This window comes from Jaculus jaculus, chromosome 10 (assembly GCF_020740685.1).
Source record: "Jaculus jaculus isolate mJacJac1 chromosome 10, mJacJac1.mat.Y.cur, whole genome shotgun sequence".
In the NCBI taxonomy this organism is placed as follows: Eukaryota; Metazoa; Chordata; class Mammalia; order Rodentia; family Dipodidae; genus Jaculus; species Jaculus jaculus.
In genome coordinates, this window is record NC_059111.1 from 109,621,581 (window position 1) to 109,847,129 (window position 225,549).

Consider the following 225,549-nt stretch of genomic DNA (forward strand, 5'->3'; position numbering starts at 1 on the left):
TCAGACTACATAGTGAATTCCAGGTCAGCCTGGGCTAGAGTGAGACCCTACCTTGAAAAAACAAACAAACAAACAACAACAAAAAAAAAACACCTGTAACACCATCACAAAAGATTACCAAGAATATGACCTTGCACAAAGGCCATGGTAACTTGCAGGACAAAAAGAAATAAATACTTCTATAAGGATAACACCCCAACAAGTGCCTGCTCAACGGTAGACTGACACCACCCTTGTTACTGATCATTGTAACCAAGGGCTAGTGCTACTAAACAACTCTCATTCTGTCCTTTAAGAGCCTTGTCCTTCTTTTGCCTTTCAGATTGCAATCTCCTGTCATACAAAGTAAATCTTTGTTTTGAAGAGATGGTCTCTGTCATTTTACAAGACAAGAGCTATCATGAAAACCTACTGTGGTGATTTGATTCAGGTGACCCCCATAAACTTAGCTATTCTGAATGCTGGTCTCCCCAGCTGATGGAAATTGGAAATTAAAGCCTCCTGGCTGCCGTGTATTGTTGGGGGCGGGCTTATGGGTGTTATAGCCAGTGTTCCCTTGCCAGTGTTTGGCACACTCTCCTGTTGCTATTGTCCACTCTCTTCATGCCATCGTTTTCCCTGTCATCATGGAGCTTCCCCTCAAGTCTGTAAGCCAAAATAAACCCTTTTTTCCCAAAAGATGCTCTTGGTCAGGTGATTTCTACCAGCAATGCGAACCTGACTGCAACAGTAATGTTGGTACTAAGGAGTGGCATTACTGCTAGACACCTGACTGTGTGGTGTTGGCCTTTTGGAGCAGACATTCAAGAAGAACGTGGAAGGATTTGAAACCTTGGCCTAAGAGACACCTGGTAGTGCTGTAAGTACAGCTTGATGGACTATGCTGGTCAGAGTCGAAAGACCTGAATGCAGTAAGAAGTATGGACTGTGAGGTTTGGCTTATGAGGGTGAGAAAGAGCTTTACCTGGACTGGGCTAGAAACAGTTTGTGTGAGAGGCTTGCTGTTATGCCCGTGTCCTGAGAAGTTGTGCAGGGTTGCTTTGCATAGGAATGGGCTTGTGTGAGTAGAAGGATATGGCACAGAAATGAAATCTTTGGGCTGAAACTTCTGCCTGTTCAGTTGCAATTATATGAGAGATTACAACCTTTGAGATTGGGCCAGCTGACCTGCACTGGAGCAACAGGAAGAATGTAGTCTCTTTTTAAAGGGTCTGAGTGCTCAAAGAGTGTCCTGTTTTTCAAAGTCTGCTTCCCCCCCCCCCCGGATTAACAAATTGACACCCTAACTGGTATTGTGGAATATAAGAAATGCAGGAAAGAGAAGGTCATTGAGTTTGCATTGCAGTCTTGTGTTTTGGAAATGGCCATGGGCAGTGTGAAGCAGGTTTGCTGGATGCCTGCATGGACACCTGATGGAGCCAAGAAGATGAATCATGGGTTGCAGTGGAAACCAGTGAAGATACTGGGACCATGAGATGGCTGCCAAGGAGAGCTGCTGGCCTCGGATGAAGTTTCCTAGGACTGTGAATATTCTAGCTGGAGGGTGGAATTGGAACTCCAGAGATTTGTTGCTAGTTAGAATTATCCGATTTGGAGATTAGTCATTGACTATAGCTGTTGGACTTAATGCTGCAGAGTTTGATGTCTGTCCTGTTTTAAATCTTGTATTGTTTGAATATTTCTTTGCTATGCCCAATGCCATCTTCTGCAGTGAGTGTTAATTCTGTGCCACTATGTTTTTTTTGGGGGGGGTATTTTTTGGTATTATGGTTCAGTTAAAAGACCTTGAATTACGGGGATGTTTGAACATCATTAGGATTGATAAAAAGTCATATTACATGTGTTGTCTTTTGCATCATGTATGGTTATCAGTTTATGGGGGCCAGGGACAGAACGTGATGGTTTGATTCAGGTATATCCCATAAACTTAGGTATTCTGAATACTAGTCTCTCCAGCTGATGGCAATTAGAAATTAAAGTCTCCCGGAGGCAGTGTATTATTGGGGGTGGGCTTATGGGTGCTATAGCCAGTGTTTGGCACATTCTCTGTTGCTGTTGTCCATCTTATGTTGGCCAGGGGATGATGTCCACTCTCTACTCATGCCATCATTTCCCCCTGCCATCATGGAGCGTCCCCTTGAGTCTGTAAGCCAAAATACACCTTCCCCCCGCCCCAAAATCTGCTCTTGGTCAGGTGATTTCTGCCAGCAATGTGAACCAAACCTGACGGTAATACCTACTTAGACCAGTTCTCCATGAAAACTTCATTTTGTAATGAAGATATAAGGGCTAGAGCAAGTACAAGTCAAAAGTGCAACTAAGGGCTGGAGAGATGGCTTAGCGGTTACGGCACTTGTCTGCAAAGCCAAAGGACCCAGGTTCGACTTCCCAGGACCCACATAAGCCATATGCACAAGGTGGTGCATGCATCTGAGTTCCTTTGCATGGGCTGGAGGCCCTAGTGTGCCCATTCTCTCTCTGTTTCTTTCTGCCTTTTTTTCTTCTCTCTCTCTCTCAAAATAATAAATAATAATAAAATATTCTTTTAAAAAGTGCAACTAAAGCTGGGCATGGTGATGCACACCTTTAATCCCAGCACTCAGGAGGAAGAGGTAGGAGGATCCCTGTGAGTTTGAGGCCACCCTGAGACTACAGAGTGAATTCCAGGTTAGCCTGAGCTAGAGTGAAACCCTACCTCAAAAAAAATCAAAAGTTTAACTAAAAGCTCTGGGTAAAGGGGTGGCAGTAGGCTTCTCCATAACTTGGACAACTGACCAACTCAGCAAGTTTGGTGTTGCTCAGGTGCTCTTAGTAACTGATGGCCCTGAGCCCACACATGCTGCCCAAACCCAGTCAGCAGGGAAACACCTGAGTCAAAAAAGTGCCAAGGCAGTGCCATGCTGAAATAAGGTTGCATCTTTCTGTTTTGAGTGTTTAAGTTGAAGGGATTTTAAGGTTTAAGGTCCTAGAGACCCATATGGGGTTCCTGGCTTCAGGCCTACAACCTACCCCGAGACACCACAGGAGATAAGATGTGGAACTTCAAGTTTGCCATTTTCCTGGGTTAGAGCTTTGGGATAGTTTCAAATCTGTTCAGTAGGCTACCCAATGCCAGTCTTGTGTCAAAGATGTCTTGGAGTACCAGGGAGGAGCTTCACCCAGGAGGGCAGGGCAGTGATGGAGAGTGGTCTCTGCTCACTTGTTTCCTCAGCGGCTGCATGGCTGAGTTTTGGTGATGACTGGAAATAAAGCCAGCAGAGTTCATGGTAGATCAGCACTGCTGGGGCGGCTGGGAGAGAAATGTTCTCCCCTCTCGTATTTAAATGAGGGGCCCCTAGGCTGCAAGCACCTTTGACCGGAGTACTAAATCCAGAGCAGCGTCTCCCCTTCGCGTGGCCCTGCTTCTGCTGCGCACCCAAGCTTCTGTTTCAGAGGGCGACTTCAGTTCCACAGCCTCCCTTCTCTGGAATGTTCTAACATGACATGGGAGTCTCCTTCAGGTGGAGGAAAGGAAGCTCATTCAGGATGCTCAGCCTGCAACTTCACCCCAGAGGTAACCATCCACGAATTCCGGGATGGTGCTCAGGGAGAGAGAGAGAGAGAGAGGCGGGGACGGGGTTCCTACATTACACATTGAAGGCCTGGTACTTTGTCAAGAACTACCGGGGTTGTCACTAGTAAACAGTCACACGAAACACAATGGCACGTAGATAAACGAGGGAGTGGGAGACAGATCTGCAGACAGTCCTATGGGCCCAGTTTGTCCTCTTGGCTTCCCCCAGGCAGGGTTTGGTTTGCACGACTAGGGAAGAGACGGATCCCTATTCATCCCCATCTGGCACCTGCGCAGCACGCACTCAGAGAGCACTGGGTGATAGAATGAACGAACAAGTGGGCGGATGGATGGATGCATGCTTGGCTGCATCGGGACATGCGCAGCTGCAAGCTTGACTGGGCGAACCGGCATCAAGCTTCCAAGCGAGGTGCAGGACTGAGGAGGGCTGGAGCAGCGAGGCAGGCCGGCGGCCACTCGCCCCGTCGCTCTGACTTCCCAGCTCCGCCCTCGCGCCGCAAAGCTCTCTGGGAAGTGTAGTCTGCGCTTGCGCCGTGTGGTCCGTGAGGCCGGGGCAGCGCGGGGAGGACGTGCGGGCGGAAGCGGGACCACCCCCTCCGCGGGATGCGAGGCGCGGGGGGCGGGCTCGGCCAGGCGTGGGGCGGGCCCGGACGCGCGCAGCCCCTCCGCTCCCCGCGGCCCGGACCCCCCCCCCCCCGCCCGGCTCCGCCTCCTCTCGCTGTGCCGCGGACGCCGACGGTGGAGGAGCCGCGCCGGAAGCTGGGTGGGCCGGGCAGCCGCCAGGCTGAGCCCCGCGATGGCGCGCCAGGTAAGGCGAGCCGGGGGCGGGCGGTCAGGCGGGCGGGCGCCGCGAGCCCCGGCTGCCCCGGCCGGTGTGCTCCGTGCCAGCGCGGTCCCCGGGACGACGGTGTCGGCCACGGCCAGGATCGCCAACTTTGCGATCGCCTGAGCCCAGCCAGGCCAGGCAGGTGCCCAGGAGCCCAAGCCCAGAGGTCGAGGTCCTGCCCTGCCCTGCCCAGCCCCCCAGGTGGACACGGACTTAGAGCTTTTTCTCCACCTGGTGGTGGGGGGGGACTCCTTCTTTGCCCGTCACCCTATCACTCTGCTTGGCTGTTCAGGACAAGTTACCCTAAGAGTGATGAGCATGAAGGCCTCAAAGGAATGGGGGGGGGTGGAGAATAACTAAGTCTTGTCACTTTTATTTTTGGTATTTTGAGTAGTGGGGGACATAGGTGCTGGGGTGGGGTGGGGGAGAAAATGGGTTTCCAAGTTCTCTGCTGGTACCACCGGTGTGTGGATCCTCGAGCTGGAGGGAGAGCCCCATCTGCTATAATGGTCTGAGCCCAGTTTGCACTGACTGGTAGGATGGGAAGATGAGGGGAGATGCTGCCCCGAGCTTTCTAGGTATATACCCCGAAGCCAGCTGTGTGGTTGTGGTGCTGTACGATCTGGCCAGCTCGGACAAGCTGTGTTGGGGTCGTGGCTGGCACACAGTGTGGCCAGGCAGAGCAGGCATTGTGCCAGGACTTTGGCATCACCAGTACCCCACAGGCATCCTGAGAAGGGAGAAGCTGGGGGAATTGGACGTGGCCCAGCCACCAGCGTCCTTTGCAACTCTCGCTGACAGGCAGCCCAAGGACACTGTTGATATGCTCACTGACCCCATACCAGGGCCTCAATATGGGTTTCCTGCTCTATAAAGTGACAGGGTTTGTCCACTGATCTGTCAGACCTGACACTGAGGGAAGAATGTATCCTCACACCAGCTTCATGGAGAAGTTGGCCAAGAATGGCCTCGGGAAGGAGTGCAAGGTCACAGTGAGATGGAGAGGGGCTGGGGAGGTCTGTGCTCTTTGTCTCCAGTCTGACTCAAAGCCCTGTAAGGAAAGCCTTCGGGTGGAGACAGACCATGAGGGGCAGAGTGGAATAGGGTCTGCTCTGGTAGCCCTAGGCAGGCTGGGGCAATGTGGCTAGGCTGGCAAAGATTCTGAGAAATGGACCAGTCTTGTAAGTGCTGAAACTGCAGTTAAACATAGGGCATATGACACAAAAGAAGGCCCAGCGTGGCAGCCATGAATGGGGAGGCTGCCCAGCTGGAGCAGCTCTGGTCAGTCTCAGAAGCTTGTTTTCTGCTGGAGGGAGGGAGGGAGGGGTCTGGGGTGGCTTCGCTTCTCCTGAAGATAAGCATTTGCAGGCTAGATCTCCCTCCTTCCCTCTCTCTCTTTCCCTCCCTCCCTCCCTCTCCCCCCTTCTCCTCTCTTCCTCTCCCCTTGTCCTTTCCTCTCTCTTCCTCTCTCTCGCCCCCCTTTTTCCCATTCTCCCACACTCAGGAGCACCTACCTAGCCACAGCAAGGTCCCATTCATGTCTTATAAAAACTTTGTCGCTGAAGAGTTCCTTCAGAACTTCAGAACTCAGAAGAGGCTGAGGTGGTGAGAGGCCTGGGAAACATCACTCACAAGGGTCTAAACGAGCTGGTTATATTTAGCCTGAAGATTAAAGAGGCCTCCCCCAGAAGTCAGGAACAGTATGTGGAAGAGCCTGAGGTGGCAGGCTGTGTCCTGCAGGTGGACCTTATGCAGACAAACTGGGCTGCAGTACTAAGTCCCAGCTTTTATTCTAGACGTCTTTTCTTATATCAGTTCACTTTGTCTTTGCAGCGTCCCTATGAAATAGCTTGTTATGACCCAGCATGACAGGTGAGTTTGCTGTGGCCTGAGTGGATCAGTAGTTTGGCTGTAACTAATGTGGTGGTTCTCAGGAGTATCAGCTTACACTAACCAAAGTCAAGAAGACAAACCAGAAGGCTATGATTTGACAGTGTATCCCCAATTTCATGTGTTGGATGTTCATTTCCCAGAGTCGTTTTTGCTGGCGCATGAGGACTTTGTCCTCAGAGTGGGTTTGTAGAGGAATAGCTGTTGAGGGAATGGCCTCATTTAAAAAACAAGCCCTGGGCTGGAGAGATGGCTTAGCGGTTAAGCGCTTGCCTGTGAAGCCTAAGGACCCCGGTTCAAGGCTCGGTTCCCCAGGTCCCACGTTAGCCAGATGCACAAGGGGGCGCACGTGTCTGGAGTTCGTTTGTAGAGGCTGGAAGCCCTGGCGCGCCCATTCTCTCTCTCTCTCTCCCTCTATCTTTCTCTCTGTGTCTGTCGCTCTCAAATAAATAAATTAATTAATTAATTTAAAAAAAAAAAAAAGCAAGCCCTTTCTGATCTGCTTGCTTTCTCTCACCATGCCATGTCCTCCGCCATACTGTGATGCACCAGCAACGCCCTCAGCAGATCTGGCCTCTCGACCTTGGACTTTCCAGCACCTGCTACTGTAAGAAATCAACTTATTTTCTTTAGAAGTCACCTTGTCCCGGGTATTTTGTTATAGCAACAGAAAATGGACTAAGGCACAGAGTAAGTCAGTGAACCAGAGTTGCCAACTGAAAATCCATGGTAGCTGACAAAAGTCTCTGGGCTACCTATCATGTTTGCTTTGTGCTGCTATACAAAAATATCTGAGGTGTGTTAATTTATAAAGAGTAATAACTTACTTTTCACAGTTCTGGAAGCTGAGAAATCCAAGATCAAGGGGCTAGCCTCTTGTAGGGGTGAACTTAACCTACCATGTACTTTAAACTTTATTTATTTATTTGAGAGACACAGAAAGAGACAAGAGAGAGGTGGGGAGAGAATGGGTGTGCTAGGGCTTCCAGCTACTGCAAATGAATTCCAGATGCATGTGCCCCCTTGTGCATCTGGCATACGTGGGTCCTGGGGAATCAAACCAAGTCCTTTGGCTTTGCAGGCAAATGCCTTAGCCACTAAGCCATCTCTTCAGCCCCCAACGTGTACTTTAGTTACTTCTCTGGTTGCATCTGGCTTTATGTGGGTACTGGGGAATTGAACTGGGCCATCTAGCTTTCAGGCTTTGCAAGCAAGTGCCCTTTACTGCTGGGCCATCTTTCCAGTCCCTGCTCTAGTCACTCTCTCTCTTTTTTTTTTTTTTTTTAAAGTTTTCTTTTAAAATTTTTATTTACTTGAGAGAAACTAGCAGAGAGAGAGAGAAGGGGGGGAGGGAGGGAGAGAATGGGCATGCCAGGGCCTCCAGCCACTCACTGCAAATGAACTGCACATGCATGCACCACTTTGTGCATCTGGCTTACGTGGGTCCTGGGGAATTGAGCCTCAATCTGGGGTACTTAGGCTTCGCAGGCAAGTGCTTAACCACTTAGCCATCTCTCCAGCCTCAAGTTGTTTTATTTTTGTTGTTGTTTATTTTTATCTATTTATTTGAAAGTGACAGACAGACAAAGAGGCAGAGATAGAGAATGAATGGGCACACCAGGGCCTCCAGCCACTGCAAATGAACTCCAGTCGCGTGTGCCCCCTTGTGCATCTGGCTAACATGGGTCCTGGGGAATCAAGTCTTGAACCGGGGTCCTTAGGCTTCACAGGCAACCACTTAACTGCTAAGCCATCTCTCTAGCCCCAACTTGTTTTATTTTTAATCTTAATTTATTTATTAGGGACAGAGAGGGAGGGAGAGGGAGAGATAGAGAGAGGGAGAATGGGCAAGCCAGGGCCTCTAGCCACTGCAGACAAACTCCAGACACATGTGCCACCTTGTGCATCTGTCCTACAAGGGACCTGGGGAATTGAACCTGGGTCATTAGGCTGAGGCAAGTGCCTAAACCGCTAAGCCATCTCTCCAGCCCTCTAGTCACTCATGATGGTGGCTCATAATTCCCACATTCCTCCAGCATTGCAGTAAGAAGGTTGATTCACAATCAAGACTTTTACATTTTGGGTTTGTGCCCTTCTTCTTCTTTTTTTTTTTTCAAGGTAGGGGTTCACTCTAGTTCAGGATGACCTGGAATTCACTCTCAGGGTGGCTTCAGTCTCATAGTGATCCTCCTCCCTCTGCTTCATGAATGCTGGTGATGAAAGGCATGTGCCATCACACACGGCTTTCCTCTCCTCCTTTGATTTGATTTGATTTTATTTTTTCAAGGTAAAGTCTCTCTGTAGCCCAGGCTGACCTGGAATTCACTATGTAGTCTCAGGGTGGCCTTGAACTCACGGCAATCCCTCTACTTCTGCTTCCTTAGTGAGGGATTAAAAGCATGTGCCACCATGCCCAGCTATTATGTATCTTAAAGCAATTTTTATTTAATTTATTTATTTTGTAAATTTTTTTATGAGAGAGAGAACTGGTGCACCAGGGCCTCCAGATGTTTGTGCCACCTTGTGCACGTGTGACCTTGCGCACTTGTGTCCTCTTGTGTGTCTGGCTTATGTGGGACCTGGACAGTTGAATATGTATCCTTAGTCCTTGCAGACAGGCACCTGAACCTCTTAAGCCATCACTCCAGCCCTTGAAGCATATTTAACTTAATTTAATAGATTTTAATTTATTTATTTGAGAGAGAGAGGGAGAATGGGTGTACCAGGGCCTCCAGCCACTACAGATGAGCTCCAGACACATGTGCCACCTTGTGCATCTGGCTTACGTGGCTCCTGGGGAATTGAACCAGGGTCCTTTGGCTTTGTAGGCAAACACCTTAACCGCTAAGCCATCTCTCCAGCCTCTTAAAGCATATTTTCAAGGAAATGCATCCTAACAGCGTAGTTACATGTTTGTTGCTGTTACCTTCTCATCTCTGGGACAACCCCTGACCAGAAGCAGCTTGTGAGAGGAAAGAGTTTATTTCAGGCTTATATATTCTTAGGGAAGCTTCATCATGGTGGAAGAAGATAGCTTCCTTCATCAAGCATCCATAGCAGAGAGACAAAAGAGAGTAGCCAGCGTTGAAGCTGGCTCAGTACACACTTTAAGGCTGGACTCAAGATCCACCCCTAGTGACACTTTTCTCCCAGCCTGCTGGAGACTTGAATAGAAAGCCTAATCAAAACTACCTGAGGCTATCGAGCCGTTTACATTCCAACCACCCCAGTGCACCAGCAGAGTAGTCAAAGCTCCTAAGGAAAACATGCATGTTTAGTCCACAGGTGGCATTTGTGCCCTACTGTGACAGGTCTGAAGCTCCTGGGGCACATATGGTAACTCACAATTAACCCAAGGCCAATTCCCACCCACTGTCAGCCCAGTGGCATCCTGCCACAAGTGAGAGAATGAAGGTTTGGTGGCAGGAGAAGAGAGGGCCAAGGGACCGAGCAGGGCAGAGGGTGCCTAAGAAGTGACGAGCCAGATGCATTGGGTGAAGAGGTAGCCAAGTGTTGTGGGGCTCTGTCTCAGGCCTCCAAGAGGATCTGAGGTTCAGGGGCTCCCACAAGGACTCAGCCTGACTCCTGGCGGTGATCTATGATAGTGAGACCAAGTCCAGCAAGCTCAGCACATGGCAGAGGTACCTGGGGCTGGGCTGGGACAGCAGGGAGAGGGGGACCTGAGGCCCGCTCAGCAGAGGCCTGCTCCAGTGCAGTCACCGGAATTCTCGTGGTTCCTTCAGGTGAGATGTTGCAGTGAGCTTTGAGTTGCTGGCACAAAGAGCCCAACCAAAACCAGCTTGTGGGAGGAAGTTTATTTGGCTTACAGACTAGAGAAGAAGCTCCAAGATGACAGGGGAAAACGTGGTATGAGCAGAGGCTGGTCATCACCTCAGGTGAACAGTAGCAGCTGCAGGGGAGTGTGCTAAACACTGACCAGAGGAAGCTACCTGTGACACCATAAACCCGCCCCCAACAATACACCGCCTACAGGAGGCTCCAAATCACCAACTGGGGACCTCGCATTCAGAACACACAAGTTTATGGGGGACACCTGAATCAAACCACCACATTCCACCCCTGGCCTGCATAAACTGATAACTGTCCATGATCATAAATGCAGTGTGTTCATCCAACTTTAAAGGCCCCCATAGTTTTTATAACTCCAGTGCTGTTCAAACATTCCCATAGCCCAAGTTGTCTAGCTGAGCTATAATACAAAAAAGAACCTGTAATGACACAATAAACATTCACACTGCAAAAGATGACACTGGGCATAGCAAAGAGAGATTGAACCAGCCAGATGTGGAGGCGCACGCCTTTAATCCCAGCACTTGGGAGGCAGAGGTAGGAGGATTGCCGTGAGTTTGAGGCCACCCTGAGACTACAGAGCGAATTCCAAGTCAGCCTGGGCTAGAGCAAAACCCTATCTCAAAAAATCAAAAAGAAAAGGAAGAAAGAAAGAAAAAAATATTGAACCAATACAAAATTTTAACAGAGTAAACATCAGATTCTGTAACTCCAACAACTCTAACCATTGACCAGTCGCTGGAGTTCTGTTTCTGCCCCTCCAGCTTGGCTGTTCATAGCTCCAGGTATGCTCCTTCCAATGCCAGCAGCTCTCCTTGGCAGCCATCCCTTTGTCCTGGCATCTCCACTGGCTCTCCACTGCAACTCACGGTTCATCACCATGGCTCCATCAGGCCTCTATGCAGGGACTCCCAACAACCCTGTTTCACATTGCGCATAGCCATTTACAAAAAAACAAAACCTCGTTGCAAATTCAGTGACCCTCTCTTTCCTGCATTTGTTACACTGTGTAGCACCAGGTGTGCTACCAACTTGTGAATCCAGGGGAGAATAAATCCTACTTTGAAGGGCAGGACACTCCAAAAGAGTCCACATCCTTCCTGCTGTCCCAATGCAGATCGGCTGGCTCAGTCTCAATGTTGTGGTCTCTCAAGCAAGTACAGCTTACCAGGCAGCGGTTCTGGCCCAAAGATTTATTTTCTTTCTGTGCCATACCCATCTGCTCACATCAGTCCATTTCTACACAATGCAACCTTGCACAAATTTCTAGGACACAGGCAGGCAGAACACAGCAAGCCTGCCACACAAACTGCTTTTAGCCCAGTCCTAACAAATTTCTTTCTTCTCCTGTTGCAGTCAGGTTCGCATTGCTGGCAGAAATCACCTGACCAAGAGTAGCTTGTGGGGAGAAAGGGTTTATTTTGCCTTACAGGCTCGAAGGGAAGCTCCACGATGGCAGGGAAAACAATGACAAGAGCAGAGAGTGGACAATACCCCCTGGCCAACATCAGGTGGACATCAGGAGCAGGAGAGTGTGCCAGACACTGGCAAGGGGAAACTGGTTATAACACCCATAAGCCCACCCCCAACAATACACTGCCTCCAGGAGTCTTTAATTCCCAAATCTCCACCAGCTAGGAACCTAGCATTCAGAACACCTAAGTTTATGGGGAACGCCTGAATCAGACCACCACGCCTTCATAAGCAAAATCTCATTGTTCATAGTTCTTACTGCATTCAGGCCTCTCATCTCTGACCAGGATGGGCCATCAGACTGTACTTCTAGCACTACAAGGCATCTTTTAGGCCAAGGTTTTAAATCCTTCCAACTTCTTCTGCAAAATCAATTTCAAAAGGCCAAAAGCTGTGCTGGAAAAATGGCTTAGCGGTTAAGCACTTGCCTGTAAAGCCTAAGAAACCCGGTTCGAGGCTCGATTCCCCAGGACCCACGTTAGCTAGATGCACAAGGGGGCGCACGCATCTGGAGTGCGTTTGCACTGGCTGGAGGCCCTGGCGTGCCCATTCTCTATCTGCCTCTTTGTCTGTTGCTCTTAAATAAAAATAAACGAAAAAATAATTTTTTAAAAAGGCCAAAAGCCACTGGTCATGGTGGCGCACGCCTTTAATCCCAGCACTTGGGAGGCAGAGATAGGATCCCTGAGGGTTTGAGGCCAACCTGAGACTACATAGTGAATTCCAGGTCAGCCCAAGCCAGAGTGAGACCCTACCTCAAAAAACAAAAACAAAAAAGGGCCGAAAGCCACAGCAGGTTTCCAGCAGCAGAGACCCCAGTACGTAATACCAATTTTACTGCCACACCTTTGCATTGCTGGCAGAAAGAACCTTGTGGAAGGAAAGGGTTTATTTTGGCTCACAGACTCCAGGGAAGCTCCGTGATGGCAGGGGAAAATGTGGCATGAGCAGAGGCTGGACAACATCGGGTGGACAGCAGCAGCAGGAGAGTATGGAAGGTGTCTGAAACGTTTCTGAGGGGGAGGGGCCGTAGGGGGCCAGAGCCACGAGTTAAGCTTTGGCAGAGAAGCTGCTGGGTGCTGGCAGGCTGTCAAGATGGCTGGGGATGAGCAGTGTGCCATGGCAACAAGGGACATGTCCTTCGGACAGCTGGGCAGCATCAGGCAGTCACTGGAGGTGCTGTCACTAGCCAGGTGTTTGGCTGAAGCCCAAGTGTTTCGGAACGTCAGAGCACTGGGTGTGTGACTGCATGGTGCCAGTGGTCAGCTGTTGCGGGTGGCAGGCGGAGAAGATAGCCTGAGTGGGTGACAAGGCTGCCGGTTCATAGCAGGGGTGATTTTTAAACTCACTGACTTAGGTGGGAAGGTGGCTCAGCAGTTAAGAGTGCTTGCCACTTAAACTGGAGACCATTGAGTTCAGTTATTAAAACAGAAAAGCTGCATATGGCCACAGGGAGTGGAGAATCCCTGGGGCTTACTGACTGCAGCCCCGGGCTAAGGGAGACACCCCGCCTCAAGCAGTCACTCAGTTGAAATGCTCAGGTGAGTGATAGGAAGTGGCTCCTCTGGCTTCTGCACACACATGTGCCTACACCACGTAGCACACTGCACACACACTCTACACACACGTAAAGTCATAGAACAGAGCAGCGTGTCGGCTTTGCTTTGTGAGGAGTGTGTCCATTTTCTTGAGCATATCTTTCTCATAGGCAACATTTGTTTCTAAACCAAAAGGATCCTTCTCATAATTTATATCCTGTTTACTATTTGCACCAAGTTCATTTCTACCATCATTTTAAATTCATCTCTCAGATGCTGGGGTTCATGGCTTTTTTAAAGTTTACTGAATACTGACTTCTAAAAAGTAGGAATTTTGCCAGGTGGTGGCGCATACCTTTAATCCCAGCAACTCGGGAGGCAGAGGTAGGAGGATCTCCGAGTTTGAGGCCAGCCTGGGACTACAGAGTGAGTTCTAGGTCTGTCTGAGCTAGAGTGAAACCCTACCTCAAAAACAAACAAACAAACAAAAAATGTAGAGGCCAGGGATGGTGGCCCATGTCTTTAATCCCAGCACTCGGGAGGCAGAGGTAGGAGGATCGCCATGAGTTCGAGGCCACCCTGACATTACATAGTGGATTCCAGGTCAGCCTGGAGTAGAGTGAAACCCTACCTCAAAAAGCCAAAAAAAAAAAAAAAAAGTGTAGAGTGGATTTCTGAGTTTCTCTAAGAAATGTAGCTTTCAGTGCTGAGGGGCAGTGAGTGAAGGTCTGGAGGGGTGGGGGACATGGTGAGATAGGTCCAGTGGGACTGCAGCCTGGAGGGCCCTTGCGGGTGTCACCTCCTGCCAAGCTCAAGGCCTGCATGCCCTCCACTCTCCACGTGTGAGCCTGGTGGCGGGTGTTGTGGACCACAGCAGTGGAGGTGAGCACAGCAGTAGAGGTGAGCACAGCAGTGGAGGTGAGCACAGCAGTGGAGGTGAGCACAGCTGGCTCAGTTGGGGTGGCTGGTGGAGAAGTGGGACTTTGAAGGGTGGGCGGGAGAACAGGGAAAGTGAAGGTGGCCTCAGGGAGCTCTGGGGCTTGGATTGGAGTCTATCGATGCAGGGCCGTAAGTGCAGGCCGCGGGCCAGACTACAGGTGTTCAGTTCACCAGTTGCCTGGCCGGCCGTGAAGAAACACCTGTCTGTAGAGCTGTAAGGCTCTGTGAGGTTTTTACTCTGCCCCTGTCTTATTGCTGTTCGGAGGGAAACATTATACATGCTCATTTCTTCTTTTTTTTGTTTTTTTCTGAGGTAGGGTTTCACTCTAGAGCAGACTGACGTGGAATTCACTATGTAGTCTCAGGGTGGCCTCAAAGTCAAGGCGATCCTCCTACCTCTGCCTCCCGAGTGCTGGGGTTAAAGGCGTGCGCCACCACGCCCGGCTCATGCTCATTCTTTTTTTTTTTGTTTTAATGCTTTGTTTTTCCAAGGTAGGGTCTCATTTTAGTCCAGGCTGACCTGACCTGGAATTCATATGTAGTCTCAGGGTGGCCTTGAACTGAAGGCGATCCACCTACCTCTGCCTCCCGAGTACTGGGATTAAAGGCGTGTGCCACCACGCCCGGGCTCATTCTTTTTTTTTTTTTTTTTTTTTTTGAGGTAGGGTTTCACTCTAGCCCAGGCTGACCTGGAATTCATCTGTAGTCTCAGGGTGGCCTTGAACTCACAGTGATCCTCCTACCTCTGCCTCCCGAGTGCTGGGATTAAAGGCGTGCGCCACCACGCCCGGCTTCGGGCTCATTCTTGATTGCTGTGTTAGCCTTGTTAAAAAGTATTCGGGGTGCTTGTCTTTGTCATAGAGTCTGAACATCCCTCATCTGAAAGTCTAAAGTCTGAAATGCTACAACATCCAAAACTTTTGAGCACTGTGATAACACATGTGGTGAAGTCCACATCTGAGCTCATGAGACTGTAAATTCTTTTTTTTTAAGGTAGGGTCTCACTCTAGTCCAGGCTGACCAAGAATTCACTATGCAGTCTCAGGGTGGCCTTGAACTCATGGCCATCCTCCTACTTCTGCCTCCCAAGTGCTGGGATTAAAGGCGTGCACCACCACGCCCGGTAACAGTGAATTCTATATAAGATTCTCTTCAGGCTATGTGGATAAATTAGTTTTGTGTTTAATTGACAAAATAACTCATTATGTATATGTAAGTATTCCAAAATCAGAAATCAAAATCATCTGGTCCCAATAATTTGAGATAAATACTGGATACCTTGATAACTAGCTGGCTTTATTTTATTACCCCCCTCTTGTCTTCCCCCTTTCATTCGTGTATGTATGTATGTATGTATGTATGTATGTGTGTATGTATGTATGTATGTATACATACATACACACATACATATATATATTTGTTTTTTAAAATATTTTATTTATTTACTTGAGAGAGAAAGAGAATGGGTGCACCAGGACCTCTAGCTCCTAAGGGCAAACTCCAGCCATATGTGCCACCTTGTTTATGTGGGTACTGGGGAATAGAACTGGGGCCCTATGGCTTTGCAGACAAGTGCCTTAATTTCTAAGCCATCTCTCCAGCCTTTGGTAGGGTTTCTTTCTAGCCCAGGCTGACGTGGAATTTACTATGTAGTCACAGGGTGGCCTCCAAGTCACAGAGATCCTTCTACCTCTGCTTCCCTCGAGTGCTGGGATTAAACCACCATGCCCCGTCTGGCTCTTTCTCTTTTAATGCCCCTGTGGTAGAGTCCCAGGTCCCCACACATTCATGGAATTTTGCTTCTTAGTTTAAATGAGCCCAACATGGTAGATGAGGATTGGCTGTGGCTGCCATCTCAGAGTTGATCTGCTCCAGCTCAGTGGCCCTGAGCATAAGATTGTCATTTTAGTTTCCTGAGACCAAGACCACAAATCGGGCCAGGTGGGGGTGGGGTTGCTTGCTCTGGAGGCTTGAAGGTGGCATCCTTCCTGCTTCCTCCAGCATGTGGGAGCCCCACACTCTCCTTCCGGTGGCTGCATCGCAACAGACTCCCCTCCATCCTCACATGACCTCCCTGCGTGTGTCTCTTACAAGGAGGCTCGTCATAAAGGGGTCGTCGTGGCCCTGGCTTGTGTCCTCGTCTTCCCTAGTTACGTTTGTAGCGACTCTTGTTTCTGAGAAGGTCACATTCGCAGGGGCCGGGCAGGAGGCCTTCAGCACCTCCTGGGCACCCCGCTGGCCCAGACCCTGTCTTTCTACTCAAGTCCTGTTGCTTTGGGAGTCGGGTCCCACCCATGCCTCACTGCTCTTACCTCCAGTGCCCACCAGGAGACACACGCAGCTCACTGAGCTAAGGGACAGCTGGGCTGGGTCTCGCTGGCATGAACACAGCCAACCTCCCTGGAGCCTGTGCCCACAGGTGCCCATCAGCTTCAAGGACCTAGCTGTGCGGTTCTCGGAGGAGGAGTGGCGGCTCCTGCAGGAGGGGCAGCGCGAGTTCTACCGGGACGTGATGCGGGAGAACTACGAGACGCTGGTGTCCGTGGGTGAGAGCGCGGAGCCTCCAGAGGATGAGAGGCCGGGGCAGGGCAGGGCTGGCATGGAGGGAAACTGAAGTTCGTGGCAGGGAATCCTGAGTTTTGATAGTGCCCCAGACCGTGCCAGGCCCCAGCCTTCTCATCTGTGAGTTGAACAGTTTCAGGGGCTTGTAAGAACTCAAGCCTGGCCCAGGGGCTGTGTTTTTGTGCCTTTATTACTTATTGTCTTGGGTACTAGTCTTTCCAGGGCACACAGTGGCCTCCAGGTGTTTGTTTGGGTGGCCATACAGATAATCGTGGAGACTCGTGCACAGGAGAGTGGGCACCAGGGCCATGACATGACTGTGGGCGGTCACTCCAGAGTAACTGTTCCCTCTTTCCCCAGGGACAGCTGAGCTGCTCCCACTCTCTGCTTTCCTGTCACCCATGGAGCCTAGAGGAGCCACCGGTGGAGAGAGCCACCCTGATGAGGGGCAGAAGCCCCCTTTAACAAATGGCTCCCAGGGTAGGTCCTCTCAGCAGATTTTGGGCACCCCTCTGACTCACAGTTCATAGCCCTTAGGCTCTACTCCTCGGGTGACACCTGAACTTCCACTGGCTCATCCAGTCCTCCTGAGTCCCACCTCCTCACCCCTGTGGGCCAGGGACCCATGGCATGTTACCTGTTTCACAGAGAAGTGCTCGGTTTTAAAAACTAGGGTCACCCTATGGAGCAACTGTCCTCAGGCCCCGTTCTGTCACCACTCACAGCTTTATTCTAGCTTCCTTCCCAAGAGCCAGCTGATATGGTGGAGGTGGCCCATGGGATCCGGAGTAGGTGAGGCCAGGGGCCTAGGCGGTTCTAGGAAAGGCAGAGGGCAAGATGGTAGACAGCCCCCCACATTCCCCCGAAGGAAAGAAGACAAGGGGAGGACCGAGTGACCGTATGAGGAAAGAACCCTGTTCTCCACCCCTTCCCGCACCGCCCTCAAGTCCAGCCCTTCGCGCCTCGGGCTGTCCCCTCCCTGGTTCCGAGAGGCTGAGGTGTGACCATCCCTCCCCTCGCAGGAGGACAGCCCCAGCACAGCCTGCACCTCACTGCCCTGGTGCAGCTGGTCAAGGAGATTCCAGAGTACTTGCTCAAGGAAGTCAAGGGCTCCGAGGACTTCCCCGAGAGCCACAGCCTAGACGAGCAGAAAGTGAGCCCCAGGGGTGAGTCAGCTGCCCAGGCATCCTCGGTGCAGCTCCCACGTGCCATGGGCTGGCCAGCGTCATTCCTGACCACAGGGACATAGGGATGCTGGCTGAGCTCCTGGGCATAGGAGGGTGTGGGGGCAGTCTGGGTCTTTTCAGGGTGGTTTCTGTGTGGGCCCAGCTTATCCCCTGGTGGTCCCCGTTAGATAGATGGGAAAGGGAAGGAAGGGGAGCTTGTATTTGTGGCCACTGGACCCAGATCTCACTGCCAACCTGGGTTGGTCCACTTCCCTACCTGTCCGTCCTCTTGTCCCTGCTTGTTCATCTCAGACCCCACCTGCCCCGGAACCTACTCCTCCCTCAGCTGAGAGTGGGTGATGCGGAAAGTGGGGACAGCATGGGTGGGATATAATTTTACAGCTGCTGCTTTGCCCCGTGCCAATGCAGTACCAGAGCTGTGAGTGTAAGTTTCAGAGCCCAGGGAGGACACTGACGCCCCATTCTTGATGGAATGTGGCAGGGAAGGTCGGGGCTGCAATGGAATTGGGGGACGCCTTAGCAGTTGACTTGTCCCCATCTCCCCACAGGGGCTGTGACGATGGAGACCTTCCCTCCCCGAGGCGTGCTCACTTGTCTTCCGGAGAGTCCCATGAGCCAGCCCAGCCTGGCCACCACACCCACAAGCAGCTCACTCTCCAGTGGCCCCCCCGCAGACTGGACACAGGAGAACGCCCTGCCTATCAGTGAGTCTTACCCAGCATGCACAGGGTACCCAGGATTGTAAAGGGCCAGCCCTCGAATCTGGCCTTGGACCTGTACCCTTTTCGTTTTCTTCAGGACTTACTTTCCTCTGCAGTTAAATGGGGAAAGGGTCCCCCGAGAGTGAACAACACCCTTGGCTTCTGGTGTGCAGACCAAAGAGGAGGTGTGCTGTCCACTTACGGGTGGCCTGTTGCCCTGATCGCTGAGAGCTGTAATGTACCTGTGTGCACCTGGTCTGCTTCTCTGACTTTAGCAAAGCAAACAGCAGAGGAGCATGGGTAGACCCACAATTCCTCTGGAGTCTCACTTTTGAAAATCCTTGCAACTTTTGCATTTGCCAGAACATCTGTTTTTACTAAAAATAAAGGACTGCACCTGGCCTGTGGCTTCAGGTGGCACCCATTCCCCCGGTTCTGATGAGAGAACGTAAGACTGTGACCTGTGTGTGCTGAGGCTACAGCATTCATTGTCTGAGCCAGTCCCAGCTACTTTCAGAGGGCACCAAAGTCTTGGTATTTAGAGCTAACCTAGAAGGAGAAGGGCACAGGCCCTCTGGAACAAGTTCTCCAAAGCCAGCCTCAGCTCAAGCCCAAGTTCCTAGAACTGGGCTGCCCCTCCAGGAGTTGGGGCCCAGGCTAGAATGGCGTACCTTGTCTTCTGCAGAAGGACCTGCTGACAGACTGCAGCCTGCGGGCAAGGAAAGCCCGGCCCCCAGCAAGGAGTCCGGCCCTCCTACCTGTAACCTGGACCAGACGAAGAGCTGCCAAAGACAGGAGCAGGGGACCCCAGGACCAGGTGAAAGGCCTGCTTTTCTACTGGTGGGGCAGCCTCAGAGCCGGGAAGGGTACATGGGATGGGGATCCTGTCGCTTTCCTGTTTGGGCTTTATGACAACCCCACACAGCAGGGCCTTGTTTGTGGGGGTGATTTTTTGGCTGCTCAGAGACCCTGGGGATGGCTGAGGGTCTTAAGCTGCCTGTCAGGGCGACACTGATGGGCAGCCTCGTTGTGCACAGGACCCTCTCCTGGGAGCAGCCCTCTGCAAGGCCTCATCAACTGTCTGAAGGAAATCCTTGTGCCTGGGCCCCAGCCCCCAGGGGCAGCCCCCACCCTGTTACCGTCTTTCCCTGGCTTGAGTGTGCTGAGGCCGAACAGAACTGACGTGGGGTCAGGGAGCCCACCCTGGCCAGGTGAGTCCCCAGGTGCCTTGCCTGCTCAGGCTGAGGTCTCTAAAGCCCCAGAAAACTCTGGTCACCATTCCGTCGCCGTCTCTTTGCTCCGCACTGTCTGCCTTGAGATACCGCTGCTCGAGTGCTCCCGCGTCCCGTTTCAGGTGTCATGACGGATGGCTCTTCCAAGGATGGCATTTAGATAGAGGAGCATCGAAGTACACTTTACCCTGGTGTCCTCAGTGTTCCTTACTCCTAACATGGGATTCCAAAGAGAAGAATCCCACGGCCAGATGTCACTTCCTGTTAGCGTGGATGAGGATTAGAGTGGACATTGGGTCCGGGCAGCACGGTGGGGCAGGAGTACCACCTGAGATTGCCCTTGAGAGGTTGCTGGAGCTTTGAGCCTTGGTTTCCACATCTATAAAGGGGAGGAGCACTGTGTCCCCCCACCCAGTCAGGGTGAACTCAACTGCCAGATGCCTCTCGCATATGTGCGGGTGGTCCTGTATGTTGAGGTCTGACCCACCTCCAAGCCAAGTTGCTTAGTCAGGGAGACACAGCGCTCCCTCCTGCACGGAGTGACGCCGCATTTGCCTCTCCGTGTGCTTTCACGCCTCCCCCCTTCCATCCCCCAGAAGTGGAGTTATTAACTCCCAGAAGAGTGTGGCTGCACACAGCCCCAGAAGGCCCAGATTTCCCGGTTTCTGGCCCTTTCTCCCAAGCACGTGCCGGGATGGTGCGGGGAGGCTGGAGCACTGAGCTACAGTGAGACGTGTGCCTTTTCCCTTAGTGAAGACCGAGGCGGCGGCAGGGGATTGTCCCCTTCAGGGCCTGCTGAACTGTCTGAAGGAGATCCCGGAAGCCCCAGGCACGCGTTCTGGCCCCGCAGGAGCAAGTCCATGGGCGCGGGAGGACGCAGAGGCCTGGAAGAGCTCTGGAGGTGAAGACCACAGGCTGGGCTGGGGGGGTCCAGATGCCATCTCTGTGGTGGCCCTTCACACCAAACTTGGGGGCCACGTGTCGGCCTGTTGGCGTAGGAGCTGTCGCTGTATGAGGAGCGAGGAGTGGGAGGGGCGCTGCCATGTACTTCATAATTCTCTGGACTAGGTCTGCTTGTAGGACGTGAAAGTTTTAGAAGAACCTTCTATAAGGACAGCGGGGAGTGAGAGAGAAATGAAATGGGAAACGGTTGTAGCCCAGTAGTCCCTTAGGCCATGATTATGACTGGGATTCCTCTCACGCAGGTTTAGGTTGGGCTCATTTCCACATGTCACCTCAGCCGAACCCTCAGCCCCTCCTTTATGCCTTCCCCACCATGTTAGATCAAAGCGCAGTCCTTTTGTCCTCCTCTGCTTTGGAGACTTCTTGTGCTGGACAAGTTGGGTTGGGAGGGGTCATGAGTGTCATGGAAAGCCCCAGGGGAGATACTCTGGGGTTGGGTGGGTCTCCGGGTACCATTTACTCTAGTGAGCTCCTTGGAACATAGCCTTCAGAGTGGGCTTGAGCCAGGTGAGGAGCAAGGTCTGATTTGTTGCTGACTGGAGAATGTCGTCTTAACACCTTAGAAAGTTCCAGAACAAGGCAAAAAATTTGGGTGGGAGGAGTGTGATTTGGATCTGTGCTGGTGACTGCTGTAAAGTTAGGGGAGACTTGGAAGTCCCTCCTAACCTTGTAAAGGCCTCATGGGACTTGAGTTAAGTCAGGGCACGAAACCTGGGCTTCCCAGTGGCCGTCTTCCCGCAGAGCCCAGACACCTCCAGACTCCTCCTCCACCCCGCCCTGGCCCTGGAGCTGGCAGTGTGCTTGCTGTGGTGAAGGAGGAGGATGGTGGGGCCCAGACCCCTCCAGTGCCAGCATCTTGCCAGCTCAGCAGGCAGCGCCACAGCCCCTCTTCCACTGGAGACCTCAGAGGAGTCCGGATGCCTTGCTGGGGCCCCATGATGACGCAAGGTAAGGTGGGTTCTGTGGGTTATCTGCCCCTCTCAGAGGGAATCAGTTCTACGGCTCCAGGGAAGAAACCCCTGCCCGTCCCCTGGGCTTGAGTCAGTCTTCCTAGCTTTGGTTCCTTGGTGCACATCGTCCATCCGGGCCCTTGCGCAGGCAGCCCTCTGCTTTCAGACCTTCCTTGTGCAGTGAGGCCCTGGCTGTGGAAGCTGGCCCTTGCATACAGGTGGCTCGGCCACCCTTCCCCGTGGAGCGGGGTCAGCTTTCTTTGTTCCATCTGCAGAAGCAGAGAACAGGGAGGCTCTCTTGCTTGGCAGGTCCCTGGAGCCTGCTGCAGGACTTGTCACCCTGTGGAAGGCAGGCTGTGGTCCCGTCAAACAGGGTCTAACGAGCAGCCCAGAACCCTGCAAAAGAGGCTAACCGGTGGCCTCTCCTGTCCCAGCCAGCAGGACCTCGAGCTCACCCCTGGAAGCCCTGGAGGCCTGTCTGAAGGGCCTTCCCTCAGCTGGCCCGTCACCCCTTCAGCCGTTGGCTACCTCCTGGTCCCGGAGCCCCCAGCCAGGAGATGTTGGGTCTCAGAGGCCTGAGCTGCAGCCCCAGGGCTCTCACAGTGAAGGTAGGTGTGTGGGCCTGGGCGGGCTTGTGAACCTGCGTGCAGTAGAGGTGGGAGGGGCTTCTGCAGCACGGCCCCTCCTCCTCAGCCCTGCTTCATGCTCTCACCAAAGGGCTCCCCAGCTTTCCAGGAGCAATGTCTTCCTTCTTCTTCTTAGTCTTTCTAAAAGGGATGGTGAGGGCTGAGAGAGAAATGAGATAGAAGTCACAGCTGTAGCCCAGTGGACCCTTAGGCCATCAATTGTGACTTGGGATTCCTGTCGCAAAGGTTCGGGCTGGGCTCGTTTCTACATCTCACTGGGATGCTCAGCCCTGGCCGCATGCCTTCCCCAAGCAGCCTCGGGGGAAATCCTATGGGGTGGGGTCTCCTGGTGCCATCCATCTAGGGCCGAGGGGTCTCTTCTCCAGCAGGCTTTGCTATGACCCAAGTGTGCTGCTCCCTACAGAAGCTACGAAGCAGCCACTTCCGCCTCTGGGCCTGCAGGGCTGCCTGAGAGAGGGCCCCATTCGACCCTCTGGCCCCCGAGGCACCCCCACCAGCTTCTCCTCCGCCAGCAGCACCACTGATGGGGATATGGATTTTGGGAGCCCTGGGGGGATCCAGAGACAGCGGCTTGGCAAAGGTAAGCTGGGCTGGGTTGGGGCTGTGGTTCTCTGGGAACCGGCCCACTGTCACTGGCCCAATACCAGATGTGGAGTCGGGGATACCAGGATGGGTGCAGATACATGACTTGTCTTAGAAGGGCAAGGGCTCCCTTTTCAGTGACTTGGCTCAGAAGGACACTGCCCGACAGGCCCTCGCATTGAATGCTTCCTAAGGCCAGTCACAAAGAAGTGTGTGACACCAGCTGACTCCCACTTAGGGAAGTGGCTGGATTCACATAGGACCAACTTCAGCAGGGTGCCTGGCAGCCTGTGGCCCCTTGGCCTGCTGAGGAGAGTTACTCCATTGACCTAGGGTTTTTGAAGTCTTACACTGCTATCTCAGAATCCCCTTTTGGCTTGTCCCTGCTGGAATAATCTGGCCTATCTTGTCCCCAGTGCATCTGCTCCTGTCTGTGTCCTGGCCACGTCCATTGTTTGTAGAAAGGCTTAGGGCTGCAGCCTGTATTCTAGCCAGAGGTTGCATGACTTTTTCATGTAAGATTAAACCTGTCTCCAAACTGGGATGGAGCCAAAAGCTCAAAAAATGGCTCACGCAAGTCAGTCTGTCTTGCTGAGTGCAATGAGTTTATTAGAGATTACTTCAGGAGCAGTGAGTGACTGGGCAGCTGCATTTTCCTGAAGTCACCAAAATGTCTCCCCTCCTGCCCCCACATACACCCTCACTCTTACTATTTTTTTTCAAGGTAGGGTCTCACTCTAGCCCAGGCTGACTTGGAATTCACTCTGGAGTCTTAGGGTGGCCTCGAACTCACAGCAATCCTCCTACCTCCGTCTCCCCGAATGCTGGGATTAAAGGCATGCACAATCATGCCTGGCACCTTTCAGTTGTTAATAGGTAATGAAGTCACATGGCTTTATGCAGAAGCTCCAAACAGTTACATGTGAAGAGTGTCACCCTGTCACCCTCTCTGCGTCAGTCACTTTTGTGACTGTGCTTCTTCTGGGGACATCTGCACTTTGTCATGCTTCTGTCTCCTCAGATGGTGGCGTTGTACATGAGTTTCAACCTTGCTCTGGCCTTCAGCCTCTGCATTTTGTCTTACTCGTCCCTGGCCGTGGTGCCGTTTTGTTCTTTGTGGTAGGGTACAGTGTTCTGAGGCGCACTTCCTGTTCAGTGTAGCTTCTGCTTATAGGCTTGGTGTTCCAAATACTCCAGACTGCAGGAGGTGCCACCCTGCCTTCAGGACATGTCCAGTGCTGTGCCTCCTCCCACTGCCTCCAGACAGGCTTGCCGCCCTGCCCTAGACGTTCTCTCCTGGGGGAGCCCAGCTGCAGCCATCCAAGACCTCCCGTGTCTGACCTTTACAGGATACCCACCAGGAGGCTCCCCACTCCAGGGCCTAGAGAATTGTCTCAGAGAGATCTCTGTGCCCAGGCTACAGGCTGCCTGGCCGTGCTCCTCAACTGTGGACAGGGGCCTGAGGAGAGCAGAGCCCAGGAACTGGACGGCAGACAGAGAAGGTAACCCGCGGGGGGTGTGGGTGTCTGGGAGGACAGACCCTCCACGCCCTTCGCCTCACCAGGGCTGCTCCCAGCTTGCCTCGGGTCAGACCCACCGCTGAGCTGAGAAGGTGCTCTGTCAGCAGGCTGGGGCACAAACTTGTTTTGAGGCCAGGAAGTTGGACAGTCTTTTCCTCACACGTAGCCTCCCTAGCAAGTGAGTGGTGGGCAGAGTTGAGGATGTGGATGCCTGTGACCATTGTGTGTGCAAGTGCAAGCCTGAGTCGGAGCCGTGCTGGCCACACGTCTGCACGCTGGCCGTGACAGCCCCTCGTGTCGTGTGTGGGCACTGATTCGCCCAGCTCACGGGCTTCCACACAGCTAGGTTTGGGAAGGAAGGGCTCCTAGAGGGGGTTTGCCTAGGGAAACCGCAAGAAAGGTCCTTCCCACACCTGGAAACCATGGGCTGAGAGCCTGACAGTGGCGGAAGTCCTGTCCATTCTACTGTTGGTGACGCAAGGCCCCTTGGGCTGATGAGCACTTCTCATTCAAACAGGACAGAGGGGTGAGGCCTGTGAGCCAGCCCGTCTTGGACAAAGTGGGGTTGAAGCACCCACCAGAAGTCTCAATATGGCTAGCCCGCAGACCTTCACGTCCAGCTACAACCCCACCTGCCGGGGGACCACCAGGCCAGCGCCGTGGAGGTGGATGCAAGACGGTGAGCTGCCCTCCGGAGTGGCGGGCAAGCTTACCCCAGCTAGTTTCTGCCAGAGAGATGGCTGTTCCTTCCCTCCCGGCCTCTGTTCCTTCCGCACCTTGCATCCCTTCCCCAGAGCACGGAAGCAGACAGAGCCGAGAAAGAACTGAGACAAGTGCGGGTGCGAAGCAGCAGGAGGGTGTTGTCTAGTCCGCCCTGGGTGTTCGGCAGTGGAGACACTGCTGCGGTGAGAGGCCGCTCTGCGCCCTGGCTGTGTGGATACTCCAGCAGGCCCTGCTCTGCGGGCCTTTTCTAACTCCTGCCACGCTCAAACTGTCCCTCATCAAAGTGCTTGTCCCTGGTGGTGCCGGTGGACAGTCTGCTAGGTGGGATGACCCTGCCCTGGAAGACAGATGCCTGGCTTGCAAGGCCCAGGGTCTGGCTGGAACCTGATTAAAAGTGGTTTCTGGGAACTTGAGACTTCCAGAAAATTCCCCAGCTCACTTCTCCAGGGATACAACTGGCCTCGACTTTGCTTCTCTCCACCTGCATCCCGAGGACAAGCTGCTTAGGGCTTAGCAGAGCCCATGTGGGTTGTGGCCGAGCAGAAGGTGACCCATCCTGACTGCCGGGCTATGAAGGCAAAGTTTTCCTGCTGCCTTTGATGATGACAGCTGGCTCTCTTCTCCTTTGTATAGAGACAGCCACCATGGTCTCCCCACTGCACCGCCTGGAGAGCTCTTTGAAGGGCATCTTGCCTGTGAGGCCCCTGCGCTTTGCCTGTGTGGCCGGCCCTGGCCCCAGCCCCAGCCCCTGCTCCAGCTCCAGCCTCAGCAGCTCTGACGAAGACCCCAGACCTGAGCCTGAGCTCTGGCAGCTGCCACACCAAGGTGAGCCTGCTGGAGTGGGTGTGGGAGGCGGTAGTGAGCTGCTCTTTGGGGCATCTGTCAGTGTTCTGACATCAGCTTGTTCATGGCAGAGAGAAACCACCTTGGCACCTGTAAGGGTCCTGTCCCTCTATCTCCCGCCCCTGGAGCATCCCCAAGAGGTAGCAGGGGAAGCTGTCCTGCTGGAAGCACTGAGAGAACAGAGCTGAGCAGCAGCCTTCATGCAGGTGAGCTTGGGTCTCCCCAGACAGGCAGCCACACGCCCCCAGAGGGCCAGGTGTCCAGACTCAGAAGCTCACCTGTCACTCATCAAAACCTCCGACATTAATTTCACTTTCAAGAGAGAGAGGTGAGCCCTTGAGCTGAGGAGTCTGAACAGTGTAGATAACGTCACAACAGCAGCCACTGAGTCTGCGTTGCATGTGCTCAGTATGGGTGCGTGTATTTGATGTGTGTGTGTGCTAACAAATTTTTAGCAATCAAGAAAAGGCATCAGGGCTGGAAAGATAGGTTAGCAGTTAAGGTGCTTGCCTGCAAAGCCTAACAGTCCAGCTCAATTTCCCAGGACCCACATGACGCCAGATGCACAAAGTAGTGCATGGATCTGAAGTTTGTTTGTAGTGGCTGGAAACCCTGGTGCACCCATTCTGTCTCCCTCTCTCCCACCCTCTCTCTCACCTTGGAAATAAATAAATAAAATCTTTTTAAAGAAGGAAAAGAGGCCGGGCGTGGTGGCGCACGCCTTTAATCCCAGCACTCGGGAGGCAGAGGTAGGAGGATCGCTATGAGTTCGAGGCCATCCTGAGACGACATAGTGAATTCCAGGTCAGCGTGAGCTAGAGTGAGACCCTACCTTGAAAAAACTTTGAAAGAAGGAAAAGAAACATATCAAAAGTGAGGTTTCTCAGTGCTAGAGCACTTGTCTATCATATACAGGGCCCTGGCTCTGATCCCCAATATCATACACACAAACAAAAAAGCAATAAACAGGAGTGAGATCGCAGCTCATTGGACCCTTTTATCAGGAAGTCTGAAACTGTCACCTGCTGCTGCACACCATCTTACTTCTCTGTCTGAGCAGTGACCTAGTTTGTTCCCAACAGGAAGAGCAGAAGAGAGGACGGGAGGCAAGTCCTGGTCACCTAGGAAAGAAGAGGGCACAGAGTGTGCCTCCCAAGCTGACCTGAGCGGCAGGGCCGGCGGCGGAGGAGGAGCAGGTAGGGGTAAGGAAGTGGTCGGGGGAGGTGGCTCCGTTTTCAGTCTTGCCCTCCACAGGTCAGGCCCCAGGCTGACGCACTTTCCTCACTGCCCCACGCGTGTAGTGGAAAGTGGCGGAGTGGGCTCACTCACACGCCACAAGAGGCCAGTCCACCGGAGCCGGGCTCCCTAACATCCTGCATATGACATAGTCATTGCTCAAAGGTGGAAGGTTTACAGGGGCTAAGGAGATGGCTCAGTGGGTAAGGTGGTTGCCATGCAAACATGAGGATCTGAATTTAGATCCCAGCTACTCACCTAAAATGCCAGCTTTTGGACTGGAAAGATGGCTGATCAGTTAAGCGCTTGCCTGTGAAGCCTAAGGACCCCGGTTCGAGGCTCCATTCTCCAGGACCCACGTTAGCCAGATGCACAAGGGGGCGCACGCGTCTGGAGTTTGTTTGCAGCAGCTGGAGGCCCTGGTGCACCCAATCTCTTTCCCTATCTGCCTCTTTCTCTCTCTGTCACTCTCAAATAAATAAATAAAATGAAAAAAACAAAATGCCCGCTGTGATGACAGGCACCTGTAATTCTAGTGCTGAGGAGGAGAGTCCCTGGGACTTGCTGGTGAGTTCCAGATAGAGACCATGTCTCATAGAAGTAAGGTGGATGTTGACCTCTGGCTTCCACACACACATGCACATACAAAAAAAAAAAAAAAAAGAGGTTGAAGATTTATCTGCTGGGCACGGTGGTGCACGCCTTTAATCCTAGTGCTTGGGAGGCAGAGATAGGAGGATCGCCATGATTTCAAGGACAGCCTGGGACTACAAAGTGAATTCCAGGTCAACCTGGGCTAGAGCAAGACCCTACCTCAAAAAAAAAAAAAAAAAAAGAAAGAAAAAGAAAAACAGAAAACAAAACCAAAAAAGAAATTTTAATTTATTTATTAGAGAAAGACAAAGTATGGATGTGCTGGGGCCTCTTGCCATTGCAAACAAATTTCAGACACAAGTGCCACTTTGAGCATCTGGCTTAACGTAGGTACTGGGGAATTGAATCCAGGCCAGCAGGCTTGGCACACAAGTGCCTTAACCACTGAGCCTTCTCCGTGTCCAGAAGGTTTGCTTTTCCATGGTCCGCATCAGAACACCCCCATATCAGTGGCTCGAAGGGAACAATATGCACGCTTGTCTCAAATGCTCTGCCCTTTCTGCAGAGGCAGCTGGGCACCCACGGCCTGCCCCTCAGCTGGAGGAAAGACCCGGATCTGAGGGCAGTGAAGAGCCCAGGCGCCTGGCGCCTGTGCAGGGACAGCCTGGTGCTGCAGGTGAGCTGTGGCTTCTCCAGCACTCGTGCTCCTCTGGGCGGAGCAGGACCCAGATTCTGACATGGAGAAGAAAACACTCCGAGGTCACCATTTGGGTCATGTGTAGGAAAAGTCTCATGGTTAAGCCACATGTTTCCAGTCATTTCACAAAGGCAGGCACCCATCTTTTACGGGTGGAAATTGTGGAACATGCCTAACTTAAGTTGGGGGACTGAGGGAACTTGATAGGAAAGCAAACCCCAGCACTGCTGAATGAGCTTTGGCTCCACATGACGCTGCTCTGCAGCGCGGCAACCCTGGGTCACTCGTGCTGGGAAGGCCTCCTGCGTGTGAAGGACTTGTGTCCCTGTGCAGGACACCCTCACTGGCTGGAGCTTTGGTTCTTCCCAAGCCTGGGGTTCTGTTAGGAGCTCTGGGCCTCTGGGTGGCCCCTCCCTCACATGACATTCCCAAAGAGATCCTTGCTTTATTTTGTGGGGATTTTGTTGTTTGAGACAAGTCTCACTAAGTATCCCAGGCTGGCTTGGAACTCGTGATCCTCCTGCCTTAGCCTCTGATCTTTGGTTTAATTAAAGAACTTGGTGACACAGGGCTTGGGTCCTTGAGCCATTGGCCTTCACCCGTCCTTCCTTATCTGCAGCCCTGAAGGTGCTGGACAGGCCAGGGTCGAGTCTGCTGGGAGCTGGCGGTGCTTCCTCCAGCTGGGCTCGGGGGTGAACAGTGGCCAGGCTTTGGCCAGTGCCTCCCTTTGTACTGTGCCTGGTGTTGACACCCGCTGCCGTGGAATTGGGGCTGAAGAATTTGATGATTTTTGAAAAAGTAACTTCAGATGAAAATCTTCTAGAAGCCAGATCTTCTGGGGATAGGGCTGTGAGCACACTAGCTGAAAAGGCCACGGGGTGAGTGAGAAGGTCCTTCTCGTCTGAGTGCTCTTCTCATGTGCTTGCTCTGCTTTTAGACAGGACCCAAGGGAAGCTGCTCCCTGGGGACCCACTGGAACCACCTGCCAAGTCTCTACCTCCCACAGCCATCCTGCCCGCATGGCCACGCTCCTCTCTCCAGCCGCCATGCCCCTGTGGCAGTCCCCTGCAGCAGGAGCTGTACAGCCTTGGTGCTGCCCTCACCCAGAAGTTGGACCAGCTCTCGGCAGCCTTAACAGGCCTGACTCAGGAAGTGGCTACCATGAGGACTCAGGTGAACCGACTGGAGAGGCGCCCACGGAACCTTAGGCCAAAGGGCCAGGCTTCCTGGCAGTGGACTCTTCCCCGGGGACCTCGGTGGGCCAGTGGGCCAGGTCACAGGCGCTTGCCCTACTGGAGACAGAAGAAGTGTCCCATGAGGCCCAGACCAAAGATCCTGCGGGCACAGGCTGAAGGCTGCAAGCCTGGTGACCGCCCAGGACTCTCCAGAGGGAAGGGCTACCTGGTGCCTCAGCTGCCTTCGGACGCTTCCCAGGTGGAAGCTTCTGGGCCCACCTGCGGCTCGTCGCAGCAGTCCTCATCCCCAAGCAGCCACACTATGACTGCACACGCCTTTCTGGGACACACGGGGCGTCGCCAGAGCCCTCTCTCCCCTTCTGTCCCTGCCTCCTTGCCCCCCCTGTTGACCTCGCCGGTGACCAGTGCGGACACAGAGCCTCTGGCTGCTGGAGTGACAGCAGTCAACCCCCCAAACCAGCCCAAGCAGCAAAACGGCCTGCGGGGGGAGCCCTCAGGGAGGACCTCTGGGACAGTGACCACAGGGACCCGAGATGGGGGGCCCATTAACTGCTCTTCATTGGCTCAGCCTTGGCAAGGATGCTGGGTAGCCAGGATACCCTAACATATGCCCAGGCCCCCTCTTCCCCGGGCTCTCTCACGCTTAGCTGGCCCTTCCTGTGGGAGCTGCACTGGGCCAGACCCACTCCCGTGGTGCCATTGTGTAGGGTGATGCCAGCCTCACCTCTGGCTTTCTGATTCAGGTTCAGTCAGCTGCTCTTCCTCCTGTCCTCACCACAAATGTATGGGCACCAGGTGGGCAGCATGTGCGCAGAGCCAGCTGCAGAGTGGCCACTTGAGTGCTGCTTCCTGGCCTCTCCCCCCTCTGGTCTCAGAACAATGAAGGGTTGGCCACTCCTTGCCAGTCAGGAGTAAATACTTAAATGATCTCATTTTGGAAGAACCTGGCCTGTGGGTTAAGCTAGATTTACATGTGGGTTCTGAAATTAAATACATGAGCTGCTAAGAAAAGGCCCTTGGAGCCTGTGGAAAGGTGTCCAGAGGGGGCCACACTGAGGTATGACTGACTGGATTGTTCCCGGTGTGGTGGAAGCAAGGCGGCTCATGCTCCCTACACATAGCTCAGGTGCCTGAGGAGCTGTCAGCACGGATTTAGGGAGAACGCCACTGAGCTTCTGGGGAGAGGTTGCACACATTGAGTCGTAGTCCAAAATGCAGGTATTGGCAGTGTCGGTTTTGTGGACTGGAGAGGTACTTGGTCTTGTTGAGGCCATCTTTGTGTTACTGCCCCTGTGTATTACAACTTGTAAGCGCGGGTTCCACCCTCGTGAGCTTGTTTACCCTGATCTCTGTAAAGACCCTCTGTCTAAGTAGCACTGCGCTCTGAAAGCCTAGGAGTTGGGACTCCTACATCTCAATAGTGGGGGCACTCCGTGATGCACTCAGGGCTGGGTTTGGCCCGTTCTGACCAGGTGTTGCTCAGTCGGGTGGCTGGGTGGGTTTGTGTGTCCTCAGCCTCCAAGCCGGCCTGCCTGCGCTTACCTCAGGTCCTGGGGGACTGCGCCTGCACCTGTGGTGCCTGGAGGGCCAAGCCAACTGCGGCTTGCCTCATTGAGTGCTGCTGTGTGGCCCTGGGGTACCTGTTGCATCCCGTCGGGAGACACAAGGTCTGTCCATGACAACCCGAACAGCTCCTCCTGGCTACGCTACCCTGTCCCACCTTAAAGCAGCGGTCACCGAAGACACCTGGGGACTGAGTGTCCCTTGGTGAGAGCAGGTGCCTGTCTGGGACTTGGTGAGTGTGGCCTGGGGTAGGTACCATCACAGAGGGGTGTTAGAGGGTTTTAGGGACCAGTGCAAGTCCTAAGAAGACTGCTTGGAAGTGGCGATTCACAAGGCTGTTCAAGTGGGTCGGTCAGTACAGCAAGCGGTCCAGCGCACAGGCCGATGGGCTCCGTTACGGCGGCGGCCACTCCAACCCCGGAGGGGCTCAGGCCCAGCTGCTGTTCCAGGTCAGCCGGGCATGCTAGGCATCTGCAGTGCCAACAGAGGGGAGTAAAGCTCAACCTGCTGGCATGTGTAGCTCTCACTGGGAGGCCAGGAACTCTGACCATCCTGCCTGGGTGGCCCCCCTGTTCCTTCTCAGCAAGACATTGATGTTAGTGGGCCGGGGTCTGCCATGTTGCTTATGTGGCATGCCAGGATGCTTTGGTTCTGCCCTGCAGGTAACCAGCACCTACCTGTGTGGCCAGGCACAAGCCAACGCGTGCAGAGTCCATACCTCTTAGTGAGCAAAGCTGGAAGGAGTTTGACTCATCGGTGCTTCCCATATGTGGCACTTCTCATCACCTACTGGGCACAACTACCTCTTTCCACTGGGCTTGATTGTGACAGACAAGGACAATTGGGATCGAAGCCAGCCTAGGAGACCCAGATCCATCTGGAGCACGTGACAGCTCAAGGAAAAAGCTTTAGGCTAGAATATGAGTGTCGCCGAGCAGCCACGTTCAGGCTACAGGAAGTAGATCTTGGGACCCGCCGCCGCACTGCTGACCAGAACACCTTCGGGGCTCATTGACTTGCGGCGTCAGTATGTGGTTCTGCTCTGCAACTATTCCAGCTCCTGCACAGGGTTGTTTCTGGAGAGAATGTGTGGCTGCTTTAATAGGAGGGACTAGAGGATCTTTTTGAACTCTGGAGGATCCATGGGCCTGGAGGCAGGGGCCAGAAAAGGTTCGGACTCTTCCCTGAAGTTCACTTTAGGGTCTTCCACATGCTCCACCTGCCACTTATCAGCTCAGATTCCTGTGGGGCAGGATAGTGTGAGGGTCCTGCTCTGGGCCTAAATATGCTGTGACTGAGCAAACTGATGAAGGAAGGCTGGGGCGGGGACTGTCACTGCCTCGACACCCTGTGAGTGAGTCATTGTTCCTCCTCCACGAGCACAGCACACTAGTAGGCCAGACTTGCTCTTGACTTCCTGGTGTTTATATATTTTACATGTTCCTATAAAACAGTTGGATTTTATCTCATGCTCTATCTTGACAAATTTTGTTCTTGGAGTCCTTACTCATTCAAATGACTTCATTTCTGATATATTTGGACACGCCACCTGTTGCAGCAACCTCTGAGTTGCTGGGACAAAACACTAGGCTTTCGAAAGCAGCTGATGGGAGGAGATGGCTTGTTTTGGCTTAGTCTCAAGGGGAAGCTTAATGTGGCACAGACAGAGGCTGGACCTCGCCTCTGCCATGGCAGGTGGAAACCTACAGCAGGAGCGAGCCGAGTCCTGGCAAAGAAGCTATAACACCCCAAATCCACCGGGCAGGGTGTCACACGCCTTTAATCCCAGCACTTGGGAGGCAGAGGTAGGAGGGTTGCCGTGAGTTCGAGGCCACACTGAGATCACATAGTGATTCCAGGTCAGCCTGGACTAGAGTGAAGCCCTACCTCAAAAAAACAAACAACAAAAACATCAAAGGCTGCCCTCAGTAACACATTTCCTCCAGCAAGGATCCATCCCCAAATTGCCACCAACTGACGGCCACGTGTTCAGAGCACACGAGGGTAGGGGGATGTGACCCCATCCCGCGCAACGCCTTCCTGCGCGCTCTGCTGTCTCACTCGGCCAGGGGCCCTCGGTCCCTTAGCTGCCCCTCCCCCGTCCCCTGCCGTACTCGCTTGACTGTGTGGTAGGTTTTTAGGGTTTTCGTTTTCTTCTGTTCCACTTTCTCCCATCTTTTTTATTTTTACCTTTTCAGAGGACTAAAAAGTGAAACATCCAAAGTGATATTTGCAAGATTTTAGCATATTTTTCTCAGAACTCAATAGAACAAACCAGAAAATAGACCTTCTGAACAAGCCAGTTAACGCAGCTGGCACATTTACGGTCCAGTTGATGAATGTTCAGAGCACCGCACCGTGGTCCCGCTGAATAGATTGCTTCCAGGTGGCCACAGAACATTTATTAAGAATTGACCTAGTTGACAAAGCCCTCGAGCAAATTTAAACAAGTTTAAAAGTATTAAATTCCATGGAGTGTGCTCCCTAGCCTTACTTTATCTTTTAAGCTAGAGCTGAGTAACAAACCCAAGAAATTTTATATATTCAGAATGTAATGGTTACACTGTCGAAATAACCCACGTGTTACGAAATTGTAATGGAAATTAAAAAGATTGCAGGGTAAGGTTAAATCGGTTCTCAGACACAGGTGAGTCATAAAAAGGGAAAAGGCAGAGAACTGTTAGCAGTAGAACGAGGGAAACCCACAGAATAGTAGAAAAGGGCACGTGAAGATAAATTAGTGATTGCATACATACAGCAAAGCCAAAAGTTGCTTACCAAAACTAGTAATTGACGAGTGAAATTTATCAGTGAAAAAGCCCAGATAACCAGCCACTCTCAGGAGTGATGGAGACATTACTACCAACACCATGTGATGGTACAAAGAAACTTTTGCACCAAATTTGAGAGTTAAAGTAAAAAATTCCAGGCTGGAGAGATGGTTAAGCGCTTGCCTGTGAAGCCTAAGGACCCTGGTTCGAGGCTCGGTTCCCCAGGACCCACGTTAGCCAGATGCACAAGGGGGCGCACGCGTCTGGAGTTTGTTCGCGGTGGCTAGAGGCCCCGGTGCGCCCATTCTCTCTCTCTCTGCCTTTCTCTCTGCGTTTGTCTCTCTCAAATAGATAAATAAATTTTTAAAAAAGTTCCACAATAATACAACTTTAAACAGACTTAAAAAGACTTTTTCTGCCTCTGAATAGCTCCATAGTGTAGAAAAAGTTCTGCCCATCGTCAAGCATCTTCCCACTTCAGCGGCCTCACAGGAAATGTCCACCTCCCGCTGGACTCATTTCAGCAGTGCACAACATCTTCCAGACAACAGCAACCTGGGGCTCTTTGGTGCAACTTATGAGACTAGCTTGATCTTGAAATCAAGACTCGACAAGGGCCATCCAAGAGAACAGAGTCTCAGGAAAGGTCCACGGAAGCAGAAATCCTCAATAAAATATTCCCAAACAACCCAGGACATCACAGCAACATCGCATTTGCCCCTGAGATTCCAGCATGATTTTAACATTTGAGGCTAGGGGAATTGCCCAGTCAGTAAAGTGCTTGCCTCCCAAGCACAAGAACCTGAGTTTGATCCCCTCCCTGCACCCACAGGAAAAGGAGGGGGTGGCGCACATGGAATCCCAGTGCTGAGTTCCGAGACAGGAAGATCCCTGTCTCGCCTAACTGGTGAGCTGTGGGCCAACAGCCCTGTCTCACAGGAGGCAGATGTCGCACCTGAGAACAACACCCAATGTGGTCCTCTGGCCTTCACACGTGTGCACGTACACATGCACATACAATATACTTATTTTTTAAATTTATTTTTGGTTTTTCGAGGTAGGGTTTCACTTTAGCTCAGGCTCTCCTAGAATTTACTATGTAGTCTCAGGGTGGCCTCGAACCCAAATACACCTACACATGCATATGTTAAAAAATAAATGAAAGGGAGTGGCAAGATGGCCTAGCAGTTAATGTGCTTGTCTACAAAGCCAAAGGACCCAAGTTCGACTCTCCAGGACCCATGTAGGCCAGATGCACAAGGGGGCACATGCATCTGGAGTTCTTTTGCAATGGCTGGAGGCCCTGGCGTGCCCATTCTCTCTCTCTCTCTTTATTTTCTTTCTCTCTCTCCCTGCCTATTTCTGTATCTATCTCTCTCTCAAGTAAATAAATAAAAATAAAAATATATATTTAAAACGAATGAAGGGGGCTGGAGAGATAGCTTAGCAGTTAAGGCACTTGCCTGCAAAGCCTAAGGACCCAGGTTCGATTCTCCAGGTCCCACATAAGTTATGCATCTGGAGTTTGTTTGCAGTGGCTAGAGGCCCTGTGGTACCCGTTCTCACTTGCCCTCTCTCTCTCCCCATCTCAAATAAATACAAATAAATCTTTTTTTAAAAAAGAATGAAGGGTAGCATGGTGATGCACACCTGTGATCCCAGCATTCGGATGGCTGAGGTAGGAGGATTGCTGTGAGTTCAAGGCCATCCAGAGACTACATAGTGAATTCCAGGTCAGCCTAGGCTAGAGCTAGACCTTATCTCAAATTTTCTAAAAATGAATGATTTTAGCTGGCCATGGTGGTGCATACCTTTAATCCCAGCATGCTCAGGAGGTAGAGGTAGGAGGATCACTGTGAGTTTGAGGCCACCCTGAGACTACATAGTGAATTCCAGATCAGCCTGGGCTATAGTGAGACTCTAACTTGAAAACCCAAAAAGAAAAAAAAAATGATTTTAATATTTGAAAATCCCTAGCGGTGACCCACCTTCATTAAAGATTGAAGGGAAGCTGGGTGTGGTGGTGCACGCCTTTAATCCCAGCACTCGGGAGACAGAGGTAGGAGGATTGCCATGAGCTTGAGGCCACCCTGAGACTACATAGGGAATTCCAGGTCAGCGTGGGCTAGAGCAAGACCCTACCTTAAAAAACAAAAACAGGGCTGGAGAGATGGCTTAGCGGTTAAGCGCTTGCCTGTGAAGCCTAAGGACCCTGGTTCGAGGCTTGGTTCCCCAGGTCCCACGTTAGCCAGATGCACAAGGGGGCGCACGTGTCTGGAGTTCGTCTGCAGTGGCTGGAAGCCCTGGCGCGCCCATTCTCTCTCTCTCCCTCTGTCTTTCTCTCTGTGTCTGCCGCTCTCAAATAAATAAATAAATAATGAACAAAAAATAATATAAAAAATATTTATTAAAAAAAAACAAAAACAAGGGCTGGAGAGATGGCTTAGCGGTTAAGCGCTTGCCTGTGAAGCCTAAGGACCCCGGTTCGAGGCTTGGTTCCCCAGGTCCCACGTTAGCCAGATGCACAAGGGGGTGCACGCGCGTTTGCAGAGGCTGGAAGCCCTGGCGCACCCATTCTCTCTCTCTCCCTCTGTCTGCCTTTCTCTCTGTGTCTGTTGCTCTCAAATAAATAAATAAATAATTTTTAAAAAAAGAAAAAAAAAAGATTAAAGTTGGGGGGGGGGAAATCACACTATCTGAAGCTGCTGAATGACCCTTTGAGTAGGACCTAAATCCATTCATGCTCAGACTCATATTCTACTGAGTAATGAGGGTGAGAATGGAAAGGTCTTGGTTAAGATTACAAAAAAAAAAAACTGTTGCAAATATAGTAATGGTGATATATCCTAGTGTCTCAGGCACAGGGAAGAGAGGCCACTCATTCATGCGGTCATTCATCACTGAAGTTCTCTTTAGCATGAGCCGGGTCACGCAGGAAAAGAACGAACTGGGCCAGGAAACAAGGAACAAGCTCTGCTGCCTGGCTGCAATGACCTGAGTGATTCTGCTCTGCATGAATGATTGACGCCTCTGAGACTGGCAACCAGAATAGATCACTTCCCCACACCCCCACCAAAAGAAATCATTACAGATGACATGACTATATGCATAGAAAATTGAAAGGATCTGGGCATGGTGGTGCATGCCTTTAATCCCAGTACTCGGGAAGCAGAGGTGGGAGGATTACCATGAGTTCAAGGCCAGCCTGAGACATAGTGAATTCCAGGTCAGCTGGACTAGAGTGAAATCCTACCTGGGGGGGGGGGAAGAGGGATGAAGAGATGGCTTAGTGGTTAAGTGCTTGCCTGTAAAGCCTAATGACCCTAGTTTGAGGCTCAATTCCCCAGGACCCACGTAAGCCAGATGCACAAAGGGGCACATGCATCTGGAGTTCATTTGCAGTAGCTGGAGGCTCTGTTAGGTAACAGGTCTACTTGAACTCGAACACACGTCCTGGGATGCCGACAGTCAGACAACCCGGACAACTAGTGACTAAGGCCTGTGTCATCCGCATCCACGAGCACACAGGACGACTTCACAGGCAAGACGGTTTTGAAGTGTTTAGGGATAGGAAGGGTGGACTTTCTCCATTTCCCTGTCAACTCCCTTTCCGCTGCTACTAAGTGACCAGTGGGTGGATAGCGTGCAGTGGACAAAGGCATGATGCACATCCTGGGAGGGGCCATGTGAGCCACACTTGAAAATTTACCAATTGTTAAGCCGGGCGTGGTGGCGCACGCCTTTAATCCCAGGATTCGGGAGGCAGAGGTAGGAGATCGCTGTGAGTTCGAGGCATCCTGAGACTCCATAGTGAATTCCAGGTCAGCCTCAGCTAGAGTGAGATCCTACCTCGAAAAAAAAACAAGCAAACTTATCAATTGTTATTTGGAGGGATTTTTTTTTTTTCAATGTGATGTTTTTGGACCCTGGATAACTGAAACTACTGGAAGAAATCCTCACATAAGTGGGGAGGGAGGACTCCTGTGTTGGATAGCTAAAGACTACACAATGTTGGAGTGAGTTCAGCAGGATTTTCCAAGTGCTCGTTGAAGCTTTGGAATCTGGCTGAAACTGCAAGCTGGTGCCATTGGCAGACAGCTGGGACTCAGGCTGTGCGGCGCTTCCCCACGCGAGCAGGCTGGCCACGCGCACGGTTCCGGGAGAGAAAGAAACGAAATGAGCATCCCTTCCCTGCCCTGGAGCATCTTTATCAAGCCCGCCCTGCCCTTGTGTGTGGAGTGTGTGCCGTCGTGCGCGTGTGCTGAGGCACTGCCCTGCGCACTGCCAGAAGGAAACGTCACCCACCTGCCTGGTTTTCCTTGTGACAGAGACCCTTGCTGACTCCAGAGCCACTCAGAGCTCCAGACCTGTGCTTCCCACAGGCCTCGGGTTACAGATGTGCGTGTCTGTGCTTGTGCCTTGCTGCTAATCTAAATTCTGTCCCTTGTGCTTGTGCAGGAAGCCCAACTTACCACCAGGTCTTCCCTCGAGCCCCACAGCTGTGGTTTCTATCTGCCACACACACTGGGAACACCTAGGAGCTGTGTTTTTGGTGTTTTGTTGTTGTTGTTTACAAAGAAAATAATTGTATATAAAATACCCTAAAATTAACAACTGCCGTTAAGACACAAAAAGGTTGGCAAAGCTATATATGATAACGTTGGAGGTTTTAAAAACAAATACAGGGCTGGAGAGATGGCTGAGTGGTTAAGGCGCTTGCGTAAGAAGCCTAGGGACCCAGGTTCAATTCTCCAGGTCCCATGTTAGCCAGATGTACATTGTGGGGCACACATCTGGAGTTCATTTGCAGTGGCTAGAGGCCCTGGCATGCCCATTCTCTCTCTCTCTCTGTGTATCTAATAAATAAATAAAACAATAAAAAATATATTTGGAGGCTAGAGATATGGCTTAGTGGTTAAGCGCTGGCCTGTGAAGCCTAAGGACCCCGGTTCAAGGCTTGATTCCCCAGGACCCACGTAAGCCAGATGCACAAGGGGGTGCATGCATCTGGAGTTTGTTTATAGTGGCTGGAGGCCCTGGTGCGCCCATTCTCTCTCTCTCTCTCTCTCTCTCTCTCTCTCTCTCTCTCTATATATATATATATATATATATATATATATATATACACACATACATACATATATATATGTATATATATGTATGTATATATATGTATGTGTGTATATATATATGAATGTATATATATGTATATATATACATATATATATGTATGTATCTGCCTCTTTCTGTCTGTTGCTCTCAAATAAATAAATAAATAAGTAAACAAAAAATTTATGAAATATATATACTTGGGGCTCAAGGAGATGGCTCAGTGGATAAAGTGCTTGTTGCACAAGGAGGCATGGCAACTTGCCTATAATCCCAGAGCTCGGAGGGTAGAGACACCTGGAATCCCTGTGGGTTCATGTGAGAGAGACTGCCTCAGAAAATAAAGATGACAGGGACCACAGAAGACACATGACAGTAGCCTCTGGCCTCCACATGAACACACATGAACACACATGCATGCACACCACATACACAACGGTTTCCGGCTTCACACAGACTGTAATTCAGTTGGCGTGGAATGGGGCTTGTGTGTTTGGAGCTTACTGAAAGCTACATAATAAATGCAGAAAAAAGTGTGCGTTCCCCTGCTGTAGTTCAAAAGTCAGCCAGTCTGACCACCACCCTTGCTGGCCACGCTTAGGACAATCAATCTTTGTGGTCAGCGGTTCCCACTACTTCCTCTCAGCCTATCTGTCCACTTGCCACAGGGACCTCCCTGAATCCACCCTAAGTAGGCAACATCTCATTTATCATTCCAGAAACTTTCTGAGAGCTATTTCTATGTCAGGAGCCTCAGAGCCATAGTCCCTGGTAGTTTTGTTTTGTTTTGTTTCATCTATTTATGTGACAGAGAAAGGAGGGGGGAGAGAGAGAGAGAGAATGGGTAGACGAGAGCCTCTAGCCACTGCAAACAAACTCCAGACACGAGAGTCCCCTTGTGCATCTGGCTAATGTGGGTCATGGGGTATCGAACCTGGGTCTTTTGGCTTTTCAGGCAAACGCCTTAACCGCTAAGCCATCCCTCCAGCCCCCTGGTAGGTTTTTGGCAGTTTATCAGATGCCAGAAGTTGACTAGTGTGATGGGAAGAAGGACCGCTAAGTCCGATGTGAGGAAGCCCCTCCCATCTGAAAATCATCACACGACTTTCTCCTCTCACGGCCCTGTCTCAAGTAATACCACTCACCAGATCTGAGTCCCAAACTCAACTAGCTGCATAATTAATCTGGTCCATTGCCTCTCCCAGGATATGGTTGCATTTTCCCAGAAACTTTCAGGTGACTTTCGGCTATTGTGGACGGATACAAGGCGATTCTTAGTCTGGGGTGTCAGTCATTGTCCCTCAGACCATAGGACATATGTTCCAAGTCAGACCTGGGACAGATGGAGCTGCAGGAGCCTGCGTTGCTGGAAGGAGAAAGGGGTCACGGGAGGCATCTGCAGAGAAGGGAAGCCATTACAAACTATTGAATCAAATCCAAAGACATCACAAAGTCCACCCTTCCCATCCCTAACCTAGCTTTAGGGATGGCTTCAAAACCCTGCCATGGCCGGGTATGGTGGCACACACACGCCTTTAATCCCAGCACTCAGGAGGCAGAGGTAGGAGAATCGCCTTGAGTTCAAGGCCACCCTGAGACTACATAGTGAATCCCAGGTCAGCCTGAGATAGAGTGGGATCCTACCTTGAAAAAAAAAAAAAAAGACAAGAAAAGAAAAGAAAAAGAGAGGAAGGAAGGGAGGGAGGAGGAAAACTGATGTGGTAGGAAAGAGAGATCTCAAGTGATGTGACTGTGGGAGAAAAACCAAGGATCTCCTGCTCACCACCTGGCTGTCATGCCACCCAGTGAGGAGAAGCCATGACCTGAATTGGGAATGGCAGTGGAGTTAGGAATGATCGGTCTCTGCTTGGGTTCCTTCCTGAAACCAAGCTTCTCTCTGCAGGGGGAGGGGAGGTCACAAAGGGCCACAGGCTGTGCTGTTGATGCCTCAACATGGGAGAGTGTAGGACTGTGAGACGCTGCGGAAGCCCTCGCTGTCCCATCAGACCTCTGGGCAAAGCCAGCAGTGGTGCTTGTCTGGGTTGGGGAGCAAACGTGGAGGGCTTCTGGTCGTGAATCCTGGTCAGGGGTCCCCTGGGCTCAGTCCACCTGAGCTATAGGTTTCGTGGCCCACCCTGCCCTGTTTGCTGAGCAGAAGGGAAATGAGAGCCAGGGGTGTTCCTTCTGTGTCCCCCCACAGTTGTTCCCAAATTGCCTTTAGGCTCCTCCTGTGGCAGGGGTAGTAGCCCAGACGAATGGTCACATGGGGAATCAGAAACCTGCAAGGGGGGCCTGCCCTGCCGCACGGTGGGACTCACCTCCTGTCTCCTTCTCTAGGTCCCAATTGCCTTGTATGTGCGGTGAGAATGGTGGCTCTTTCACCAGCCCTGGGAACCGTGAGGGCTGTGATGGTTTGAGTCAGGTGTCCCCCACACACTCATGTGTTTTGAATGCTTGGTCCCCAGCGGATGACAATTTGGGAGGTGGAGCCTTGCTGGAGGCTGTGTTGTTGAGGATGGGCTTTGGAATGTTACAGCCAGCTCCCTCTTACTAGAGCTCACTCACTCTCTTGCTGCTGTTTTCCACCTGCTGTGGCAGAGGTGATCTCCAGTCTCTGCTCATGCCGTGCTTTCCCCTGCCATCATGGAGCTTCCCCTCAAGAATGTAAGCCAAAATAAACTTTTTCCTCCCATCAGTTAAGCTGCTTTTGGTCAGGAGTTTATTATTATTATTATTATTTTGGTTTTTCGAGGTAGGGTCTCACTCTAGCTCAGGCTGACCTGGAATTCACTATGTAGTCTCAGGGTGGCCTCGAACTGATGGCGATCCTCCTTCCTCTGCCTCCCAAGTGCTGGGATTAAAGGTGTCTGCCACCACGCCCAGCTTGGTCAGGAGTTTTGTCCCAGCTACATGAAGGTAACTATAGCAAGGCCCATGGATAGGATTGAGAGTGGAGCACGGACCTAAAGTTTCATGACAATTTACTTCAATACACGTTATTCTGAGAGAAGCATGTTTTTTGCAGCACTATTCATAGTACCCTAGGTGCCCACTGACCAATGAATGGATAAAGAAAATGTGATATATTTACACAATGGAGTATTACTCAGCCACAAAGAGGAATGAAATGCTATCATCTGGAGCAATATGGACAGAACGGGAAGACATTAAGTAAAATGAACAGAATAGAAAATTGAGTATTGTGAGTAATCCTCCCTGTGTAAAAGCTAAGATAAGTGGACCTGAGTAGAGGTGGAAAGAACATGTGTGAAGGAGAGTAGTAATCGGGTGTGACCAGTCCACACTATATGTATACCTGTGTGAAAATATCACACCAAACCTTATTAATGTGCACAATTAATATGTGTTTAAATTTCTAAATACTTATTTAATTGCAAACAGTGAGAAAAAGAGACAGTGAGAGACACACAGAGAGAATGGGCATGCCAGGGCCTCTAGCTGCTGCAATTGAACTATTCAGATATATGTGCCCCTTTGTCCATCTGGCTTTACATGGGTACTCGGGAATCAAGCCCAGGTCATTAGGTTTTGTAGGCAAGCGCCTTAACTGCTGTGTTATCTCTCTAGCCCTGGGTTTAAGTTTTTTAAAGTATTTGGTGTACCCACAAAAGACTAAGAACCAATGTCCTTGAAAGTGTCTAGGCCTCTCCAATACAAAGTCTGACTTGGGTGACAGCCCTGAGTTCCAAATGCAAGTGGGGAGCAGGCATCTAAAAAGGACAAGGGGGCCGGGCGTGGTGCCGCACGCCTTTAATCCCAGCACTCGGGAGGCAGAGGTAGGAGGATCGCCATGAGTTCGAGGCCACCCTGAGACTACAGAGTTAATTCCAGGTCAGCCTGGACCAGAGTGAGACCCTACCTTGAAAAACCAAAAAAAAAATAAATAAATAAAAATAAAAATAAAAAGGACAAGGGGCTTGGGAATAGAGCTCCATTGTTCTGGAAAGATCCTCAGGGCACAGCCCTGTCTGGAGGGAGTTGCCCTTGCATGTCTAAGATCCAGTGCCCACTGGGAGGACACTGATGGTCACAGGCAGTGAGGCCCTGGAAAGAAAAGAACCCTCATAGAGAAAGGGGCTCTGAACCCCTAAGACCTGTCCTTCAGGCTGAAGGGGACCCCTTGGTCTGGCTTCTGCAAAGCTTGAAATAAATCCAATTTGTGATGCCCCTAATGGTGTTATATAACAACTTACATAAGCCCATTACATAAATCAGTCCTGCCATTGACCGAGAAAGTCCCCTGCCCCCAACATGACCCAGTCCCGTGCCTGAAGTCCTGTGCTTTGTTGGACAGTTAGTGAAATCTACTCCCTAAGCCTTGGTCCATCCTGTGTAGACCCAGCACCTCTGGTCTTTAGAATCTGGGGGACCTCCTCATCTTGCATCAGACTCTTGTCAACCCTAACCCAGCCTCTCCCTAGAGCCACTCCAAATTCCTACCTTCAAAAGCCAGGAGGCTGCTTGCTCTCAGTGGAGTGTGAATGGTGGTCAGCCACCCTCTTCCAGACACTTTCACTCCCTCCACGGATTGGTCTCCAGTTAAAGAAATGCCAAGGATCAAGAAGTAAATGAACAGTGATCTGGTTTATCCCTTGGAGAGAACAAGGAGGGGCTGCCTGAGGTCCTTGGAATTCAGCAAAAGTTCCTAATTCTTTTTAAACATATTTTATTTGTTTATTTGAAAAAGAGGCAGAGAGAGGGAGACAGAGAGAGAGAGAGAGAGAGAGAGAGAGAGAGAGAGAGAGAGAGAGGGAGAATAGGCATGCCAGGGCCATCAGCCACTGCACACGAACTCCAGATACCTGTGCCACCTCATGCATCTGCTTATGTGGGTCCTGGAGATTTGAACCTGGGTCCTTTGGGTTTGCAGACAAGTGCCTTAACCACTAATCCATGTCTCCAGCACAGAGCTCCTAATTCTTCAGGGCAACAAAAACATTTGGCATTGGAGACCATATTCCCTCTGCACGGGCCCACTTCTATAGACCACCGGGTCTCCCTGCAGGCACGACCAGAGCCCGTCCTGCCTCGCTCTCGTCTCAGCCCCCCTCAGCCCTCTTGTCTCCACTACACCTCGACTAAGAGGTCCTAGAATGCTCCCCCACCTCTCTCTCACACGCACACAGTTTACAGAAACACTGAAAAAACTGGTTATGCTTGACAGCAAAAAGCTCAGCGCCCTGTTCCTACATCCTCCTAACAAGTCAGCTGCTTACTGTCACATCAAAGCAATTTCACTGTCACAGAAGAAAATGTAAATTTCAAAATCACTCGTGAATCCTGGTGTGATAATGCATCCCTTTAATCCCAGCTCTTGGGAGGCAGAGGTAGTAAGATCGCTGTGAGTTCGAGGCCACCCTAAGACTCCATAGTGAATTCCAGGTCAGCCTGAGCTAAAGTGAGACCCTACCTCAAAAAAAAAAAAAAAAAAAGAAAAAGAAAAAGGGCTGGAGAGATGGCTTAGCGGTTAAGCGCTTGCCTGTGAAGCCTAAGGACCCCGGTTCAAGGCTCGGTTCCCCAGGTCCCACGTTAGCCAGATGCACAAGGGGACGCACGCGTCTGGAGTTCGTTTGCAGAGGCTGGAAGCCCTGGTGCGCCCATTCTCTCTCTCTCCCTCTACCTGTCTTTCTCTCTGTGTCTATCGCTCTCAAATAAATAAAAAAAAAAAAAAAGAAAAGAAAAAGAAAAAAGAAAAAAAGTCACTGCAAACGAAAACTGGTCCTTCCTCAGCCTGTTCACTCCTAAATGTCTCAAACGGTGGCTGGCATCCACACCTTCACGTCACTCCCGGCCCATGCTTTAGTAAGTCCATCATCAGCCACCACACTAGAAATGGGCAGTTAGCAACAGAAAACCAGAAACCCCCACCCTCCTTCAGCTGCGTCATGCTTTCCTCAGGGGGCAGGGCTGGGACTCTTTCCTTATTTCTTTCTTTCTTTTCTTGTTTTTCAAGGTAGGGTCTTACTCTAGTTCAGGCTGACCTGAAATTCACTATGTAGTCTCAGGCTGGCCTCGAACTCACAGCGCTCCTCCTGCCCCTGCCTCCTGAGTGCGTCAGCCCTGCCGCTTGAATGGCCAGAGACCTAGACCCTTGGCACTCGCAGCCCCGCTAAGCCGGGTCACCTTCTCAGAGACAGACACCCCGTCTTCCAGGCAGAATGCATCACCTCTCACCCTTTGGCCCAGACCCTTTATGCATATTTCTCTTATTCACTGACCTGTGGGGATCCATCTCGGCATCTGTGAGCTCCCTGAGGTCCAGGAATGTGAGGGCGCTGTCTCCAAGGGGACAGCGGAATAAGGAGTATCAATTTCAGGCCCTGGCCCCAGGGAAAAGTCAATCAAAGCAAATATGAAATATCACCTCGCATACATTAGTGTGACACTGTTATGAGCAGAAAATAACAAGTGTATGAAAAGATGTTGAATTCAGTAGTTCTCTTAGGCATAGGCATATGTTCCAAGCCCTGCAGTACCTGCCCCAAACCGTGGATAGTACTGAACCTATGGTTTTCTCTACACAAGCACACCCAGAGTTTAGTTTACAAATTAAGTATGGTGACAGACTAACAACAATAACAAGTAATAAAGTAGAACCATTATGTAATATATGGTAATATAAAGTATATGATATATAAATTGTGTTTAGGATACATAATATAATATATAAATATACAAGAATATGTATGCAGGGGTCCCCAACTTCTGGATTCCCTGCTCCAGAGGGTGTGTGCACGGAAATCTGGTTTTCTTTTTCAGAAGGTAGATAAACCACCTCTCACACCTCAGTCTAGGCCCAGGTGAAACCACAGAGGAAGTGGGGAGATGAACAAGACCAGCTGCTTCTATGGTGAAGCTGACGAGCAGCCCCAGGGTGAAACAGACAGACCCCAAGGCGTCTCATCACTTACCAAAGCAGAGACCCAGAGACTCCTGACAGCGCATCACTGAAGTAGACCTGAAACTCACCCACCTCGGCTCAGGGGATTTTGCGGAAGAGGGGGTGGAAAGATTGTGAGAGTCACAGGTTGAGAGGTCATGCCCAGAGGCACTGCCTCCCCCCAATAACTGACTGTTGCGCCCACAACACAGAACCCACAACCCCATGGGGAATACCAGAAACCCCACTGAGGAGGGTCCCCTGTGGAGTGGGAGCAGGGAGGACGGAAGAGATGGTACCAACATGCGATGTATCCCTACGAAACATGTTCTTAATTTAACAAAGACTATTAAAAGGTGTGTAATGTGGTCCCTCTAGCTCTCTTAAAGCTCTTACTGCTCTGAATTGTGGTGATGTGAAATGATAGACTTAAACACTGGGCACTTTTTTTTTTTTTTTTTTTTTTTGGTTCTTCAAGGTAGGGTCTCACTCTGGTCCAGGCTGACCTGGAATTGACTATGTAGTCTCTCAGGGTGGCCTCAAATTCACAGCGATCCTCCTACCTCTGCCTCCCGAGTGCTGGGATTAAAGGCATGCACCACCACACTTGGCTCAAAAAAACTTTTATAAAAAGAAAGAAAGGAAGGAAATTGATGGTGGTTAAATCTCAGTTGTCAGCTTGTCAGGATTTAGAATCACCAAGCAAATCACTGGGCATCGCAGTGAGAGATATTCTAGGTTAGTTGAAGTGGGGAGACTCATTCTAAATGTGGTGGTGGTGTCATTCCATGGGCTGGGGTTCCAAGCTGAATAAAAAGGAGAAGGCTAGCTGAGCACTAGCATTCATGTCTCTCTTCTTCTTTTTTTAAAATTTTATTTATTTATCTATTTATTTATTTATGAGAGAGAGGGATTGGGTGAACTAGGGCTTCCAGCCACTGCAAAAAAATTCCAGATGCATGTGCCCCCTTGTGCATCTGGCTTATGTGGGTCCTGAGGAATCCAACCGAGGTCCTTTGGCTTTGCAGGCAAATGCCTTAACCACTAAGCCATCTCTCCAGCCTCTTTCTCTGCTTCTTGACTATGGACTCAATGTGACCAGTAACTTTCCTGCTCCTGCTACCATGCTGTCCCCATCACAATGGACTATATTCCCCGGAACTGTAAGGCAAATAAACCCTTCTCTCAAATTGCTTCTTGTGAGGTATTTGGTCACAGCAACAAGAGAAACCAATAGAATCCCATACTAAAAATATAAAATAAAAGAGGGAAGGATGTGGCGGTGCACACCTTTAATGCCATCATTCAGGAGCCAGCCTCCTGAGTAGAAGAAGCGCCACGAGTTCAGAGCCAGCCTGGAGCTATAGAGTTCCAGATCAGCCTAGGCTGGAGTGAGGCCCTATCTTTAAAAAAAGAAGGAAGTACCACCAGTGAAGATACTTAACAATGGACATTGTAAGCCTTATAACTGGCCAGCCAGGCCAAATGAGCCAATGGGTGCAATAGTGGCACGTCTGTCATGGTGGAAACCAACTGCCCTCTAATTGGACTGAAGGCCCGCTCCATGTGAGGGGATACATCCCTGATACTGAAAACTTAAAACAGGGGGTGTAACATCTGCAGCTGTCTGGATAAATGTATATACTATGCTTATCAAACTGCCCAGTAAACACTTCTCTTAATATTCATACCTTTATATTAATGCTACTCTTACTTTTGGTAGAGAATCTTCTCTTTTCAGATGGCAGTGACCTTGGGACGACTCAGAAGGTATCATGGTGCTGGAAAGAAGTGACTGGAGTACCGAGTAACATCTCGATCACACCTTCCAGGGCTCAGGGTCTATTGCGGAAAAGGTGGCAGAAAGAATGTAAGAGCCAAAGGAAGGGTAGGACTTCTTACAACGTGCTCCCTCCAGACATAAAATGGCCTGGATATCCGTGACCTCACAGTGCCTGACACTACCTACATAAGACCATCATAAGAGGAGGAAAAGATGATGACATCAAAATAAAAGAGAGACTGAGTGAGATGGGGAGGGGACATGATGGAGAATGGAATTTCAAAGGGGAAAGTGGGGGAGGGAGGGTATTACCATGGGATATTTTTTATAATCATGGAAGATGTTGATAAAAATTGAGAGAAAAAGAAGGAAGGAAGGGATGGAGGGAAGGAAGAAAGGAAGGAAGGGAGGGAGGGAGGAAAGAATGGAAGGAAATTCTGGTGCATGCTACAATATGGATGGACCTTAAAGACTCTACCTATATGAGGTTCCTAGACTCATCAAATTTATAGAGAAGGAAAATAGAATGTTGCTAGAACTGCAGGAAGGAGACAATAGCACACTTCTAAAAAATATATTTTATTAATTTACTTATTTGAGAGAGAGAAAGTGAGGGAGAGAATGGGCACACCAGGGCCTCCAGCCACTGCAAACCAACTCCAGACACATGCACCCCCTTGTGCATCTGGCTTATGTGGGTCCTGAAGAATTGAACCAGGATTCTTTGGCTTTGCAGGCAAACTCCTTAACCCCTAAGCCATCTCTCTAGCCCCAATAGCAAATTTTTAATGGGTTGATTTTCAGTTTTCTTCATTGACACAATAATTGTACAGTTTATGGGGTACTGTGTGATGTCTCAAGACAGCTATATGATGTGTAATGAAGAAATAGGATAAATTATCGCTGCAAACATTCACTGTCCCAGCAGAAGTGGGATGCCTGTGAGCTGACAATGAGGGTGATAACCAGTTCTCATGACTAAAGTACAGTAGCAGGTAGCTGGCCTCCTGTGAGCCAAGCCCACACATGGTCACCTCGGGTTGATCCTGGGTTCTATCTCCTCTTTCTACCCTTCACAACTCCGCAGGGCCCTGCTCCCTCCATAAAATATCTCCGACTGCCTCAGCCTACACTCTGGCCTTTCTGTCCTAAGGACTATGGTGTGATACTTGGGCCTGCCCAGCCACACGTGATGGTCGAGGCGCGTGGTGGAGCGCCAGCTTTCTCTCTCAGCTCGGCTCCTGTGAGCCCAGGACCATGGCTCTTACTTCTTCAGCAGCGGCCCTTCAGTGAGACATAGCTTGTCCTCCATCACTAGGGTCAACTTCATGAGGACAGCAGCTCCTATTCCATTCCCTACAATGTTTGCACGGGACTGGGTGGGTTTGAAAGCTCAGCCAATCTTTACGAGTTGAGGATTAAAATGCCAGTCGGGGGCTGGAGAGATGGCTTAGCACTTAAGGTGTTTGTCTGTAAAGCCAAAGGATCCCAGTTCGATTCCCTATTCAAATAAATAAAAAATAAAAACTAGAGCTGAAGAGATGGCTTAGTGGCTAAGGTGCTTGCCTGCGAAACTTAAACACCCAGATTGGTTTACCCAGTACCCATGTGAGCCAGATGCACAAGGTGGCACATGCATCTGGAGATCATTTGCAGTGGTTTACCTCGAATTCACTATGTAGTCTCAGGTTGACCTCGAACTGATGGTGATCCACTTGCCTCTGCCTCTGTCTCTGTATGTATTTAAATAAGGAGATATGAGATTGGCTTTAAGATACAAGCTAGATAGGAAACCAAGAAAGGGGATAAGACATGTCGAGAAAATTGGGGGTGGGCAAAAAGACACGTGAAATGGAAATAGAGACCATGCGGGGGTTGCATAAGGGGAGGAGGGAGGGAAAATGAGAGAGAAGGGAAACAAAACAAAAAAATTATTATTGTTATTATTTTTTGGTTTTTCGAGGTAGGGTTTTGCTCTAGCTCAGGCCGATCTGGAATTCACTATGTAGTCCCAGGGTGGCCCCGAACTCACAGTGATCCTCCTACCTCTGCCTCCCGAGTGCTGGGATTAAAGGCATGCGCCACTACGCCCAGCTCCAAAAACTGTTTGAAAATTACCACAATGAAGCCTGATTCTTTGCTAATAAAGCAGAAAAAAAAATTTTTAAACAAAAGATGCTAGCTTTTGCTCAGCTCTAAATACTAGTTGCTAAACTTCCAAGTTTTCACGAGAGGACCTGGAAGTCCAGATTTTAATGTTTAATTTCCACACATTGAAAAGCACTATGTGGGAGTGGTGCTGTGCCCTCACCATGCCCATGACAATTAGCACTCATCTACCCTTTCTCAGCCAGGGAGTGTGAGACCCACGTTCGTGCCCTTCACCAAGAGAAAGAGAAAGAGAAAGAGAAAGAGAAAGAGAAAGAGAAAGAGAAAGAGAAAGAGAAAGAGAAAGAGAAAGAGAAAGAGAAAGAGAATGAATGAAAGAGTGTGTTCCTAGTCACCACCACTGGTGACCTGCATCCAGGTCTCACTCTCCACCTGCCTTGGGACTTCGCTTTCGTGACTCATCAACAATCCTGGTCCAGCCACCCTGACGCCACTCTCCTGACTGGCCTGATGGCTTCCGTGCAAGTCCAGAGGGAGCGAAGGCCTGGGGCTCGTGAGTTCTACCGCAGCCCTTATGTTTCCTTCCTCCTGAAACTGCTGCCTGGCTTCTGTGTCATCTCCTTTCAGGGGTCTTCCTTCCCACTTTCTGGTTCCCCCTATTACCCCAGTATTCCTTGAAGGGTTCTCTTATGCCCTCCCCTCACACTTGTGTCCCAAACAGTTCTGTTCCCACCCTCCTTCTGTTTTCACTCCACACCCCCCCCTTTTTATGTATTTTATTTAGTTGAGAGGGTGGGGACAGAGAATGGGCACACCAAGGTCTTCAGCCACTGCAAACGAGCTCCAGATGCATGTGCCACCTTGTGCATCTGGCTTACATGGGTCCTGGGGAATCAAACTGGGGTCCTTTGGCTTTGCAGGCAAATGCCTTAACCGCTAAGCCATCTTTTCCAGCCCCCCCCTTTTTAATACGCATGTTTATATTCTTCTGTATGGGGTTCTGCATGCATGTGGAGGCCAGAGAGCAATCTTGGGTGCCATTCCTTAGGGATACACTATCATCCACCCATTTATGAGCCAGGCTCTCGCACTGACTTGGGGTCTGCCCATTAGGTTAGACTGTCTGGCTAGTGAGCCTCTGCCTGGGATCAACTTCCCCAGAGCTGGGATTACTATCACACACTACTGTGCCTGGCATTTCCACTTGGGTTCTGGTGATCCACTCTGATCTTCGTGCTTGTGATGCAAGCACCTTGCCATCTCCTCAGCCCCACACCCAGAAACCCCATCGTTTCTGAGACAAGTTGATGATCCTAAGATCCACTTGCCCCGAGCTCAGCCCTCTCCTGAGCTCTGCACCGGTATGGCCTGCTTCCCTGGGCCATACCAACTCAGCAGATGCAAGACTGCCCCCCATCTTCTGCAGCCAACATCTTTCAGAAGCTGGGGGTGGAAACATGACCATGTTCCCTTCCTGCCTAACCTCCGCCACCCTCAGTCCTCAGGGTGCAGCGCGAATTCCTGCGCAAGAGCTGATGTCCTTTCCAGCTCTCTGGCCACCCAGGCTCCTCAGCCCTGCACTGAGCCCTGCAGCCCACGGGACCCTGGGGTTATCCTTCCTGACCTGCATGGTCCTCCCCTCCTACTCTGCTTCCTGTGGCCCGGGTTTAGAAGTGGCATCCTACCAGCCTCTCTTGACTGGACTTCAGTGTCCTTCCTCTGCACTCCAGAAACCAACTTCCATGTCCTGTGATGTCACTTCTCCCGTGTTGGCTGTAGTTTGAGAGAGAAGGGTCCTTGCTACCTCGCCGTCATTCCCAGTACACCGCACCCACTAAGTCGTTGCTAGGGTTATTTTTGGTGCCGGTGATGTAGGACTGGAGTGTCTTGGCCCTGTCAACACCGTCATTTTAACAAGAAAGCTGAGGTCCAAGAGAATTAAGTTTGCACTCCTGAAGTCCCACACGAGCTAGAGGAGGAGCCAAGCCTAAAACTGTTTCCTCTTAGCCCAGTATGCCCCCGTTTTCTGGCCCCTTGCCTCAGTACCAGCCACCCCTAGTTGTCACATGTCCCCCACATGGGTACCCAACCTTGTAGATTCTGGACCAAACCACCTTCACCAGGAGAGCGACGGGTGAAAGCGTAATGTGAAAACCACCTCATCTGCCGTTAAGGCGCTCCCTCCTGCCTCCGCCCCCAGGCAGGCTGCTGTTGGGAAGCCCCTGGGGAGAGCTGGAAACAGGCAGTCCAGACCCCAGAGTCTAGGGTGGCATGCTGTCTTCCAGAGAACAGCCTGCCTCCCACCCCCCAGCCTTCTCTGCCCTAATCTTGCACACCTAGTCCTCTGGAGAAGTATCTCCACTGAGCCATTCATTCCAAGTCAAATTTCTGAGCTAGAAGCGCCAACCAGGGTGCTGGTTTGGTAATTGTTAGATTTTGATCGAGAAGAGCCTCCGATGAAGAGTAGAGTCTCTTTCTGGGCCTGGAGCTGGGACAGAGGGTGGAAGTGTCAGGCTCCGCCCTCACCCTTCCCCTCCCCATTAACAGCTCCAGAACTTGACATTGAACTTTAATGAACTTCCAAGTACATAAATAATCATTCTTTCCCTCTGGGTGGAAGTTCCCTGCCCAGTCTGTCTTTGGCCTGGCTAGCCCGAGGAAATGCCCGCTTTCCAGTAGGATATCTGCAAGGGTTCTCTGTGCGCGCACTGAACATCACAGCCAGGTATGCTCGCGGACTTCTAAGATCTCTGCGACCTGTTAACCAAGGAAGGATGGCCGGGAGACACCCATCCCCCCACACCGCTCAGAAGAAGAGAGGCGGCGGTGCCACCTCGGTGGTGTTGGACCACGCTGAGGTCGGGAGGTCCGAGGCTGTGGCAGCCACTTCGCCATGGATACGTTGGTGGCGCACCAGGTGGGTCTTGCGGCTGAAGCTCTTGCCACACTGTGGGCAGGGGAAGGGGCGCGAGCCCGTGTGGATTGCCTGGTGGCGGACCAGGTTGGTTTTGGAGCTGAAGCTACGCCCGCACACGGTGCAGGCGTGGGGGCGACTGCCCGTGTGCACAGCCTGGTGGCGGGCCAGGTGCGACTTGCGACTGAAGCGGCGGCCGCACTGCGCGCAGGCGAAGGGCCTGGCACCGCTGTGGGCCCTGGAGTGGGCGACCAGATTGGGCCGCGAGCCGAAGCGACGGCCGCACTGCGCGCAGGCGAAGGGCCGCTCGCCCGTGTGCACGCGTCGGTGCCGCGCCAGGTGCTGCCCGTGGGCGAAGCCGCGCCCGCAGTCGGGGCAGAAGAAGGACCGCTCGGCGGCCGTGACGATGCGCTGGGGCGCCGCGGGACCGGACCCTGGGCTGCAGCCCGGCTCGTGGGACGCGCAGGCCGAGGGCTCCACGGCGGAGGGGTCCACGGTGGTGCCCAGCGCGCACTCATCGCACCCAAAGGGACGACCCTCGCCCAGGTGCAGACGCTGGTGCGTGGCGAGGTTCTTTTTCCAGCCAAAGCTCAGGCCGCAGTGGGAACAGGCGAAAGGCTTGGGCCCGGGAGGGGACGGGGGCGCGGAAGGGGAGTGGGGCGAGGCCGGCGCGTCCGGGGAGGGCTGGGTACGGCTAGCAGCCTCGTGCACCCTTTGGTGGCGCACCAAGTGCTGCTTGTGCGTGAAGCTGCGCGTGCACTGCGCGCACTGGTAGGGCCTCTCGCCCGTGTGGATGCGTTGGTGGCGGATCAAGTGCGTCTTCTTGCGGAAGCGCTTCTCGCACTCGGCGCACGGGAAGGGCCGCTCGCCGGTGTGCGTCTTCTGGTGCGAGCCCAGGTGGATCTTCTGGCTGAAGCGCTTGCCGCACTCGGCGCACGGGTAGGGCCGCTCGCCCGTGTGCGTGCGCAGGTGGCGGGTCAGGTGGGCCTTCTTGCTGAAGCGCTTGTCGCACTCGGAGCACGGGAAGGGCCGCTCGCCGCGGTGGCTGCGCTGGTGCAGCAGCATGTGCGCGCGCTGCGTGAAGCTGCGGCCGCAGTCCGGGCAGGCGCAGGGCCCTTCGCCGCGGTGCAGCCTCTGGTGCAGCCGCAGGGTCAGCTGGTCCCGGAAACGCCGCTCGCATTCCCCGCAGCCGTAGGGCTTCTCGGGGATCGGGGCCCAGCCGGACAACGCGAGCCCACCGAGTGCGCCCGGAGTCCCCGGCTCCAGTTTGTAAGCAGCAGCCAGGTGCCCCAGGTCAGGCGCCGGGAAAGAGCTGGGAAGTAAGGAGAGGTGCTGGGGCCATTCCACCTCCTCGGCCTCCGGATCCTCCACCTTCACCTTCCGAATCATCCACTCCTCCCCTGCATGGCCGCAAGAAAACAAGAACTGTCTTTAATCCCACCTACAGCAACGTGCGTTTGGCTCCCCACTTCCAGTAGCCCCGAGGGCTGGCTTCTGCTCTCTACCCAGCTTTCTGAGAAAGAGCAACCCCAAAGACCTTAGGCGCTCTCTACAGCACCGCCCTCCGTGGGCCTTTCAGCCACTCTCCCAGCGCTTCTCCAGGAGTCTTTTCCTGAATCCCTAGTAGGCACCTCTTCTACTCCCCCGGCTTGGACCCCTGAGGTGACTGCCCCATTGCATCCTGTCCCGCATGCAGGCTCCTTTCTGGAAGTAGTTTCTCATCTCCAGTGCAGCCGGTTTGACACCAAACACTTGACCTTTCTCATGCTGACTCCGACTCCTGGCTGATTTTAGTTTTAGGAGCCTCTTTCTCCCAGCAGTACTGCTTTTGGAACCTTGTTGCCTCCCCCTTGCTGCCTCTCCGGCCTTCCCCTCCCCCTCACTGCTCTCCCTGATGCCACACCCCTTTCCCTCCCCACTGACTTCTAACTTCCCCCTGGGAAGGCCCGGTTAGAGGAGAGGAGGCTGGAGCAGGAGCCTGGGCCCAAGGACAGGTTCACGTTCCTAAGGAACTTTTATAAAATATATGTATGAGTGCAGAGTCTCAGAATCTGTTCTCTTCCTTTAAAGCGTCCAACAAAGTGAGTCCTATTTAAGAATCATTGAAGCCGGGTGTGGTGGCGCACACCTTTAATCCCAGCACTCCGGAGGCAGAGTAGGAGGATCGCCATGGGTTCGAGGCCAGCCTGAGACGACATAGTGAACTGTAAGTCAGCCTATGCTAGAGTGAGACCCTACCTCTAAACAACAACAAAATCATTGAGGGCTGGATAGATGGCTTAGCAACTAAGGCGCTTGCCTGCAAAGCCAAAGGACCTCTTCGGTTGGATTAAGCCAGATGCACAAGGTGACACATGCACCTGGAGTTGTTCTCCAGTGGCCAGAGGCCCTGGCGTGCCAATTCTCTCTCTCTCTCTCTCAAATAAATTTTTGAAAATATTTTTTAAAAGAATCATTGAGTCTGTTATAGCCTGGTTATATTACAAACAGATTGCTACATTTATATCCACTCCCAGTTTCTTCTGCCAACTCACTGGTTCCAAACCACTCTGCTGTCACTCTGCCTCACTCTGTCTCCCGAGCCTCTCTGCTACTGAAGAAACAGCGGCTGCTTGTGGCTGCATCTGAGCTCACCCACACCAGCGCATGCTTTCCTCATCTACCCCAGAAGTGTTCTCTCCCTGTCAGGCTCTTTCAGCCCCATCACACATCACCTTTCCTACTCTGACAACATTTCCTAGCCAAGAATGTCCCCCTCTCCCATCGCAGTCCACAAGGCTTTAGCCTGCGCCTCTCTCAACACGCAGGACAGAGCGGCATTCAGACAGGTCCAGCATGCAGGACCTCTGCCCATGGACTCTTGCGGCACTTGCTGTGAACTTGTGGCTTTTACACTGTTATTTTAATTTTTTTTTTCTGTCTCATAGTAATGCCATCCTAACTAGATTTTTTAGCTGCTGGATGGGAGACATCTTGTGTTCTTTAGCAAGTTACTCTCACCCCTGATGACAGGTGAACAAACCCCACCCCTGGCGGGAAGGAAGCCTCTAAGAGCCCTGGCTGTGGCTTAGAACTGGGAAGCCAGCTCAGGCTTGTGCATTCAATGGCCTCTCTACCCACTACACCCAATACACTGGTGCAGACCAGGTATCAAGTAAATCCTTGTTGAATAGGTGATGGCACTCAGGTGAGGGGAAGGGGGCAGTGGAAGAAGCGATGGGTAGGGGTTGTGAAGTGATTGCTCGGAGTATGAGGGGGAGTATCGTGATGACCACAGATCAGAAGTCCTCGGTACCACCCGGATCTGGGGAGTTTGGAGGAAGCAAGCAGGGTAGAGACAGTGAACAGGCTGACCCACAACCTTAAGCTTCGTGGCAACTGGAATTGGAGAGCAATAGCAAGTATGTGAACAGGGGAAGGGGGGGGGGAGAAAGGACTTCTAGAAGGGCTGAAGGTGAGTGTACTGCTGTGTGGTCTCTGGCCTCTCCTGTTTTACTACCCACAGGTGTGAAAGCCCTCTGGGCTCTGAAGTTCTACATTGGAAAGACCACAGGCTGGACACAGCCTGGTTAGGAAGACCTGGTGGCTGACATGCCAGATAGCTGCTCTGAGGCATGCCGGGTCCTGTTGTTCCCGTTTGTCTTTTGCTATGGCGGATGGAGCAGCGGCAAGACTCACCAGGGATGGAGCCCACTGGCTCAGCCTTCTGTGGGGGGCAGGCTTGGCCTCCCCTACAAGGCGCCCCAGCTTGCTCCGCGTGAGTGCCTTTGTCCTGGCCAGGGCCCTTGTTCTCTGGAAGAGAAGAGGGTGCTTCAAGAACTCTGGAAGCAGATGGAAGAAAGTCCCCAGCGGCGCTAAGAAACGGGCACCTGAATCCCTTGCCTTGCCACAAGACCCTGTCACAAGTCACATCAGTGGAGGCCCAGCAGGCAGGACAGGTGTAAAGGCCTGTAGGGTGTAGAAGCCACACGTGTGAGAAACTTCTGGAATATGTGTGTGAGGAGGAGGCGGCAAGGAAGGAGCCTTGTTTGACATGAGCCACCCAGCAACTAGACCTTCCAAGGCAAAACCTGGCGAGGATGAGGAGGGCAAGAGGCCAGGCTAGGCAGGCACTCCTGCTTCATGTCCCCCACCTGTGGCCATCTATGTCCCTGTCTCTGTGCTCGATCCCCTCCTCCGCAGAACTTTCCATCTTTTAAGACAGTTTATAACTTTTACTACCGTTTACATTTCTTGGTGACGGCATTGTCTGAGCTTAAGCTCCACAAAGGGAAGTATCTTTGTTTAGTCCCTGAGGGATTCCAGAGGTCTAGAACAGCACCTAGTGCCTAGCAGGCCTCTGTAAACACTTGGTGGAAGAAGGGACTGACAAGGAGGACGCCTTCCTTGAGCCATGCTCCATGGTCCCCACTTACCTGAACATGCACCCAGTACACTCTCTTCCCTGGAGGACGTCTTCCCCTGGGCATTATGGGACCCATCCCGGGGCTCACTTTGAGGGGCCATCTCTGGCTGTCCCACAGAGAATCCTGTGTTAGGCAGAAGGATGAGTCTAAGTAAAACATCCAGTACTGAACTGTTTTCAGAAGTGGGACTCTTCCCAGACTGCTTGGGAAAGATGGGGTCTCCTTCCACACAGACCAGGGATGACAGCCTAGGCTTCCCAGCAACCCCACCGGAGACTAACCTCAGCCCCTCTGAGTCAATGGCAAGAGAAGGAAGAAACTGAATCCACCGAAATGGAATAAGTTTAAATTCAAGGGCTCTGTGAGACCCCATGCACACACACAGTTTAGTACAACCTAGGTGTTTAGTCACACCCTGGTCACCTACAAACATGTTGCCTTCCAGGCCACCAGGGTCCTTGGGTTGCAACTCTAAAGTCTTGGATCTAGGAGCCCCGAGCCCCACCCTCCAAGTTCCTCTTGTTCCTCTTACCCAGGGAGCTCAGGGCCTCCAGGGTCTCCCTCATGGCAACCCACAGTTGCTCCCGTAGGCGATCAGGCCACAGACCCTAAAGAGAAAGGACATCCCTGGTTCTGAGTCTACCTGTCAGCTTCCACCTGGGCCCAGGCTCTCCCCAAGAGCAGCAAAGGTGATGTCCCCAGGCACAAGTGAGGGAAATGAATTTGGAGCAGACACTTTAGACGACGGGTGCACAAGCAAAAGGCTTTGAAGCCATTGCTGGCGAGCTCTGGAAGGGCTGTGCCGGCATCTGCTGCCTCTCCTGGCAGTCTCTAGCACCAGCCCAAGGCCACCAGCAGCCCCAAACCAGCATCCCAGTGTCCTTGCCTGGGGACATACAGGAACCTCTTGATTTAACGGGGACCAAGGGTGCAGGGTGGGAGACCCAGGTGAGGAGTGAGAAACTTCATCTCCTGGGACCTCCAGCTGTCACTGCAGGAGCTAGCGAAATAGGAGTCACTGGGAGGGGGGGGGGATCAGACTATTATTTTAGGGATGAGGGCTAGAAAAGAAAGGTCCTTATAGGTGGCAAAGGGCCCTTGGCTTCCTCTCAACCCCTTCCCCAAAATCACCGACCCCCCCCCACCCCCCCGCACATACACAGAGGCCAGGACACCAACTATTGGCGCCCCCTTCCCCAGCTCCTTCTCCAGTGAGCTCCCAGCCCCAACCCCAGCAGACTCCCCCTCCCCCTCCCTGGCAGCCGTCCCTCAGCCCCTCCCCTCTCCATTTCCCTCCCTCCTCCCTCCCGAGGCCTTCCACCCTCTCTCCCCACCAAATCGCCAGGAAGGCTCCGCCCCCGCCCGCCCCTCCAGCTCCTCCCCTTGCCCGCACCGGCCTGGCCAACCTTCCCCCCCCTTGGCCGGCCCAGTGCAGCCACCGCCTCCCCTGACCCTCCGCTCCTGGCAGCCTCCGCGGCGCTCCCCTCCCCCTCCCTCCCTCCCGGCTGCTGCTCTCTCCCTTCCTTCCCCTCCTCTCTTCCTTCCTCCCCAACACCCGCCCTCCCCTTCTCAGCGGGTCTCCCCCACCCGCTCGCCCCTCCCCGCCCTCTCCTCCCCCACCCTCCGGGTTTCTCTTCCTTCTTTTCCTCACCTCGGCTCCCTCCCTCCCCCTCCCCCTCCGCAGCACTCTCCTCCCCTCCCCCACACTCGCCTCCCTCCCCCTCCCTCCCTCCCTCCCTCCGCGGGCCGCGCTCCTTCCCCTCCGTGGCCCCCGCCTCCCTTCCCCCTCTGGCTCCCCAGCAGGCTCCAGCTTCGCTTCCCTTCCCTCCCAGTCCCCGCTGCTCTTCCCCTCCCCCTTCTGGTTCATTCCCGGGCTCCCTGGTCGCACGCCCCCCCCCCAGCCTGGAGCTCAGAGGCTGACACCCCCCCCCTCCGGACTTTCTCCCAGGCTCTGCCCCTCCCCACCCTCCCCCTCCCTGAGCCCCTTTCTCCCCAGTACACCTCCGTCTCCGCGACGCCCCCTTCCCCACTAATGCTCCCCACCGACTGCTCTCCCTCCCCACCCCCACCGCGGAGTTTTCCTCCCAATCAGACCCTCTCCACCTCCGCTCGCGTCCTGGGGAGTCACTCCAGGTCCCGCTGCTACTTCGCTCCAAGGCTCACCTGTCAGCGTCCTTCCCCCCCCCCCAAAAAAACGGCCCATCCCCAGCGCCAGCTTTCCTTTCTCTCCTCTTCAGGACCCCTCCCCTCACTCCCTTTCCTCTCCCGAGACTCCCCACTCCCTCCCCTTGGGACCCTCCCCCTCTTCCCACCTGATTTCTACCCAGCCTCTCCCCTACCCCTTGCCCTTCCTTTGCCCTGTCCTACCCTCCAGTTCCCGGGTCCCTCGCCCCCCCCCCCAGCCCTCTTGGGCCTTCTTCCCCATCCCTCTCTCCCTCCCCGTCCTTCTCCCCCTCCCCTCCCCATCTTTCTCCCCTTCCCCATCCTTCTGCCCCTCCCTTCCCATCTTTCTCCCCCTCCCCATTTTCCTCCCCATCCCTCCCTCCTTTATCCCGCTCCCCCTCCCCACCCTCCCCCCAGCTGCGACCCCTCCCCTCCCCCACCCCAGGTCCCCGCGCCCCTTCCCTCGGGGCTGTCACCTGCACGGAACGGGCCGCGGCTGGGCGTGCGCTGTCGGGGTGGCGGGCGGAGCCAACCTCCTCCCGCCCGCGGAGCCTCCCTGGGCCCTTACCTGGCGGGCCGGGCTCCTCGCGCCGCTGCCCGCTGCGGGGGCCCCGGGCCGCCGCCCCCCCGCCGGCCGGCTGTGTGCACAATGGCGCCCGCTGCCTGCAGCCCGGGTGCGGACTGCCCGAGAGACTCCCAGACTGACAGTCCCGAAACTTCGCGGGGAGGGGAAGGAAAAGCCTGGGAGGGAGAGGGAGAGGGTGCGGGGCGGCGGCGCCCGCGGGGGCGTGGGGAGCGCGGGGGAGCTGAGCCACCCCCCCCCCCCGGGATCCCGCCCCCGGGGCGTCTTCGGGAATGGGGTCGCGAGAGGGTGGCTCAGCGGGTCCCGAGCGCAGGTGATGGTCCCGAGCACCGACGGCGGGAGGGGACGATTGGAAAGTGGGAGTTGAGGACCGGGAAAGGGAGGAGGAGGAGGAGGAGGAGGGAGAAGAGGCTACGGGAGGAAGGGCACTGGGGCGGCGAGGGAGGGTGCTTGCAGCCTGGGAGGGAGGAGCTGGGGAAAGGTGGAGCGCGGAACGGGGGTGGTGAGGAATTGGGGGGGGGGGGGGAGACAGGGGAGGGGGCGTGCTTGCGGAGAGCCCTGCGCGCGCTGCTGTCTTCAAACCGCAAGTGCCAGCCGAGCGTGTGGCAGCGCCGCGGTCCCGCGGGAGAGCCTGCCTGTTGGACGGGGGTGTTTGCAAGGAGGGAGAAGTCTGGGGAAACTCCAGCCTGGCCGGGATCGCCACTCGGACCAACCAGTCTCACCCTCACCCGTTGTGGGAACCTGGGCCTGGGGGCCAAGGAGACAGGGTTGAGCCCCTCAAAGTAGAAATTGGGGAGAAGACGGTGAACTAGGGACCCCTGGGAGAGGAACTGGGCCGGCGTGGAGGCTGCAGGGGGTGAGGCTGGGTGGAGGATGCAGGGGCGGGGTCCAAAGGGGAGACGGGAGGGGGGGACCTCCTGGATCTCCTCTTCAATGCTTGCCCGTCGGCCCTGCCCCACTACGCATGTTCTTGTGGACCTTGCCCACGCACCTCCGCTCCTGAGACCCTCCCTGCCCCCGCCCCTTTTCCCATACTGGAGCTAAAATCCCGACTAGTTAGTTATTCCTTGCCTCCTCCTGGCAACGTTCTTTCTGCAAACTCCCCTGGGTTCCGACTTCCTCCCTCCTGCCCCTGTCGGGGAAAGGGCGGCTGCAGCTCGTTTCTTCCCAATCCAACCCTGCCTCGCAGGCCAACTTTGCAAACCAGAGCTGGGAGTGAGTCTCTCGGAAGGAGGAGGCCAGTAAACGGCCCCTGTAGATAGGACGAGAGTCCCGGGCTGTGTCACCCATCACAAGGATGGCGATACCTGTGGAATTAGGACCGCGGTTCGAAGTTGGCCTGGCTGAAGACGTCTACTGGCTGCAGGGGTGTCCTGTGTTGGAAAGAGCTCTGGGGCGGTAGGGACCCGCATGATCATGTGCGGAGTTTCTCCTAACACCCAGGGTGCTTGCTAGACCGCTGGTGGCCCTGGGAGCAGTGTGTGGCCTGGACTGGTGTTCAGGATCTGCGGTGGGGGTGCAGGGGGCTCACATGTACAGAACATGAACGGGGGATGTCTGGCTGTGGATGGATGAGAGAGAGGCTGGAGGAACACTTTCTATGGCACATCCGGGCTCCTTCCCAGGACGCTTGGGCCGGGGCACCGATCTTAGCCATCTGTGAGTTCCAGGCCCAATGGAAGGCCCAGGAGAAACAATGCCTAGGCCAGCTGTGATTCACCAGGTGGGTGAACTTGCATCATGGCCACTGGGGCATCAGGCTTATGAGATGGAGGGATGCGGAGTCTGAGGTCCAGGGGTGCGTTCCAACCTTCACGTCCTTGGAGCTCCGTTGGTAACCAGGATGCAACCAGGATTCTCCAGTGGGGCCTGTAGCTGTCTCTTGTCAACCGGATACAGATGATTCTATCCGGCTAGGCTTAGCTCAGCTCAGCCTTGGGGGGCAGAGGGAGTAGGCTTAACCCCACACCCACTGCCCCCCCCAGACCCAGGCACTCCCTCCTGGCCCCTCTCAGTCCGGAGGAGGCACCCTGGAACCCTACCAGAACAGAACACATGGCTCCATCCAGCCACACAATCACCTTTGGTAAAAAGACCCCACTGAAGAAAAGATTCACTTTACAAACGCGTGTTTCCTCGTACTCAGGGGTACTCCGGCCACCCCACCGTCACTTCCTGAGCGTCTGAGTTGAGGGGAAAGGAACAGGCGGCACACCAGATTAAGGTCTTACGTTTTTTGTGGGGCTACAACCCCCTTGAGGAAACGGCTCTTAGAAAAATATATGCACATACAATTTCAAAAACTCATGGAATCCCTGCGTCCTATCCATGCACCCTTGGGAAGTCCCTGAAGGTTGTTTTTTTTTTTTTTTTTTTTTTTTTTTTTTTTTTTTAACTGGTAAGGAAACTGATGCCCAGAAGGAAAGGGTTCTCCAAAAGCCCGAGGTACCTTCAAGTAATGTAGAAATTGCAGGGTCTGGGCTGGAGAGATGGCTTAGCAGTTAAGCACTGGCCTGTGACGCCTCAGGACCTAAGGGGTTTGAGGCTCGATTCCCCAGGACCCAGATGCACAAGGCGGAGCATGCATCTTGAATTTGTTTGCCGTGGCTGGAGGCCCTGGAGCGCCCATTTTCTCCCTCTCTCTCTCCCTTCTTCCCTCCCCCCCCCCCCCCGCTTCTTTCTCTCTCTGTCACTCTCAAATAAATAAATAAAAATAAACAACAAAAAAAGAAATACCAGGTCTGTGTCTGGCTGTAGTTTCCATGACACACACCGGCTTGGGGGCACAAAGGAGCTCGTTTCCAGGGAGAACTGGCCTCCGAAGGGATGCTGTGGGCAAGTCCAATCTGATTGTGGACAGCTGATGCCCCGGGGACATGAGGTGGGGATAAAGTCTCCCCAGTAGAAAGGGCCTTGGGAAAGACCGGCTTCCTTCAGTGTGGGACAGGGCCTCGCTGCCGCAGCATTGCCCAAGCCTCAGGTCCCCCCACAGGAGATCTGGGTGCAGGACACCATGCTGCTCCTTGCTGTCCTCTTTGGGATGCTGTGGACACTGGCTAGTGGGTAAGCAGCCTGCGGGACCTGTTGACTAAGATCCTTGCCCAGACACTCTATGAGGCACCAGACACTTCTCCTTACACTTTGCTTTTTAAAAAGAGAGAGACAGAGATGAGGGTTGTTTTTTTCCCCCCAGCATTTTTTTCCTTACTTATTTGAGAAAGAGGCAAACAGAAAGAGAATGGGCACATTGGGGCCTCCAGCTGCTGCAAATGAGCCCCAGACACATGCACCATCTTGTGTACCTGGCTTTACATGGGTCCTGGGGAATTGAACCTGGGCCCTTTGGCTTTGCAGGCAAGAGCCTTAACAACTAAGCCATCTCTCCCTACACTTTTCTGTCCAACCTTAGTCAGTCTCCTCATTGATTCTGGGATCCTCCTATGGAGTCCTTCAGGGCTTGAAGTCACATCACTGGGCTGCTTGCTCACAGAGGGGACAGTGGCAGCAGCTGTGGTCCCCCGTCCCTGGGCAGGCGGTGGTGTGAGCGGACGGAGACTGTCCACGTGGAGGAAGAAGTAGTCCCCCGTCAGGAGGACATGGTGCCATGCTCCAGTCTCTATCATTACAGCCGCCTAGGATGGCGGCTGGACACCCCGTGGCGTGGCCGTGGAGGACTCAGCAGGTCCCCAGCACCTGGGCTCTGTGCCATCTACAAGTGAGTGAGGGTCAGTCTGTCTGTTGGGCCGGAAAGGAAAGAGTGACTACCGGACATCCTGAGAGCTGGGGAGGAGTTGGTGCAGCAGGCGTTTGGGAAACAGGTCCTTGGCTGGGCTCGGGGAAGGGAGGAGAGAGAAGGGGCGGGCTGAGATGGTTCTAGCGCAGACGGAGTAGGGGACAAGGCTTGGTGCTCGCTCCCTCTGCCTGTCTCCTGCTCTGCTTCCCAACAGTCACCCTCACTTGGCCCCTGGGAAGATTACAGCCAGGATGGGGGGTGACTTGGCTCCTCGTATTAGTTGACCACACTGTCCTGAACACTAATGTCTCTCCCTGCTTGCCTCATTGATGGGTGAAGACCTCCGGAGACCCGACCTGCCACATGGAACCGAACAGTGAGGTCTTGCTGCCCGGGCTGGGGGGGCACTCACTGCACGGATGGTAAGTGGCTGAACAGGGCAGATGAATGAGCTCTCAGGGTGCCAGTAGGGGAGGTGGCAAGCTGCCTGGGGACAGAGCTGGTCTGGCCATCTCTAGACTCACCAGGCTGGGTGCGCCCCATTCTTTCCTCCGCCCACCACAGCCCTTGCAGAAGCCAGCCCTGAAGGCCATTGCTTTGTCACGTGGCACTGCCAGCCTCTGGCAGGCTCAGCTAATGTTTCAGTGGGAAGCCTGCGGGAGTGCTGTGCCCAACCCTGGGGACATAGCTGGTGGGACAGTAGCTCCCGGGTGTGCGTCAGCTGTTCGGGCCAACACTTCCCAGGTGGGTCTGCAGGCTCCGGCCTGGAGATGGGTATGCCCTCACCCTCACTGCCACCTCGTGCCTCGGGCATTTCTGCTGGGTTCTGCCCACTGCTCCCCTGTCTGCCAGAGGCCCATGCTCTGTCCTCATACCTCCTGCTCTGCCAGGAGGAGCTGTGCCCTCGCCTGTGGCCTCTGACCCTACACTCAGAGGTTAACATGTGGTTTGCCTCGCCCAGGCAGCACTGCCACTGCGGCCTTCCTGCCGCCCCCGGTGGGGGCCGCGGGCCAGCTGTGGAGCCAGCGGCGGCAGCCTTTAGCCACCTGCGCCACGTGGTCCGGCTTCCACTACCGCACCTTTGACGGGCGTCACTACCACTTCCTGGGCCGCTGCACCTACCTGCTGGCAGGCGCTGTGGATTCAGACTGGGCCGTGCACCTCGCACCTGGCCGTCACTGTCCCCAGACCGGGCGCTGTCAGCTGGTGAGGGAGGGAGATGATGGATGTTCCCAGGAAGGGGCTGGACATTCTGGGGGAGAGTCACAGACTGGTTTTTCTGTTCTGTCCCAGGTCCGGGTGATAATGGGCCCCGAGGAGGTGCTGATCCAGGGTGGGGAGGTCTTTGTGAAGGGGCAGCTGGTACCTGATGGAGAGGCTCGGCTACTCCACGGTGAGGGCGCCTTCCCTCCTTTGGCATATAGTCTCCCCAGGCCTGAGACAGGGACGCAGCGTTGGGAGAGAGTCGCTAGCTCCCCCTCAGTGCCTTTGACATGGGACAGGAGGGCATGGGCCTGCCCCCCCTCCTTCCCCCCTCCTGAGTTGGGGCAAGTCTCTCTGCTTAGTCCTCTCTAGCCCCACTTTACCCACCCACCTTGGATAGGAAGACGGGGTGAAGTGTGTCTGTGTGGTTTGCGTGCTTGTGCGGTGGGATGTGTCTGTGCTGCGTGTATCAGGTACGTATGTGGCGTGGGGTGTGTGCGTACGGTTTGTGTGTTGTGGTGCTGTGTGGTGTGCACGGCATGTGTGTGTGAGTGGTGCGGGAAATGTGTGCAGGATGCGTGTTGTGTGGTCTGCATACGTGGTGTGGCATGGTGGGTATAGTGTGTGGCAGATGCATGCATGGTTTATGTGGCACGTGTGTGATGTGTGTGGTGTCTGAGATGCAACTGGTGTGTGCATATGGTGTGTGCATGGTGTGTGTAATATATATGACGTGTGGTACGTGTGTGTTATAGTTTACTCTCTCAAGAGTGACCATAGCATGGGCTGGGAAAATGGCTTAGAGGTTAAGGAGTTTGCCTGTGAAGCCTAAGGACCCTGGTTCAATTCCCCAGGACCTGTGTAAACTAGATGCACAGGGAAGCTCATGCGTCTGGAGTTTGCTTGCAGTGGCTAGAGAATGTGCCCATTCTCTCTTTCTCTCTATCTGCCTCTTTCTCTCTCTCTCTCAAATAAATAAAGTATTAAAAGAAAAATGGTATTAAAATATTAAATATTAAAGTATTTTTAAAAGAATATTAAAAGGAAAAGTAGAGAGTGACCATAGCAGGAAATCAATGGTGCAGAGCGCTGTATGGTGTGGAATTTCTTCCCTGGGCAGTTTGGGTTCTGCTGTGATGCGTGGAAGTGTGCACCACGGAGCTACATGCCCCTGTCCCCTTTCCAGGGCTGAGCCGGCAGTGGCAGGGGGATTGGCTGGTGCTCTCCGGGGGCCCGGGGGTTACTGTGAGACTGGACAGGTCCAGTTCTATCTCCATCTCCGTGGACCATGAGCTCTGGGGACAGACACAGGGCCTCTGTGGGACCTACAATGGCCAGCCAGAGGGTAGGTGGGGTGTGGCTTGTTGGTTGATGTAGGGAGGGAGGGGGACACAGGACCCCAGGTCCAATAGTTGCCTCATCCTTCCTCAGATGACTTTGTGGAGCCAGGTGGAGGGCTGGCCATGCTAGCTGCCACCTTTGGGAATTCCTGGAGGCTCCCTGGCTCCGAGGTGAGTGTGCATCCTGGGCTCCCTCCTGTAGCCTCACTGGGGCCAGTGCACAGGTCCCAGGTCCCCCAGGAAGCCTGCTGCGCATTGATTATCTATCTAGGGGACCCCTCAGTGACCTGGCCGCTGACCAGCTCTGCCTGGGCTGACTGTGGTCTTGGCTCCCCTTCCCCCGCCCACTGGGCTCACTGCCGTTCCCAGCCCAGAGTGTGGTCTGGTGGGGCCTTGAGGCAACTATGAGGACAGTGGTCATTTTCTTGGTGTTCTGGCTAACGTCTGGTCGTGTGTCCCCAGCCTGGGTGTCTGGATGCTGTGGAGGTGACCCAGGGCTGTGAGGGCTCCCTCGTAGAAGGTGTGGAGGCTGGACGTATACAGAGTGAAGCCCAGGAGGTGTGCCAGCAGCTGCTGGAGGGTCCATTCAGGCACTGTCATGCCCAGGTATGGGTGAGGATAGAAGTGACAACTAGCTTTGGAAGGGAGGGGGTGGCAGGCAGAATGCCGTGGAGTGGAAGCGAGAGAGGTGCCCGTGAGTGATCTCGTCCTGCCGACAGATTGCTTTGGGCCATCATTCAAGCCACACACTTCCCTGGTCTTTACCTCTGGCAACTGGGCGGTTCCTCTGTGAAGCCTCTGTGATGGGCTTCCCGGTGCGCATTCTGTTTGATTACAAGTCAGGGGGTGAAGGAGGCAGGAGGTGCTGGCGAGGAAAGGCGTTGGCTGGCTGAGGTGTCCCTTGCCCTCAGGTTTCTCCCAGCGAGTACCATGAGACCTGCCTCTTTGCCTACTGTGCTGCTGGGGCCACAGCAGCCAGTGGCCCAAAGGTGCGGCGGGAGGCTGTGTGTGCCACCTTCGCCAACTACGCCCAGGCCTGTGCCAGGTGGCACATCCAAGTGCGCTGGAGGAAGCCTGGATTCTGTGGTAGGTTGGGTCTGCCCACCCCAAACTAACCGAGGGCTTTGAGCAGTTTGGGTTTCTTCAGGGTGGCACCCCCCCCCCAAGTGCACTCTTGGCTGGGCCCCGTGGCCTACCAGCTCTTTAGGGCAAGCAGGGTCTGGCAGAGACCAGGACCTTCCATGGACCACTCCTGTTCCCACAGAGCGCCTGTGCCCAGGGGGCCAGCTTTACCATGACTGCGTCTCATCCTGCCCACCCAGCTGCTCGGCAGTGGGCAGGGGAGAGGAAGGCTCTTGTGGGGAAGAGTGTGTGAGTGGCTGCGAGTGCCCACCCAACCTCTTTTGGGACGGTGCCCTCTGTGTGCCCGCTGCCCGCTGCCCCTGCTACTACCGACGCCACCGCTATGCTCCCGGCGACACTGTGTACCAGCGGTGCAACCCATGGTGGGTCCCTGGGCCTTGCTGTGGGTGACAGCCCTGTGTTTCTGTCCCCCTCCTTTATGCTGAAACCTGACTCCCACAATGAACTAGCATGTTCTGGGCCTTCCCAGCCAGTGACCTGTGACTTCTGGCCCGATGACGGCTACGGCCCAGCTGACCTGTCCTTTCCAGCGGGGTGGGGGGTACCAGGGAGGGAAGGAACCAGCATGTTGGGAGGGAGGTTATCTACAACTCAACCTCCACACCCTGGGGTGGGGCTGATGCCACAATCACACTGTCCCACCCCCTATGCCCACAGCGTGTGCCAGGACGGCCGCTGGAACTGTGCCCAGGCCTTGTGTCCTGCCGAGTGTGCGGTGGGTGGTGACGGGCATTACTTCACTTTTGATGGACGGAGCTTCTCCTTCCGAGGTGGCCCAGGCTGCCTCTACAGCCTAGTGCAGGTGGGCAGGGGTCCAACACCGAGAAGGGGACCCCATCAGAGTGGGCGCCTTCACAGAGATGCCCTGGGGCGGGGAGGTGCGTTAAACAAGCAGGCAAAATGCACTGCCTTGCAAAGGAAGCCACGAAGATGGCCGAGGCCCCGGGCAGCCCTCAGTCCCCAGCTTTCCTCAGGCTCTTCCAAGTCCTGCTGTCATGGTCACCTCAGCCCCTGGGCTCCAGCAAAAAAAACAAAACACTCATTTTCACGATCCCTTTCACAGGTGGGCCACACTGAGTTTGTCACAAGATACTTGGTACAAGACAACCCCAGGAGAAAGAAGGGACTCTTCCCATCCCAGTCGCCCTCCTCCAGTAAAGCCGAGGCTTCCCAAGTTCAGCACAGGCCATGTTTTTTTAAAATCTTTAAAAAAAAAATTTATTTTTATTAATTTATTTGAGAGAGAGAGAGAGAGAGAGAGAGAGAGAGAGAGAGAGAGAGAGAAAGATGCAGGAAGAGAGAGAATGGGCGCACCAGGGGCTCCAGCCACTGCAAACAAACTCCAGATGCATGTGCCACCTTGTGCATCTGCTTATGTGGGACCTGGAGAATCAAACCGAGGTCCTTTGACTTTGCAGTCAAATGCCTTAACTACTAAGCCACCTCTCCAGCCCTTTTCAATCTTTTTTTTTTTTTATTTTTTCATTTATTTACTTACTTATTGGGAGACAGAGAAAGAGAAAGGGTGCTCCAGGGCCTCTAGCCACTGCAAACAAACTCCAGATCCATGTGCCACTTTGTGCATTTGGCTTATGTGGGTCCTGGGGAGTTGAACCTGGGTCCTTTAGTCTTCACAGGCAAGTGTCTTAACCACTAAGCCATCTCTCCAGCCCCCCTGTTTTCTTTCCTGCCTGTCTGGAGGCCCGTTAGTGATCTCCCTATTTTCATATTGGGCCATTGCCAGCCCTTTAGCTGCTCTTCCTTGCGTGGATAGTGACTGGGGTTGAGGAAATCAGAGGGCTGCAGAGCCTTCAACTGCCTGGTGCCCTCTCCAGGAAGCCGTCTTCCCAGTGCACATAACTGAAGGCTCCTGGGGTGCACACGCAGCAGCTGCATGCCAGCACACCCAGTGTGCACACACGTGCATGCATTTACCGGTATACGTTGTCATGCACACACTATACAGTCATGTACGTGCAAGTGTGTATGCGCACATGCTTATGCACACGTGTACAGAGCCCACACACCCATGGGGAGGAAAGAGGGGCATTCTCCCACTCCAACATGTACACACAGGCACACGTGCGATCACTCCTAGCTTCCTCCCACGTGTACTCAGAGGCCCATGCGTGGCAACCTTTGGCAAGAGTAAGGCCCTTGCTTCATGGAGCCTGGTGGCCGGAAAGTGGCTGGGGCCTGGGTCTGAGCTGAAGGTGTCATGCCCAGGCCTCCTCAGGGAGCCTGAGTCTCTACTCCTCCCCCACTTCCCGTCTGCCCCAGGACTCTGGTAAAGGTCAGCTGCTGGTAGCATTGGAGCACGGGGCCTGCGACTCTGGAAGCTGTCTTCAGGCCCTCTCTGTCTCCTTGGGGGATGCTCATGTCCAGCTCAGGCACTCAGGTAACCTTAGCTCTGCCTGGCCTGGGGCCTAGCTTCTGTGGGGAGCGGCTGGCTCAGCAGTCCACATCCTTGTGGCGCCTGCCAGGCCTGTTTGCTCCCCTCGCCCGGGAGACCCGGGCATTGCCCAGAACCCGCCCTCCACGCTGTCCCACACTGTGGAGCCCACTAAGCATCGCCACGAGCTCACTGCCTCCACACCGCACCCTCCCACCCTGGGCAGATGTCACCTGAAGACACTGGCCAGGTCCTCTTCTGTGCTGCCTCTAGAGTAAATACAGACGTGCGGTTATGAAAGGAAGAAAGGCCTCTGGACATGAACAGACCTGGCAGCAGGCCCCTCTCAACTACTGTTCCCCCAGCTTGCCTGTGCCTGGGCCCTGCTGTTGGCTCTCTGTCTGACCCCTCCCTCACATTGACCACAAAGGAAAAGGGATATACAAAACTGGCTAATGATGGGACTACCTGAGCGAGAGGGGGAGGTCTGTAATGAGACAGCGGTGTCCTCCAGAGGTCATGACAGGCGGCCTCCAAGGTCACTCCCGCTGCCCGCCCACAGCCCACCTGATACAGGTCCTCTCACCTCTTCCCCAAGTCCTTCCCTCTTGCAGCCCCGTCTTCCCACATGCCCCACTCCACCACCAGGCCCCTCTTCCAGGAGCGGTGCTGGTGGACGGGCAGGACGTGGGCTTGCCCTGGATTGGCGCCGAGGGCCTCAACGTGTCCAAGGCCTCCTCTGCTTTCCTACTACTGCGCTGGCCTGGAGCCCGGGTTCTCTGGGGAGTGACTGACCCTGCAGCCTACATTACCCTAGACCCCCGTTATGCCCATCAGGTGTGTTAGGAGGCTTTTGAGGGGCCGGGTGAGACTGTGGTGAGACCGCACTTGACTCTGCCACCTGCCCTCCACGGCTCAGGTGCAGGGTCTGTGTGGCACCTTTACCTGGAACCAGCAGGATGACTTCCTGACGCCAGCTGGGGACATGGAGACAAGCGTCACGGCATTTGCTAGCAAGTTCCAGATGACAGGAGACGGAAGGTGTCCGTTAGTGGACAGCGTCCCCCTGTCCCCCTGCAGCACTCACTCCCAGCACCTCGCTTTTGCAGAGGCCACCTGTGCCATCCTGCATGGACCTGCCTTCCAGGTACCGGTCCAAGTAGCTTCTCCCCGGCTCCTCCGTAAGATCAAGTGCAAAGCGGAGCCACAGAGAATATGGAGACAACATAGGGTGTGCAAGAGGATGGGATCTGTGGGGGAGAAACTGCCTCTTTTCTTCTCTCCCCAAGGACTGTCACGGGCTGGTGGATCGGGAACCATTCCGGCTGCGCTGCTTGGCAGCCGTGTGTGGCTGTGCCCCTGGCACGGACTGCCTGTGTGCAGTGCTCTCTTCCTATGCACGCCGCTGTGCCCAGGAGGGTTCCCTAGTGTCCTGGAGGAACCAGACACTGTGTCGTGAGTCCCTTGGCCCATCCCTGGCCCTTCCTGCTCCCTTCTCCCGGCCCAATCCTAGGAGGTGCAGGAGGGCCAGAAGCCCGTGCCTTGATGGGTCGCTGGGCTCTTCCTGTAGAAGCTCACGAGGCTGGGGGTTCCGGGCAGGGCGTCTGCATTCCTGACGGACATGTGTCCCTGCATCCAGCTGTCCTGTGTCCTGGTGGTCAGGAGTACCAAGAGTGCTCCCCAGAGTGTGGTAGACACTGTGGGGAGCCGGAGGATTGTAAGGAACTTGGCGGCTGCGTGGCTGGTTGTCGCTGTCCCCTGGGGCTGCTGTGGGACTCTGAGGGACAGTGTGTGCCACCCAGCATGTGTCCCTGCCAGCTTGGAGCCCAGCGCTACGTCTCTGGCAGTGCTATCGAGAAAGACTGCAGCCACTGGTGAGGACTGCCACCTTTGGGTCCAGAGGGGCAGGGGGAGCGGAGAGGGAGGGTCTGCTGCCCTGTGTTCTCTGCGAGGCCCATCAGGGATGGTGGGCACTGGCATTTCTCAGTGTCTGCTCTAGGAAGGACTTTAAAGCACACTGCCTTTCATGTTTACTTCCTGGTCATCACCTAATAAAGTGGGGAGAAGGAGAACCAGTCCCACTTGGCAGATAGAAAACCAAGAGAACTGAGGCTCAGGCAAGCTAAAAACAGCTCATTGCTGAGAAAGAAAGGAAGCCGGTTCAGTGGCTCACACCTATAATCCCAGCACTCGAGAGACTGGGGTAGGAGGAGGGCTATGAGTTTGAGGCCAGCCTGCGGAGTTCCAGATCAGCCTGGGCTAAAGTGAGACCCTGCCTTGAAAAACCAAAAGAGATAGGGGCCGGGCTCCAGGGTGAATTCCTCCTGTCTGGACTGTGTGCCACTCAGGAGGGCCGCTCTCCATCCCGGAGCTCTAACAGTGGTCCCAGTGGAGGCAGAGAGGAAGCGTGGCTCTATTCCGGGCATATGGGCTCCCTGAACAGTCTAGGCCCATGCACTGGAGGCCAGGCCATTGGAAGCTGGCTGCTTGGGTCTCCAGCATCAGGGCTGGGTTTCTACCAGCTATTAGCAAGTCTGGGTATCTTCAAGGATCCCACACCTCACTTGGGCAGGGAAAGATGCCTGTCCTGTGCCTGGCTCTTATTTCCTCTCCCTCTCTGGCAGTGTCTGCCAGGAGAGGGGCATCTGGAATTGCACAGATCATCACTGCCCCCCGAAATGGGCACTGTGCCCTCAGGAGCTGATCTATGCCCCCGGCGCCTGCCTCTTCACCTGTGACAGTCCCGGGACCAACCGCTCCTGTCCTGCAGGCGGCACCGATGGCTGTGTCTGTCCCCCGGGCACTGTGTTCCTGGTGAGGCTGGGAAGAGTCCCCTGGGACAGCCAGGCGGCTCCCCTGACACAAGGGTCCCGCTCTGCTCCCCAGCTGTCCACAAACAGCGTCCCCGCCCTCCACCTAGGATGGGCGCTGTGTGCCTCCCGAGCTCTGTCCCTGCCGTCACAGTGGGCAGTGGTACCCGCCCAATGCCACCATCCAGGAGGACTGCAACATTTGGTATGTTTATGACTTGTTCCGCTCTGGCCTTATGACCTCCCCTGGCTCCCCAAATATCGTACTCCCCTCCATTAGAAGGGGTTAGGGTCGTAGGTGAGGTGGGACGTCCAGCGTGGCGATGACACCAGGAGCCCTTTAAGACCCTTCACTCCCGTCCGAAGTTTCCCTGGTCCTCAGTGACTCCGTCCTCACCCCTTTGCCCACAGTGTGTGCCAGGGCCGCCAGTGGCACTGCACAGGTCAGCGGTGCAGTGGGCGGTGCCAGGCGTCCGGCGCCCCCCACTATGTGACGTTCGATGGGCTGGCTCTCACCTTCCCCGGAGCCTGCGAGTACCTGTTGGCGCGGGAGAGCCGTGGCCGCTTCAGTGTCTCTGCTCAGAACGTGCCCTGTGGGGCCAGCGGCCTCACCTGCGCCAAGGCGCTGGCCGTGCGTCTGGACGGCACTGTTGTACACATGCTCAGAGGTGGCTGTGGCCTAAGAAGGGAGACTGTGGCATTGCATGGGGCGGGGGGTGGCGCAGCAGCGTGGCCTACCTGCTCCTCAGTGTAGCCAAGGCCCAGGTTCCCTGTGTCGGCTCCTCCCTGGACTTGCTTGTGTTAGTGGGGCTGATACAAACCAGAGTTCTGGACAACTGAAAAATCAAAGCCAGAGAGTACTTTTTGGGGGGGGTGAGGGAGGGAGGGAGGGGGGAGGGAGAGAGGAAATAAGAAAGAATAAATTGGCATGCCAGGGCCTCAGCCATTGCAATCCAACTCCAGACATTTGCGCCACCTAGTGGGCATGTGTGACCTTGCGCTTGCCTCACCTCTGCATCTGGCTTATGTGGAATCTGGAGACATGAGTCCTTAGGCTTTGCAGGCAAGCGCCCTAACCGCTAAGCCATCTCTCCATCCCCCCCAAGGCCAGAGAGTCCTGACAACTTGCCCGAAGTCATGTAGGGCCTCATAGGGTTCTGGGAAGTCCTTCATGCCAGGCTGGATCTGACGACCTCTCTTCCTCCCCAGGACGGGCAGTAATGGTGAATGGGGTGAGCATAAGGCCCCCCAAGGTCTACACGGGTCCAGGGCTGAGCCTGCGCCAGGCTGGCCTCTTCCTGCTGTTGACAACGCGCCTGGGTCTCACCCTGCTCTGGGATGGAGGTCAGGCCCGGCCCTCATGCACCTAACCCATGCTGGGCCTCAGCACTGGGGGCTCGACATCTCCACACTTTTCCTCCTAAGGCATGCCCAAGGTTGGGGCTGAACCCTGACAGCTGTGTCAGGACAGATTTCCAGTGTGACAGCCAGCCTAGGGTCTCTGCCTTCCCAAACCCTCGCAGTGGCCTCCCCCAGTGCCCCCAGCCCGGCCCCGGCCCTCACCTCACAGCGCCCGTGAGTGCTCGGAGCTCCCAAAGGATGTTTGCATTATTCAGTTTCTTTTTTCCCCCTTCTGTATGAAAGCACAGCGCCTTGCCCAAGAAACATTTAGCAAATATCAAGTTTTAGGAAGAAGGAATGAAAATAGATCTGCTAACATCCCACCACCCAAACACAAGCAGTTGGCGTTTTAGACATATAACTGTCAGTGAGAAGTTTAAGGAAAACCAAAATATCCCCGTGCGGACTTGGTTCTGTCCAGCTGGGCTGCCTGGGAGCTTCTGGCCACTTGAGGTGCTGGGCGTCTCCGCCGATCTGGGAGCCAGAACCCAGCCTGGGAGGGGGATTTCCTGGTCCCGTAAACCTCGTCTTAGTTAGAAAACCAGACTCCTAGGTGGTTCCACAAATGCTGAACTCTTAGCTCTCACTGCGAACTAACCCCTCCCCTAGAAGAGGGAACACCGCCCGCGCTGGGAGGGGCCCCTGTGCCGGATGCTGCATCTTCGCGGCTCCCACCTTGTTACAATGATGCCACCAGGCACCCGGGTCCTGCTCCAGCTGCCCCCCAACTTCCGGGGCCGAGTGGCTGGGCTGTGCGGAGACTTTGACGGCGATGCCAGCAACGATCTGCGGAGCCGCCAGGGGGCCCTGGAGCCTACAGCGGAGCTGGCTGCCCACTCCTGGCGCCTCAACCCTCTGTGTCCCGAGCCAGGAGACCCGCCCCACCCCTGCGCGGTGAGAACTCGTAGGACAGCCAGAAGGGAGGGCCACGACCGAGGGTGCGTGCGTGCGTGCGTGTGTGTGTGTGCGTGCGTGTGCGTGTGTGTGTGTGCGTGTGCGTGCGTGTGTGTGTGCGTGCGTGTGTGTGCGTGCGTGCGCGTATGTGTGTTTTCAGCCGGCACACTGTGCTAGAGATGTGCCCTGTCCTGCAGGTGAATGCCCATCGGGCAAGCTGGGCCCGGGCCCGCTGTGGGGTGATGCTGCAGCCTCTTTTTGCCCCGTGCCACGCGGAGGTGCCCCCCCAGCAGCACTACGAGTGGTGTGTGTACGACACCTGCGGGTGAGGAGGGCTGGCGGGCGCGGGTAAGGGGGGGGGTGATGCCAGAGAGGGGAGAGGAACGCCCGGCTGACGGCTGCGTCCCACAGCTGTGACTCGGGGGGCGATTGTGAGTGCCTCTGCTCAGCCATCGCCACCTACGCCGATGAGTGCGCCCGGCACGGGCACCATGTGCGCTGGCGCAGCCAGGAGCTCTGCCGTGCGTATGCCCCTCTCTAAATCCTGCCACCCGTTCAGCCCCTGGAAGGTTGCTTCCTTTGACCTGCCAGCTGGCCATTCAGTCACCCAAGTTCAAATGCATGCTGGGTGCTGGGTGCTGGACGCTGGATGCTTACTCCGTCCCACTGTAGCTCAGGCTGACCTGGAATTCACTCTGTAGTCTCAGGGTGGCCTCGAACTCACAGCGATCCTCCTACCTCTGCCTCCCCGAGTGCTGGGATTAAAGGCGTGCGCCACCACTCCCGGCCCATACACCTTTCTTGATAAACCAAATGTGAGCATGACTGCCCCTTAGGGCTGGCACATTTCTCCTTGCCGCGAGAGGGTTTTGGCAGAGGCCTACAGCGTGCGACCTGTGCTCTCTGGGGGTGGGGGTGTTCCCTGTGCCTTTGCTTCCTGGGGTCATTGGGCTTCTGGAAACGGAGCCTCTCTTCTCTCCACTCAGCGCTGCAGTGTGAAGGGGGACAGCTGTATGAAGCCTGTGGCCCCATATGCCCCCCAACATGCCATGACCACCATGATCCCGGGTGGCTCTGCCAGGCGGTGCCCTGCGTGGAGGGCTGCTTCTGCCCCGAGGGGGCGCTGCTGCACGGTCTGTGCTGGGAACAGGAGGGGCGGGCCAAGGCTGGGAAAAGGCGCCAAGGAAGGGCTGGGCCAGGGGCGCCGGGCTCAGCCCTGTGTTCTGCGGTCTCAGGAGGAGCCTGTGTGGAGCTGGCTGCCTGTCCCTGTGAGTGGAATGGCAGTTTCTTTCCGCCGGGGACGGTGCTGCAGAAGGACTGTGGGAACTGGTGAGTGGGGGGGGGGGGGGAGGCCCTGGGAGGAACCTGTGCCCTGTGGACTGGCCAAGTTCAGCTGTGTCTGACCCCAGGACTTCAATGGGCTCAGTGCCTGCCAGGAAGGTCAGTGGCATTGTGGGAGTGACGGTGCCCCCTGTGGGGAGATGGAGCCCGGATGTGCAGAGGGAGAAGTTCCATGCCGGGAGAGCGGGCACTGTGTGCCCCATGAGTGGCTTTGTGACAATCAAGATGACTGTGGAGATGGCTCGGATGAGGAGGGTGAGGCTTTGGCTGTGTGTGTTAGCTACAGCGCCAGGCAGCCCGGTCTAGTGGACTTGTAGCAGAGCTTCGCAAGCTGCTAGTCCCAGGCCCGGGAGCCATGGCTTGTGTGGAGTAGACTGGGGCGGGGGGCAAGGCAGGAGCAGCGAGGAGGGTACTCTGGTCCTCCTAGGATCAGAAGCCTTCTTGGGCAAAAACATTCTGAGCCGGCTTGCTTGCTCTGTGCCAGGCTGTGCCACCCCAGGGTGCAAGGAGGGACAGGTGCCTTGCCACTCTGGCCACTGCCTGCCCCTGGCCCTGCTCTGCAATGGGCAGGATGACTGTGGAGATGGCACAGATGAGCGGGACTGCCCGTGCCCCACGGGCTCTCTGCCTTGTGCCGACGGCCGCTGCCTGCCACTTGCCCTGCTGTGTGATGGGCACCCCGACTGTCCTGACGCCGCAGATGAGGAGTCTTGTCTGGGTGAGTCGCTTCTGCCCCGGGCTGTGGCCCACCGGGCACCTCCCGCGCGGGGCTCGGCACCCGGTGAGCCTCCGTCACACCCGCCCCACCGCTCCACTTGTTGGAGCCTGCAAGCGACTGAGTGGGGACACCTCCAAGGAGAGACAGTAAGAGGCAGTCTTGGCAATCTCCTCCCTTCTGGCTACAGGGCAGATGAATTGTGTCCCTGGAGAGGTGCCCTGTGTCGATGGCACTTGCGTGAGAGCTGTCCAGCTATGTGATGGGGTTTGGGACTGCCCAGATGGAGCTGATGAAGGGTCTGGGCACTGTCCTCTGCCCTCTCTGCCCACACCCCCTGCTGGCACCACGCCTGGTCCCTCCACTAGCTCCCTGCACGGGGAACTAAGCCCCCTAGACAGTACCAGCTCTGGTGAGTCTCAGCGTGGGAAATGGGGTGAGCAAGCAGCAGACCTGAGGTGCCCGGGAGAGGGGTGGGAGGGCCTCCAAGAGAGAGGCATTTGGGCGGGGTTGGAGGCCCTAGAATGAAACAGCTGGAATTTGAGGGGATGGAGGGCTTAAGGTTTAAAAAAAATTTTCTGTATGTATTCTCACATTTTTTACTATCGATTGAACATCTTATTTTTTGAATATTAGCTTTTTGTTTGTTTATTTTTATTTATTTATTTGAGAGCGACAGGCAGAGAGAGGGAGGGAGAATGGGCACATGAGGGCCTCCAGCCACTGCAAACGAACTCCAGATGCGTGCGCCCCCTTGTGCATCTGGCTTACGTGGGTCCTGGGGAATCGAGCCTTCAACCGGGGTGCTTAGGCTTCACAGGCAATCGTTTAACTGCTAAGCCATCTCTCCAGCCCAAACATCTTATTTTTTAAAATATATGTTATTTATTTATTTGAGAGAGAGAGGCAGAGAGAAAGAGACAGAGAGAATGAGAAAGAGAATGGGTGTGCCAGAGCCTCCAGCCACTGCAAACGAACTCCAGACGTGCACCCCCCTTGTGCATCTGGCTTGCGTGGGTCCTGGAGAGTCGAACTGGGATACTTTGGTTTTGCAGGCAAGGGCCTTAACCGCTAATGCAACTCTCCAGCCTTAAAGTTTTATTTATTTATTTATTCATTTGCTGAGTTCAAAGCCTCTCTCTGAGCAAGCAGAAGGGGACCCTATGGGCGTTCTGGAAACGTGGGGGAGCTTGTGGGAAACCCAGAGGGCAGCAGAATGCATGAGGGGTCAGCTTGGGTGGGGAAGGGCAGGCCTCCGGCAACGGTCAGGGCAGCCCAAGCAGGAGGGCAGCCTGGAGCCGGCCGGGTTTAGCGCTCACTCGTGCCCCGTGGCAGCGCCTCCCTGCGGCCCCTGGGAGTTCCAGTGTGACAGCGGCGAGTGCCCCCCTCAGGGCTGGCGCTGCGACCTCGAGGAAGACTGCTCGGACGGCAGCGACGAGCGGCGCTGTGGGCCCTGCGCCCCGCACCACGTGCCCTGCGCCCGCGGCCCCCACTGCGTGCCCCCAGGGCAGCTGTGCGACGGCGTGCCCCAGTGCCCCGATGGCTCAGACGAGGACCCGGACTCCTGCGGTAAGAGCCAGATGCCGGGCGCTGCCCTCGGCTACACTGACTTAGGGCATCGGGATGCGGAGCCGCTGTTGGACCCCTTTGATCTCTTCCATCCAGCTTTCTTTAGAATTGTTTGCTCTTCGTGGGCCCGAGGGAGGGAGGAAATTAGTTTCTGTCTACCCACACTGGGGACAAGAGAACGGTTGGTTGAGGGCATATGGAGAGCAAGGTCTCTTTGGAGGTCCCCCCCCCACCAGTCCTAACTCCTCCCTACTCCACCTCAATGGAACTCGGTGCGCTTTGAAAGTCCTCCTTCAGGGTCCTGGCCACCTCGGAGAGGGAGGCTGTCCCCAGTCCCCAAGTCTTCCCAAAGATCTGCCCCCCTGGACCCCGCCTTTGCTCCCCTGCCCCCAAGGCTCTGACCCCTGCCAGCCCCTCTGCGGAGATGGGAGGGCCTGGAGCGTGCTGGGACACTTCCTACCCTGCCCACAGGCTCTACCCAGGTCCCTTCATGCCAGGGCCTTTTGCCCTGCGGTTCGGCTCCCTGGCTATGCCTGAACCCCGGGAAGCTCTGTGACGGGATCAGCGACTGTCCCCAGGGCGAAGATGAACGGGGCTGTGGTACGGACGCCGCTCCCAGGGTGGCTCGGCTAGCGTGGGCTGCGGGCTGGCCTTCACCTCCGGCTGACCGGTCCCCTCTCTTCCCCAGAGGGGTTGCCGGCCCCAGGAGGCCCTGGCGGGGCAACAGGCCCCTGCCCAGAATACTCGTGCCCCAACGGCACCTGCATCGGTTTCCAGCTGGTGAGAGTGGGGGGCGGGCATGGGCGGGCCCAGCCTTGGTGCCCCCAGTCAGAGGCCTGAGCCCGCTGTGTCCCCAGGTGTGTGACGGGAAGCCCGACTGTGAGCTGGCAGGCGAAGCAGGGCCCTCCCCAGAGGAGCATGGCTGTGGGGTCTGGGGTCTCTGGGGCCCGTGGGGGCTGTGCAGCCGGACCTGCGGGACGGGGGTGCAGAGCAGGAGCCGAAGCTGCTCTCTGCCCCGCGCCCTGGTGCTGCAGCGCTGCCTGGGCCTGGAGCAGGAGTCGCGGGCCTGCTTCCCACAGGCCTGCCCGGGTGAGCACCGGGGGACCCCTGGGAGGGCCTGGCCTCACGGCGTCCCCACTGCACCCCCCCGTGCTGACCCTCCCCCTCTCACAGCCGACGGCGAGTGGGGCGCCTGGTCCCCCTGGTCTGTGTGCTCGGAGCCCTGCGGCGGCGTCGTGACCCGACAGCGGCCCTGCCGCGGGCCCCAGAACGGGGGTCTGCCCTGTGCCCGGCTTCCCGGGGGCCTCCTCGGCTCCCGCCAGACCAGTGAGTGAAGGGAGGGGAGGGGGCGCTGGTGGGTGAGCGGGGGTCACTGGTGGGACACTGGGCCCTGCTGAGGGTCCTCCTCCCTGAACTCTGACCTTGGTTCCGGTCTGCTCTTAGAGCCCTGCCCTGGCGATGGTTGCCCCAATGCCACCTGCTTTGGGGAGCTGGTGTTTTGGCCTTGCGCTCCTTGTCCTCTGACCTGCGATGACGTGTCTGGCCAGGTCTCATGCTCACGGGACAGGCCCTGCAGCAGCCCAGGTAAGGGGAGGCTCTGGGCAGGGCCTGCGGCGGTCTCTCTTCCGCATGACCCCTCACCCTGGGCCTTTCTTAGGTTGCTGGTGCCAGGAAGGGAAGGTGCTGGACAGCGAGGGGCAGTGTGTACCACCTAGGCAGTGCCCTTGCCTGGTGGATAACATCCGCTACCAGCCAGGGCAGCGCATCAAGGTGGACTGTCGTCTCTGTGTGTGTCACGATGGACAACTACGGCGCTGCCGGCCAAACCCGGACTGTGCCAGTGAGTCCCTTGCCTGAGGCCCTCTCATGGGTGGGGGGTGAGGGGGAGGCCTGGTCTCTCCCCAGACCACCCATCCCTGACTCTGCCCTGTCTCAGTTGACTGTGGCTGGTCCTCCTGGTCCTCTTGGGCCGAATGCCTGGGCTCTTGTGGCAGTCAGAGCCTCCAGTGGTCCTTCCGGAGCCCCAACAACCCTCGCCTCTCTGGCCGGGGTCACCAGTGCCGTGGCATCCACCGCAAGGCCCGCAGGTACAGGAATGGGGGGGGGTTCTCCCACTTAGAAGGCTGGCTCTGCACCCTGTCCTGAGATGGGCACTCACATCCACTGTGGGCCTCAGGCTGGGAACTTGCTCTGTGACCCTCAGCCCACCCCCACCCTGTCTCCTATTTCAGTTCTGAGCCTGCTAAGTCCAAGAGCAGACAGAGCTTACAAACACAGTTTCACAAATCCAGGGGTGGGAATGGGTCCCCTGGGCCTCTGGAGATGCTTGGGGCGAAGCTTGCCTGGGGACAGCTGTTTCATTCCCTCCGGGCTAGTTCTGTTAGCCCATGGCGCCAACACAAATTGCTGCCCACACTTCCTTGGGGCCTGTTGCTGACCCTAGGGCGCAAGAGCGGAATGGGATGATAAGATCACCAGGCATTTTGTTAGGGCTTTCCCCGTCTTAGGGTGGACAGTCCAGGAATGCCCTCAGTCCAGGCATATGGGGAGGAGGGTGACTCTCTGAGCCCTTCCCCAGGAGCTGCACCACATCCCCCTTCCCAGGTGCCAGACGGAGCCCTGTGAGGGCTGTGAGCAGCAGGGCCATGTGTACCGCGTGGGGGAGCGCTGGCGCGGGGGCCCCTGCAGGGTGTGCCAGTGTCTGCCCAGCGGCACTGCCCGCTGCTCCCCCTACTGCCCACTGGGCAGCTGCCCCCAGGTGAGGTGCTCAGCAGTGTGGGCTGGGCAGGGTCTGGGGAGGAGCTGATGGAGCGAATCAAACAGCCCGGCTTCTGTGCCCCACAGGGATGGGTCCTGGTGGAGGGAACGGAAGAATCGTGTTGCCACTGTGTCCTTCCCGGTGAGTGGATCTGCGTGTGGCTGGGGACCCCCAAGGTGAGAAGGACCCAGTGGTGACTGAGAGAGAGAGCAGTGACTTTGTGAAGCTAGGACTCAGGTGGCACTCAAGTCACCTGGTCGTTGACTGCACGGTGAGGCAGCCCCCCTCTGATGTCCGGAGGCGCCCCGCTAGTGACGGCAGTCCTGGGCTCGTGTTTGCAGCGCTCGGCCCTAACGTTGCTTTGCGCTGACAGTTTTACTCTTCACGTCTTTATGTATTCACTGGAAGCGGAACCCCCCATTCACACAGAGGCGAATTGTTCCTGGGAGGCCCTGGGAACGAAAGTGCTCCAGGAAGTGGGGAGGGCCTGGCCGCGGGGACACTGCTCACCTCTTCCCGGCCCTTGGGTCTCTGTGCAGGAGGGAGCCACACAGCGCCCCCTGTGGCCACTCTGGCTGTCACCCCCAGTCCCCAGGTTGGAGCTCCTCTGGTCACTCACGACTTACCTCCCAGAGGAGGTAAGACGTGTGCTGTTGTGGCAGATGCTGAGGGGGGCGTCGCGCCCCCAGACGCCTGGCCGGGGAGGGAAGGAAGAAGGACGTCTGGGGTAGTCCCCGCCCTCCCCCGCACTGGAAGTCATCCTAAGGACCTCCAGGCCGCCCTCTGCCAAACTGCCTCCCTGCGCCCTGTCCTTCGGTCCTTCCGGTCCTTCCCGTCCCTCTGCCTGCCTCTGCCCCGCACCTCTGTTCTGTCTGTTCCAGTCTTCCTCTCTCTCCTGCACGCAGACCCCTGCTATTCTCCCTTGGGCTTGGCCCAGCTGCCCCGGGGAAGTCTGCAGGCACCCTCCCAGCACCTGGAGCCCCCCACCTGGGCTGCCCTCCTGGGGGCTCCCACCGAGGGGGGACCCGCCCCTGGAGAGAGCGCTTACGCGGAGTGGAGCCCACAGCGCCTCTACCTGCACCTGGACCTGCTGCGGCCTCGGAACCTGACTGGTCAGTGAGGAAGGCGGGCGGGTGGGGGGGGGGGTGGCTGTCTCAGCACTGATCCCTGGTCATCCTGGCCCCTCCCCAGGCATCATAATACAGGGGACCGGTTCCCCCTCCGACGGTCACATCGCCAGCTTTTCGCTCCAATTCAGCAGTGACGGACTACACTGGCAGGAGTACCAGGACGTGCTGCCCAGCACCCTGCCCTCACCCAGGGTATAAGTGCTCTAGGCTTCCCGGAGCCAGTGGCTCAGCATGCCCCTTGGTGGATCCCATAGTCTTTGTCCCTAAGGGACTTTCAGTGTCCTCAAGGGACAGTCCCTGTGGGGCATCTGGTAACCAGCAGGGTCAAGAGTCCAGGGGACACTGGAAAACACCGAAGTGCCTGACTCGGAGCACGCGGAGCTCTATAGCAGCTACCGGGGGGCCCTGGGGACACACTAGGCTCACAGAGGACCACACAGGTCCCTGAGGAGCAGCCTGGGGACAGCCCTGCTCCCCCCAGATCATCCTCTCTGGGGAGATGAGTCCCATGCCGTGGTGAGACTTGGTCTGCACAGGCATTCACGTCTGCTCAGGGAGACCCCTCCATGTGGGCTCCTGGGCTCTGGTGGGTCACAGTCTATGCCGATGTGGATTGAGGGACCTGGGTGGATAGCAAGGAAGGGGAGGGTCCAGAAATGGGGTCACAGTGGCAGCTTGACCAAGAGGCGGGGCTCAGCAAGACTGGGGCAGCAAGTGAACTCTTTTACAGCGTTTCCCTGGGAACTGGGACCGTGTGGCCCCGGAGGTGTGGACGTTTGGCCAGATGGTGCAGGTGAGGTATGTCAGGGTATGGCCACCGCTCAACGCCGAGGCCCAGCACAGCACCTTCCAGGGGGTGGAGTTCCTTGGCTGTGAGCCAGGTAAGGGCTGGGCTGGGGAGGGAGGGGCAGAGTGGGCAAAGGGTCTTAGGGTGCCCTCAGCAGCATATTCCCCCCCACACAGTATCTCCACTGGCAACTCCATGCCCAGGGGCTGGACACCGCTGTGCCAGTGGTGAGTGTGTCCCGAGAGGGGCACCATGCGATGGCGCTGTGGACTGTGCGGACAGCTCGGATGAGGAGGGCTGTGGGCCCCTGTCTGCCGACACCGGCAGGTAGGGCCTGGCCTCAGTGGGACCTACAAGAGATAGCTGCGGGGGAGGGGTCCCGCCCTGCCTTTACCCCCCAGGGGCTCACAGACTGTGCATGCCAGAGAGCTGCAGCTGGGTGCTCCAGGTCCCTTGGCACCCTGGGATTCTCATGTTGTGTGCCTTCCTACGGCACCTGTGGTTCTGGAAGCATGACCCTTGTGCCAGTGACAGCCCCACCACCCAGAACTGGATCCATGTGCCTGACAATCTTAACAGAATGAGGCCAAGAGGGCTGGGGAGATGGCAGTTAAGGCGCTTGCCTGCAAAGCCAAAAGACCCAGGTTCAATTCCCCAGGACCCATGTAAGCCCGATGCACAAGGGGTGTATGCGTCTGGAGTTTGTTTGCAGTGGCTGGAGGCCCTGGCGAGCCCATTCTCTCTCCCTCTCTCTCTCTCTCTCTCTCTCTCTCTCTCTCTACCTGCCTATTTATCTCCCTCTCTCAAATAAGTAAATAAAATAAATTAAAAATAAAAATGAGGCCAAGAGCCATTGTGAGAGCTCACCTTTGTACAGCATTAGTGGGCAGTGATCCACACCCCCCCTTAATATGCTGCCTGGGCCAGAGACTCCCGATCCCTCAAGGATGAGAGGACTCTGGGGCTGGGAGGGTCCCTGGAACCCTCTTGGTCTTGTTTTCTTCCCAGAGTTCATGCCACAGCCCAAACCACCCCAGGAATGGCAGCCGTGACTGGCCTCCCTCCACACAGAGTCACCGCCATGACTCCTAGTGGTAAGATTGAGCCCTTCTGCCTGCAGATAAAACCTGTGTGAGCTCTGCTTCCCTACTGGGCGAGGTTGGTGGCTTGGCTGAAGGTCACATAGTTCAAAGTAATTTTTTTGTAGACTGGGCCTAGGACCCAAGTTTACTCCTTTATTTTTTTTTTTTAATATTTATTTGATAGAGACAGAGAGAGAGACAGAGAGAGAGAAAGAGAGAGAATGTGCTGCCAGGGTATTCAGCCACTGCAAATGAACTCCAGACACATGTGTCACCTTGTGCATCTGGCTTACGTGGGTCCTGGGGAATCGAACCTGAGTCCTAGGCTTCACAGGCAAACAAACGCCTTAACCACTAAGCCATCTCTTCAGCTCTCACTCCTTTTTCATTACCCAAAAGAGGCAGAAGTGGGGCCTCTCACATGCCAAAATAAGGGAACTTAGGCACCACCAGGAGCTGATCAAGAAGGACAGGGATGGGCCCTAATCACCTGGCTGTGGCTGCCCACAGGCCACAGTGTCCCCCGAGGCCCTTCCCACCTGCGCACTGTGGCCAGGGACGGTTTCCCTGTGGCGTGCTGGGCTGTGTGGAGCCACAGCGGCTGCGAGGGAAGGAAGGCTGTCTTGACGGCCGGATGAGCAGCGCTGTGGTCAGCTGGAGGACGGTGTCACACTGTGGGGTGGTGACGGAGGGCTTCTGGTCTGAGTGCTCCTTGTCCCCACTCCAGCTCACATTGGAAGGGTCTTGGAGAGAACGAGGGAGGAGCAAAGAAGCTGAATGTGTGTCAGCAGCCAAGAATTTCAGTTGTTGGGGAGGGTCAGGAGAGGAATAGGGTAGGCATTGGGTCCCTGCATGCCTTATTGAACTGTCTGACCTTACAGGAGACTTATTTACCCTCCATCCATCCACCCACCTGTTTACACACTCATCTACCCACCCACCCATCCACCTATTAACACACTCATCTATCCACCCACCCACCTATTTACACTCATTGTTCCAACCACCCACCCACCTGTTTACACACTCATCCACCCACCCACCTATTCACACATTCATCTATCCACCCATCCACCTATCCACACACTCATCTATCCATCCACCACCTGTTTACACTCATCTATCCACCCACCCATCTATTTACACACTCATCCACCCACCCACCCACCTATTTACACACTCACCTACCCACCCACCCACCCACCTATTATCTATGGATTTGTCCATCTGTCCGTCTATCATCCACTACCCGTCTATCTACCTACCTACTCATCCATCTATTTATTTTCTGTCTTGAGGTAGAGTCTAACTCTAGTCCAGGCTGACCTGGAACTCACTCTTATTCAGGCTGACCTTGAACACATGGATCCTCCTGCCTCTTTCTCCTGAGTGCTGGGATTAAAGGTGTGCACCGACATGCCTGGCCCATCGATCCAACCATCCATCCATCCATCAATCTATCCATCCATCCATCTGTCCGTCTGTCGGTCATCTTCCTTCCATCTATCCATCCACTGATCTATTGACCTTTCCATCTGCCCACCCATATTTCTCCTTACCTACCCGTGTATCCATCCATCTATTGACCCACCAAACTACCCGTCCACCCATTTACTAGCCAGCCATCCATTTATCCATCCACACACCATCTGTCCATCTACACATGTATCTATATCTGCATGTCCACCCACCAACCTATCTGTTCATCTGCCCCGTCATCCATCCATCCGTCGATCCACCCATCCGCCTGCCTACCCATCTGTCTATCCATTGATCGATTAACCATCTATCTATCCTTCTGCCCACATATTCATTGTTCACTCACCATCTACATCCATCCATCCATCCATCCATCCATCCAAATCAGACCATTCTGATCAAAGTCCTGTCTTCCAGTCAGGAGAAGAAAAATTATTAACAACTATTAACCAGTTACAGGAAGGGGCACCCCAGGGAGCCCACATTCCGAAAGGGCGAAACCAAGGAAAGGAACTGCTTTTCTAGATGTTTCGGTACCTCTGGACACAGTAGTGAAATTGTGTGAGACCTGTGTAGACCAAAATCCTGTGTGGGCCTCACCCACAAGGGTGGAAGGAAACTTGTCCTGGGTGCAGGTTACAGGAGGCACCGGGAGGAAGTAGAGGCCAGGACCTCTGGTCAGCAAGCTCTGTCCTTCTCTTGGCCTCAGGTCGAAGGGACACAGTTTGTCATCCAGCTGGAAATCACTCATGTGGCTCCCTCCTCTCTCCTTTCCTTATGGGCAGTAAGTTCCGGGCCCTTCACGCTACCCACCACCGCCCTGCCTGGGCTTCCAGCCTCGGGGGGCCTCTGCTCCCCAAGCCAGCTGAGCTGTGGCAGTGGGGAGTGCCTGCCTGCCCAGCGGCGTTGCGACCTCCGGCCCGACTGCCAGGATGGCTCTGATGAGACTGGCTGTGGTATGTGCTGGCCAGGCATGGGAGAGCCCTGAGGGTCCAGTTCCTGCATGATCCTCCCCCCTTCTCACCCCTGGCTCACTGTCCTCTGCAGTGGACTGCGTGCTGGGACCCTGGTCCGCCTGGAGCAGCTGCAGCCACACCTGCGGCCTGGGCCTCACCTTTCAGCGCCGGGAGTTGCTGCGGCCACCGCTGCCCGGGGGCAGCTGCCCTCTGGGCCAGCTCCGCAGTCAGTCCTGCTTCATGCAGGCCTGTCCAGGTAGGTTAGCACCTCCAGGGAAAAAAAAAAAAAAAAAAGGTGAAATTGGCCCCTTTGTGGAGGAGACCTGGGCTGGTTTCCCTTGGAGGCTATCATCAGGGAAGTGTCTGTGTTCTCTTTGGTGACCCCAATGTCCAGCCTTTCAGCCTGGGACACTAAGACAGTTATATCCTTCTACTGGCACAGCTTGCTGTCCCACAGGGCTTGTCAGGGTGCCCTGCCTCTCTTTGCCACCCTAAGCTGCAAGGGAGTCCCTTCACCCGGTGTCCTCGTGTACGCTGGGAGTGACCGTCGTTCCACCTCCACCCACCAACCCTTGTCCGTATCTGAGGACGAGGGGGAGACTGTGTGTGAGGAGCTGGACTGCAGGTGTTAGCTGACCGCCACTGCTTGTCCCTGGGCTCCACACTGAAGGCCTTCTAGCCCCTGTGTTCCACGAATTCAAGGGAGCAGCCCCCTAGCCTGCTGTGTGTGTTTCTGAGATGGGCTGCTCACACTGGGGTCTCCTTGGCCCCCAGCTCTGGCTCTGATGGCCTGCTTTTATCATTGCCACCAGGTGTGCCCACCCCAGAGGCCCATCACAGGTGGCCGTCACACCCTTTTCCAGGGTCTGCAGTTCTGTCCTGGGAGTCACTAGGTGGCCTTTCGGCTCTGGGCCATTTCCCTAGACAGAACAGTTCCAGAATTCCCAGGGTGTTGCCTCAGGTTGCTGGGACTCTATGGAGCTGCGGGGAAGTATCCCGGCTTTGCCGTCCCCTCTCTAACACGGCTTGTCTCTGGGGTCCTTCTGGGGACCCTGTTCTTCCTCCACAGTGGCTGGGGCATGGGCAGAGTGGGGGACCTGGGGGCCATGCAGCGTCTCCTGTGGGGGTGGCCACCAGAGTCGTCAGAGGAGCTGTGTGGATCCCCCACCCAAGAATGGAGGTGCCTTCTGCCCTGGAGCCTCCCAAGAGAGTGCACCCTGTAGTTTGCAGCCTTGCCCAGGTGAAACAGGTAAGGGGAGATAGCTTGGGGGGACTTTCTGCAATGGGTTCCCGTTGGATACGCCTCTGGGCCTCCTGACATCACCTCACCTTCCTCCCCGCAGACTGCGGGCTGGGCCGTGTGCATGTGAATGCCGAAATGTGCCAGAAGGGGCTGGTTCCCCCATGTCCCCCCTCCTGCATGGACCCTGAGGCTAACAGAAGCTGCAGTGGACACTGTGTAGAAGGTGAGGCTGATCCGGCCAGCAGAAGTGAGGGGCGTTTGCCCAAGACCCCCCCCCCCAGCCCAGCACTGTCCCTGGTCCCCTCCTTTCTGTCTCAGAGTTGAGTGTCCTGCTGCCCTCTCCCCAGGATGCCGCTGTCCCCCTGGGCTCCTCCTCCAAGACTCTCGCTGCCTGCCCCTCGCCGAGTGCCCATGCCTGGTGGGCGAGGAGCTGCGGCAGCCGGGGATGACCTTCCTGCTGGGCAACTGCAGCGTCTGGTGAGGGCACCGGGCAGAGAGAGGGCACTGCTCTGGGGTCTCTGGGGTCCTGACAGCTCCTCTGCCGCCCGCCCTCCCCTGCAGCACGTGCGAGAAGGGGGCACTGATGTGCCAACCGGGTCGCTGTCCCCAGCACTGCAAGTGGTCAGCCTGGTCCTTTTGGGCGCCCTGTGACCGCTCCTGTGGCTCTGGAGTGCGAGCCAGGTTCAGGTGTGAAGGAAGGAAGGGAATGGGGACGCGGGGGAGGAGGGCTCAGAGCCAGGACAGAAGGCAGAAGGACGGGGAAGGCGGGAGTTCCAGATAGGAGCAGGACACAAGCCCAGGGCTGCCTCTCTTCCTAGGTCTCCCTCCAACCCTCCCGAGGCTTTTGGAGGTGCCCCATGTGAGGGTGACAGACAGGAGCTTCAGGCCTGCTACACACGGTGTGGGACAGGTACCGTATGGCCGGGCCGCCCCTTCATTCTCCCACCTCCCTGTCCTGTGAGCACCATGGGATGGAGCCAGTCACACAACAGATGGGTGGTGGGTGAACCCTCTCCAGTCTGAGAGACGGCCCTGAAACTGGCCTGGGTGGGTGGGTTTTGGAATGGGAGAGACAGACCCTCCCCACCCCGGCAGATGACCCGGGTGCCTGAGCAGACTGACCTGGGTGGAGCAGGTCGCAAAGCCACAGGAGGAGTGAGGCCGCCCTACTGTGTGTGCGGCACGTGGGTGACGCGGCAGGACCCCTTAGAGGCCAGCCGAAGGCGCCGGGTGGTGTCTCACTCTGCGTGGGTGGGTGGGTGGCCCGCAGGCCGTGTGGGTGCCAGGGGAGCTCTCTGCAGAGCAGACCGCACCTCACAGGCGCGCGAGGCGGGACTGCAGAGTAGGATGAGGAGGTGGCGGCTGTGACGCGGAGCCCAGAGTCCGCCTGGGCCAGCGCCCCTGCTGCAGGGGTCAGAGGTGACTGGCTGGGGGTGCGCTGGCAGGTGGCCACAGGAGCTCTGAGGCTTCCCTACACAGAGAACTCCAAAAGAGTGGGCTTGGGGCAGGATGAGGACGAAGGGTGGTCATGTGGGCTGGTAGAGCTGTAGGGGCCTGGGCATGGAGCTAGACTAGGCTCTGTGGGAGAGCAAGAAGTGGGGCTGCAGAGCGGGGAGGGGGTCCCAGCAGCAGAGAGGGCCAGAGGACTACTTTCATGGCTTCGAAGATCTGACCTGGGTCTCCAAGCCTCCCCAGCCCATCGCACCCTGCTAAGCAAGAGACCCGCCCTGTGCTTCCCCGCAGAGGCACCCGGCTGGACACCTTGGACGTCCTGGTCCCCCTGCTCCCAGAGCTGCCTTGTGCCTGGAGAGGTCCCCGGCTGGCGACGGCGTTCCAGGCTCTGTCCCACTGCCAGGGACACATCCTGCCCCGGGGAGGCTACCCAGGAGGAGGCCTGCAGCCCCCCTGTGTGCCCAGGTAGAGTCACCACCACTTTGGTGGGACAAGAAGAAAAACCAAATGACCTTTTGAGTTGGTCCAACCCTCAAAAAGAGACGGAAGGGCTGGAGGGATGGCTTAGCTGTTCAGGCGTTTGCCTGCAAAGTCAAAGGACCCAGTTTTGATTCCCCAGGAACCATGTGAACCAGCTGCACAGGAGGGCGGACATGTCTGGAGTTCGTTTGCAGTGGCTGGAGGCTCTGGCACACCCATTCTGTCTCTCTCTCTCTCTCAAACACACACACACACACTTTCTCTGTAAAATGAATAAATAAATATAAATAAAATATTTTAAAAAGGGAGGGAAGAGGGGGATGACCAAGCCTGGCTACATAAGCGCCACCCCCCCACACCCCTGTGAAGCCAGCCTGTGAGTGACAGTTTGACCCCATCTTAGAGGCATGCAGGGGACTGCCTGCTTCACTGCTTGGATCCCTCCCGTCCTGTCCCCTGCCCTCTGCTCTCCCTGACAGCACCAAGCGGCTGGAGTCTGTGGGCTTCCTGGTCCACGTGCTCAGCCTCCTGTGATGGGGGCATCCAGACCCGTGGGCGCAGCTGCTCTGGCATGGCTCCTGGGGTCCCCCTGTGCCCAGGACCCCACAGTCAGATCCGGAACTGCAACCTGCAGCCTTGCACAGGTACCCGACTCTCCCCGTTCTCCAGCTGGCCTCACCCCGTCCAGCTCCGGGGACGTTGGGCCTTTTCCCGCCTCTGTTTTGCTTTCCTGACCTCTAGCTTTAGGGTGGGCTGTGCTTTGAGTTAGCGAGACTTCCAAACTTTCCTCTGTCTCTCTAAGTCCCCTCCCTCTCCCACCTGCTGAGTACCAGGCACCTAGCTATGGTTTTTGTACTGGTGGCAGGTATTTTTCTCAGCCAGACAGCCCCACAGGACAGACTTCGTGGTGGAAGTCAGAATGGCCTACCATTGGCAGAACCCACTCATGGGCAACACTGGGGAGGGGGGCAGCAGTGCCAGCCAGGGAAGCCCAGTATCCCCTCCTCCCCATCCTTTGAGCACTGCTCCTGGCCCAGACACGAGGGCCTTCCTGGTCTGCTCTAGAGAACTTTGGTATCCGGTGGAGCCATGACTACCTGTGGCATTCCACACCCTGGAGCAAGGGGAGCAGAGGGGTTTACTCAGCTTGATCATCACACGCTGCCCACCCCTGGGTGCAGGACCCCTTCCTGTTGGCCTCTTTTCTCCTTCCCTCCTGCCCCTGCCAAGACCCTCTCTGTCTTGTCCAGCCCAGTGCCCAGGAGACCTGGTCTTCCGCTCAGCAGAGCAGTGTTTGCAGGAGGGGGATCCGTGCCTTCAGCTGTGCCTGGCACAGGATCCTGGGGTGCAGTGCACGGGCTCCTGCGCCCCCAGCTGCGGTTGTCCACCTGGCCTCTTCCTGCACAATGCTAGCTGCCTTCCCCACAGCCAGTGCCCCTGTCAGCTACGTGGCCAGCAGTTTGCACCTGGAGAGGCGGCTCGCCTGGACTCCTGCCACAACTGGTAAGGCCGCCAGTGGGGGATTGGATTTGACAGGAGTGGTAGTGAGGGAGGGGCTGCGCTCACAGAGGTCAGGCATGGACACACACACACAATCAGGAGGTTCATCATAGTAAACATGCTAGGAGATGCAGGTGCAGGCATGCACCCTGGCAAGACACCACCTGGCCATACATAGGTGTTGCCCCGTTTGACCGAGGGAAGCCTGGGTCTCAGATGTGGCTGTGTAGGATAGAATTACACACTGGGGAGCGCCATCCAGCCTCTCCTTTTAACTACCTGTTTCTCTTTGCTGAATTCCCTTCCCAAGATGCACTGGATTCCGTTCACAACTTTGTGGTACCCAATACTGAAAGCTGCCCACAGAGGGCGCTCTAACCAAATATTGAAAGCTGCCCACAGAGGGCGCTCTAACCAATACTAAAAGCTGCCTACAGAGGGCGCTCTAACCAAATATTGAAAGCTGCCCACAGAGGGCGCTGTAACCAATACTGAAAGCTGCCCACAGAGGGCGCTCTAACCAAATATTGAAAGCTGCCCACAGAGGGCGCTCTAACCAACCTTCCCTTTCCTCCATTCGTCATTGTTCTTCCTCACTTCCCTCCCTGTATTGTTCCTCCCTTCCTTTATTTTTCTGACTCTAGTATTTGACAGGTAGGCTTTAAAAGATGCACTGGGGAAAAAAGGATGGGCTGGGAAGATGGCTAGTGAATAAAATGCTTGTCATGCAATTCTAAATACCTTAATTGGAATCCCCAGACCGCTTGTCAAAATTATGCCTGAAGTGCTGGGCGTGGTACACACCTTTAATCCCAGCACTCAGGAGGCAGAGGTAGGAGGATCGCTGTGTGTTCGAAGCCATCCTGAGAATACACAGTGAATTCCAGGTCACCTTGAACTAAAGTGAGATCCTACTTTGAAAAACCAAACCAAAACAAACAAAAAATGCCTGAAGTGTCAGGCGTGGTGGCTCACGCCTTTGATCCCAGCACTTGGGAGGCAGAGGTAGGAGGAGCACCATGAGTTCGAGGCCACCCTGAGATGACATAGTGAATTCCAGGTCAGCCTGAGCTAGAGTGAGACCCTACCTCGAAAAACAAAAACAAAAAACAGCAGCAGCAGCAGCAACAAAAACAACGCCTGAAGCAGGCTGGAGGGATGGTTCAGTGGATAAAGCACTTGCCATGAAAGTAACTGAGTTCTGACCCCCAGACTCCATGTTAAAAAGGGGGGCTGGAGAAGATGGCTTAGTAGTTACAGTGTTTGTCTGCAAAGCCAAAGGACCCCGGTTTGATTCCCCAGGACCCACGTAAGCACAAGGAGGCGCATGCATCTGGAGTTGGTTTGTAGTGGCTGGAGGCCCTGTAGTGCCTATTCTCTCTCTCTCTCAAATAAATAATTAATTACAAAAAAAAAAAAGCCAAATGCTGTTGTGGGTGTCGGTAACCACAGCACACCTACAAGACAGAGAGAGAGAGACAGAACTCCCCAGCAGTCATGGGCCAGCTAGCCTGGCAAAGGGAGTGGGAGAGCCTGCCTCCAACAAGACTGAAGGCTAGAACCGACGCCGAGTCGACCTCTGACCTCCAAACACGCACTCACCCGCACACGCATCAACACCCGCACACGCATCAACACCCGCACACACATCAACACCCGCACACACATCAACACCTGCACACCCATCAACACCCGCACACCCATCAACACCCGCACACTCATCAACACCCACACACAACACCCGCACACACATCAACACCCACACACACACCAACACCCGCACACACATCAACACCCGCACACACAACACCCGCACATACACCAACACCCGCACACTCAACACCCGCACACTCAACACACACACACAACACCCGCACACACATCAACACCTGCACACTCATCAACACCTGCACACACATCAACACCCCCACACACATCAACACCCGCACACACATCAACACCCGCACACTCATCATACCACTCCATGCTCACACATACCCATACACCAAAACAAAACAAGCCAGAGGCGCTGGTGGGTTTCTGAGGCTTTTGTACCCCTGGTGCACCCACAGCAAGAGGCCGGAGAACTCTCTGGAAGCTCAGAGCAGAGGTGAACAACAAAGAGCAACCACAGGGTGGAGAGTGAGGACTGGCCCAAAAGTGTCCTCTGACCTCCACACACACACAAACCCACCCAAGTTTTTGTTTGCTTTTGAGGCAGGGTCTCGCTCTAACCCCAGGCTGACCTGGAGTTCACTATGGAGTCTCAGGTGGCCTCGAACTCACGGTGATCCTCCTACCTCTGCCTCCTGAGTGCTGGGATTAATGATGTGTGCCACCACACCCAGCAACTTTTTTATTTTATTTTATTTTTTTATTTTCATTTTTCTTTTTTTTTTTGTTGTTGTTTTTTTGAGGTAGGATCTCACTCTGGTCCAGGCTGACCCAGAATTAACTCTGTAGTCTCAGGGTGGCCTTGAACTCACGGCAATCCTCCTACCTCTGCCTCCTGAGTGCTGGGATTAAAGGCATGTGCCACGACGCCCGGCTTTTTAAAAATTTTTTAAAATATTTTATTTTTATTAGCATTTTCCATGATTATAAAAAAATATCTCATGGACATTCCCCCACACACACACTTTCCCCTTTGAAATTCCATTCTCCATCATATTTCCTTTTTTATTTTTTAAAAATATTTATTTATTTGAAAGAGAAAGAGGAGACAGAGAGAGAAAGAGAGGCTGAGCATGGTGGTTCATGCCTTTAATCCCAGCACTCGGGAGGCAGAGGTAGGAGGATCACCATGAGTTCAAAACCACCCTGAGACTACATAGTGAATTCCAGGTCAGCCTGCGCTGAAGCCAGATCCTACCTTGAAACTACTGTGAAAGAATGGGCACACCAGGACCTCCTGTCACTTCAGATGAACTCTAGACGCATAGCCTGGCCCGGGGAAGGCAGATTTTAATCAGCAAGCACTTAGCTACTTAGCCATCCTCTAGCCCCAAATTCTAGCTCTTTCTAAATTGCTCCTGTTTCTGCCACCTAAAGTCATTTTTAAACAGTATTTAGTAAGTAGGCGTGGAATTTTTAAAAAAGTGTCTCCTGATGAAACTATATGGCAAGGGAAGAGCACATGACTGGGGCATCATGATCGTGGAGCCCAGTGAGGGTGGATTTGGGGACCCCAGAGTGAGAACGCGGGACACATCGTGAACTTTGTGTTGTATACTCGGCGGCCAGCTGACTCCCCCCGCAGAGGCTGGGCGTGCTTGGGGTGTCGGGGCCCCATGTCACTAGGCTTTCTCTCCACAGCACCTGCGTCTCTGGCAAGATGGTGTGCACCTCGGAGCTCTGCCCAGGTAACCCCTCCACAGGGCAGTCAGTGGGAATGCTGGTGGTACCCTACTGAAGCCAGGGCCCAGGATGGTTCGACCTGGCTTCATTCATGCTCACCCTGGCAGTGGCCTGTGGCTGGAGCCCCTGGACCCTGTGGAGTCTCTGTAGCCGCAGCTGCAACGTGGGCATTCGGCGGCGCTTCCGAGCGGGCACTGCGCCTCCAGCTGCATTTGGGGGTGCTGAGTGCCAGGGTGCCAACATGGAGGCGGAATTCTGTGGTCTGCAACCATGTCGAGGTGAGTGACAACCTATGTCCTGAGACCACTTTAAAGAGCCTCCCCCAGAGGAGCCATGAGCTCCCTTCAAGACCCTATGAGAGGCATAAAGAGTGTCCCTAAGAAAAGCCACTGAGGACTGCAGAGATGGCTTAGTAGTTAAGGTGCTTGCCTGCAAAGCCAAAGGACCCAGGTTCAGTTCCCCAGGATCCACGTAAGCCAGATGCACAAGGTGGCACATGCATCTGGAGTTCGTTTGCAGTGGCTGGAGGCCTGGCAGGCCCATTTTCTCTGTCTCTCTCAAATAAATAAAATAAAACAAAAGGAAATACCAGTAAGAGATGGTCCATTTTCTGAGAGACAGATCTGAGGTTGGAGGTGAAGCTGCAGGTGGGGCGGGGGTGGGGAGGGATGTGAGAAGGGATGGGTGTCCTTGGGCGTCTGAGTGGGGGAAGGAGGCGTGGAAACCCTGTAGTGACCTAGATGTCACCTTCCCCCAGGTCCTGGTGGGGAGTGGGGTCCCTGGGCCCCATGCTCTGTGCCCTGTGGAGGGGGCTACAGGAACCGCACCCGAGGCGGTGGCCCGCATAGCCCCATGGAGTTCTCTACCTGCGGTCTGCAGCCCTGTGCAGGTGAGAGCCGTCCTGGGAACCCCTCGATTCAACCTCCCCCTGCCGCCCAGTCCCCTAGCACCATGCAGCCTCATATAACTAACCTGGCCGTACCCAGAGCCAATGCCTTTCCTCGGCTGGGAGCCTAACACACTCATCCTCTGGCGATGCCTCCAGGGCCTATACCAGGCGTGTGTCCCATGGGCCAGCAGTGGCTGGACTGTGCCCAGGGCCCAGCCTCCTGCGCAGAGCTCAGCACTTCGAGAGGGACTAACCAGACCTGCCACCCCGGCTGCTACTGCCCACCTGGAATGCTCCTGCTCGTGAGTGCCCTCCCCTGAGTCAGCCATGGCTGGGACCTCCTCATGGCATGGGACCCTGGAGTGGCAAGGAAGGGACAGACAGGGACCTGAACAGGGGCAGAACGGAAGGTTTGGGGCTGGGGACAGAGACCTCGAACCCTTGGAGATGCCCTGGATGGCTGTTGGTTAAATTGTGATAGGGGCCAGAGGGTTGGCTCAGCAGTGAACGGTGTTTGCTGGCAAAGCCTAATGGCTCAGGTTTGATCCCCCAGTACCCACATAAAGCCAGATGCGCAAGGTGGCACATCTGGAGTTGGTTTGTAGCAGCAGGCGGCCCTGGCACAACCATGCTTCCTCTGTCTTTTCTTACAAATAAGTAAAAAATTTTTGCAAAAAGTAAATAAATAAATAAAATAGGCCGCAAAAAAAAAAAAAAAAGGTTTTATGACTTGGCCCTACTGTGTTCTGTTAATCTGCCTCCAACTGTGTACTGAGCACCTACTGTGTGTGCGGTCTTAGACCAGGCTAACCTGCGGGGAGGAAGCGATGAGTGAGATGCTCCCAGGGTCACGTGCTGCTTCTGACCAGTGCCAAAGCCATGGTGCCATGGTCCTTGCTGCAAATCAGGGTGTCATCGCCGTCGCTGTACAAATCAAATAGTGCATATGGAAAAGCCTTATACCTAGCTGGTTTCATCTGACAATTCAGTCTCGTGCCCCTCAGTGGAAGATGATCATTTTCTTCTAGAAAGTGGTGGCGGGGCTCTCTGTCCCTATGTGCCCCACAGCCGCTTCTGCCCAGCGGGAGGGGACTGGGCAGAGCTGTTTGTGGAGGGGCCTGGGTGATGCTGGAGGAGGCCTGAGTGCTGGTTGTGATTGGCAAAAAGCTGGAGCCAGAGGTGACAGAGTGCTTTCAATTCTAGAATAACGTGTGCGTGCCCGCCCAGGACTGCCCCTGCGCCCACAGGGGCCGCCTCCACCCCCCAGGCAGTGCCGTGTTGCATCCCTGTGAGAACTGGTGAGACGCCCGGCGCCGCAGCGGCCCCGTGACCCCTACGCCAGCTCGCTGCCCTCCTGTGGGCTCCAGTCAGCCACAAGAGCTGCAAAGATGCCCTCCCCACAGGCACAGCTGTCCAGCCTGTCCTGTCTGTGCCCCTCCAAGCCACCCGTCCCCATCCGCGTTCTCTCCCGGGCTCACGACGCAGCTCGGTGGTGGCACACGGGTCTAGACCGCGCAAGGCTCTGCTTGGGGCTCCTGCCGCACGCACGCACAGTCGCCCGGTCCCCGCCCGTGTTAGCGTCTGTGTGCGCTTCCACAAAGTGAACGCACGCGCGGGCACGCACACAGGAGTGCGTGTGCACACACGGTGGGGGGGGGTGTTTGAGCACCACGGCCAGAGATGCTTCTATAGTGCTGGGGGGCACCCGTGTCCCTGGTTCAAGGCGTCTGCCAATCTGGCTCTGTCTGAGGCTGCGTGGGAGAAAATGTCCCGGCTTCCCTCCTTCCCTGTCACTTTGCACCCTGGGATTTATTTATTTTTCCTAGCTTACAGATGGCCATCTTCTCCCTGTGTCTCCCATCATCCCTCTGTCCACACCCGTGTCTAAATCCCTTCCTCTTAAAAGAACATGAGCCAGGCGTGGTGGCGCACGCCTTTAGTCCCAGCACTCGGGAGGCAGAGGGAGGAGGATCGCCGTGAGTTCGAGGCCTGAGCTAAAGATACCCTACCTCAAAAAAAAAAAAAAAAAGAAAAAAAGAAAGAACACGAGTCACACTGGACTAGGGCCCCTAAACAAGGTCACTAACTTTGTCACCTCCAGAAAGACCCTATGTGTCCAAATCAGGCCACATTTGCAGGTCCTGGGGGCCAGAGCTTGAGTGCTTCTGTTCTTTCCCGTACAGTTCCTGTGTCTCTGGAATCATCACTAACTGCAGCTCCTGGCCTTGTGAGCAACAAGAAAGGGTCCCCTGGCTCTTGGTGTGCTCCCTTCTCCTCCCTGGGCAGCAGTGGGCCTGGGTTGGGGGAGGAGGCTGGCCTCAGGAAAGGTGGGGCAGGAGCCTGTCGTGGTATCTCCCCGTGGGTGCATCAAGCTCCTTGCAGCTGCTTCTCTGCCTCCCATTCACTCCAAGGCCAGCCTGCTTGGTCACCCTGGACCCCGTGGAGTGAATGCTCGGCATCCTGCGGTCCCGCCCGGCATCATCGGCACCGCTTCTGTACCAGGCCCTCCAGGGTGACACCCTCCAGCCAGGCTCCGCTGCGCCCAACAGCCACCCCCGCCTCACTCTCACTCTGCCCGGGCCCTGACGCCGAGGAGGAGCCGTGCCTCCTGCCAGGGTGTGACGGTGAGGAATCACTCCTCTCCCTGGGGGTTCTGAGGCCTTGCACCAGCTCCCTTCCCCCCCCAAAAAAATTCATCTACTGTCCTTCCTCTGCTCTTTCCCCAGGAGCAGGGGGCTGGGGCCCTTGGGGACCCTGGTCCAACTGTAGTCGCAGCTGCGGAGGAGGCCTGCGGAGCCGGACCCGAGCCTGTGACCAGCCACCACCCCAGGGCCTGGGGAATTTCTGTGAGGGGCCCCGGGCCCAGGGGGAGGTCTGCCAGGCTTGGCCGTGTGCAGGTGACTGCCGGGGGTGGGGGAGCCTGGGCGCAGACGGGGAGGGGCTGGGGGCCCGTCTGGGAGGCAGGCGAGGGCCTCTGCTGCCCTCGGCTCATCCCGTGTTCCTTGCAGTGACCAACTGTAGTGCCATCGAAGGGGCCGAGTACAGCCCCTGTGGCCCTCCGTGTCCTCGCTCCTGCGATGACCTTGTGGTGAGTCTGAGCTCCCTCGGCACCCACACCTGACCTCTGGCTCAAATGACCAAAGAGCCACCCTGTGGGAGGCACGGTATCGGTTTGGCCTCATGACATCTTGCCTGGCACCGGGACACGTGAGGACATGGCTTCAGTCTGTGACAGAGCAGAAGCAGGCTGGCTGCCCTTTGCTGCTCAGACAGTGCCTTACCCATGTGCCCTTGGCTTCCGTACAGCCAGTGTTTAAATGAATAAAATGTTAGTACATGTTGCAGTCAGGTTCGCATTCCTGGCAGAGGTCACCCAACCAAGAGCATCTTGTGGGAAAAAAAAGAGGTTTATTTTGGCTTACTGGCTCAAGGGGAAGCTCCACCATGGCAGGGGAAAATGATGGCATGAGCAGAGGGTGGGCATCACCCCCTGGCCAATATCAGATGGACAACAGGAGAGTGTGCCAAACACTGGCAAGGGGAAAGTGGCGCTAACACCCATAAGCGCGCCCCCAACAACACACCGCCTCCAGGAGGCTTTAATTTCCAATTGCCATCAGCTGGGGATCCTAGCCCCAGGAACACCTAAGTTTATGGGGGACACCTGAATCAAACCACCACAGTGCACCTGTGTAATAGGAGAGGGAAATGATCACATCACAATAGAAGAGAGGCCAGTTGGAAAGAAGGAAGATTCAGTGAAGGGAGGATTTGGAAGGGGAAAAGTGGGAGGAGATTATGATCATGTTACATTGTTTATATTTATAGAAGTTGTCAATAAAGTTTTTTTTTTTTAAAAAAAGCAGCACTCAGGAGGCAGAGGTAGGAGGATCACTGAGTTCAAGGTCAGCCTGAGACTACATAGTGAATTCCAGGTCAACCTGAGCTAGAGTGAAACCCTAGCTCAAAAAAAAAAAAAAAAAAAAAAAAAAGTTGGGCTGGAGAGGTGGCTTAGCGGTTAAGCGCTTGCCTGTGAAGCCTAAGGACCCCGGTTCAAGGCTGGATTCCCCAGGACCCACATTAGCCAGATGCATAAGGGGGCATATGCATCTGGAGTTCGTTTGCAGTGGCTGGAAGCCCTGGCGCGCCCATTCTCTCTCTTTCTCTGCCTCTTACTCTCTCTCTCTCTCTCTCTGTCACTCAAATAAATAAATAAAAATGAACAAAAAAAATGTTTTAAGTCAAAATATAAAAATGGACAAAATACATTATTACAAACATGGGGAGGCTGGAGTCATTTAGTGTCGTAAACATTTTGGTGTACAAATCTTGGCACTCAAGCTGGGTGTGGTGGTGCACGCCTTTAATCCCAGCACTCAGGAGGCAGAGGTAGGATTGCTGTGAGTTCAAGGCCACCCTGAGAATACAGAGTGAATTCCTCAGAAACCCCCCCCAAAAAAAATCTTGGCACTCCATCTCTCCTCCACCGCCCCCCGTGTCTGTGTGTGTGTGTGTGTGTGTGTGTACATGTGCATATGTGCACGCATTTATGTGCATATTTACTGAGAGCTCACTAGGAGCCATGGGCACAGATGGGGTCTTTGTCTCCGTGACCCCACTTTTGGCAGTGGGGAGGAGACAGACATGAAGGGACCACATGGTAAGAGCTCCGGAAATGAAGATGGTGCTTTGAGGCCCGAGTGTGGGGGTCACGGACTAGAGGTCGGGGTGACTTCCGAGAGGTGAGGGAGGAGGAAGAGGAGGAGCAAGAGGATGTACCTAGGACATCGCCATCTCCACAGGAGCCTGCCTCAGCCTCCCTAGCTGCCTCCAGCTCTTCATGGCTCCGTCCCCCGCTCACAAGTGCAGGTTCCCCACCGAACTTGCCCGTCTGAGGACTCAGGGGTCCCCACGTGTGGGGCCCCTGGTTGTGGACACTTTCCAGACCTGATCTCTGCAGGCCTGTCCCCTCCCGTCCCTTCCTGAGTGTGGGGTAGTGGTAGGCTAGTTTTCTTCCAGAACCTCTCAGCAAAGCCGGATGGCCTGGGTTCGATCTCCCAGCACCTACATAGAGCCAGATGCACCAAGTGACACATCTGGAGTGCAAGGGGTCCTGGTGCATCACTCCCCTCCTCCTTTGCAAATAAATACAAATTTTAAACTGTTAGGGTCACACTTTCTCTCCCTTCTGGCCTCTCTCCTGCTACTGTCCCCCACCACCCCTCAGGTCCTGCTTCTTTTAGTTTTAAGATTTATTTTATTTATTTATTACCGAGAGAGAGGGAGAGAAAGAGAGAATGGGTGCACCAGGGCCTCCGGCCACTGCAAACGAACTCTAGACGCATGTGCCACCATGTGCATCCGGCTTACGTGGGACCTGGGGAATCGAACCTGGGTCCTTAGGCTTCACAGGCATGCGCCTTAACCGCTAAGCCATCTCTCCAGCCCCAGGTCCTGCTTCTTGCTGAGCAGAGCCAACCTCCCCCTTGCTGTCTCCCCAGCACTGTGTATGGCGCTGCCAGCCCGGCTGCTACTGTCCCCCAGGCAAGGTGCTTGGCGCCGACGGGGCCATCTGCGTGCAGCCAGACCACTGTGGCTGCCTGGATCTGTTGACTGGGCAGCGACACCCTCCGGGCGCTCAGCTGGCGAGGCCTGACGGCTGCAACCGCTGGTGAGAGGCCATGCTGGGCAGCTGTGACAGGATGTGGCAGGAGTGCCCTTAGGAGTGCTTGTCTGGTATCTGTGCACCTGAGCTCTGGGCCCGAACAGTTAGAAAACCCAGGGACTCAGAGATGCAGGACAAGGTGCCAGGCAGGCCCCGTCATCGCCGTCGTCGGGAGAAAGTGAGGCAGCCGGCTGCCCGTGTTGGAGGCCCGTGCTCCTAGAGAGGAGGGCAGCTGGCTCGGGCGAGCCGCACACAGGGCGTTGCTTCGCCATCACGCCGCTGCAGGTTTTCCACAGTCATTCCCCAGTATAACACAGCTCAGCAGCTGTGACACCCCAAAAGGCCAACTGCTGGGATAGGGAGAAGGCTTTTGGGGTTACTGGACAGTAGGGAAGGGAGCACAGGTCAAGACCTTGGGAAAAGGGGAGGGGAAGTGGCTCCGCAGGGCGCCAAGCCACAATCAGCTGCCATCTCTTTCCCCTCCCGGCCTGCACCTGCCCAGCACCTGCGTGGAGGGGAGGCTCAACTGCACAGAACTGCCCTGCCCAGGTAGGTGCCACTCGGGCTGGTAATGAGAGTGGCCCTGGGATCAAAGGGACTTGGGCCTGGGGAAGGGATTGACGAGAATGTATTTGGTGCCCACCCTGCTTCTAAAAGTGCCCGGAAGCTGGTGCCCGTGGTCGGAGTGGACGGCATGCTCCCGGCCCTGCAGGGGCCAGATGAGGACCCGCTCCAGGGCCTGCGCCTGCCCTGCTCCTCAGCACGGGGGCGCTCCATGCCCTGGGGACCTAGAGGAAGCAGGGGTCCAGCCTCAGAGGGAGGCCTGCCCCAGCCCCACTACCTGCCCAGGTGTGCTGCTCCTATGAGGCCCATCCCCCCCCCCCCCCGAGACCCCAACCCTCTGCTCCAACCCCAATAGCTCAAGGCCTTCTGGGCCACCTAAAACCAATGGTTCTGTCTCCCTGGTGCAGTGGATGCAGCCTGGGGCTCATGGGGACCATGGGCTCCTTGTGATGCCTGCCTGGGGCAGTCCCTTCGGAGCCGTGCGTGTAACCAGCCTCCTACCTCCGATGGAGGCAGGCCCTGCCCTGGGGGTCATGAGCAGAGCCGCTCTTGTCAGGACAATTCCACTCATTGCACAGGTGAGGACTTGGCGGGGTGAAGGGGGCGATTGGAGGACCCTTTTAGGCCCAGGGAGACACCGGCTCTGACCTTTGACCTCTACACACTCACATGCACCTCTCTGTGCAAGAGACAGCCCTCGGCCACTCAGCCACTGCCTCTGGCCAAGTGGCAGATGACAGGAAGTATGGACAAATCGAACCCCGACTCTTTCTGCTTCCTCCTTGCCCTAGACTGCGGAGGTGGCCAGGATCTGATGCCCTGTGGGCAGCTTTGTCCCCGCTCTTGCCAGGACCTGTCCCCTGGCAGTGTGTGCCAGACAGGCCTGGCAGGCTGTCAGCCCAGCTGTGGGTGCCCGCCAGGCCTGCTTTTCCAGGACGGCGTCTGTGTGCCGCGGTCCCTCTGCCGCTGCCAGTTCCAGCCTGGAGCCCTGGGTCAGTCCCGCCCTCCCCTCCCCTCCCCCACGGCCCTCGTCCAGCAGCCCACTGAGCATGACTGCCTCGCTCTGCCCGTGCGGCCCAGGCCCTGGCTGCATGATAGGAACCTGGAGCCCTGCACGTGCTAAATGCCCGGCTGGTCCAGACGGAAGCCCCCATCCCCACCCTGGCCGCGGGTGCTGTGCCGCGGAGTGCTGGAAGGCAGGGAGGGGCAGGGCATGAGGGCTTGTTAGGGGTTGCCATGCTGTCTGTGCCCTTCAGGGATTCCCGAGAACCAGAGCCGGGCAGCGGGCTCCCGGCTCAGCTCCTGGGAAAGCCTGGAACCTGGACAGGTGGTGACTGGGCCATGCGACCACTGGTAAGCAAAGGGTCAGTAGTGCCCTCAGGAAGATGGGCCAGGCCCTGTCATCGAAGCCTCTTCTCTGGTCCCCAGCACCTGTACGGCAGGCATCCTGCAGTGTCACGAGGTGCCCGGCTGCCCTGGTCCTGGCATGTGGAGCTCCTGGGGCCCCTGGGAGGAGTGCAGTGCTTCCTGCGGGGGAGGGGAGCAGCTGCGCTCCCGGCTCTGTGCCCGACCCCCGTGCCCAGGGCTGGCCCGACAGAGCCGTACCTGCCACACTCAGGTCTGCAGAGGTGAGTCCAGACAACCTCCACCTGGATACCCCTCCTTTCTCTCAGCAAGCCTCTCCTCTCAGATTCTGAGTGCCTTTCCATCTCTCCTTCCCTCACTCCTTCCCTCCCTTCTTCCCTCCCTGTCTCCCCAGTAACCCTTCTCTGGCCAGTGACAGGCAGACGAATAGGGAAGCAGTGAGGTGGGGGATGGGGGTGAGCAGTGTGACTTTCAGATCATAGAAAAGATGGGTGCGGGGGAAGGTGGAGGATGGGGGTCCGATCTGGACACTGACTCGCGTGTTGTTGCCTCAGAAGCGGGCTGTCCTGCTGGGCGCCTGTACCGCGAATGCCAGCCCGGCGAGGGATGCCCTTTCTCTTGCGCTCACATCACGGGGCAGGTGGCCTGCTTTTCCGAAGGCTGTGAAGAGGGCTGCCACTGTCCTGAGGGCACCTTCCAGCACCACCTGGCCTGTGTCCAGGTGAGAACTCGGCTGGCCAGAAGCTTGGGGACCTGGCAAGTCATTGCCTCGGAGGACTCTGTGACCTCTTGCACGCACCCCTTCATCACGTGACCTTAGACAGTGCACGGGCCCCTGAGGCCATCTGGAGTTTTTGCTATTGGCATTGATATTGGGACAGGCAGATGAGGAGGGCCAGGGTGGAAGATAGAGGCAAGGCAGCCTCCCAGGGTGTCCCTAGTTCGTGGGGACTGAGGGCCACCTGTCTCCCAGGACCAGCGCTTGGGCCCGTGTTCCTCCCGGTTCAACTCCTGGCAGCCACTTCCAGCTCATAGTTCCCGACAAGAGTGTATTAGTTACTTGACTCATTGCTTTGACAAAAATACTTGGCAAAAGCCACTTAACAGAAGGCAAAGTTTGCCTTGGCTCTCACAGTTTGAGGCTGGGAAGGCGTGGCAACCAGAGTGTGAGCCCATTGGTCACATTGCATTGAGGTCAGGAGGTAGAGAGATGAAGGCTGATTGCTCAGCTAGCTTTCCCCCTTATAAAAAGTTCATTTATGGGCTGGAGAGACGGCTTAGCGGTTAAGGCGCTGGCCTGAGAAGCCAAAGGACCCAGGTTTGATTTCCCAGGACCCACGCAAGCCAGATGCACAAGGCGACGCAGGCATCTGGAGTTTGTTTGCAGTGGCTGGAGACCCTGGCATGCCCATTGTCTCTCTCTCTCTCTCCCTTTCTCTCTTTCCCACTCTCAAACAAATAAATAATTTTTTTTTAAATTTCATTTATGTATTTGATAGAGGGACAGAGAGAAAGAGGCAGGTGAGAGAAAAGGGACAAACCAGGGCCTCTAGATTCTGCAGTCGAACTCCAGACGCATGTGTCACCTTGTGCATCTGGCTTATGTAGGTCCTGGGGAATCGATTCTGGTTCCTTTGGCTTTGCAGGCAAGTGCCTTAACCACTAAGCCATTTCTTCTAAGCCCTAGCTTTCTCCTGCTTATTCAGTCTGGGAACCCAGCCCATGGGGGGCGGTACCACCCACAGTTAGAGTGGGTCTTCCCACCTCAGTAAACGGATTCTAGAAACTCCCTCACACATGGCCAGAGGGTTGTATTCCAGATGATTCTCGACCTAATCGCATTAACAATTGAGCTGAACCGTCATCAGCCATTTTGACACCGCCCCAGTCCGAAGCTGGTCTGCACCCTCCTGATTTTTACACCCAGTATTCCCTCATGGCTACCCCTCAGCACCAGCCAAGCCTTGCCCATCCTCCACTTACAAAAGCCACGGATCTTCAGTGCCCCTCTCTTCCATGCCTTGTCCCCTGGGGGAAAGCACCCGGTGCCTCCACTCTGCCTCTCTCCAGCTGTGGGGACAGGTGGCGGAGGATAACCTCTATGCTACATGGGGATCCCTTTCCTCATCCTCTACGGCCAGAAGAGACCTGGGCAGCTGCCTGGTCCCATCTCCCTGGTGTGGAGATGATGACATTGGGTCAGAGAGGAAGGGACACACCGAGGTCACCCAGACACACAGTCGGGGGCACCTGAGTTGGGCTCCCACTCAGACATGCCGATCCCTCCGGCTCCCAGCAGAGACTCTTCCTCCCTCCACCGGTCTCTACTCCCAGAGTCCCCGTTGATCCTTGCGTATGTCCCTCTAAGTGGGCCAGGTCCACACCCGCGTGCCTCTTGGGGGCCATTTGTGTCCCTCATGGAGGAATGAAGCCGGCTGTTCTTGGGGTCCTCTCGCAGTCTCTTCAAAGGCTGCCCCCAGCTGCTGGGTGGACGGCTTTGTGCATGGTTTCACTGTCCCCTCCCCTCCACACCCAGGAGTGCCCCTGTGCCCTGACAGCCTCGGTGATGCAGGGCCTGGGGCTCACCAACACTGCCCCCGGGACCCACGCAGCCTTTCTGGGAGAGGAAGGTTGGGCCCTTAGACCTGGAGATGAGCTGGGCCCCGGCCAGACACTTCAAGCAGGCTGCCGCAACTGGTGAGAAGCCCAGCGAGGGTGGAGAATACACTGGAACCTGTGGGGAAGTGCTGAGGGAGGAGACTGGAGAGTGAGGACGGACAGACAGACAGACGGAGCCCGTCTGTCTACTGCCCCCACCTCGCTGTGTCTTTTCATCGTCTTCCCAGCTCCTGTGCTCATGGAAAGCTGTCTTGCTCCACGGAAGACTGCTCTGGGTCCCGTGGCAGTTTCGGTCCCTGGGGCATGTGGGGCCCATGCTCCCGCTCCTGCGGTGGGCTGGGTACCCGCACCCGCACCCGCCAGTGTCTGCACCCCACACCTGCTCCCGGTGGCCCGGGCTGCCATGGGCCCTCCCAGGACCTTGAGTACTGTCCCAGCCCAGACTGCCCGGGTAAGGAAAGCAGGAGGACAGACCGGGTGCAGATTGCCCTCGTTCCCTCTCTCTGTCATCTCTGTGACCATCTCTGTGTCATCCTTCCTCCTTGCCTCATAGCTCTGGACTCCTCTTGGGGTGCTCTGGCCAGCACGTCTGGAGGTCTTGCCAGATTACCACCCAGCTTAGGCGTGTTGCGTTGAGGGGCTTGGGGGTGGGGTTGATGATGTCGATGTTGGACTCCAGGGGCTCAGTAACCCATTGCAGCCTGTGCTGAACCCTGAAAGCAGTTGAGTGTGTTGTGGAAAACAGATGGAAGGGAATTCTCTTAGGGGGCTAGTCTAGGACAGCTGCCCAGAAGAGGCAGTTTCTGAAGGGCATTTTTTAAATTATATTTTATTTTTACTTTTATTATTTTGGATTTTCGAGGTAGCATTTCACTCTAGCTCTCAAGCTGACTTTGAACTCACTATGTAGTCTCAGGGTGGCCTTGAACTCTGCCTCCCAAGTGCTGGAATTAAAGGCGTGTGCCACCACGCCCGGCTCTATTTTTGTTTTATTTTTTAGAGAGAGAGACACAGAGAGAGAGAGAGAACTGGTGCACCAGGGCCTCAGCCACTGAAGTAGAACTCCAGACTCTTGTGCCACCTAGTGGGCATGTGCGACATTGCACTTGCCTCAGCTTTGTGCGTCTGGATAATGTGGGATCTGGAGAATCCAACATGGGTCCTTAGGCTTCTCAGGCAAGCGCCTTAACCACTAACCCATCTCTCCAGCACTCTGAAGGGTTTTGAGGGATTGAGAGAGCTCTGACGGAGGAAGGAATGCCAGGTAGAAAGAACAGCTTAGCAAAGGTCTTGAACATGAGCCTGGAGTGTCCGTGGGAGACATTCAAGATGAAGGAAGGGGCTGGCTGGTTAGCAGCAGCTCAAGACACTGACCAGCGGCCTCGGGCATGGTCCTGGTGCAGTGTAGAGTGGAAAGTTTTCTAAAGAGGGTCTCCTTTGGCACAGGGGCTGCAGGATCCACGGTGGAGCCAGTGTCAAGTCTTCCAGGTAGTTCAGGTGTCCCCCCCCCCACCTGTCTCACGCGTCCTCCCGTTTGGAGGTGCGAGCCCTGGGCCTCCCTCCTGGAAAGCACTGCTTCCTGGAGTGGCTGGAGCCCTGGATGATTCGTCAGGAGGTGCCCCCCCCCTTCCTCTCCCCTGCCCACAGGCGGCTGGGGCCCGTGGTCGTCATGGGCCCCCTGCTCCCACAGCTGCACAGACCCTGCTCACCCTGCCTGGCGCAGCCGTACGCGCCTCTGCCTGGCCAACTGCACCGGGGGGGACCCCTCACAGGAGCGCCCCTGCAACCTGCCCTCATGCACAGGTGTGTTTTCCCGGGCCCAACCTCAGAGCCTGACCACCGCCCTCAGCCCACTCACTCGAAGCGCAGACCGCTTCCACCGCGACATCCGTGTCCTCCGAGCAGTGACTGATTCCTAAATGCTGGGGTCTCATCTCAGGTCAGTGCCTGACTCCAGGCCTCGTGAGCCTTTGGCCAACAGCAGCAGCTGCGAGGAGTCCTGCCAACTGCCACCAGGGGCCTGGGTCCTCACGCCTGTGTGGGCTGCAAGGCACTCCCATCCCTCAGGAGCCCCGGGACAGGAATTTCTGTCTCCTATGCGGAAAAGGGACAGAAAGGCTTTTTTATTTTTATTTTTTTTTGGGGGGGGGTCTTTCAAGGTAAGGTCTTTCTCTAGCCAAGGCTGACCTGGAATTCACTATGGAGTCTCAGGGTAGCTTTGAACTCCTGGCAATCCTCCTACCTCTGCCTCCTGATTACTGGAATTAAAGGCATGCGCCACCTCGCCTGGCTTATTTTATTTCATTTATTTTTTTAATTTATTTGTTTGTTTATTTGAGAGAGAGAATAGGTCCATCAGAGCCTCCAGCCACTGTAAATGAATTCCAGACACATGCACCACCTTGTGCATCTGGCTTACATGGGTACTGGGGAATAGAACCAAGGTCCTTTGGCTTTGCAGGCAAATACCTTAACCACTAAGCCATCTCTCCAGCCCTATTTTATTTTTTTAGAGAGTTAGAGAGACAGAGGGAGAGAGAATTGTAGTCGAACTCCAGATGCTTGTGCTACCTAGTGGGCATGTGCAACCTTGCTCTTGCCTCACCTTTGGGCGGCTGGCTTATGTGGTGGGGACTGGAGAGTGGAACATCGGTCCTTAGGCTCTGCAGGCAAGCGCCTTAACTGCTAAGCTGTTTCTCCAGCCCTCATTTATTTATTTGAGAGAGAAAGAGAGAGGGGGAATGGGCCTACCAGGGCCTCCAGCCACTGCAAACGAACTCCAGACACATGTGCCACGTTGAAGGGACATGAAGTCTTAACTGCCAGAGCCAAACCTGTCGGTATCAGGTCCAGAATGAGAGCCTGAGAGCGTGGATGAGGTGGGGGTTGACCAGGGAGAGGAGGTCTGCACTTAGAAAAGCCGGGGCCAGGGTCTACAGGCTCCTGCTCTGCTCATCCTGCAGGGCTGCCCCCGTGCCCCGGGGCCGGCTGCAGGCTGAGGAACTGCTCCTGGACCCCCTGGGCCCCATGGGAGCCCTGCTCGCGAAGCTGCGGAGTGGGGCAGCAGCGCCGTCTACGCGCCTACCACCCCCCGGGGCCCGGTGGGCACTGGTGCGCTGATGTCCTCACCGCATACCGGGAGCGCCGCTTCTGCAACCTGCGTGCCTGCCCAGGTAAGGGGACCCTGGGCATTGGGTTGCCCATCCATATCTATCATGCCGTGTCCACCTCTCATGCCCGACCAGAGCCAAGGCTCATGGGGTATTGGTGGGCCCTCCTCCTGAGCGGACCGCTGACAAAGCCATCGTCTTTCTGACACAGTGCCTGGGGGCTGGTCACGCTGGAGCCCCTGGTCCTGGTGTGATCACAGCTGTGGAGGTGGCCGATCCCTGAGGAGCCGAAGCTGCTCGAGCCCACCACCCAAGAATGGGGGCACCCCCTGTGTGGGGGAGAGGCACCATGCCCGGCTCTGCAACCCCATGCCATGTGGTATGGGACACAGACCTTTTTCTCTAGAAACCTCTCTCCCCCACCTCTGACTTCATCCCCACAACACCCATAGCATATAGAGGGAGACAGGCTATTCCTTCTCTGGCCACTTAGGAAAACCAGGACCTTCAAAGAAGATGGCTAGGTCTGGGTTCTGGGCAAGGACTTCCGTGTTTCTGCGTGGGTCCTGTGTAGCTCAGGGATGAGCTACCAGGATTTGTCACCTGACCCGTCTACTGTGGGCGGAAGTCCTCCTCGGCTTTCCCCACCCTCTAGCTGCTGGGGAATCACCAGCTGGGTCAAGGTTGCCCAGCGTTTGAGGGTGATGTTGAGTGGGTCTGGCCCTTCCAGGGGTGCGCTGAGCCAAAGGCTGACAGCTGAGCCCTGCCTCCTTCTCCTCCCCTGCCCAGCTTCAGCCCTTCCCTTGGTTGCTCCTTCCAAACTTCTCAGCCCCATGGATCTTAGCTCCTCTGGGGCCCACCTGCTCCCGTGTGAGGAGTTCTCCGTTCACACTCCCTGTTGCCATGACCCTCTGACCGGTGCCCACTAGCCACAAGGTGGGAATGTTGGTTTCTGAGTCGCACACATTAAGTCCAACTAATAAACACTTATTAGGTACCCAGCTAGCTGCTGAGAAGTCACCAGAGGCGAGAGGGGCTCACTGTGCATCTCAGATGCCCTTCAAGGTTTCCCCAAGGAACCCCTTGTTTCAGTGCACACCAATACAAGGGAAAGGGTTGAGCCTCAGAGCCTCTGGGAGTCCCCAGAAGCATCCTCCCCTTCCTTTAGGGTTCAGCACATGCTGAAATGAGTGGGGTTCTGAGCCCTGAGAGATCCTGGGGCTCCAGGTTCTCTGATACTGGTCCTTTCCTCCTCCCAGAGGAAGGCTGCCCAGCAGGCATGGAGCTAGTGAGCTGTGCCAACCGCTGCCCCCGCCGCTGCTCAGACCTGCAGGAGGGAGTCGTGTGTCAAGAAGACCAGGCCTGCCAGCCAGGCTGTCGCTGCTTTGAAGGTATGCGACCAGGGAAGACCCTTCAGGCTCATTAGGATGAATCTGTGCAAAGGCAGGCAGTGTCTGGGCACCAGTACCAGCCGTTGAAGACCACCTCCTCACAGGGTTTCTGGAGCAGGATGGTGGCTGTGTGCCAGTCGGGCACTGTGAATGCACAGATGCCGGGGGGCACAGCTGGGCCCCGGGGAGCCGGCACCAGGATGGCTGCAACAACTGCTCCTGCCTGGCCGGGCGGCTCTCCTGCACCGCTCAGCCCTGCCCGCCTCCCGCCCACTGTGCCTGGAGCCGCTGGTCTGCCTGGAGTCCCTGCAGCCACTCGTGTGGGCCTGGAGGGCAGCAGAGCCGCTTCCGGTAAGGGGCTGGGTGATGAGCTGGCACTTTCCACGTGGGTGTCCTTGGATGCGGCACTCCTGAGTCCTGCCCACACCTGCGACCGCTCCACCCAATGTCCTGGTCTTTAGCCTCTCTCATGTCCACCCTGGAGCTCCCTCTTGAGGTTGGATGGGTGATGAAAGGCCACGGCTAGCTGGCCTCTCCTCTGGTGCCCTTGCCAGGTCTTCCACGTCGGGCTCGTGGGCCCCAGAATGTCAGGAGGAGCAGTCACAGAGCCAGCCCTGCCCTCAGCCCCCTTGCCCACCCCTGTGCCTACATGATGCCCGCTCCCGTGCACTGGGGGACAGCTGGCTGCAAGGAGAGTGCCAGCAGTGGTAAGTGGAGAGCAGGGTAGGGTCACCTCTGGTCCTGCCAGAGAGCGGCTCTCTGAATCTGGCTTTTCCCCAGCTCCTGCACCCCGGAAGGTGTGATCTGCGAAGACTCCACGTGTGCAGGTCTGGGATTCATCCTGCCCCCCCCCTCAGCCTCATGCCTTAAACTGTGTCCCCCGGCACACACCCAGTACCATGAGGACCCCACCCCAGCCTCTTGGCTCTGCCGCCCACCCCCACCTGACCTCACCTGTGCCCTCCCACAGAGCCTGAGGGCTGGACGCTGTGGTCCCCCTGGTCCGAGTGCCCCGTCTCCTGTGGAGGTGCAGTCCAAGTCCGCACCCGAGCGTGCACGGTGCCGGCCCCTCAGCGTGGTGCCCCCCACTGCCAGGGCCCCGGCACCCAAACCCAGAGCTGTGGGCAGCGGCCGTGCTTGGGGCTGTTGGAAACCTGCTCCTGGGGCCCCTGGGGACCCTGTTCCCACAGCTGTGGCCCAGGCCTCGCCTCCCGCTCGGGCTCCTGCCCCTGCCTGATGGCCAAGGCAGACCCTGCATGCAATGGCACCTTGCCACGCCTGGACACTCGAGCCTGCTACCACGGGCCCTGCCTGGGTGAGTGTGCCCAGTGCCACCCCTTGCTTTCCTACCCTGGGAATAAATGATGTTACTCCCCCCCAAATCCCAGATGATTTCTTCAAATGTCCCAGTTATCTGCCCACCTCCATCTTGCTTTACGTCTTTCCTCTTCCTGCCCTTCAGAGCTTGTGACCTTGACCAGTGAAAGGGAGTCCAGCCGTCAGGGCCATTCAGAACCCATGGCTCTTCCTTCTTACCCTTTCCTGGCCACTGCAGGGATAGGGGTGCGGGGGAGAAGCTGGGGGTGCCTGGGGCGCGCCTAGCTGACGCTCCTGCCCGCTCCTAGAGGACTGCGTGTGGAGCAGCTGGAGCGGCTGGACGCGCTGCTCGTGCCAGGTGCTGGTGCAACAGCGCTACCGACACCAGAGGCCGGCCCCGGGCCGGGCAGGGGCCGCCGCCCCCTGCACCCGCCTGGATGGCCACTTCCGGCCGTGCCCCATCAGCAACTGCTCAGGTGAGATCTGGGAGCGGGAGGCGGGCCCACTGTCCTCAGGGCCTTGGCGTCACTTCACAGGGTTTATCCTGACCCCTGCTCTGGACACCCGGGGACACCCATACCCCAGCGTGATACCCCCCGCAGCCGCTCACTGAGCCGCCCCACTTCACAGCTGCCCGCCCTGCCGCAGCTCTTTCCCTTGTAGCTGTCCCCGGGGAGACTGTGTCCTGCAGAGTTTCTGTCCTGTCTTGTCCCTCTGTCCCCATTTGCCAATCCCTGGAGCTCCAGACCCTAACGCCCACAACGCCTGCTCTGTGCAGCATCCTGGGTCCCTGCTATTCTAAACCTCTCCCGAGGCTGAACCGGTGCCAGCTTGGGGGAGGAGAGGAATCTAGACTTCACGGACAGACAGCAGGGGCAGTCCTGTGCTGCCAGGCGGCTTCAGGAAGCCTCCGCGTGACCGTGCAGCCTACGCTGGAGGTGGGAAGGGGGTCCCTGGGCTCTTCCTCTACCACTCTGAGCCCCTTTCTGTGCAGAGGACAGCTGCCCACCTCCCTTTGAGTTCCAGTCCTGTGGCTCTCCCTGTGCTGGACTCTGCGCCACATACCTGAGCCTTCGACTCTGCCAGGACCTGCCACCCTGCCAGCCTGGCTGCTACTGCCCCAAGGTGAGGCCTAGGAACTGGGGAGATGCCAAAGAAGGGGATCCTGTGTCCAGCCAACCCTGCTTTCCTGCCCAAGACACCTGTAGAACCGCTACCTTCTCCAACCTTCCATGCTGGGAGACTCTCCTCAGGTCCAGGTCACTGCTCCACCTGTTGGCAATGAGCCCTGCTAGAGGCCCACATGGCGCTGGGCACTTGGGCGACAGTGGTCATCGCCTGGCTCTGAACCACCTCTGCCTCTGAACAGGGGCTGTTGGAGCAGGCTGGAGGCTGTGTTCTCCCAGAGCAGTGTAACTGCTGGCACGCTTCAGGAGGAGGAGCTGGGGTGACCCTGGCCCCTGGGGACCGCCTGCAGCTGGGCTGTAAAGAATGGTGAGTGACAGAAGAAAGGCAAGGAGAAGTCTGGCGCACGCCTTTAATCCCAGCGCTTGGGAGGCAGAGGTAGGAGGATCGCCGTGAGTTCAAGGCCACCCTGAGACTGCATAGTGAATTCCAGGTCAGCCTGGGCCAGACTGAGACCCTACCTCAAAATAAATAGATAAATAAAAGGTCTGAGGCAGAAGTGTGAAGTGTGGGGAAGAGGAGGGACCCAGCAGAGCTCAGCCTAGCCTGTGAGCACGTGACCCCAAGGTTCCAGATTATTCAAGAAAATATTTTTATTTAGTTATTGATTTGCAAGGAGAGAAAGAGAGAGAGAAGAATGGGCACACCAGGGACACTGCAAATGAACTCCAGATGCTTACACCACTTTGTGCATCTGGCGGTACATGAATACTGTGGAATCAAGCCTGGGTCATCAGGCTTTAGCAGACAAGTGCCTTCACCACGAAGCTATCTCTCCAGCCCAAGGTACTAGATTTCTGCAGCTCCCTAGTCTTGCTCTGGGGCACTCAGAGCTCAGGCTAGATTGGAGGACACCCACTCCCCAACTCTGGGCTGGGGCCTGCTTCCCAAAGTCCACCCTGATGTCTTCCTCCCCCAGTGAATGCCGGCACGGAGAGCTGCAATGTACCAGCCATGGGTGTGAAGGTATTTCTGGCCTTTGAGAGATCTGTCTGTTTGCTCCAGGATGGGGACTTCCGGGACATGAAATGTGCAGTGCCAAAGTCAAGGCAATCCCAAATGGCATCCTCCCCGCCTCCCCCCAACAACCACACTTCCCTCTCCTTTTCCTAGTTGTTACTTTCCTGGTGTGACTGTGAGTCCTTCCTACCTGCATACTGGGCTGTTGGGATCGAAGGGTCCCTGAGATGGGCGCAAACCTCTGGCTTTCCTAGGTCTTCTGCCTCTGAGTGGCTGGTCGGAGTGGTCTCCCTGTGGACCCTGCTGGCCCCCAAGTGCTTTGGCTCCTTCCTCCAGAATCACTCTGGAGAGACACTGGCCTCCAGAATCATCAGACGTCCCTCCAACCCCTGTCCCTCTGCTGGCTTCGGAGCAGCAGCGACACCGCCTCTGCTTAGACCCCGAGACTGGGGGCCCCTGGGCCGGGGACCCTGGGCTCTGCACCATGCCCCTCAGCCAGCAACGCCTCTGCCCTGACCCTGGGGCCTGCCACGGTAAAGAGGAGGGGCCTGGAATGCCAGAGGCAGGTGGTGGCCAGGTGGGACTGGCTGCAAGTTCATTCCAGGGGTCAGTAGTTAGCCAGTCTGTTAACCCTTCTGGGGCCTACTAGTTTGAGGTCCCAGTTGCGGGTAGAAAGAAGGGAACCCGGGCACCTCAGACATGTTTGCAGGGCTAAAGGCAAGGAGTTGAGGTGGATAGAGGAGGCAAAGAGAGAGAGGTGGGGTCTAAGGCTCTATCTTCTGTCTTCCCTAGACTTGTGCCAGTGGAGTCCTTGGGAGCCCTGGAGCCCATGCCAGCTGCCCTGTGGTGGGGGGTTCCGGCTGCGTTGGAGAGAGGCAGGAACTGCCCTTGGAAGACGCTGCCAGGGACCATGGGCTCAGACTGAAAGCTGCAATATGGGGTCCTGCCCAGGTAAACACCACCCAAACATCTGGAGGGGCCTGACTGGAACGTTAGAAATAGCACCCAGCCAGGTGTGGTGGCACACGCCTTTAATCCCAGCACTCGGGAGGCAGAGGTAGGAGGATCGCCATGATGTTCAAGGCCACCCTGAGACTACATAGCGAATTCCAGGTCAGCCTGAGCTAGAGTGAAACCCTACCTCGAAAAACCAAAAAAAGAAAGGAAAAGAAAAAGAAATAGCACCTGAAGGGGGTTAATGCCTCTGCCCTCCTGGAGCTCTGTGGTGGGAGACAGGGAGCAGGGTGATGACTTGGGTGCCAGGGATTGGGCTAACAGAAAATTCTGTTTCCGGACTTCAGGAGAGAGCTGTGAAGCCCGGGGCACCGTGTTCACCTTTGACTGCGCCAACCAGTGCCCTCGCAGCTGTGCTGAGCTCTGGGATGGGGTGCAGTGTCTGCAGGGACCCTGCAGCCCAGGTAGCTGGCCGCACCCCGGCTTGGCCTGGGAATTCTGGAAGCGCAGGGCGAGGGCGGAGTGGGGAGGAGTCCAGACCGCTGATCGTGATGGGACAGAAAAGTGAGTCCTTGGCCCACTTTCAGCAACTGCTTTGCGTCCCCTTGAGTTTCCATCAAGATCTGCTCACCCTCACAGTCCCAAAATTTGGGAGGCCAAGGCACGAGAACTTCCATGAGTTCAAGGTCGGCCTGGGCTAAAGAGCAACACCTTTTCCTTAATAAATAAATAAATAATCAGCCGGGCGTGGTGACGCACACCTTTAATCCCAGCACTTGGGAGGCAGAGGTAGGAGGATCGCCATGAGTTTGAGGCCACCCTGAGACTACATAGTGAATTCCAGGCCAGCCTAGGCTAGAGTGAGACCCTACCTCAAAAAACAAAAACAAACACAACAACAACAAAAAAATCAGGGCTGGAGAGATGGCTTAGTGGTTAAGGCGTTTGCTTGCAAAGCCACAGGACTTCGGTTCGATTACCCAGGACCCACATAAGCCAGATGTTGCAGTGGCTTGAGGCCCTGGCACACTCATTCTCTCCTCCCTCCCTCTCTCTGCCTCTTTTTCACTCTCAAATAAATAAAAATATTTTAAAAAATTCACATGCCCACATGACACACAGTGGATAAAGTTTGTTTCACCAGTTTGAGGGCTGGAATTCCACTGTGACCTCCCCAGTGCCGAGGCCTCATGGAGCTGACTCCAGACAAGCTGGTCCAGCCGGACTGGCATAACTGGAAAGCTGTTGAGTCAATGCTGGGTGGGCATGGGGGCCCTCCTATAGTTCTAGTGCCCAGGAGGTGGAGATGACATCCCTGGGGCAAACCGGCCCTGGGTTGAAATGCTCAGACGCAGCCTTAGTAAAATAAGGTGTGCTGACCTCTGGCACGGGAGCAGTGTGTGCAGGAAGACGGCCACTGCCAAGCCCTGGCTCCACACACATGTATGTGCACACACACTTGCACACAGGTATGTGCATATGCAACATGCAAACACACATACACATGCACACACACCACAAATACTTTTATTTTTGGTTTTTCAAGGCAGGGTCTCACTCTAGTCCAGGCTGGCCTGGAATTCACTGTGTAGTCTCAGGCTGGCCTTAAACTCAGGTGCTCCTCCTTCCTCTGCCTCCTGAGTGCTGGGATTAAAGCCATGTGCCACCACACACGGCTTATATATTTAATTAAATATGTAATTAATTTATTTGAGAGAGAGAAAGAGGGACTAAGAAAGAAAAAGAGAGAGAGAGAGAATGGGTATGCTAGGGCCTCCAGCCACTGCAAACGAACTCCAGATGCGTGCGCCCCTTGTGCATCTGGCTAACATGGGTCCTGGGGAATCCAGCCTCGAACCAGGGTCCTTAGGCTTCACAGGCAAGCACTTAACCACTAAGCCATCTCTCCAGTCCTCTTTAAAAAAATATTGTTGGGCTGGAGAGATGGCTTAGCGGTTAAGGCGCATGCCTTCAAAGCCAAAGGACCCAGGTTCGATTCCCCAGAACCCATGCAAGCCAGATGTACAAGGGGGCACATGAGTCTGGAGTTCGTTTGCAGGGCTGAAGGCCCTGGAGTGCCCATTCTCTCTCTCTCGCTGCCTATTTCTGCATCTCTCCCTCAAATGAATAAGTAAAAATAAAATATTTTAAAAGTTAGCATATATTAATTGTGCAGCATAATGGGTTTAATTGCAACCAACATTCTTATATGTGCATCTGGCATAATTTGATAATATTCTCTATCCTTCCTTCCCATCCTCCTTCACTGAGATTTTCCTTCCTTGTCCCTTATTGTCCCTGTCCCACTTTCATGTCTTTCACAAGCACCAAATCTTATCTTCCCTGCCTCCTGCAGGCTGCCGATGCCCCCCTGGCCAGCTGGTTCAAGATGGGCATTGTGTGCCCATCTCCTCTTGCCGCTGTGGCCTCCCTAGTGCCAATGCCTCTTGGGAGCTGGTCCCAGATGAGGTGGTCCAACTGGACTGTCATAACTGGTATGCTGTCATGGTAGGGACTGGGCTCAGAGCTTTGGGGGGGGGCGCGTGGGGCTGTGGGCCCTGGTGGGGAGTAAAACCTCTGCTTGTCCCAACCTGAGCCTGAACCCATGGTGCGCACCCTTGTCCACAGCACGTGCACTAATGGGTCAATGATGTGTCCACACCTCGAGTGTCCACTCCTGGGGTCGTGGTCAGCCTGGAGCAGATGCTCAGCTGCCTGTGGTGGGGGCACTATGGAACGCCGTCGGAGCTGCGAGGAGCGCTTTGGGGGGGCACTATGCCAAGAGCAGGACAGGGAACAGCGGCGGAAGTGTAACCCGCAGCCCTGCCCTGGTGAGCATCTGGCCCGTCTCCCACCCCGCGGGTCTAGTCTTCCATGCTGCTGGTCAAGACGGGTGGGAGAAAGGGAAAAACTCTTCCCTGGACACTCCCCCCTCACTATCCATGTGCTGCCCACAGAGTGCCCCCCTGGCCAGGTGCTCAGCTCCTGTGCCACTCTGTGCCCGAGCCTCTGCTCACATTTGCAGCCTGGCACCATCTGTGTGCGGAAACCCTGCCAGCTTGGCTGCAGCTGCCCTGGGGGTCAGGTGAGCATGGCTGCTGGGTTCTGCCTTCTGCGGGGGAGGAGGGGAGACAGGTGGCAGGGATGGATGTGTAACTGAATCTGCTCACCTCAGCTGCTGCACAATGGCACGTGTGTGCCCCCTGCCACCTGCCCCTGTACCAAGCTTTCTCTGCCCTGGGGCCTCACCTTGTCCCTAGAAGAGCAAGTGCAGGAGATGCCCTCGGGGACTGTCCTCACCTGGAACTGCACACACTGGTGAGGGCCCAGGGCCACGAGGGAAGTCTGGGTGAGGGACGGGACTGCTGAGAATGGGGTGGGCAGGAGGCCCCGGGCGCGACTGAGCGGGTGCTTGTCTTCCCAGCATTTGCCAAGGTGGAGTCTTCAGCTGCTCTCTCGCCGGCTGTCCAGGTGAGATATGTCTGTCCTTGCCTCTTCAAAGCCAAGGCCAGGCCCCTGCCTAGGCTGCGCTCTTCAGGAAGTGCGTATCTCTTGTCTACAAGAGCACACTCCCTGGAAGGGCACCTGATGCATGTCTGCTGCAGTCAGGTCCGCACTGCTGGCAGAAATCACCTGACCAAGAGCAGTTTGTGGGGGAAAAGAGGGTTGTTTTGGCTTACAGGCTCGAGGGGGAAGCTCCATGATGGCAGGGGAAAATGATGGCATGAGCAGAGGGTGGACATCACCCCCTGGCCAACATCAGGTGGACAATAGCAACAGGAGAGTGTGATAAACACTAGCAAGGGGGATCTGGCTATAACACCCATAAGCCCGCCCCCAACAATAACACTGCCTCCAGGAGGCGTTGATTCCCTAATCTCCATCAGCTGGGAACCCAGCATTCAGAACACCTAATCTGTGGGATACACCTGCATCAAACCACCACACTTCCCCAGCCACAGGGTGGTCACCAAGTACACCGCGTGCATACTGAGCCAGGGTTGTGAGTGGACCCAGGAGGTGGAAGGGTCTTCCCTGCTGATGAGGGAGTTGAGGTTCAGAGGGGTGAGTCGAAATGAGAATAAGACCTTGGGCACTGGGCGTTCGCCCTGTGTGGTGTTCTGTGGATTCGACAGGTCTGGCTGGTGCCCGCAGCCCGCCTGACTGCTGAGAGTGAGGCACCATCAGAACAGGTAGAAACAGGAGACTGTCTGAGTTTCACAAGTTATTGAGAGTGCAGAGGCCACATGGACAGGATTGGCCAGGGTTAAGACCTGTCTGGGCCCAGTATTGAGGGGGGTGGTGTGTGGATCAGAGTGAGAGGCACAGCTGGTAGCTGTTGAAGCTGGGAAGGGGCACCTGAAGGATGCCCGGTGTGGCGGGGGATCTGGGCTGGACGTAGAACTGATCTCCTGATAGAATGTGGGTGGTCTTCCTGCAGAGTGTCCCCCTGGGGAAATGTGGCACCAGGTGGCCCCTGGAGAGCTGAGGCCCTGTGAGCAGACATGCCGGGAGATGGACGCCACGGGGCCCGAGGGCAACTGCACTACGGGGCAGGCCCCGCGCTGCGTGTGCCAGCCTGGGCACTTCCGCAGCCAGGCAGGTCCCTGTGTCCCTGCAGCCCACTGTGAATGCTGGCACCATGGGAGTCCCCACCCGGTGAGACACGCTCCCCTCTGCCGGCAGCGGCCTCTTCCTTCCAGCGGGCTGCCCACCCTCTGCTCCGCGTGCCCCTCTCCTGGCTCCCCACGTAAGGCCTGCAGGAGACGGAAGGCTGCGTCCCTGGCCTTGGCTTGAAACTCACCCTCTTGGGCCCAGGACATCGCGCTTCTAAGACTTTCCCAGCCAGACTTCAGGCCGGATCGATTGTTCTGGCTGGAACCCCCAGACTGGGTTCAGGACTGGGGTGTTACTATGGAAAATCCCAGAGAAAGCAACCGGAGGCCCTTCCCTTTGCAGCCTGGATCCGAGTGGCAAGAGGCCTGTGAGCACTGCCGCTGCCTCGACGGGAGGAGCGTCTGCGCCCAGCACTGCCCAGGGGCCACCTGTGCTCAGGTGCCTGTGATGCTCCCCAGGCTCTTTCCCTCCGTGGCGGGTCTCAGAGTCTGTGGGTGGGCAGTGCAGGGTGATGGGCATCATCCTGGGTGGATCATGGATGGCTCCCTGCAGGGCGAAGTGATGGTGCAGGAGCCAGGAAGCTGTTGTCCCACTTGTCGCCAGGAGACTCTGGGTATGGAGAGTATGGGTGCCCTCTGCTGTGCCTGCCCTGATGGTCTGAACCCTTTCCCTGCACCCCCAGCCTGGTACATGCCCACCTCCCCCAGGTCTGCCTGCTTGGGGATAAGGAGAGTGAAGACCCCAGAGCCCCAGAGCTGTAACTGAGTGGCTGTCAGTCCAAACTTGTCCCCCATGGTCTTGCCTGAGGTCCCCTCAGTCCGTCTCTTCCTGTCTTGCCCTCCCCACACCTCCACAGCGGAGGAGTCAGCGTCCTGCCGGCACATCACAGAACTCAGGAACCTCACCAAGGGCCCCTGCCATCTGGACCAGGTAGAAGTGAGCTACTGCAGTGGACACTGTCTGTCCAGCACCAACGTCATGCCTGAGGTGAGTCAGGAGCTGTCTGCCCTACAGGTCTAGGGGCAGATCAGCCAGCACCTCCGAGGTTGCCAACAACGATGCCCAGAGGGCAGGAGGTGCAGCATACATTTTCACAGAGCTGACAGCTGAGCTGGAGCTATTGAGTGCCAAAGCCCTTCACCAAGGTGGTGGTCATCGCTGTGGCTCCAACACACCTCCAGAGCATGTGTCTTAGTGCACTGTGTCCCTCAAGACAAACAAGCCAGAAGACCAAAAAGAAAAGCCCATGTGGGGGGGGGTCAACTTAAGCCAGACTCACTACAATGACAGCAGGAGAGACGGTGCCTAGGTTGGCCTTTTAATTTAAAGATATTTATTTATTCATTTATTTGAGAGAGAGAGAGAGGGAGAGAGAAAGAAAGGAAGGAAGGAAGGAAAGAGAGAGAGAGAGAAAGAAGGAAGGAAGGAAGGGGAAAATAGAGAATGGGAACTCCAGGGCCTCCAGCCACTGCAAACTCTAGACACATGTGCCACTTTGTGCACCTGGCTTATATGGGTCCTGGGGGATCGAACTTGGGTCCTTTGGCTTTGCAGACAACAGCCTTAACCACTAAGCTATCTCTCCAGTCCCCCCCACCCAGGTTGGCTTTTTACAGATAAACACACCGAGGTATTCTATTGGTAGGGCCACACCTGGTCAGGCCCAGAGCTCACTCTCTGCCCTTGCTCTCCCTGGACCCAGAAGATACATCATCAGGCTTCCCGTGCTGCCACTTTCCTAAGTGGCCCTGTGCCTCCTGGGAGTGTTTTCCTAAACCACTTTTGGATTTTTTGTTGTTGTTTTCGAGGTAAGGTCTCCCTAGCCCAGGCTGACCTGAAATTCACTATGTAGTCTCAGGCCGGCCTCAAACTCACTGTGATCCTCCTACCTCTGCCTCCTGAGTGCTGGGATTAAAGGTGTGTATTAGCATGCCTGACCCCTTTTGGAATTTTTAAAACACACAGTGAGGAAGGAAAAGAAAGTAGTTAGGAGACGAAACTTTTGTAGTGCTTCTCCTTGGTGTAGGACTGGGAAGATGGCTCAGCGGGCTTGCTTGAACTTGGTATTGTGTGAATGTTTCAGAGCGACATTATAAATATGGTTACAGGTAACAATAAGTGTTCGGTGGGATGTGTAAGAGGTGTTCTATAATAGGGTGGGGGTTCCGCTCTGGAAGGGCAGCTCACTGCACTTAGGAAAACAATTGTGCACTCGGGGCTTAACTGTGTGCAGTTTCAGGTGTTGCCCCTCCACCTCTCCATCAGAATCCACCTAAAATCCTGTGGGGTGGAAGCCATGTCTCTACCCTGCTGCATTTATTTAATTTTCAAGCTGTGGGGTGTTCAGATGGGAGAGGGCTGGAGTGAAGGAGGTGGGTCTCCTGAGGGAGGACTCTTAGTGGTGACGCCCCACCACCACCACAAGCTACCCAGTATATTGAGGACTGCGATCTGGTCCTCCCTCGGGAATGGACTGGCCAAGGGACAGAAGGAAAATTTCATTTGCCTCCCCACTCCCTAAATCCATCTATCCCCTCTCACCCAGGAACCATACCTACAGAGCCAGTGCGACTGCTGCAGTTACCGCCTGGACCCCGAAAGCCCCGTGCGGATCCTGAACCTCCACTGCCCTGGTGGTCACACAGAGCCCGTGGTGCTGCCAGTCATCCACAGCTGCCAATGCAGCGCCTGCCAGGGTGGGTCTGGGCGGAACTCGGTGCAAGGCCCGGCCTGGAGAGGGCAGGGTTCCTGGTGGGCGGAGCCCGGGGAGGGCAGGGGTCCTGGAGGGCGGAGCCCGGGGAGGGCAGGGGTCCTGGAGGGCGGAGCCCGGGGAGGGCAGGGTTCCTGGAGGGCGGAGCCCGGGGAGGGCAGGGATCCTGGAGGGCGGAGCCCGGGGAGGGCAGGGGTCCTGGAGGGCGGAGCCCGGGGAGGGCAGGGGTCCTGGTGGGTGGGGCTCAAAGCAGGGCCTGAGCAGCGTGGGGACTCCAGGGAACAGGGATGTTCCTTGATGAGCACCTCAGAAAGGCACACAGTCCTTTCTTTGTCCCTTCTTCTTCCTTGAATTCCACCAGTCTAATCTGATCTCAGTTTATTTCTTCCATAATCCATAACCTTGAGCGTTTGGAATAAGCCATAACTGGTTCAAATCCTGGTTCATTTGTTTCCTTGCTGAGTACTCGTGACCCCATCGTTTAGATAAATGGGCTTGACCACTCTGTCCGGGTTTGTTAGGAGGATCTGGGGAAAGCATGTGAAATACCTGACAGATGTCTAATCCTTCGTCACATACCTGGTGCATACTAACTGACGTCACACCATGTGGCAGGTGGGGGAGAAATGGATGGAAAGGGCACCGATGCCACGTGGGTGGAGGGCAGCGACTAGAGATGTCTTTGCCCTGAGCTTCCTCATGGCCGCTCCTTCCTCTGCTGCACTGCCCCTGGTCCTTCCCTGCCTGGCCATGCCGGCTTTCCCTAACCCACCTCTCTCTCACTTGTCCCCAGGAGGTGACTTCTCAAAGCGTTGAAGGGCTCCGCTGGATGCTTGCACTGCGGGTTGATCTGATGACCACAGAGCTCCGTGGTACCCGCTACTTCCTGCTGTGCCCCTCACCCACCCCTGACCTGGGATCCATCCCTGTCATTATATCCCAAATAAAGTGCCACTGACAGCAAACTCGTGTGTCATCTCCATCTATGATAGGGTCCAGCCGTGGAATGGAGGGAGGGCCTGTCTGAGCCTGGACTTTGTGAACCCACCATGGATTCACCACAGCACTCCCGTGGCTGGGGGATCTGCGTAAGCCACTTCGCGTGGTGAAGAATTCCAAGCCCGCTGAGGCTGAAGTGCGTTTCCCCTCTTTTTACAAAGGTCTTGCTGAAGTTTAATTTACGTGTAAGAAACTTACTCATTTTAAGTTTATACTTCAAAGGCTGCTGCCGAAGCATGATTAACGTAAATAAAGTTGCAAACATAGTCCAGCTTTAGAACATTTCCATCATTTCATGCCCAAATATGGATGAATTTCCACCACTTCCAGTCCCAGGAAACTACTCAGTTCTTTTCCAACTGAGTTGCCTATTTTGATATTTCATATCTGGTGTCTTTTTAAAAAAATGTATTTATTTATTTGAGAGAAAGAGGGAACCGGTACACCAGAGATGCTGCCACTGTAAACGACCTCCAAACACATGTGCCACTTTGTGCATCTGGCTTTAGATGGGTAGTGGGGAATTTAACCCCGGGCCATTAGGCTTTGCAAGCAAGTGCCTTTAACGGCTGAGCCATCTTTCCAGCTTCGTCTTTCAATTAGCCTGATGATTGAGGCGGGGGGGGGGGGTCAGTTCTCATATTACATTATGTAACAGTAGCTTGTTTTCTTTTATTACTAAATAGTAACCCATTGTACAGCTAGGACATGCTCTGTCTGTCCAGTTAGTAGTTTATAGCTACTCAAGCTATTATATTTGTACAAGTGTTTGTATGAACCCATGTTTTCATTTCTCTTTATATACATATGAGAAAAAGTATTGAGCTTTTTGAGTAAAACTAAAACCTGGAATCTTGTTGACCTAGTTGAAGTTGGTAAAACCCAATCAGTGTGAACGCCCAAGGATGAAGCCTAGTAACTATCAGAGAAGAGCTGGTCCTCTCAGAATCCCGCATTCCAGGAGCCAGTAGCAATTTCAGGTGCCTCTTAGCCACGGGCTGGACTACACTTCCCGTGATGCCTCGCCCGTCGGGGGGGAGTGGTTGCCGTAAAGCGTTTGCCTTGCACGACGCTGGTCGCAGCTCAGCACCGCAAGGCTAACCGGCCCGGGACGTGGGTGAGCGGCGTGCGCGCGCGCTCTCCGTCTTCGCCCGGCATCCCCGTCCCCGCTGCGGGTCAGCCCCGTCGGGTGGGTAGCTCGAGGCCGTGGCGGGGTCCGCACGGGCGGCGAAAGCGGGGCCATGGAGTCCCGGGAGTCGGGGAAGGTAGGCATGGAGCGGTCCGGGCTGTGCTCGCTCTCCTCCGGGCATCCCGACCTGGGCGCCGGCGAGGCGGGTTGTTGGAGCTCACGGCTGCGCCGGCCTTGCGGGGAAGAGCCCGCCCTCCGCTTCCGCTTCCGCTTCCGCTTCCGCTTCCGCATGCCCCGGGCCTGGAGCGTCCCGCTCCCCTCCACTTCTACCCTCCAGCCTGCGACGGCTCGAGCGGGTGCGGGGCTGGGGGACCGCCAAGCAGTGACACGAGGTGCTTCCTGTTTCTCCTCCTCGCTTTTGGTTTATTCAAGACAGTGAAAGTTGACAGGACTCCAGAGGCTGCCAAAAAAATAAAAATAAAAAAGTGGAGGCTGAGAGTCAGAGTGAAGGCCTGGCCCTGGCTAGATTCTCCTTTCCAAGGAAGGACTGAAGAGAGAAAGGAACCTGCTATATTCCTTGTCTTCTCCTTCTGGGTTATCTTCTTCATGGACGTGGCTTAGAAACATGTTCCACAAGCTTGCTTCAGGCTTTGGGCAAGAAGAGGGTTTAAGCGCTGGAGAGATGGCTTAGCGGTTAAGGCGCTTGCCTGCAAGCCAAGGGACCCTGGTTCCAGTCCCCAGAACCCACGTAAGCCAGATGCACAAAGGCTCGCACGCATCTGGAGTTCGTTTGCAGTGGCTGGAGGCCCTGGCTCGTCCATTTTTTTTCTCTCTCTATTTCTGTATCTCTCTCTCAAATAAATAAAAATAACAGTTTTTGTTTTTGTTTTTAAAGAACAACAACAGCCAGAGGCTTTAAATTGGAAAACAAGGTTGAGGGAAAGTTCTTGGAAGCGGTCATGGTGCTTTGACCAGATTACTAGAACTCCAAGGAAGGGTTTGGAAAAATCACTATGATTGTAGGCACACTGGCTGAGAGACAACCTCTTGGGATTGAGATCTCCTGGGGAGTTCTTTGAGGGGGAAGTGCTGGAGATTATAATCAGCCTTGGGCATGCTAGACAAGTGCTTTACCCACTGACCAGTACCCGCAGCCCTTGCAGCCTTTCCTGAGGATAACTTCCTTTTTGGCACAGAAAGAATTCTCTCAACAGATGTCTTCATTTGCTTCCTGTCTCTTTTTCAAATGTCCTATTACTCAACATTTGTGCTCTGTGATTTACACTGCGCAAGATGCTAGAAGTGTAAGAAAAAACAGCAAGGGTGCACGTCCCTCAAGGTGCTCCCGTGCACACCCCCCTGGAGTGACTTGCTTACGCCTAGAAAGGCCCCACCCACCAAGGAGAAGAAAAGGAGTGTGTTCTTGGCCTCACTTTACCTGGGAAGACTAGGAAGGCCTTGTTTAAGCAGCTCTTCCTTCCCCTTTTCTTCCCTCCTTAAACTACAGATGCATTTTCCAGACCAAACAACCAACAGAATACTTGGGCCAAGACAAGCTCACTGGAACTACAGGAAGAATGAATGCTATTTGCCAGCCTACATTCAAGTGTAGTTTGAACCCCAGTTTGGATGAAGAGATGAAAATGTATGGGAAGAATTTTTTTTTTAAATGACATGGAAAATGCTAATAAAAATAAAAATAAATAAATAAATTAAAAAAAAAAGTGAAGCCAGGGCTGGAGGTATGACTTAGTGGTTAAGACACTTGCCTACAAAGCCTAAGGTAGGAGGATCACCATGAGTTAGTTCAAGGCCGGCCTGGGAGTACATAGTGAATTTCAGATCAGCCTGGACTGGAGTGAGACCCTACCTTGAAATAATAAAAATGAGGGCTTGAGAGATGGCTCAGCAGTAAAGTTTTTGCCTGCAACATTTAACGACCCAAGTTTAACTTCCCGGTACCCACATAAAGCCAGATGCACAAAGTGTTGCATGTCTCTAGAGTTTGTTTGCAGTGGCTACAGGCCCTGGCGTGCCCACCCTGTCTGTCGCTCTGTTTCTCTTCTCTCTGTCTCTCTGCTTGCAAATACATTCTTTTAATAGAAAATAAATGAAATCAAAATCCCAGCCCTTGGGAGACTGAGGTAGGAGAATCAACATGAGTTTAAGACCAGCCTGGGATAGAGTGAGACCCTGCCTCAAAAATAAAAGCCAAGGGTTAAGCAGTTAAGGCACCTGCCTGAAAAGCCAAAGGACCCAGGTTCGACTACCCAGGACCCATGTAAGCCCAAGGGGACACATGCATCTGGAGTTCATTTGCAGTGGCTGGAGGTCCTGGAGCCACCATTCTCTCTCTCTACCTGCCTATTTCTGTATCTCTCAAATAAAAATAAAATATTTAAAAAGATAGAAGCCAAAAAAAAAAAAAAAGATTGGAATTTGTGATTTAAGGTCAGTTTCTAAATTATTCTGCTCAGTGGGAGGCTTTCGTGGCCTTGACCAGAAGAGGACAAACATTTGAGGAGGTGGAGAAGGAATGTGCTGTCCTTTCAGATCCCACCACTAGTGGAAAGCCCAGCGTTTTGGAAGGTTCCAATCTTAATAGCAGGGTGTCTCAAAATGGCACTCATTCTTCCTCAGTGTAGCTTTTCTACCTTGGGAAATGAGGACACTATCCAAAAATGGAATAAACTGATGGCAAAACTGAATGCAGATGTGAGACGTACTGTGCACAAATGATAAAGCAAAGGCCTGGGTAGAATATGGGGTCATATTTTGACCTCAAAGCTGGGAAATTTTGTGATAGGTTGATCTTGTCAGAATACTCCCTGTGTGCTATGTTGTAATGTTTGTTAAGTATAAGCAATCTCTGAGCATTGGATTGTGTGGGGGATACCTTGCCTATTGCTGATGGAGTAGTGGATAAAGGTCAATTTTTTTTTATCATCTTTTATCCCCTTACCCTGTTCCCCACCCCCAGCCCTGCTCACTAAACAAGATTCTCTTGTTATTTACTTGCGTGTTGGTTGCTCTTACTCTTTGTAGCCCCAGCTTGAACTGTAGAAAAGAACCTGGCGTTTAATAGGCTCTCAGGAAGTCTTCTTTGCAAGGACGGCTCATACAGCCAGATTGTTACAGGAACCCCTTTGCTGCAAGATGTGGAACACTACAGTCTAGCAGCTCAAATGTGCCTGCCCGGGAGGCCCTTGCTGCTGTTGGACATGTATAGAAATCTGCCTGTACACGTCTCCGGGGTGCTTATTGCCTCATCATCTCTTTCCTTGCCCCCCTCTCTGACTTTTCCATAAAAGTGGTCGATCCCTTTCATTTTTTTATTAACTTCCATGATTGTAAACATCCCATGGTAATTCCCTCCTTCTCCCGACTTTCCCCTTTGAAACTCCACTCTCCATCATATCCCTTCCCCATCTCAATCAGTCTCTCTCTTATTTTGATGTCATCATCTTCCTGTTATGATGGTCTTGAGTAAGTAATGTCAGGCACTGGCGAGGTCATGGATATCCAGGCCATTTTGTGTCTGGAGGAGCGTGTTGTAAGGAGTCCTACCCTTCCTTTGGCCCTTACATTCTTTCTGCCACTTCTTCCACATGAGACATGATGTGATAGAGATATTTCAGTGGTGAGCACTCCTCTGTCACTTAGCACCATGGTGCCTTCTGAGTCATCCTAAGGTCAAAGAGAAGGTCCTCTAACCAAAAGTGATAGTAGCATTAATATATGGGTATGAACATTAAGAGAAGTGCATATTGGGCAATTTGGTGAGCATAGTATATACATTTAGCCAGATACCAGCAGATGTTACACCCCTAGGGCTCATGACTACCCCTGTTGTAGGCTTTCAGTATCAGGGATGTATTCCCTCTCATGGAGTGGGCCTCCAGTCAAATTAGAGGGCCTTTTGTTTCTTTTGAAACTCAGTCCTGTGATTGCACTTCCTGTTTGATTTTAATTTCCTTGATTTTAATCTCTCTGTATTAGTAAATAACCATGCAACAATCACATAAGAAACTTAATAAATGCTATGGAATGAAAATAAAATGGCTATGAAATTCTTTCTGTTTACATAATGTGGAGAGAGGGATGGACTGATGAAAGGTTTTATAAAATCTCCAACCTTGGGCTGGAGGGATAGCTTAGCACTAACTTGCAAAACCAAAAGACCCAGGTTCAAATCCCCAGGACCCATGTAAGCCAGATACACAAGGTGGTGCATGCTTCTGGAGTTTGCAGTGGCTAAAGGCCCTGGTGTGTGCGCGCGCGCTCTCTCTCTCTCCCTCCCTTCCTCCCTCCCTCCCTCTCTCTCTCTCTCTCCCTCTCTCTCCCCCTCTCCCCCTCCTCCTCCCCCTCTCCTTCTCCCTCTCCCTCTCTCTCTCATAAAAAAATAAATTTTTTTTTTTAAAATTTCCAGTCTCAGTCTCAGCTGGGTTTCCTGAGTGCCAGGCCCTAGGAGGGAAATGAGGTCTACCTAGCTCACCCTGTGGCTGAGAAGTTAGGAACTCCCTGCTGAAAGAGATAGAATGTGACCAGGACCTTGGTAGTGGGTAGTCTGTCAGCAGAGAGGAAATGACCAGTCAGAGGACTAAATGTGGGGTGTGGGGAGAGGAAACGTGTACTAGTGGCAGTGATCCTGTTCTGGCTGGAGGACAGACTCCAGGCGGGGCAAGAGAGCTCAAGTGAGGAGGGATGGGGTTTACATTGAGGGTTTTGGTACTAAGCAGTGGCAACTACTAAAATAGTACTGGGGAGATGGCTTAGTGGTTAAGGCACTTGCCTGTGAAGCCTAAGGTCCTAGGTTCAATTCCCCAGTACCCATGTAAGCCAGATGCACAGGTGACACGTGTCTGGAGTTTGTTTGCAGTGGCTGGAGGCCCTGTTGTGTCCATTCTCTTCCCCCCACCCTCCTTCTTTCTAATAAATAAATAAAGGGAGAATATACTTTACCAGGCCTAGCACTTGGGAGGCAGAAGTAGGTAGGAGGACCGTCGTGAGTTGAACTACATAGTGAATTCCAGGTCAGCCTGGCCTGGGCTAGAGTATAAATAGAAGGGGGAATATACTTTACCAGGCCCAGCACTTGGGAGGCAGAGGTAGGTAGGAGGATCGTCGTGAGTTGAACTACATAGTGAATTCCAGGTCAGCCTGGCCTGGGCTAGAGTGGAACCCTACCTCGGGGAAAAAAAAAAAAACATCAAAAAACAAATAGACTATCCAGAGGCACTTACACTCTCCATAGGTAAGGGACTCCTCCTACTTGCGATTTTATGTCACAGTCACCCAGAAACGATGATTGTGGAGCCGGTGTTGGCAGCATCACCCTTGGCACCGTTCATCCTGGGGTCCGCCTTCCACATAGGCTCTGCTTCCCACGCTAAGCTGCTCGTGCTGACCTCCAGGACGTCCCTTTCCTTCTACTGGACTCCGTGCGCCACGGGCATTTGGAATCCTAATCATGTTTTACTTTGGAAGACTCCGTACTAATGGTTACTTCAAGTAATGCAATGCAATGCAGTTCCGTTACTATTATTTTTTAAACTTTATTTATTTATTTGAGACAGAGAGAAAAGGAGGCAGAGAGAGGGAGAAAATGGGCGCACCAGAGCCTCCAGCCACTGCAAACGAACTCCAGGCTCATGCGCCCCCCTCCTTTGTGCTAGGCTAGAGTGAGTCCCTACCTTGAAAAGCCAAAGCAAGAAAGAAAGAAGACACCTGTTGTCAACATCTGGCCTCCATAGTCAAGCACCTGCCCACACACATATGAACACGTAGTAGCATGCCATACATGCACATGACCAAAAAAAAAAAAAAAAAAAAAGAAAGCTGGGTCAGCATTATGAAGACTGACTTATTTCAGATTTGTTTCAGTGGACGCCACTTTCAGCCAGTCTTGTCGTCTGTGACTTGTACTCAGGTGGTGTGAGAGATGGGGTGCAGGTTATATGTGTAAGTGGATAATGCCTTGCCCCATGCCCACTCTGCTAAGTCTCCAGAGTAGGGACCCCTCAGATGGTCGTGGGCTGATGCGGAGGACGTATCTTGGGGAAGGTTGGTACTTGGTGTCCTTTTCCATACAGAAGGCTCCAGTGACCTTTAATGGCATCACATTGCTTCACGAAGAGTGGATGCTGCTGGGTCAGCAGCAGAGGGACTTGCATGTGCATCTGACAAGTTGTTGGCACTGTGGGGTATGGGCGCCTGCACGTCACCACCGCCAGCATAGAGCAGTGTCCCAGCCTTGCCCTGGCAACTTGGAGAACTTTCTGGAATTCTCTCATTCTTCTAGGCAACTTTACCCATCTGCTCAGTCCCACATTTAATGTAATTACGTGTAAATGGCACACCACTTTCTCTCCTCTCTTTTTAATTTTTTTTGTTTATTTTTATTTTTTAAATTTAATTTTTATTAACATTTTCCATGATTATTAAAAAAAAATCCCATGGTAATACCCTCCTCCGCCCCCACCCCACTTTCTCTCCTCTATTTAAACTGGCCAGGACAAGTTGGGGAATGTCAGTCTCCCCATGCCTTGGGACATCCCACGTGAGCCGGCTTAGAAGCAGCCTGCGGATCGGTGGGGCCTTGGAGGGAGTGTGCGGTGCGCAGGGCTGATCTCCCTCTCCCAGCCCAGCCACTGGGAGAAGAGTGCTCTTGACCTTTTAAAGCCTTGGTTTCCTTCTTAGGGTTACGGAAATTTGAAGAGATGAAATGCTTTGGAACCTTGTGCACATGTAGCTGTCTTCCCATCCCTCCTTTTTTGGAGGTGTGCCTTTCTCTGCTTCTGCAGGCAGACTTTGTGCCATGCCCAGAAGGGATGGCCGCTCCGTGTGAGCTCACACGTGCCCTGGCTGTAGGTTGAGCATGCAGAGCTCCAAAATCCAAACTGCTCCGAGAAAAGAAGCTTTTTGAGAACTGCCTGTACTCCAAGGTTTTAGATTTCAGAGAGTGGGTTTTCAGATTAAGGGGCATTAACCTGTTTGTTTGATGGTTGCAGTTTGATGACTGCCTCCCCAGCTTTTCTTAGGCCATGAAGGAAGGATAAAGGTATGGCAGGAGCCACGAGCTCAGCCTTCTGTGTGTGGAGGGGTTGCGGCTGCGCTAAACAAGGTTTGAAAGCCACAGATACTCTGAAAATACGAGCTGCGGGGCAGCATCGCATGGGCCGCATTTGGCTCGCAGATGGAAGCTCCATTCTGTTCCGTGTGCTTTGCTTGGCTGTTTCGGCTTCCACTGCTTTTGTTGGGTTTCTTGAAAAACATTTAAGTTGGGCTGGAGAGATGGCTTAGTGGTTAAGCGCTTGCCTATGAAACTTGAGGACCCCGACTCTAGGCTCAATCCCCCAGGACCCACGTTAGCCAGATGCACAAGGGGGCGCCAGCATCTGGAGTTCACTAGCAGTGGCTAGAGGTGCTGGTGCCCATTCTCTCTCTCTGTATCTGCCTCTTTCTCTCTCTGTGGCTCTCAAATAAATTTAATTTTTTTTAAAAAGAAAGGAAAAACATTTAAGTTGAGCCACTGGGAGTTTTCACGTCCAAGTGTGGCTCTCTGGCATCTCTTGACAAGCAGGACTGTGTGGCAGTAATGGGGCCCGTGTCCTGCATGGTGGCCTTCTGGAGCTGAGCAGCTGTGGTACAGGAGCATGTCCTCTTGGTGGCTCAGCCGCCAGGCTGGGCCTGTTTTCCTTGGCTATGTCACCAGGCTGTCTTTGTGTGAACTAATAGTTTCATACCAACCAAGCCTTGCTGTGTCCCTGGTTGGTTTCCCTGGCCCCTCACCCACCCACATTCTCTTAGGGGTGGGGGTCTCACAGACAGCCTAGTTTCTAAACCACGCAACTCCCGGGAACCCGGGATGTCCCTAGCAGAGCTTTGTACTAGATATCTTCTCAGTGAAGGGACAAAATACCTGACAGAAACCAGCTTAAGGGAGGGAGGGTTTATTGTGGCTTATACTACAGGTCACAGCCCATCGTGCAGGGAAGGCATAGTGACAGGAGCTTGGGCAGCTGGTCACACTGAGCCCACGGTGACAAAGCTGAAAGTGATGAGTGCTGCCATGCCAAGAGCTCTCTCCTTTTTATTGATTGATTGATTGATTGATTTCAGAGAAAGAGAGAGAGAGAAGAGGAGGAAGAGGGCCTCTAGCCTCTGCAAACAAACTCCAGACCCATGCACCACCATGTGCATATGGCTTATATGGGCACTGGGGAATCAAACCTGGATCCTTAGGCTTAGCAGACAAGTACCTTAACCATAAAGCCATCTCTCCAGTCCTCATTTATTTATTTTAAAATATTTATTTATTTGAGAGAGAGAATTGACACACCACAGTCTCTAACCACTTCAAATGAACTCTAGATGCATGCACCATTTTGTACATCTGGCTTTACATAAGTACTGGGAAATCAAACCCAGGTTGTTAGGTTTTGTAGGCAAGTAACTGCTGAGCCATCTCCCCAGCCCTTTAAATTTTATTTAATTTAAAATGTCTCCTTTTTGTGTACTTCAGGAGCCCATCACAGCTAAGGTGGGCTCTCCCGCCTTAATTAACCTTATCTATGTGCTTCCTCACAGGTGATTCTAGGTCCTGTCAAGTTGACAATCAGTATAAACCATCTTAGCATCCCCCACCTTAGCATTATGATGTGGAGCCAGGCTCTCACACTGTTTTTCTCTTTTCCCAATTCAGGACCAACTGTGGCCAGTCCCCAGCTGTTCTGTGTGTTTGGGAGAGGGCCCGAGTCATGGCTAGGTGATGTTCAGGACCAGAGAAGTCTCCTGGACCATCACCCCGGTGAGTGCTGTTGGTTTGGTGGTGGAACTCAGCTATGACCAGTATGGGGACATACGGAATCAGTCCTGTCCCCTGCTGCCTCTTCTCCATCACACTCGAGAGGAAGCTGTCCTTCCCATGCTTGTCATCTTCTGTGCTTTCCACCCTGCAGCGTATGTTTATTTATACTAAAAGTGCCAAAAAGCATAACGGTCTCACCTGCTGCTTTATTCCCAGTGCTCGGCGCACAGTAATTGTACAGCAAACACTGAATGAAGGCAGAAGGAATGATTCCACCGCCATCTGCTAAGACCTAGGGATTTCTTTTACTGTCTACCTTTAATAAGCCTCTCAGGTTGGCTTAAGTAGAGCCAGGCCAGATGGTGTCTTTCCCTTACACAAGGTAACAGGACTAACACAGCCCCTTCTGTGGGGAACAAGAGTTGAATCCCCAGCCTTACTTCCCTCTGTGGTTTCCTCCCCTGAGGCGCAAGCGGCCTCGGAGTCCCCCATGCCCCCCGTTTGTTTCTCCTTGCCTGGCTCTTCATTTCAAGGCTGCTGGCGCTACTAACAGCTTTGTGCTCCTGGGCTGGGCTGTGGTTTTTGGGCTAGTCCACTGGCCTACAGGAAAACTGCTGCATCCTTGGCCACTGAGCACCTGAACACGTGTTGATGTATAAGAAGCGGTTCCAGAGAGCTGTTTGTTTCATTTCTTGTAAGGAGTGAAGGAAAACATCCTAGTTCAGCCTAAAGAAGAAAAATTTTCATAAGGCCATGAGAGTTTTTATCTCTGAAGGGTTGTGGTATGATAAGACAAGAAATTGGATTTCTCTTGAGCATTCTGTCCATGCCGCCAGGTAGACACACGGCAGCCACCTTTGTCGGTGGCGTCTCTCCATGGCTGCAGTTACAGGCCATCAACCACCGTGGCTACAGTGCGGTGAGACACTTTGAAGGACAGAGGTCACATTCACATAACCTGCGACAATCTGTTATTATGTTGTTCTGTTTGGTCATTGCTGTCAATTGCCCTAATTTTAAGTTAAACTTTATTACGTGTATGTATTTATAGAAAAAAACCCACAAAAACATAGTGTATAAGAGTTTGTTTCCCTACATGGCCCAGCCGTCTATGAGGGGCTTTACAACATCCTCACTGCACAGGAAGGGCAACTGTTGTGCTCAGAGGTGAATTGTAGTTTACCTAAAGCCATGTGGAGACTGTAGCTATGTCCAGGGACTGGGTGGCTCTCTTGCTGTAGGTAGAGCCCGCTCTGTCAGTCCTACCCCAGCAGGACGGGCCTACAGAGGGCCGCTCTCCTAACCCTGTGGTTTCCCGTTGCTGGTGCCTTATACTCAGCCTGTCTGACCATGAGACCCTGCTACTACCTGAAGCGGCCTTGATCAAAGTGCAGAGGTGTCCTTTGGACCTAGCGTATCTGTCCTTTGAGTGTTTTTGAAAGGCAGGTTCATGTCAAGCCTATCTCTTTGACTTCCTCCTGATTAGGCAAGATGGGCCTGAGGAGTCTGAGTGAGAGAAGGTTCAAGTATGGTGTCTTTCAGAGAAACCAGAACAGGAGAGGGGCGTCCTCCCGACTTGTGTGTATGACGGATCTCGGACCACAGGATCTCAACGAAGATTCCATTCGTCCTTTCCTCTAAAGGAAAAAACCAAATGGGTTACCTGGAAGAAATGGATGTGCAGGTTCCTGCCAGGGAGAGTGGAGAGTGCCCACCACCTCACAAGAAAGCCTGCCTTACCCACCTTGGGCCGGAGACTGGCAACATCGAGGGAGACTGGACGGGAAGAAGCAAGAGACCTCCGAAGCCCCGCTCCATCCAGAAGTCATGGTTTGCACAATTTCCTTGGTTGACCATGAACAAGGAACAGACGGCTCTGTTTTGTTCTGTCTGCCGTGAGTGCCCGTCTGTCAAGGACAGACGGTCCAGGTTAATAAATGGCTACATGGGACCATTCAAGGTGGAGACTCTCAAGTACCATGCCAAGAGCAAAGCCCATGTGCTCTGTGCCAGTGCCTTGGTCGCCAGGGATCCCATCTGGGCAGCCCGTCTCCAGAGTATCAAGGAGAGGTCTGCAGATGTCCAGGCCATCCCCAAGCACCTCTTCACTGCAGGCTGTCCTGTGTCCAACCCCCCGGGGCCGCTGGGAAACCTCAGTAGCACTGCCCAGCTCCTGTCAAGCCCAGGAGCCGAACTGAAGGGCCTTGGGGGCAGTGGAAACAGGCCTGCACTGGATGCAGACTGCATGTCAGACCTGAGGCAAAAAGGTGTCGCTGGTGACATCCACAGTCCCTCAAACAGCAGCGCGCTAGGCAAGGACACCGGTGAGCTTTGCAGTCAGGTAAAGCACTCATAATCACTACTGTATCATTTTTTGTTGTTTGTTTCTTTGTTTGTTTTTTCAAGGTAGAGTTTCACTGTAGCCCAGGTTAACCTGGAATTCACTACGTAGTCTCAGGGTGGCCTTGAATTCATGATCCTCCTACCTCTGCCTCCCAAGTTCTGGGATCAAAGGCGTGTGCCACCACACCCAGTGACTACTGTATCTTAAAGAGAAAATTTCTGTCTTGAGAACGACATATTGCCAAATGATGGTAAAAGTAATAGTGGTCGTGCTCAGTGCTAACAGGATTGTTTTAATCTCACATGCATATGATGTACTAGGTATTGCTTTAAGTGCCTTATAAATGTTATTTAATTCCAAAAGTTGCCCCATTATCATCTCCTTTGTTCACACAGGTAACAGACCAGAATGCATGGGACAAGTATTCTAACTTCTGCTACAGGAACAATAATAATCTTTTTCCAGAATCCAAAGTAGCCACAGAGCCCAAGAAATAAACCACCTTCATGTCACAAAATGACTGTAGATCATGCTGATCAGTGCTTTTAAAAGATTATTTATTTACTTGCAAACAGAGATACAAGAGAGACTAACACAGACAGACAGGCAGAATTGGTGTGCCAGGGCCTCCAGCTGCTGCAAATGAACTCCAGATGCATGTGCGACTTTGTGCATCTGCCTGTACATATGTACTTGAGAGTCAAACCTGGGTCCTTTGGCTTTGCCAGCAAACGCCTTAACTGCTAAGCCATCTCTCTAACCCACAATCAGTATTTTTAACAATGTAACTTTGGGAGTCATCTAGCACATTTTAGCACTGCAAAGCTTCTCACACGCTGTGATTTGCTGAGGCTAATGTTGCTGTGAGGTGGTAAAGCATGGGTTACTAAACACTCTGGGAGAAAACCAGGACTCAGGAAGAAGTGACATGCCGGAGTCTACCAGCTATTGTGGTTCATGCTGGCCTCCACACAGAGCCTTGGCTGCTGGCCTTGTGTGTTCCTTCTATTCTGTACAGTTCACCTTAAGTTCACTTTGTAATTATCTGACAATTTTCTGGAAAGCTGGTCTCTAAGGAAACTGTTAGCTGGAATTTTTGAGTGAGTAAAACTTTCCACATTTCTCAACTGCTGCAAGCAAGTATGATTTTATGGCGAAGTGCAGTTAGCGTCCCTGTAGGAATCCAGTGGGTAGCTCAGATGTTCCTCACAGCCAACATTCTGAGGGATCCATCACAAGGGAGTAAACACAAATTTTTCCAGAATTCAGAGAAACAAGGCATTTCTCCTTATATCCTTGCTCTTGTTATTTTTTAGTGTTAGGGGCTAATAAACAGGTTTAACCTTCAGAATCTCTGTTTTTAATTTTTTTTTTTTTTTTTTTTTTTTTTTTTTTTTTTGGTTTTTCGAGGTAGGGTCTCACTCTGGTCCAGGCTGACCTGGAATTAACTCTGTCATCTCAGGGTGGCCTTGAACTCATGGCAATCCTCCTACCTCTGCCTCCCAAGTGCTGGGATTAAAGGCATGCGCCACCACGCCCGGCTGTTTTTAATTTTTTTTAATATTTATTTATTTGAGAGAGAGAGAAATAGGCAGAGAGAGAGAATGGGCGCACCAGGGCCTCCAGCCACTGCAAACGAACTCCAGATGCATTCGCCACCTTGTGCATCTGGCTAACATGGGTCCTGGAAAGTCAAACCGGGATCCTTTGGCTTTGCAGGCAAACACCTTTACTGCTAAGCCATCTCTCCAGACCCAGAATCTCAGGGTTTTTTTAAAATATATATATATATATATATATATATATATATATATATATATATATATTTATTTATTTATTTTATTTGAGAGACAGAGAGAATGGGCACCACCTTGTGCATCTGGCTTACGTGGGTACTGGGGAATTGAACCTGGGTCCTTTGGCTTTGGAGGCAAGTGCCTAAACTGCTAAGCCATCTCTCCAGCCCCAGAATCTCAGTTTTGATAGGAGTGAGGCATATGTAAACCTAGTTTTTAGTTATCAGCATATGTCTTTTCTTTCTTTCTTTCTTTTCTTCTCTTGTTTTTAGAGAGAGAGAATGGCACACCAGGGCCTCAGCCACTGACATCGAACCCCAGACACTTGTGCCACCTAGTGTATGTGTATGACTTGGTGCTTGCTTCACTTTTTGTGCATCTGGCTCACATGCAATCTGGAGAGAGATTGAACCTGGGTCCTTAGACTTCGCAGGCAAGCACCTTAACCTCTAAGCCATCTCTCTAGACCTTTGGTTCTCTCTCTCTCTCTCTCTTTTTCTTTTTGTCTTTTCGAGGTAGGTTCTCACTCTAGCCCAGGCTGACCTGGGACTCACTCTGTAGTCTGAGGCTGGCCTCAAACCCACAACGATCCTCCTACCTGTGTCTCCCAGAGCTAGGATCAAAGGTCTGAGCCACCACACCCGGCAGCATCTTTACTTCTTTTGAACTGCTTCTCCCTTGTCAGTGGACAAGCAACAGACAGGACTGGGAGATTGTAGTGGGTGCTGCTAGAGGCAGGCCTCCTACCCCCAGTGAGTACCTAGCCCACAGTGGGAGTCTAGATGACCAGGTGTGGTCAGAGGTGCTCCTGAGCTCTGCTCTACCGTGAGCCTTTATTTATTTATTTATTTCCTCCCCTGGAACTCCTTGGCTCTGACTGCATCTATCTGGTTTTGCCTACTAATTCTGGGCCCCATGACCTAGATTATCTGAAGTGAAGGAACTGACTTCTCAGCGTGCACCTGAGTTCGTGGCTCCAGGAGAGGGTCTTCAGAAGGGTGTCCGACTCCAAGGAGAGCTGAGCGGTGCTGCTCTGTGTTGCAGGAGCCTCCTGACGAGGGGCTGCTGGAGGACGCCGGGATGTTGGGGGCACTCCCCGCATTTGAGGATGTGGCAGTGTTCTTTGCCCCGGAGGAGTGGGGCCTGCTGGACAAGCGACAGAAGGAGCTGTACAGGGATGTGATGCGGATGAACTACGACCTATTGGCTTCCCTCGGTAAAGCTTCTCATAGGTTCCTTTTTTAAAAATACATTTATTTATTTGAGAGAGAAAGAGAGAATGGGCATGCTGGGGCCTCCAGCCACTGCAAACGAACTACAGATCCATGCGCCACCCTGTGCATCTGGCCCATGTGGGTCCTGGGGAATTGAACCGAGGTCCCTTGGCTTTGCAGGTAAACACCCCAACTTCCAAGCATCTCTCCAGCCCCCATAGGTTCTTTTAAAAAAATAATAAATAAATAACTATAGGGCTGGAGAGATAGCTTAGCGGTTAAGTCATTTGCCTGAAAAGCCAAAGGACCCCAGTTTGATTACCCAGGACCTACGTAAGCCAGATGCACAAGGAGGCCCATGTATCTGGAGTTTGTTTGCAGTGGCTGGAGGCCCTGACATGCCCATTCTCTTTCATTCTCTCTCTCTCTGCCTCATTCTCTCTCTTTCAAATAAATAAATAATAATAAAAGAGCTTTATTGAAGAATAATTTTTTAAATTGTATGTATATTTGGTTTTTTGAGGTAGGGGCTTGCTCTTGCCCAGGCTGACCTGGAACTCACTATGTAGTCTCAGGGTGGCCTCAAACTCATGGCAATCCTCCTACCTCTGCCTCTCGAGTGCTGGGATTAAAGGCGTGCACCACCACGCCTGGCTTCAAAAAATATGTTCTATTTATTTACTTATTTGAGAGAAAGAAGCCTCCAATCACTGCAAACGAACTCCAGATGCATGTGACTCCTTGTGCATCTGGCTTATGTGGGTCCTAGGGAATCAAACCAGGGTCCTTTGGCATTGCAGGCAAACGCCTTAACTGCTAGGCCACCTCTCCAGCCCATAGGTTCTTTTATGCCACCATCATTTGACTTGGGAACCTCTGCAAGAAGCTATGGCTTATGGCCTTCTTCCTGTTTCTGCCTCCTCCTCCTCACTGTGGGCAGAGGGAATCTGTCTCACTTTGGGATGTTTCACTGCATTCCTCTTCATGTACCTCCCTGTCCACCCACCCACCACCATCCTACACAGAAACCACCTGAACCCCCATGTCCAGTGAGCATGCCCTGGCCAAGGTCTCTGCTTTCACAGATTGGTGGACTTGTGGCAGGAAAGTCCAGGTGAATGGGAAACTGTCAAACACCTGAGTTGTGCAAGAATACCCTGGGGCTACTGAAGTCTGCTGGGTGTGTGAAGGAGGGATCGGAAAGTGTTCAGAGAACTATATTAAGGGATATAAGTCCAGGAGGAAGGGCACCCCGACAAGACAGAGGCTGGGAGCAGGGTGAGCAAAGCATGGAGACAAATGGGCCTCTTGAGGGTCCCGCTCCACCTGTACAGCAGGCACTCACTTCAGGTGGGCAGTGCCTGCCTGCTGGAGAGTTCCTTAACTACAGCCTGCCTCACAGAGCTGGTGGAGAAGTGACACTAAATGGAAACCAAATCTGAGAGGGAAGGCTGCCAACGAGAGGACGACGAGCATTAGAATCACCCGTAGCACATCCAGAAGGCAGCTTCTCCATGGCTGGTAATGTGACCGCACCTTGGGTGAGCACAACCTGGGGCTGGCGTGAGAAGAGCAAGCCAAGGGCCTCAGCAACCCTTTTAGAACTGACGCTTTGGAGTGGGGCCGCTAGCTTGTGGATGAGTTATTCAGGAAGGCTCGGAACTCTGTACTTGGGCCAGGCATGTTAGTGCACACCTGCAGGCCTGTGGCTTGCTATAGTCCCCTCATTTACTTTCCCAGAAAACTCTTTGAATATTTCCTTCTGTCATTGGCTCTTTAAGAAACAAAATATTTTTTGTTTATTTTTATTTATTTACTTATTTGAGAAAGACAGAGAAAGAGGCAGATAGAGAGAAAGAATGGGTGTGCCAGGGCCTCCAACCACTGCAAACGAACTCCAGACGCGTGCACCCCCTTGTGCATCTGGCTAATGTGGGTCCTGGGGAATCGAGCCTCGAACCAGGGTCCTTAGGCTTCACAGGTAAGCGCTTAACCACTAAGCCATCTCTCTCCAGCCCCAAAAGATGTTTAGATAACCATGTTAGTTACTTTCTCATTGCTGTGAACAAATCCATGATCAAAAGCAACTTAAAGGGCTGGAGAGATGGCTTAGCAGTTAAGGCATTTGCCTGTAAAGCCAGAGGATCCTGGTTCCACCCTCCAGGACCCATGTTAGCCAGATGCACAAGGGGGCACATGCATCTGGAGTTCCTTTGCAGTGGCTGGAGGCTCTGGCATGCCCATTCTCTCTCTCTCTCTCTCTCACTTTCTCTCTCTCAAATAAATAAATATTTAAAGCAACTTAAAAAAGGAAAAGATTTATTCTGGGTTATAGTCTTAAGGGAATACATTCATTATAGTGTGGAAGGCATGATGGTGGTTCACATCCAAACCACTACAGTAACCCTTAGGCTAAAACCACAGAGAGGTAAAATAGAGTACCTGACTCCTGAGGCTTAAGGTTGTGGTGGCGCAGATAGCCAGTCCTGAAGAGGAATGTAATCTCAAACAAACAGGTTCTAGAATGTTCAGTCCTCTAATGCTTTAAATATTTCTCAATAAATACAGTTTTTATCAAAGTAGTTCCACTTAGGCTTACATTGCAAAAGAAAACTAAGAATAAGACATATAGGAAAAAAAAGGGACTGGAAAGATGGCATTGGTCTTACACTTAGTTGCAAAGGTCATACTTCTTTTCTGTCGCTGCATAATAAATTCTCCCCCAGTTCCTTTACTGTGTCATGGTTTCGCATGTCAGGAGGCCAGATGTGCTTGGCTGTTTGCCTTAGCTCTCACAGGCCCAGAGGCAAGGGTCCAGCCCAGAGGCTCTGCCTGGAGGCCCTGGGGAGACATGGCAGGGAGCTCACTCTCTTCCCTGCACCCTTTCAGAACAGGTACAACACATTTGTATGGTTATATCAGGGTAGGTTATTTGCCTAGTTGTGATTATGTACGATTTACTGGTTAGTTGTATGTTGACCTTCATTGTAGGTCTTTTTCCTCCTAGAAATGTAAGTTTTCATTTTTGTGGTTTTTTTTAAATTTTTTATTTATTTATTTGAGAGCGACAGACACAGAGAGAAAGACAGATAGAGGGAGAGAGAGAGAATGGGTGTGCCAGGGCTTCCAGCCTCTGCAAACGAACTCCAGATGCGTGCGCCCCCTTGTGCATCTGGCTAACGTGGGACCTGGGGAGCCTAGCCTCAAACCGGGGTCCTTAGGCTTCACAGGCAAGCGCTTAACCGCTAAGCCATCTCTCCAGCCCTTTTGTGGTTTTTTTTTTTGAGGTAGGGTCTCACTCTAATTCAGGCTGACCTGGAATTCACTATGTAGTCTCAGGGTGGCCTCGAACTCATGGCGATCCTCCTACCTTAGCCTCCTGAGTGCAGGGATTAAAGGTGTGCGCCACCACACCCAGATACTTTGCTAATTTTTATACTCTTCCCCCCATCCACTGGGGCCTCCCATTTTGAAATCCATTTGGGAACCTGTGCTGTTGAGAGATGTGCTTCTCGTGACCCCCTCCTGCAGTTCCCCTGGTTCTTCTCTCCTTCCTTCCAAAAACATGCCAGCATCACTAGCACAATATTTTTCTCTATTCCTTCACTCTTTGGAGATGTCTTAAAGGGACATATGTTCAATCTGCTCGTGTTATTCGTTTATTTACTTTGTTTTTACTAATAGTGGGTATATAGATTTATACAAATACATATACCCAGGTGATCCAGAAGATAAACAGTGAAAAAGAATCCCTCTGTTCTTATCCTTCACTTCCTCCCTCTTAAGAAAGTCTGAGCTGGGTGTGGTGGCACACACCTTTAATCATAGCACGGGAAGAGATTGGAGGATCACTATGAATTTGAGGCCAGCCTAAGACTATAGGGTGAGTTCCAGGTCAGCCTGTGTTAGAGTGAGACCCTACCTTGGAAACAAAACAAACAAAAGTCTATGCACATCTCTTTCACATAGACACAAAAGCATGAAAGAAAATAGTAATGGATTTTACTTTAAACAAAGAAAGCAGGGCTGGAGAGATGGCATAATGATTAAGGCACTTGCCTGCAAAGCCAAAAGACCCGGTGTGATTCACCAGGATCCACATAAGCCAGATGCTCAAGGGGGCGCATGTGTCTGGAGTTCATTTGTAGTGGCTGGAGGCCTGGAGTGTCCATTCTCTCTTTGTTTCATTCACTCTTTGCCTCTTTCTATCTGTCTCTCAAATAAATAAATAAAATGTATTTTTTAAAAATAAAAGCAATTTCCTTGCATTTCCCTGAACAATATTTGTAATTTTTTGTTTGTTCATTTATTTATTTGAGAGCGACAGACAGGGAGAGAAAGAGGCAGATACAGAGAGAGAGAATGGGCATGCCAGGGCCTCCAGCCACTACAAACGAACTCCAGATGCGTGCGCCCCCTTGTGCATCTGGCTAACGTGGGTCCTGGGGAATCAAGCCTCGAACCGGGGTCCTTAGGCTTCACAGGCAAGTGCTTAACCACTAAGCCATCTCTCCAGCCCCATATTTGTGTTTTAATTAAAGAGCAGCATATAATATAAAGCCACAGGTGAGAGTCTCTTTCAGTCAGATTACAAGGCCCAAGGCAGGTGGCACACATCCTTAAGGGCTCCTCATTTAATGGCCTGTGCAGCTGCCGCCTGCACAGAAGCTAGCGGGAACAGTTGTGGTGCTGATGCCAGCTTCTCGTGTTCCTCTCCACTTCTCTCTCCTTTCTTTTATCCTTTCTTTCTTTCTGTCTCCTCCCCCACACTGATCTGGGAACATCTCGCTGGCTCTTAAAGTGGTTCCTCTTCACTAATGGCTATACCCTCCCCAGTCTCTTCTTTGGCGTTCTGAGTGACTAGGAATGACTGGTCTCTACCAAGGATGGGCCTTTGTCCCTGCACACTGCTTGTGGCGGGCTACCTGCCCTGCCACCTGTAGCAATGACAGTCTGACCCTTCATTTTTGCAACAGGACCTGATGCTGCCAAGCCAGACTTGATCTCAAAGCTGGAGCAGAGGGCATCTCCCTGGACTAAGGTTCCCAGTGGGCTCAAGAGAAGGAGACGTCACCTCCCAGGTGAGTCTAGACCCACCACGTTCTGCAGCGCGCAGGCCAGGACCCATGTAGGTATGGAAAGTCACTCATTAGTTCAGCCATGCTTAGACTGCTCACTAGGCCCTGGGTAGAGCCTGCCTGAGAGTGTAGAATTGTCTAGGAAGCAGACAGTACAGAAAAAACAAGGTCCTTGGATAAGCAGGTGTGAAGGGAGGAGGTGGAGGGGAGAAGCTGGCATTGGGAGCCAGGTGGCCTGCGGGATTGAGAGGCCCTCCTCCCCTCTTCCCTCCACCCTGGTGTACAGCGGGTCCCTGAGAACTAGGTGCTTTGCACACCTCAGTGTTAAACTTAATGGCCAGTAGGCTCTGTGGGTGCCTCTTGCCTCCCTTCTTTGTGAGGCTCATGAAGAGACTCCCAGAGATGTGATCTCAGTCATGTGTGCAGCTTCAGGGGAAGATTCAGGTACTTGTTTAATAACTGTGGCTGATGAAGATAATCATCTTTTTAAATTTTCTTTTTGTTGTTGTGGTTTATTTATTGGAGACAGAGGGAGGGAAAGAGAAAGAGAGAGAGAGAGAATGGGTGTGCCAGGGCCTCTGGCCACTGCAAATGAACTCCAGACACGTGCACCACTTTGTGCATCTGGCTTACATGGGAACTGGAGAATTGAACCTGGGTCTTTAGGCTTCTCAGGCAATCACCTTACCTGCTAAGCCATGTCTCCAGTCCCGAAGATGATAATCATAATTGCAGAGAAGCAGGTGCCTAGAGCAGGAGCGCATCAAAGAAGCCACGGGGATCAGCCGCTCCTCCTGGTAGCTGGATGGGCTCTTGCAGGCAGTGCTGGGGAAGGACAGTGGCCATGAGTGATCTCTGGGAAGGGGGGTTGTGTCCAGCTCCCCAGCTCTGCCTAAGAAGTACTTACTAAGTAGGGCTGCTCAGCTAGTAAAAAGCTGCACATCTCTGGTGAGGGAAACCAAACAGCTTAATTTTCTCTAAAGGGAAACAGAAGATGGTGGCGGTAAGAGAGGCCGACACCCAGGCCCAGGCCCCGGCTGCAGCATCCGCACCAGTTCCAGCGCCTGTGAAGACCCTCACCTCCTTCTTCCTCCCCAGCACGTGCGAGGCAGAAGCAGGCGGACCTACGAAGGTCAAGAGGACTTACAGACCCCGTTCCATTCAGAGGTCATGGTTTGGCCAGTTCCCCTGGCTGGTGATTGACTCTAAAGAGACGAAGCTCTTCTGCTCAGTTTGCAAAGAAAGGCCGACTCTCCACGACAGATCCTCCCGGTTAGTCCGGGGTTACGCTGGGCCTTTTAAAGTGGAGACGTTAAAATACCACGAAGTCAGCAAGGCGCACAAGCTGTGCGTCAACACGGTGCAGGTGAAAGACGACAGCCCTCAGGCCGCCCTCCTCCCCGAGCTCTCCAGTGACCTCATGGCCAACATGGAGCACTTCTTCAAGGCTGCCTACTCCATCGCCTTCCACTCCAGGCCCCTGAATGACTTCGCGAAGGTCCTGCAGCGCCTCCAGAACGCTGGGACCGCCATATCCGGCAAGTACCGAAATCGCACCGCGTGCACTCAGTTCATCAAGCACATCTCCGAGACTCTGAGGGAGGAGATTCTCGGCGACATCCGGGACTCCCCCTGTGTGAGCGTGATGTTGGACAGCTGCACCGACTCCTCCGAGCAGGCCTGCGTGGGGATATACATGCGCTACTTCAAGCAGACGGAGACGAAGGAGTCCTTTGTCACTCTGGCCCCGCTCCCCAGCCAGACAGTGGACGGGTACTTTGAGACCATCGTTGCTGCTCTGGATGAGCTGGACATCCCTTTCCGGAAGCCTGGCTGGGTGGTGGGCCTGGCGACCGATGGCTCTGCCATGTTGAGCAGGAAAGGAGGCCTCGTGGAAAAGCTCCGGGAGGTCATCCCCCAGCTGCTGCCTGTCCACTGTGTGGCCCACCGGCTGCACCTGGCTGTGGTGGGTGCCTGTGGGAGCATCGACCTGGTGAGGAAGTGTGATCGGCATATCCGAACCACCTTCAAGTTCTACCAGTCCTCCAACAAGAGGCTGAGTGCGCTGCAGGATGGCGCGGCCCCCCTGGAGCAGGAAATGATCCGCCTCAAGGACTTAAACGCCATCAGGTGGGTGGCCAGCAAGAGGCGCACGCTGAACGCTCTCATTGGGGGCTGGCCTGCCCTGGTGAGGCACCTCCAGAGCGTGGTGGAAGCTGGGGGCCAGGCGGGGCACAGGGCCAAGGGCTTGCTGAAGCTCATGAAGGGCTTCCATTTCATCAAGTTCTGCCACTTCCTTTTGGACTTCCTGAGCATCTGCAGGCCTTTGTCTGAGGTGTGCCAGAAGGAGTTCGTGCTGGTCACAGAGGTGACCTCCACCCTGGGATGTGCCTATGTGGCGCTGGAGAGCCTCCGCCAGCAGGCGGGGCCTAAAGAAGAGGAGTTCAACGCCAGCTTCCGTGACGGGCGGCTCCATGGCATCCTCTTGGACAGGGTGGAGACGGCAGAGCAGGGGTTCCAGGCAGACAGGGAGAAAACGATCCTGACTGGAGTCGAGTATCTCCGGCAGAGGTTTGACACAGACCGAGCCCCACAGCTCAAGCACATGGAAGCGTTTGACACCACAGCCTGGCCACGCGGGGCTGCACTGGCCCACTTTGGAAATGACGACATTCTCAGCCTTGCCAAGTATTTTGAACTCTCCCTCCCTGCCGGGTACAGTGAGGAGGTGCTGCTGGAGGAGTGGCTGAGCCTGAAAGCCGTGGCCCAGAACCTTCCATTCCCCATGCTTTGTAAGGCCGCCCTGGCCCAGCGTCGCCACTTCCCCTTGCTGAGCAAGCTCCTGGCTGTGGTGGTCTGTGTGCCCATTTCCACTTTGTGCTGTCAGCGGGGGTTCAAGGTCATGAACCGGATTAAGACGGATGAGAGGACCAAGCTTTCAAGTGAGGTGCTCAACATGCTCATGATGACGGCAGTGAACGGTGTGGCGGTCACAGAGTACGACCCCCAGCCCGCCATCCAGCACTGGTACTTGACCTCCTCAGGCCGACGCTTCAGCCACATCTATGCCCGCACCCAGGTGCCAGCCCGCTCCCATGCCCGTAAGTACACAGGCAAAGTCCAGGCTATGGGAGGTGAAGCAGGGGCCCTGATGGGCCTGGTCCCATGCTGAGCCATTCTGAGCAAGTCTGCCCACCAAGGAGAGACCTATTGAGTTGCGCCGTGTGCCCAGCCACTTACCAGGGGTTACTGGAGACGTGAGTGTTAGCCGTAAGGAGTATGTTGTGGCCCAACCGAAATGCCAGCTGCACAGGCTTGGGGGAGCATGGCACTCTGGAGCTCTGCTGCCCAGCTAGCTGTGTGCGTGGTGCAAATCAGCGTCCTGGGGCTGTGATTCTCATCTGGGAAGGAGACAATATCCTAGAACAGTCTGGCCAGTAAAGCATATGATGCCAGGATGAAGTTACGCTCAAGGAATGGGGCGTCAGACGGCATCATGTCCTAAACTGGGCTGGGTCAATCCTGTGCCAGACAGGTTTTTCATAAGAAAAGGGGAGCCAGGTGTGATGGAAAACACCTTTAATCCCAGCTCTCGGGAGGCAGAGGTAGGAGGATCACTGTGAGTTCGAGGCCACCCTGAGACTATATAGTGAATTCCAGGTCAGCCTGGGTAGAGCAAAATCCTACCTCGAAAACCAAAAAAGGAAAGAAAGGAAGGAAGGGAGGGAGGGAGGGAAGGAGGGAGGGAGGGAGGAGAGAGGGCAGTGTGGGTCAGGGTGGCTGAGACAGAGGTGAAGTGAGGGAAAAGGCAGGGAGGGCATTTCATTTCGGGCAGTGGGCATCACATGGAGCAAGAGAGCCTGAAAGCAGCCTTCCTCCCTAGGCAGGAGGACTTGTTATCCACCAGAGGGCAAGGTGTCCATGGCCTCCGCAGGAATTCCTCTCTCCAGCAGTCTTCACTGAGAGTAGGGACGGCCTCTTGCTGTGAGGGTCTCCACCCTGCTCCTGCTTGCCCAAGGGACTGGGCGGGCTTTCCTCTTGCCAGGTCTTAGCTGGTTATCTTCCCATGGCTCCACTGTCATTTCTCATCTCTGAGCCTGTGGTCATCAGCAATGGGCCTGGACCTCAGGGTCAACAGAGGCTCTGCAGGAAACCTAGTGGCCCTGGAACCACAAATGGGCAGGGAACAGGGGAGGCAACCCCTCACCTGAGAACCAAAGGGCGCTCTGGTGAGCCCGCCCTCTGCGAATAGGCTGAGGGTTGTTGTTGGCATCCAGCCCTGTGGGACAAAGGAGGAAAAGCTTACAGCAGGGGCGCCTCGGGCAAACCTCCTTTCCCTAGGGCCAGTGGGACAAGTACCCACTGGAAGTAAACAGAGACCTCAGCCGGCCGAGCGTGCTGGTGCCTCCTCTCGGGAAGGCCTTGTGGACATCTGGGGGCAGTCAACCCCTTGGGGTGGCCCCCGGGCGTTGTGAGAGTGCAGTCAGACTCCCAGTCTCTACCTAGTGGTTGCCTACAGGAATACCAGTACTGCCACCCCAGTTGTGACTGTCAAAGGCACATCCAGAGATTGTCAGACGTCCCCTAAGGACAGAGTGCTTGCACACAGTGGAGCTGGCTGGGCAAAGGCGCTCATCTTCTTCTCAGTCTAATTGTCATTACTCCCTCCTACATAGGTTCAGGACTCAGGAAGGAGGGAATGGGAGTGCCCCACCTGAAGGAATCTGTGGCCAGAAGCCGGCCATCTTGTCCTCCAAAGAGCTGTGGAGGTTCTGAAAAGATCATATCGTGAAGACTCTTGGACCTGAGTGGTGGCTTGGATAAGGTCTTGGGGACTCCATGCAGCCCTGTCACTACGATCACGAGGACTGGCTCTCTGCAGATTCTAGGCTGTGTTGGTGGAACACTTCCACAGGACCAAGACCCGCTAAGCACAGTGGTGCCTCACAGGGCAAAAATGAGCTGGAAAGTTTCTCACCTTAAGGCCACTTTTGCCAGGCGTGGTGGCACATGCCTTTAGTCCCAGCACTCAGGAGGCAGAGGTAGGAGGATCTCCATGTGTTCAAGGCCAGCCTGAGACAACATAGTGAATTCCAGGTCAGCCTGGGCTTACAGCAAGATCCTACCTTGAAAAAAAAAAAAAAAGGATTTTGAGATATTCCAAGAAATACTATCATGAGAGCGTTCACTCCCCCACATGTATTCTGGTGACAGGAGAACTTTCCTGAAGTGGGAAAGACCACTAGAAGTGGGGTCTGAACAGAACCCCCTCATTCTCTGCTTCCTTGGCAACGGTCTGGGAAGGTGGCCTACAAGAAAGGTCACCCCATTAATGGTGGCTTGCCATGCCCTAGGGACCCTGGCCTGCCTACAGGCGCGCCAGGACTGGCTGTTCTGTAGTGCTGCCCTGGCTCCTGCCGTCGAAGCACGGAGACCTCCGGGCCTGCCTTTAGCATGAAACGGACCGCAGCACTTTCTTTGCAAAGAGCAGCTGAGACGGTGAGGCGTGCTTGCCCGAAGGGAGCCTGGTACACGTCTCTGGAACCCTTGGATTGGCTCCCATTGTGCCTGGCACAGTTTCCTGAGGACATGGGAACAAGTTGAGAGTTGGAAGGCTTGGAATCCAGCCAGCTAGGCTGCAGACAGTGACGGCCTGTGATCAACCCCTTCCTCCTGTCAGTGCTTCATTTCCTCTTCACGCAAGGGCAGCAGAGGACCGCTCACTCCACCTGCCACGGCCGGAGTGAATGTGACTCTCAATCCTGTAGTTTCTCAAGGGCTCTTAGCTGCACCTGCCCCTCCCTCATCCTAAGTAATACAGCCATGGGTTGCCACTAGGGTCCGCCTGCTCTCCACACACACCAGCCTGAGAACAGGCATCCACTCTTCTGCAGGTTGCCCTAGGAACTGCTTAGAGCCAACCAGGCATATGCCCCACCCTGGACACATTTCCCAGACTAGACCCCGTGGCTGGGGTTTCTCATAAGAACCCCCCCCACACACACACATACCCCAGGAGCTTAGTGGGCATTCAATAGCTTAAAAGCCCCTCCCACCCCTAAAAAGGCCTCTAACACTCCCCAGCACCTCCCCCATTTTCCCTTCAACGGGAAGTGGGGCACAGAAGAGGCAGCCAGGTCTTGGCTGGCTTGGAGGCTGCTTGTCTCACGGGTGCTTTGTGCCTTCCCTAGCCCCGGCCGGCCGGGAAATGACTGCCGAGGAGGGGCTTCCCGCGGCACCTCCTGCTCACGCTAAATGCGCAGGCGCGCTGCTTGCTGCCCATCTGCAGGGCCCGGCTAGTCTGGCTGGCCAGTGACTCCCAGGAGCTACCTGCCTCTACCTCCTCAGCACTGTGATTACAAGTGGGTGCCACCCTGCCCGGCTTTTAAAATGTGGATTCTGGGGCTCAAACTCGGGTCCTCCTGCTTGGAAGGCAAGCACTTTACTGCTTTCTCCCCAGCCCTCTTTACCTGTAACCAAGACGGCTTCTTGTACGGGCCGCGGCACTGTTTCTCCCCTTTCCAGGTGACTTGTGCCTTCTGGGGCCGCCGCTCCAAGCCACCAGCGTTGTACCCAGCACTTTGATTTCAGCAGCCACAGACTGGAGGCGGGGGTGTGGGGGAGGAGGGTGGTCAGCCTCCATCCATCCAGACACCACAGGTTGTAGCACACTCTAGACATTGGCTTTTCTGACCCACACAGGGCATGTCCCTAGGGTGCTAAGTGCGGTCAGAACAGGATGGAGATCACTGGTTCTCTCACACCGGTGTCTACCTGGTCAAGAGCATCAGGGTGACAGGCCAGGGATTTCTCCTGGTTTCACGGATATGCAAATGGGATTTTAAAAACCATGTTCAATTCTTAACTTTTTGCTATCTGAATAAAGCAGAATTTATTTTGATACATGTGTCTGTCCTGTAAATCCCTAATCAAGAGCCAGGAGATGGGAAAAGCTAGTAGCTAGGAACATGGTCAGGTAGATGTCCTCTCAGAAGAGGGACAGACCAGGTGTGGTGGCACACACCTTTAGTCCCAGCACTTGGGAGGCTGAAGAAAGAGGGTCGTTGTGAGTTGGAGGCCACCCTGAGACTACATAGTGAATTCAAGGTCAGCATGGGCTAGAGCGAGACCCTACCTTGAAAAAAAAAAGGGGGAGGGATGACAGGACCCAGGGTAGGGCCAAGGACACATGTGTATATTTTTAATATTAAAAATAATTTTATTTACTTCTATGAAAGATGGAGGGGGAAGAGAGAGGTAGGAAGGAAGGAAGGGAAGGAGGAAAGGGAAGGAAGGGAGGGAGCAAGGAAGGGAAAAGAAGGGGAAGGAAGGAAAGGAAGGAAGGAAGGGAAAGAAAAGGAAAGGAAGGAAGGGAAAGAAGAAAGGAAGGGAGGGAGGGAGGTATGCCAGGGCCTCCAGCCACTGCAAGAGAAGGGGATGTGCCGGTGGCTGGCGTCCGTCATCTCACTACACCAGAAGTGAGCCAGGCATGACAGTAGTGTATACCAGTAATCTCAGCACTTGGAAGGCTGGGGACAGCATCCTGAGGATGTCACAGCCGGGGGCCAAGTGACTCACCATCCCAACTCAGAGAAGTGACCCCATGGGCCTAAGAACATTGATGTATGTCCTGGGGCTCTGGTAAGGACAGCTGGCCAACTTCCTGATGTCACTGTACTACCTTGCAAGGTATGAAGGTTAGTGTTAACTGTCAGTGCATCAGGCTCTAGAGTCATCTGGAAGACCAGTCTCTGGGCAGGCCTAAGAGGGAGTTTGTAGACTAGGGGAACGGAATTGAGCAAGACCCGCCCAGCTGTGGGTGACACCATTCCATGGGCTGGAAAAAGTGAGCTGACCAACAGCGTTTTATCACTCTCTGCTTCCTGACTAGTGTAGTGTAAGCAGCCTCATACCCCTGTTGCCTTGCCTTCCCCACCATGATAGATTATACCTTCCCTCCAACTGTGAGTCCAAGCAGACCCCTCGTAAATTGTAGCAACAAGAAAAGTAACTAGCCGGGCGTGGTGGCGCACGCCTTTAATCCCAGCACTCGGGAGGCAGAGGTAGGAGGATCGCCGAGAGTTCAAGGCCATCCTGAGACTACATAGTGAATTCCAGGTCAGCCTGAGCCAGAGTTGAGACCGTACCTCGAAAAACCAAAAAAAAAAAAAAAAAAAAAAAAAAAGTAACTAAACCGAATGTGGTGTACACCTTTAATCCCAGCACTCGGGAGGCAGAGGTAGGAGGATCACCATGAGATCAAGGCCACCCTGAGACTGCACAGTGAATTCCAGGTCAGCCTGGACTAGAGTGAAACCCTACCTCGAAAAACCAAAAACAGAAGAAACAGGAAGGGTCCTTAACCGGAAAGTCCAGGCTCTGACACCACTTTAATGTCTGAGTGGACGAAAGCTTGAGCACCTGCTATGAAAGCCAGGAAGCGTTTTGTGAGACATGTCGGAGTCCATTGTGAGTAGTACCCAAGCCTTTGCCCGACTGCCAGGTTCCTTGTGCCCTGAGATTTCCCCGAGGGCTTTCTGCCTCCTCCCTCCCAGCTGGGTTTATCACATCAGTCCTGTATCCTCCTCCTTCCACACAGGTATCTGGAAAGCAACTGGTGCAGGCTTGCAGAAGGGAGGCTGGGTGTTGAGGGTCTGGTGAGCTAAGCATGATGGGATGTTAGATCTGTGGAGGCTGCTGGACACCCCACCTCTACAAGAGTCACTGTGAGCTGACTTGACCCCCCACGCTCTAGCTCCCACCCGAACTGTGGCCCTTGGGACCTCAAGAGTTCCTAAATCCCGACTTACTGCCCACAGGCTACCCAAACTCCCCACCACCGTGGGCAAGCGGTGCGGAGGGCCTGGGGGGTGCGACCTGGTGGCTGATCAGAGCCCGTGGATCCCCCAAGGCTCCATGCACGTGATGAGCTTTGCGCGGGGTCTTTAGGAGATGCCGCAGAGACTTGCCTGGCTTGAGACCTGGCTTTCGGCTGTCTGGGGTTGGCAGTCCTTCACCCACAGCTTTTCTCCCCTTTTAAACCTGCAGGCCGCCCCTGCTTCGGCAGCAGCACACACGCCCCTGGGGAAGACACAGGGCTCTTAAGCTACCGTGACCAGCACTATGGTGTTACAAGATCATGCCCCGGAGTAGAAACCTAAGATCTCTGTTCCTCCACCATGCGTGGCAGAAAGACACCTCAACTGGACGACGGGGAACGTGGATGTGGCCCAACGACGCCAGGCTCCAAGGTCCCTTCCGGCCCAGAACCTTACGATGCTTAGGCGCTTTGCACACATGCATTTCAGCGGCTCTGTACGAACCGTCAAGCCCGCTGTCGGCTACCGAAGCGACCGGCAAGATGCTTGTCGTCGCTGGCTGTGACGGACTCCGGAGCCCCGGACCCAGCTCTCTGAGCTCCCCACGAACCCCTCCGAAGCCCCTCGCCGAGTGCCCCGCTGCGGCCCGGTGCTCCCCGTACCCCGGAGGCCGGGACGACGTGGGCAGCCACGCCAGGGTAGGCGATGATCTCCCGGCGGGCCCCGAACCCGCGACTCTCAGGGAACGGGTGAACCTCGCTCTGGAAGCGCGAGGTGGGCGCTCGCCTTCCGGCGCGCCGTCGCCGCACTCAGCCAATCCACTCGGGGGCTCCCCGGAATGCCCGCCCCCGGCCCCTGAGTGACAGCTCCCCGGGACGGCCGCGTCTACGCATGCGCAGCAAAGCCTGCTGGAAGGGCTCCGCGGCGCGGGTCCCGCTGCGCATGCTCGCCGTCCACGGCCTCTCTCCGTGCGCCTGCCTGGAACGCCTGCAGCTCGACCGAGCACCCAGCACCGAGCACCCAGCATCCAGCACCCAGCCATGACGGCACACTCCTTTGCCCTCCCGGTGATCATCTTCACCACGTTCTGGGGCATCATCGGCATCGCAGGTCCCTGGTTCGTGCCAAAGGGGCCCAACCGCGGGTAAGGAAGGTGGGCAGGCCTCGGCTGCCTATTAGACCCCCTCTCTGTCCCTGGCCAGGCTCGCGCCTTTGACTCCGGGTGTCTGTTTGCTCCCCTGAGACCAGCGCGCACCTAGGGGACGCCTCTCCTTGACGCCTCCTCCGAGGTCTCCTCACCTGGGCCATGGGAGCCCGGGAACAGGCTGGAGAGGCCTGGACCAAAGGGCAGATTCAGAGGCGAGGAGCGGATGGCATTGTACATGCAGACAGTAAAGGCTGTGGATGGGCGCTGTTGCATTTTTTGATGTGTGACCTTGATCGGATGCCAGGCCTCAGTTTCCACACTGAGGAAAATGGGGACAATGGTGACCCGCCCCTCTTCCTTATAAGGCTACTATGAAGATTACCCAAAATAATGCCCTTGTCAGAGCCTGGCACATTGCTTCTATAGGATGATTTTTTTAGCTACTTCCATTTTTGGAGGGATGCTTTGCAGATTTCTGTGCCGTTTCTCCAGTTTCTGCATCCTCAGATGTGAAGCGCCTGCCCTTTGCTCACAAGTCCAGTCTCAGCACTGTCTGTGCAGTGGACAGCCAACAGTGGCCCAGTGTTGCCTGCCAATGTTGGGGTGAGATGTCGATTTTCCAGCACCAACTTGGACTGCTGGGTGTTGACTTTATTCTTGAAAAATGTGGGAGGGGGCCAGAGAGATGGCTTAGGGGTTAAGCACTTGCCTTCAAAGCCTAAGGACTCATATTGGACTCTGCAGATTCCATCTCAGTGCAAGGGCACAAGGTCACACGTGCGCACAAGATGGCTCAAGTTTGGAGGCCCTGGCACACCAATTCCTCTCTTTCTCTCTCTCTCTCTGTCACTCTTGCTCTTGCTCTCTCTCATAAAAAAGAAAAAGACAGGGCTGGAGGGATTGCTTAGCAGTTAAGGCATTTGCCTGCAAAGCCAAAGGACACAGGTTTGATTCCCCAGGACCCATGTTAGCCAGATGCACAAGGGGGCATGTCTGGAGTTCGTTTGCAGTGGCTGGAGGCCCTGGCGCGCCCATTCTCTCTCTCTCCCTCTTTCTCTGTCAAATAAATAAATAAAATATTTTTTTTAGAAAAAAAGAAAGAGAAAAAATTGTGTGGGGAGGGGGCTGGGGAGATGGCTCTGGATAATGTGCTCACTGCTCCGTGTGGAGTATCTGAGTGTGACCCCAGACACCACGTGAAAAGCCTCTGCAGTCCCAGCATGCTGGGAATGACGACATGGGAGGCAGAGACAGGAACGTTCCCCAGAAGCTCATGGCGAGAGCGGCAGAGCTAGAATCCAGAGCGAGAAACCCTGCCTCGAGTGAAGTAGACAGGCAGTAACAGGCCTGAAGTTGTCCTCTGACCCTACACACGTGCTGTGGCACACGTACGTGCACCCGCATGGACACACGCATGCATACACAGATAATATTGTTATACATTTTAAAAATATTTTACTCATTTCTTTGCAAGGAGGGACAGAGAATGGACTCTAGCTGCTGCAAACGAACTCCAGGTGCATGTGCCACTTTGTGCATCTGGCTTTACGTGGGTACTGGGGAATTGAACCCAGGTCATTAGGCTTCACAGGCAAGTGCCTTAACTGTTAAGCCATCTCTCCAGCCCAAGCTGGATATAGACAGCTAGAGTGAGACCTGCCGCAAAAACAAAAAAAACGGGCTGGGGAGATGTCTCTGCTTAAAAGCACAAACCTGACCACCGGAGTGCTGACCCCATCTTAATTCAGCAGAGGTGCATAACATCTGTGACTCCACAGTGCTCACAGTAGTGGGAGGCAGAGGCAGGAGAATCCCGGAGTTCACGGGCCAGCTAGTCTGGTGTGTGAAGTGGCAAGCAAGAGAAATCTTGTCTCAAACAAAGTGAAAGTGAGAATTGACAACCCTCGGTTGTCCTCTGACGTCCACGTGTGTGCCATAACATGCGCATACCAACACGCACACACGCACACACGCACGCACGCACACACACACGTCTCTGGAACTCCAGGTTCCCAGTGATTGACTTTGTAAAACATTTCCTTTCTCAAGTCTGACACCTCTCCTGCTACATCTTAAACTTCTGGAATGGGTACAAAAATCCCTGTTTTCTTTTTACCAAGTCAGTTTTAGAAATGGCTCTGTCTCTTGCTTCTTGCTGGGTCTTCTGGCCTGTTGTTTCCTCTGCCCTTGCCTGAAGACCTTGAAATCCAGAGGCCATTCCTCAGTGGACTTGGCAATGCTTGGGCAAAGCCTTTTCCAGCAGGTTTGTTCAGATGGAGGAGTGTTGGGCGATGGAGAAGGGAGAGGATTTGTGATGTAGCTTAGGTGTGGGCGAGGTTGGCATCCCCCAAGGTACTCTTGATGGCTTCATTTTTAAGTTATTTAACTTTTCCAAAAATATTACTTAATTATTTTTACATTTTATTTACTTATTTATTTGAGAAGAGGCAGATAGAGGAGAAGGAGAAAGTGAGTAAGCAAATGGAATGGGTACACCAAGGCCTCCAGCCGCTGCTAACGAACTCCGAGATGCATGCGCCGCCTTATGCATCTGGCTTACATGAGTACTGGGGATTCAAACTTGGGTCCTTAGGCTTTGCAGGCAAGCATCTTAACCACAATGCCATCTCTCCAGCCCTATTTATTTATTTATTTTTGAGTTTATTTAACTTAAAAAAAAATACTTTACTGGGCTGGAGAGATGGCTTAGCAGTTAAGCGCTTGCTTGTGAAGCCTAAGGACCCAGTTTGAGGCTCGATTCCCCAGGACCCACATTAGCCAGATGCACAAGGGGACACACATGTCTGGAGTTCGTTTGCAGTGGCTGGAAACCCTGGTGTGCCCATTCTTTCTCTCTTTCTCCCTGCCTCTTTCTCTGTCTGTCACTCTCAAATAAATAAATAAAAATAAACAAAAAAAATTTAATTAATTAATTAAAAAATATTTATTTAAGAGGAGGGGAGAGAATGGGCACACCAGGGCCTCTAGCCACTGCAAATGAACTCCAGATGCATGTGCTACCTTGTGCATATGGTTTATGTGGGTTTTGGGGAATCGAACCTGGGTCCTTAGGCTTCTCAAGCAAGTACCTTGACTGCTAAGCCATCTCTCCAGCCCTGGATTTCATTTGCATAAAGGGGAGCATATGTTGCTATGCTCCCTTTTGCAGTTCCTACCCTGAGTGGACCTCAGAAAGGCTGACGCCGGCAACGCCTCCTCTGGCCCTGGCAAAGCTGCTGCCTCGACCCATGCTGACTTCTTTTCTCTTTCCTGTTGCAGAGTGATCATCACCATGCTGGTAGCCACTGCTGTCTGCTGTTACCTCTTGTGAGTACTTGCCTTCCTCCATCCCAGTAGTGGACATTGCTCGGAAATAGTCCATCAGTGGGTGGGAAACAGAAAAGGGGCCTCCAGTTAGATGCATACAGCCAGGAATAAATTCAGTGCAAAGAAATTCTATTTAGAAGCCAGGTGTGGTGGTGCACACTTTTAATCCCAGCACTCGGGAGGCAGAGGTAGGAGGATTGCCATGAGTTCGAGGCCACCCTGAGACCACATAGTGAATTCCAGGGTCAGCCTGGACTAGAGTGAGACTCTACCTTGAAAAACCAAAACAAGAAAAGAAAAAAAAAAAAGTTCTATTTAGAGGAGCTGGAGAGATGGTTTAGCGGTTAAGGCACCTGCTTACAAAGCCTGACTGCCCTGCCTCGGTTTGAGTCTCCGGTACCCACATAAAGCCCGATGCACAAAGGCACCCATCTATGTGGAGTTCTTTTGCAGTGGTGCTGGGCTCTGGCATGCCCATTCTCTTTTTCTCTGCAAAATAACAGAGGGTTTCTTTTTTTTCTTTTTCTTTTTTTTTTTTAAGTTAGGGTCTCACTGTAGCTCAGGCTGACCTGGATTTCACTGTGTAGTCTCATGGTGGCCTTGAACTCATAGTGATCCACCTACCTCCTCTGCCTCCCGAGTGCTGGGATTAAAGGCGTGCCACCACCACGCCTGGCTCTTCTCTGCAAAATAAGAAACGAAATTCTATTTAGAAATTATCCCAGTGTCGTAGTCTGATAATGCTCGTACGAGGCCAGGGTGGCTTTGGAGCACGGGGCACGCCGTGGGCTGTGGTACAGGAGTCAGAGGTGAAAGGACAGAGCCTGCTGCAGAGCCTTACTGGATGCACAGGTGCGTGTTTTCTGAGGTGAGGAGAGTTGTCATGCAGATGGGTCCAGAAAGCCACTCAGATGTATGGCTCACTGCCAGTGAGATGCAGTCGGGTGCCTGGGGAACTTGCCCTCAGTAGCATCCTGGCATGAGCTCCCTTTTTGCTCCCCCACTTGATCCTGGCAAAGTTCCTCCATCTTGCCCCTAAAAGGAGGTGATTGTGGGGCACAGCTCAGTGATGTATTAGGTCCTTGGTTACATCCAAGCCCTAGGAAACAATAAATAAATAAAATAAAGTGGTTCTGAGATGCCTCCCCGAGGCCCGCACTGCTGTCCCCGGGTGCATGCCCACTGAGGAGCTCGGAGCAGAGGTGTGAACAGACAGTCCTGGGAGTGGGTCACAGAGGCCCCCTGAGCCAGGCGTGGTGGTGCATGCTTTTAATCCCAGCACTCGGGAGGCAGAGGTAGGAGGATTGCTGAGAGTTTGAGGCCACCCTGAGACTACAGAGTGAATTCCAGGTCAGCCTGACCTAGAGTGAGACCTTACCTCGAAAAAGGAGAGAGAGAGAGAGAGAGAGAGGGAGAGAGAGAGAAACAAAGGCTCCATGACACTCCCTTACCTTTTCCCTAACCCCTAATTCAGCCCCAACTCAGGGGCTTCATAGGCCTGTAGAAAAATCAAGTCTGGGCTAGAGAGATGGCTCAGCCATAAAGGACACTTTCTTGCAAAGCCTGATCACCTGAGTTCGATTCCGCAGTACCCACATAAAGTTAGATGCACAAAGTGGCAGAAGTGTCTGAAGTTTGTTTGTAGTGTAAAAAGCCTGAGCATGCCCATTCTCTCTGTGTCTACTTCTTTCCCTCCCTCCCCACTCTCTCTTTCTGTCTCTCAAATACATAAAATATTTTTGATATATTTTATTGATTTATTAAAGAGGGAGAGAGAGAGAGAATGGACATGCCAGGGCCTCCAGCCACTGCAAATGAACTCCAGATGCATGTGCCCCCTTTTGTATCTGGCTTATGTGGGTCCTGGAGAGCCAACCTGGGATCCTTTGGCTTTGCAGGCAAACGCCTTAGCCACTAAGCTGTTTCTCCAGCTCCTAAAATATTTAAAAAAAAAAAAAAATCAACCCATATAAAAATCTGTAAACCCAGAATCAGTTCTTCATTCCTGCTAGAGTGTAGATGGTTCCCTGGGGCCCTTCCCTCTGAGGATTCAGGTCCTGTCACCCAGCCCTCCTCCTCACACTGGTGTCCCTGGCAGCTGGCTCATTGCCATCCTGGCCCAGCTGAACCCCCTGTTCGGACCACAGCTGAAGAACGAGACCATCTGGTATGTGCGCTTCCTGTGGGAGTAACCAGCTGGCTTCCTGTCCCAGGTAATGAGGGGAGAGGCTGACGTGATGGGAGACCTGGCACTCGGGTGGAAGCCTGCCGTGGGGAGGATGTAGACGCAGGCCCATGGTGGTATCTGCTTTGGACTCAGGAATTCATTGGTTTGGCAAAGGAAACAAAAGGCTGTGCCTGGCCCCCAGAAGAGCAAAAGCCAGAACACCTAGTCGTGTCCTCAGAGGACATTCTGGGGGCCGATGTGCACAGGCTCAGCTGTAGGATTGCTGGGCAGTGGGTGGGGAGGGAGTGTCAGGTGAGATGGGTCTGAGTGAGGTGAGGGGAGAGGGGAGCAGGGGTAAACAGTGGCCAGGGCATGGGCAGGAACAGGCAAAAGGGGCTATGACCAGCTGGAGAGATGACTTAGCGGTTAAGGCGCTTGCCTGCAAAGCCTAAGGACCCATGTTCTACTCTCCAGATCCCAGGAAAGCCAGACTCACTTAAGGTGAGGCAAGTGCAAGGTCACACACTAGGTGGCGCAAGTGTCGAGTTCAGTTTCAGTGGCCGAGGCCCTGACATGCCAATTCTCTCTCAAAACAAAACAAAAAAAAACAAAACAAAACAGGGGCTGTGGAGGGATTGGAGAAGATCATCTCTACAGCCGGGCCATAACTTTTCCTGTGGTATACTTTTCAGGTGCCCTGTTCTGGATGGCCTCGTCTCAGTGTCCCTGGTGACCCTTCAACCCCTCCAGCTCCACCCAGAAGCCCGGCTCCTCTGAGCCCTCTCCTGCCAGAGCCATGGGGTCCACATCTGTAGGGATGGTGTGTTTGAACTCACCTTGTCTTCCCAGCCAGTTAGGGACCTCCCACGGAGAAAGCCCTGCTCACCCCAAATCCCTGTACCTGGCAGTTTTCTCTCCCTCCCAAGCAGATCCTGGCTGTGGAAGTTGGTCCTGCTGGAATCTGTCTTTATTTGGGGGCAGAAGCCAGGTGTCAGCCCAGTCCCAGAAAGGACATGTGTCTGTGGAGAAAGGACATGTGTTCCAGGATGCTCTGAGACAAGGGTGGCTTTTTATCTCTGTCTCCACCTTGCTATGAAAGGTCAGGTCAAATATTGATGTCGTAGAGGGACAGTCACACCAAAAACCTGACATTGGACTGTCAAGATCAAAACCTGCATGTTTAGTGTCCTTGGTACCAGTGAAGTCACTTGATAGCATGCTCTGCTGGGGGACAGGTCATTTCCTCAGAATTTTCTTTTTTTTCTTTTTTGAGGCAAGCCCAGCAGACTGCTTTTTTTTTTTTTAATGTGAGAGTAGAGAGAGTGAGAGAATTGTCGGCCTCTGGCCACTGCAATCGAACTCTAGATGTGTGCGCCCCCTTGTGTGCATGTGCAACCTTGCACGCTCGTGTCACTGTGCATCTGGCTTACGTGGGACCTGGAGAGTCAGACATGAGTCCTTAGGCTTTGCAGGCAAGCCCCTTAACCGCTAAGCCATCTCTCCCAGCCCTCCTCAGAGTTTTTGAACCGGTAATCTTCTGGCCAACAGGATAGGTAGCTAACCAGTTGAGCCACAAACAGCCTCAGAATTTTCCTTTTGTTTTCTTCCCCTCTGTAAATAAGCCCTTGCCCCTCCCCAGAGCCTGTCAGTCTGGGCACACACCCCTTGCAGGAGGCTAGTGTTCTTCAATGGGTTGTGGTAGCACAGATCCCAGCGCCTGTAACAGCAGTATCTAAGTGACCCAGAGTTTGTATTCTGGGGACAAAGGTGTCATCTGAGGGGCACCACACTTAACTGTGCCTCCTTTGGCTTCTGATGTTGGCACTAGCCAATCTTCTGTGCCCTCGCCCGCCCAGCCAGGAGCAGAGAGAGACAGAAAAGTGCAGATTCTACAAGGTCAGCCCAGGGGAGGCTGGGAACCCCCCAGCTTGTACCTCACTCCTGTGGGATGGTGAGTCAGGACATCATGCTTTTGTCCAAGCTCCCAGAGCCAGCTGGGACAGAGTTCACACATTTTGCCTGGTCCCTGGCCAGTGACCGTCCATATTGTATCTCCAGGGGAAGAAATTCCAGCCTCTCTTATTTATTGACTATTTATTTGGCATTTCTTCCCTTGTAGCAGTCATCACTTTACCAGCAGCAGTAGGATATACTGCATCTGTCCCAGATTCCTGGGCTCTGCCCCTGTCCGTTTCCCAGAGCTCAGGTTGGGGCCTCGCATGGGCACCTCCAGGCCTTCCCTCCCCGACCCCTGCAGCTCTCCTGTGGAGTTGAGCATGGTGGCAGTGACTTGCACTGAGAGCTGGTTCCTGTCTTAATAAATCATGTTGACACCCGAGTGTGCTTTGATCGCCGTACTCCAGCCTCTGCTTGCTGGCTGCCATCTCCACACACACTTGCTTACCATTTCTTCCTGGGGGGTCTGGTGGACAGGAAGGGGGCTGACACTGACACCTTCCAAGCTACACTCTGGGGCTTGGACACTGTGGACCACCCTACTTTCCTGAGACCTGCAGGAGAATTCAAGCCACTACCCACTGCCCTGAGTTAGGTCCAGAACCAGGCCCAGCAGCAGGAGAAAGCCCAGGACTTGTTCAAGCAGAACTTCCACCTTTGTCCTGGGACGTGTGATGATGCAGGACCCGTGTCGCGCACGTGGAACATGGCCTTGGTCATTCCTGAATACCAGAGGCTGGGATCTGCCTGCCTGGCTTCCTGCCCATGGTGAGGAGGGAAGCAGAGGAGCCAGGCGCTCCACAGCCTGGCCTGTAGCGCATGGGGCGAGCTGAAGTCTGTCCCGTGTGGCTAGCGGGACAGATGAGCACCCGGGAGGAACTGGGGAGAAGTGAGGTAGATCCAACTTCGGGGTGCTTGGAGCTGGCTGAGGGGCTTGGATTGTTGCTAAGGGAAGTGGGAGGTGTGCAACCAAAGGGTGTGTGTGTGTGTGTGAATTTTGAGTGTTCCTCAGGTGCCATCCGCCTTTTAAAATTTTTTTTTAAAATATTTTATTATTTATTTAAGAGATGGAGAAATACGCAGGAGGAGAAAGAGAGAATGGGCTTATGCAGGGGGAGAAAGGGAGAACGGGTGCACCAGGGCCTCCAGCCACTGGAAAGGATCTCCAGATGTGTGTGCCCCCTTGTGCATCTGGCTTATGTGGGTTCGGGGGAATCAAACCAGGGTTGTTAGGCTTTGCAGACAAGTGCCTTAACCACTAAGCTGTCTCTCCAGCCCCACTTTTTAAATTTTTAAGAGAGAGAGACAGAATGGTTATATGCATGTGTCACCTTGTGCATCTGGCCTATGTGGGTCCTTGGGGGAGTTGAACCTTGGTCCTTTGGCTTTGCAGGCAAGTTGCCTTAACTACTAAGCCATCCCTGCAGCCCCTGAAATGATTTATTTTTGTTACATATTCCAGAACCATGACGCATCCAGGCCACACGCACACACAGGCAGGGAGCCGAGGAGAGAAGATTCTCAGACCAGGACACTTGCTTTTATTGTGGTCTAGGGTGGGGAACGCAAATGTCAAGTGCAGGGCAGCTACTGGGCAGTGCAGAGCCAGTGCGTGTGAAAAGATACTCATGTCCAGCCCTTTCCCTAGAGGAGGTGCTACCATGGAATCTCACTGACCGCTGGCTGCGTGTAAGCTTGGAGGAGAGCTACGTGCCCTGAAGCAGAGAACTTGCCTGGCATCGGTAGTCACACGCCAAAGGGAACCCACGTGCCACGTTTGCCATAGACTTCAACACGGCCAGGCAAGGAAAAGCGAGTCCCCAAGGCTCACATCCCCTCATCCTATGGTAGGATGAATCAGATCTCCCACATTTCAGATGGGGTTTGTGATCAATCTGGGGCATTCCCTCCATGCCCAGGATGGGAACCTGTATAGTCAAAGTGGCCTTTGTCAAAAACACACAGCTAGGAGCTGGAGCGATACCTTAGTGGCTAAGGTGCTTGCCTGCAAAGCCTAAGGACCCAGGTTCCATTCCACAGTACCCACATAGCCAGATGCACAAAGTGGTGAATATCTGGAATTCATTTGCAGCACTCAAGGCCCTAACCTGCCTATTCTCTATCTGTATCTTTCTGCTTGCAAATAAAATATTTTTTAAAAACCCTCAAGGCTAGACATTAGTCAAAGCGATGGAATTGATTTTATTGAGCAATTCCTGGCAGTAAAGGAAAGAGCCAAGTTCCAGACAGATTTGTTCAGAGGAGGTGAGGCATTTCAGGAGAATGAGGGCATCAAAAGGGGTGGGACCAAGGACTCAAGTTGAATTAGGAAAGTGCAGAATTATAAAGGGTTGGTCAAGCCAGGTGTGGCGGAGTCAAGAGAGGCAGAGTCAAGGGGACGGTGACTTCTGAGCCTGGAGTGCACATCGAGAGTCAGTCTCGGAAAACAAGGACGGATGTACCGAGGGGTGGAGCCCTTGCTTCTTGGCCAGTGTTACTGAGGTTAGGTCAGTTGTACCTGCCAGATGGCCTTGATGGTGAACATAAGGGTTCTGTCCTTCCACAGACTGGGAGATGAGAGCCCATCCTCTATGATTAGGACATTTCAAAGGAATGGTGTCCTGGAAAGACACCCTTGAGTGCTGATGATATCTGAGAGACAGGAGGGATTTGCTGCTGTAAGCCATCTGCAGTCAGTGCTGGAGGGTGGGGGCGATGACAGACTGTCATTAGGTGTCATCTGGACTTGGCTGTCAGAGTGTCTAGTGCCTGGGTTGTGTGAGTGAGCAGATCCGGTGTCCCGGCTCATGGCCTTCCTCACTCCTGAGGATATGAGGCTGGGATCTGCCCATCTCAAGCTGCCTGGGGTGAGGAGAGAAGCAGCAACTTGGAGGCTAGGCGGGGTGTCCAGGAGGTTTCACCTTGGACCTCTAGGAGGCCGCTGTGCTTGCTGACTGTGGGCGCAGTGCAGGCATTTGGACATGGTCATTTGTACCAAGGCATCTTGGCCCCCAGGCAGGAGGCACATCGCTAAACAGCCTCTGACGCAGATGCTCATGGAAGACACCTGGAGCAGATGTCTCTACAAATGGGCAGTGACAGAGGATACCATACCCAGGGGCCATGGCAGAGGTGGAAGCTTGGCATGGCGACCCACAGAGACTCATGTCAAGATGATGGAGAATGGAATTTCACAGGGTAAAGTTAGGGGGGAGGGAGGGTATTCCCATGGGGTATTTTTTATAATCATGGAAAATGTTAATAAAAATTGAGAGAGAGAAAAACAGATAACCCAGAGAAATTTAAACTGCACACAGGCATGTGGCCAACAGAGGGCAGTGTGTATACAGGGCTCAAACTTCAGGGGACTTCTTATTTATATAACAAGTGTTGGGGGGAGAGGGGGGTGTCGTAATAGATCATGGGGTTAGGCCTATGGCGTTCAGCTGGAACAGCACGATTATCCAGTCAGTACCACAGCCTGCAGGAAACATCTTTCAACGGTATGTGTTAAGGGTGGTGAGTAAAAAACACTGAGCTCACAGGGCAAAGGGCCGCCTTGACTGTTCTGCTCCCTGGCTTTCCCAACAGTCTCCTGTGACTGTTTCTGCCTCAGCTGAAAGATCTGGCACATTCCAACTGCGATTGGGACACCCGTGGGCCAAGATGCCCACTGAAGAGAGGCGGGAATTGTGGGAGCACCAAAGCACAGCTCAGAGGGGGTTTTGTCTCTTTTGCATGGGAACCAGTCATTGAGGGTTCTGGAAATATGAGGGCTGGTTTACACCCTGGAGGATGATTTCCCTGAAACACTCCCTGCCTATGTGTTGGAAGTGACTGTTTATAAGCCTCGGGGGTTTCCAGGAACAAAATCAATTGGCAGCCAGCACTGTTTTGCGTGACTTGTGACACCAGAAAAGTGAAGGCAGATGACCAAAATCTGGTGCAGATCCTGGCCACATGCCAGTGACCGAGTCACTCCCTGCAGGGAAGTTAGAGAAAGAATGTCGAGTGTCAGTAAGACAAGTGGAACAAAATAACAAGACCTTTGTATGAGGTGGTGATTGAAGTGAACACTAGAAAATGGTTCCTCCACAAGAAAATAAGCTTGTGAGATTATACATATATTAGCTCACTTTAGCCATTCCACAATGTTTATACATATTCCAAAATGATATTTTCCCAGAAAAGATAAATAGATATATAACTTTCATGTGTCAACTTTTACATTTTTTTCTTTCTTTTTTTTTCGAGGTAGGGTCTCACTCTATCCCAGGCTTACCTGGAATTCACTATGGTGGCTTTGAACTCACAGTGATCCTTCTATCTCTGCCTCCTGAGTGCTGGAATTAAAGCTGTGCACCACCTCAATTGGCTACATGTTTAAGTATTTTTATGTATTTATTTACTTGACAGAGAAAGAGGGAGAAAGAGAAAGAGAGAGAGAGAGAATGGGCATGCTAGGGCCTCTAGCCACTGCAAACGAATTCCAGACACATGGGCCCCCTTGTGCATCTGGCTAACATGGGTCCTTGGGACTCAAACCTGGGTTCTTTGGCTTTGCAGGCAAATGCCTTAACTGCTAAGCCATCCCTCCAGCCCTGGCTAAATTTTTTAAAACTTTTTTGTTTACTTACTTATTTATCTATTTATTTATTTATATTTATTTGAGAGTGACATACAGAGAGAGAAAGAGGGAGAGAGAGAGAGAGAGAGAGAGAGAGAGAGAGAATGGGAGCATTGGGGCCTCCAGCCACTGCAAACGAATTCCAGATGCGTGCACCCCCTTGCACGTCTGGCTTATGTGGGTCCTGGGGAATCAAGCCTTGAACCAGGGTCCTTGGTCTTCACAGGCAAGCACTTAACCGCTAAGCCCTGGCTACATTTTAAATTTTGAATTTATTTTGGTGTGTGTGTATGTGTGTACCTGTGTCATGTCACAGGTGTGGAGGTCAGAGAACAACCTCAGGTATCTGTCCTCCCTTTCCACTTTGCTTGAGGCAGGATCTCTCATTGTTTGACTGTGTTGACCAGGCCAAGCTGGCCCCTGAGCTTCTGGGAGACACTCCCGTCCACCTACCTTCTTCCTTTACACGAGCTGGGACTCCAGATGCTTGCACTACGGCATAGGGCTTTATGTGAATTCTGGGGATCTGAACTTCTGTACTCACGCTTTCTTCACTGAGCCATCTTCCTAGCCCTGTGTCAGCTTTTTATTTTTTTTTCTTCCGAGGTAGGGTCTCATTCTAGCTCAGGCTGACCTGGAACTTACTCTGCCTTGAACTCACAGTGATCCTCCTACCTCTACCTCCTGAGTGCTGGGATTAAAGATGTGCACCACCATGTTCCTGTGCCAAGTTTTTTTTTTTTTTTCATTTTTATTTATTTATTGGAGGGTGACAGGGAGAGAGAGAAAGAGGCAGATAGAGAGAGAGCTTCCGGCCACTGCAAATGAACTCCAGACACATGCGCCCCCTTGTGCATCTGGGTAACGTGGGTCCTGGGGAATCAAGCCTCGAACCAGGGTCCTTAGGCTTCACAGGCAAGTGCTTAACCGCTAAGCCATCTCTCCAGCCCTCCTGTGCCAACTTTTAAATATGTTTATGTGTTTATTTGCAAGTCTTCTAGCCATTGCAAACAAACTCTAGATATTATGCACCACTTTGTGCATCTGTCTTTATGTGGGCACTGGGGAATGGAACCCAGGCCATCAGGTTTTGCCAGCAAGTGCCTTAGTTGCTGAGCCATGTCTTCAGCTCCCCTGTGTCATCTTTTATAACTTTTAAAAAATTAATTTAATTAATTTATTTCCAAGCAGGGAGAGATAGAGAAAAGAGAGAGAGCCAGAATGGGCATGCCAAGACCTCTAGCCGCTGGAACTGAACTCCAGATGCATGCGCCACTTTGTGCATCTGGCTTTATGTGGGAACTGGGTAATCAAACCTGAATCATTAGACTTTGCAGGCAAGCATCTTAACCACTGAGCCATCTCTCCAGCCCTGTGTCCACTTTTAATATATATATTTATTTATTTGAGAGAGAGAAAAAGGCAGAGAGAGAAAGGAGAGAATGGGCGTGCCAGGCAAATGAACTCCAGATGCATGCACCCCCTTGTGCATCCGGCTTACGTGGGTCCTGGAGAATTGAACTGGGATCCTTTGGCTTTGTAGGTAAATGCCTTAACCGCTAAGCCATCACTCCAGCAAACCCCCCCCCCCCCGCTCTGTCCACTTTCAAATGAATGTTTTGGAGAAGGAAAGGAAAGGAAGAAAAGAAATACTTAATGCAAAACAATCCATGGGATGCCAGGACAGAAGCCAAGCCCACGACACAAATGTTCTTGGAGGAGGAGAGACTTGGCTGCAGCTGTCTGGGTGGCCTCGCACAGACAGGCCTGCGCAGGTCTCCAAGCAGTCCACAGTGGTTTTGCTCAGCGTGGTGCATGCTCCGCCTAGAATAGGCTGGCCTGGAATGCATGAAGATTCAGGTCTCTGGGTCTTAGTAGCCTGGATTTTCGCAGTTGAGACCCACTCTGTCCTTTAAGCCAGCTCCCGAGAGCTCTGGCATCATGCTGTCCAGGACAGGGGTTCCCAGCCGTCACAGTCAGCCTCACGTTGCTGGGATGAACTTCCAAACCAGGCAGAGTTAGTGGGAGAAACAGGATTTCTTTGAAGCTTACAGATCCAGGGGAGGTTCCATGATGGCAGAGGAAGTTGGCCCCTTTCACAGGTCCAGGCAGAGAGAAAAGCCACCAGGAGCAACACAAGCCAGCACCCTGTGGGATCCCCAGGCAGGGCTCAGGCACTCTGCAAATCTTCAGGCTGGAATTCAGATCCACCCCCAGTAACACCTTAGGGCTGGACCCCAGGATCTGCCCACAGCAACACTTCCTCCAGCTAGAGGCTGTATATCTAAGTTACAAGCTTTAACAATTTATTAATAATTTAATAATTTAACAATTTATTAATAATTTAACAATTTATTGATAATTTAATAATTTATTGGGGGAAATCCATTCAGACTACCACACCAGCCTTGTCAGGAGTGACCACTGGGCTAGTTGGTTCCTTGAGTTTTAGAAGGGTTCGGGGGGCTGTCTTGTACATTATAGGGTGTTTGGCAGCACCTCTGGCCTCTACCCACTATATGCCAGCAGACCCTTTTCCTCTGTTTCCAGTTACGACAGTCATACATGTCTCCAGCCATTCTGAAATGTTTTCCTGGGGAAGTCTTCCCATTCCCCTCCCTTCCCCACGCACCCGGGTGGTATTCTCCTCTCTCTCTCTCTCTCTCTCTCTCTCTCTCTCTCTCTCTCTCTCTGTCTCTCTCTGTCTCTTTCTCCCTTTCTCTCTCTCATCTCCTCTCCTTCTAGAAAGCTGAAGCACTCCTCTCGAACATAGACCCATCCAAACTGTGTCGTCACCCCAGGACTCCTTGAGAAGGAGGGAGAGAAATCTGAACACCCCGGGGTGCCATCACCTTTCATCTGGCCAACCTGGGGAAAAGAAAAGACCCAAGTTTTCGCAAGCTCAGGCCATCAGCGGGCACCTCAATGCCAGAACCAGGTGGCGGTCCCTGAAGGCTGGGTAAGGCCTTGGCTCTGCCTCTGAGTTCAGGAAAGCCTTGAGCTCTCTGTTAGCACTTTCTCTCTGCAGCACTCCTTCAAAGGGGATAGAGATTCTCAGAAGTCCCCAGAACCTCCACTCTGACCCCCAACCTCAGGAGAAAGAGCTACAGCAACAGGGAGCATCTTCCTCCTTACTGAAAGCCCAACCTTCCCCTCCTGTCAAAAGTCTGATGCACTGTGAGGTGTTCAGTTCTCACCTCCCATTCTACATTTCCTTCACCAGGAGCCCTGGGGCACTGGAGTCCCTGCATCTTTTCTAGCATTGCCAGTTGTGAAGCCAAGAGCAGCAGGCTTGCCCTTGTTCTGCACAGCTGATTTGGCAAACGGATTTTTCTTTCTCCCCTCTGCCCAGCCTCCCAGGGGCAGTTCACCCTCACACAGCAGCCCGGCTCTGCTGTGAGGCAGCTCTACAGTTGGCACCAGCTCCAGTTCCATGGAGGCTGGTTGAGCGGAAGTGACTTAATCTTTGTGAGCTTTAGTCTAATTGATGAATCATTTAGTAATAGTAGCTCCTGCCTCACAGGGACTGAGAATAGAACCTGGGAAAATGGATTCTAGTACCCGCTAGGCATCAAATTATTCTTACATATTAATAGTAAGTGAGGGCTGGAGAGATGGCTTAGTGGCTAAGGTGTTTGCCTGCAAAGCCAAAGGTCCCAGGTTTGATTCCCCAGGATCCACATAAGCAGATGCACAACGGTGTTCATGCATCTGGAGTTCATTTGCAGTGGCTAGAGGTCCTGGCATGCCCATTCTCTCCCTCTCTCTTTCTTAAATAAATAGATAGAATATACTTTTAAAAAATAGAGCTGGACATGGTGGCTCACACCTTTAATCACAGCACTTGGGATACAGAGGTAGGAGGATCACTGTGAGTCTGAGGGCACACTCTGAGACTACATAGTGAAGTCCAGGTCAGCCTGGGCTAAAGTGTGACAAGAAAAAAAACAAAAAACAAAACACGGATGTGTCACTGAACTATAAAATCTCAAACTCACATTATCTTGATACGCTTCAGAGAGCCTCTCCTGACCTTCCTCGGTCTCTCAATTCCACATCATCTACTCCTGGGAGGATTGCTCCCTGGTAGCCTTCTTTCCACATAGAGACCTTTGCATCTTGTCGTTATAATCCTTCAATGTGTTGGCCACCTATGGCAATGTGTCACAGGTAACCTCTTCCTAGTGGCCAAAGTACTGGGGTTGGTTGATGTGTTTCTTGAAAACATTCTTGCATCTTAGATTAGTGTTGGCTCAATAGCATCAGCCTCGATCTCATCCTGATGGACTCCAGTGGGAAAGCATGGGGTCACATTACTATTGTTCCAGTGTCTGTGGTCCGGATCTATGCATCTAAACCACCAAGGAAAATCGGTACCAGATGAGGGCATGATGCTGCCAGAACCCCAGCCCCATAGGGAAGCAGAGACCAGAGAATCTGTGGAGCTCCCCAGGCTTGGGAAGCAGTTTGAAAAAACAAACAAACAAAAAAAAAAAAGAATTCAGCTCAAAACAAGACCAGAGAGCGAAGCAATGGTGAAGACACTCTACCTTCCACTCTGGCCACTTCAGGAAAGTGAGCCCACCACAGACCAGCACTCAGGGTGATACAAGGGCACATCATGTACATACACAACACACACACACAGAAGAAAAAATTACAAAGTTGAAAACATGAGGTCGCCAGGGGCAGATTCTTAGTTCTACATAGCAAGCGGGGATCAGCCATGAACACTAGTAATTAGCCATCATCATGCGATCAAAGAATCCAGCTTAGAGTTGAGCAACAAAAAATATGTTTAAGTGGGCTGGAGAGATGGCTTAGAGGTTAAGCGCTTGCCTGTGAAGCCTAAGGACCCCAGTTCGAGGCTCGGTTCCCCAGGTCCCACGTTAGCCAGATGCACAAGGGGGCGCACGCGTCTGGAGTTCGTTTGCAGTGGCTGGAAGCCCTGGCGTGCCCATTCTCTCTCTCCCTCTATCTGTCTTTCTCCCTGTGTCTGTCACTCTCAAATAAATAAATAAAATATGAACAAAAAATATTTAAAAAAATATGTTTAAGGAACTGAGATTAGGAAGGAGTATATGAATTTTACCCTTGCCTACAAAGCTACATTACTGATTACATTAGGCAGAGCATATTACACTTCTATTATTGAAATGAGCAGGGGCTAACAGCCTAGAAGAGATAACTAAAACCAGAAAGAGGCTGCTTCTAGGTGACAGGAAAGATATATGAAGAATTGAAGCTTGGTGTTTTCTTTCGTAGAAAATGGAGAATAAAAAGAAAAGAAAAAAAGAATTTTAAAAAGGGAGAATAAAATAACATTTGATGTAGAACAATATTTAAAAATTTTTGATAAATAAAAATGTAGGTAACATGAGAAACATTTTTGTGGAGGGGTTGAAGGCAGATGTCACAGCAGAGCTTTCTCCACAGAGGTCTTCCTGTTGCTTCTCAGAACTCCTCCATGATCCAGTCAGGGCCTGGGAAGCCCACAGCCTTCCCCAGTGAGCACACCTCAGGCTCCAGCACACAGACCCACCTGGAGAGACGTGTTGGGATGTAGGTACTCAATGTGTCATAAAATAAGTTAGGCGGGTTTGCTTCAAGCTGGAGCTTTGTTGGTATGACATGAGCAAATCAGATGTGGAAACCCTCAGGGCCCTGGCGGCCATAGTCGGCTACGCGTCCGGCTCCCGCAGGCGGAAGGAGGCGGTGCAGGGCGTGAGATGCCAGCCGCCCGCGGGGCTGGGGACAGTGGGATCTTGAGAAGGACCGTTCTGGATTGAGAGTTTGGAGGACTCTCTGCTGGTCTTGTCAACTCTCTAGAGATAAGTCGTGTGATAGCTGTGTGTACACTGAATATAAAAGGTAGTTTTTAGAATCCGGGCACAGGCCAGGGGGTTAGACACCTGGCTCATGGCCATTAAAGTCCCCGGTTCAAGTCCGCGTGCCTCACTGCCAATAGGTTTTGCTGTTTTTTATTATTTTATTTACAACTCAACGGAAATTATACTTCACATTTAGTTCTACTTTTCTTTTTCTTTTATTTATTTATTTATTTATTTATTTATTTATTTATTTATTTATTTATTTATTTATTTGAGAGCGACAGGCACAGAGAGAAAGACAGATAGAGGGAGAGAGAGAGAATGGGCGCGCCAGGGCTTCCAGCCTCTGCAAACGAACTCCAGACGCGTGCGCCCCCTTGTGCATCTGGCTAACGTGGGACCTGGGGAACCGAGCCTCGAACCGGGGTCCTTAGGCTTCACAGGCAAGCGCTTAACCGCTAAGCCATCTCTCCAGACCTCTACTTTTCTTTTATTCCTTCCAATTTTTGATCTTCAGCAGAACTGGAAGCAACAGCCAACCCTAGATCCTGATAGGCAGATGGATAAGTGTCTCCCATCTCTTTCTGCTGTCTGAATGTCCCTCCTGTCCTTAGTCCCTGACTGCCCTCCCTCTGCAGATATATCAGTTGTTTTCTCCTTGCTGTGAACAAATACTTCACCAAAGACAAATTAGGGAAGGGAAGGGTTTTGTTTTTGGCTTACAGATCCTGGGGGAAGTTTCACCCAGGGGAGGTGCGCCCACAGGCGTGGAAAGCAGAGCTCACGTCAGCGGTCAGAAAGCAGAAGGCAAATGGAAAGAGAGGATGATCTCCGCAACCTCGAAGCCTCCCCAAGTGACCTGCTTCCTTCAGCAAAGGCCACCTTCCAAATGTGCTACTTCCTTCTCAGACAGCCGCCAGCTGGGGACCGAGTGTTCAAACACAAGAGCCTATGGCATTCATTGAACCTTCAAACCACAACAATCTTAATTCCTATTGGGGTGCTAGGATGAAGCCCAGGGTTTTACTCATGGTGGGTCAGTGTTCCACCACCAGGCTACATCCACAGTGATAGTTATCCCTCCCTGTTAAGTAATCTTCCTAACAAGTGTCTGAATCATTTTTCTTTAACATCTAACATTTCTTATGGGTCTGTTTCCTCCTCTGTGTAATGGAGAAACAACCACCTCCATTTATTCATTTATTTATTTATTCATTTTTATTGACAACTTCCATAGTTGTAAACAATATCCCATGGTAATTCCCTCCCTCCCTCCACTTTCCCCTTTGAAACTCCACTCTCCATCACATCCCCTCCCCCTCTATATCAGTTTCTATTTTGGTATCATGATCTTTTCCTCCTATTATGATGGTCTTGTGTAGGTAGTGTCAGGCACTGTGAGGTCATGGATATCCAGGCCATTTTGTGTCTGGAGAAGCATGTTGTAAGGAGTCCTACCCTTCCTTTGGCTCTTACATTCTTTCTTCCACCTCTTTCGCAATGGACCCTGAGCCATGGAAAGTGTGATAGAGATATTTCAGTGCTGAGCACTCCTCTGTTACTTCTCATCACCATGGTGCCTTCTGAGTTATCCCAAGGTCACTGCCATCTGAAAAGAGAAGGTTCTCTAGCCAAAAGTGAGAGTAGCATTAATATATGGGTATGAACATTAAGAGAAGTGCATACTGGGCAGTTTGGTGAGCATAGTATATACACTTAGCCAGACACCAGCAGACGTTACACCCCTAGGGCTTATGATTACCCCTGTTGTAGGTTTTAAGTATCAGGGATGTATTCCCTCCCATGGAGTGGGCCTCCAGTCAAATTAGAGGGCAGTTGGTTTCCCCCATAATAGACATGCCACTATTGCACCTGTTGGCTCATTTGGCCAAATATAAGGCTTGCAGTGTCCACTGTGGGGTATCTTCACTGGTGATTTCTCTCTCTCCCATGAACTGCATGCAGTGTGGCTTTTTCCAGCTTTCTGTCAGCTGGTCTACATGGAGGAGGTTTTCAGCTCAGCTCAAGCAGGGTTTCTCAGTGACCTTGCATCCCAAGTAAGTGGAGCCTTCAGCAATAGGGTCTTACCATCTATTTCTGGTGGGAAACCAAGGGCCTCGGCAATGGCCTTTGTGGGGCATCAGGAACCTCCCTGGCCAACAACTCACTGGAAGGTATCCCATCCATGGCACTGAAAATTTGCCAGTAACAATCTATGGCTCCTGCATGTTCCATTGTCCAAAAAAGTAGGTTTCCATATGACTTATTTATATCCTCTTAGATTTTTTTCCTATGACAATGCCACATGGATGTTTACTTCTTGTATATTTTTGGCAGAAATGAATGTTACATGAACTTTTGAATATAGTTTAACTATCCATTTATGAACTAGGAAACAGACAGATCTTATATGCATGGCTTTGATTACATGGGAAAACTGATACTTACAAAAGCAATCACATAAAGATATTCTATGGTTACAAAATACCATCTATGTACTGATGACATTAAGAATTAATACTTTCCAATTTCAACACTTATCAGTAAGAACTCTGAAATGATTAGGTAAAAAGTTACCTGGCAATCATGTTGTAATTTCGAATAAATAAGTTATTTTGCTTGCTGTAGGTATGGTGTGTGTGTGTGTGTGTGCGTGTGTGTGCGCGCACGCGTGCGTGTATGTGTGTGTCTTTAGATGATATTGACCCCAAGTTGTCTTAAAAGGAGTGAATTAGGCATACAACATGCACTCAAGATATCGGGGTACCTTAATGTAGAGTTATGATGTTAAACAAAGCCTGGAGGTCTAGGCAGTTGATCTGTAGAGGGAGTGGATCCCACTGAATCTGTTTAGCCATGAAAGATGGGTGGCCTCTAAAAACCCATTTGCTCACTTGTATGCTATATATCATATCCCCCTCTGCTCATTTCCAGTAACTTTAAGATCCAAGTTTCTAAATTGATTATGTTAAGGAGCTCAAAAGAGCTCTCAACACTGGCTCTTTACAGACATTCCAGGGCCCTACCTCATACAGGGTTTCCTTTTTTCAGCAGCCACACCAGCACGGAGGCTTCTTCCCAAGTATCCTCCTTCTATGTCCTTCTTAACCACCAGCCTGTCCTGCATGAGCTACAGGGAGCCACATCCTCCCCTTTCCCATACCCCCATGTTTTCTCCTTTTTCAGGGTAGAAAGAAAAAGGGCAAGGGGAGAGACACTGCGGAGTAACATCAGGTACAAGTAGGTAATAAAATGATAAAACTATGAAGAGTAACTCCAGAATTTTCGGAAATACTCTAAAAAATTCAAGTGTAAAGCAGGAAGTGATTCCAACAGGACCCAAAGCAACAAAAGAAATGACAGTGGGCAGTCTCAGCTTAAAGTCTACATTTCTGTTCCTTCAGAAAGAGTAAAAGTAGTGGTGCAGGCTTCCAGGATCATGATCAGTAGAAAGGGTCCAGGGGACATGGCCACATGTCTCATGCTTGTGACATGAACGTAGCTGTTATTGAATGCGATCTGGTGCAGTCTCACCAGCTTAACAGACTGTCTTCCAGGGATTTGCTTTGATCCAAGTTTTCTTCTCCACCTGTATCTCCTTGGGGTCTCAACAGGGACCCCAGGAACAGGGCTGCCATCTCAGGAAGAGTCAGTAGCTGGAGATTTGGACTTCGTCTTTCTGTGGGCAGCCAGTTGGAGAGGTCCTTCCTGCGGCTCTGGTCCGAGATGAAGCGTCGCCCCTGCGCTCCCTTCAGGCAGCGCACAGCTAGAGCACAGCTTGCAGTGTCCAGTCCCTTCTCTCACAGAGTCTCTGCAATCCAGGGAGAGAAAAACAGTGGGAGAAAAAAAAATAGTGCAGCCTAGAACTCTATGCAGGAGGAGAAAGAAAGAAAAGAATGAAAGGAGTAAAGGAAGGATGGTAGGAAGGAAAGAAGAGGGAGAGGCGGAAGGAAGGAAGGAAGGAAGGAAGGAAGGAAGGAAGTCCTCTTAGATTTTGATTAGCTCTCCCTCCACCTTTCCTTTACTCAATCTCTTCCCCTGACTTCACTTGGTCTTTTCATCTGCCATTAATCTGTTCTTCTACTTACATATATACAATATCATCCTATTAGGCCCCCCTCCCTCCCTTTCTATTCCCGTTATATCTCCTTTCTAGCTTACTGGCTTATGTTACTGAGTTTTCTTCCTACTCACACAGAAGTCCAGTCATGTGTAGCTAGGATCCACATATGAGAGAGATCATGCGACGTTTGGCTTTCTGGACTTGGATTACCTCACTTAGTATAATCCTTTCCAGATCCATCCTTTCTTGTAAATTTCATAACTTCACTTTTCTTTTCTTTTTTTTTTTAATTTTTCTTTGTTTTGGATTTTTCAAGGCAGGGTCTCACTCTGGTCCAGGATGACCTGGAATTAACTATGTAGTCTCAGGGTGGCCTTGAACTCACGGTGATCCTCCTACCTCTGCCTCCCTGCCTCCCAAGTGCAGGGATTAAAGGCATGCGCCACCATGCCTGGCAACTTCACTTTTCTTTATCATTGAGAATTTTTTTTTTATGAGAGAGAGAAAGAATTGGCATGCCAGAGCCTCCAGCCACTGTAATAGAACTCCAGACATGTGTGCCACCTTGTGTACATGTGCAACCTTGCGCATGAGTCACCTTGTGTGTCTAGCTTATGTAGGAGCTGGAGAGTTAAACATGAGTCCTTAGGCTTCACAGGCAAGCACCTAAACCATCTCTCTTACTCAATCACCTCCATTTTTGAATCATGGAGATTAAAATATCTTTCATAAAGTGCACAGGTAAATGCATTCATGCCTTTAAAAATATTGTTTAGGGCTGGAGAGATGGCTTAGCGGTTAAGCGCTTGCCTGTGAAGCCTAAGGACCCTGGTTCGAGGCTCGGTTCTCCAGGTCCCACATTAGCCAGATGCACAAGGGGGCGCACGCATCTGGAGTTCGTTTGCAGAGGCTGGAAGCCCTGACGCGCCCATTCTCTCTCTCTCCCTCTATCTGTCTTTCTCTCTGTGTCTGTCTCTCTCAAATAAATATATAAATAATTAAAAATATATTTAAAATAAAAAATAAAAATATTGTTTATCTGTTTATGAGAGAGGGAGGGAGAGAAAAAGATTATGGGCACTTCAGGGTCTCTTGTTGCTGCAAATGAACTGCAGGTGCATGCATCACTTTGTGTATGTAGTTTTATGGGATTAAAGGCATGTGCCACCTGGCTTTTGTTTATTTATTTGAGAGAGAGAGAAGGAGAATGGGTGTGCCAGGGCCTGTCACCACTGCAAACGAACTCCAGATGCATGCACAATCATGTGCATCTGACTTACATGGGAGCTGCTGAATTGAACCTGGATCCTTAGGCTTTGCAAGCAATCACCTTAATGGCTAAGCCATCCCTCCCATTCTAGGAATCTTAATTCTAGGAAAAGGAGGACTCCTGCCTAGGGAGGGTGTAGTGGTTTGAATAGATGGCTCCAGTATATTCAGTTTTTTATTTGTTTGTAGTTTGCATCTGCAGCCACCTGGCTGGAGGTAGTGTCACTGGGTGGATCTTAAGATGTGGTGGTGGATTTCAATCTAAAGATATGCAAAGTGTGCCTAGCCAGAATTCCTGAAGTGTGTTGTGGTTTTTTGGCTTGTGCCTCTCTCTTTCTGTCTGCTTGGGCCTGTGAAGGCAAGCCAGCTTCTTCTGCCATAATGGAACTTCCCCCAGATCTGTAAGCTTCAATAAATCCCTTCGTAACTGTGCCTGGTCTGGAAGTTCATCTCAGAGAACCTGAAGCTGCCTGCTACAGAGGGATTCTGATTGTTTATGGAAAAACAGAGAATTCTAGGAAAGGACGGGACTTTGGACTGCTTATACAAAAACAGATCTAGGGAACTCCTTTGTGCAAGAGATTAGGAAGTTAGATCCTTCTCTAGCAAAGTGCAGACTATAAGGGCAGATTCAAGGATATCCCCTGCTTTTATTTTCGCTGCCCAGTCACCCTAAACTACCTCACTGTCGTTACTGCAGCCTCTTTAGTCTGCATAGGACTGGGCGGCGCAGTGCCCAGGATGCACAGTATCAGGGACCATTCATTAGTCAACGGAGAAGGAAATCCAGGGCACTGTCGGCCTGGAGCACAGAGTGCAGGCTACTGAACACGGCAAGGCCATAGAAACAAGTTCTTCCGGCTGGAGAAAGGGCTCGCCTGCACAACCAAAGGACCCAGGTCCGATCCCCCAGGGCCCCCGCAAGCCAGCCGCACAAGAGCGCGCACGCATCTGGAGCTCGTCCGCAGCGGCCGCAGAGCCACCACACCCGCGCCAAGCCGCCCGGGCGCAGCGCCCGCCGCGCTTTTCCCGCCTAGCCGACCGCCCTGGCTCGACTTCCGGCCGCGGCGGGTTCGCGCCGGCGCACTGGGCGGCCGCCGCCGCTCGTGGAATGTACCATCGGCGGGGCTGGGGGGGGGGGTGAGCGCGGAGACCCCGCGGCCCTGGCTCGGGAGCCGCCCTGCGCATCCCGGATCCCCCCGCCGCCGTCAGCCCGTGGGCGCGCTCTGAGGCGCGCGAGCCGGGCTCCGGAAGCCGGGCGGGCGGCGGGAGCCGGGTCCGGCCTGGTCGCGCTGCTGTCCCTCGGTGGCCCCGGCGAGTGCCCGCTCTGCCCCCGCCCCGCGCTCGGTCCAAGGTAAGCGGGGCCGGGAGAGTTCCTGGCCGACCTGGGAGCCCGAGGTCCGCCGGCCTGACCTGCACTGCTGTCCGACGGCCTCTCCGTCCCTCCCGGGCGTCCCGCCCTCCAAACACACCGGCGTCGTCTGGAGCTGCCCCTGCGCACCCGTTAAGGACGTAAAAATCCCTTAACCGATTACAGTCCCGTGAGGTGGCTGCTCCCATTGTCACCACTCTGCAGACGGACAGTTCTTTTTTTTTCTTTTTCTTTTTTTCTCTACAATTCCCAAAGCAACACCTGTTGATGTAGCATTACACTCGGCGTCCTAGGTGGTGTACAGCTGGTTTAAAGCGTAGGGGAGGATTGTGTGGGGGTTACATGCGATTGCCATGCCCTTTTGTAAAAGGGACTTCTGAGCATCCACAGGTTTGACGTCCGCGGGGTCCTTGCGACCCACTTCCCCCAGCGATGCTGAGACTTCACTGCATTGCATTGCCCAGCTTTCACGGTCTTCGTCGCTATTCTTCTGTCTCTCTGGAAGGATTTCCCTTGGCTTCTCTATCATCTCAGCCTTTCAGTGCTTCTCTTTGTCTCTCAGTCACGACTGACCCTTGTTCACTCCCTTACCTGAGCAGTCACCCTGTTGTTTCTTTCTTTCTAAAATATTTTTATCTATTTATTTGAGAGTTAGGCACATAGAATGGGAGCTCCCAGGCCCTCCAGCCGCTGCAAACTCTAGACACTTAAACCACCATGTGCATCTGGCTTACGTGAGTCCCAGAGAATTGAACCTGGGTCCCTTGGCTTTACAGGCAAGCGCCTTAACCGCTAAGCCATCTTTCCAACCCACCCTCTTTGTTCTTTTTGTTTTGTTTTTTGAGGTAGGGTCTCACTCTAGCCCAGGCTGACCTGGAACTCACTATGGAGTCTCAGGGTGGCCTTGAACTCACAGCAATCCTCCTACCTCTGCCTCCCAAGTGCTGGGATTAAAGATGTGCACCACCACGCCTGGCCCGGCCCCTCTTTGTTCTTGATGCTTCCCATTTTCTGTAGAAACATGTCTGAAGATTTGTTTACATGACCCTCAGACTCATCTGGACAGAACTTTGTGGGAAGATAGGATCATCACGGGGCCTTGCTCTGCCCCCTCCTTCTCCCAGCTCTGTGTCTTCTGTCCACCCGTGGCTCCAGAGGGTTGCCCTGTTGGCAGCCAGCTGCAGGCTCCCTTCCTGCTTCCCAGTGTTGCACCTGGCCACCTTGCGCTTCCATTTCCCAGTCTGTTGCCTGCTCAGGCTGTAGTCCCAAGACTCCTCCCCCTGTTGTTCAGTGTGCCCATTCCGTGTTGGGCTCTCGACAGCACCAGCCAGCCTCCTGGATGTCACCCTGAAGGGCTCCAGTGGGGGAAGCATGGGGTCACGTTACTGTTGTGCCATGCCTGTGTCCCAGGTCCATAGACAGGACTGACTGTCAAGGCTTAAAGATCTCGGGGCTGTAGCCCAAGGTAAAGCAGCAGCCTCTCCAGTGTGACAGACACCATTTATCTTTAGGTCAGCCTGAGGTACCCCTGGGAGTTTTTCTTGCCTCATAGTATCTTGGTCCACTTTCCCAGGCTGTACTGCGATCAAAGTTACTTCTCTTCCTCCTATTTTTTTTGGCCTTTTTGTTGTTTTGGATGGTTTTAAGGATTGAATCCAGGGCTTATGAATGCTAGGTAAGAGATCTGCCAGGGACATCTCAGACCACCATTTCAACATTTTCTTGCCCTGAGGTTTGAGTACCAACCAACCAGTCACTCGTGTTTGTGTGTGCGTGTACATATGTGGTTCTTACATGATAGGCAAGCACTATACAACTGGGCTACTCCCCTGCTACACATACGCATGTGCATACTTCTATTGATTATATTTTAGCCCAGGTTGGCCTGGATTATGAGAGTCTCCTGCTTCACCCAGGTGCTACAATTTCAGGTGTACTGTGGTTACAGGTCATCATGTTTGACACCTGTATTTGCATCTTGAGGAAGATGTTATGTCAAAATGGTCTTTTGTTTGTTTGTTTTTTTCTGAGGTAGGGTCTCACTCTGGAATTCACTCTGTATTCTCAGGGTGGCCTTGAACTCTCAGTGCTCCTCCTATCTCTGTCTCCCAAGTGCTGGGATTAAAGGCATGTGCCACCACGCCCAGCTATAATGGGTATTTTGTAAATGTAGGTGAAACAAGTGAATGGGTCAAGAGTGTCTGCATAGTACAGAGTCCTAATGGGACAAAGTAATTCGAAGCACAACAGTATTTATGCCTTGGGCAAGTTCCTAGGTCTATGGGTGAAGGTTTTGGAGTGTAGCCCAGGCTGCAGCTCTGACAGACATTTTCCCCTTTGTTTATACTATTATTGGTACATGTGCTATACCATGGCTTGGTTTTAATGCCTAGTCCTATATCCTCATTGACAGCAACACCACCTGCAGACAGCTTCTGGAGACTTGGACTAATGGTCTGGGTTGCAATCTCTTCAGTCATGAAGTAAGAGCTGAGGTAAGTCCCTCAGTGCTCTTCTGGGCCTACACAGCCTTTTTCACTCGTTCTCCAGCTCCTCTACAAGCATCACCTCACGTGGCCTTTTAGTCGTGTCATCTCTTGGTGGCAGCCTGAGTTCTGTGAGACTAGCTTAAAGCTACTGCCTGTTAATCCCCAGAGTCTTCTGGCTAGAAGGCTGTGTAGCCTGGCAGCATCTCAGAACTCCCTCAGCTGCCTTGTCTGTCGTCTCTTAGAGGCTGCCATCTCCTGTGATCTGGGTCAGGGTGTGCTGGCTTTTTTCTTTTCTCTTTTTTGGTCTTTTGAGGTAGGGTCTCACTTTAGCTCAGGCTGACCTGGAATTCTCTATGTAGTCTCAGGTGGCCTCGAACTCATGGTGATCCTCCTACCTCTGCCTCCCGAGTGCTGGGATTAAAGGCATGTGCCATCATGCCCGGCTGGCTTTTGTTCTTAATCTTCCCATTTAATTTCACTTTCTAGTTGGAAGAGATGCAGTCTGCTGACGTCCAGATATTTGTGGTAGAATTAGTAGGTCGTCTTTCTGCATGTCTACTCTGTCCCTGGGAGGCATATCCTGGCTCATTGGGCTCTTCCTTCCTTGTCATTTCTTTTCTTCTCTTTATGGGTCTCTTCTGGCTTCTAGACGTGACATCTGGGAAAATGACTGAGAGGGAATGAGTTGAGGATCACGCTCAGGTGTTGGACTTAATCATCCATTTTCCAGGATGGATAAGTATAGGAAGAGCAAGGGGAGCTGAAGCAAGAGCTGTGACCCCAAACCCTGGCAGTGGGTGAAGAGCAGAGCAGCCCAGAGACTGTCCAGTGAGGGCAGAGGACCCATGGAAGCAGCCCAATGAATGTCACTTAAAGGGACACTGAGGAAGACAGGACTAGAAATGAAACCACGCCAGAGCCAGAAATGGGAAGAAAGCCAAGGAAATGCGGTGTTCTGGGGCCATGGGCAAAGGGCATGTCAAAGGGAAGAAGCAGGTGGGGCTCCATGCAGGTGTTTCGGAAAAGGCCCCTGAATTAGTGGTGAGGCTGTCAGCGCAGGCCTGGGCAGGAGCCATGCAGGAGTAGGGTTCAAAGGCAGTGGGGGGAAGGTATAAGCAGTGTTTCCCGGAGTCTGTGGCATGGAGCGAGCCTGAGAGGTCACTGGTGGCCTGCAGTCACTGGTGTCGGGGCTGCTGCATGCTGTTCTTTGCAGCAGGAAGGAAGGAAGAGTGGTGATGCCTGTCTTAGGGTGTATGGGATGTTTCATTTAACTGAGCCATGTGGCCCTCACCCTGCTCTCCTGGGACAGGAGCAGCCCAGGTGCTCAGGACCAGAGATTTGGATCTCCATCCGTTCCTGGCCAGTTCTCTCAGCAGCCTCCCTGCCCCACCACTCGTGACACTGTTCAGTCCCCTCCTGGAGGGCTCAGCACCATGGACAGGGGCCTCCATGCCCTCTGTGGTTCCACTTCTGTTGTTCTGAGTGAGCCCAGGGGAAGTCCCTACTTTACTCAGTCTACAAAACAGAAACATCAGGTGTCTTCTACGTACTAAACATTGACAGGAAAACAAACAAATGAGTCAGCGTTTGCAAAGAAGATGCTTGACACAGAAAGCAGTGTGCAGGGGTCCCTGGGGACCTGGCCTGGGAATGGTGGGATAGGCAGTCCTGGGGGATTTCAGTGTCTTATATTTCTCTGCTTCTCTTCAGTTCTTTCTGTGTGGCCTCATCCCTCTTCCTGTCCCCAGAGTTTAGTGGGGTGACTGAGAAACATTGTTTTCATCTTGCCTTGCAGCCTGGGCCCAACTTCTCATTTCCCCAAGTTTCCAAGCATTTTGGAAATGGAAAAAGTCAAAACACCCCCCAGGAGACAGACACTCCCAAGCTCAGTGGGGCAGGAGCCCCATATGAATACCAACACCCCTGTGGCTAGACCCAAGAGCCCAGCTGACACTCTAGCTTCTCCCAGGCCTGAGTTTCAAACAAAAGCTACCAACACCCCAGGTAGACTTGGCTGGGATTCTGGGGAGGGCCTGCTGGAAACCAAGGTCAAAATTGAGTTTGTGGACATAACAGAGAAGGCCAGCAATGGACACAGGGGGAAAATCAGAGCCTCTGGCTCCCAAAACCAGCATGAACGAGACTTGTCCTTACAAAGGAGTAGCTCCTGCCCCCAGACCAGTGGCACATTGGTTCCTTCAGTTGACCCAGACCAAGTTCTAGAGAAGCAGGTAGACGGTGCCCTTGACACACCTGCCTGCACTGGGAAGAGAAAAGCACGCCCTCTGGGGCGGTCTGGTCTTCATCTTGCCTCCCGAGCAAAGTCCCGGGCCAGCAGTGGGCAGAGAGAAGCCAAGGGGGACTCTGGAGCCCGTGGCTGCAAACTTGTGCCTCAGCAGGTGCCCCTTGCACGGTCTGAGAAGAGGAGGGTGTCCAGGAGGAAGGTCTGTGGATGTAGAGAGGAAGGGGAGAAGCCAAGAAAGAGGGTGAGGTCGTTTCCACTCAGTACTGGCCAACCCCCCTCTCCCCCTACTCTGCTCCAGCCCCTCCCCCAGCCTCTCCAGGTACCAAGTCTTGACAGGTTGGAGGGGAATCAGGCCAGGGAGAACGAGGAAGCAAGGCAAGATGACATCCTCGGGGCCCATCTGGCCAGAGGCACGCAACACTTTAAGAAGTGGAAGAGAAAGCGCGTGCTGCCTGGCGTCGGGGAGAAGGCGCGGCCCCCGTGGAACCTTCAGGAGCGCCCGTGTTTGGAAAAGGTGGTCAGAGCGGCAAGAGCGGAGCTCCCCAGCCTGGATTCTGCCCCACACTCACCAGGCCCTCTCCACAGCACAGTTCTGAAGCCCATGCCGGACATCAGACAGTTCTTTACCGTGGACTTGAAGAACACCTGCCGTGTCTTCTGCACCCTGTGTCAGAGCAGCGTCAGGCAGCACAGAACTCAAGGGTGGTCCCGCGTCTCGGGCCTCGTCCGTCACTTGGCCAGTAAGCATGGGCTGAGGTGGGAGAGGAGGCCAGGCCCGGGCACCCCGGATGGGGAGGTGGCGTGGGCAGAGCAGGTGCAGCAGAATGCCTTGCCCGCTGGTGCTGCTGGCCCTGCCTCCGGAGGATGCTCAGCACCCACCTGCCCCCCAGGCACCGTGGCCTCTGGAGACAGGGACAGGGAGTTGGCACTGAGCAGATCTGAGCTGCTGGCTTCCCCCGTGCCCGCCCCCCCTACAGAAGTCAGAGAGAGCCAAGGTGGTGCCTGTGACCCCAGTGAGCCCCGAGCGCAGGTTTGGAACCGCAGCATCACAGAGCTGCTCTGCAGCCTGGCCCTGCCCCTCTCCTTTGTGTCCTCTCGGCCTTTCAGGCGGTTCATGGCTCAGGTGGACCCCAGCTACCACCTGCCCACCCCAGGCTTCTTCTCAGAAAGAGCCTTGCCCCTGCTGCGCGAGGCCGTGCGCAAGCAGGTGCTCCAAGAGATGCGGTGGGCCGAGGGGGGCCACATTCACCTCACTGCCTCCATGTCTGCCCCGGACTCGCTGGTGAACTACGTGGCCATTACTGCCCACTGGGTGCCAGCCCGCCTGCATGGCAGCCCTGTGGTGTCGGGAAGCCTGAGGAAGCGAGCCTTGCTGTGGGTCCGAGGCTTGCCTCTGGAGCGAGCAGAAGAGGACCGGCAGCCGGAGCTGCTGGAGCAGATCAGCCTGTGGCTGGGCCACGGCTCCCTGAAGGCCGGGTTCCTAGTGCTGGGTGGCTGCCCCAGCCTGGAGCAGTTGGTGAAAGCCGAGGGCTATATCCACGTACCTTGTTTCACACACTACCTTGACTCCCTGGTGAATGACTTTCTGTGTCACCATAATAGCATCCAGATCATTCTGGGAACAGCCAGGGCCATCTTCTGTCACTTCCAAGGCTGCCCAGAGGCCCGGAAGCTCCTCAGCCAGCTCCAGCAGCAGTGTGGCCTCCCGGCCCAGCAGCCCTTCGAGGAGCTCTCGGACCACTGGATCTCAGCTTACCGTCTGATGGGGTGGGTGGTAGAGCAGCAGCAGGCTCTGCAGGCGTATGCAGAGAAGCAGCAGCCCGGCAAGGCCAGCACCGCCCTGTCGGCCATGTTTTGGAACCTGGCAGACAGTCTTGTCAAGCTCCTGCAGCCCTTTGAGATGGTGGCCCGGGAGGCCAGCACAACGCAGGCTTCCCTAAGCCAGGTGCTGCCCCAGCTGCGCTACCTGCACATCTTCCTGGAGCAGGTTCACAAGCATTTCATGGAGCAGAGTGGGGGGGAGGTTGATGTGGCCTTGCGTCTGGCCGAGGGCTTGGCCCTGCAGCTCTCCACTGACTGTCAGCTCAACGAGCTCTTCTACCGGGAGGAATTTGTGCTGGCCACCTTGTTGGACCCTCGCTTCAAAGGCAAGGTGGAGGCCATTCTGCCTGTGGGGGCTGACATTGACCACTGGAAGCAAGTCCTTGTTTACAAAGTGAAGGAAATTATGGTGTCTGAATGTCCCTTGGGCACCCTGCAGAGTCCCAGGGGTGTACATTTGGGTACCACTAGACTATCCAGGAGCCTTGGGGCTAAGGGGAAAGGTCAGAAGGAGCCTCTGCAGAGAAGGGACGAGTCCAGCTCTTTCCTGCTGGTCCACAGAGAGAAGAGCTTGCTGGAGCAGCTGGAAAGTGTGGGACTGCTGGCCTCTGAGAGGAGTGGGGCCTCCCTCTCCACTGAGAACCACCTGGCTAGCATCATTGTCAAGAAGTACCTGCGGGAGAATGAGACCATTGGGGCCCAGGAGGACCCACTGGCTTACTGGGAGAAGAAGCGTGAAGCCTGGCCAGCCCTGGCCCAGCTGGCCACCATTTATCTGTCCTGTCCACCTACAGGAGCCTTCTCTGAAGGTGTCTTTTCCTCCTTGAACAGCCCTACCATGACAGAACCAAACTCACCACTTAAGGTGGAGGCAGTTGAGCACCTGCTCTTCCTCAAGACTAACCTGGAGAGCTTCCCCAACTACACCCCTCCACCCCTTATTTTCCACAGAAATGAGTCAGCCGAGGGAGAGCAGACCCCATAGCCTGCCTGCCAGCCATTGCCTGGTGGCTTCTTGGAGCCTCAGCTTGGACATGCAGCATCCTGGTCAGCAGAATCTAAGCCTGTTTGGTGGGAGGGGCTGAGGCCGTTTTGCATCCCCTCATTGATCCAGTTCAGCTAGCCGTGTGTGTGTGTGTGTGTGTGTGTGTGTGTGTGTGTGTGTGTGTGTGTTTGTTTCTTGGGTTCGCATGTAGCTGTAGGTTCTCTGTAGTTTCATACACTCCAGTGCTGTGTTGAAATGCCAGCGGGAGCCAAGGACCGCGTGTACAGCTTATTCACGCAATACGCGGATTCATTAAGGCAGCCAGGACAGGAGACCTGGGGTGTGGGCTTGGCTCCCACAGTTCTGAGGCTGCTCTCTAGACTGAAAAGGAAGATGCACTGGAGTGGAGCAACCACCTCAGGAGAGTGTGGGCACAGCCCTGGAGAGCCCAGGCTGGGCAGAGGACTCTAGATGAATTAGACTGACTAGCTACCCGGAGCCTGGACACCCAGTGAAATCTAAGTCAATATTCCACCTGCCTCCCCTTAGCCCTGGCCACTTGTAGGGCAGACCCCTCATTTGCAAGGGAAAAAAAAGGTGTGCATAGAGCCTTGTCGGAGTTCTTGTAGGACTGAGGGCTGGGATGCAGGAATGCGGAGGACTGGATTGTAGGAGAAGGGAACGCAGCAGCTGACAGGTTCGTTTTTTTTTTTTTTTTTTTTTTTTTTTTTTTTTTTTTTTTTGGTTTTTCGAGGTAGGGTCTCACTCTAGTCCAAGCTGACCTGGAACTCACTATGTAGTCTCAGGGTGGCCTTGAATTCACAGTGATCCACCTATTTCTGCCTCCTGAGTGCTAGGATTAAAGGCGTGCGCCACACGCCCGGCAAGCAGCTGACAGTTTGGGGCAGGTCAGTCACCAGGTGAGATTTGAAGATGAGAGGCGCACTCTCATGGCTTCATAGACCCTCTTGGCCCTGGACCAGCAGCTCTGGAACTTGTAGTAGTTGTGTTTTGGTATCTAGTTCATTATGACATTGGGAAATCACTGAAAAATGTAAGGGAGTTAACTACGGCCCTGTCTGCTTGGTGAAAGTCCCTTTTCCCGTTGAGCTCATACGTGATGAACTACTCAGTCTGTCGTTCTCATTTTAGCAGTGAGCAATGTTAAGTAATGTTTATAACAATAAAATAGTGTTTATAACAATGAGCCTTGTTAACTTTGTATTGTTTTGAAATAGGGTCTTATTCTAGCTCAGGCTGACCAGTAACCCACCCTGTGGCCTCGGGCTGGCCTGGAACTCAGTGGTCTTCCTACCTGCTGGGACTGAAGGCATGGGCTGTCCCATCCTGCTACAATGTCATCTTTTTTTTTTTTTCCATAGATTTACTTTTTACTGAATTTGTTAATGATACAGAGTTCTTACACTGCCAAACCATGCCTGAGAATCCAAAGAAATGGTACAATAGACAGCCTCATCCACCCATCATAAAGTATATTAAAACTTGATTCATGTGCATTTTGAGAATTTCACAATTATAATCAAAATTATAATGAGTTGGAACTTAAATTTGCTGCAAACCTTCAGATTTCCAGTACAGCACACCATTAAACAAACCTCTTCATGTTTGTCTCAGTTCTCTTCCTAGTAACAAACCCAAAGTTTGGGAGGGGGCCACTCATACTCTTCTTCAAGAGAAGTATGCAGCTCAAGGTCTGACAACTTAAGGTTTTTGGTGCCCAGAACAGTCTTTAGCCAAGACTCATTTCTAATCACTCAAGCTTGCCTTGGTTGGCTCAGATAATACCATTATGGCTCAGAGGTGGCTTGAGGTCCTGTCAGGAGACACTGTGGCCCCAGGCAGTCTGTGTCCTGCACTGACACGCTCTTCTGGAGTGTGGGAAATGGCTCCCAGCGCCCATACTGGGAGCGTCACTCACCATCTACTTCATTCCCGCCAGTAGCAAGCACCTGAGCCACAGTCAGAAAAGGGATTGTAATGAACCCCACTCTGCCTCTCGTGGTCGTGAGCCACTCTGGAGGATTTCTAGTGAACCAAAGATACAAATAGGAAATTGCCAGACCATCAGGTGGAAAGAAACTTACCAGTAAGCCTGGGAACTTTTTTAAAGTCTCTTTTAAGGATTAAATACTACTGGAGAGTTCAACTGTCATTACTAAGAGCAGAAGTGCTACGTGTTTGCCCTGCCTTCTCAAGTAACCACTGTGAAAACACATCAGAGTTGGTAACAGCTAGCGGAACAAACCGCTTCATCTACAGCGTATCCGGTGCCTTAAAGGAATTCTGATCAAAGGTCGTCAAGGTCCATGAAACGAGAGGGTGCTGTCGGGTGAGGTTTTGCTGTGTTGCTTTGACTCTAAGGACAGGTCAAGGCATCTTTCACCTGAACAGACAACACACTTCTCCCACAGCAGTTCAACACTACAATGTCATCTTTTAAGTAGCTTCACAAACACCCTCATGTTGGGGGCTGGGGTTGCATGACTGGAACTCCAGGCTGGCTCCCACCTTGCTCGGCTCCACCTGCAGTGCTAGGATGGAGTGGAGGAGGTGTTCCCATCCTCCTGTGGGAGGAGAGGCTAGCCAGGAGGGGGAGGGAGGTGTTCCCATCCTCCTGTGGGAGGTGAGGCTAGTCAAGAGGGGGAGGGAGGTGTTCCCATCCTTCTGTGGGAGGTGAGGCTAGTCAGGAGAGGGCTCTGGCCTCTGCTCAGACCATGGTGGGTGCATATGGGCCAGGTATGTCACCCTCCTGTGCTGCCTTCCAGAATCCTGACTCACAGGTGGGGGTCTTGGCTACCTGGTTGTGTGCAGATGTAACCCTGCGTAGACCACACCCTCGTCCCCCCATTAGCGAGATTCAGGGGTGTGCTGTGACCACACAGCACACAGGTCACATCCAACCATTGAGACCCCAGTGGGCTACCCAGATGGCCTGAGGCTCTGTGAGCAAGAGGGCATGACTGATGCAGAGGGGTGGTGGAGTGTGTCTGGCTCTCCTAGGCAGTGTTGTGGGGAAGGGAAGGTCTGGGTGGTGGGGAGTGTGTCTGGCTCTCCTAGGCAGTGTTGTGGGGAAGGGAAGGTCTGGGTGGTGGGGAGTGTGTCTGGCTCTCCTAGGCAGTGCTGTGGGGGAGGGAAGGTCTGGTTTTTGCCCCGGTTTCTGCTCCACTGTTGCCTCTGTACACTGTCCCTGCTGCTTTGATGTGGTGAGTGTGCATCGTCATCACCCCTTGAAATCTTTGCGCCCACTTCCCTGTCTCCCTGTCATCGGTGGCATCTCCCTGGAGAGAGCCCAACTTAAACTCTGAGTGCCACCACCCTTGCTTGATCTGGTTGCTTTGGCCTTCCCTCTACTTGGGACTGCCCATCCAGCAGGGTCCCTCAGCCTCAGCTGCTCTAGGTGTAGTTGGTTTGCCAGTGTCTGTACCTGGAAGACCTCAGGCTCTGGCTGCTGTCCTGTCCTGTCCTGTCCTGTCCTGTCCTGTCCTCCCTTGACGTCTGTCTGTCAGGGCTTCCTAATTGCTTTCACCGTGGGCTGTGTGTTTGTTTGTAAGAGGTGAGCAAGGTTTGCCCTGCTGGAGTGACTTGCTGGCATTTCACGAGCTGGTAGATTGGCCTTGGGCTCGAGTAACTGGATCTCACCTGCCACTCGCCGACAGTGTCTGGGTTTCTTCAGGCTGGAGTGCTGGCTGCCTCCTAAGCCCGGTGGCTGGCTGTCACACTCACTGCTGGGGAGCTGGTGTCACCTTTTTCTGATTTTTCTTCTCTCACATGGTCTTATGCAGGCGTTAGGCAAATCCCAACTTGGCTCACTGAGTGTACATGGAGCTCTTTGCACGCCTTCTGGCCCATCCTGTCCCGTCCTATCTGAAGGAAACCCACTGGCAGCAGGCTAGCCTAAGCAGACCCCTGGCTCTGACTTCCTTCTCTTCTTGCCACCACTTCAGAACGCTCAGGGTTGAGTCTGTCTGCTGTCTTGTTTATATTTCTAGAACAGTTTTACATGCCTCGTGCCTGGTGCTTGGCTGCCTTCCCTCTGTGGGCTGGAGCGGTTTGGATGAGGTGTCAAGACAGCCTTGTCACCGTCTCGCCTATACACCTGAGCAGTGCCCACTTTCCACACACTCTGTGCTGCTGGCTCCTTGAGGAGAGATGAGGCACACAGAGCATGAGCTGCACTGTTTCAGGCTAGTGGGGAGCATGGAGAAGAACAGGCACTGGGAAGATAAGGACCCCCCTTTTTTTGAGGCAAGCCCAACAGACTGGTCTTTTTAATGTGTATGAGAGAGGGAGAGAAAATTGGCATACCAGGGCCTCCAGCCACTGTTATTGAACTCCAGACATGTGCACCACCCAGTGCACATGTGCGACCTTGTGCATTTGCATCACCTAGCATCTGGCTGACGTGGGACCTGGCAAATCAGACATGGGTCCTTAGGCTTTGCAGGCAAGTGCCTTAACTGCTAAGCCATCTCTCCAGCCCAAGGACCCCTTCTTGATGGGTTGAGGGAGGATGTGAAAGATGCATTTGCAGCCTGTGCAACTCACTGGCAGGGAGCTTATAGTGGGCAGGAGTCACTGGGGGACAGGTCTGGATGCACAAAATGGCACACGCATCTGGAGTTCATTTGCAGTGGCAAGAGACCTTAGAATGCCCATACTGTCTTTCTCTGCTTACAAACAAGTTCGTTTTGTTTTGTTTTCTTTTTCCCATTTATTAGAGAGAGGGCTAGAATGGGCATGCCAGGACCTCCAGCCACTGCAAACGAACTCCAGACACATGTGCCACATGTGCATCTGGCTCACGTCCTGGGGAATCGAACTTGGGTCCTTTGGATTTGCAGGCAGGTGCCTTAACTGCAGGGAAGTAATGAGATTCTTGCCCCAGTCCAGATTTGACAGAAGGACCCAACTAGTAATGTGGAGGGCCAGGACCCTGTGTAGTTTGGCTGACCAGCTGGGTTACAGGGCCACTTCCCTCAGGCTGGGGCTGTTGTCACTCTCACTTAGGTGGGCCACTGGGGCTGGTCTCAGATGTGGGTCTTCAGGTCTTGGCTATTGGTTCTTAAAGGCACAGGAGGTGAAGGCTTCTGGGTCAGGCATGCACTGTTACCTCTGCACAGGTCACTCACAAACTTTGGAGAGGCCCGCCTGACTGTTTGTCTCTCTTTAGGGACCTGTGGGCCCTTGAGCAGGGCATCAAAACAGGCCTCCCGGCACTGGCCAAGGAGAGTTGAAGGGAGAGCAGCCGGCTGAGCCCCAGAGTTGCCTACCGCCAGGGCAAGGCCGTGTGAACCACTTTTGGTATCATGGAGCCTCTTGGGGAGAAGCCTGGAGAGGCCGAGGGGCTGCGCATCACTCCCCAGCTGCTGAAGTCACGCACCGGGGAGTTTGCCCTGGAGTCTATCCTGCTGCTGAAGCTGCGAGGCTTGGGGTTGATGGACCTGGGCTGCCTGGGGGAGTGCCTGAATCTTGAGTGGCTCGACCTCTCCGGGAATGCACTCACCCACCTGGGCCCCCTGGCCTCCCTGCGCCAGCTCACCGTGCTCAACGTCTCCAACAACCGGCTGACAGGGCTGGAGCCTCTGGCAGCCTGCGAAAACCTGCAGAGCCTCAATGTAGCGGGCAATCTGATATCCACTCCGGGCCAGCTGCAGTGCCTGGCTGGGCTGCAAAGCCTGGAGCACCTGAGGCTCCAGGACCCTTTGGCAAGGCTCAGCAACCCACTGTGTGCCAGCCCCTCCTACTGGGCTGTGGTTCCAGAGCTGCTGCCCGGCCTAAAGGTCATTGATGGGCAGCGAGTCAGGGGGAGTGGTAGTGAACTCTACCAGCTGTGCCGGGATCTGGACAGCTGCCCGCGTCCCAGCTCCAGCGCAGGCCCCGTGGCCACTGAGGCCCAGCCCTGGGTGCAGCCTGGGTACTGGGAGCTCTGGCCCAGCCCGAGCAGCCCCATCCTGGAGGAGGTCTGCCGGCAGTTCCGTGACGCAGTGCAGGAGTGCCTTGACCTGGACCGCCGGGCTAGTGACAGCCTGGCCCAGGCCCGGCGGGCTCTCAGCCCTGCAGAAACCACCTCTTCCTTTGTCTTCTGAACCCCCTTCCCCGCTCAGGGTCACTCCCTTGCCCTCCTTCCGTCAAGCTGCGGCAAACCTGCTGCTGCATGCCTCTGCAGCTGAAGGGACTCCATAGGTTTCTGGCAGATACCTATAGAGTCAGGTCTGGCTCCGCTGAGCCTGTGTGCACAGCAGCCGCCGCACTCCTCACTACCCCCGCGACCAGGGTTACTGTCCACCCACCAGCCCTATTAAATAGCTTTGTGTCTACTCGCATTGCTGTCTGTCATTCCCTAGGCAAGCGTGACTTCCCGCCTCTGCCTCTGTTCTCCAGGAGGCTCCACGCTCCCTAGCCCTACCTGCTGCTTCCTGGGTGCCAGGCAGGAAGGAGCCTGAGCAGGTGAGCGCATGTGTACACACACAAACACACTCTACTCAGCTGGTCTTGTGTACAGCTGAGCTGAGGGGACAAGAGCGGCCCAAGGAGCAACAGGAACACTCAGAACAGCTTTATTAGCCTGGGGTACAATGGCATCTTCCACCTGGGAGCCGAGCTCCTTCCACGGCGTCCTGCCTGCAGCTGTTCAGGAAACAGGTGCAAATGTAGAGAAAAGGGGGAAAGTGTATTTTGGCTCATTCTCTTCCAGGTTTGACCTGTTCCTTCCCTGCCTCCCACAGCCCAAGGGCTCCCCCTGCCGTCTGGCAGCCTACCTGTCTGTCCAGGGCTCAGGTGGGAGGCAGGGCCTTGGAAAAGGCGAACTGTCCAGGAAAGTAGTAACTGTGGGGGTCCTCGCCAGCCTGCTCCACCCTGCTGCACTGGGGCTCCTGGAGCTCCTGCCAGTGCCAGCCACTCTTACAGCAGGGCCCAGGCCATGCCCAGAGCCCCTCCTCACCACCCTCCACCCTCCTGACCCACCCTGCCAAGCTTCTTGCACCCCTCCCATGGACCCAGCCTGCCAACCTTTGCTCCTCTTTTTTTTTGTGGGGTGGGGTTCCAAAGTAGGTTTTCACTCTAGACCTGGCTGACCTGGAATTCACTGTGAGTCCCAGGCTGGCCTTGAACTCAGTGATTTTCCTACCTTGGCCTCCCAAGTTCTGGGATTAAAGGTGTGTGCCACCACGCCTGGCCCTTTGCTCCTTTTTACCTGGGTCCCTTGCCTCTGTATTGGGCAGTGGACCATCCGGGCCAGAACTTTATCCTTGGGGTCCAGTTTGATGCAGGCCAGGCATTTCCGCTTCCTCTGGGGAGGGGAGCACGGGAGGAGAGCAAAGAAGTAAACAGGGTATGGGAGGGTGGGAGAGGGTACTGATTCTTGGTAAGCTCTAGAAGGGTCACGCAGGCCAGCTGCTGAAGGTACAGGGACATTGCAGAAGTTTTCAAGCTATGCGTCTTCTGTAGTTTTTGGACATAGCTCCCATACGTAGCTCATACCAGTGTAGAATTTGTGATCTTCCTGCCCCAGCCTCCCCGGTACTGCGGTTACAGGTGTGTGTCACCGTGTCCAGCCTGCACACTATGGTATTTTGTACAGAAGTAGAGGTCTGTCCCAGCTAAGTGTGTGTGAGTGCATGCATGTGTGTGGCACATGGATTTACTTTCCCATGTGTGTGTGACCGTGTATACACGAATAAAGGCAAGAATCCTCCCCAGACAGGCTTTCTCCACCCGACTCCAGTTGCCCTCTATTCTGTTTACTTTTTTTTTTTTTTTTTCTTTTTCAAGGTAGGGTCTCACTCTAGCCGAGGGTGGCCTGGAATTCACTATGTAGTTTCAGGGTGGCCTCGAACTCACAGTGATCCTCCTGCCTCTGCCTCCCGAGTGCTAGGATTAAAGGCGTGCGTTTTCTTGTAAGATCTTTTGTCTGTCTGTGTGTGCTTGTTTCTGAGCATCCCACAGAGCACACATGGAGGTCAGAGGACAACTTTTTTTTTCCTGCTGGGAAAGCAAGTCTAGCCATGAACTTTGGGGTTCTGGTTCCTCCTCCCATTGCCACAGGCAGGTTGGGATTACAGGTGGACGCCCCACTTGGTGAAACGTGTACACACACGCTTTCCATAGGTGCTGGAGCTTGAACTCGGGTCTGCAGGCTTGTGGAGCAAGTTCACTCTCAACTGCTGAGCCGTCTCCCCAACCCCACATTTTCTAAGACATGATTTGAACGAAAGGGTTCTGGAACCAAGAGGCCTGAAAGTCACTGATGTAATCCAGTCCTTTCCCTTAGCTGATGGAGGGATGCCTTCATGAACCCACAATGCTGGTGATGGAAGGGCAGAAACCTGAACCCAGAAACCCAGAGAGCAGCTACACTCCAGCCCAGGAGTCACCCAGTAGCAGTGAGTTGGCCATGGTGGGGGACAGACCCCCGTGCAGAAAGGCTTCTTCATGGGGAGGTAAGATGGGCCTGCACTGACAGAAAAGTTCCTTCTCCCAACCATCGCTTGGCTTCCCTGCAGAGCGCCCCTGTGGGCTCACCTGTGCCCAGGCTTCTCCATTCCCATTCCCAGGCAGCCACCTCATGGCGCCTGAACCGCCCGGTCACTCACCCCATTGGGCTTGACTTTGCACTCAGTTTTCCTCCAGTCCTTCTTGCGGCAGTTTGTCTGCTGCAGCATAAATTCCAGCCTCACAAAGGTACCTGCTGGGAATGGCTGCAAGCAGACAGACAGCAAGACCGCTGTCAGCCGAGCAGACAGTGCCAGGATGTGACCCTCCCTGCCCTAACCCACGGAGTGGCCAGCTGGTGGCCCTTCCTGGGAAAGTCCTGGTGTCCAAGGCTGGCTACAGCCCTCCACCTCCCCACCCATCCCGCGGCTCACCGTGTCCACGGCACTGTCCACACCAGTCTCCTGGAAGGCCCACTGCACCGGCGGGTGTTTGTGAAACTCCTCCAGGGCCACCCGCAGGCCCCTGCGCTGCGCCTCGGTGAGCTCCACCCCGCCCGCGCCCACCACACCCAGCCACAGGGCCAGCGGGACCAGCAGCCGCCTCATGGCCTCACCTCAACTGGCCTGGCCCTGCGGGGAGGGCGTGTGGTCTTTAGTTGAGGAGCCCCCTCCTTTCGGGGTCAGGACATGCCCACAGAGCCTCCCTCCTCTGCCTCGGGCAGGGACAGAGGAGCAGGGGAAATGATCCTGGGGGTCCACCCAGTCCTTCCCACCCCTCCTGGCCCTGCCTTCGCGGGGCCAGCGAAGTTTTAGAGTTGCTGTCAACAGCCGGGGAAGCAGTCCTGGCTGGAGCCGCCCTAGCCAAGCCCCATTCTCTCTTCATACCGGGCCTGCAGCCCCCTGAGAGCCCCTCACTGCGCCCCCTGCACCTCTGCCTCTTCTTCCCCCCAATATCTCAACCCCCCCAAGTCTGGAATTTCCCTGTCTCCCAGAGGGCCCTCCCTCCCCTCGATCCTGGCTCAGGCCAAAAGCGGGGGAGGGGCAGGGGCTGGTGCACCCAAGGAGTCCGGCTGGAGGCTGAATATTTTTGGGAGGACGTAAACTCGTGGGAGGGCCCAGGGCGGGTGGGAACCGCGGGGTGCTTAACTCTCCCCTCTCTCGGGCCGCTTCTGCCACCTGCCCTACCCAGGCCCCAGAAGTGGGCGTCTCCCCACTCACTCCACCTGGCCCGGGGCTCCGTGGCTTCGACTCCCCCTCCTTGGCTGCTTCTGGGTCTCCTCCCACTCCGGCCCTTATAGCGCCCCATCCCCACCCGCCTTCGCTCGTGGCCCGCCCGGCCCGTGACCGGGGTCGCCTGCGGGGTGAGCCTCCCCGAGAACCCCGCCTGGACAAGTCGGTCGTGGAAAGCCACCGATGAGGGCGCCCCTGGCAAGGTACCAGGTCCGCTGCTCTGCAAAGACTTTGCCCGTGGGGCAGCTCCTCGCCCGGGCTCGCTGCCATCCGGCGGCCCTAGCCCCCCACTTACCTCCTTCCCAGGGTCTTCGGGGTCTGTCCTCACCCTCCACGGCCGAGACCTTGGCGGGGTGTCAGCCTCCCGCGAGCCTTCGCCCTCCCGCGGGGCCCCGCCCCGGCCCCACCCCCTGGACCCCCTCCAGCACCGCTCGCTCCTCCCCCCTCACCCCCATCCTGCTCCCGGCCTCGTCCCTCCCCTCCTCCCCTGGCCAGCCGCCTGACCCTGACCCTGACCCTGACCCTGACCCTGACCGGGGCCCTGCGCAAGACATCGTCCCAACAGCTTAGGTGGCCTGGCGAGAGCAGACCGCTCTTGGTCCCATGGTCCTCTGGCTGCCGAGTCTCAGCCTCTCGTGGTCTCTGCTGGCCGGGCCCTTCCCCGCCGGCTGAGGGGTCCACCTTGCTCCTTGAAGGGCGTCCGGTGTCAGCCCCACCTTCCCGGGTAGGGCTGAGCTGTCTTAGGCCTTCCTGGTGATGAGGAGTCCCCCAGTCTAGACTCTGTTTTGGCAATTCTCCCCAGAATAGACCATCACAAGGCACAGGAGACCGGACCCTGAGGAGCGACCGGCTCCCTGGGTCCACTCTACGTCTGCACTGAAGAACACGGCTGTCTCTCCTGCGGGGCTGAAGTTGCATCTGGTGTCCCGTGTGGACCCTTCGGGCTGCTTTTCCGGGCTGTTTCTCATGCCCCGTCCCAGGTGGCAATAGTCAAGGGTGCCGGGAGTGCACAGGTGTGACGGTGGCCTGGTGGAACTCGTGAAGGGAGGAGAGTCGGGGAAAAATGTCCAAATATTGACTCAACGTCTAGAAACCTCTGGCAAATAGGAGAAGCCTGGGGCTGTACACCGGAGCTTTTGGGGTCAAAGCCTGGGCTCTGGCAGTCCCAGCAAGCCACCAGTCCGCAGGAACCCCAATAAAGGGGACAAATAATAGCGAACGGCAGAGAAGAGATTTCTTCAATGAGGCCGTCTTGGGAGGAAGAAGAAACAAAGGAACCTGGTGATACCCATCTTCAGGCTTAGTGACCCAAGGGCAATAGCTGTGGACAGCAAAGCCGTGCTGGCTGTCCTTGGCTCTGCTCAGTTTCCCCTGCGAGGTGGTCTCAGAAGTTGCCTAGCATGTGTAAATTCTGCTCCCTGCCAGCACCTGGCTTCAGTCTTTCCTGTCCCCCAACATGGAAGTTTTAACACAGTTATTTGAGAGAGAGAGTGAGAGAGAATGGGCTCTGGATGCATGTGTCACCTTGTGTATCTGGCTTATGTGGGTCCCGGAGAATTGAACCCGGGTTCTTTGGCTTTGCAGGCAAGTGCCTGAACCGCTAAGCCATTTCTGTAGGCCCTGATGTGGGAATTTTAACTCTTTGGGAATCTATGGTTTCAAGAGTCTGATAGCATAAGTATATGTCTCTTTAAAATGTCTCCTTTTGGCCAGGCATGGTATCGCACGCCTTTAATCCCACCACTCGGGAAGCAAAGGTAGGAGGATATCTGTGAGTTCAGAGCCACCCAGAGGCTACATAGTGTATTCCAGGTCAGCCTGGGGTACAGTGAGATCCCACCTGGAAAAGCAAAACAAAACAAAAAAGTCTTCTATCCATAGGGTAGGGATTTGGTTCTGTGGTAGCGCGCTTGCATAGAATGTTCAAGGTCATGGATACCCAGCCCTGGGAGAGAAAAACAAAAAACAAACAAAAACAACTTCTGTAAAGACCATTACAATTCTAAGCCCTAAGTGGTCACTTACAACAGGATCTAACACAACCTCCCCAGTGTCCATGACTTTCCCTTTATCTGAAGGATGGATCACAAACCCTGTGCTAAAAAGGTTTTTGAGTCTAGTCATGGTGGCGCACACCTTTAATCGCGACACTCGGAAGGCAGAGGTAGGAGGATCACCATGAGTTTGAGGCCAGCCTGGGACTACAGAGTGAGTTCTAGGTCAGCCTGGGTTAGAGTGAGACCCTACCTCAAAAAAAAAAAAAAAAAAAAGGGCTGGAGAGATGGCTTAGCAGTTAAGCGCTTGCCTGTGAAGCCTAAGGATCCCGGTTCGAGGCTCAGTTCCCCAGGTCCCACATTCGCCAGATGCACAAGGGGGCACACGTGTCTGGAGTTCGTTTGCAGGGGCTGGAAGCCCTGGCGCGCCCATTCTCCCTCTTCCTCTGTCTTTCTCTCTATGTCTGTCGCTCTCAAATAAATAAATAAAAAATGACCAAAAAATATTTAAAAAAAAAAAAGATAAGAATTAATAAAGAGCCAGTGTGGAGATTGCTCAGTGGTGTGGTTAATGCTTAATGGCCCCGGTTTGATTTCCCAGTACCCATGTAAAGCCAGATGGACAAAGTCACGTGTTCATGCAGAATTTGTTTGCAGGAACAAGAGGCCCTAACACAGTCTTTCACACCCATTCTCTCTGCTTGCAAATAAATAAGAAAATGTCTTTTAAAGTCTACACGCAAAGGTGCAGTTTTGAAACCGGTGTACCTTTGCATCAAAGTCAAAGCACGTCTGGCTGGCCGAGGCGCTGTTTGTGCGCTCCTGCAATCCAGCCCTTGAGGCCAAGGCAGGAGGACTGTGAGTTTGAAATCATAGCAACACCCTGTCTCCACCCCTCAAAAAATTTTAAATTTAAATCACTGCTCAAAAAGATAACTAGTCATGGTGGTGCACACCTTTAATCCCAGCACTTAAGAGGCTGAGTGTTGCAGTCAGGTTCACATTGCTGGTAGAAATAACCACACCAAACGCAGTTTTTGGGGAAAAAAGGGTTTATTTCGGTTTACAGACTCAAGGGGAAGCTTCATCATGCAAGGGGAAACAATGGCATGAGCAGAGGGTGGACATCATGCCCTGGCCAACATAAGGTGGATCATAGCAACAGGAGAGCGTGCCAAACACTGGCAAGGGGACATTGGCTATAACACCCATAAGCCCTCCCCCAACAATGCACTACCTCTAGGAGGCATTAATTCCCAAATCTCCATCAGCTGGGAACCTAGCATTCAGAACACCTAAGTTTATGGGAGACACCTGAATCAAACCACCACATTCAGCCCCTGACCCCCATAAACTGTTAACCATCCATGCTGCAACATGCAATGCATTCAGTCCAGCTTTCAAAGTCCCCACATTTTTTTAAATCAATCCTAATGATGTTCAAACATCCCCATAGTCCAAGGTCTTTTAACTGAGCCATAATACCAAAACATCCCCCCAAAACCCATCATGACACAGAATACATATTCACACTGCAAAAGATGGCATTGGGCATAGCAAAGAAATAGTCAACCAATACAAGATTTAAAACAGGGCAAACATCAAACTCTATAGCTCCAAGTCCAACAACTCTATTCAGGGACAAATCTGCAAGTCTGATAATTCTAACCAGCAACAAGTCTCTGGAGTTCTAATTCAGACCTCCAGCTAGGCTACTCACAGTCCTGGGAAACTTCATCCGGAGCCAGCAGCTCTGCTTGGCAGCCATCTCATGGTCCCAGCATGCCCACTGGGTCTCCATGTAAGCCCCGGTTCATCCTCACGACTCCATCGGGTCTCCGTTCAGTCATCCAGCAAACCTGCTTCACACTGCCCATGGCCATTTCCAAGACAAACTCAGTGACCCTCTCTCTCCTGCATTTCTTATACTCCACAATACAGTTCCAATTTGTTAATCCAGGGGGGAATAAAGAAGACTGAAGAACAGGACACTCCTTAAGCACTCAGGCCCTTTCAAAAGAGTACATTCTCCTGTTGCCCAGTGCAGGTCAGCTAACCCAGTCTCAAAAGCTGTAAGCTCTCGATTGCAGCTGAATAGGCAGCAGTTTCAGCCCAAAGATTTCTTTCTGTGCCATATCCCTCTGCTCACACCAGTCCGTTTCTACGCACTGCAACCCTGCACAACTTCACAGGACAAACTGCTTCTAGCCCAGTCCAGACAAAGCTCCTTTTCACACTCATAAGCCAAACCTGTCACAGTTCTTACTGCATTCAGATCTTGCAACTTTGACCAGAAGAATTCATCAAGCTGTACTTATAGCACTTCAAGGCATCTCTTAGGCCAAGGTTTCAAATCCTTCCACATTCCTCTTGAAAATCAGCTCCAAAAGGCCAAAGCCTCACAGTCAGGTGTCCAGCAGCAACCTCACTCTTGGTACCAACATTACTGTTGCAGTCAGATTCGCATTGCTGGCAGCAATCACCTGCCCAAGAACAAGTTTTGGAAAAAAGGGGTTTATTTTGGCTTACAGACTTGAGGGGAAGCTCCATCATGCTAGGGGAAAACGATAGCATGAGCAGAGGGTGGACATCAGCCCCTGGCTGGTGGACAACAGCAGCAGGAGAGCGTGCCAAACACTGGCAAGGGAACACTGGCTATCACACCCATAAGCCGGCCCCCAACAATGCACTGCCTCCTGGAGGTGTAATTCCCAAATCTCCATCAGCTGGGAACCTAGCATCCAGCAGACCTAAGTTTATGGGGGACACCTGGATCAAATCACTACGCTGAGGTAGGAGGATCTCTGTGAGTTCAAGACCACCCTGAGTCTACAGAGTGAATTCCAGGTCAGCCTGGGTTAGAGTGAGACCCTACCTCAAAAAAAAAAAAAAAAAAAAAAGGTAACTAGGGCTCAGGAGATGGATCTTCTGTGACTCATCCATTATGTTTCATTACCTTCTTTTTTGGTGTGTGTGTGTGTGTATGTAGACGCATGTATCTTCTATGTGCACACAGAGGCCAGACTATGACATCTCACACCCTCTGCTGCTTTTCTGCCTTTATTTCCTTGAGGTAGGATCTCTCATCAGCTCTGGAGCTTGCATCTTTTTTCCTGTTAGCCTGACCAGGGGACCCCAGTGACCCTGCTCTCTCTGCTTGGCTCCCACCACCAGCTCCCTGTGCTAGGGTTCCAGAAGTTCAGGGCCACGGCAGGATTTTTGCCTGGGTGCTGGGAACTGAAAACTGGTTCTCACGCACTCTTACCCACTGAGCCATCTCCACACCCTCTTGCTTACTTCTGTCAGTAGTTTTACAAGTCAGAATGGCTCTTTGCACTTGTATTTAAACCTGTGATAATTGGAACAAGCTACATTAATGACACCTACATAGAGTGTGTCTCAGAAAACCGAGCACAGATGTCTTTGGTGCATTCCACACGGTGTGTTGAAACAATATGGTGACATCAATCAGGCTGTTGTCATAAAATGCCAATACCTCAGTCACAGGAGCCACATGTCCAGTGTTCTTAGCCTCATGTGGCTGGTGGCTGCCATGTTGGATAGTAGCTAGGACGTGTTACCAATTGTGTGAGTAAAACATAAAGCAGGGCTGGAGAGATGCCTTAGTGGTGAAGACATTTGCCTGCAAGCCTGATGGCCCAGGTTCGAATCTCCAGGACCCACCTAAAGCCAGATGCACAAAGTGGTGCATGCATCTGAAGTTCATTTGTAGTGGCTAGAGGCCCTGAATGCCCATTCTCATTCTCTCTGTCTCTCCCTGCTTGAAAATAATGAATCAAAATAAATTAAAGGGCTGAAGATATGGCTTACTGGTTAGGGTGTTTGCCTATGAAGCCTAAGGACCCTGGTTCGATTCCCCAGTGCCCATGTAAACCAGATGCACAAGATGGTGCATGCACCTGGAGTTTTCTATGCTATGGCATGCCCATCCTCTCTCTCTCTCTCTTTCTTTCTTTCTTTCTTTTTTTTGGTTTTTTGAGGTAGGGTCTCACTCTGGTCCAAGCTGACCTGGAATTAACTCTGTAGTCTCAGGGTGGCCTTGAACTCATGGCGATCCTCCTACCTCTGCCTCCCGAGTGCTGGGATCAAAGGCGTGCACCACCACGCCTGGCATTCTCTCTCTCTATCTTCCTCTCTCTCTCTCTAATAAATAAATAAAAATAATATTTTTTTTTGTTATAGAGGTTTTTGTTTGTTTGTTTGTTTTTTGAGGGAGGGTCTCACTCTAGCTCAGGCTGACCTGGAATTCACTATGGAGTCTCAGAGTGGCCTTGAACTCACAGTGATCCTCCTACCTCTGCCTCCCCAGTGCTGGGATTAAAGGCGTGCACTATCACACCCAGCTAAATAATATATTTTTTAAAAATTAAAATAAAAAGGAATGATTTAAGGGGCTTGGGAGGTGGTTCAGTGGTTAATGGTGCTTACTCACATAGCCTGCAGGCCTGAGTTCCGTTCCTCAGTGCTCATATAAAACCAGGCACAAAAAGTGATACATGGGTCTAGCATTTGTTTGCAGTGGCAAGAGGCCCTGGTGTGCTCATCCCTCCCCTACATGCAAATAAATAAATAAAAATAAGAGAAAAAATTTAAAAATGCATGGCGTGTGTCTACAGTATACGTGTTTGTAAATGCATGAGCTGTTTCTTAAAGGAAAGGTAAGGAATCCCTAACAGTAGTGACCTTTGAGAAGAAGCAGAGTCCCAGCTGAAGAATATCTCAGGGTGGTCTTGAACTCACAGAGATCCTCCTACCTCTGCCTCCCTCCCGAGTGCTGGGATTAAAGGTGTGTAATATCCCACACAGCTGAGTTGTTTTTCGAGGGAGGGTCTCACTCTAGCCCAGGCTGACCTGGACTTCACTATGTAGTTCCAGGCTGGCCTTAAACTCACGGTGAGCCTTCTACCTCTGCCTTCCAAGTGCTGGGATTAAAGGCGTGAGCCACCATGCCCGGCTACTAGTATACATTTTTAATCCCAGCACTCAGGAGGCACAGGTAGAAGGCTCACCGTGAGTTTAAGGCCAGCCTGGAACTACATAGTGAAGTCCAGGTCAGCCTGGGCTAGAGTGAGACCCTCCCTCGAAAAACAAACAAACAAACAAAAATGTGTACTACTATGGCAAAAAATAAAAAACCACAACAACTTAGCATAATGATTTAAAAGACAAATACCAGGCTGGAAAGATGACTTGGCAGGTAAAATACTTGCCTGCAAAGCCAAAGGATCTCAGTACAATTCCCCAGGACCTATGTAAGCCAGATACACAAGGTGGCACATGCATCTGGAGTTCATTTGCAGTGGCTGGAGGCCCTGGCATGCCCATTCTCTCTCTCTCTCTGCCTTTTTCTCTCTCTCAAATAAATCAAAGAAAATGACAAAATATTTTAAAAGACAAGTACCAAAGTTGGAGAAATATACTTTTAATCATCTATCAAAAACAACGAATTTCGAGCAAATATCTTTAACTGCTGAGCCATCTTCTCAGCTCCAAAGACAAAGAATTTCCAATGTGTTTTAAATAGATACAAGGCCAGTCTCACTCAAAAGTAAAGGAAGAGACATTTATTATTATTTCCAGAAAGACAAATAAACCAACATTTCAGAGGCACAGGAGAAAAGCCTGTCAAGCTGTGGGTGGGGAGGTAAGCACTCTCATTGTTACTGGAGTAGTAAGTTGGCACATTCTGTGGAGGACAATTTAGCAATCTCTATTTTGAGCTGTAAGGGCAAATACACCTTTGCCCTGATAATGGCCTTCCCAGTAACTCATCTCTACTGTTACCTTCATACATATGTATAAAGATGGGAGGACAAGAAAAGTCACTGCGGTGTTATTTATATTGGCAGAACATCAGAAATAGTCAGATATGAACTCTTATCACCGAGTCAAGAAAGCTCCACTTGCATTAAGAATAATGTCAAGGGCTGGAGAGATGGCTTAGTGGTTAAGACACATGCCTGTGAAGCCTAAGGACCCAGGTTCGATTCCCCAGGTCCTACATAAGCCATGCATGGTGGTGCATGCGTCTGGAGTCGTTTGCAGTAGCTGGAAGCCCTGGCTTGTCCATTTTCACTCTTTCTCTCTCTGTCTCCCTCTCTGTCTGTCTCTAATAAATAGAAATAAATCTTTTTTTTAAAAAGGAATAATGTGGAGTCAGGCATGGTGGCGCACGCCTTTAATCCCAGCACTCAGGAGGCAGAGGTAGGGGGATCCCTGTGAGTTCGAGGACACCCTGAGATGCCATTGTGAATTCCAGGTCAGCCTGGACTAGAGTGAGACCCAAATTGAAAAACTAACTAACTACTACTACTACTACTACTAATAATAATAATAATAATATGGCAACAAGATCTGCACAGTATGAAGGCAAAAAATATGATGAGATCACAATAGCAGAGGGGCTAGCTGGAAAGAAGAAAGGGCTCAGTTGGGAGGAGGAGAAAGGAAGGTGCTGGGAGGGGTGATGATCATATGTACGTGGTGAATATGAAGGGAGGTATGAAGAAACGCTTAAAAAAAGGTGTGCTGCTCCCAGCACTGGGGGGGGCGGGCAGAGGTAGGAGGATCACTGTGAGTTCAAGGTCACCCTGAGACTTGACTTGAATTCCAGGTCAGCCTGGGCTAGAGTGAGACCCTACCTCAAAACACCAAAACAAACAACAGCAACAACAACAAAGTGAGAACACATAGGATCTTAACCAGCAGTGGCCCCTGCCAGTGGCTCCAGCAAGTTTGGCATTCATGGGCGGTGGGGAGGGGTCTGCCCAACCTTTCTCTTTGCTGACCAGTTTTTCTCATATGTTGATTCGGCAGCTTTTGTGTCAGGTCTTCTGGACTTTACTCTGCACCCTACACTCTTGCCTCACCTCGTTTTGGACTTCCTGGCCTTCAGAGCCCTGAGAAATAAATTTCTGTTTTTTTTTTTTTTGTTGTTAAATAAATTACCGAGTCACCCATGGTGTCTTGTTCCAGCATGGAAGTGATTGTCTTCACCTCCTGTACCCAAGAATGGAACAGTACTGGAGATAGGCATTGATGACCTTTGGAGAGGTCATTAGTTTGATACAGTCACTGGGGTGGGCCTATTTCCACCTGGCTGTTGTCCTTATGAGAAGGTGAGACACAAACATAAGTAGAGAATGGACCACATGCAGTGGGGGGGTGGGGAATATAAGCCAGGGAGCGTCTGCAAGCCAGGAGAGCGCCCCTGCAGAAGAAACCAACCTCACCACGCCTTGGTGGTTGACTTCTCACTTCTAGAACTGTGTGGCATTTTACATGTGCATGGTATGTGTGGTGTGGTGTGTGGTGAGTGCACACGCATGTTTATGCAGGATCCTGTGTGCTCGCCTGTGGCAGCGGGAGGAGAACATCAGGTGTCCCCCTGATGCAGGATTTGGGGGTTTAGCAGAAGTGCCCCAGAACTTACGAACTCCAAGTTTTGGGTTTTGTTCAACTTTTAATAAAGAATTAATAAAGACAGACTCAAGAAAGATAAATGATGAATTATTAAGTATGTTTAGGGGGAATCACAAATTGTGGGGTTTATTTAAGGGATGTTGGGGTATAGGAAGGGGGATAAATATGTGGGGAATAGGCAACATGCTCTCCACGTGGAAACATTGTATAGTGTATAAGGTTCATTTGAGAGAAATTGAGGTATTCAAGCTGGGTGTGGTGGTGCACGCCTTTAATGCCAGCACTCAGGAGGCAGAGGTAGGACGATTGCCGAGAGTTCGAGGCCACCCCGAGACTACATAGTGAATTCCAGGTCAGCCTGGGAGTGGGACCCCCCCCAAAAAAACAAACAAACAAAAACCCCAGAAATTGAGATATTTAGAAAAAGACTGGAGCAGAGCTTCAAGCAACTGGGAAGTACAGTCTAGGAGCTTGTAGGGAGACTCAGGAGGAACCCCTGGAGCTTTCCTGTGGAAGAAAGTGAAAAGGACAAGTGGTAGTGGCTTAAGGAAGGGTCGCAGAGAAAACATGATAAAGAGAGCCACACTCGGGTTAGCCCGAGCTTAGAGCAATTACACGGTAGCAGGCCCAGCGGTAGAGAAAGTACCCATGTGGTAGATCTTGGAGTGTAAGGAGAGTATGCGTGTGGCAGATTCGGAGACCAGAGGAAAATCATACGTGTAATTAGAATGAGAAGTTACCCCAAGCTATAAAGCAGAAGCAAGTAGAAAAAGCATCCAGACCAAGAAACAATATTCTGTCGCTCCCCTCCCCCACCTGGCCAGCCAAGGTGAGGGGAAGCCACTCACATGTGTACAAGCACAGTTGAGAGTGAATGCACACACACACACACACACACACACAGACACACACACACACACACACACACACACAGACACACACACACACACACACCCTGAGGCTCAGGTCCAGATACAAGGAGGACCTTGAAGGCTGCAGCCTTTGTAGCATCAGATTCAGGAATGTAAAGGGAAGACCTGACTGGCTACTCACTTTGGAGGATGGACCCCAGGGTTCAGCCCACCCAGGTAGTGGAGTAGACTATGGGCAGCAGAGGGCGCTGTAAATCAGTGTTGATCAGACACCAGGTGCCGGCGTGAGGTGGTATGTGGGGTGGCATCTCCTGGTCTCTTTGGGCTTTCCCAAAGTGAAACCACCACCAGGTGTGAAGGACACAGCCATGTCCTTAATTCAGGGAAGAAATAAATCATGATTTTAAGGAAGAGGTTTCTTCTTTTCTGCTCTCCTCTCAAAAGAGTTCCTTCCATTCAGTTGTTCTGGGGTGGGATCACCTCAGGCATTCTCTCCATTGCTTTAATGTGAAGTAGTTGGCCACCTTCCTTCCAAACGCTCATGTATTTGGCAACAGCAGCTCCAGCATGTAGTGTCTGTGCCAGCAATTTTAAATTTGCTTTGTGTTTTTTCAACTTTAAATCTTAAAACTCTCAGTCCTGTATCTTCAGCCAAGCACACCAGTCCATTACAAATGTAACCTTGATCAAACTCTCTGGGCATGGGCAGCAGATTAAAGCCAGCCCTTCTGCCAGTAGCCCAGTTCCAACAAAGTCCCCTGCAGTCTTTCCTTCCCCTCAGAAAGCTCATAAGCCAGGCCTCCAAGTACAGTTCTTTCTGTGCTTAGGATTTTCAAACTCTCATAAGAATAGTCCATAATACTTGGTTACCACTCTGGAAGGTGTCTTCAGTTTCAAGTACCAATTTTCCCATTCCTCCAGTACACACGTTCCAAAAGACCAAAATCCACATGGTCAGATTCATCTTGCAGCAATTATGCCCCACTCCTTGTTACCAATTCTGTAGCACATAGCTTCAGTCCACTGGGATGAACTTCCAAACCAGGTACAGCTATGGGAGGAAGGGCATTTATTTGAAGGCTATAGATCCAGGCCATAATGGCAGAAGTAGTTGACACCCTTTCACAGGTCTACACACAGAGAGAAAAGTCACCACTAGCAAAAGCAAGCAAGCACACTCAAAGGCCAGGCAGAGCTCAGGCACTTTGCATGTCTTAGGCTGGAATGCAGATCCGCCCCCAGTAACAGTTCCACCAGCCAAGTCGCAGGCATGAATAAAACTCCTGAATCTATTGGGGAACATCCATTCAAACCACCACAGGGCTCAATCCCTAACTGAAACTGCCTCTAAAAAGCTAGCTTTCTGCTGGAGTCTGGCTAAATGTATATACTAAGCTTACCAAACTGCCCAGTAAGCACTTCTCTTAATGTTCATACCCTTATATTAATGCTACTCTCACTTATGGTTAGAGAACCTTCTCTTTTCAGATGGCAGTGACCTTGGGATGGCTCAGAAGGAATCATGGTGTGTGTGTGTGAGGTATCAGGGTTTTGCTGAGGGAAAGCTACTTCCTTCTGGTCCAAAGAATAGAATTTGAGTTTTACTTCTGGCCCTGGGTGGACACATGGCATACTATGTAGTCTAACGTGGCCTCAAACTCTCAGCAATCTGCCTATCTCTGCTTCCCAAATGCTAGGATTAAAGGTGTGTGCCGCCATGCCCAGGACATGGCAAATTACTCAAAACATAAACTCGTGGTCCTCTTCCTTAGGAGTTAATCCGACTGAGAGGGTAGGAAGATGGCTCTGTGATTAAAGGCACTTTCTTGAAAAGCCTGTGTGCACGTGAGCGCTCCTCCACGCCGGGGCGTTTCCACACGCGTTCCCACACCTCCACTCACGTCCATGCAGCGTATGCTCATTCACAGACAACTAAACGCTGTCTTGAAGGGGAAATACGAGAAAGCTAGGTTCTTTTAGACCTTTCAGTTAGAAACGGAAGTCCAAAGAGAGAACCAGAAGATGCCATCCCACATGCCCACCTGCCCTGGCACGAAAGAAACTCAGGAAGAGAATTCCTGTCTGATGGAGACTCATCTACAGTGGCTGCAGTGCCCCCTGCTGTCCACAGGCTCGCATGTCACCTAGATGGGCAGCTTTGAACGCGCCAGGTCTGCCCACTGCGACCTGAATCCCATGAAAGAATACATTTCCCTTCCTTCCTTCCTTCCTTCCTTCCTTCCTTCCTTCCTTCCTTCCTTCCTTCCTTCCTTCCTTCCTTCCTTCCTTCCTTCCTTCCTTCCTTCCTTCCTTCCTTCCTTCCTCCCTCCCTCCCTCCCTCCCTCCCTCCCTTCCTTCCTTTTTTCCTTTCTTCCTTTCTTTTTCGAGGGAGGGTCTTACTCTAGCCCAGGCTGACCTGGAATTCACTCTGTAGTCCCAGGCTGGTCTTGAACTCATAGTTCAAGAACTACCTCTGCCTCCCAAGTGCTGGGGTTAAAAGTGTGCACCACCGTGTCCAGCAAGAATACATTTTCAACTGACTTTAAAAGCTGTTCACAGCTCCCTTTCTCTCCGTGTTCCTGCCCTTTACCGCTGAGATACATGTGAGTCTGGCTTGCCCACACCAAGAGCAGACTGCTGTTTCTTGGCCTGGATAACTTTCTACTTGCCTATTACACGTAGCATTTTCCTCTGGTGTCTGAACCTACCACAGTGCACATCTCGCTTACACTCTGGATCTACCGCGTGGGTGCTCTCTCTAACTCTGGGCTTGCTACTGGGTCATGTCTCTGACCTGGACGACCTCTGTTCCTGGCCTCCACCTCCTTCCTCTAGCAGCTGTGGAGATTTAGTGCCTGCCTACCCTGTGGTTTCCCTCAAACCCTGATTAAATTGCTTTCCAGCTTCCCTCTGAGTCTGTTTCTGAATTTTTTGGTTTTTTGAGGTAGGGTCTCACTCTAGCCCAGGCTGACCTGGATTTCACTATGTAGTCTCAGGGTGGTCTTGAATTCACAGCAATCTTCCTACTTCTGCCTCCCGAGGGCTGGGATTAAAGACCTGGGCTACTACGCCCAGCTTATTTTTTTTTTAATTGATAACCTCCATAATTATAGACAATAAACCATGGTGATTCCCGTCCCCTCCCCCACTTCCCCCTCCGCAACTCCATTCTCTATCATATCCCCTCCCCCTCTCAATCCGTCTGTCTTTTACTTTTATCTTTTATTTTTTTGGATCTGTTTTTTATTTTGAAATCACCATCTTTTCCTCCTATTATGATGGTCTTGTGCAAGGTTATACCGTTTTGTGTCTGGAAGAATGCGTTATAAAGAGTCCTGCCTTTCTTTGGGCTCTGACATTCTTTCTGCCACTTCTTCTGCAATGGGCCCTGAGCCTTGGAAGGTGTGATAGAGATGTTTTCTGAATTTTTTTAAGGGCCCCAAAAGGCAATTCCAGTTCCCAAGTAACAAGGTGCTTTGTGAATTAAAAAAAACAAAACAAAACAAAACAAAAAACATGCTTATATGGCTAACTGCATGAAAACAAACAAACAAAACCCAGTAATTACCTTGGTAAGAATTATCTAGATCCAGCCATTTATCTGAGAGAGAAAAAAAAGATAAGAAGTCAAGGTTGTGCTTTCAACATTTGGTTTGATGTTGTGGAACCATGTCCTGCATGCTAGGCAGGAGTTCCGCCGCCGGCGGCCTCCATCCCAACAGTTTATAACGTTTGAATGTGACGGTGGTATAGGTGGATATCGGAGTCTGCTGGGAACCTGCTACATGTCTAGATTCTTATATCCTAGACCAATAATGCGACAGGGGTGTGAGGATGGTGGTGAAAGAGGAGATGGCTGATTAGGAACGAGTTCGCTCTCCAGAGAGAGATTGGCCTGACTGGGAGAAAGGCCACAGGCTGGTGAGACTCTGCCCTGCACAGGGCAGCCCCAGCACCTGCTTGTGTCCACCCACACGTGTCACCTGAGGCGGGGGGTTCCTGTCCCCTTCCTCTCCATCAAATGATTTCATGTGCTGATCTCACAGTCCTGCCTCAATGGGAAATGAAATTTCAATGTTCGCGGACACACCTTAGTGCAACAGAATTTGTTTCTTTCAAGAAAGTGCAACAAGTAATAAAAAGAACCTTCACTATTATAAAGTTGATAATCAACGTCAACTTTCTTAGTGAAAAAAATTTTTTTTTCCCCTATATCAAACCGGTTAAGAATACCAGGGGGGCTGGAGAGATGGCTTAGCGGTTAAGCGCTTGCCTGGGAAGCCTAAGGACCCCGGTTCGAGGCTCGGTTCCCCAGGTCCCACGTTAGCCAGATGCACAAGGGGGCGCACACGTCTGGAGTTCGTTTGCAGAGGCTGGAAGCCCTGGCGCGCCCATTCTCTCTCTCCCTCTATCTGTCTTTCTCTCTGTGTCTGTCGCTCTCAAATAAATAAATTAAAAAAAATTAAAAATAAAAAAAGAATAGCAGGGGCTGGAGAGATGGCTTAGCGGTTAAGGCACTTACCTGCAAAGCCAAAGGACCTAGGTTCAGTTCCCCAGGACCCACATAAACAAAATGCACAAGATGGTGCATGTGTCTGGAGTTAGTTAACAGTGGCTTGAGGCGCTGGCGCACCCATTCTCTCTCTCCTTTTGTCTGACTCTGTCAATCTCAAATAAATAAATAAAAATAAAAAATATTAAAAAAAAATAAGAATACCAATTTCAGATTCCATTCTGCTCCTGCTGGACTCACTCGAGGGTTACCACTAGATGGCGCTGCTGAGCAGGAACTATGCCCATTACTCTTCAAAACCCGGACTTGCAAAGTTTTTCAAATTTCAAGGCCCTAGAGTTATTTTTCTCACACAGTTACCATAGCCTGTCATCACTTACTGGTTTGTGATTTAATCCTAAGGCCTTCTCTCAACTCCATTCTGCCCAGAATTTATGCCAAGTTTTCTGCATTGTCTCTCTCCTGCACTTGGGTTTCAGGCCCAGCACACAGCCGATCTCAGCCAGGGGGAGGAGCTTGCACTAATTTAGGCTCGGTGAAGTTAAATGCTTTTGAAATAAAGCCTTTGAAAATTCATATTTAGCATATTGTTAAATATACGATATATTACAATGCAGTGTAACATGAACAAACCATAAATGTGACATATGAAAACTTAATTTTAGTGTGGCATTTGGTTGATTGTAGTAATTTAATAGGATGTTACTGTGTGATTGTTAAACATGTCCTATTGTTACAATTACCAATATCATCCAAAATCCTTCTTAAAAATTTATTTTTATTATTTTTTATTGATTTATTAGAGTCAGAGACAGGGAGAGGGAGAGCGAGAATGGGAGCACCACGGCCTCCAGCCACTGCAAACAAACTCCAGACACTTGCGCCACCGTGTACATCTGGCTTATGTGGGACCTGGAGAATCAAACGTGAGTCCATAGGTTTCGCAGGCATGCGCCTTAACCTCTAAGCCATCTCTCCAGCCCAGCCTTTTCCTAAATCCTACTGTGGGGGACATTGTCTTCTGGCATCTTGAGAAAGTGCTGGGGAGATGAAGCGCTTGCTGCACAAGCGTGAGAACCTGAGTTTGCCACCACGCCCAGCTGAGTTTGGGTCCCCAGATCCTACCATGTAAAGCCGATGCTGTAGTGTGAGCATCTGCAGTACCCCCCAAAAATGTGGTGGGGCCTTTAATCCCAGCACTCGGGAGGCAGAGGTAGGAGGATCGCTGTGAGTTCAAGGACACCCTGAGACTACATAGTGAATTTCAGGTCAGCCTGACCTTGAGTGAGATCTTACTTCAAAAAACCAAAACAAAACAAAGAGACAAACAAAAACCAAGGTGGAAGGAGAAGACTGACATTTGAAGTTATCCTCTGACCTACACACACACACGCGCGCGCACACACGCACGCACACACACACACACACACACAGAAAGAGAGGGAGAGAGGAGGCAGGCAGACTGCTTTTGAGGACGTCTGAGATTTCCTGGCCAACTTGGACGCATTGAGTTTAACTGTGACCCAGATTTGGCTCTGGAAGCAGATCAGAGGCGCAGACTGAAGGCAAGCTGGAGTCTCCTGAGTGGTTCTACTGGAGAGGAGCCTGGGCAGGAAGGCGCCACGGCAGAGGCGGAGTTATTTGGTAAACATGTACAGATGGCAGTCGCAAGCAGCAGCACCTGCCGCCCACAGCAAACCAAACCCTGGACAGCGCGACTGCTTCTGCAGCGTCACAAAGCCTTTACAGCAACGCTGCGCGGGACCTCCTCGCGTGTCCAGGCCAGATTTGGCTTTTGTGGCTATTAAACCAAGAAGGGGTACACACTGGCTCCTAAACCCATCTTCTGAATGACGTTGCCAGCTAGGAGTTGAAAGAGGTGTGCCATGGTAACACCAGGAGAGGCTTGACCCTGACGAAGCAACAGAGGAGACTTCTATGGCAGGCCAAGTACCTTCTTTTCTTTTCTTTTTCTTTTTTCTGAGGTAAGATCTCACTCTAGCTCAGGCTGGCCTGGAATTCACTATGCAGTCTCAGGGTGGCCTTGAAATCATGGCGAGCCTCCTACCTCTGCCACCTGAGTGCTGGGATTAAACCAAGTACCTTCTTTTCAAAAAATATTTATATCTATTTATTTATTTATTTGACAGAGAAAGAGAGAGAGGGAGAGAACGGGCCTCCAGCCACTGCACAAAACACTTAGTGAGTACCTAATGTGGGCCAGACACCCTTCTAGATGCTGGCAGTAGTGGGGTGAACAAGTCAAACCGAATCTCTGCCTTTGTGTGTGTGACTGATTCTGTGAGGAATGCCTGGAATAAGACAGATCAGGATTGATGTAAATTATTAAAAAATATTTTATTCTTCTTTATTTATTTGACAGAGGGAGGGAAGGAGGAAGTGAGAAAAGGGGGGGAGAGAGGGAGAGAATGGGCATGCCAGGGCCTCCAGCCACTGCAAATGAACTCCAGATGCATGCACTCCCTTGTGCATCTGGCTAACGTGTGTCCTGGGGAATCAAATTTGGGTCCTTTGGCTTTGCAGGCAAACGCCTTAACTGCTAAGCCATCCCTCCAGCCCAATGTAAATATTTTAATAAAGTATAGAAACTGGGGGCTGGGGAGATGACTCAGTGAGAAAAGCGTGAGGATGTGATTCCAAATCTCCGGTGCCAGTGTAAATGCCAGGTAGGCATGGCATCCATCCCATGTGTAATCCCAGAACTCAGGAGGCAGAGACAGGAGATCCTTGGAGCAAGCTGGCAGCTAGACTAGCTGGATGCTCAAGTGAGAGACCCTGCCTCAGGGAAATAAGAAAGACAGTGAGCAAGAAAGCACCCAATGCCAGCTGGGCGTGGAAGCCAGAGGTGGAAGGATCACTATGAGTTTGAGGCCAGCCTGAGATGACCACATAGTGAATTCCAGGTCAGCCTGAACTAGAGCAAGATCCTAACTCAAAAACACAACAAGAAAAGAAAGCACCCAGTGTCAATCTCTGATCTCTACATGCACACGCACACACCCATCCACTACACATGCATGTGCCCACACACGTGTCCACATGCATATACATGCACACCTACACATACCACGCATGCATGTGCACACACATAGACACATACAACTGATACTGTGGACAGAAACACAGCAGGTAAATTCTCAGAGACAGAATTGCTCGCTCAGAGGGAATGGGGTCCTTTTAGAGCAGTTAAGAGAGGTTGGTTAGCCTTACCTCCTGCACCATTTGCATTTGAGATTAGTATATTTCTTTTTTCTTTTTTGAAGTAGGGTCTCACTGTAGCCCAGGCTGACATGGAATTCACTTTGTAGTCCCAGGCTGGCCCCCAAAATTCATGGCATGGGCTGGAGAGATGGCTTAGTGTTTAAGCACTTGCCTGTGAAGCCTAAGGACCCCGGTTCGAGGCCCAATTCCCCAGGACCCACATTAGCCAAATGCACAAGGAGGCACATGCATCTGGAGTTTGTTTGTAGTGGCTGGAGGTCCTGGCATGCCCATTCTCTGTCTCTCTGTATCTGTGTCTTTCTCTGGCTGTTGCTCTCAAATAAATAAATAAATAAAAATAATTAAAAAATAAAACAAAACTCATGGCAATACTTTAGCCTCTGGTTCCCTCCCAAGTGCTGGGATTAAAGGTCTGTACCACCACACACAGCCAACATTACCACAAATCCCTGAGTCAAGCTCCAAGCAGTTAGGATATGAATGTTAGAAAGTGAGGAATTTAGAAAAACTAGGACAAAAGAAAAAGAAGAAGACAAGAAAAAAAGTGAGGAATTTCAGTTTTTTATTTTTGGACCTCTTATTTTTGGTCTTTTTATCTCTACAATGGGGAACTAAAATATATACATATTTATACATACATACATACATACATATATATGTAAACAACTAACTACATTAATGGGTGCTATGGAGAACAATAGAGTTGAATTCCAGGCTCCAAAGTTTGGAAACGTGTGCTGGGCTGAACAATAGACCCCAGTCTTTAAGCCCTTGAACCTGAGTAAATGCCTTGTATAACAAAAAGCACCCTGCAGGAGTTTTGTAAACCCCGGAGCTAGCTTCCAGGCGAAGCGGCTGTCAGCATGTCTGACCAGGAGCAAAACCTTCATCCGAGGACTTGGGTGATAAGAAGGAAGGAGAATACATGAAACTGAAAGTTATTGGGCAGCAGTGAGATTCGCTTCAAAGCGAAAATGATAACACATCTCAAGAAAGAATCATAGGATCGTACTGTCAAAGACGGGGTTCCAGTGAATCCACTCAGGCTTCTCTTTGAAGGTCAGAGAATTGCTGATAACATACTCCAAAAGAACTGGGAACGGAGGAAGAAGATGTGATTGAAGCTTATCAGGGACAAACGGGGGTCACTCAAGGGTTTAGTTATTTTATTTTTTATTTTCCCCTCAATCCTTTTTTATTTTTAAAAACTAGTTCTTTTGTAATGTGGTGTTCAAAACAAGATTGAATCCTGGCACTCCACCTCTTGAGAACATACCATAATTTGAAACCCAGTGTTCAATATTCATTACTGGTTATTTTCATTGTGCTGAGTTTTAGTGATTAGATTTCAGCCCCCCACCCCATATTGCCTTTTTTTTTTTTTTTTTTTTTTTTTTGTGAGGTAGGGTCTCACTCTAGTCCAGGCTGACCTGGAACTCACCATGTAGTCTCAGGGTGGCCTCGAACTCATGGCGATCCACCTACCTCTGCCTCCCAAGTGCTGGGATTAAAGGCGTGTGCCACCATGCCCAGCGCCTTTTCCTTTCCAAAACTTCATGTGTGCTCAGAGAGGCCACCTTTTCCAGGACCGAATTTTCAGGTTTGTGTTGATAGATAAGATCAACCAACCGGAGCATTTGTAAAGACCTTCCAGTTGGCCCGGGAGCTGTGGCGTGGGATTGCTTCGCTCCTGGACTGCGGGTTCTAGTGGGAGATGGAAGTCTTTCAGAGAACCGAACTGTGGGAAAACGACCTTTCCTCAACTTGAAGCTGCTTTTAAAATCTGACAGTTTGGACCAAAAGAAGAGTATCAAGATTGGAGTCAAGTAAGACACGGTGAGGTCATGACTAACTCCAAAGATGGCTTCACAGCGAAAGGAAGCATCTTAGCAGGAAAAAGGTCCTGCTAGAAGATCCAGAAAAGTTCGAATTTTCATGAGCAGTTAATGAAGTTACTCATGCCGAAGTGTGTATGTTAATACTGTTCTTTTTGATTTTATTTGTACCTTTTGGCCTGGGACATGGGTTTTCAGTGGGCACTATCTGTACCAGCAGCATGGAAATAAACAATATTTGTAAAAACCATAAAATAAAAAGCACTTTACAGATGGAAGCTATCAATTTTGACATGCAATTTGATTACAATTATATAATTAAAAACAAAATTTCCAGCTTACCTAGAGAAGAGAGCTAACTGAAAACAGAAAAAAAATGGCTTCATCTTTAATATTTTTATTTTTTTATTTATACAGAGAGAGAGAGAGAGAGAGAATGGGCACGCCAGGGCCTTTAGCAATTGCAAACAAACTCCACACACGTGTCTCCTTGTACATATGTTGTTATGTGGGTCCTAGGGGATCAAACTTGAGTCCTTAGGCTTTGCAGGCAAGCACTTTAATGCCCCCGACCTGCGGGGGCCAACGTTACGCGGGGTGGTCGAGGAGGGCTGCAACCTGAAAAGAATGGGTGGGAAGGAAGAAGGAGACCAAGCGGAGGTTTTGTCAAGGTCTCGTTTAATGTCAGATTTTTTAGCTCTTTTATAATCAACCAGCAGGTAGGGCAATAAGGAGGGGGAAAAAGGGGAGGGGGTACAAGGAGGTAGGGCCACCTGGCCGTAATCTTTCTGGATCATCTTGGAATGGAAAGTCTTGTGACCTTTTCCCGGAGCTGTTGTCTGCCCTCGGGGAGGGGTCATATGAAAGCTGTTAGCTCTTCTTTTGTCCTAGGGTGGTCAGGTCAAGGTCTCTGACACCTTAACCTTGACCACTGAGCCATTTCTTCAGCTCTTCATCATGTGTGTGTATACATGTATTTATATATATATATATATATATATAATTTATATATATATATATACACACATACATGCATGCATATACATACACACATGTGTAAACATACATATAAACATATACTATATATATTGAAATAGGGTTTTTTGAAATAGGATTTTGCTCTCGCCTAGGCTGACCTGGAATTAACTATGTAATCTCAGGGTGGCCTTGAACTCACAATAATCCCCTACCTCTGCCTCCTGCATGCTGGGATTAAAGGTGTGCGCCAGCATGCTCGACTTAAAAAATATTTTTTATTTATGAAAGAGAGAGAGTGTGTTTATGTGTGTACCAGGGCCTCTTGCCACTGCAAATGAACTCCAGACACATGCGTCTAGCTTTATGTGGGTACGGGACCTGAGCCTGCAGGTGTTGCAAGCAAGTGCCTTTAACCGCAGAGCCATCCGCCCAGCCTGTCTTTAATTATTTTTGTTGTTTGCTTGTTTTTTACTCAGGGTCTCATGTAGCCCAGGATGGCCTTGAACTCATGCAGCTGAGGATGAGCTAGAACTCCTGATCCTCCTGACTCTACTTCCTGGGTGCTGGGCTCACAGGCCTGTGCCACCACACCTGATGTATTCAGTAAGAGGAGTTGTACCCAGGGCTGCATCCATGCTAGGCCAGCACCAACTGAGCCATGCCCCAGGCCAGCTTTATTTTATTTTTATTTTTATTTGAGAGAGAAAGAGGAGGAGAGAGAGAGAGAGAGAGAGAGAGAGAGAGAGACAGAGAGTGGGCACTCCTGGGCCTTCAACTGTTGCAAACAAACTCCAAACACATGTGCCACCTTGTGCATCTGGCTTACATGGGTCCTGGGGAATCGAATCTGGGTCCTTTAGCTTCGCAGGCTAGTGCCTTAACTGTTAAGCTATCCCCCCAACCCTTTATTATTACTGTTAATCAGTATTAAACTAAAATGAGATGTGCATCACATGCAGTCTTCAAAATGACCAAGCAGATACCACCTGCTGTGACCTAAATGTCCCCTGTGATGGTTAACGACACTGTCTACTGGATTTGGAAGTACTTCTGGGTACACTTCTGGGCATGTTTCTTCTAGCGAGGTTTACTTGAGGAGAGACCCATCCTTCTGAAAAAGGAGAAGAGAGGAGGTGAGCTCAGCGCGAGCACGCCTCTCTCCTGGCTTCCTGACGGCTGAGGCGGCGTGAGCAGCTGCCTCACATTCCTGCAGCCACAGCTGTGTCCACTTCCTTCCCTGCAGCGACGGTCAGTGTCCTCAGTCTGTGAGCCAAGGTGAAAGCCTTCCTTAACTTGCTTTTGGTACAGCCATGAGAAAATACATCCCCTAACATGCATTGTCAAAAACTTGACTGCATCCCTGCAGCGGTGGCCCAGGCCTTTAATCCCAGCACTCGGGAGGCAGAGGTAGGAGGATCACTGAGAGTTCGAGGCCACCCTGAGACTCCATAGTGAATTCCAGGTCAGCCTGGGCTAGAGTGAGACCCTACCTCGAAAAACAACAAAAACTTGAACTGCAATGCAATGGTGTTGACAGGTGAGACCTTTAAGAGGTGGTTGGGCCATGAGACAATGGGTTATGTTGCTGTTAAAGGACTAGGTTTGTTATCTCAGGAGGGGGTGGGTGGGACCCCCCTTTTCTCTCTCTCTAGCTTTGGTGTACATAATGTGTGCTTTCCTGCTCTTTCACCTTCCGTCATGAAGACCCCCATCAGGTATGATCCTTTTGACCTTGACATTCGATTCTCAGCCTCTAAAATTTTGAGAAACACATGTCTGTTTGTTATAAATGGCCTTGTCTGAAGCCAGGCATGGCGGTACTACTGGCCTATGATCTCAGCACTCAGGAGGCTGAGGGTGGAGGATTATAAATTCTTAGGTGGGGCTACATAGCAAGACCCTGTCTCAAACCCAAACCCAAGACAAATCAAAAAATATTATTCTCAAGAAGTTTGTTTCAACAGTAGAAACAGGTGGAGGCATGGCCTATTAAAGAAAAATAAGTATGAGTACTCACTGGCTGCTCCCACGTGGGGTTGATTTGATTCACTTTAAAAAATATATTTTGTTTATTTATTTGAGAGAAAGAAAGGCAGATAGAGACAGTGCGTGAGAGAGAGAGAGAATGGGCACACCAGGGCCTGTAGGCACTGCAAATGAACTCCAGACACATGCACCACCTTGTGCATCTGGCTTACGTGGGCACTGGGGAATTGAACCTGGGTCCTTAGGCTTTGCAGGCAAGCACCTTAACCGCTAAGCCATCTCTCCAGCCCCCGATTCACTTTTTTTTTCTTTCAAAAATTTTTTTTAGGGCTGGAGAGATGGCTTAGCGGTTAAGGTGCTTGCCTGTGAAGCCTACGGACCCCGGTTCGAGGCTCGGTTCCCCAGGTCCCACGTTAGCCAGATGCACAAGGGGGCGCACGCGTCTGGAGTTCGTTTGCAGAGGCTGGAAGCCCTGGCGCGCCCATTCTCTCTCTCTCCCTCTATCTGTCTTTCTCTCTGTGTCTGTCCCTCTCAAATAAATAAATAAAAAAAATAAAATAAAAAAATAAAAATTTTTTTATTAACAACTTCCATAATTGTAAACAATATCCCATGGTAATTCCCTTCCTCTCCCCACTTTCCCCTTTGAAACTCCATTCTCCATCATATCCCCTCCCCCTCTCAGCCAGTCTCTCTTTTATTTTGATGCCACGATCTTTTCCTCCTCTTATGAGGGCCTTGTGTAGGTAGTGTCAGGCACTGTGAGGTCATGGATATCCAGGCCATTTTGTGTCTGGGGGGAGCACGTTGTCAGGAGTCCTACCCTTCCTTTGGCTCTTACATTCTTTCTGCCACCTCTTCCGCATTAGACCCTGAGCCTTGGAAGGTGGGATAGAGATATTGCAGTGCTCAGCGCTCCTCTGATTCACTTCTAAAATGGTCAGACTGATTAAAGGAGAGCAGTTCTCCATGGGCCGGGGTGGAGGCTTGGAGGGTGGGGCCAGCTGCTTCAGAAGCCCAGGTGACGGAGGCCGTGGCCACGTGGCCAGCCAAGTGGCAGCAGGCAGAGGCGGTGGGTGGAGCTCCTCTGTTGTGGAGCACCCACACATACCAGCTTCCTCTGCAGGAAACCTGAGGTGCCCACTGGCATCCTCCCTACCAATGGTGTTCTGTTTCTTTTAGCAAAATAGACTCTGGGAACTGGATATGCAACAGAAAGTGCCTTGTGCTGCGGATCCATGGGGACTGACATCTGATCTCACCTCAGACCTTGAGGACCTGTCTCAGCATTGCTGTGTGATGCAGTGTGCGTGCCTTCCTGCAGCTAGAGCTTTCTTCTTCTTCTTCTTTTTTTTTTTTAATTTTGTTTGTTTTTTTGAGGTAGGGACTTGCTCTAGCCCAGGCTGACCTGGAATTCACTATGGAGTCTCAGGGTGGCCTCGAAGTCACAGCGATCCTCCTACCTCTGCCTCCCGAGTGCTGGGATTAAAGGCGTGTGCCACCACGCCCGGCTAGAGCTTTCTTAGAACTAAAGTTCTAACTGGAGCACTGGGCTCTCTTCCTAAGGAATGCTCATAGCCTAGCAAGCCTCCTTTCACCCGAGATGTTAAACCTGAAAAGGCAGGAGCTGTCTTCATATGCTTATTTATTATTTAGTTAGTTAGCTTTTCAAGGTAGGGTCTTGCTCTAGTCCAGGCTCACTGGGAATTCACCATGTAGTCTCAGGATGCCCTTGAACTCACAAGTGATCCTCCTACCTCAGCCCCCCGAGTGCTGGGGTTAAAGGCGTGCGCCACCACGCCCGGCTATTTTATGCTGTTTCGTAGTGTAGACTGCATCAGAAGGGAAAGCAGGACTGTGCAGAAACAAGAACATCAGGGCACACTGGACCGAGAGCAACCCAGTCCTGAAAGAAAGCCCCCTCCTCACGCCGTAGTCACTCTTCTTCTTTTAAAGAAGTTATACTTTTACTTATGAGAGAGGGAGAGGGAGAGAGGGAGAAAGGGAGAGAGGGAGAAAGGGAGAAAGGGAGAGAGGGAGAAAGGGAGAAAGGGAGAGAGGGAGAGGGAGAATGGGCACACCAGGGCCTCTAGCCACTGCAAATGAATTCCAGATGGGCTTACGTGGGTTCTGGAGAAATGGAACCTAGGTCCTTAGGCTCCACAGGCAAGCATCTTAACTGCTAAGCCATCTCTCCAGCCCACTGTAATCACTTTTGAAGGTTCCTTCCTAACACCATTACAATGTCATATCTATTTTCCTTTCCTCCCTCCTTCCTTTCCTTCCTTCATTTTTTCATAGTACTTGGGATTGAACTGGTAAATTTCAATGTGACCTTAAGAGGGGACAAGCCACCTCCAATCACCTTGGAGGCTTTCTTCAATTTCCACAAAGCTGCTGTTTGTTTGTTTGTTTATTTACTTATTTCTTCTCAACCCCTTCAGTTTCTTAGGTGGATCAGACCCCTTTAACAAAAGAGAGCTTAACCAGAGGAAAACAGCTGGAAATTTGTATCTTGTTTATTTTGAGGCAGGCTCTCACTCTAACCCAGGCTGACCTGGAACTCACTCTAGTCACAGCCTGACCGATCCCCCTACCTCTGCCTCCCAAGCACTGGGATTGAAGGGGTGCGCCACCACGGCCCGCTGGGGAATTTGTTAACGTGTGTATTTCACATATGTGTGGGAGACGCTTGGGGTGGGTAGTTCTCAGGGGCATCTTCAAGAAAGAACGGTGAATGAGGGCTGGAGAGATGGCTTAGCGGTTAAGCGCTTGCCTGTGAAGCCTACGGACCCCGGTTCGAGGCTCGGTTCCCCAGGTCCCACGTTAGCCAGATGCACAAGGGGGCGCACGCGTCTGGAGTTCGTTTGCAGAGGCTGGAAGCCCTGGAGCGCCCATTCTCTATCTCTCCCTCTATCTGTCTTTCTCTCTGTGTCTGTCTCTCTCAAATAAATAAATAAATATTAAAAGAAAAAAAAAGAAAGAATGGTGAATGAAAGAGGTTATTTGCTTATGTTTTCTTCATAAGGGGTTGGGGGCTCCTAACCCAGGGCGTCATGCCTGCCAAGCAAGTGCTCTAATACAGAGCTACGTCTCAGTCCAAATGGTGACTTTTTAGAGAAGTGACAAAGCACAGGAAACCTTGGGTGTCTGGGGGCAGCAACTGTGGCAACGTGGGTGGCGGCCCATGAAGAGCCGCTGGGAAAGCTGACAGAAATGGGTTCCTCTGGTGCCACATCCAGGCCCCTAAGGGCCTCAAGCAATCTCCAGCTGTTAACCTTTGCTCTTGCTGGTGGTGGCCTTTTCTGTCTTGCAAATACCTCTGCTTGGAGCCAAGGAGGACAGAGGCTCCTCCTGAATCAATGCCTTCAGCTCAACAACACTTTGTATTTTGGGGTAACATATTCTGGTCTCCCCACTACTTTCTCTTGGTGCAGGGCATTGTACCCAGTGGCTTGTTCTCCACCAGGGTCAGGGTGAGCCATGCCTTCCATTTCCTCCCTGGTCCGGGACAGCTCTGTGAGTGCTGCACTTGGCCTTGGGGAGCTATCAGAGGCAGGTGTTCCTGACAATAGTTATGGTGACCAACTCCGACACAGTGAACTTTTCCCTCTCTTTTCCTCATCCCTCATCTGTTCAGAAATCACTAGTGAGCATTTGGTTTATTTATTTATTCAAGAGAGGGAAAGAGGGGAAAAGAGAGAGAGAGACAGACAGAGAGAGAGGGGGAAAGAATGGGCAGGCCAGGGCCTCCAGCCACTGCAAACGAACAGGTGTGTGCTCCCCCTTGTGCATCTGGCTTACGTGGGGAATCAAACCGAAGCCCTTTGGCTTTGCAGGCAAGTGCCTTAACCGCTAAGCCACCTTTCCAGCCCTGAACATTTGGTTTTGTTTTGTATGAAATACAAACGCAGGAGATATTTCCAATGCGCCACGACAGTGAAAAAGCCTCTTGCTATCCTCCTGCAGCGTGGAAAAGCAGCAGCACAGACCGTGTCTGCGTGGCCCGTGTGAGGCCAGGGACCTCCACGGTGGCCGACGGTGCGCACCGGTCTGTTGGGCGTATGAGCAGGTCTGGGGGCGAGGCTCGGGACAGGATAGCTTCAGGAAGCGGGTGTGGTCTTGGAGTTGCTGCTAAATAGCGGGTAGGTGTTTTCAGTTATTCAGCGGTCTAACTCAACCCAGGGACCGGGCTCTGCCAGAAGACAAAGTACGTGGTCCCAGGCCAGCTGTTAGTTTCTGCTGTCCACTGGCCTGCCAGCCCTGTCCAGCTCTGCCTTTCTCCAGCAAGCACCTCAAAAGCTGGGACAGCCTTCATTCACTAGGTTAGGCCCCTCAGCCATTAGTCTGGTTGCTGGACCATGAATTCCTACCTCTGTCTGCAATACTGTGATGGGTAAAGTCCCTAACCCCAAGGCCTTACATTTCTGGCTGTTAAGGCACAAGCCCCTGCCTCTCATTTTCCCTTAAAGAGCCAGGACAAGGCCAGAAGAGGGAGTGAGAACAGTTGACAGGGTTCTTCCTTGGCTGCAGGGGTGAGATGCAATAGTTTAGGACTGCATTGGAGTTAAGAGTCTGCTGAGAAAGGCTGGTCACAGTTATGATGAAGGGGCGCTGAGTCTATGAAGGAATTCTGTAGGAATAAAGTAGAACACTCGCTCATTAATCGGTGGCTCACACATATTCTGCTGGACCCAGCACATGGTGCCTTTCCCCCACACAACTATCTTGGCTAAGAATGAGGCCGTGGTGGCACCGTTCCCTTCAGATCAGCCACCGTGCAGCTGTGCGGCCTTGGGTAAGTTCCTGAGCATCTCATGTGTCAGGTGTCTCACTTGCAAAACCAGAGCCAGAAAGCATGCTTCACAGTGCTGTGGAGAGGATTAAGTGAGTTATGTGGGAAGAGCGGATCACCATGCCTCTCTGAAGGTCCAGCAGTATTAAAGAACATTTAGGTCAAAACTGAAGGATCTCCTAAATTGCCTGGTTGGTGGAAAAAATCCATTCTTCCATCACTGCTGAGCTAGACATATGTTTCACAGATGCTGTGACCATATTTTATGAACCTGCAAGTTATATAATCTGACCTCTTTTCATGTTTGTGAATTATATTTTATGGGATGTATAAAAGGTATGTATTTGGGCTACAAATTACTTGACAGTAAGAGGTAAAATCTGGCTTGAATAAATGAAGAGACATGCACCTTCTTTCTCTCCCAACACCATCAGGATTAAAATTCTTTTTTTTTTCTTTCCGAGGTAGGGTATCACTCTGAGCCTAGGCTGACCTGGAATTCACTATGTAGTCTCAGGGTGGCCTTGAACTCTTGGTAATCCTCCTACCTCTGCCTCCTGAGTGCTGGGATTAAAGGCACGTGCCACCATACCCAGCTAGGATTTAAAGAATATTGAATAGAAACTCTTGGGCTGGAGAAATGGCTTGGTGGTTAAGGTGTTTGCCTGAGAAGCCTAAGGACCCAGGTTCAGTTCTCCAGATCCCATGTAAGCCAGATGCACAAGATATCACATGCATTAGGTGTCGGGAGCCATTTTGGCTTACATGGTTCCTGGGAAATAGAATCTGGGTCCTTTGGCTTTACAGGCAAGTGCCTTAACCATTAAGCTATCTCTCCAGCCAAGTAACTTTAATTTCTGAAATGAGTTTCTTTCATGTGCTAAGATCTGTCACTCTTCTTTCCTGATGCTGCCTTTAGATATATGTTGACAGAGGTCCACTCTCCCACTGAAAATTACTATTTACATTTATGGTTTTATGACAGAAAACAAGGCTTAACATCTGGTAGTTTAATTGCTTCACACATACATTCCATTTTGTTTTCTTTTGTTTCAATTTGCTTTTTGAAATGTCTTATCTAAAATCATTCATCTAGTCTTCCAAATGAACTTGAGAATTTCTGTTCAATATTTTTAAAGTTTTTTAATTATTTATTAGAGACAGAGAAGGAGGGAAAGAAAGAGAGAATGGAGAATGGGTGAGCCAGATGCACAAGGTGGTGCATGTGTCTGGAGTTTATTTGCAAAAGTTGAAGGCCCTGGTTTACCCATTCAATTTCTCTCTTTCTCTGTCACTTTCTCTTTAATAAAAAAGTAATAAAAAAGAAATTGAAAGTTGAGTGGGGTGGGTACAGCTGTGATCCTACCATTTGGGAGACCAATGCAAAAAACTGAGTTTAAGGTCAACCTGGGCTACATAGTGAGCTCCTGTCCTAAAAAAATGGGAAATAATTAAAAGGATAATCTGAGGGAAAATTTTATGACCTACAAGTTAACATTTTTACACTATGCATGCCTTCCAAATAACAAAGCCAAACTTCCAATCTTTAAAATGGGTAAGAAGGGCTGGAGAGATGGGTTAACTGCTAAGGCGCTTACCTGCAAAGGACCCAGGTTAAATTCCCCAGGATCCGTGTAGGCCATATACACAAGGCAATGTATGCATGTGGAGTTCATGTGCAGTGGCTGGAGGCCCTGGTGTGCTCATCCACCCCCCACCATCTGCATCCCTCTCAAGCAAATAAATAAATAAATAAATAAATGAATAAATAGTATTAAAAAATAAGCTGGGCTGGAGAGATGGCTTAACAGTTAAGGCACTTGCTTGTGAAGCCCAAGAACTCCTGTTTGAATCTCGAGGTCCCAAGTGAGCCAGATGCACAGTGATCCAAGTGTGCAATGTCACACATGTGAACAAGAGGACTCACGTGTCTGGAGTTCGTTTGCAGCGGCTGAAGGCTCTGGCATGCCCAGTCTCTCTCTCTCTCTCTCTCTCTCAAATAAATAATAATAAAAACAATAAGCCAGGTGTGGTGGTGCACGCCTTTAATCCTAGTACTCGGGAGGCAGAGGTAGGAGGATCACTGTGAGTTTGAGGCCACTCTGAAACTACATAGTGAATTCCAGGTCAGCCTGGGCTAGAGTGAGACCCTAGTTTGAAAAAACAAAAAAATAATAACAAAATAAAATAAGATAAAATGGGTAAGCAGAAAAGTAGGCAAAGGGGCAAAAATCATAAAACAAATGGTTAAAAAAAAAGTGAAAAAAAATCCAGCTAACTAGTAATCTAAGAAATACACATCGAAACAATTAAGAAATAGTTATTTTAGGCTGGGTGTAGTGGTGCAAGCCACCCTGAGACTACATAGTAAATTCCAGTTCAGCCTGGGCCAGAGGGAGATCCTAACTTGAGAAAACAAAAACAACAATAAAAAAACCCTTATTTAAAATTAATACAAAATAGCCTGCGTTGTAAAGAAAATAAAAAAATGGGCAAACTGATACATTAGGGAAACTAATAAAACTAACAAATGAGGGAAAACTAAGTTTTCTCAGAGGATCATTCTGAAAACATTATAAAAATATATACCTTATGACCTATCAGTTTTTCACTTTGAAATTTTA

General features: G+C 52.8%; 7 protein-coding genes across 12 annotated transcripts; 5 read left to right on the top strand and 2 right to left on the bottom strand.

The window, feature by feature from the left end:
* The first annotated feature begins 4,357 nt into the window (after positions 1-4,357).
* On the top strand, positions 4,358-32,715 carry Krba1 (KRAB-A domain containing 1). The gene is given in 21 exon segments (XM_045160322.1): positions 4,358-4,382; positions 6,234-6,272; positions 6,843-6,897; positions 16,470-16,596; positions 16,973-17,092; positions 17,635-17,778; positions 18,348-18,503; positions 19,186-19,317; positions 19,538-19,711; positions 20,484-20,633; positions 21,437-21,643; positions 22,080-22,253; positions 22,696-22,872; positions 24,224-24,376; positions 24,912-25,073; positions 25,751-25,942; positions 26,032-26,166; positions 27,043-27,162; positions 28,356-28,466; positions 29,425-30,171; positions 30,174-32,715. Coding segments are annotated over 20 exon segments (3,312 nt in total). The 5' UTR covers positions 4,358-4,382; positions 6,234-6,255; the 3' UTR covers positions 30,233-32,715.
* A 19,760-nt stretch (positions 32,716-52,475) lies between these two features.
* On the bottom strand, positions 52,476-60,395 carry Znf467 (zinc finger protein 467). Of its 4 annotated transcripts, XM_045160536.1 has the most exons (6): positions 59,343-59,434; positions 58,126-58,257; positions 57,772-57,847; positions 57,249-57,362; positions 56,512-56,625; positions 52,476-54,233 (listed from the first exon to the last, which is right to left on the bottom strand). In XM_045160536.1, exons 3-6 carry the CDS (start codon positions 57,803-57,805, stop codon positions 52,726-52,728), a joined length of 1,770 nt encoding a protein of 589 aa, XP_045016471.1. In that variant the 5' UTR covers positions 57,806-57,847; positions 58,126-58,257; positions 59,343-59,434; the 3' UTR covers positions 52,476-52,725. The 4 variants fall into 4 exon arrangements, with proteins under 4 accessions (XP_045016471.1, XP_045016474.1, XP_045016473.1 ...); XM_045160539.1 differs by lacking the exons at positions 58,126-58,257; positions 59,343-59,434 and adding an exon at positions 59,971-60,395; XM_045160538.1 differs by lacking the exons at positions 58,126-58,257; positions 59,343-59,434 and adding an exon at positions 59,879-59,931.
* Positions 60,396-61,613: 1,218 nt separating this feature from the next.
* Positions 61,614-123,043, top strand: Sspop (SCO-spondin). Its single transcript, XM_045160088.1, has 103 exons — positions 61,614-61,708; positions 62,978-63,048; positions 63,518-63,700; positions 64,058-64,140; positions 64,283-64,462; positions 64,680-64,924; positions 65,012-65,111; positions 66,108-66,266; positions 66,353-66,432; positions 66,724-66,867; positions 67,173-67,347; positions 67,526-67,766; positions 68,062-68,206; positions 69,685-69,802; positions 70,458-70,633; positions 70,716-70,943; positions 71,086-71,251; positions 71,436-71,670; positions 72,421-72,610; positions 72,717-72,811; positions 73,018-73,274; positions 73,816-73,950; positions 74,705-74,901; positions 75,099-75,226; positions 75,313-75,422; positions 75,888-76,034; positions 76,137-76,230; positions 76,328-76,497; positions 76,727-76,960; positions 77,148-77,369; positions 78,293-78,526; positions 78,998-79,126; positions 79,215-79,306; positions 79,384-79,615; positions 79,700-79,852; positions 79,970-80,110; positions 80,184-80,366; positions 80,463-80,613; positions 81,131-81,284; positions 81,371-81,425; positions 81,824-81,922; positions 82,190-82,396; positions 82,476-82,606; positions 83,145-83,295; positions 83,378-83,528; positions 84,210-84,332; positions 84,794-84,932; positions 86,370-86,718; positions 86,810-86,974; positions 87,788-87,967; positions 88,062-88,184; positions 88,309-88,438; positions 88,523-88,648; positions 88,780-88,871; positions 89,705-89,878; positions 90,373-90,537; positions 91,144-91,396; positions 94,709-94,755; positions 94,858-95,028; positions 95,508-95,639; positions 95,796-95,941; positions 96,843-96,937; positions 97,823-97,866; positions 98,051-98,263; positions 98,366-98,536; positions 98,648-98,727; positions 101,141-101,310; positions 101,807-101,853; positions 101,962-102,153; positions 102,276-102,446; positions 102,660-102,860; positions 103,125-103,221; positions 103,297-103,496; positions 103,788-103,954; positions 105,770-105,930; positions 106,080-106,303; positions 107,299-107,340; positions 107,500-107,655; positions 108,816-109,025; positions 109,174-109,341; positions 110,222-110,353; positions 110,458-110,704; positions 110,908-111,060; positions 111,134-111,180; positions 111,324-111,668; positions 111,979-112,146; positions 112,665-112,795; positions 113,040-113,164; positions 113,775-113,821; positions 114,070-114,348; positions 114,608-114,766; positions 115,117-115,233; positions 117,126-117,264; positions 117,398-117,600; positions 117,727-117,854; positions 117,945-118,087; positions 118,194-118,240; positions 119,211-119,428; positions 119,729-119,824; positions 119,939-119,999; positions 120,243-120,373; positions 121,932-122,082; positions 122,890-123,043. The coding sequence occupies exons 1-103, from the start codon at positions 61,661-61,663 to the stop codon at positions 122,910-122,912; spliced, it is 15,633 nt and encodes a 5,210-aa protein (XP_045016023.1). The 5' UTR covers positions 61,614-61,660; the 3' UTR covers positions 122,913-123,043.
* A 1,154-nt stretch (positions 123,044-124,197) lies between these two features.
* Positions 124,198-150,366, top strand: Znf862 (zinc finger protein 862). The gene is made up of 7 exons (XM_045160146.1): positions 124,198-124,284; positions 132,929-133,033; positions 134,677-135,374; positions 138,218-138,389; positions 143,364-143,468; positions 144,449-146,566; positions 148,142-150,366. The coding sequence occupies exons 3-7, from the start codon at positions 134,688-134,690 to the stop codon at positions 148,255-148,257; spliced, it is 3,198 nt and encodes a 1,065-aa protein (XP_045016081.1). The 5' UTR covers positions 124,198-124,284; positions 132,929-133,033; positions 134,677-134,687; the 3' UTR covers positions 148,258-150,366.
* A 2,839-nt stretch (positions 150,367-153,205) lies between these two features.
* Atp6v0e2 (ATPase H+ transporting V0 subunit e2) lies at positions 153,206-160,245 on the top strand. Its single transcript, XM_004672027.2, has 4 exons — positions 153,206-153,428; positions 156,711-156,758; positions 158,857-158,971; positions 159,618-160,245. The coding sequence occupies exons 1-3, from the start codon at positions 153,325-153,327 to the stop codon at positions 158,948-158,950; spliced, it is 246 nt and encodes an 81-aa protein (XP_004672084.1). The 5' UTR covers positions 153,206-153,324; the 3' UTR covers positions 158,951-158,971; positions 159,618-160,245.
* Positions 160,246-177,935: 17,690 nt separating this feature from the next.
* On the top strand, positions 177,936-191,927 carry Lrrc61 (leucine rich repeat containing 61). 3 transcript variants are annotated; one of them, XM_045160377.1, is made up of 3 exons: positions 177,936-178,025; positions 180,457-180,538; positions 190,775-191,927. In XM_045160377.1, exon 3 carries the CDS (start codon positions 190,911-190,913, stop codon positions 191,688-191,690), a length of 780 nt encoding a protein of 259 aa, XP_045016312.1. In that variant the 5' UTR covers positions 177,936-178,025; positions 180,457-180,538; positions 190,775-190,910; the 3' UTR covers positions 191,691-191,927. The 3 variants fall into 3 exon arrangements, with proteins under 3 accessions (XP_045016312.1, XP_045016311.1, XP_004672083.2); XM_045160376.1 differs by lacking the exon at positions 190,775-191,927 and adding an exon at positions 182,328-186,281; XM_004672026.2 differs by lacking the exon at positions 180,457-180,538 and having other exon boundaries at positions 177,939-178,025.
* A 218-nt stretch (positions 191,928-192,145) lies between these two features.
* Positions 192,146-195,645, bottom strand: Rarres2 (retinoic acid receptor responder 2). The gene is made up of 6 exons (XM_045160570.1): positions 195,562-195,645; positions 194,469-194,666; positions 194,196-194,300; positions 192,797-192,892; positions 192,363-192,485; positions 192,146-192,231 (listed from the first exon to the last, which is right to left on the bottom strand). Exons 2-5 carry the CDS (start codon positions 194,640-194,642, stop codon positions 192,378-192,380), a joined length of 483 nt encoding a protein of 160 aa, XP_045016505.1. The 5' UTR covers positions 194,643-194,666; positions 195,562-195,645; the 3' UTR covers positions 192,146-192,231; positions 192,363-192,377.
* Positions 195,646-225,549: the final 29,904 nt, after the last annotated feature.

Coding starts and splice junctions, on each gene's coding strand:
- Znf467 (XM_045160539.1), bottom strand. CDS start 57,805: ATGAGGGAGACCCTGGAGGCCCTGAGCTCCCTGG. Junction 56,626..57,248: donor TGTACTGGGTGCATGTTCAG/GTAAGTGGGGAC, acceptor CTTCTCTTCCAG/AGAACAAGGGCCCTGGCCAG. Junction 54,234..56,511: donor GCCAGTGGGCTCCATCCCTG/GTGAGTCTTGCC, acceptor GCGGCCATGCAG/GGGAGGAGTGGATGATTCGG.
- Sspop (XM_045160088.1), top strand. CDS start 61,661: ATGGAAGGCCCAGGAGAAACAATGCCTAGGCCAGCTGTGATTCACCAG. Junction 76,035..76,136: donor CGAGGGGGCGCTGCTGCACG/GTCTGTGCTGGG, acceptor CTGCGGTCTCAG/GAGGAGCCTGTGTGGAGCTG. Junction 106,304..107,298: donor TCCCAGCCCAGACTGCCCGG/GTAAGGAAAGCA, acceptor CCTTTGGCACAG/GGGCTGCAGGATCCACGGTG.
- Znf862 (XM_045160146.1), top strand. CDS start 134,688: ATGGGTTACCTGGAAGAAATGGATGTGCAGGTTCCTGCCAGGGAGAGT. Junction 138,390..143,363: donor CGACCTATTGGCTTCCCTCG/GTAAAGCTTCTC, acceptor TTTTTGCAACAG/GACCTGATGCTGCCAAGCCA. Junction 143,469..144,448: donor AAGGAGACGTCACCTCCCAG/GTGAGTCTAGAC, acceptor TTTTCTCTAAAG/GGAAACAGAAGATGGTGGCG.
- Atp6v0e2 (XM_004672027.2), top strand. CDS start 153,325: ATGACGGCACACTCCTTTGCCCTCCCGGTGATCATCTTCACCACGTTC. Junction 153,429..156,710: donor CCAAAGGGGCCCAACCGCGG/GTAAGGAAGGTG, acceptor TTCCTGTTGCAG/AGTGATCATCACCATGCTGG. Junction 156,759..158,856: donor GCTGTCTGCTGTTACCTCTT/GTGAGTACTTGC, acceptor TGTCCCTGGCAG/CTGGCTCATTGCCATCCTGG.
- Lrrc61 (XM_045160376.1), top strand. CDS start 182,374: ATGGAAAAAGTCAAAACACCCCCCAGGAGACAGACACTCCCAAGCTCA.
- Rarres2 (XM_045160570.1), bottom strand. CDS start 194,642: ATGAGGCGGCTGCTGGTCCCGCTGGCCCTGTGGCTGGGTGTGGTGGGC. Junction 192,893..194,195: donor GCAAAGTCAAGCCCAATGGG/GTGAGTGACCGG, acceptor TCCCCTCCCCAG/AGGAAGCGGAAATGCCTGGC. Junction 192,486..192,796: donor TACAGAGGCAAGGGACCCAG/GTAAAAAGGAGC, acceptor TGGCACTGGCAG/GAGCTCCAGGAGCCCCAGTG.